The sequence below is a fragment of the Tetrao urogallus genome (assembly GCF_951394365.1).
Source record: "Tetrao urogallus genome assembly, chromosome: Z".
NCBI classification, from domain to species: domain Eukaryota; kingdom Metazoa; phylum Chordata; class Aves; order Galliformes; family Phasianidae; genus Tetrao; species Tetrao urogallus.
This window is the reverse complement of record NC_136816.1, coordinates 48,620,950-48,909,307: the sequence shown is the minus strand read 5'-3', so window position 1 is coordinate 48,909,307 and position 288,358 is coordinate 48,620,950. Positions and strand designations below refer to the sequence as shown.

At 39.6% G+C, this 288,358-nt stretch overlaps 2 protein-coding genes across 5 annotated transcripts in view; both read left to right on the top strand.

Moving 5' to 3' along the window:
• Positions 1–66,031: 66,031 nt before the first annotated feature.
• Positions 66,032–160,803, top strand: SMARCA2 (SWI/SNF related BAF chromatin remodeling complex subunit ATPase 2; the record flags this gene model as incomplete). Of its 3 annotated transcripts, none has more annotated exons than XM_079548347.1 (33): positions 66,032–66,256; positions 71,593–71,716; positions 80,925–81,233; positions 82,066–82,134; positions 83,044–83,293; positions 88,233–88,359; positions 89,558–89,731; positions 89,970–90,143; positions 93,130–93,300; positions 96,749–96,802; positions 98,626–98,756; positions 98,944–99,004; positions 101,768–101,868; positions 102,199–102,346; positions 105,663–105,826; positions 107,590–107,656; positions 108,219–108,329; positions 109,415–109,657; positions 109,963–110,076; positions 112,104–112,211; positions 114,214–114,300; positions 115,143–115,189; positions 118,390–118,556; positions 121,154–121,317; positions 123,281–123,508; positions 125,912–125,989; positions 129,316–129,534; positions 142,428–142,645; positions 153,178–153,283; positions 154,247–154,348; positions 158,220–158,352; positions 159,784–159,926; positions 160,538–160,803. In XM_079548347.1, the coding sequence occupies 33 exons, from the start codon at positions 66,032–66,034 to the stop codon at positions 160,571–160,573; spliced, it is 4,653 nt and encodes a 1,550-aa protein (XP_079404473.1). In that variant the 3' UTR covers positions 160,574–160,803. The 3 variants fall into 3 exon arrangements, with proteins under 3 accessions (XP_079404473.1, XP_079404472.1, XP_079404471.1); XM_079548346.1 differs by having other exon boundaries at positions 80,925–81,254; positions 82,033–82,134; XM_079548345.1 differs by having other exon boundaries at positions 80,925–81,254; positions 82,033–82,134; positions 82,975–83,293.
• Positions 160,804–279,247: 118,444 nt separating this feature from the next.
• The window catches only part of VLDLR (very low density lipoprotein receptor), a gene marked incomplete at both ends in the record, with an annotated part of 14,333 nt that continues 5,222 nt past the window's right edge, over positions 279,248–288,358 (top strand). For both annotated transcript variants that reach the window (XM_079548191.1, XM_079548190.1), the window contains 8 exons: positions 279,248–279,383; positions 283,465–283,584; positions 284,594–284,716; positions 285,579–285,701; positions 287,052–287,423; positions 287,525–287,647; positions 287,728–287,850; positions 288,282–288,358. The exon at positions 288,282–288,358 is cut by the window's right edge and continues 43 nt beyond it. In XM_079548191.1, coding sequence (XP_079404317.1) covers positions 279,248–279,383; positions 283,465–283,584; positions 284,594–284,716; positions 285,579–285,701; positions 287,052–287,423; positions 287,525–287,647; positions 287,728–287,850; positions 288,282–288,358 — 1,197 coding nt within the window. The remainder of the gene's footprint in view (positions 279,384–283,464; positions 283,585–284,593; positions 284,717–285,578; positions 285,702–287,051; positions 287,424–287,524; positions 287,648–287,727; positions 287,851–288,281) is intronic.

Genomic DNA, 288,358 nt, shown 5'->3' with positions numbered 1-288,358 from the left:
GTGTGGGACAATGTCAAAGTACTTGCACAAGTACTTTGAGTCTCAGGGAGATTACATCAATTGCCCTTTCTTTGTCCATCAATGTTGCCACTCCCTCACAGAAGGCCATCAGATTTGCCAGGCATGACCTGCTCTTGGTGAAGATGTGCTGGCTGTCTCAGACTATCTCAGCATTTCACTTGTGCCTTAACATCTCTTCCAGAAGTATCTGCTCCATGATCTTTCCAGGCACAGGGTCTTGTTCTGTGGATGCGCTTTACAGAGCCTGAGCACAGCTCTGGGCCAGTCAGCATGGAGACCCTGGGCTGCTTCCTTCTCCAAGAGAGTACATCCATACTTGCCCTGCACTGGTCTACATAGACCTTAATCTTTTGTGGTAAGTTGGCTGCTTGGTAAGGACAAGGGAGTGTTTCTAGGAACTAACAATGCTCTCAAGTTACCTTATTTTACTCTGTCTTCAACGCATGTTTTCAAAGTTCTCTTTTAACCAAACAGTTTCACTATACCTAAGGTAACCTCTGTTCTTGCATCCCATACAGTGCAAGTCTGGGGAGACAAGTCACATAGCATGCTGAATACAGCTCCTTATGGGTTATTGCAGACCTCAGTCTGCTGCAGTTTTCAAAACACAGAAACTTGTACAGCTCTGTTGTGATTCTGGTCTGCTTCTGCAGTAGATGCATAACTCAATTGTATTCCTAGAGCACTGGAAGACTCTAGTTTTTTACCATGAAGATATCTTAAGGATTTTTAAGTATCTGAAAAGGATGTCCTAGACAGTCATTCCACAGATAGCTCTTGAATCAGGCCTGCAGAAATAGTTTGCTGAGTCCTACAGCATAGTACTGAAATTACAATAGGTAGAGACAAAAGAGATAGGAGCAAGTGGTACCTTGTCTTTATTAGGGTATTTTCAAGTAGCCAGGATGCTGGCTTTTTAAAAGCTGACATTTCTTTGTTTCTTAGAATTGACCTTCCTTGCAAGGAAAATGGAGAGGTCCTTGTTCTTGCCTCGGGCAGCACAGCCATCCTACTGGAGGTGATGCCCCAGAAGTTCCTGTACAGTGTCATGGAGGAGCCTGCAAAATGCTGTTATTGCAGTGCTGTGATTGACAAGGTACTCTGAGCTCAGCAAGAGGAATTGCCCCTGACTTCTCACTGTTCTTCAGGCCTTGTGCTTTGCTCAATGGATTATGTTGGAATTTTGTACTGTTTCTTGACACCATGCGCTAAACACCTTAATTAGGAGCAGCCAGACCATCTGTTTTTGAAGGGCTTCTATTCCTACTGTTGCAGTGGCAGCAGAGTCATCAAAGTGATGTTCTTGCTGCCATCTCTTTGACATGTAGTGCTCTGCAGCATCATTATCATGTGGTATATATTTTATGGCAGGAGATACTGACAAAGCATAAACTCTAAGGAAAAGCAGCGGAAGGACAATATCCTGCTAAAAATTAGGTGTGTTTGTATAAGACAAGAAAAAAAGCCATTAAAAGTATAAGCACAGCTGGTGCTTCACCACTCTTGGGGTGTGTCTGCCTTCCTTTTTTGCTCTTCTTAGAGACTAACCCTACCCTTGGCATCAAGTTTAAAAATATGCCTGCTCAAGCAACTGCCTATTTTTTTTTTCAACCATCTATGCAGGAAAATCTAGCAGGCAAACAAACACGTACCAGTTGTTTTTTCCTCCTCCAGTTTTCACTGGGGCAAGTAAAAATCTCTGTACATAACCTTGCGCTGCAGTGGAATTTGGCTTTTTTTTATGAAGGAGGAAAATGGATAGATGCTTCTGCCACAGGCTGATTCCTGAGATACAGAAAAGAATCAGATTCTTAAGGATATTAACCTCTGATCTGATCTGATTGTAGCTTTTGAATTCTGGGCTTTTTTTTTTTTTAATTGTCTGCAGGTGTTTTATTATTGCTCATAAGCGGTAAGGAGATGTCAAAAAACTGTCTTTGTAGGGAAACAAAAATGCTGATAGGCCACATCTTCCTTAGCTCTCTACGGCAAAGCAGAACTAGTGAAACAAGATTAGTTTTTAACCCTGTTTTTCTGCTGCTTATAAAAAAAAAAAAAAGAACAGAGCAAGATTACTGTTTCTGCAGGTAGAAAAACACATTATGTGATTGCTTTCTTTTCTACTTTTTCATGTGCTTCAGAGCTGAACAAATTGTAATAAGAAAGTTATCCAATGAAAGCAGTCTTCTTTGCAGTTTGCAAATGGCATATGCACAGGCTTACATTCTTACATACTGCTTCTTCTGTAAGACTTAGTAAATACCCTTTGTGGACATTTATATGTTCTTGACTTGCTTGCAAAGAGTATACTTCATCTTCAGGCTGATAATCCCTTACTAGTGGGTCAGCAGCAAAAGGTGCATTCAAACACAGAATCACAGAATCACAGAATCACCCGGGTTGGAAGGGACCTCAAGGATCATGTAGTTCCAACCCCCCTGCCTAGCAGGGCCACCAAACATACACATTTAGATCAGGTTGCCCAGGACCCCGTCCAACCTGGCCTTGAACACGTCCAAGGATGGGGCATCCACGACCTCCCTGGGCAGCCCGTTCCAGGGCCTAACCACTTCCTTGTAAAGAACTTCCCCATACCATCCAACCTAAATCTTCCCTCCTTCAACTTGGATCCATTTCCCCTAGTCCTGCTATTGTCAGCCCTTTTGAAGAGTTTACTCCCCTCCTGGGTGTAGGTTCCCTTCAGGTATTGATAGGCTGCAATGAGGTCACCCCGCAGCCTTCTCTTCTCCAGGCTGAACAAGCCCAACTTCCTCAGCCTGTCCTCATAGGGGAGGTGCTCCAGCCCCCTGATCATCTTAGTCGCCCTCCTCTGGACCCTTTCCAAAATCTCTATGTCTTTCTTGTACTGAGGGCTCCACACCTGGACACAGTACTCCAGATGGGGCCTCACAAGAGCCGAGTAGAGAGGGACAATCACTTCCCTGTCCCTGCTGACCACCCCTCTCCTGATGGAGCCCAGGATCCCATTTGCCTTTCAAGCTGCCAGAGCGCACTGCTGGCTCATGTTAAGTCTCTCGTCCATCAGGACCCCCAGGTCCTTCTCTGCCGAGCTGCTCTCAAGGACCACTCCTCCCAGCCTGTACGGGTGCCTGGGGTTCTTCTGGCCCAAATGCAAAACCTTGCACTTTGCCATGTTGAACCTCATTAGGTTCACCCGAGCCCAGCTTTCCAGCCTGTCGAGGTCCCTCTGAATGGCATCCCTTCCTTCCACCGTATCAACCGCACCACTCAGCTTGGTGTCGTCAGCAAACTTGCTGAGGGTGCACTCAATTCCCTCATCGATGTCATTAATAAAGATGTTAAAGAGCACCGGTCCCAAGACAGACCCTTGGGGGACACCACTTGTTACCGGCCTCCACCTGGACATAGAGCCATTGACCACCACCCTCTGCCTGCGGCCTTGGGTTTCTTACTTAGAAATTAAGAAGGGAGACTAAACCATATAAAGCACTGTTTAAATATTTAGGCACTCATGAATACAGCTACAAAGAAAGTCAAAAGGCCACTTCCATAAAAATAGAAGACACATATAAAGGAATATGTGGCAAAATCCCTGGGCCAAGATTTAAGAAAATGCTCATGAATAAATACGCCTTCTATTCTTTTTTATCTTACATTACTGCACAGGACACTGTCTTTCCTCTGATCTGTTGCCCATCTCTGCTGGACCTCCCTGGATTATTATAAAGTATCCTCTGCAGGATGGTGTTCTTGGATGAAGTACAGAAAAAGGCCTCTTTGCATAATGAAAACAATGTGAGGGAGTCATTCATTAGATTGGCATGTTGTTTTTTTTGCTGCTTGAATGGCAGATTTACTGGTGTTCTCTGTGTAGGTATTTATTGCTGAGATGGGGGAGGCAACTGAATCATGAACATCTCAGTGACTTTGAATAAAAGCTAAAGAAGTTCTGAGGTCATTCTAGCAGCTTGTGTTTGTGCAGTGCAACAGCAGGTGTTCAACAGAAGATAAACACTTGCTTCAGCCAGCTACACCAAAAATAAGCTCAATCCACATATTAGTTATTAGTTGTTTCTACAAATGACAGAAAGGAAAGCAGTGCTCTTCTCAGTAAGCTACTCTATATGCATTTTGCTCTTCCCAGGAAGATCTCTCTGGTTCCAGTGTTGAAAAAAAATGTGGCAGTGGCCAAAGTGCAACTGAGACATCCCAACAGCCAACCCACTAGCCAGCCAAAAATAGTATTTTTACATTTATATATATTTTATATGTTTTCATAATTCTCAGTCTGAGAAGCATAGAAATCTCTACATAAGTTGCTTATCTGCCACAAATAGTTGAGTAGGAGTTGAAATTAGGACAGGAGTGAGAAGGACACCCAACAAAGAAGCTGCTCTTCAGGCTTGGAGGTGCTTTCCCAGAGCACTCTTTTCATACAACATGAGATACTCTTGACTGTGCAAAAAGTAAAGCATAGACCAAAATTTGATGTAGAAAGTCAATTTCTGTACAATCCACTATTTTTGTTTGAAGGTTCTTCTGTATCTTAGCAGAAGTCAAGAATAATCTGCAATTGCACTATCCAAGGGTTGCAACATATTATTTCCATTCATCTTACAATCCAGCAGCATGAAACCTTGCCAGCTAGTGAAGTAACTGATGATACCTGATCTGTGAGACTGACATCTTCTCTTGGTACCTGAGACCTCTTGTATATACTGGCACCTCAGCCAACAGATGAGAGTTTGCAACAGATAAGAGTTTCCAACAGCCTTGCTTTTAGCCAAAACTGGACCAGATGACTTCCAAATGTCCTTTTCAGTGTGAATTGTGAAATATTCATCCAAATGAATATAGTAGTATGAATATAGTAGAATGAATAGTAGTAACTTATGGGAAATAGCAAAGATCTTGAGATGTTCAAGATTATGGTCACAGTACTGTTCTTCCACTGTGTGTCACTGTATCAACCTAAAGAAATAAATTTACTCTGAAATCAGTAGTCTGTGTAACTCAAGTGCCCTGTGTCCACTCTGGGAAAGAAATACTTTAATTCAACCCTCTTTCCAAGTAATGCCCTATGCTGTGGAAAAATAAATAAAACTAAAAAGTCTCCTACCAACTTCCCTCCTTCCCCCCCAGCTCCCACCCCCCCAAAAAAGAAGAAAAAAAGGAAAAAAACTAAAAAAAAAAGTCTTGCTGATCTGCAATGTCTTCTCTCTCTTTCTGAAACCAGAAGGTTCTGGACTTGTCACGAGTAGCAATAATTGCTTGTTCTGTATGATGCGTAATCTGCATTTGCTTTAATGACTTTGAAGAAGCCTGCTTAGCAGCTGTTGTCTGACAATCAGAGGAAAAGAGACAGACATATTTTTCCCTTTGCTCCCCTCTCAGCTTTCAGCCCACTCAAATCCCCAGCTATTTTAAACAAAAAAAAGGGTTATCCTGACTTGTTTTAGGAGCCCTGGGGATCTTGAGTGTGCCTGCTGGAGAGAAAATTTGTTTTCCACGCAGAATGTATCACACACCCTTCCCAGCATAAGTGGGCTTCATTTTTTTCTAAGGGAGCAATATACTAATTAGCCCAGTTTTGTTGTTTGCCAGGCCTTAGTCTACAAATGTTGATAGGTAACTCAGTCTCTGTAAAAGCTGATTTGTTACATGAAAATCTGGACACTGGACACTAAAGTGCACATCAAGGTTCTCAGAGATTATCTACAGCTCTGTGACTGCACTCCCAAAGAGCATCTTTCATCCCTACTTCCAATCTGAGACTAACCCTGGTCCTGATTCTTGAGCTGCTGCAAAGACTTGAGCACATTTCTACAAACAGTGCCTGTCTTGACTTTAAAACTTGATGTGCTCAAACTGAGCACAACTCTCAAAAGCTATGGTGGTGCAGAAACCACAGCTAGAAGAACAAACACACTGTTAACACTTCACATGCCCAATAGGACTGCCCCCAGGAGAGGAGTGGTGCTCACACTACCAGGTATGCTGTGTGTCCTAAGCTATGCCTGGCCCCACCAACTCATCCAACTGGATGATATCTGAGGTTAGTCATTCCCCTTTCTGCTTTTATATAGTGTGACTTGTTTTGTTCATATTCCACATGGTGCCCATCTTTCCCATAAAAGGAGTTCTCACTTTTATGGAAAGAATTTGGTTTCCCATCAGCAATCCCTCATGAGCCCCTTTAGAGGGACACTCCTGAGAATCTGTAATACTGCCAGGACATTGGATTTGGAAATAACTGCGGTGATATTCAGCCATCCTCAGATTCTATAAAAGCCTGGCAACAGGCAAGTGTCAACCCAGGCTCTTATTCTGATATTTCTTGGCCCTCAGCATGCCAAAGAGCACCCTTACCTGTTTTTCCTTTTTTCCAACTACAGGCTGCACAAACCTGAAAATCTTTAATGCAATCCCATGAGGATTCATCTGTATGGAAACCCACTGTGCAAGTGCATGTGAAAACACACTCCCATTTATCACTTTGTGATGTTGCTCTCTTTAACAACAAATAAATAAATATATAAATAAATAAGTAGATGAATAAATAAATGAAAGTGGACCACCAGGGGAGCTGTTCAGACTTGACTGAAAGGATTCATATGGTTTGCGTCAGACTTTGAAAGGCAGATAATTACATGCTGGTGAAGTCCCTGCAACTATCCTGTATTTTGAAGGCTATGGCCTTCATCCAGAGTACGGGAGACCACATTCAACTCTTCTGTTTGCTGGAACAGACTTAAAAGAAGCTGTGGTGAACACAGGTGTGTGGCCTAGCTATACAATGCTCTTTGAGAATGGACTTTTCCACTAAGGAACAGCAGATGTGGGAAAGGTAAGAAATTAATGGAATTCTGCCCGAATATCAATTAAAACTGAACGAGGAGGTTGCAGGTAGCTGATTACAAAAGAAGAGCAAAGCCACCTCTGATATTTATATCCATGCCTATTAAAAATGTGCAATCAAAATTGCTATTAAGTTGGTCTATTTGGCAGCACAGCTCTACATCAGCTACTGCCTTTTTGCAGATCAAGTAGGACATGGGCACAGCCCACACCTTGTCTTGAGCACCCAGGAGCAACAGAAGGCAGAATGTGGAGGTTCTGGAACAAGACCATCTGCCATACACTACAGCTTGGCACAGTGGATCCTGCAGGCTGGGCCTCCGAGGTGGTGCTTTAAATGCCCTCTAGTGGCGGTGGCTCAGCCTGAGAGCCACATCTCATTGCACAGCCCGAGCAGAGGATGCACTTTGCACAGTCAAAGTGTCACCTCAAAGCTTGTGCATGGAAAACATCTGATGTGTGCTGAAAGCCCCCAGCTCCCCACTGCTGTTGGGGCCGTATGCAAGGCAGTATCTGATAGCAAGCTTTGTGATTCACTGAGCTAGAGGAAGGTTGGGAAGGGAACTGGCATGCCCATGGTGGTTGATGTTGGGTGATCTCTCCTGGCATTTGCTCAGGACACAGCGTTTTTCTTAAAGAACAGTTCCTGGAGGTGAGGAGGGGGAAAGTTTTCTTTTCCAAACCTCTGATCAAATGGGGATTCAACACTTCCCAAAACAGGAAGAGAGATGAGGATCCATGCTGTCCACTGAGGCAATGTGGTTAGAGGCTGAAGAACAAAGGATCCTAACATAAACATCTGCAGGATTTGCCACTGACTCATAAGGGTTTTTGGACAGACTGTTCATTGCTGAAGATCCTCAAGGGTCACTGGGTGTCCTGTCCAGCACACCGAAGGATTGCAGGGACCACTGGGAGCTGTAAGTTTACTGAAGGTAGTGGGGAGGGAACAACAACTGACACTCCCACTTTCCAGTTATCATGAAGCATGCTGTCAGTTTCTAAGATCTCAGAAGTGGCATTGCAGCCTTCACTTTCAGGCTGGATCATACCTTGTGGCAACTGAAAGTTTGAAGGGAGCAGAGCTTGTTGGTTTCACTTCTGCTGCTTAAGATGTTGAGAAGTCCAATTGCTGTGATGACAGTCAAAACATTTGAAAGGGACACTGGCTCACATTTTTGCTTGACTTTTTTAGGACCCCTGTCCTCTGATTATTACAGAGCTACTATTTTTATCTCATGAACCAGCACTCTGTTCCTGCTACTTGGCTGACTCCTGCTTAGCCAGTGCTCAGAGCAGTGCTTCATTGTGTCTGCGGCTGCAGAGGTGTTTTGTGATACTGGGTTTGGTGTCATTAAGTTCTCACACCTGCTGCAGACTCCATCTATAATTTTAGAAAAATCGTTTCAAACTGCACTGCTTGCATGTGAAGAGGCAGAGCTAAAGGAATTCTGTTTCCCACCTTGGCCCTTTTCAGCTGCAATGAGAGTTTGAGTAGGGGAGGGACCACCTCTTGGGACATTTGTACAGAACCTAGCACAATGAGGGCCAGGAGATCTAGTATTCCCCTGTCTCACAAAGCAGAAAAGAAGAAAACAAGGCACTGCATCCCCATGTAAAGACTGCCCTGATCTGAGCTGTGTGTGGATGTGTAAATTACAACAGATGATGCACTTAGCAATTATGTTCTTTGCATACATAAGCAGGAACAACAGCTCCCAAACTGCCAATATCTCTCTTGATTCTCACAGAACGGCTGCATGTCACACGGTCACACAGCAAGGGGGCTGGAGGAAATGAGAGAAAGAAATGACAGAGGAGGAAGCTTCAGATGGGAAGAGACTTCCCTCTCCAACAGGGAAATGAACAACAGCCTCTTTTTTTAAAGAGGTTAAAATTCACCTGCATTTCTAAGCCTTTATTTATTGTTTTATTTTTTCCCAGGGGGTGTGATTTGAGAAAGAGACATTTTGAACTACCTCTGAAATCAGAAGTGCATCTCCAGCCAGCAGAACATCAGTGTGCGCAGCCCCAGGCTCCCTGTGCTGCAAGCAGCCTTGCTGATAAACTCTGCTTTCTGCCCTTCTCTCAACTAAAAATTAGAAAATAAGCAAACAATAAAGACACGCCAAGAAAAAGAGAACTGCATTTTCTTTTCCTGTGGTGGACCACTCCTATCCCGAGAACTTCTGCTCTTCCCCCTTTTGTTGAATTGCACTGCTCTGCAATGACCATGCAAGACTCCACTTCTCCACACTGGCTTTGCATCCAGCTTGTCCTGCAAGCACCTGGAAAGTCAGAGAGAGACTATGAGTACTGTGCGTGGCTTAGGACTCACAGGGTAGCTCCTCCTAGCAAGCAGTTGCTCCAGCCCTTGGAAGGCTCCACACTCACATGCAAATGGAGGAAGTCTGCAGCTTTTACAAATGTGGTGGCACACAGACAAACTTCTACACTACTAGACACACAGCCTTCCTTGAATTGGTGCGTCCGATGTCTTTTCAGCTCCCCTGCATGCTTCAGAAAAAATAAAATCTTGGCTTTGTCTGCATGTGAAAAAAGGTAGAGATTTCCAAACTCAATCTTCCCAGACATTTGAAAGATGACATAATTTGACATGAGTCAGCATGATTGGCAGGTCAAAGCATACTGCTGGCTCTCACAGCTCACGAGAGCCTGGCAAATTGGCAGAGCTCTGACACTCATCATGCCACAGCCTATGTGTTATGTCTCTTTATATCCTCTATCTACACTCAGAAAAATTATCTCACAGTTCCCATTATCTGGGCCACATCAGGGCTCAGAAAGGGAGCAGGAAGATAGGAATGGGAGTGACACCAACCTCCTACAAGTAGTCACTGAAGTAATGACACCAGGTACAGAGACACTTAGGGCAAGCTTCTGAAATGACACAGCCTGTTGGGTGGTGCTGAGCTCTGTTTGAAAACTAGGCCAGAAGTATTGCAGTGGAAACAGCTGGTTACTGAGAGATTTTAAAAATCTGGCTCTTGTTTAGCTGCCTCCATGGGAACTGAGCTACATTGAAAACCTGGTCCCAACCAGGCATGCTGAGCACTTCAAAATTAGTCCTTCTGCTCTTTGGAAATTTCAGCCGATGTTGCATTCTGCCAGTAGTTGAGATTTCCTTGTTTTCAATAGGAAACGTTCTGAAGTATTTTTCATTTTTGTTCTGCGTTTTTTGCTGCTGCTTTCTTTTTCAGCTAACACAAACATTGGTGTCTGTCAATTTCAGAGTCTGTTCCAGGCTCTGTGTGCCAGCGTGGTTACTGCCTGCTAATTTCCTTGCTTGCAAGCATGGGTAGAAGTTACTATCTGTCACCTTTGAGTTTGCCATTTGTTGCCTTTGAATCCTAGCCTGAATGAGTGTGGGCGTCTTTCAGCCTTCATCCAGAACAAGGCTAAAATTCAAACCTTATATACAGTGAGAACTCTCTCCACCAAAATTCTTAGCCAAGTCTGGGAACCTATTGTACTCACTGTTGTGCAAATAAAGCCTGTCCCTTCTCTGCAGTGTAAGAAGACAATATGGACATAGACTAACAGAAGGAGCAGGAAGCTTGAAGTGCTAAAGCAACTTGGCCAAGAGAGCATAGAGAGTGGATGGGTAGGATGAGAACAGTACCCGGATCAAACTGATCTCCATGTTCTATTATGAACCACAGTTGGTGTAGTGAAGTGTGTTCTCTGCACACCCCTAGCTTTAAGTGACCAGTGAAGAGCTATTAGAAAATTAGGATAAAAGCAAGGAGTATTTCAAATACAGGCAGAACAGCATATGATTTAAGACTTTTCTGAGGCTGCACCCTGCTATGTAGCTTTGATGGCTGTCAGTTAACAAGCTAGCTCTTTTAACAGCACACTGTGATGCTCTTGTGGGGATGGAAGTGGCAGCAGGACAGGTTATTTCCGTGACCTGTATCAGCTGCACACTGCTGGGAAATGGTGATCGTTGCTATGTAGTGCATTAGAGCATTTAGATGCCCTTGCCTCCAGCACAGAGATGTGAAGGTACCAGCAGTGCTGAATAGCTGATGATGTGACTTTGGGCACAGTGTAAAACCGTGGGAACAAGCTGTTGAGTGCTTCCAGCAGCCTGAATTGAAAGATCCAAGTTAATTTAGTCTTTGCATAAACTAGTCTTTCTCTGGGTGAGGAGTTCATACTGCTCCCATGCAGCTGAGGAGGAATGGTAAACAGAGACCTAGTACCAGCTAGAAAGCATACAGCTTCTATTTTCATATAAAAAGCATCAGGCTGATCTGAACATCTTGACTAGAGGATAAAACTCCCCACTTCTCACTTCATGTTGGCTTCCTGCATTTGAAAATGTCTCCTATTGGGCAGTGAAGTCAAAGCTAAAGTTCTGACAAAAGCAGAAGTGTTACCTCTCCTGGTAAACTGGCAGAGCTGTGAAGCTCGCTGTGCCACAGTAGTGATACCACTCCTGCTCTCCCCAAGTTGGTGAACATCCTGCTGAACCTCCTGGGGCTGTTCTGAAAAAAGCATGCAGTTTCTCTTCACCTCACATCTCAACAGACTTCATTCCTGTGGCAACGCTGTCTTCCCATTTGCATGCTAAGTATACACTGCCTCACACGGAAAGCTATTTAGATTGACTATTATGTTATAGCCAATCTCAGCAGGGCAAGGGGTGGGAAATCCCATCTTCTTGTTTACCTTCAGCTCTCTGAATCCCAAATAGGTTTCTGAAAATAAAAATTCACGACAGAAAGAAGAGAGGGAGAATGAGCATTGCTTACTGCTGCAGAAAGAAGCCTTTTGCTGGATAAAGTTCATTACAAGTCACACACTCCTCTTTCCAAGTTGAAGACCACATTGCTTTGTGATCTCGTGCGTATGACCACAGACATGGTAGGAGAGGCTGCTTCTCTTTTGCCTCTCTTTTACCTCTTCTCCACAAGGGCCTGTTCTTTCTCCTCTCTCTGGGTGGTGGCAAGGTCAGGCTGCCCCCTCCATGCAGCAGATGATGTCAGCCTCCCTAATATTAATGTTTTCCTATGTCTTCTTTGAGTGAGCAAATCCTGATAAAAGCCTGGTGCAGAAGCTGGGCTCCAATACCAGGCTTTCCTAAACAGCCTCTTTCTGGTTAAAGTTTTGCTACAGGCGGCTTAGTTCCACTTTGAAGATTTTCCCTTCTGTTTCTCTGGTATCCGCAGGGCAGGGGGAAGAATGTGCTCTCCAACATGCATTCTGTGCCATCACTATTTCTAGCTGTGAATAGTCTGCTGCTTTACAGCAACTGGGACAGTGTGCTTAGTTAATGAATAGTCTGTTATGGCAGATGAGGCAGATATCCCTCCACTGAGAGAACAATAATCTTGTGATCATTCAGTTTGTTTTGCCTTGAGCAGTTAGAAGTTACTAGAGTTACATGTAGCTTAAGCAAACACAGATCCATAAAGTTCAAACCAGGCTTCTGTTTTTGAGCAACTTTCTGTTTCACTGGTGAAGATGAAAATAGAGAGATTTGCTGCATATACTGTGGAGAAACGTGGCAGTGTGACACAAAGCCCAGCATCCAAGCTACGGCAGTAAATATTCTTCCTTCAGGCACAAACATCAGCCACATGGTTTGTCTTCATGCCTTCCTGTATTTCAGTGTTAGTAATTAGGTACTTACATGCACAATGGAGAGAATGTGTTATCCATTTTATTAGCAATGATGCTAGAAAGAGCCTTGGAGGACTAAGAGATAGCAAATTCCCCCCCAGAAATGATAGGAAGCCATGAGACAAAGGATGGAAAGAATAAAACTTCCATCTTAAGAAGACTTACCACTCCTATCCCTGTTGTGGCTGACGAGATTTTGTTTGTCCCTCTCATTTTCTTTTCTATCTGCAGTTTAAAACCTCATGCATGTGAAAAAAAAGACCATTTGAAAACCCTCAGAGGCACAATTACTTCCACTGATCCACCTCCAGTGCTGCCTCCACAGTACACATTCCCACCAGTGCATGGCATTCAGCCCCACCAGCTCTTCAAGGACCTCTCTTGGGTCAAAAACGGAGGCAAAGCCTGCACATGTTGTTGAACACAAGCAATAATCACTAGTGTGAAGTACAGAACCATCCTGCAGAAGCCAAAAACCTCTTCCCCAGCCCCATGACAGCAAAACTACAATCACGCACAAACACAACACAAACTGCTGCTGCTTCATCCGAGGTAATCCCACAACAGTGCTACAAAGCCAGGTTCACACCATACCCCACAGGACGGCTCATGGATGACGCAAGTTAAAAGCATCATTTTAAAAAGAGTTATCAAGAGAGTTCCTCATTAGCTGCAAAAGTATTCTCATGAGAACTGGGGCAATTAGGAATTAATCTTTGTTTGAAATGGGAAAATGTTTCCTACCAAAGCTTAAAAACCTGAATGTAAATGAGGCAGCAGGTGGAGAGATTTATTTTTATGACCTCTCTGCTTGTGTTTGCTCTTCTCCGGAAACACCAGCGAAGAAAATTGTGAATCCATGAATCATCTAAGTCACTGCTACTATAGAAATTTAAATCCCCCTTCACAGTGGTTCAAACAAATTAGGGAGAAAAGCACATAATTTAAGCTCTTCACCCCAATTGTACAAGGGCATTAGAAAAAACACTGCCAAATCATTGGAATCTGGAGACACACAAAAGCAGTTGCGACAGTAGATCAGATAAATTAATAATCTCTCTCTGTCACAAACAGAGATGCAGTACAACAGCAAGAAAGTTCCTTGATAAGTAAGATGGCAACAAGTATGTTCTGGTTAAGAATCAACAGGTAAAATTAGGGTATATGAAGTTGAATAGGCATACACTGCAAATTTATCTCTCTGCTCTCTGTTACTGACCAGAGAAATGTTCTTATATTTAATCCAGTTTTGGTGCACATGACCAGAACTCTGCAGCTGTCAGTGATGTTATGTACAGCTAACTCCACACATCTATTGTAAAACTGTGCTCATTACAAGAAGCAAAACAGAGTACCTGAATCTTAAGTGAAGTATTAATAATGAAAATGGATTATGTGCTTCCTGTTTGTTGAGCAATTATTTCAGGGCTGGGATTGATTTTGGCTTTTGCCACGCTGACTGAATTTCAGATCAGGAATTTGCATGCAGTGCATCTGACATGAAGAAACCGTCAGAAGCTTTGCGAGCTTTAAGGGAAAACACAAATATCATCATTTGTTTTAGCTATGTGGAAGTTAAACATTGTTATCTACGTTAGTTTTTTAGAGAACAAAAAGATCAGGAAATCTTAGACTAATATCATTTACTTAAGTCTGCATCATCATAAAATAATTTACACTGGGATGTGATATATTTACAGGCCTGGAGTTCCATTCAGGCTGTTGGCAGGGCTTATTCTGTGTAATGACCACATGTTTAGGTGATGCAGTAGTGTTTGATTTTACTCAGCTCCTACAATCTTCAACTGTACGCTGCTTGAACTTCTTACACAGGCTTTTAGACCCCACTGAGCTGCTTTACGTACAGAAATGTACAAAACACTCTTCACTTGTCTAACTCTGGGCCTCTATCTACCCCAGACATGGACACTATGGATTTCACAAACTCTGTGCACATCCCAGTGCAAGCAGCCTGATTTTTTCATCCCTTCCTTTGAGGAGTCCTGTTCTCCAAGAAGAAATATTTAGATTGGGCTTAACCAGGATAAACAAGGAGAACATCTTGACTAAGGAGGCTTTATAGCATGAAGACTGGAAAGTTATCCATTCCAATGATACCAGCCTGATTTACAGAGTAAGGCATAATGAATGACAAAAACTGTTATGAAAATAGTTGATTGTAAGGATCCACTGTTGCTTTACTAGAGACAAATATCTATCTAAATTTGTTGGTGGCATTTATTGGGTGGAAAGTGTTTTGGATTTTTCCTAACCTTAACCCTAAGTGTGGCATAGATCAGTCATTGACACTAGATGAACAGTGTCACAGATGACACTAAGATGAATAGTGTCATTGATGTAATGAAGGAATGCCATCCAGATGGATCTCGAGACCTTGTGAGGTGGCTCCATGTGAACACCATGAAGTTCAACAAAGCCATGTGCAAGGTCCTGCACATGAGTCAAGGCAAACCCAAGCATGAATACAGGCTTGGCAATGAATGGGTGAACAGAGAGGAGCCCTGTGGAGAAGCACCTAGGAGTTCTGGTGGAAAAAAAGGTGGACATAAGCCGGCATTATGCACTGGCAGCTCAGAAGGCCAGCAGTATCCTGGGCTACATCAAAAGGGTGGTGGCCAGCTGGGAGAGGGAAATGATTTTTCCTCTCTCTTATGCCCTTGTGAGGCCTCATCTGGATAACTGCATTCAGGTCTTGGGTCCACAGCACAAGAAAGATGTGGAGCTACTGGAGCAGATCCAGAGGAGAAAGGGCCACAGAGATGATCAGAGGGCCTGCCTACCTTTCCTGCAAAGAAAACCTGAGGGAACTGGGCTTGTTTAGCCTGGAGAAGGCTCTGGGGACACCTTACGGTAGCTTTCCATTTCCTAAAGGGGACCTACAGGAAAGGTGCAGAGAGATCATTGGGAGTGTGGTAACAGGAGAAGGGATAACAGCTTTAAATTAAAGGTAGATTTAGATTTAATATTCAGAGGAAGATTTTGAGGCATGCCTCTTAGAGGTACTGGAACAGGTTGCCTGGGGAAGCTGTGGAGGTACTCATGCAAGACCGGATGGGGTGCTCAGCAGCCTGATCTAGTGGGAACTGTCCCTGTCTATGGCAGGAGAGTTAAAACTGGATGATCTTTAAGGTCAAAACCAAACCATTCTATGATTCTATTATCCAGGATCAGGCTTTCCTTCTTTCCATGGTCCATAGACAGAATTAGAAGGTAGCAACATGCTCCTCAGAAAGGTCCATCTGCACAGGAAAGAGCAAAGATCTGAGAAGTAGAAGGAAGCAGAGCCTGTCCAGCGCTTGCTGCCAAGTACCTGCTGCCCTGAGGAGGATTCTGCTGTACCCATGGCTGTGGGGAGTTAAGCACTTAGCTTTCCAGCACACAAAAGAAGGGAATTGTGTTATTTCACATGTGATATAATGGCTGTCTGGTCGGACACTTACCACTAATAAATAATAAGCCCTGGGTCAGGTGTTTCTTGGCAGCTAATGGCCACCTGGGCTAGCAGCTGTCAGCTCCTGCAGTAATTCATTAAGTGATGGGAAATGGACTTTGTGTCAGTCATTATGGTGCCAGCAGAAAAGTTTTGTTTCGGATTTAATCAGCTTTACTACACTAATGCCATTTTGAAATGAAAATAAGAATACCTTAGCATGTGGATAAATACTGCAGACACATAACAAAACTCCCACTCTTGTGAGAAAAAAGACAATTTACGTAAAAGATGTGTGTTTGTGCTGAAAGCATTAGTTTGAAAAATAGTATTATCTTTATGCTTATTATTCTTATAACTTACACTTTCTGGGGAGCCAGGAGAGGAGAATAACACATATAAGACTTCAATGCTTATCACCTGATTCCACTTTCACAAAACCACAGGTAAACTGCCAGGGTACAGGAAGCTCTAAAAACACAGAAGTCCTTTCCTCAGCCAGAGCATAATGCTGACAGAAATACCTGCTCAAAATTTTAACAAAAATCATAAACATCATGCAAGTTTTCACACTTGCCTTCCATTTTTAGCAGTAACTTCCCCCAAAAGTCTGAAACTAAGCAAACATAAAAAGGAATCTATTTCCAAATTTTACTTGGTGCCAAAGCTTTCTTTCAGCAAGCTATATGCAACAATTGATTTGTATGCAACGAATGATTTGTAATAAAGAAAGCCATGAAGACATATCATCCCTTGTCCTCTTTCTTTCCCAAAGCCCTCTCTTGTGCCTTGGTGACAAAAATACTTCTCTTAAGTGGAGCTGTAGGCTAAATGCAGACACCACATGGTGCAGCATGTCAGCTTAGGCTAGACAGGAGGTCAGATGAGGATCACAACATTCTCTCCAGCAGTTGACTATTGATGTTAAAGTCAGAAGTTACCCATCCCTCAAAAATGATGCAACTCAGACTGTATACCAGAGAAGAGTGCAATTCATACCACTTCTTAGAGACGTTGGACACAGTCAACAGGAAAGTGAATTGGGAGCCTTCAGGTCTGGTGTGTCTGGCTGCTGACTGAGCTGAGTACTTGAGGAGTCCATCCTAATGAGTTTCCTGACTGCAGCTTCCAGGGAGGCACAATCAGACAAGGCCAGGCACCCACATGGATAAGCAACACAGCACACAACTGGGCAGATTTCCTGTGCAGATGAAATAAGAGATAATTTTTCTCATTTGTTCCTTTCTGCTCTCCTGCAACTAAAAAAAACCAGAACAATAAAACAGCACAGAGAGTTTTGCAAGTGGAAATAGTGCTGCTCATTTATATCACTGAGTAGCAACAACTAAAGTGCACAGAAAGCAATGGGACTTCTATCCTCAGTACCAGAAAGTCTAGAATGCTAACAGTGTGCACCACCTGCATAGTGTAATATTTAGCGTTGACATGTGTATACAAAGGAAAGGAGGAGATCAAGCAAGTGTAAGAGTCATGAAGGACAGAGGATGAGCGTCAGATTTTCACTATTACTTGACTTCAGGCTTTTTTTTTCTCAGTTCCCCTACTTCTTTTATCATTTGAATCAATGTAAAAGCCTTCACCTTCATTGCCAAAGATGAAATTAAGGCAAAACTCTCACTCCCTGAAAGTTCTGCAGCAGCAAAGGAAAGATTTTTGCTTTCACATAGGACAGGATGGAAAAAAAAGAGGAATGGTCATGGGAGAAAGAAAAGAAGCAGAATAATGAGTTAACTAGGCCAGCAAATGAAAGCAAGCAGGTAGTTTCAAAAGAATTATATTACGCAGGGTGAATAAAAAGGTTGAACCTGATTGAAGCCAGTAGAATGACAGCTTGGAAAGAATTAGAGAAAAAAATACAGAGAGCTGGAAGGTGGTAAAATATGGCTTTCATCTCCTACTGCAAAACATGTATTAAAGTTTCAGTAAAATCACAGTGGGTGGAAGCATTGTGTCACACCACATCTTTAAATGAATTAGGGAGTTCTTGCAGCATAATATCTTACTTTTGTGAAACAAATATGTGCAAACTCACCTTCATAGCAGAAATTCCTGTCAGATTTCCCCATTTCTGTAGAATTGGTTCAAAGTCTGCCTTGTCTTCGCTAACAATGATGTCTTGTGCTCCTGCTTTCTAAGATGAAAATGAAAAGGTGAAGAGTATGTGAATCACAACGTCTCTCAAAGTTTGCTGACAGTTTGAAAAAACATTGAAAAGGTGTAAACTTCCTGATTCTGAAATCTTCAGTTAAAATTCTGCACCTTACTAAAATTACAATAGAAAATTAAGTACAATATTAAATTACTACTAAATATATTGAACGTGTAATTATTGAGGCATTTCTATGTCTTCCACAGTATTTTGCAAACTGCAGAAGACCTTCTGTGAGGGCTGTTAGAAGAGCACATTGAGCCTTGTCTGTTTTGCAGCGAGAGGCTGGTAATTTGTGTTGCTGTGCAATGTAGCACTTCTGTGTATTTAGACTCGCTGAGAATCGTGTCCTTGAAAAACTACAGTCACATCTATCTGCACTCTCATGCTCCTTTAAGATGGTGCACCAGATACTTCTGCAGGGTGCTCTTAAAATTCCCACTCAGAATTCCCATTGTTTTTATTCTCTTCAGACAAAGGGAATTAAACACTGTGCCACAGTTCATTGTTTTTAGTGGCAAGAACATCCTTCTCCTCTTGTATGACTGATAGCATCGATCTCACAAAGAAAAGTAACAAGAGTCATTTTGAACAGCAGGTAATGACAGCATTGGTCTTTATTCTCACTTGTGCCAAAGCCCCTCTACACCGACTTGGGAGGCTGCTGGAGTCCTAAAAGCAGCACTTTACCAGGTGTTGAGCAACCTTAATGAACATGACAATCAAACCCATTACATGAGAGAGAGGATGATAAAGTGCCTGGTTTCCAATAAACTACACGCAGGTGCCTCGCTCACTGGGAGATACAGACAGTAAAACATCAAAGTTCACGGGAAAGGAAATTATTCCATTAGCTGTAGGAGTCAGAGAAAAACAGTACCAAGTACAGCAGCATTGTGTCCAAAGAGGGGGAGCCTCTCTCCCACAGCGCAGCTGGTTTTGCTGGCGGGTGGGAGTATGGGAGGGAGAACAGAAGAAAATGTCTGAGGTATTTCCAATGCCTGAATGCTTGTTATCTGAGAGAACTATAGACTTTGCAACCCGGTGCACCTGGCAGACACGCAGCTAAACTTGGAGAGAAGGGAGAGGAAAAGAAAAAAGCAGAGAAAATTTTATACTCCAGGACACCTTATAAGGAAAAAAAATCAAATGCGAAAGGGAGAAAGATTTAAAAAAAAAAAACAAAACCAACAAATCAAAAGCAAGCAAGCAAACAAATCACAAAACAAATAACCCTCTAAATGCAGAACACGTGTTTCTAATAGGAGTCTGGGCAGCTAATACACAGGTCTGAGCCTAAGAGAAAAACAAAAACAAGACACATGTGGACATATTTTTTTTCCAATTTGTCTTCCTTTGTTGCATGTCCTGTTACTTCTAGAACAAGTAACTCTCTAACTGAGAGAAAGCCTCATCCTTTTGCTATTAGCACTTTATTATCTTCTAGTCCTATTATCAGAGGTTTGTCACTTTTGACTACTGATATTTTGTCTATAAGCAGATTGCCTATAGCAGCTGCATCCAGAGTGCATCAACTAGGTAAAGAAGGATTTGGGGGATGGAGCTGGGGAGAAAGGGCTCGAAACAACACTCAAAACCCATCCAGGGGTCAGTGAGAAATTTCCCATGATATATGTATGAGGCATCATGCATTCACAGGGAGATTACCAAAGAACAAACGTATAAGAGGTGCTGCTTTGAAGTCTGTGCTGCGTGCACTGTGCAAAGGGACGCTTGGTCTTGCATAGGCCTCCAGGTTTGCTGATCCCAGGTACTGGATAATCTCCGAGTATGACTTTTGAAAATCTGCGTAGAGCTTTTCTCCTCAGTGCATTTCCTAACCATGGGAGGCCTGAGGCTGTGTTTTTGACAGTGTGAGTGATATTCCCCACGTTTGTAAAAGACAAGCCTTTAATGGACCATCTGTCTGCTGCCTTCTTATGGTCTACTCCATTGCAGGCAAAACTGTGTCTCCTGTTATGTTTTTAGCTCCATTTCATCTGATTCATTAACGCACTACATGTGTGATGTCAAATTCTTGATGCAATAGGATTGGATATAAATGGCTGCAAACTGTAGGGGAATGATACATGCTTCTGCAACGGCAGGAGCTATTGTTTTGCATCACACCGACTGAACCCCAAATTGATGTGGCAGATGGAGGAAGGGAAAACAGGTTACATGCCTGCAGTGTGAGTGTACTGACAGGCTTTGCCCTGCCAACTAGCACAGAGACTTGCCATGCCTCTGACAGAATGGTTTCTAACAGGACATGGAATTGCAGTTTAGACTGTAATTTTGAAGTGGTTTTCATGTTAGATGAGTCTGTTGAAGTACGATTTTAGTGGCAAGTAGCCTATGGATCAGAAAAGTTGTTTGGGGTTTTTGTTTGTTTTGTTTTGTAAGATATTTATTATTTGTATACAGAGAGCAAACAGTAAACCTCAATCTGAATCTCCCAATTAAGAAACTTTTGAAGAATTCTGTTACTTCTTATTATCATGTTATTTGCCACTTTGTGACTTTGAAACAAAGAAAACTCAAAGAAAAGAAGAAAAGTTCTTTTTTTTTGGTCTCCAAATTAGTATTGCTTTTTTCTACTCCATAATTTCATGCGCTGTTCCAGTCTTTCATACCACCACATGCGAAACTGTCTTAATTTCACTTCTTTCATACTTGAAGTCAGATCTAAGAACTCAGAAAGCTGGGTTTTGAGTTCCTCTGAATGCACACCCATTAAAAACTATCCTGAGAGCACTAAATCATTTACTCTAACCAGTCAACAGCAGATGCTGTTTTCTGACCTACTGTGAATATTGAGCTGGATTTGAAGAAAGAGCATTTAAGTGAAGAGCTGCATATCTCACCACCAAAGCCACGGTGTTGTGCAATCTATGCATGGCACAGATCCACAGATCTGTATCTATGTTTCACTGCAGACTGTGCCTGAAAATACTTTCTTTAGTATTTTAATGAGAAATTATATTTCTTAAGCAGACTTTTTTATTTCAAAAGTAGGGACGAGATTCAGTAACTGATAGCTGCAGCTGTGTGAAGTTCATTCAGAGTTTAAACAATACTGGCCTAGTTTATGTTGATTTATACCTGTTGGCGTATAGCTGACCATGTACAACCAATAGATTTTAGATGTGAATCTCTGACTAGCCAGAGCTGGCCAAGCTGTTTTAACATTATCTTGCTGAATGCATCTTCTAAAACAAACTAGTAATAATGAAATCAAATCCTAGATAAGTGTATCTTTGTCTAATATAGTCTGGAAGAAATAAATGCTTCCCACCCTGCCCCTTACCTTGACTTTCTGCTTCCCAATAATCAGTTTCTTTCCAGGTCTGTTCCTCACAAAGGGCTGCACTGATGCAGTGGATGCAGCTGCCAGGCCTGGCAAAGATTCTGAGTCCCTGGGTGCCTGTTCTTTTGGTTTCTTGGAGAATATCATCATCCCTCAGCACTATAATTTCCGCAGAAAATAAATTAAGGGAAGAGGGCCAAACAGGAAACAGTCTGCCCAGCTCTGCACAGTGAAGGATCAGAGCTTCAGAACTCTTTGACACGTGTACCTATTATCTGCCATCCACTGTAGATGCAGTCAGAAAGACCAAATGTGTGCTGATACCAGATCCATCCCCTCTTATCACATCTGTCTGTTGTGGCCCAGAACAAGACAAGAACTTGCAAGCTCTGTGATTAACATGATGAGGCTACTTGTCTGAGTTAGTAAGATTTTTCCTGCTTCTGGCAACGTAATGCATAAGGGGACTTTGCGCATGTCCCCAAGACATGCACATCAACATGTTCACCCAGAAGCTAAGAGATGGAGCTAGAACACAAGCTCCATGTCCAGAGTCCATCATATCCTGCTGAGTTGCACTTGCTCTGGTGCCTTTGGGTTTTGCACTTGGGCCGGAGGAATCCCAGGCATCAATGCAGACTGGAAGGAGCAGTCCTTGAGAGAAGCCCTGTGGAGAAGGACCTGGGTTTCCTGGTGGATGAAAAGCTTAACATGAGCCAGCAGTGTGCTCTTGCAGCTCAGAAGGCAAATGGTATCCTGGGATCCATCATAAGAGGGGTGATCAGCACAGAGAAGGAGGTGATTGTCCCCCTCTACTCTGCTCTTGTGAGGCCCCATCTGCAGTACTGTGTCCAGGTCTGGAGCCCCCAGTACAAGAAAGACAGAGAGCTGTTGGAGAGGATCCAGAGGAGAGACACAAAGATGATCAGAGGGCTGGAGCACTTTCTCTACAAAGGCAGGCTGAGGGAGCTGGGCTTGTTCAGGAAAAGAAGAAGAAAAGAAGGAGAAAAGAAGGCTGCGGGGTGACCTCACTGCAACCTTTCAGTACCTAAAGGGAGCCTACAAACAGGAGGGGAGCCAACTTTTTGAAAAGGTAGATAACAGCAGGGCAAGGGGAAATGATTTTAAGTTGAAGGAGGGAAGATTTAGGTTGGATGTCAGGGGGAAGTTCTTTACAGAGAGAGTGGTGAGGTGCTGGAACAGGCTGCCCAGAGAGGTTGTGGATGCCCCATCCCTGGAGGTGTCCAAGGCCAGATTGGATGGGGCTCTAGGCAGCCTGGTCTAGTATTAAATGGGGAGGTTGGTGGCTCTGCCTGTGACAAGGGGATTGGAGCTTCACGATCCTTGAGGTCCCTTCCAACCCTCGCCATTCTGTGATTCTGTGGATGCTGCAGATCCCCTTTGGCTTACACCTGAATCTGCAGACCATTCAAATGTTATGGCCTTTCTGTGAGATGATTAAACTAGTGTTATGAAGACACCTGGGCTTGTCTGGGGTTAAATCAGTCCCTAATGCTGAAACAGGGTTTTGCCCATTTTTGCCCATTACCATTGCCTTCGTCACCACTCCATGTTCACAACAGCCTCCCCACAGAAGCGTGACCCAAGAACTCAGTTCCTGATGATTGGTCCACAATTGCACTTTCCTTCTGCCCCAGCATTTCTAGGTCTCCATTGTTATTCCACACAACCAGACAGCAAAGATGACAAAGTGTCACCACAGGACCAGAGTTCAGTCTTTTCATCCACAGTAGCATTTTACTGTGAACTCTCAAAGACTCTGGTATTTCTTTCTCATTACTGCTGCCTTCCCTGGTCCTGTACACATCTGCCCTTTTATCAGTGTCACTGTCTGCCTTTAGTGACATGGTACTAGTCACAATCCCACCCGAACTGCACCAGCTAACGTTTCTGTTCCTTAGGTACTTTTTGCCCTTGTCAGGGATTTTAAACTCAAGTGTATCTTCATCAGTTTTCTCACATTTGAGGAAGTCTTGTGACACCAGCTGGGGGGATAGGTGGACACCTATGTGGCAGCAATTCATGCTAACTTTGATCGCTTGGAAACGCTGTTTCTCTTTGCACAGTGTGCACTTCTGGCTTCTTTGTGTGTTTTGAAGGTCTTCCCCAAATTAAAAATATAAACCCTCTAGGATTAAGCCATTGTGCCTCGGTATACCACTATAGAAAATGAGGCTGCATTTTTTATTGCCACACACCCTCTCAGGAACAACAATAGAGCCAAATGAAGCTTTTCCACTCCTCTGGTTTCTGTTGTGTAATATCTGCCAAGTTTTTGACCACAGCTCTTCAGTTTGCGTCTGCAGCATCCAGGATCCTGAGGTGGCTTGCATCCAGCTACAAGCTGAGCCTGCGGTAATGTAGCTGCCATGGGCAGCACACACAGTATGCATTTTGTTCACTGAAGCCAAGGACACATTAACTTCAGGCTTGATCTCCAGCTCTGAAAAAGTCCTGGAGGAAAAAGGGAATCCATTTTGGGATTAGTTAGTTTCTGTAGACTACATAACAGCTCTTTTTTGTTTCTATTGCCTTTCCCACACAGTGCTGACTTCATGTAGGGCCATTTATAAAAATGCTGAAATACTTCAAGATGGGAAATGGGAGACCCAGCAGAGATGATTTAAAAGGCATGTTAATGAATCAAATGTATTAAACTGTAAGCGAGTTAAATTTTTTAAACTGATTTTTAATTGCTTCCAACTCAGTGAAATATACTGCAAACAGAGAAATGCGAAAGAGCAAGATAGGAACAACTGACTTTCTGTGTTGTGGTTGCACTGTTTTTAGGCTGCATCCACATCAGTCTTTTAGCCTGGATCAAAAATGTGCATTTGCAACAAAGTCATCCTCACTTTGGTTTGCATCACCGGGTGGCCTCAGAGAGTATAAATCAGATTTATCTTTAATGAAACCACATAATTGGAAGATGTATCTCAGGGCTGTACCTAGAGCACTGCTGTCCCAAATGGATATTCAGACTCGGAGATCAGACTGGAAGTAAAGGGAGTAAAATAAAAACAAACCAAACAAACAGCAAACAAGTCAACACCTGAAACACGCATAGTATGCATGTAAATCCTTGGCACCAGCTGTTGCATGTTATAGCATCTCTTTCAGCAGAGTGGTCCACACTACTTGGTTATGCAAACATAGCTGATCACAACCTCTTATGTTAAGCTGGAAAGTTAATGTAAACTGAGCAGTGCAGGAGATGCCTGTAGCATCTCCTATCAGTGTGGGAATATACAGCTGGGTCACAACTGACATTCAGGATTACTGCTACTATGTATTACAGTAGCACCTGAAGACTCTTTACAAGGGTCAGGTCACTACTATTGGCACTGCTGGGACTTAATAAAGAAATCCCTATCCCAAACAATGTGAACGGAAAAAAAAAAAAAAAAAAATGCTGAGCTACAGTCTATTTGTGAAGGGAGCAAGACAACAGAGAGGTGACTGCTGTGGTTATATACTTCCTCAGGCTAGGCGCAAATTGGTGCACAAGTGAAAAATTGCTTCAGTCTCATCCTTGCCCAGATTCAAGCTAACCACTAAGCTACAAATAATCTGGCACAATTAGTTAGCTTGTCTCAACTGAGGCCATCCTTGCGAATGCAGAAAGGTGGCAGGTCAGGAGTGAGGTGAGACAGCTAAACTGGGCAGGGAGAGCTACTGCAACCTCTCTCTGCCACATGCTGGTTCTGAAAGCCTCTGCTGAGAGATCTACGCTTTCCTGAACGTTAAACCCACCCCTGACGGCAACTGAAATTCTTTCATTTGTGTGAATATATTTCAAAATGTCCTATGATTACAGCTTTGTAATATTTTGGAAGCAGATGGCAGGCACAGCTGACAGTGACAGTAGTTATAAGTGCAAATAGGAGGTGGCAGAGAGGAGGGGGAAGATACAGAATTGGCTTAGTAAAACAGTGTAAGAAGAGGAGCTCTTATTTTGAAGATGCAGCCAAATGATGAAAGCAGGTAGGGAAGGATTCAATTACCACTGGGAGAAAAACATCCAGCTCAGCTTCCTGAGCCTAGGAAGCATATGCTTTAGCATCTTACTAAATAGGCAGGAGAGAGACAGAGAGAGAATAAAAAAAAAGAGATTAAGACATTCAACTCCACTTGACCCTTAGGAGTGCCACTGTGCTCTCCTAGGAAATAAAGAGCCATAGGCATTTCAGAAATGAACACTCAGCCCTTGAATAAACACTTAGAATAAATCCCAGCTCCCCAGGACACCTCTGTATTTCTGGGTCAGGTGATAAAAGTTTGCTAGTCAGAGATAAAACTCGTATTTTTCTAAATCGTGTCAGGAAACAAAGTAGCTGGCACTTAATGGCTGATCCTAGTAATGCTCTGGATGCCATTACGTCTTTATTGAGATCCTTCAGGTGATGCTTACTTCATTAAGATGCAAGAGGGAATATGAAACCATTCAGTACTAAATAAAGTTCTTATGGTGTTCAGCATACTTCCATTCTCACTTCAGGCAGCAAGGAAGATTATTTTCTTCCATCTATCAAATCCTGCTATCATCTACAGAGTTAAGCAATAGAGAGGATATCTCAAGGAATACACTCTTGAGCATCTTGCCCCCTCCCCCACAGTTTTTTTTTTTTTTTTTAAACATAGCATACATCAAAGTAAAAACTGACATGCAGTACCCTGAAGCTTCCTGCAGCATGCTTTTAGGTTTTGGAAATTTCATTTTCTACCTTATGATGATTACACGAGAGAGGATGAAATGCTTGCTTTGAGATCCATTTTAGACAGATGTAATAAATGTCGTGGCTTTCCACTGCAATGGAACAAATACTTTTGCAGATAGATGGAGGGACTATGTGGTTGTATTTGGGTCATTGTGACCATATGCACAATATCTGAAAGAGTGAAAGGGGAAGAAAAAGAAGAAAAAGAGGGATTGGTAACTTAGCAAGTGAAGTATTTGTTTTTGCTCTAATTGCACTCCATCCTATGGTGGAAAATGAGTTTCTCAGTGTCAGTCCACATTGAACTTGAGCTGCCCACACACACACACACACACACACACACACACACACATCAAATCCCAATCCTGCAGTAAATAATTAATCACAGTTTACAGCCTCTCCTCAGCTAAGTCCCAAGAGTGAGACAGCATGAAGTCTGAATTATGTCTGCCCTGTAACAGAAAGTTTTTTCTTTCAGGGCATAAGACAAGATTGAGATCATTTTAATCATGCCATACTGTCCAGGATTACTTGTTTGTGGAAGCTGATAAATTCACCTTCCTTCCAGCTACTAAGTAGAAACAATATTTGTGTTGCTCTGATGCTTGTTTCATGACATTTATATAACACTGCATTCATACCTAGAAAGGAGAGGGCCACCTGGGCAAAATATCTGACTTAGGCATGTTTCCATGCTGATCCCCGTGCAAAAGACTGTGCTCAGGTTTACCTATCAATATGGGAATTTCATGGTATTATCTGAGAAATTTTTGAGTGGCACTTGTGTTGTGCAGGCTGTCTGGTCTGCAACCATATTTGTTTCTCTCCAGCAGAGATTGAGAAAATGCAAATCCTTGTTGGAGGCTAGAAGCTCAGACTTCTGTCTCAGTCACCTGGAGATTAATGAATCCAGATGGTTGGAGAGAACATGTAAGTGCCAGCAGAAGAATATTTTCAGAACAGATGCTGGAAGGATAGTGGATTGCTCTGTGTTCCACTATGCTGGTGCAGCTCCATGGTGTTTTTCTGAATCAAAACATATTTGAAAGCAGATATCTCGTTGCACAGCTGAATATAGCCTAGAAGGCCATTTAATGTGTAAGCATGGGATTTTTGGGGCCTCCTTTTTTAAGCTATTCTGATGGAGGAGGGTGAAGAGGAAGTTGAATATGAGTCTACAGTGTGTCCTGGCAGTCAAAATGGCCAGCTGTACCCTGGTCCTCTGTGGAACCAAGAGTTGGAGCTGTTTTGGAGCTGACAATTCTTGAGGGTCCCTTCCTACTCGTGACATTCTATGACTCTCTGATTCTAAATCTGACATAGCATTAATAAATATGTTTACCTGGTTTACCTGTTTTTTTACCTTTAAAATCTTAAATGTTATAAAATGGGTAAATCTTCAGTATTAAAATCCCACTGTATACCTCCAAGTTCAAAAGGTAAACTTTCAGGCTGATTAATATGAGTGTTCACAAACATATCATCTATACACTTGACACCATGCAAGGACTCTAACTGGAATTCACAGAACAGCCTCTTTTTGCCAGAGCAGAATGGCAGTATCATTAGCTTTTCTTCATACTCTTTATTGTGTAAGGCAATGGTGGGATAACTAAGAAATAATGCCTAATAATTTCACGTATCATTAGAAGAATTTGTCTTGAATGGCTTGCCAGAAAAGTAAAGTGGAAACTCCAGTCTGATATTTCACCTTCATCAGGAATAAATGAATAAACAATAAATGAAAGACAGCTTTTGAAAGAGCAGAAGATGGGGCACCTTAAATACCAAAATAAATGTCACGTTATTCACTGTACAAATATTTTACTGTTTTTCAAAAATGAATCCAGAGCCTTTGTTTGATGTTATAGAGCACTAGGTCTCTAAGATATCAGCTGATGTATTGCCTTCTCATTTAGATGAATCCTCCAAAGTATCCTTCCTACCTCCCAGTCACTTTGTATTTTCCTATGTGTGTGAGTTCATGCACACGAGCACATACATGAGTGCTTTGGATACCCAATTTTGAAAGAAGAGCCATCTAACATTTCGTGTTTACTGGTGTCTTCATGTGTTAGATAGCTTTTGTGATACTACAAGATGAGAGTTAATCTAAAAGTAGTTCTTATTCATAATATATTTCATGTGAGGTTTTTCTGGTATCCTTCCTGTGTGATAGAGAAGAATCAAACAGTCAGAATTTAATCATGAGGTTTTCCATAAGGGTAGGAAAATTTAAAAGAGCTTTGCTTAGCTGGGTAGAATCAAACTTAGTCATTTTAGCTGATTCCTGCTATACATACCAGACCATAGACTTGAATTAAATTATCTCAATGGCATAAGCATTTCTGAAAAAGAAATAGTCAGGAGTATTATTTTATTTTATTATTAGTATTAATATTATATATTAACATGCTCTCCATGTCGATACGTGATCTTTATATTCTGTTTTGTTTGTTTGTTTGTTTTTCTTTTTTTTCTTTTTTTTTTTTTTTTGGCTTCAGAAGGCCAAAATTACAGAAAAAACATACTGGACTGAAATGATGAAAATACAAATCAATGATAGTGATCTGGTATATTTACATAGAGAACCTAGCTTATTTTAAAATAGAGGGAGAATCCATCGTTTATGTTGTTTTGCAGCATCACTTCTTGTTTTGTCACAAGCTCTTGCTCTCACCACAGTGAACAACATGAATCTTGTGAAAAAAAGAGATGCTCTCAGCTTCCTTCTTTGAAAGTAAGCTATAGCTCTGGAGAACCAAAGGAGGAGTAATTTGTTTTAGATGTCTGTCCATAGAGTAGATGTCTGTCCATGGAGAACAATATAGTGTCAGGGCCTTGAAAACATTTGGCTGAAGCCATGAATAAATCGGTCCTGAAGAAAAATCAGGAATGTGATCTTTTCATACTTTCCTTTATAGAAATTTTCATGTCTTTTTCTTTTGAATTCAGAATGAAATACATCTTGGGCTGCAGGTTATTCCCTCTGCTACATTCCTTCCTGTGTGGGCTCCCAGGGATATACCACTTTGCACAATTCCAAAACATTCTCATCTTTAACATTTAGGCAAAGTGGTCTGAGTGACTTCATCCATAAGTCTTCCCATCAATCACCAATGCTTTTGTTGCTAAAGTGTCCTTTATGAAATAAGTCCTTATCTTTTACCATGAATATGCATGTTATTTCCAACAACAAAAGGAATACAAACTCTTATGTCAAACTCTATTGCCATCTGACTTCCATTTAGCTGCAATGTTTCTTACTCTTGACAGTTTTGCACAGGTAGATGACGTAGATGAGGGCACTCAGAATTATCATTGCTATACAAAGCATGTTGAGCAGCAATGGTCATTACCCGTCTGGTAATATTCCTCCATTTTGTCATTCCAGTTGGTGTTTCACAGAAAGCTCTGCTTCTCAACAATATTTATGGATATTCTCAGCTGTTTGAAGTTATTGTGTAGTTCTGATTAATACTTCTTCCTCTCTGACACAGAAGGAACTGTGCATTCTAATACTGTCTTTATTATTTTCCATCAGATTCCATACTTCTGCATGAAAAACATGTAAATCATATTGTAGCATTGGAAGTCCACAGAATCTGGGAGCGTGTGGTAATCATTTCACATTTTATTTTCCTGTGTACTCTGAATATCCCCAATATTGTTGGTTTATTTATGGACATACTGTTCACATGGAATACCTTGTCCTTAAAAAGTAGTCTGGCTCAGACCTCAAACTCCATTTTTATGGTTTAGACTGCATTTGAATTGGTTATTTTAGTTTCCATCTTCAAATATAAGCTTATATTCCTTTGTCCCAGTAGTAAGTTTTGCAACAAGCAGTGAGCAACTGCAATGAGCACTGCAATGAATATTGCTAATTGTATTGATTCCCTCATCTAGTGAAATCATTATACTTATCATTATATATATATATACTACACTTATACTATACACTCTTTTCATATATATTTTTATTTTAAGCCTTCATAGAAGATCTTAGCAATGAAAATCACATTGCATAATTAATTTCAGCTGAACCATACATGAGTAATTCATATGAGTCAGCTTGTCTTGTAAAAAGATGCAGTAGTTATCACCTGAGTGTTTGTTTTCTTTTATAATGAAACTTGGGTCAGTTAATGGACAGAGATTCTTTGTCTCTCTTTAATGGGAAGTTACAGCCAGCTTCTAATTTGGCCTACTCCACTTGTACCACAGCATTCAATCAATACAATCAGAACTTTTGGTTTAGGCCCGCAAATATAATTGCAATTATATCTATGCATTTCAGTGATGAAACAGTGTCACTTTTTCACAGCTTTTAATTTCCAGCTGTGAGTTCTTCTTAGGCTGAAGAAAATAACTCAGATCAATTTTAGTAGCTCTTAGAGCTTCCAATACTGCTTTCAGTACTACATTAAGACAAAATGTACTTAAAAGTAGTAACTCAGCTACCGTAAAAGAAGTTACTACATAGTTATTATGATTTATCTGAGAAGGCGGAAGTGTTTCTTGCTCATTTCCAGCACACATGCAGACTTTCAAAGCAGCTGACAAGAAGTGTATGAGTGTGCTTTGCCAGAGCCATTGCTTTGGTGTTCTGTGCATGGAAACTCTTCCCCATGTCAGTCTTCCAGTACTGATTTAAACAAACAAACAAAAATTGTTCTCATAGTTCTGTAGCAACTGTTGATGGAGGAGAGAATGATGGGAACAATTAGAGCACACAGAAGATTGTTCTGCCAGGTTGTGCTCCAAGAGCAGACAGAGCCAATGACAAAGCATTTTGAGTGACTCTGCAGAGCCCGTTTACTGCGATAGCCAAGATAGTTCCTTATGTAGGGTAGATCAAATCAGATCATATCAATGAATTGACACAATGACACAGAAAAAATGTGATATAATGATGCCAGAACTAATCTAGGTGGTAAAAAAACGAAGCTGGAATGGAAATAGAATAAAATGATGAGGGATAAAAAATAATTAATCCCCTGTTTATCATAAATATTTGTGTTTAATTAGTTCTTTATTGGTAATGGCAGTGGTCCTTAGACTGCTATCTTCACACAATTTGAACTTTAATTTGTTGCCTCTACTGTAGTCCTTATTTTGGGAATAACCAACCAAACAACAAACAATGCACTACGTACTACTGTAACTACTAATAATAATATTCAGCATGCATTTATGCTTTCCTTTATCATTGTGGATATGATAAACTTACTTTCTGTATGAAATGTTGTAATACTCCAAGCAGCAGTACAAAACACTCTCAAACGTGTGCTGATAGGAAAATCTAGCATTGCAGAGTTCATATATCAGAATATGTCACCTTGTGGGTGGTGAAAACACTGAAGTAATTGTGGCAAAGGCACTTGTCACACTGTCAGAGCCACATCTGATCCTACATACCACGTTTTGAAATGCAGGAGGTAGAAAGTAATGACAAGTCACCCTGTGTAATAACAGAAATGAGATCATCAGAAAAGATGAATATTGTTGCCAGGAAAAAAAAAAAAAAGAAAGTGTCTTGTTATTTGTGTCTTCAAATTCTGTCTTGATATTTTACACTGCATGATGCTATGATGACTAAGGAGGAAGAAGCAGTGATTAAATTAAAAATCACAAGGCAACAGCCAGGTAATGTCCAGACCCAGGGCATGGGAGTACATTGTGCAGACAGAGACGGTGGGGGAGGATACGCCATGAGACTGCCCCTATGCTCCGCCTATCCTGGAAAAAGAAGCACAAGGCTGGACAGCAAACGTGGGCAGGCTGTATCCCGGCATCTACTCTCTTCCCAGGAGCACTGCTGGTCACCAGCCTGTGACTCCAAGACAGTCCACAGTGTTGCCTGAAAGATGGAAGTTTTGTGCAGCCTTACGTGCACTGGTCTGCAGTATGAACATGTTCAGTCTTTCCAAGTCCATGTGAAGGAAACAGCTCACCCAGGCTTAGAGCATTATGCAAGCTCACTCTTTTTTGTCAAGTACTGCAGAGATTAGTCTAAGTTATATCCTCAGAAGTAACTTGTAAGTAAAACTCAATTATTGAACATGTCTGGGCAAAAAGTACAATGAAATCTATGATTAATTCATAGCATGGATTTGTCTTAACTCAAAGCAGATGATGATACACCCTTTCCAGGGCCAGCTTCAGTGCCTCAAGCCATTTCTTCTTCAGTTACACCTCAAGCAATGATGACAACAGGTGTATTTCATCTTGTTCTTCCAGTAATTCTAATCTCTCAAGCAGGAGGAAGCATTTTCTTCAAGTGGTGCAATGTTCAGAAGTAGATAACGTTGCTTGGAAGCCCTGAAGGAGTCTGACAGAAATCAACTCCCCATCCTCGTGACTCAAATTCCTCCAGTGAACTTCCTTACATCATCATCAAGCCTGTCAATAGGTTAACTCTGCCCATTTGTATGGTGATTCTCCATAACTATTTCATGTCTGATGCTTAACAAAAATCAATGAATCAGTCAATCAGCCTCCTGAAAGACAAGCGATCTTCTATCATGTCATCTGTAATCACAGCAGGAGCAAGATGCTATTTTTAACATGACATCCTTAAAGCCATAGCCTTCTCAATTTTGATTGCATCATCAGCTTTCCTCACAGCTATTAGAGACAGCAACCTCAAATCAAATAAGCATGTTTTAATTTTCAGAGTGCTGGCAGATTTAAGAACATGCTTACTGTTAAATGCATGCTTATATATTTTTAGGGTGCCAGATCCTTCACTTTTGTAAGGATGTATGTCTTCATTCGGGAAAAAAAAAAAAAAAAGATTTTCTTTAAACAGAGATTTGAAGCTGCTCTTCTGAGTTTTTATACCAGCACTGATTTATAACTCAAGCCCTTTTATCAAGACTGACTGATAAAATATGTCTCATCTAAGGAGAATGGGAAGCAGAAAAAATGATCACTAAGATGTGCTTGTATAGACTTGCAGACTTTTGAAACAGGGAAATCTATTCAAGCGTGAAATGGGGCAGTGATACAGGCTCCCCAGAGCAGTGGTCATGGCACCAAGCTGATGGAGTTAAAGAAGTCTGTACAACACTCTTTGACAGAGGGTTTGGATTTTTGGTGGTGCAGTGTGGAGCCAGAGGTTGGACTCAGTGATGCTTGTGAGTCCCTTCCAATTTGGATATTCTGTGATTCTATGAGTCTATAAAATGAGACTAAAGTTGAAAATTCTGTTAGCATCTCCATTTTTTATGACCTAGAAAAGATTCAACAATCTTTGAAAGATTGTTTCAACAATCAATTCAAACAAACAAACAAGTTCCTCAGCAAACTCAATGGATGCAGAAAGGCACAAAAGGCAATGAATCTTCCAGGTAAGGAAGCATGCCTTCTTGTGCACCAACAAGTGAGGTAGATCTGGAATGAGAGAAAGCCCCAACATTGTGTGCAACCACTGCTCAGCAGCAGCCTAGTGTGTTATCAGCATTATTTAAGTTACATATCCAAACCACAGCACCATCTGGAAGAAAATTAACTTCATCCAATCAGACTCTGTATGGACTGCTGTCCTCAGTATCTGTGCTTCCCATATTTAATCCTTAACAAGGATGAGGCTTTGCCCAGCAGTCAGATTGTGCAGAGTACACTCACTTTAAGGAATGCATGTCAGTGCAGCTTCTTACTGAAGGATTGGATCCTTGGGGTGTCAACCTCACATACATAACATTTACTTAAATTTTTTTGTGAGCATAGCAGTTCCCTCCAAAAATGATTTTTCCCTAGCTAAACAAAGCCGACTATTTTGAGTATCTGATAATAGCAATGATGACTATTATAGTTATTAACTTTCTCTTAAAAAGAAAAGCAGCCCTTCCATGAGACATTAAAATCACACAAGGGATGTAATTATTTTTTTTTAAGGTGGGAAAGCATGTAGGCGATATAAAATGAGCAAGCAAAGCACTATGAGCAGTTTAAAGGTGTCTTGTCAGTCCACAACATCAACTACTGAATGGACAAGGAAGACAAGGTAAGGAAGACAAGAGGTTCAGTGGTGTTGCCTCCTTTCATAGTGATCTCCAGACTGGGGGTAATCTCTATGCCTGTTCCACATTCCTTGCTTGTATAGACTTTACAGCACAAAAAGCACACAGAACATATTTCAGTTCTATTATTTCATAGGTTTTAAATACACACCATAAGTGCTCCCCTGATAATGTATACTTACATGAACTATGTTCATGTAATGCTTTAATGATGCTGTGGGTTAATCCCCATTGGCAACTAAGCAACACAGACTCGAACTTCTCTCCAACCCCTAGCAGGACAGGAAAGAAGAAAAGGAAGACTAGAAGTGCAAAATCTCATGAGTTGAGATGATATCTAATAAATGAAGAAGTAATAGAAAAAAGAAAGCAAAAGCAGTCATGCAGAGGCAATTGTTTGTCACCTCCCATGGGTAGACCAATGTCCTACCAATTCCCGAGGAAATGATGGGAACCTAACTAACCTTACCTAAGCTCTGTTCCCTCCATTTTATTGCTGAGCATGATGCTCCATCATGCAGAATAGCTCTTTGGTTAGTCTGAGTCATCTCTCTGGTTGTATCCCCTCTCTGGTTAAATGCATCCACAGTCTCGTGAGAGTAAAGTGAGAAACAGACAGGGCTTTTATACTGTGTAAATACAAAGAAGGCTGTCATAAATACAAAAAAAGCAAAGCTAAAATATTGGTTTGTTATCACCATTGTTTTGGTCACAAATTTAAACCACAACACTACAACAGCTAGTATGAAGATTAACTCCATTCTAGCTAGCATACAAATGCTTCTAATCAGTAGCTGCCAACTAACATTCTAATTCTGGTTTATCTGGCAAATGTACGAGTCCTTTAGGTGTGCCCTTTGACATTCCCATGCTTTTTGCTATTACCATCAGTTGCATTTTCAAAATAAAGATAAATGCCTCTTTTCTCTCTCCGTGTAGTAAGACAAATTGCTTTTGCAATAAACACAGGTAAGTTGCTTGAAATTCATTTTTCTAATATGTCCTCGTCATACTTTCCTGAACAGGATCTTCAGTTTCTAATGGAAAAAAAAAGATAAATAAATAAAAAGATTTTACTGTGTGCAGCTATTCCAACTTCCACAATCTTAATAAAAAAAAGTAAATTAGATGGATTTCCTTTAGTTCACTTATCATATATTTGACAGGTTTAACTTGTCCAGTTAAGTTCTACCCACTAGCTTCTCTCTAAGCAATTTGTACTCAATAAGAATTATTTCACTGAGACTAAAATAAATTCAGTGGAGGTGACAATGGGAAGAAACCTTTTGAAGTCACTAGATTTGTGGTTGGCCACCCCAGGCTTAGTGTAACCCTTCATCTTTATTAGAACCTGCAAAGCATCAGTAACTCTGGGCAACTGGAGGGCTCACGGGCTTGGGTGATTCTCTGTCTGCTTATAAAGTGGCAGTTGCCAATGTATCTGAACACCACTGGAAAGGCAGCTTGTTGCTGCAGGCCTGCAAACAGCATCCAGCAGCATGCATGCACTGGCCTGGAAATAAAAGAAGTTAATTCGAAATTGTTTTTTCTGGAAGCTGTGATTTTGAGCTTTCTGGAACTGCCAAAAAAACAAGAAGCCCAGTTTCTTCTTTGCTGGGCAAGTGCTGTTGCAAATAGTAAAAAGAAAAACAAAAAAGATTGTCCACCGGCCATACTTAAGAATGAAAATATTGACAGCCAATCTCTTTTGGGACAATTCAGTAGCAGCATTATGCTCTCAGAAGCAGAAGCACAGCCACAGCATTATGTCCATCCAGAGTTGTAGGCATAACATCACTTATCAAAGAACCTCTGAGTAGGCTCAGGACCAGAGCAGCAGTGTGCTCGGACCTGCCAACAGCTGCAGCTGGGTATGAACAGATACCAAGACACATGTCCTTGAGGCAAAGTAGGACAACTCAGGCAATATCCTGGGTTGCAGGCACATTGGCAGTGCATCAGGAAGAGCATTGCCAACAGGCCAAGGAGCAAAATGCTTCCTCTTTGCTTATCACCGGTGAGGCACGTCTGGATACTGAGCCTGGGTCTAAGATGCCCAGAATACTGACAGTCTTAAGCCAGCTGGGAAGCATCATAGTTATTCATATTGAAGAGCTATCTGCATGTCACTCTGGGAAACAACAGTAGCCTTATTTTATCGGAGACCTCAGTATCCTGGAGCAAGTTCAGCACAAGACACAAAGACAAGGAAGGTACTGGAGATCTCACATAGAAGAAAAGCTGGCCTGTCTAGCATGGAAAAGAGATGGCCCAGGGTGATATTATAAAAGTGCATACGTTACCTATAGGAGAGGATAAAGAATATGGAGTCAGACTCTTAATAATATCCAGTGAAGGTGGTAGAGGCAGTGGGCATATGCTGAAACACAAGCCATGTAAGTTAACCATGTGATTTTTTTTCTTTTTTTTCTTTTCTATTCAGAGGCTGTTCAAACACTGCAACAGGTTGCCCGGAGGTGGTGTGTTGCCTCCATCCTCAGAAACATTCAAACCTAGTCAGACTCAGCCCTGAGCAACCTGATGTAGCTGACCCTGTCAGAAGAACCCATCAACCTCAGTTCTACAATTCTCGTGGATTACATGATTACAATTAATTTCTTAGTGCCTAAATGCTTCCATGTGAAGAGACAGCTATTCTGATCTTACTGTCAACATGCAAAACAAAGGCAACATCAAGTTTTTTTTTTTTACAGAAATTGAAGGGAAAGGAGAAAAAACTAGTTAACATCATATTTATCTGAATCTGAACAAAACTTCACCACAGTACAAAATTATGTTGTGGCTGAACATTTGAAAAAGTGAACAATATATTTCTTCAGCATATAGAAAAGGTATAGTATACAGAGTTAAAATTCATCAAAATCAGAGATGTTGTAAATTGGATGTACTCTTTAGCAGGAAAGTTCACAGAGTAAAAGGAATTGAGCAGTACATTAAGTAAACGTTCACTTCTCAACACTGCAAGAACAACATCTTGTGAATCTGAGGGCTTTGGAAAATTTGCCCCAGGAGTGATGAAGAGCTTCTAGACAGAAGAAATGGCTGAGTCTCAGCTAAATTTAACTAACATGATTTAATTAACCCAATCCAAAGAGCATATTTTCCCTATTGAAATAGATGTTATCACATTTTCTTTAATTTTCAATGGTACAGGCCAATCTGTAGAGAAAGCGTAACAAGTCCATCACCTGAATCACTTCTCTCAAAATCCTTAGCCATTTCGTGCAACATCTCTGAGATAAGCATCTACAGGGATTGTTTTTCTCTGCTAAGGAGGCTCTTCAGCATGACGCATGCCCAATTTATGGCACTTGAAGACTTGCCAGTATTTTACCCTACGGTCTGTTTTTACATCCATCTTCCTCCAAGCGCCGCCCAGTCTGTCATAAACATTGGAAATAAGATGAAAGTCTGCTTGTTTTCATCTACGCAGTTTGCTACCTCAATCTAAATCGCTCTGCAGGAGGAAAACCTTAAACAATCACTGAAAATGGGAACATCTCAGTTTGGTCAGCTTTGAAGCTTCTCAAGAAATTGTGTTTCTAAGCTTTTGTGTTTTTCAGGTGAAATGAGTCATTTGAAAAATTTCTCTATCTATGAATGTATCACTTGTGAAAGTATTTTAAATAATGTAAGTGGGGCTATAAAAGCCTTGGTTAGCCAGGCAGCTAAAAGTAGCTTAACAGTTATTACCACTGAGGAGCGGTGGCAAAGTTATCCCACTTATAAAAATAGCTTTTGCCTCGTAATATTGCTTCTTTAGAAAGGAGAAACTTGTTCTAACTGTATTGTTTTGAATTGCTTAGGGAAGAATCCATCAGCCATAAGGTGACTTGCTGTTGAACTTGGTCAAAAAACTCTTAATAACTCCAGCAGATGCTTCTCAGTTTTAGGAAATGGAACTGCCCTTCTTCCACTCTTCTCTCTTTTGGAATCAGGGACCAGTATGACTGAAATCCAAGACCATCCACAACAACTGTTAAAGCAAAATCCAGAGTTAGTCAGTCAGTGTTTATACAACTTATGTGCACAAAGACAGTATCAGAGAAGCTTGATCCAAGTCCGTTTACTCTGATGAGCACTGCTAATATAGCCAACAAAATTGCTTGGGAGAAAGATTTTAAGATTAAACTGTGCATTTCCATGAGTAATAGTCCACACTTTTAAAAATGTTGACCTTGGATATCAATGTTAAGAACCTGCCTTTCCTTACTTATCCAGGTTTTCTGTATTGTTGGACACATGGCCATTCTTTTAAATACTTTCTCACAAGAGAGAGTAGACTCTACTAGATTCTCAGTACAGTTATTACAGTGATTTCTCTTTAAGTTACAGATGCTTTTAATGACTTGACATACACAGTTCAGCCATATTGGGAATGTAATTTATAAATACTACTACTATCTCAGTGTTGTACTTAAGCAACTGTTGACACTGCTGCACTCAGACACTTACTATCAGCATCGTTGTGGTATTGTGAGCCTGAAATCTAAAACTAAATCTCTGTTGTATGATTTTTTTTTTCTAAGGAGAATGAAAAATGATGGCAGAAGGACCTCTTTATTTCCTGTAGCACACAGCTTAGTAGATATTCTTAAAGCGATATGTAATGACCAAAGAAATACGGGTGTCAATATATGTATGGAAAAAAGTCATACCCATAAAGGATGCAGTGTCTGGAGGTTTCAAGAAGAACAAAATGAAAAACTGATTCCTGCTTCAGTATGTATCCTGCTGTTATTTAATTAAAAATAACACGGGTCTGGGCTCAGTAGCACATCATTCACCAACTGTAGTATTTTGGATGCCAAAAGTGCTCATTTTCAAATATATCCTGTCAAAGGTAAGAACTGCTAGGTCTTTTGGATTCTCTTTCATACACATTTTCATATCTATGATCGCCAGCTATTTCTTGCTTGCCAAACTTGCAAGGCCATAAATCTGTCAGAAAAGGTGCTAACTCATAGAGGATTACTTTTGGTGTTAATGGGAGTAAAAAGTCTCAGCAACATAAAATGCCTTTGTTGTCTTCTTTATTTCAGAGATTTCTGTTGAGCATTTGTACTTGGTGCTTAATGCCACCAATACATGATATTTCTTGTAAATCAGTGTCCTCTGATACAGTTATATCACGTGATATTTCCAATCATACAGTTAAAAAATAATTACATAAAAAAAAGTACACAGCTATAAATACTTCCTCTACCTGTGCAATAGCAGGTATATCAGAAGGAGCTAAATGGCATAGTGGCACAAAAATTATTGTTTTAGGTATATTCAGTTCTTTCTTTCATCTACAGTGGTTAGGAATATGTTCAGGGAGAAAAAAGAATAGCCATGGTCAGGGAAAAACAGGATAGATATGTATTAAATTCTGTTACGTATGTTGCATTTGGAGATGTATATAATGGAAGTTGAAAAATCTTTTTTCTTTCTGGACAGATCTTCAAGCTTTGTGAAGCTCACAGTAAAACATATATATGTATATATATTTACAACTTTTGAAGAAAATGGAATCACAGTTTCTGCACAAAATGTGAACCTCTTATGGTGAAACCGCTTACATTCATTTAAATTAACAACTATTTGCAAGTCATTGTGACAGAACAGCAATGCCCTTATTTTATTGATTTATGACTTGACACCTCTTTAAGGACACCCAGAGTATAATGGACAACAAAAACTCTAAAGCAGTCTGAAGGGATAACTTTCGCCTGTAATCTAACTCATAAGGTGAAGAACTCAGAAATTTACAATTTCTCATAGCTTAGCTATGGATATTTAATACATAAATCTAGTTGATTTAATAAATAAATCCTGGAGGGTTCAAAAAGTTATGTGAGCACTGCTATATATCTGTATCATTTTTGAGTTTTTGGAGCCAGCTTGCATTTCAAGCATACCTACCCTGTTTTTTTGATTTCAAATCAAAGTGAAGATTAAAACAGACAGGATTCAGTATTTCCTTTAAACTCCAACTATTTTCACTACTTGCATCATATTACCTGTGAATGTTTGAATTATGGGAAATTACAAGAATAGCTGAATATCTGGAATAAACACGCCAGAAATAACTGATCAAATAATTTTATTATGGAACAAAGATCAAATTACTTATAGAACTGATTATTGTACAGTGTTTGTAAAGTGAAACATCAAGATTGGCATCAGCTCCAACGTCGTTACGTAAGCTCAGTTCCTAAGATTATGTAGATCTGTACCTTACAAGAAGATTGTGCTTTGGTTTAAGCTGTATAGAGACTACATTTTTCACCAACCTGGTTTATAAAAAAATGAGAAACAACAGGCTCTCCCATATTTCTGCCAAGAAATAGTGGGAATTTTCCCAAGAATTTTTCCATTCAGTATCTGAGCGTGTTTACTAAACTAGAACAAAGGTGTTACTTGGAGAGATTGTGTCTTTCCTGTCAAGATCTCTCACTGTGTTATGATTTGTGGACGGACCAGAAGCACATCTATGAACTACAAAGATAACCTGAAGTATCAGGGTTGTTTTTTTTTTTTTTTTTTTTTTTTTTTTTGGTAGAGAAAACACAAGATAATGTTGTACAATCACGTGAATGAAAGAAAAATATTGTACACATCCCGATTACTCTCTTGGAAGATATACTAATTTGAATGACACCAATTACCATTCTTTCTAATAGGTCAAATAAAATTTTAGCCTCATAGAAAAATGTATATGATGAATTTGTGGTATATATTCTTTAAATTCACTATGTATCATTTCATTTTTTTCAAAGGAATTAAGGCAAAAAACCCACAAACTATACTGCAGATTCTAATGCAATGGTGAGAAAAACAACACAGCAAATCTTACTATTAGATCAGACCTCAAGGATCCACATGGAAGGAAAAGGAGACAGTGCTGACTTTTCCTGAGATCAGTGGGACTTCTCAGACACAGCTTTTCTGAAAACCAGATACTTGCTCTCCAAATTGTGGACAAAGAATTCCAAAGCCTTGTTTTAGAATCTACTTCAGACAATGGTGTCTTCTTTAGGGAGCACTGTTTTCCCTTCTGATGTGTATTTTTAATACTGAATCATACCAGCATCTACAGCCTCCCTGGGAAACCTGTTCCAATGCGTCACCACTATCTGAGTGAAAATTTTTTTCCTAATATCTAAATTCAGTCTCCCCTGTCTTAGTTAAAACTGCTCCCCCTTGTTCTGTCACTGTCCACTCTCATGTAAACAGTTGTTTCCCCTCCTGTTCATACGCTCCCTTCAAGTTGAGGAAGGCCACAGTGAGGTCTCTCTGCAGCCTTCTCCAATCTAAACAAGCCCAGTTCCCCCAACCTTTCTTCACACGAGAGGTGCTCCAGCCCTCTGATCATCTTAGTGGCCCTCCTCTGGACCACTCCAAGAGCTCCATGTCCTTCTTGTGCTGGGGGCCCCAGGCCTGGACGCAGTACTGCAGATGCGGAAAGAAGCCGGTCGGTCATGAGCATATCACTGCAGATCAGCCACAAAAAAAAATGGTGCTGGGGCAAAGTTTTATGAAATGAAAGATTTTGAAAATGAGTAATTATGAGTGAACAATTCATAAAAAATGATATTTTTAGCTTGAAAAATACATTCGGAAGTTTCTTATTTTAGTAGAGAAAAGGCTACTTTCATTGAAATAACTAAGAAATTCTTGCACAAAACATAACATTTGCTTTATTTTATTTTGATTTGTCGAAAGAATTCCAATACATACACTTTCTCAGAAGAGAATATTTTAGGAAGGCTACATTTTTGCCTTTTTGTGGTTTTTTTTCTTTTTTTTTTTTTTTTTTCTTTTTTTTCCATACGGGGAATACATTTTAAGACATTGCAATTGAACGTGTTAAAATACAAAAAAAAAAAAAAAAGGCTGTTGGCATTGTTTTGTCTTTAGCATGCAAGCAATTTAAACAACCTCAGAAATGCTTAGGAAATGGCACAAGATAAGTCTTCAGTAGACAGCAGTCTGTTACTGGATGATTTCACCCTAAGCATAAAGATATTTAAATATTTTTTTTTTTCACATTACCTCTGAGCACATTGCTTTTCTGATAGATCTGCGGTTGAGTCTGCCATCAGTAAAAATCACTGCTGGAGCTGCTACGAGAGACATGCCAGACTCTTTGGAAAATTTTATTTATTTTGTTCTCTTGGCTTTGTAAGAGGCATTACAAGTATTAAAGCAGAGTAGTCATTAAGATTACAGTTGAGGAATGATTAATTATTTCCCCTCTGTCACCTCCACATATCTTCCCTCTGACCCGTTTCTCTCTTCTTTCCCTAGCGCTCTGTGGACCAGATTCTGATTGGTGACATCAGTGATGCTGAGATCAGAAATTGGCTCATCACTTCTATTTTTCCCTTGCCTTCCCTCTAATTTGCCTTTTTCTGTGCTTCTCTTCACACACTCTTCACTGCAGCTCCCAGCACTTTGCAGGTATCCTTGACTACAGCTCTTATTCCCCAATCTCTGGCCAGCTGGAGCAGCTCCCTGGAATGATATAATCTAGATTGAAGGCAGGTGGCCAATCAGCAAATGAGCAACTTGTTGGCACACAACATAAGTGACTCAGCCACTATTTGGTCCCATCTTACTGTCTTAAATTTGGCCAAAAAATAGGTGTGGAGAGTGGACCTTGAAGAAGATGACTAGTGAAATGCATGAATCAAAAATAAAATCTGGCTTTTAAGAAACAAAATAAAGTCATAGTTCTTCCCAATCAATAACCTACCTGCAAGGCAAAACTAGCACAGACAGATGTTGTAGTGGATTTATATTGTGTTTTTAAGGTGGGACAAAAAGAGTTGCATTACGAAGTTCTATGATTAAATGGATGGCAGAATTTCCATGGGATGGGAAATCTTAACAAATCTTTAAAGCTGTTCATTGTACAATACTGTAGATGTAACATGAGGTTTGTATATGTATCCAATCCTGAGTAAGATCTAGGCACAAACAAATCAATATGCATGTCATTTGAACACATTTACAAAGCTCTACTTGTATTAGAAATCAAAGGACAATCTCCTGCAAACATTTCCACCTACATGAAGTTGCTGAACAAGTTGTTACAAGGATAAGTCACTGCTTATTTTCATTGCATTTTTTGGGAAAGCTTGATTTTCAGAAGAAATTTTTAGTACATGGAAACTGAATTGAAAACCAAAAGTTTTTAAACATGCCTGTCATCATTCATGTTGAAAACATTGTCATAGAAGGCCTTGGAAATACCACTTCCAATTAACTTTCATCAGTTGTTTCATGCAGTTCAGGGAAAAGGAGATTTACCATGTCAACAGATTCAACACTTCCACTAGATAGACCACATAGGAGAAATACGCCATGAGCGTACTGCATTAGGGTAATTGTAGGCCTTTGTGTTTTCAAAGTGGAGATCATCTGTCTTGCAAGAATTTGGGTGCTTGGCCAAATTACACTAGTGAAAAAAAGGTTCACAATTGTGGCATGCTGAGACAGAAGTCCTAACATCATTTGTCAACATAGCTCTGCATACTTGAAAAGAAGGGCAGCGTTAGGGATCTCAGCAGAAGTGTCTGTACAGTTTACAAACCCAGTTTAGCATCCAGAGCCAATCAATGCTGTTTTCTTTAACACAGCACACAAAAGAAATGAACAAGAAAAATGTGGTGGTTGTGCGCAGTATAGTTCCAGTACCCTTTGGCAGGAATTCATTTGCTGTTATCTAAACTGGAAAGGAAATAATTTCCTAAGACAGACCTATATCAAATGTGTGTGCTTTCAGAAACAGACAAAGTTCTACCTGTGATGCCTCAACTCCCATTTGTACAATTATTTTTGTTTGCTTATTTTTTAAATCAGTACTTTATTTTCCTAAGGGTCTCTGTCAAAGTCTGGTCAGACAGCATGACATAAAAACCAGTATGCTTGAACCTGACTGATCTGTGTGATGCTCTAGTTCCTTGCAAGGCTCATGATAAATATCAGTCCTTTTCACAGCAGATTTTCTACTCACCAGTGCCTGTTAATAGTCAGAAAGGTTCTTGAGTAAAATGATCCCACAGTGTAAAAGAAACAATCCACCTACACGTTGAATAACACTGCCTGGAAAACGACACTTTCTTAATGACTGAAATTTGAGATCTCTTGTTCTTGTTTCCTCAGTTCAGCTTTAACCTCTCCAGTATCACAGAACTGGTAAAGTACTTGTTTCTTAAATTAATTATCACTGCCTTGACTGTAATAGAAAATAGTGTAGAAGTGTAAGTAATCCAAGATAGTGTATTAAGAGGGTGAGTTGTTTATAATCTCTTTGCAATTGCCTTTATCCCTGAGATCATCCTTTATCCAGCTGTAGTCACAACAGCTTCTACATGAAGTTACTTATGCGGAATCTACCAAAAACACCTACCTGATGAAACACTGCATAGAAATGAGTTTTGAAGTACTACAACAGCTATCAGCAAAAGCTGCAGTAGCCATGAGGACGAAAAAGAACTGATTCAGTCAACTAGACTTCCCACTAGCTGCCAGGAGCCCCTATTTCACATTCCTTGGCCTGAATTTTCTCCCATGGATAAGTATTAACTCTGGGTTTTTTGTTTCTTGTTTTTTCATTTCCAGCATGGTATCTCTCATTCTTACCTGCTCTTGTACTGTCTCCAATCTTCACTCTCCTTTGTTCTTCCCTTTAATATACAGATCTCCATTCTTCTCCCAGACAGACTTTCATAACTAACTAGGAACAGAGAAGTCACTGTCAGGTCTCGGGTTCATCTTTATATTCGAGAACAGCTACAAAACAAAAACAAACAAACAAAGAACAACAAACGAAACAGAAAATGGGTATTTAGAAGTAGCAACATTCTCTGCTGAGATCCTTAGTTCTTCAGAAAAGCCAAATTTTTGCAGATTTGGTACGTTAACAGGACAGGGAGAAAAGGATAGGTATGAATACATTAACAATGCTGATAGTGAAGCCGCATCTCAGAGAAGCCCTGCCAGATTTTTCAGGGTAATGTAGTCCCATGCTCTGTGAGTGCTACTCTGTGGGTGCTGACTTCACAGCTGTGCAACCCACTTCTCCACTGTATTTGGGTTATTCCTCAATAGTCCATGATATTTCAACAACTTTGCCCATGAACTGAAACACGGCTGTGCTCCTATTGATATTACTCATTCACATGGTCCAATCTCTTCTATCCAGAAATCTTTAAATGATTATATGTACAGGTTTATGGGGCTCCTGTATAGGCCAAATTTGCCACAGCTAGAAGTTTGTCCAACCATCTAATTTGTTTTTAAGTGGGTAATTTCTATTTTATGTTTTGGATGGTTTCAGAATCAAATACAACAGTACTTTTAGGTTTAATGGCTTGGATCTATCCTGCATAAGGATTTCTGCAACATCTATGTCCTCAGGAGTTATTTGTGAAAGTCCTTCCTGTAGTGGATTCAGAGGCAGCAATGGTTGTGCATTTTCTTTCTTTTAGAATTGCTTCCAATATAATTCCTTCCAAGTGTCAAAGACCCAGCTTGTTTGAAGTCTTGCAGGTAAAAAGGATGCACTTTTGGCTCAGGAAAAGCAAGCAGCAGCTAGAACAGCAGAATTCCTGCTTTGCCTGTGCTGAGAAGACAGCAGTCAACTTCCTCGGTGTCTTCTGCAACCTGAACAGTCAGTTGACTTTACCTTCTACTTGCATAACCGTGGCAGCTGAGGAAAAGGTTGAGGGATGTAAGGTGGTGGCAGAAACAATCATTAGCAACAAGGCACTGAGTCCATTTCTACTATTGGCTATCTCCCACATAAACAGAAGAGGCAGCAAGCTCAGTCCTTTCTAAGCAGCGTGCTTTGTATAGGAAAGTAGCTGGAAGCAGCAGTGTAGCTGAATGCAGGAAGAAGATGGAGAGGATAGAGATACCTGTAATCACAGATTACATCCATTTTTTCCCCTTGCAGGAACGTTTATCACCAACAATCAAACAGAAGGAGGGAGTTATGATTACAAATCCTAATTTATTAATTAACAATAATGCACCACTTCTGTGATTTTTGTTTATTAATCTTTTTAAGAACAAACAAAATGTTTACTGTCATGCAGGATAATGATTGCTTTGCAAGAGATTTCTAGAAATTTCCAGTCTTTTATGTCTGTTTCAGGCTTTATGTAACTACATCTCAATTACACTGTCACTAGTCTTCTTTATTTTCTTGTTACTCCCCTTAAGAGTAGGCTGTATTAGCATATTTTCTTGTAAATGGTGCTGCTTTAGTTTTCTTGTTCCAGGGGCTCTTTTAAACAACAGCTAATACTAGTTTCCACTTGTCTTTTAAGTGTGATCTTTTTTTGTTACAGAGGGGACAGTTATTTGCCCACTCTTGCTCAGACCACTTCTACCTACCCACTCATAAACTTGTCTTCTTTCCTTGCTAATGGTTCACAGAGGATCCAGTCTAAACAGAGTTTCAGAAACTCAAAGCAAAATGTGGTGTTTTATGTTTTTTTAAATCCTTCTTATTCAGTTAACCATGAAGCTTAGTACAGTTATGTACCTGTGCTGCATGGCAGTCTACATACCACAAATTGCAGCATGTAGCATTAACTACTGCTAGCATACATGAACTGAAACTTCAGCATGCATACAGCATCCATACTTTTCATAAAATATGAGTTGCATCTGTGTGCAATAATGTGTGATAATTTGTTCACAGTGCCAAGCTCTGTGAAAAGGCTGATGGCAACAGAGGCAAAAGGTGCACAGCCACAGTCCTTAATGTTATCATGAGCGTTTATCAGAGTAAATAGTGGCAATACTGTGGGACAGGAACACATCCCTGATATTCCCACAAAAATCCATTTATTTTGCTAAATAGGATGTAAAACAAAAGGCCAGTAAGTAATACAGATAACTATTTTATATTAACTGGAATTAGCAAGTCCCCTAGATTTAGTTCTGTTTGACAGACACTTCTCCAGTACAACTCCACTGTTCCTTGATGGTCTATTTTCATTGATACTTTCATGTTGTAGCTTGAATAACCAAAACATGAGGTTTTATACTTAACTAATTTTTCCTAAGTACTAGCATGTCAAGATTTTGTGGCCTCCTTCTTTGTAATATCTTGCAGTAATAGTTTTCAAGTATTTTCATGTCCTTTGAAAGTCTTTATGGCATCAATAACTGCCTCAGATAACAAAGAATAACTGAATCTTTCCCTAATTTTGGGAATGGCCTCCCATTTACAGATCTATGTCATTGCTCTTAAGAGATCATTCTGTGTATATTTTAGAGCAAAAAAGTCCTCATTAAACCCATTTGACAGAGAAGCTCTAGGTAATTTTAGGAAGTGGTAGAATTACCAGAAATTCATAAGAGCTGAGTAACTGCAACAGTTTTATACAGAGTATGGAAAGTGAAAGAAAGAAAATCCTTTCTGTTTCTTGATAGTTTTTAACAGAGTATTTGAAAACTATAGGTAACTGGCTTGTCACCAGAACTTAATCCCTGACTATCTTTATCAGGAATGAGCTATTTTCAGGCTACTCAATATGAGTATCCAGTTCTGTTCCTTCGTTCACAAGTGAAAGAACAAACACACAAATAAATAAATAAAGCTTAAAAAGATTTTTTTTTCCTCATTAAAATATAGTTTGGACGACTCTCTTTTTCAGGAACAAAGCATAAAGCTTTCTTTGAGACGGTTAGAAGTTTTCAGACTAGTAGAAGACTTGAAGTCTTCTTATAAACGAAACAGGACAATAAGTTCATGTTTTGAATGTGATAACGCTCTCCCGCATTCTATCTGGGGGTTAAAGAGTGCTTGGAAAGAGATGTATGGTTCTGACTCATAGGTATTGCAGTACACTGTTGCAGCAGTTAAAGACATTACAAACACAGGCTGTTCCATCTTCTGCCAGCCACAACAATGGAGTGTCCCAGCCACGACAATGTACAGTTTCTTCATCAGATTTTATTTCCAGTTCAACAAAAGAGCAGGGTGACTTTGTGAAATGGGCAGTGACAGTATCTTCTTTCTTTTTTCAGTTTCTCTTCTTCAGGCAACACTCTTTAGTGTTCTCTTAAAGCAATACTTTTTACTATTTACCACTGAAACACACATTCACTCATTTTTTAAAACATCAATATACACATTCAGTTCCATGCTATACCTCCTCAGCTGGGAACTTATTTAAGCCCATCAGCAGATGGCCAGATGCCTAACCAGCCCTAACAACAAGCTCCTCTTCCACATCGTTGCAAGACCAATGCAAAAGCCTGTTCCACATCCCTACAAATCGACAGAGCTCCATGGTAGAATTCACCACTTTACAGCTTTGGCTCAAAAGCAGTGCCATATCTGCACTTTAGCTATAATGATTGCCACTAGAGTAGTGGAGTCCAACCTCCACCAGTAGCTTACGAACACTTAAAGAATGAGGTAGACAAGCCTCAAGAACATGCTGTTTTCTCCTGACTCCACCACACCAAAGGTTAGTGATATGGCTGATGGGAGTGGGAAAGAAAGATTGCCAACAAGTTAGTGTAGTACTAAAACATCCTGTGTGAATCAAATAGAATTTGGGTCTGAGATGTGCTACACAACAGCTATCATAAGAGTGGTATTTGTACAATCAGAAGATCACAGTAGTTTCTCACAGAAACTACTCTACTACTCAGAAACTAACTTCTCACAGAAGGTATCTAGCAAAGCTGTAAGTACAGTCTTCACTGCTGAGTCCCATCTATGGACATTTGGCCACAACAACCCCAGGCAGCGTTACAGGCTTGGGGATGAGTGGTTGGATGATTGTGAAGAGGAAAGGGACCTGGGGGTGTTGGTTGATGCTCGGCTGAACATGAGCCGACAGTGTGCCCAGGTGGCCAAGAGGGCCAACGGCATTCATTAGAAATAGTGTGGCCAGCAGGAGTAGGGAGGTGATCATCCCCCTCTACTCAGCTCTGGTGAGGCCGCACCTCGAGTACTGTGTTCAGTTTTGGGCCTCTCACTACAAGAAAGACATTGAGGCCCTGGAGTGTGTCCAGAGAAGGGCAACGAAACTGGTGACGGGTCTGGAGCACAAGTCTTATGAGGAGCAGCTGAGGGAGCTGGGATTGTTCAGTCTGGAGAAGAGGAGGCTCAGGGGAGACCTCATTGCACTCTACAACTTCCTGAAGGGAGGTTGTGGTGCAAAAGGGTCTGGCCTCTTCTCCCAGGCAAATAGTAGGACCCGAGGAAATGGCAAGAAGTTATACCAGAGGAGGCTTAGGTTGGATATTAGGAGAAACTTTTTCTCTCAAAGGGTGGTCAGGCACTGGAATGGCCTGCCCAGGGAGGTGGTGGAGTCGCCGTCCCTGGTAGTGTTCAAGAGGTGCCTGGATGAGGAGCTACGAGAGATGGTCTAGTAGCTTGTGGCACTGATAGGAATGGGAGGGTGGTTGGACTGGATGATCTTGCAGGTCGTTTCCAACCTTGTGATTCTGTGATTCTGTGACAGCCTTTTCAATATTCATATGTCATTTCAAGAATTAATAAATGCAGTGTTTTCCAAAGTATGAAGACAACATGTAGGCTACAGCTGTTTTGAGAACAAACTGCATAGCTTAATGTCCTTAGCTATCTCAGTTGTATAACATAATGTTTGTTGCACAAGACAAACTGGACAGTAAAAATACCTTACCTTGAAGCTTCTAAGCACATCATAATGACTTATGCAACTAAGTGACTCAAGGAGATTAAAATGTCTCGCAATAAAATAGCGCTCCTCAAGTTTGAGTCTAGCAAGCTTACAGGCCAGTGAAGAGGATTGCTAAGGGTGAACAGGCTCTAATTCATGAAGAAAGCAAGAAAATGCAGCAACGAACACAAACCCCACAAAACATGGTAAGTTAGGAGAATTTACCTGCAATAGATTAGGAACAAGTATACAGTTGATCAACTTTTTAAGGACTCTATAAACAGCACACAGATCTTTTTATTATAGAGATATGTTTGATTTGTTGAAAATATATGGATTTAAAGCTTTAACTGATTTACTAATCACTTATATGAATTATTATGGATGGATGTCCCTTTCTATATTCAGCAATTTCATAAAATCATATAATATTGTGAGCTAGAAGGGACTCACGAGGATCAACTACAATCTGCCTCCACTCAGGATCACCCAAAATTCAAACCATATGTCTGATGGCATTGTCAAAACACTTCCTGAGCCCTGGCAACTCGGGTCTGTGATCACTATTCTGGGGAGCCTGCGCCAGCGCTTGACCGCCTTCTTAGTGAATAACATTTTTCTAATCACAAAATGATGTAGGGATTGGAAGGAATCTCTGGAAATCACCTAGACTAAATACTGATAAAGCAGATTTCCTAGAGAAGGTTGCACAGGAAAGATCTCTAATAATTTCCAGAGAAGGAGATTCCACAACCTGACCCTTCCCTGATAGAGCTCCATGCCATTCCCTCAGGTCCTGTCACTGTCAACACAGAGCTGGATTTCCTATGATGAGCTGCAGCTGCCATGAGGCCTTCCCTCAGTCTGCTCAGCTTGGGGCTGAGAACACCCAGAGACCTCAGTTGCTCCTCATCTTGCCCTCCAGATATTTCTCAATGTCCATAGCCTTCCTTCTCTAATAGCTTTATATCTGTATGTGTTCATCTACGGATGCTCTGTATATAGTCCCATGGTGAATGACTTATTTTGACTTTAACATCAACTCAGCGAAGATAAACAGCCAACTATTCTTACAGCCTACCCAGAGTGTGAACATTAAATTAGGAAAGTCTGGACGTTGACAATGCCAGTATATTTTAGCTGAAATCAAGCCCTATACCTTAAATCACGTACCCTCATTACCAAGCAACCATATTTCATTTCCATGCATCTGATATCACAGAATGGTTTTTGTAGAGCCTTCAAGATGAACTAGTTTCAAAACTTGTGCTATGGGCAGGGACACTTCCCACTAGATCAGGCTGTCCAGAGGCCCATACAACGTAGGCCTGAGCCTCCAAAGATGGGATGTCCACAGCTTCTCTGGGCAATCTGATCCAGTACCTCAGAACCCTTATTGTGAAGAATTTCTTGCTGACATCAAATCTAAATCTACCCTGTTTTAGATTAAAGCTTTTATCTCTTGTTCTATCACTACATGCCCTTGTAAAGTTCCTCTCCATCTTTGTTTTGGGTGAACATTTGTTACTGGAAGACTGATGCTCGCTGAGTGTTTCTAGAGACCAACAAATGGATGTTAGCACAGTGAGGCAGTGGGTGGTGCGTTTCAGTAGCAGTGGCAACAGTGACAGTGGCTCTCCTCTCCTGGTGCAGATTTTTGTAAGCACAGCATGCAGGCTCTTGTTCATTGTCAGTGAAAAAACATAGCTAATGGTGGCAAACTACGTTGAAAAATAGTGTTTTGTAGCTGAGAATTTGCACTATCAGATGGTGTTATTGTGCTCTTTGTATCTGTCTTAGTTTCCGTGGCAATAAATAAGTGGTATTACTTTCGGAGCAATCAATATATGTAACAGTGTCTTATCCAGAATTTTTGTGAAAGTCACCCCTTCAAAAGGCTATTGCCTAAACTCGTTTATTTCTTACCTATATTCATACCGTGAAGTAGAACAGAACCTGTAATAAATGAAATGTCCTCTACATTTTCTTTTTACCTTAATTAAATTGAATCACCCAAATATTCATAATCACACATTGTTTATTTTTTCCAGTACAATACATTCACAGCCTTTGCTGCTTACATGATAAATATTCTACCGCGTTAATTTTCCTTATGTGCTCCCCCACTGCACTGCGATTTGCACAGTTCTACAAGTGGGAACACTACAGTAAGCACTTTACCTTGTACTCAGACAAGCACCAGCTTGTCAATTCAATAAAATCAAGTACAAAGTAAAACACTTGCATGAACACAAAACTTGTGTTCAAACCCAGACTACCTGGGTAGGAAGCAAAACACTAACTTCTAGAAGAAGCAAGGAAATGCACAGGATCAACTCCATTTGCCTCTGCTTTTCTGTAGAGTAAAAAAGAAAATGAAGCAATGGAATTGGGTAGACCACAAAACAAACACAAATGTAGTACCACTCACACACAGACAAACCAATTGTTTTGGAATGCACTCATAAACACTCCTTAGACAAACTAAATAATTACTCCCCTCTATTTGTTCTCCACTGTTTAGCTTTGAGAAGATCTCAGCTGAATATTATCTTCTGGACATCTCATACAAATAAACACACCTTGAGAGTTTAAAGCAAATGAAGATACTTTGAAAGACACTCTCTCTTCTAAACCTATGAGGAAAGTTGAGGAAAATTTATATCTTCAGGAGAAAAAAAGAAAAAAAGAAAGACGAAGGGAAAAATGGTCAGACATACCAAACACATTCATGAAAGTTAATTTAGAATTGAAATTATAAATTAAATAACTATTACCTCTTCCACAGGAGCAAGAAAAATTCTAGTCATATCTAATTAATTGCTTTGTTGTCAATTATATCAGGCTATGATGTGCCATTTTAATGGAATCTGTCACACTCACCCATATTACGTACCACAGATCAATACATGGGTAGGTAGAATATCCTTCCTTCTAAGAGTCACGTGCTTCAGCAATAAAAAGTACTGTCTCCAATACACAATGGATAAGACATAAGAAGACTTCTGCAGAGAATACAAGTAAAAGAGACAGGGGGTTTCTTATATCAATAATTTACTTAATCATCACAGGGTTTGCGTTGACTCCTTAGCAGAAAGGAGAAAAGGGGGTGGGGAGGGAGTGGAAGGTAAAGGAAAAAAAATAAAAGGCTGCTGCTTCTCTTTGGTGTAAGCCAGACACATGGACTATCTTGATGTGTAACATCAGACATTCCCACCTTATTGCAGAAAACCCATGGAGGCCAGTCTGAGGTCCCCAGATGATGATGATCTAAATGACTTCACCATATGGCAAGAAATATCTCATCTTTACCCCATTTTCACCTTTCAAAACTTCCATTAAAGTTCAAGCATGTAAATAGGCCTTTCCTCTAGGCATTTTGAGGTAAATACTCTCTACCAAAACAGCAATCAACATTATCAGAAACTATCAGACATCCATTTTCTTAAAGCAAGTCTTCACTTTGCTCACTTAAGGCTTCCCTGGGTATATTTTAAAAAATAATAATCCATTGTTGTTAATTGCATAGAAACCTGAGCATGTAGCCACCTCCATGGAATGTCATAGCTTTAACTCATTTTCACTGTCCACCTAACCTTAGCAACTGGACTTTGCTGAGGACTGAGGCACTAAAACAAACAAACAAACAAGCCCCTGATTTCTGCCATTTCTGCTGCAACGGCTGTAACTTCTGGCAGAGAACTATCAACACAAATTGTTGCAGCAAGGCCTTCTTCTGAGGTAGTGGTAGGCAAGCTACAACTGTAACTGCAGCTCCTTGATGGCTATCATTTGCCCTCACATTTTTAAGTTTTGCTAAGACAAATTAATCAGTGGGAAACTAATTAATATTTTCATTTTGCTATTCATGAAGCTTCTCCCACTCAAGTCTCATGCACAAAACTGTTATTGATCCTATCAATTTCATTAAGTGTTTTTAGATTAGTTGAAAATCCTTTCTTTGATCCTGACAAAAAAAATAAATCCAACCTCTCAGTCGGGTTACCAATCAGATTAATTCATACTTTACCAAAGAGCAAATGGAAAAAGTTTGACATTAACAATATACCCACTCATCTGAAGCTTAGCTGTTCCAAACATAGGCAAGAAAATTGGCTGCAGTGCCCTCCTAAAATAAAGGTAATTGTTTATTAAACATAGGTACACTTATCTCAAAGCCTAATTTTGCATTTCTTCTTTATTTTCTGTATCCTTTCTTGCAAACAAACAAAAAACAAGAACAAAAAAACAACCAATCAAAAAAAACAAAAACAAAAACAACCCCACAAAAACTGGCTTGAGCTGGTTTGTAATCGTTTGAATACTGCCAAGTTAAAGAGCTGGCACACTGTGCTACATAGCACAGAAGCTTCCACTCCATTGCTTGGTGTTTGCTTTCCATTTTGGACACATGGAAAAAGCGCAGGGCCTGCAGATTAACTCTGGGAATTGATAAAAACAAACATCCAAAGAATCTGCCTACCAGATACCTGTTTATAGTTATGGTAAGATGAAAATGAAAGGAAAGAGGAAGAATCCTTTCATTTGTGTTAGAATCAATTCCCAAGAACGCGAGCTATGATTCCAAGACGCTGGATTGCAACTTAGAAAGCGAGTTTAAACTTAAGTCTCACATCACTCGTGGATCACAGTTTTAAGTAGCGATTGTGGATACTTGTATACACAGATTTGAAAGCGTTTCCATTTCTTTCATTTTCTCGATGTCGCTCACAAAAACAGTGATGAACTGAGAACAGCACCTTCCCTAGTTGTTTTATTGGACACTCAGCGCTTCCCGGCGCTTCCCCCCCCACCAATTGTCTGACAGTTATCTAACGGCATTCTGGCAGTGAATTCGAGCAACAATCAAGACGAAGCTAAGGATCGAGCGGCGACACCTTGGAAGACACATAACAACAGACTTTAGCACTGCATCGGTAAGTTATAAGCGGGTAGTTACCGCTCACATTCCACCACCAATAAAGGTCCAAAGCAGCCGCAGAACAACACCCGCCGGTGCTCCGGGTCCTTACACCCGGTCAGCGCTCCAGCAGTGCAGCATCACGTTAAGTGCAGGCGAGTGAGGGGAGCGGCAGGCTTTCCTTCACCTTAAACTGACCTCTTGCAAAGCGTGCGGCCCGCAGGACAGGCACACCACCTGCAGAGCGGCAGGCTCCTTCCTCGTGACGGGGTTAGGACCGCGCGCACCGCCGCACTCTGCCTGCCGGCGTGCTCGTGTCTGAGCAGCCCGTGACGGCCTGTTCAGAGCGCGGCCCCGCGGCGCCGTTACATAAACAGCGGTACTTTCCGCCAACAGCACCGGCGACGCGCCGCTTCCCGTGGGTACGCGGCCGGGATCGGATAAAGCCCCTCCGGCTCGGGAAGCGGGCGGCGTGCTGAGCGCAGCGCAACGGCGCCATTTACCCGCCCGCACTGCGCCGTCACCGATCTGCCGCCGCTCCTCGCGGCCTCCCGTTGGCACGGGGCTCAGGCGGGGCGCGGCACCGCGGCGGGACGGGGGGCGGCCGCCCCGAACGTTCTCGGCCGCCTCCTCGCCGCGCCACGGCCGCGGCCCCGAAGTTTCGGTAACGCCTTTCAGCGAGTCTTTTTTGTGCGTGCGTCCCTTTCCGCAGGCAGGTGTCCCGCGGCGCACGCCGCCAGGTGCGGGACGCCCCGCCGCCCGCCGCCCTCCGCTCGGCTCCTCCCCGTTCCGCCCCGCGGTGGCGGGCCGGCCCAGGCAGGCCGTGGGGCAGCATCGCGGTTCCAGCACCTTCTCCACCTATCCCCGCGCCGCCCGCCGGCGCCTCCTCACAGAGGTGGCCCCAGGCCCGCGCTCCGCTCCGCGCGGGCGGGCCGGGAGGCGGCGCGGCGGAGTCTGGCGGCGGCGCGGCTGTCGCGGACGGAGCAGGGCGCATTCCGCACCCTCTGCTCCACGGCCTCCCGGATGAGCGACGGGCGGCAGTGGCCAATAGGGGCGCCCCTTCAGCGCGGGGGGGCGGGCAGTCCCCGCCGGCGGACCAATGGTAACGGCGCTTTCTGAGCCGCGGCGGCGTCGGCGTCGGCGCGGGGAGGTGGCGGAGGGGGGGCCGTGGGCGGGGCCGGAGTTTGGGAAGCGGAGGGAATGGCTGTCACCGGTGAAGTCATGCTCGGCGCCTAGCCTCTCTCCGGCCCCGCTCCGCTGCTCGCCCAGAAGCAGCGGCGCGACACCCGGCGCGGTGCTCCGCCCGAGCGGAAGGTAAACGCGCCTCGCTCCCCGGGGCCCCGCGCCGTCAGCTCCACACAGCCGCCCCGCGCGCTCTTGGAGCGCAGCCCTGGCCGCCCCCCGCCCGGTACACCCCGGTGTACGCACCGCGAGCGCGGCGCGGGGAGAAGAAAGTTTGGATGCGGTGTCGGGGGAATAATCCCCACACGTATCGTCGGGGGAAGGGGACCGCGAACGCCTGCGAGCCGCGCGGTTCGGCCGCGGTTTTTCGCTCCGTCCTCAGCGGGGACGGAGTCGGAGCGGGGAGCTGCGCCCCGAGCCGCCTGCCCCTGCTGCGTGGCCCGGGTAAGTTGGGGCGTCCTGCGGCGGAGCGGGGTGCTGTGCTGTCCCCGCGACGCTGCTGGCACCTGGAGGCCGCGGGCTGGGCGCCTGTCACGGCGCGGTAGGGAGGCAGGGAGGCGGGGAGGGCCGCGGCCCCGCGCGGGGCTTCCGCTGCCTTCGGTCCGATCCCCGCGGGCACCGCGCCTGCCCGGCCCCCGCCCAGCACAGCGGCACACAGACAGACACAGACGCACAGGCACAGGCACGCGGACACAGACACACACACACACACACAGACGCAGACACACACACAGAGACACAGACACACACACACACAACGTGCGCTCGCGGTTTGGCGATCGCCTTTCCAAGCGAAAAGCGTTTTATTTCCGGTGTGCGCGGAAATTTTTCTTTTTTGTTATTGGGTCGCACCAGGCTTTGCCCCAGCCGCGGCTACGGGACGCGGCGCCGCTCAGCGCCCTGCCGCGCCGACAGAGCTCGGCACCTGGAAAAGTTCTCTCCTTGCCGGGGCGGGCGGAAGATCAGGAAGCGGCCCCTCCGCTCGCGGACACGTTCGGTGCCCGTGACGCGGAGGCGGGGGCGCGGTGCGGCGGGACGCCGGGCTCTGCCCTGAGGCGCGCCCCGGGGCGAGCCCGCCCGCCGCGGTCGCCGCCGAGACCCGCCGCGGTACGGATCCGTACGACCCGGCCGGGCGGAGGAAAGGAGCGGGGCCGCGTCTGCCCGCTCTGCGGAGCCTTTGGACCGAGGCGAAAACTTTCCAGAAAGGCCGGAGGGGCGCGCGGGGCCCGGCGGGGTGCAGCCCGCCGCCTCGCCGAGGCCTACGTTCCTCGGCCGGGCCGGAAGCCGCGCGGCGCTGCCGAGGCGCTGCCCTGCCCCGCGCGGGCGGCGCGTAACGGTCCCGCGGACGCCGTCTGGGAGCTCCGCGCGCGGGGTCGGAGCCGACGGCGGGCTTCGGGTCCTGCCTGCTCCCTGCCCCCCAAAATTTGTTACGTTTGCACACAGGTGGGAAAGTTACGGTCCTTCAGGCTGCAGCCAAAGTTACCGTTAAATGATTTTTTTTTTTTTTTCCTTTCTCCATTCGCGCATCGTTATTAAGTAAATAGCGTCGTTCCGTGTCGGTTGGTGTGGCCGCGCTGTTCGCTTCGGCGTCGGCTGTTCGTGACACGCAGCCTGGCCGAACTTCGGTGAACACCTCTCTTTTTGTCTTTCCGTGAATACTAAGGGTAAGTAAATGGCCAAAGAAAGGAAACGGAAAAACGCGGTTGGTTTTTATTTTTTTATTCATTTAGTTGATTTTTATTTTTACCGCTGGAAGTAGTGTGCGCGCTTTCTGCAAAAAGTGACGTAGGACCTGTGACACCGCATTGTGCCATTTGCAATCTCTTTTGTTTTGTTTCCAGTTTGTTCGCGTCATTTAATGTTACCCACAGCCTCTGCGGCCCAGGCAAACACACGTTTTGGAGCCGAGTTCCCTCGGTAGTGCACCAGTCCGAGGTGGGGCTGTCGCTGCCGTGTGAGCCGGGCATTGTTATGCAAAGCGAGGCACGCTTTCTCTTCGGGAGCCTAATTGCCCCCTTACTGTCTTTGACTTTGTTTCTTTTGTCCCTCTGTGATTCTGAGAGAAAAATGATGTAGTAGAGTGGTAACAGTGAAGGTAGGGTTGTGTCAGCGATAGAAGGAAAGATCGAGTAATGAGTATTGTAAAATACATCCAGAGTTGGGTGGATCACGCAGAACGCGTGGACAGAGGTGAGGTTAAAACTTCATTAAACCCAGCGTTTTTCTCATGAGTTATGTCTCAGCTTCAGGATTGGTGTTTCTGTGGTGTTTCACAGAACATACGCGCTAGAGGACTGTGTTCAAAGCAGTCTCAGATCTTTTCTTTTGTTCATTTCTGAAGTGGTCTGTGAGCATTTCTTGTGAAGTTTGAAAAACGCTTTGACCAACGCCTGAGGCTTGAAGTTGACAAGAGGAAAAAGTGCTCCAGTTAACACTCATATGAAATATATTCTTGACAAAGGTATATATGAAATTAACATTTCTAGATATGTTTTCTCGGTTTTTGTTGATCTTTGAAGTTAAGGTCACGGTGTGCATGGGAGCAACTTTAAACATGTCTGCACGTCTTCCATCAGTGTTCGTGGCCCGGACTGTCAGTGTTGCTGTGAACTAGCTATCCTTAACCAAAAAAGATTTTGTTCTGTAGATGAATTAGAAGATCGCTTTGCAGATCGCTGGTTAAAACACTTTTTTTTTTTTTTTTTTTTTTAAATATGTGTTCTCTTTGTACAAAGTGTTTCTTGGACATGCACCTCTTTTATATCAGTTTTATTTTTCAGTTGTTCAGTTGATCTTCTAGTGGAATGAGAAGAACAGTGTTATGACAAAGATCACTTGTGAAAATGGCAGCAGAGGACAGCTTATGTCTTATTTGCAAGCTGTAAAAATAAGGAAGGATGATTTGGAGAAAGAAGCAAGGCTTTATTTAAACACAGCTCTGGTAGTTTGCTGGTATAACAGGCTAAGAAGTCTAAGACTGAAAATTGTTTTTTATTTTTTCTAACACATTTAAAGTCTACTCTTCCTGTGGGTAAATATTTCGCTCTGTGTGTCTCCCCACACATTAGTGTGGGGTTGCAGCACCTGGGCGAATCATTTAGAGCCAGGATCTCTGGGTCAAATGTTAAGAACGCTTCTTGTTATGAAAATGTTGCCTTTGCCTCATCTTTGTTGATACTTAATTTTAAATAACTCGTAGTAAGAAACAGCATTCTTCCTTCTTTTCTTCCCCATCTAAGTAGAGACGTGTAATGAATTCTTTTCCTTCTGCCTTACCTCTAATGTGGCTTTTGTTTTTCAGAGTCTGACACAAAGGTGATGTTCACTAATTGTCATTAGTACTTGTAGGAAAGGTCACTGTATGGAAACTTAATCCGTAATCAATCATTGCTGTCATGAGTCAGTTTGCTGCACTCTGGATGTGCAATAGAACCTACTTGTGTAGCAGACATGGGCTTGATCTTGGGCATTGACAGATTTGTTTGTGGTGACCATGGCTATGGGGTTAAAAGGCAGTTCTCTGAACTTCCAACTGTAACGCCTGCCCTCCTTTTCTCTTGAAGGCTGTTGCCTTCTGTAGCAAATCCAATGAAAAGGTCACGTCTGTGCTTTGGCCTCTTCATTGAAGTCTGGTGACGTAGCTTAACCTAACTTCTATGAACTCTGACTTAGGTTGACTTCTGTAGGGCTGGCTAGTATATTCAGCCCCAGCTGATAGGTGATCCTTTCTTGGTGCTGTTTTAGTGTTTTGGGAGAATTTAGTCTGTGAGTTTAAGTAGTTTGAGAAGTTTCTTCATGGAAAATCGAAACAGCTACACAGTAGAAATAGGAATTTCTTCAACAGGATGCAGACGGCCTCTGATAGACAGCTAGATAATCAGCTAAGGCAGTGCCCAGGGGTTTTTATCTCTCACTGAAGTATCTGGATAAGCAATTACATTGCAGTATTTCTGATTCTCTGGCTTATAGTCCAAGCTACAAGTTCCCTTCCAGAAGATTTTGAAGTTACAGTGAAGTTATGTGTCTGAGTATGCAAAGGCAGAATTCCTCGGCTGTTACTGTGTTTGGCTTCTCCTGTGTGAACAGAATAATTCTGGTTTATTTTAGCTGAAGATGTGACTCTTCTGCTTTACTTATTTTACGCTGAATCATGTACATCTACTGTTTACTGATTGATTCATTGATGAAACAACAGTAGTTAAGTCCTCATAAATGTCACTGCATAGTGTCCAGTGGTGTTATAAAACACGTAATGGGCTGATTTGCTTCTAAAGACTATGAGTTATTTATTTTAATTGTAACAAGCTACTGTCTTTATGAATCATTGCTTAAACTTCAAACGTCTTCATTTGATTACAGTTAGTTGGTGAGGCAAATACTGCGAACCATTAGCAGTATAATTTCTGATGTTGCTTGATAGTATTTTAAAGATAACTACAAGTTGTTATGTAGCGTATTTCAGTTTTGCAGTGTATGTTTTTTAAGCCAGCTTTGAAATCTGTCTTTGTTTTTGCAGATGTCTGAGTACATGTCGATATAATAGCTTTTCTGTGGAGTTATGGGGAGAGTGCTTTGCAGCATCTGTGTGGCTATTGCTTGGATCCACGTTCCACTTTTTTTGGATGTAATTGGCACAGTTTCCTTGCTTATCACTACCTGTCCAACACAGGGGATCTGGTTGAAAATACAACTATTGAAATTCAGTTTAGATCGAGTCAATCACAGACAGGCAGAAGTCGAATTGTATGGTAACGGAAACAACTAGAAGAATTATAAATACTTACTGCTCCATCTGTTCCTAGATGCAGTGTAACTGTTTTGTGCCAAAGCAGTCTATAACCTCTGGATCTTTCTGGTTGTCCAGCTGGTCTTGAATTCCTAAGTAGTGCTGATGGTTTTCTGCCCGCTGTGGTTTAGTTTCAAATCCATGCCTTTGTTCACTTCGGGTTTGTATCAGGTTTATAGCAAAGTGTGTATAATGTGCTTAAATGCTCTGTGTTCTGAAAGACTGAGCTAATGTGCGATGAAAGAGTTGTATTTATAAAACCTTCTAGGTGTGAAAATGTACATGCTTAGCTAACATTCCCTCTTGGCATACTCAAATTCTTTATAATGCAGATACTGTCCTAGATCGTTTGTTCTAGAAGGAGTGGAGCAAAGGGAGTGAGTGTTTCTCTTCAGTTCTTAGTGTTGTAGCTCTTGTTGTATTTCCGTTTTTCTAATGCTACCTTGATAGTGATGGATTTTTGCTTGTCTGTCTGAACTCTGGGTAGTCCAGAAAAGGTGTGAGAAAATCCCTGGGACCAGTAAGAACAGTAGGATTCACAAACAGTGAAATTAAAACCCCTCTTGTTCTGTTGACAGGGGCTAAAGAAATCAGGGGATTTTGTTTTTGGTTTATAGTCTGCCTAGACTTCAATGTCGGGGAAAGGGAGGAATGAGACATTACACCTTGCTGTGAAAATGTGAGAAAAAAGGATCTGTCCTTTCACAAGGGCTGCTCTGAAGGTAGTGCCTCCTATTTTGTTACGTTGGCCCAGGACATCAGGAACTGACATTGGCAGGATGGCAGTGAAGGTGAACTTTCCCAGTGAAGTGAACCTTCCCAGCAATATTCCATTACATTTTTTTGCTGTGTGACAGATGGAAGTAGAGGGGCATTCTGGCAAATTTAGTGTCTAATATGAAAGTGTGGATGAAGTGTGTCACTGAATTCCTCCATGCAGAAAAAAATGGCAACCACTGACATTCATTGACACTCGCAGAATGTTTGTGGAACCATACTGTGTGCGCGAGCACAGTGAGGCATTGGGTGGTTTGTTTCAGCTTTTTCAGAAAGAATTCTGTATGCAAATTTATCTGGACCTACTGAACCAGGATGAAGCTGAAGGTGGCAGTTTCCTGGATCGCATCATTACCGGTGGCAAAACATGGTATCACCACTATGAGCTGGAGTCAAAACAGCAGGCAGGGTAGAGGTGTGTGAATACCTCATAAAAAAAAAAAAGTAAAAGTTGTAGCTCTCAGTGGGTAAAGTGAGGTGCGCTGTCTTTTGGGATAGGAAAGGTATGGTCTGTCTGGATTTCGTGGAACCTGGACAAACCATCAGCTCTGACTGCTGCATCATAACGCTACCTAAGCTGAAGACTTGAACCTGCAGAGTGAGACTAGTGAAGAGGACACCTTTCTCTTGCAATATGGTAATACCAGTCTGCGTACAGGTTTGAAGACTGTGGAGCAGTGGTGACAGCGACAGTGGGTCATCTCTGCTGGTACAAATATTTGCAGGTGTGGCATGCAGGCTCTTGTTTGTCACTGGCGAAAATGCATAGCTAATGGTGGTGGTGACTGTCAATTTTGTAGCTGAGCATTTGCTCTACCAGGTAGTGTTATTGTACTATTTGTTGTGATTTCCATGCAAATAAATAGGAGGTATTACTTTCAGAGCAGCCTGTGTATTTAGAATGTTCTCTAAAGATATTTGGTGAAGTAGAATGCAAATGAATTTAAGAAGTGATGTAAATTTACAGCTCTAGAATGGCTGTGTCTTATTGAAAGTCATGTGAATGACACTGCTTGCATTGGAAATCTGAGGAAATTTAAAGATTGGACACTTGAGAAACTATTAGTGTGTAATACACAAGGGAGTCTAAGCTAACAGCCATATCATTTGGGACAATGAGATTTTTGTTTTGTTTTTCTTGTAACTGACAGGAGCTACTCATTAAAAAAGCAGTCAAAACAAATGAGTTAACTCTGGCTTTTCCAGAATGTTGATTTAATTTTGTTTATTTCAGTAAAGGCACCAGAATTAGCCAAAGTTGTAACAAGGTTTTATGGATAGAACTTGGCCATAGTTGGATCTATTTCCCCCCCCCCCCCCCCCCCCCCCTCTCTCTGTTTTTTTTTTTCTTGACAAGACTTTAATGAGACTTTTGTAAGGGCCTAGAAAAATTAAATAGTCTACTTCTAATTTTAATGAGAATGATGTTCCTGATTTGTGAATTTTAATACAGTATCAATTTTAGTAAATATAAACTATTTTTGAAATATTTTAGTTCATAGATGTCTTTTTTAGCAGTTCTACTGAGTAGAATTGGGCAGGCTATGTATAATGTGTTCCTGTTTATGGTAGTTGTTGTTTGAAAAAAAAAGTTGTTTTTGTACACCATACATTACTTGCATTCATGTTACAGTTTACATTATTTTATGTTCCCATTATACAGATTTTATAAATAGTAATTTTTTTCTTCCACATAAGTATTTTCTTTAATTTATAAAGATCTCTTTAGATATATTCAAAATGATACAAAACTGAATGACTTTATCAGCTTTCAAAGGGATTGGAGAAGGGTCTTAATCTGGAGTAAGGAGTATAGGATTACTCTCTCATAGTCATCGTTTTCCACAGGTTGGGCACTTGCTATCTCTTTCAAAAGTATTCCACGTTTTTCAGATTTGCTTGCTGGAAATACTTAGTATATATGTAAATGGCCTTTTAATTAGCCAGTGCTGAGATCAGGACCAGTTAATTTTCAGGCAAACGACAAGTTAAGTTTGCAATAAAGGTAAACAGAAGGAGATATTTTGATATTTATTTTAATACATAGGTGTAAATGAAGTATTTTATGGAATAGATTATTTTGGGATTCTGTGAACTGACAGTAGGCTTGTAATTCATTGAGTTGTAGTTCCGTACCCGTTTGCCTGGACAGTGGAGTTGATGCTAGGTTCTGCTTTGTTGAATGTACTGAATTTGGCTAGTACTGTACAGAGAGACTCAGCTTTGTCAGGACCACTATTATGTTTCGCAATGCAACCTGGCTTGTATAAAAGCTCTTTGTTTTGTGGAAATATCTGTTTTCCAGCCAAATTCCAGGCAGTTCCAGGCATCTTACAAGAAGCAATGGCATGGTGTTTGCAGCTGTGAACATTTGGTGATGCAGTTCCTTCTGTGGCAATGTTGTGGGAACGCGAGGAACTGATTGGTGACTTTAGTATTTTGTTGTTACCTTTTGTTTTGGAGAGAGAAGCTTCAGAGGTATCGCCTTGTTGTACCTTGCAAGTATAGAAAGTCCTGAGGTAGCTTGCTTCGGGCAAGGCTGGTTTATTTTAAATGAGCTAAGCAGCCATTTTTCCAATTTGTTGCCTTGAATCAGAGCAGAGTTGTAGCTAATAAAAATGCAACAGGAGGGAATTTGTAAATAAAAGCTAGCAAGCCGTTTTGATCCTGACACAAGGTGCAGATAACTAGGGGTAAATAATTGAGAATAGTCTTGATGTGATAGTGTTTTATCTTCTCCACTGGACCCAGTAAGTAAAGATTCTTGCTCATAAAAGAAAAAAAAAAAAGGCGAGTTCTGTAAACTTTGAATCCCCTAATTGCCGTAATTAAACATGAATCTGCTTTTCTTTCTGATGCGTCATGCAGATGGGCCTCCTTTCTGCTTTGGTAGGAATCTCAGCAGGGTACTTTGCTTGTCTTCAGTGTCTGTTTCTTAGCTTGACTTCTGTGAACCAGGGTGTTTGCAGTGTTACAGTGTGGATTTATGTAAGCAGTGCCATAACAGGGTTACACCACTTACTCCAGTTAGAAAGTAATTACTGCTAACCATGGCATGTATGTAAATCCTGATGTGGGTGTAGAGCAATCTTTTGTAACTACTCGTATAGGAAGAGAATATGGGTCAGGGAACCCCATGATGTACTATGGAAATACTGCAAATTAAAATGCTGGTTCTAAAGACTCATTTTTCACCATACTGTATTTATTGTTCTGAGACAAGTAATTCTGAACTGGTAATGTTGTAAAAACTGTGTCCGGATTGAATTGAGAGAGCAAGCTAAGCCTGTGTTCAGCTATTGTTGAAGGGGGTGATCCTGCTTGCTTCTTTGTGCTGATGTTGGGATCCCTCTCTCCTTTTAGAAAGTCAGTTTGGTAACCTAAAAAATTGTAATTTGTTTTCTTATGCGGTGCTATTTTTCTGCTGTCTTAGTTACTCAGTTAATGAGATCACCCTGTGATCAAACAGAAGGAAATGAGGCTTCTGGGAGAGGGGAATACCAAGAAATACGACTGGTCTTGTTGGCATCAACTCTCAGTTTTGTAAAAATATGCCTGTTATGTCACTGCATTACAATACTCTGGCAGTAGTAGACTGAAAGTTCTCAATAGTAACCATTGATAGAAGTTCTCAGAAAGATGAAGGATGCTTCAAGCCCGTACTCTGCATCAGTTTGTTTTCTTAAGAGCATAGAAATAGAAAATAGTAGTAGTTGTTTTTCCAGCTTGTAAAAGCCTGCTATTTGTTCTCTGAGCACTTACCGTTTTATAAGCCACTTGAGCTGCATTCTCCTGGCTTGTGACATCAACAGAATCCCTCAAGTGAGTTCTAACTGTATTCAGCCCAAAGTAATTGTATTTTCTACTGTGTGTTTCATTTGATACTGAGATTACCATACAGAGACATCCAGGAAAATCTTCAGTGTCGAACTAAAAAAAATAGTCAGAAGATAGCATTAATAATACTTCTACCACTTGTTTTTCTATGTCCCCATGAATTTTATGAGAACTGCCGTCATGTGTGTTCAGTGTGGGTTTTTGAACACACATATATCACAGAGTTGCACAGTCTACTCTGTATTCTGTAGTAGTAGTGTACATGACTGCCTGTTGCGTGCTTTGATGACTGCAAGTCGGTTGTACGACAGTTTTCACCAGTAGTTATTTCACATAGCCTAGTTGCTGTGTTGCTCTCATACTAATATATAAGCATCCAGAAATTGACTGAACTATTGGAGCTTCCTCCTTCTGGTGGGCTTTTTGAAGGGTGGTCAGACAAATGTTCCGTATTAAGAAGCACTTAAGCATTTTCTGCTGGTGACAGCTTGCATGCGCGTGTGATGATTGCCAGTAGATTTTCTTTACTACATTTTCTTGAACGCCCTGATGTCATACAGAAAATGTCTTTGTTTTGTTTTTCTGTTATTAGAGCTATTCTGCTCACTGAAAAGGAGACAGAAAAATAGATGTCCACGCCCACAGACCCTGGCGCCATGCCTCATCCTGGTCCTTCCCCTGGACCAGGACCTTCACCTGGACCGATTCTAGGACCTAGCCCAGGACCAGGGCCATCTCCTGGCTCAGTTCACAGCATGATGGGGCCAAGTCCAGGTCCACCCAGTGTCCCGCATCAAATGCCAGCAATGGGACCCACTGATTATCCACAGGAAGGCATGCACCAAATGCATAAGGTAATAATTTATTACAAGTGAACCTTTTATTCTTAAAAGTTCTCTCCAGTGAGTAAGAACCCAACTTCTACTGCATTTAGGCTTGCATAACTGCTACTAGAACTCATGTATCACCTGCAAAACTGCAACAGCACTGTTAGTTCTGTCTTTGTTGCTAAAGATGATACACACTTGAGATTACGTACAGCTGCTTTGCTCTTAATACGCTACTTTGAATTACAGACTTAATAGTTTGGAAATTCTTATTTTTGAAATTCTTTTTGAACTGTGCACTTTCCATACACTAGACTAATAAAGAAATGTTGGAATTGTAAGTATTAAAGTCTTAGAGTAGATGATTCTAACCACCTTTTACTTTTAGTCCTTATCTGTTTTGGAGCGTCATGCTGCCGTAAAATTTTTCTGAGTTCTTCTTTAGTTTTGCACAATTTAATTTGATTTAATTATGATTTGATTTAATTTTGATATTCATTTTAATACTTTTAATGGCTTGTGCCTACAAATTTGTTTAATCTTCTGTGATGGATGAAAAACTTTAGTGTTTTGAAATACTTTTACAGAGACTCCTTCTTATTAATGAATTTTAAACTTCATATTGTAAAATGTGTGAATAATTGTACATTAGCTGTTGTCACACACTTAACGTTACACATGTACTTGGGCTATTCTTTATGTCTTCTGCTTTGAGAAGATTTTTGAAGGAGCAGAATTTTCTGTTTGGGAACAATCTCTTAACTCAAACTCTTAACATGTCATTTTCATGCAGCTGTGAACCACATATTTGGAACTAATGATCACTTAAACTTCACTGATATTCTGATTTCAGAAGAATGAAGTAGCAGCTTTCAGAACCAAGATTCACAAGGCATTTTGCTAACTTGTTGATGCTATGTGTTACTTATATAAGCTGTTGTGACTTGACCCTGGCTGACTGATGATGCCCACCTAAGACATTCTCTAACTTCCTCAGCAAGGCAGGGCAGGAAGGTGCAGGAGATACAGTGAGTAAGTTAGCAGATTGAGAAAAGCACAGGGAAATCACTCAGCAATGGCTGTTGCAGGCAAAACAGACTAGATTTAGGGAAGATTAGTGGAATTGATATCTGCAGGGCTGTTTTTCTCACGTTTTCCTATTCCTCTTTCTCACTACTACTGTGCAGCATTTTAGCCTTTCTCAGAACCATTATCACAGAAGTGCAACTGGCTCATAGCTCAGCTTTGACTAGCAGTGGGTCCCTTTTGGAACCAGCTGGAAACAGGCTTTCATACTGTGGGGCAGCTGCTGTGCTGTGCTTAGAGGCCATCCCTACAGCTCGCTGCAACTGAACCTTGACATGTAAACTTACATATTATGTAAGCACATCGGTAAAGAAATTTAAATCAAAGTAATAATATAGTCTTAAAGTAATGTAAACATGTCTTCATTTTCCTCATGAATTGACAACTTTGTGTGTAATTTTCACATATGGATTAATTTTAGTCACTAAAGCAGTTAAGATGTCTATTCAGTAGAGACATAACACTGCCATGTTACAGTGCATGAAGAACTGTATCATTAAAATTTCTAATAACGCAATGACAGCTGAAGTGAAGAAGGCCATGATCCAACTCCCTGTTTGTCCTAAACTGTTGCAGTTGTAATCTTTGAAAAATCAATACCTTAAAAACTATAAGTCTTGCATGTGGATCTTGAAGTAAGTTAGCAATTAGCTAGGCCAGATTTACTATTTTCAGTTGATATTTCCTTGTTTGTGAGGTGGTTGACTACCTAAGGTGCCATTACTCTGTTGAGTGCTCCAAACATCTTAGATGGATAAGGTTTACATCCTTCAATTTTCTCAGTTCTTTCTTTATTAAGAGATTCTGTGCCTGAAGAAGGTAAGTCTAACACCAGGAATTTCGTAGTTCAGCAGTTCAATATCCCATATATTGTCTTCAGCTGCTATATCATGTTTCATCTTGTATGTTCATAGAATTATAGAATAGCCTGGGTTGAAGGGGACCTAAAAGTTCAAGATGTTCTTCAGATGTCTAATGTTATATCAGCATTAGAAATAATCATTAAACTTCTTTCAGAGATAGTATGTGCATGTGAGAGACAGAGACACAGAAGCTCAGACTAAGCTACAAAATAAATCTGTTGAACTGATGCAGGTAGAAAGTTGTTGGGTTTTTTTTTTTTCAGTGTAGATCAATTTTCTAGACTGTTCTTATGTACAACTCCAGAAACAGTGCATTGAAACAACCAAGAGAGAAGTTCTGGGAAGGGTCTGTTAAGAAAGTTTTTGAAAGTGTGCCTCTAGACTGTTCTGCAATTGCTGCTTGAGTGACATTCCATGTAGTTAAAAGAAATCTGGTCAGCCACTTGTAATTTTCAGTTTGACTAGGTAGTTTTTTTTTTTCTATTTGGCTTTACTTTAAGTTGTTTATTTAAAGCTGGTCCATGGCCTTTGTGTCATGATGGAACATGGTGTTTTGGGTTGGGTTGTGTTTTTTTTTTAATCTTTTTTTTTTAAGTGGACAAGCAAAAGTGTAGTGAAAGTGAGAGAGTAAGCAGAAACTGTTCATTTATGCAATTACTTGTATATTGCACAAATGCAGTGGGATTGTGGTTTTCACTTTCAAAATCCACCAAGAAGGTGGCAAAGTACCTTAAATCTTTGTTAGATGTTTGGCTGGCTTGCAGACCATCATGCATGAAAATGAAAATACGCAAAAGTAGGTAAATAAGTGATAAAGTAAAAGTTACGATTCCTACAGTTTGATTACTTAAAAGTAGTTGCTATTGAAAGATGCAGACTCTATATTCACTCTATAATAACCCCAGAAAACTTCCACAGGAAAATTTACAGTCAATTTACATAATAACGTAGCTTTCATAGAAACAGCAAGTTAATTATCTTTCCTGTTACTTGCTCAAGAAATGTTCAGACTACCAATGAAATTGCCAGGAAGGTCATTACAATTCAATTTTCATTGATGTGCATTTTGGGTGCAAGAGAACAGATTCAAGGAGAGGTACTTACAGATCTTTTGGGGCCTTGTGAAATGGGTAAAGTGTAACAGCCTTGGATTTTATCATGAGCTGAAAATAATGGGAAGGTGGGAAAAATCAGAGGAAAGTATAGTTACATGATTGCCTTGATTTTACTCTTCCAGTGAATTTACTGTTCTGGGCTTGCGAAGCAAGGTTTTGGTAATGGTGCTGCTGTTACATTGGTTCAAGTCCTCAGCTAACGTTGTAACTATGTAGCATTTCAAAGAGGTTTTGAGAAATAACGATTTTTCTAGTTGAGTAGTCTTTATCTGTTTGTTTTTATGTATTTTCTCATGGACTGTAGTGGTACTTCTAGATTAAACATATCCTTGAAAACAGAAGTCTCATTGCATAACTTAGCATCATTGAAACTAATTTTGTCTTGGAAGAAATTTATGCCACCTTCGTCTTTCTTTTAGCTTTTTTAGTAAAAACAGATCCATCAGTTCTGCCTTTTTAAATCTGCTTCTAATGAATTTCTCTTTTAGACTTTCACAGCATAATTTCTGCAAACATAGTGAAGCAAACCCAATTTTTATTAAACTTATCCTCCCTTCTGTTTGACTTGAAACATTTGAGTTTGTTCCAGATTTTGTTTTGCTTTCAATTTTTTGAGAAAAAAAAAAGATCTTTACAAAACCCTGTTTTTTTGGTCAGCTCTTCTTCCCACAGAACCATTCCTCCAGCTGGCATTTCTGTTTATGGTCATGTGCCTATCCTTCCATTCCTGTTTGTTTTGCCTTAAATTCTTTCTGAAAGGAGAAGTGTGGGCATGTGTTTGCTTTCTTCCTTTCATTAGCTTTTCATTAGTGCCCGAATTGTTTGTCCACCTTCTCCTGTGCTTGTATTTCTGATGCCCTGGATATATATGTTCTGTACTGTCTCAGGCTCTTTGAAGTTTCTAGCATCAAGAGAGCCTGCACTGTTGCTGTCCATTCATGCAGTGATGCCCATCCCTGCTGTCACACCACAGGTGTGTACAGCCATAGTCTTCTGTTAAAGAAATCAGATCTGGTTTCCTACTCAGTATGTTTCTCCTCTTGGAGGTCCTAAAGATTGAGTTATAGATATGTACTGTGGCAAAATAGGAATGGTTCTGGTTGTACAAGTATTTCTGTTAGTGTAATATTCAGCTTGGTAAGGTGTGAGCTAAGCATTCTCATCAGGGTTGAATGCCTTTATAAACAGGGGAGAAGAGACAAGAAGAGCATTTTGCACTTCAGAAAAGGGTGTTAGCTTTATTTGATCAGCATAATTAAACAATTTTTCACACGTCTGTCTGTCTTTACGTTTCTGTTCCATATCCCAAACTCATGTACTCAAAAATAGTGTATCAGGTTTTTTTTCTGATACAAGTTTATTTCACAAGTGTTTTTGTTCTGGCATGATTAAACATCCTATTGAAACACAATTCCAAATTGCCTTGCAAATGAAGTTATCTGAAGTTATCAGTGAGTAAGAAGAATCTCATTTCATTTTAGGGACCTTGTGTAATTTTTGTTCTCAGGTAAACCTTTTTAGTTTTCTTTTTCTTCTCATACCACTTTTTGCCTTATTCTCATACTTGGAATTTGACAGTTTCTATTAAGGAACAATTTCCAGTGCACTGCATGCCTCCAGCATGTTTTTCTGACCCCAAGCTGTATTCTCTGCACCGTCTTTGGAAGACATTTGGCCCTGTTCTGCATACCAAATACCATGGTAACTGTAGTTCTTGAGTGAATAAAGTATCAGGAACTGTATAGAGCTCAAGTATTTGTGTAGAACCTTGTCTCTCATTCCTTGATTGCCTTAACCTCTTCTTTGCAGGCAAAACTAGGGAACCTCTAGCAATTATATCTTTGTGTTTGAAGAGAAAAAGCGTTTGGGGCATTCCAGTAGAGCAGAGATAGAAAGGGCAAAGTTTGGGCTAAAAATAGCTCAAGCCAAGCCACAGGCTGTACTTTAACAAGTTGGTGTGTGTTACACCACTTTGTAATATGAGACCAGTGCCGTTCATGTGCTTGTATGTGGGCAGTTTGCCTCCCTGGCGTTTCCAAACAGATCCTAAGGAGGGGGGAAGAAAAAAGTCAAAAAAAGATATGGACAGGGAACAAACGAGCAGTCCAGTGGTGCTTTGTGCTTTCCAAAATGTTTGACTCCAGGGGTAAATGTGTCAGCTGAATTTATTTGAATGACAGTTAAGAAAAGTTTGTACTTCTCTGTTTTGTATTTACTTAGGTTTTGAGTTAAATTCCTTTGGATTTTTGTAGTGAACTTGTGTATTGTTTCTGTTTAAATACTTATTTTGTTTTCACAGACCATTGATGGCTTACATGAGAAAGGAATGGTTGAAGACGTTCATTGTGGCTCCATGAAGACTATGCGACCTCCTCACCCTGGGATGGGCCCACCTCAGAGTCCAATGGACCAGCATAGCCAAGGTTCATACATACTATGCATGCTATATGAATTTGAGGCTGCATTGTGCTGCAGAGAGTCAGTAGTTCCATGGAATAGTTTTCTAATTATTTTCATTCATCTTTGCTTGGAAAAATTTAGCTCAAATCAGGCAGCAAGGTGAATAACATCCTGTCTGGAGTTCTTATTGGTCATGTATTGGAAAAAAGAAGAAAGGCGTTTCCTTAAGGTTCAACTCCATGGCTAGGGCAAATAATTGGAGTAAGTCTTTTACAGATGTTAGCTTTTGTCTGTTAAACAGATGCGGCTAAATTGAAGTGCAATAGAATATTATCTGTTTTATTCTGTTGATGAAGGAATGGTAAGAGAAGAATCCAAGCAAACCTGAAGAAGTCTCCTTTAGTATATGTGTTGTTTGGTCAGGGCCTGATCAAACTATTTGCCCATTATTTTTTTATGTCAGAAAATAGGAACACCTTTTACTATATTGCTACTTATCTTTATGTCATTTAGCATAAAAGGGCTTGCATTTTGTAAGCAGCTCAGTATGCTGGAGATTTATCTGGTAACATCTGGCAGTATTAATTAGTTCAGCAGATAGACTTGGTATATTGTAGAGTTAATGTATTACTGTAACGCCTGAAGAATCCCACCTGAAGTTGAGATTCTGATTTGATACACATTTGATATATTAAGGTATGTTATTGTTTGCTGTGTTTACACATTTATTACAGAGTAAGAAAAATGCTGGAAGGATAAAATAGATATAGGCTAACAAAATGATTTTACCTGGATTACTTTGTGGCTTTGCAGTTTACTGTGACCCTAGTGGCTAATGCATCATTGGAGTCTCCATCTTGGACCTTCAACACCATGAAGTATTGTTTTCCAATTTCATTGTTTAGTATCAGTTAACTGAAAAATAACTTCTACCAGGACAAATTATCCATTGATTAAAACATTTGCACTGACTTCAGTCGCATAAAAGCAGAATCACTTGAGAGCAAAATATTGAATGACTTTGTATTCACATTCATTGTTTTGCTTGTAATGAAACTGTTGCTTGAAATGATCAGAACATTTGAAAGTGAGCAATGGGTCCAGTTCAAACATAGTTGGTTCAAATATACAGCAACAAAAATTGCGAATACTGCAAATATAGAAAACTAAGTTATCTTCTGTGCCAGCTGAGATCAGACTTCTCAACTGTGGTGTTCTGCAACAGATCATCGTATTAGTAGTATCTGTGGCAGCTTAAAAATTTCAGATTCTTGCTCTCTCCTTGTTGTATGTCAGCAATGGTTGCAAGGTGAATCAAGAACACTGGAGTTCTCACCTGAGTAGGCTTTTTCAAGAAATAGTTTTTTAAAAAAACCAAACCTCCAAAACATTAATATTTAAAGTACTCCATGTTAGTGAGGAGCTTTTCAGCTTTCTTTGCCTGTTTGCCATCTGTTTTTCTTCTAATATGATTGTTTTTTCATGAATGAGATTGGTAGCAGTAGAAGCTCTTACGGGTGATGGGAAGATCTTGTGTGCTGACCTAGTATGTGTATTTCCATGATAGAAAATCACACTTCTTGATAGCCCTCCAACATGTAGTATCCTACTTTCAGTCTGATATACCAGGCAATTAGAGTTGTATTTCCACAACCTCTGAGAAGGTAGGATATGTAGTAAAAGAGACTTTAAAAAAAGAGAGAAGTAAAAAGTAAAAGTAACCCTTCTCCCCATGAGTGCCCACGCTAGAGGGAGCAATGTGAGTTTTCTACAAATACATGGAGAGATGAGTAGTGAATCTTCTAATTTGGACAAAATCTGCAGTTATGCTTGGTATGTTATTAGAAACCAATATTTATGGTATAACATACACTTGGAGATTTTGGTGTAGTAGCTTGAGTTTCCATATGTAGTTTTAACAAGATGCAAATCAAGTAGAAATTATACGTTATTGGTTCTAGGTCTCTCTCTTTTTTTTTTTCTTTTCCATGGTTTATTGCTTGTAGGCTTGAAATCAAAGTAGGTGAATACATGTAATGATTACTGTTATTTTCGAAAGTTCAGTGGAAAGTAGCTGAAGATGCTCAGAACACTAGGGAATGGGTGACTCTGGACTTCTGCAATTAGTTTAAACATGTAAGCAGAATGGTTACATGTCATTGTTAGCTTAGCATTGATTCTAGGTAAAATAAAGAGTATTGTTTGTCTTTCAATTTTGTATGGCTGCCTATGATGCAGGCCATTGGAAACAGTTTTATTGAAAAATCAGTACTGTCAAACAAATATACTGTCATTTTTCTGGGGACTGTAAACTAGGTTGATTTATTAAATTATAAACAGATGCAGAATAGTATTTTTACAGTGAGTAGCACAATCAGACTTAGCCCATGTAATGGTAAAGCTAGTAGTAGTATGACAGGCACAGCTTGGATGGTCTAATATACTTACAAAAGGTGCCTGGATTGCTACTCTCTTGCAGCAGTTTAAGAGATGAATAGCACTGTATAAAATCAATATAAGTTCTATTAAATATATTAAACTTGTTAAATGTTAGGTTATAAAACTCTGTTACTAGAAGTTGGTCATCCTATTGGGAATATTTCTAGTTCATTTTGTGGGTCTGTGTTTGGTTCAGTGCTATCAAAATATATAGGCTCTGAAAGTGATGCCTTCTATTTATTTGCTACAGCAAATACAAGAACATAATAACACTGTTTGATAGAGCAAACTCTCAGCTACAAAATACTGTTTTTCAGTATAGTCAGCACCATTAGCTGTGCATTTTTGCCAGCAGTGAACAAGCGCACACATGCTGTGCTCATCAAAATCTGTACCAGCAGAGGTGACTCACTGTTTCGCAGCTGCTCTGACAGTTCCATTGTTAGAAAAATGTTGCCTGTGCAGTCCATATTTCATCGGCTCAAACAGATGGAAGTCAGAAGGCACCAAGTCTGGACTGTGATGTGGGTGTGGTAGGACAGCCCAGTAAAAACTGGCAGTATGTTCCATGATATTTAAACTGGTATAGGGCCTGCATTACTGTGTTGCAAGAGAAAGGATGTCTTCTCTGGCCTGACTCTGGAAGTTGGGGCTTTCAGCTTAGTCAGTGCTGTGATGCAGCGTTCAGAGCTGGTGGTTTGTCCAGGTTCCGTGAAGTCTGGAAGCACCATCCCTTTCCTGTCCCAAAGGCAGTGAACATCACTTTACCCACTGAGGACTGCATCCTGAACTTTTTCTTTGGTGGGGAATTCACACATTTCCACTCCATGGGCTGCTGTTTTGATTCTAGCTCATGGTGGTGACACCACATCTCATCACTGGTAGTAATGTGATCCAGGAAACTGTCACCTTCAGATTCATATTGGTTCTGCAGATCCTGACAAACTTACAAACAGTGTTAATTCTTTTTCTGTCTGAGCATTTGTTGGCCTAGTGCAAACTTTGTGATATTCCAATGTTGCCATCGTTATTTACCGTGCATTGAAACCAATATTCACCTCTGTACACAGTCCTGTTTGTAATCTCCAGATTTAAATGGATGGCTTGATCCAGATGCTTTTCATTCTGTGATGTGACATTTGTGCGTGGCCATTTGAAATGTGGCTTGTCTTCCACATCCCTTTTGCCACAGCTTAAACATATGACCCACTGCCTCACTCACACTCACTGTTTCTCCATAAGTGTTCAGCAAGTGTCTATGAATGTCAGCGGGTACCTTTTGTTTTTTTTTTCCTGCATGGAGGAATTCAGTGACATACTTTTGCTTTATCTGTACTTCCATGTCAGATGCTATTATGTCATACTGCCCTTCTGCTGCCACCTGTTGCATGGCAACAACATGTAATGGAATATTGGTGAGAAGACTATCTCTTCTGCTGGTACCATCAACATCCACCTCTGGCATTGTGAGCCAACATAATAAAATAGGAGGCATAACTTTTGGAGCACTTCTATTTGTCAGTGATCTGGAAATAAGTACAAAATCAGTGCTGATAGCTGTCTTTTGTGTATGAGGTGTAGAATTATGTCATAGGAAGCAACGATGCTGAAAAATGTTCTGGTTGCTCTGGCAGAATTTGATGTGTGTTCCTGTATACAGTGCTTGAAACTATGAAATGGAATGTAGTGCATGCACCCAGGAGCAAGAATAAATTGGATGAAATGTTCTATCACATTACATTATAATACCTGCAGTTAACAACAATGTTGAGAAATATTTAAAGTAGTATCAAATGTTTGGAGCATCTGTCATATGAAGAGAAGCTAAGTGATACCTCATACAGTCAGCAAAAGGAGCAAAAAGAGAGAGCCACATTCTTTGCTGTGATGCCCAGTGGCAGAACAGGAGGCAAAACGCACAAATGGAAATCTACAAAGTTCCACCGGAATGTAAGAAAACAATTTTTAACTGTAGGGGTGGCTGAATAGTGACACTGTTATCCATGGAGATTGTCTAATACCTATTCATGGAGATAATCTCCAAACCCTTCTGGACATGTTACTGGGCAGCTTGATGCATCTGACCCTGCTTGAGCAGGTGATTGGGCTAGGTAATCTTGGAAAGTCTTTTCCAGCCTTAAGGATTCCATATAATGGTGTCTTGAGTAGAAAATACATAAAAGAGTGATTCTGAAACTTGGAAAACTTGCATTTTTGCTTAGAGAATGGTGAGCTGCATTTTTTTTAAATTTTTGATCAATTTCCTCATTTCCACATTTCCACATTTACATGTGGAATGTAATGGATGACTCAAAAAAATACAGGCAAATTCACGTTTTATGAATTCAGACTATATTAAAAATCTGCCTCTTGTTTGAAGAAGATTATTAACTTTTGGGACAAGGATTACCCAAATATTTGTGGTAGGTTTTATGTCACTTGAAATGTAAGTCCGTGGTACATGTCTTCCTGATAAATTCTGTAACCCAAAGGGCGGGAATTGTTGTAGACGGTGAAGGCTTTAATTCTGTCTTATTCATGTAAAGTAGACTGCAATAACCATAGGTCAGATATCTGTGAACCTGTGAAGAGAGTCCAAGATTCTGAGGAGAGCTGTGAAGCTAGAGAAGGAAACAGTGGTTTTACTTCTTGGTGAATAGGAAAGTGGATTGTGAATTTGTGATAAATGCATGGACAGTCCTTCTGTATGTGGTGTATGGTTAGAAGTGATCACAAAATCAGATTTAATCTAAACTAAAGTGTTCCAATTAAAACCTTTTTTTTAAAAAAAGAACTTTCAAAAGCATGCATGCACTTTAAAAAACAAAAAAACAAAAAACCAAAAAAACGACCAACAACACAAAATGCATAAATAAATACATAAAATGTTCAAATCTGCATTTCACTGGAAAATGTACACCCACAATTTCACTGTACACCCACAATTTTGAGGATCTAGAAAATGTGCATGTAAATATGGATTATAATTAGAAATAAATTGAACTGCACATATGGTTGTACATATATATGATCTGTGTAATCTGAACATGTGCTGCAAATGAACAATCTTGAAATGAGGATCGTGAACTTAGAGCAAGTCAGGACAGAATTTTCAAGGTAATGATTATTACAGTCTATGAAGAAACAAAAAGTGGATCCTTTTTGAGGTGATGAGGTTTACCTTGATGAGTAAGTCAAAAACATTTCTAAATTAAATGTGTCGTTTTGCTCATAAACACCTATTTTCTGTTTCCGTGAGAGTCACTAGTCTGAGATTTTTGAATTTATTTATTTACTTTTTAAACTAATTATAATTACTAAAACATGCACCCTTATTATTTAGATTCTGGATTTTTTACTTTCTTGATGTTCAATGGTAAGCTGGTCATGCAGAAATAATCTCTTGCAGGTTGGGACAGTTTGTTACATTTTTGTTGCAGTCATACTACAACACCATTGCTTACCAATGTTGGACACCAATTTGTAGGCGACCTGTATATCTCCTCAACAGTTACTGCTGGTATCTGTCTCCTCAACAGTTACTGCTTTCCACTGCCAAATTTTAGAAAGGGTAGCATTCCTGACTATTTCCAGCGTCCAGTTTTCTTTTCTTGAAGTCAAGCACAATGATGTCCTTGTTTTAGTCTTAAAACCCTTATTTTAATGCTAATAGATTAAATAGGAAGGGAAGTCCATTGCTCTGACTTCATAGTTGGCTGTTTAAATAATAATCTTACCGCATTTAACTGAATTTGGGCTGTTAATGTTTTCAGCTTATGTGAATGAACACTGCTGGAAGTGTCTATATTGATACTGGAAGTATTTACTTTATTTGTTCTAAAATTTACTTTAAATTGTTAAAATGGTAAACAGACTTACCCAGAAAATTAAATGTATGTTTAGATTTATTTTGTAAGAGGAATGAGAAGAATCTGCAAAAAGAAGCCTGGTGTTTGTGTGATGGAGGCTATATAAAGTGGACCAAAACTGGAGATACAGTGACTCTCAATAAAGCCAAGTGCAGGATGCTGCACTTAGGCTGGGGCAATCCCAGGTGTTTATACAAACTGGGGAAAGATCTCCCTGAGAGCAGCCCTGTGGAGAAGGACTTGGGGGTCCTGGTGGACAGGAAGCCGGACATGAACCAGCATTGTGCGCCTGCAGCCTGGAAGGCCAACTGTATCTGGGCTGCATTAGAAAGGGGTGGCCAGCAGGGAGAGGGAGGTGATTGTCCCCTGGCTCCTGTGAGGCCACATCTGGAGTACTGCGTCCAGGCCTGGGGCCTCGGGCACCAGAAAGACACAGAGCTGTTGGAATGGGCTCAGAGGAGGGCCACTAAGATGATCAGAAGGCTGGGAGTACCTCTTCTGTGAGGAAAGGTTGAGGGAACTGGGCTTGTCTAGCTTGGTGCAGAAAAGGCTCTGGGGAGACCTTATTGTGGCTTTCCAGTGCATGAGGGGAGCGTATAAACAGGAAGGGGAATGACTGTTTACAACAGTGGATAGAGATAGGAGAAGGAGGAATGGTTTCAAACTGAGACAGGGGAGGTTTAGATTAGATATTAGGAGGAAGTTTTTCACTCAGAGGGTGGTGACACACTGGAACAAATTGCCCAGTGAGGTTGTGGATGCCTCATCCCTGGAGGCATTCAAGACCAGGCTGGATGTGGCTCAGGGCAGCCTGGTCTAGCAACCTGGTTGGCGACCCTGCACGTAGCAGGGGGGTTGAAACTAGATAATCACTGGTTATTTTTAACCCAGGCCATTCTAGGCTTCTATGATAATTTCCTGTGTTTTCCTGGTATCGAGAGTAAAAGTAAAATGCAGTTAGTCTAACATGGGAGTGGCACACAGACCAATTTTGAATAGCTCAGGTGGTTTAAATTGCTATTAGTAGGTGCAAGCATAAGAACTGCAGGCATTCAAGGTTCTGGGACCTAACCTATGTATACTTTTAATCACTGATTGGTATTTGTTGAAGTTTGTATTAAGATAGTTTACAGAATTCATCAAGATTTTATAATTTCACAAATCATGTTCATTGTCCCTACTGTTTTTAAATTAACTGCATTTTGCTTTCCAATAAGTTTTAAAGATGAAAGAAGATGTGTTGGGTCATCTTACCATCTGCCTGCCAGCGTATGACCTCAAAACAGTTTATTTCTCCAGCCCTGGTTTTAAATGATTTTTGCACCCAACTTCCTATTTTTGAATTTGGTGAGTTTTGAAAGGAAGATCTGTGTCAGTGAGTAGGTGTTCTTTGTCTTTTTCTTGGTTGAGAGAACTGACCACTCTATCAGCAGGAAAGCCTTATTCATTTCTCATCATAAAAAAAATTAAAAATGGTAGCCTTGGTCTGGCATAATCACTGTATGTTCTAAAATATTATACATTCTTGTTATTTATTGAGCTTATACTTGATTCTTGTATTTAAAAAAATAAAATTAATGGATGGCTGAAATGACCATTAAGGTAAATACCATACTGAACTAAATTTCTATGATTTTTTCTGTATCTTAAATAAAATTCTCTTACCTTCTTTTGTAAGCGTGTAAACTTCTTATTCTGTTTGGCAGAAAGATTTTACATGTATGATCCTTTGATACTTTAATCATTTGTCCTAATTTTTAGTGAAAGTCAAGATTTCTTTTAAATATTTCATCATTTGAAGCGATAAAAAATGAGGTTCAAGTGCCATTTGATTCAGGATTTTGCTTGTTCTCTTGGAGCTTCATTTGAGTCCTGCCATTTCAGCAGCTTTTTCTTAAGGGATGTTTTATGTTGGCAGTTGAGGTTCCAGTTCCATGATAGGCATCCATAGAAAGAGACATTCAATGTTCTTTGTCTTATACAAAGGTTTAGTCTTTGTCAATTAAGAAGCAGTCATATATAAACTAAATACTTCCTATTTTTGTGTTTGGAGAGTTTTGCAAGGAAAGTCTGTGTCAGTGAATAGGTGTTCTTTGATGCATATGCATTAAAAAAAAAAAACAACACAAACCTTAAAACATCAAGCTGCAAAATATACAGTGAACTAGAATCATAGAATCCTTAGAGTTGGAAGGAATACCAAAAGGTCATCTAGTCTAATTTGCTTGCAACAGACAGGGATGTCCACAGCTAAATCAAGTTGCTCAGAGCCCTCAACTGGCCACCCATCACCTCTCTGTGCAACCTGTTCCAATGCCTTGCCACCCTCACTATAGAATATTTTTTCCTTATATCCAGCCTATATCTACTCTCTTTAAGTTTGAAGTAATTTCCCCTTGTTATGTTGCAACAGACCATGCTGAAGAGTCTGTCCCCTTCTTTCCCGTAACCCCTTTTTAGATACTGAAAAGCTGCTCTCAGGTTCATTGGAGCCTTTTCTTGTCCAGGCTGGACTGCCCCAGCCGTCTCAGCCTGTCCTCATAGGAGAGGTCTGGATCCCTTGGATCATTTCTGTGGCCCTTATCTGGATGCACTCCAACAGGATTATGTCTCTTCTAAGTCTAGTCTAGAACTAGTCTGCCATTCTGATGCCTCTTTGTGTATTTCACAAGTTAAAGTTTGTCATGCTCCAAGTATGAGGAAAATTGTTCTTTTTAGGAACATTCGAATCACAGAACCGTAACGGCTCAAGCAACAGCTCATGTAGCTAATTTCAGGTGGCACCTTGTTCTTGCAGAAAATATTACAACCATCCTGACTTGAGAAAGCTGTTTTTATACCTTGTGTACTGCCAAAGAAATGTGATGGAATACAGGTGTGACTAGCTGGGGTGCTAAACTTGTGATCATCTCATTTGTTTTAGGTTATATGTCTCCACACCCGTCTCCACTAGGAGCACCAGAGCATGTATCCAGTCCAATGTCCGGAGGAGGTCCAACTCCACCCCAGATGACTCCCAGCCAGCCAGGACCTATTATACCTGGGGACCCGCAAGTTATGAGTCAACCCAACAGAGGTCCCTCCCCTTTCAGCCCTGTACAGCTGCACCAACTTCGGGCTCAGATTCTAGCATACAAAATGTTAGCTAGAGGTCAGCCTTTGCCAGAAAATCTCCAGCTTGCTGTTCAGGGAAAGCGAACCCTTCCTGGCATTCAACAACAGCAGCCTCCCAGTGCCTTCAACAGACAGTCTGGTAAATGCAGCTAGGCTTTGTGTCATTGCACGAGTAATTCTTGAAGTTCTACCTGTGGAATGTTACAGAAGCATGGTGTTCATGATTATAATTTGGGTCAGCATTCTGAACTTCTATTATTGAGGAAGTGCATAGAACCTACCTATTATTAATAGAATATTGTACACAGACATAGAAGTGTCCACCTCAATTATACCTGACGTTTTTGAGTGTTAATCATAGTTTATTGATCACAATTTTACTCTTCTTAGAGTAATTTCCAGTTTCCTGTTATTATGCGGTAAAAACAGATAGAAAATTTGGAGCAGGTGAAACTAAAACGAACTGTTGAGTACGTAAAAGGAAAGTAAAATTCTCTTTATTAGTCTTTCTCTTCCAATGATAATAAATCTTACAGGGCAGTAAGCAAAGCACACTTTGGTCTTGAGAAAACTTTGTTAACACCCTATACCTCTTACATCTTCTGAACACTTCCATTATTGAGTGAGTGTTAGAAATTGAGTGCTAAGCTGTTTTTTTTTTGTTAATAATGATTTTAAGTAGTTCATTTTGGTGTGTATCACTTTGCTAACAAGTAGAGATTTTTTTGTTTTTTGTTTTTTAGGATACATGATTTTACCAAGCTTTGTTATATATTTTCTTTCACAGTAAAATTTTCATAAAACCTTATATAATGCACAGAAATACTACTTGCCTGAAAAGGCTAGCATGCTAGAGAGCAGAATAGTTATTGAATGCTTGTTTCTTAATATGATTCTTTCCTCTGTCAAATTGTTAGGTATTGGGATGCATGCAATGAGTGGTGCTGCAGCTGGACCAGGGCCTGCTGCAGGAATACCTGGACATACAGCTTCCATTACTCCTAAAACATGGAATGAAGGTACAGGGGAGCATAAATCTCGTATTATTTTATACACAGAGTTAAGGTGAAACAGAGTAGGTAGAGACCAAGAAAAAGATAGAGGGAAAAAAAAAAGGGAAAGTTAAAAGTAATACAGGCAAAATAGCATGATCTTTATTGTACCTAGGACTTAAATATCAAGGAGAATCAACCATTTATTCATCTATGAATGACCTGGCCAGATGAAGTTATTGCGGTTAGATGGCCTGAACATCAAGCACCTTTTTAAAATCAAAGTGAAATACAGAAGCTGCCTGAGGGACACCCATAAAATATATACTTAAGTGGTATTCTCAGCATGCTTAATTGCAGGAGGCTTGTCTTTCAACTGTATTCTTTGTTGCTGTAAACTCAAGTTTTCAAATTTCAAACTCATACATAGCAGAATGAGGCTTTTTATTTTTTTTAATTCCTTTGAAAGAACAGTGTGGTCTTTGAGATCTAAAGAACATTGTAACATTTTTTTTCACATTTTAGTGTGAGAATAATTTTTGGAATAAAAATATTTAGATTTGGATTTACAGGCTCATTTATGGTTTGAAAGTAGAAGGAGGACTGTATTGAAATTCATTAGAAATTACTAAAAATATATTTTGAATTTATTTTTTAAGAGAAATTTAAAGGTGGATATAGTATTACAGACCAGAATAATTTGTTCCTCACTCAGCAGGAATCTTATACATTGCTGTTGCTCGTGGGTAAATCTGAGGACAGAGAACTGTGACAGTAGATCTTTTTTAAAATACAGAATGAAGTGTATATAAGTGTGTGTTTGTCTGGTGATTTTGAATGTTTTTCTGAACTCACGTTCTTCTGCAGAAATTGTCATTAATTTCTTCCTGTGTTCCATATTTCATGTTAGGAATAAGTATTTTTTTTATGATTCAGGCCAAACTCCAGATATGAGTGTCTCCAGTGCACCGCAGAAACTTCCTGCACCATCTCTGAGTGGGAGGCCTTCTCCTGCCCCTACTGCTGCCCAGCCTGCTGCTGCTATGCCTGGGCCTTCTGTACCACAACCACCACCTGGACAGCCTTCCCCCATTGTTCAGCTGCAGCAAAAGCAGAATCGCATCAGCCCTATTCAAAAGCCACAAGGATTAGACCCTGTTGAAATTCTTCAAGAACGGGAATATAGGTAAAAGTGAATAATATGATTCAAGTATACATGCAGGTTATTTTTCACTTTCTGGACAGGGAGTCCTTGCAATCCAAGGTAGTAGTGACAATCAAGTAAATACAGTATCCAGAGAGGAAGTATGTCGAAGAAATGTAGAAACATCACACTAGAAGATAATCTAATTCCATCTCAGTTTAGAAAGTAGGAAAGTGTGTTAGTATCACTGCAAACCAACTAAGTTTAAAGCAGGCTCAGGAACTCTGCTTGGCTACTGTATTAATGGACGCTTCAAAAGACAAAAGTTAGGAAATCTAAATCCTCGTAATCTACAGAGAAACAAATTTAGTGTGGGAAGTTTTCAAAATTACAAATGAGTTATAAAGGGAATAATGGAAGTCAAAAGGCTAATAAAAGTTAGTGGCTAGAGAAAATTTTATTAGTGTGATCATGAACTTGGCTGAACTCCAAAGAGTAAGGAGATCAAAAGCAAGGTTAAAGAAGAGGTTACCAGGAAACCATGGTCTTAAAAGTTGCCTCCCGTGTGCCTCAATTCGTTGATGATTTATATTCATATAAATTATAGAGGATAACATTTCTTTCAGAATTAGATAAAGACTTCTCTAGCTTTTTGCCTGTCATCAAGACCCTTAAGACATCAATAGTTAGCCTGGAGAATCCGCAGGGCAAGAAGGGTCTAGACCTGCACCTGAACTGTTTCTAATCATTATCCATTGGTGATAAGAGACCACACAGCATGTTTTCTTGGTTTGAACTGATAGAACATTTTCCAATTACTGTAATAATGAGTTTCTAACAGAAAGGTAGCCAAAAAGAATGATGATCGTGCTGAAGACAGGCTTAATGGCTTTCACTTTCTGAAGGTAAAGCACCATGAAGTTGTTTAGTATGTGGTACTATGCTCAGAATACAGGCTTTGATCACAGAAAAGCTTTCAATTTCTACATAAAATAATACTTAAGTAATTTTATGTCATATCATTGTTGTAGTTCTTTTTTTTTTAACCTTAGGCCATTGCTATTTCAATGTTTTATTGCTGTTTTCTAAAATGTTTTCCAGTAAGTAAAACACAGAATTATGCAGTTCCACAGTTCCTCTAAGAGAATGACTGTAGCACTAACCTGATCCAAGAATCATGTAATCAATACAGTGCAACCATTTTTGCATAAGTTATCTCAAATTTTTTAGTCTTTCTAGCCCTGTTCTGTTGCACTGTTTATGCCAAACTATTATGACTTAGTATGCATGAGCAGAAGAAATAGGAATTGGCAGAAAATAAGTGTTATATTCAATATTTAGAACTGACTGTAGATACAGCATATTTATCAGGTTCTAAATATCTGAATCTTTGTGATGGTGGAAGTGAAGTGGAAGTTTGATAGGAATTCTGTAAAAGTACAGTTTCATTTTTACTCTTTACAGTAATTTTTAGATAGTGACCCAAGCTTTTTTAATCTTGAGTGTTCCTAGAAGTTAGTTTTCTTTGCATACCGGAGTACTTGTAACTTCTGGAATTTTTTTCATTCATAGGGAAGTTCAATGCAGAAACATGAACTATTCACACTTTACAGTACAAAGCTTGTATCCTGATAACCTTTGAAGTTAGTGACGGTTTTATGAAACTTTTGCCTCTTAAGTTCTCTCAGTAGTTAACTTTTCTGATAAAGCTTTATGCTCTTCAGTACCTAGAAAATGAAATGAGTTTTTAATGAACAAACAGAATTACAACATAGACGTTTTAGTGATCTGTATTTCGAAAGACAGACCAAAAAGGTATTCTGATTTGTTGCGGAAGGCTGAGCTTTGAATCTGACCAGAACTGGAATTCTTTACAACTATTGTATTTACTCTGTGACCTGGATCGTACGGGAACACAGTTTCACATTAATTTACTGCTAATTCGTCAGGGTCATGATAAAAGTTAATTACTATGGTGTTTGACCATTGTTTTCAGGGCACATACTTCTTACTTGGTTAACAGCTGACTTTTGGAGGAGGATATAAACTACTGTATACACATTTCCATGTTTTTATGGATCATTTATATGGTTCATGTATTAGAGTGTGTCTTACTTGCACACAATATAATATTGTAAATGTGAAATACACCGAAATACACTGAAGAAATTACATCTGATAGTTTATTTCAGTGACAGAGATTTTTTTTTTTCCCTTCCTCACTACTGGGAAATCATGTAGTTTGACAATTCATCAAGTAAGCACTTGAAAATAAGATACAGAGATCCTATCCATTAACCACATGTTAAATTGACTAACACGGATAGAGAAGTGGTTATGGATCAGTAACATATTGATGGGTTGAAAAGGCTTTAAGACTGGTGTAACATCAGCATACTACTTCTTCTCTCTGAAGGTCCTTGATCTTAATTATTAAAAAAAGGGTTCTGGCATAAATTAACAAAGGGAAGGAAAATGGGAGTTAATATTGTTAAATTCACGTGACTGGGCCAGAAAGCTGTTTGTGGTATGTGTTAAATTGGTATTACTTGATAACTGTTGTTAATCTCTGTATGACTAATGGTGGATGAAGAGGAACCCAGATATTTAAAATTCTGATTAATGCAGGAAGTTTAAAGTATTGGGATGTGCAGAACTGTTAAGCTTGTGGTCTTTGAAATCCTGTTGAAGTGATAAGTTCATGTTGTGCTCTTATAAAATTCTTTGCCCTCTCTTTAAAATAAGTACTGCTTTTCCATTTTAGTGAGTATATTTTTTAATATTACTAACCAGTGTATTCTAGAGTTACTCTGTTATGTGGAAAGGCTTTTTTCCACATTCTCAGTGCTAATTAAAAGAAAAAAAACCAGTGTCCTGTAGACTGTCACTAGCTTCTTTTTGTTACCTGCAAAGTCCCTGTTTCGTATGTCATCTGCAAGAGAGGCTGGAATGCACAAACATAACCTCTGTAGTTGACCTTGGTTAATGAGGAAGATGTGTACATCGTTTAATTGCAAAGGGATCTCCTTGTAGATGTGTAAACTGCTTTCTGCATCAGTGAAGATAGATAGCTGAGTGGCAAAGAATAATTAAATGTATCATTTAAGTAAGATGAGATTACACTAGTAAAAGTCATGTGGAAAACTTCTTTCCTTGGGTTACATTGACTTTATAGTCATTAGTATTTTTCAAGACAGACAGGAACAGTCCGAGAAAATGCAGTCATTCTCTTTAAAGACTTGAATGTGGCTGTAATTGTGAAATGGTTCAAGTAGTTAGGACATTTGCTTGAGGTGAGGTGGCTACCATGAAATTCTTTCTAAAATCCTCCCGACTTATTCAGGAAAATGCTATTCTTGTTAGTACCCAAGATGATATGGTTAATGCTTCTGAGAGAATGTGAAATAAAATCGACAAGTAAATGCCTTTTTTTTATTTAATATGTAACCCATCTGGCTCCCGTTTTTCATTACTCTTCCTTATATGTGGTCTAGATTTTCATTAACATGTACTGTTTTTTTTGACCAGGACTTTATTTCAAGAACAGACCAGGTTTTGTGTGAGTTAGTGAGTGTGTTAGTGAGTAAATGTGAGTAGTGGCTAAAAATGCTGTTTTTTGGTTTTTCTTTTTCCCTGTTTTTTCTCTGTGGCTGGATTGTAAAAGGACAGTAATTACACATGGAAGAGAGTAAGTGTAGTTATGTGTAGCTTAGTGTAAACCTCTCTTTTTCATGTAATTTGGAGAAATTTGAAGATGAGCTTGGAATTAGTAAGCAGCCTTGTGAATGAGAAAGAAAATGGCTAGCTGTGTGAAGTCTTTTATACAAGGTGGATTGCTTAGAGTGATAACAGGACACAACAGCTCACTGTAAGCTTGCATTATATTTTGTCACATCTCGAGAGAGTTGTACATTTGGATTTTTTAGGATCGATTTACATGATAGAAATACAAACTCCAGCCAGCTTTTGCTTTTGCTTTACTTTATACTCTGCAAACTTCTGGAGGTACTTTAAACTATTTTATTTCCAGTGGTAGCCTAACAAAACAATTCTTAAAGAATTAGTAAGTGAACATTCCACTTCATATTTGTTTGCAAAAACGGTTAATCCATTTAGTTACCTAAACTTAAACAATGATAGGAAGCGGCCTGATTAATTTTTGTGCTTGTCCTTGTTTATTGAGCAAGAAGGAACACCCAATGCCAACAAAAAAGAATGAAAATAATAAACTGAAAATGTGTTCAGTACTCAGTTGTTTTACTTCATCCACAGCTAAGAAGAGTATTTTGGAAAGATTGTGTCTTCTTTACTGACTAAATTTCATTGAAGTCAGTGAAACCAGAATTGGGCTGTAATTGTCCTGTAAGAGAACATTTCAGAAACATTGCAGCTGTTTGAGAAGTTATGATCCATAATTGCATGCACATGCAACTTTTGGTTGACTTAGAATTTTTGGGTCTGCTATTTTAGTGCCTGGCAAAATTCGTAGTTCACAAGGATACTTGTAGGTAAAACTCACAAGAACCATGTAACTATTGGCTTCCTGATCTCGCTTGTCAGTGTGAAAAATATAGTAAAACAAGGTCATTCTGACTTCTGGTCCATTGTTCTCTCTTTTGAATTTGCAAATGAGTGCAAAAGAAAATTGTAAGGGGAGAGTACACGAAACTGTACCCATCAAAGAAACCTGAAAACAATTGTATCTGATACAGGTAAGAAGCATTCTCTAGGTTGCTTTCCGCACCTACCCTCTTAGTCAAAATTTAAAGAAGGGCCTAGGATTAAATCCAGTGTGTGGTAATTCAAAGCAGTTAAGTTTATCAAATGTCACTTCCATTTTTGCAAAATCCTCATGGTTCAGAAGCAAGTACTAGAAGCCAAATAACTATCTGAGATAAATTGCTTATTTTTACTGTATTGGTTTGTATGTATTACGATACAGATTTCTCTGGGCGACTTATGCAATTTTCTGTTTACTTAGGCTTCAAGCACGAATTGCTCACAGAATCCAGGAACTGGAAAACTTGCCAGGCTCTCTGCCCCCTGATCTGCGAACCAAAGCGACGGTGGAGTTGAAGGCACTTAGGTTACTGAATTTCCAGCGCCAGGTAATGCCTTTTTCTTAATGAAAATTGTGTGAGATTATAACCAGACATGTTCATGTAATACAGGATGAACTGGCAAGAGAATCTGTAATAGTACTAAGCCTGAAAATGGGATTTTGTGTGAGAACAAACTTAAATTATGAGCATGTAGTAGAAATGTTTAACTTAGACTTTGTTTTCTTATTATAAATGTGCAAGTATCCTTTCTCTCTCCTGCTTTTTCTTACATTTTAAAATGTAACCAAAGAAATGTACCTTTCATAAAGAGGCATATGGTGGCACAAAGAGGAAATGGTGAGAAGAAGTTGCAAACACATTTCCAACACAAATCCCAGCAGATTACTATTTCTGGACATTCTTTGTGCTTGTCATGAGTTCCTTCGTTTTGGGAAGAATTGTATGGTGATGGTGGTGTGTGGTTTTTCACTGTGATATGTTCTGAGAGTTCTACTGCCGCACGTAAGCTTTGGTCTTACTGATTTAATTTTCATACTTAAGAGAGAAGTTTGATCTTAAGTGCATGCATAAGCAAATGAATTTCAGAAAGGGATAAACTGTGGTAGGTTCTCATGGACTTCATGTCATTATTTTGTTGTCATTATTATTGTCATTATTTTTTTTTTTCAACTAGTTTTCAGAAGTAGGCGTGTAATTTGACAAGTTTGGAAAAAATACTTCCTGGCAGAAGTCTTTGACAGTAGTTGTCCTCTGATGTCTGAGTCTTTCTTGCTGCTGTCCTGGCACTCCTTCGTAATGAAGTTTTGTCAGAGGACATATTAAAAGCAGCAGGCTCTCTTTGCTGCAGTGCTGTGACTGTGGCTGTACTGTTCCAAGCCTTCGGTATTTCTCTCTTTCTTCTGTCCCCGTTGTAGTCATCAATACTCTGAAAAACATGTTATATGTGTTTTACATTTGTGTTTTATGAACCTTGTCTAGCTTTTATCTTGAAACAGAACAATGATTTGTGGTATCTTGTTAAGAAGAAATGATGTATGATGAACTCTTTTGTCATCCTTTGGGGGGTTATGAGTTTTATAGAGACAAACATATCTATTGCAGCTGACTAATGCTGGATGTCTTTAGAACTATAATATAAAAGAAGGAGGAGGCTGGGAGGTCCCCTGTTCTTTTTTCATGTATTAAACCTTTTTTTTTTTTTTTTTTTTTTTTTTAATGTGTTTTCTTTTTCTCTCACTGGTAGTTGAGACAAGAGGTAGTAGCCTGCATGCGTCGTGATACAACGCTGGAGACAGCACTGAACTCCAAAGCCTACAAACGAAGCAAGCGCCAGACTTTGAGGGAGGCCCGTATGACAGAAAAGCTTGAGAAACAGCAGAAGATAGAACAGGAGAGGAAGCGTAGACAGAAGCATCAGGTATTTTAACTTACAAGCTGTTTCCCTGGTCACAGAAATTTACCTTTCTTTATTCTGTTGGTCTTACCTGTTACTTACTTTATTCACCTTTGGAGTTTTTAAGAAACAAAAAACAGAACAAAACACCTCAAAATCATGTACTAAATAATTGGAAAATGGTGAGGTTAGACCTCCTATGTTCTTGATTTCAAATCCTGTACTTTGTCCAGGTCCTACACTTACTTGTTTCTCCTTCTAGGAATACCTGAATAGCATATTGCAACATGCTAAAGACTTCAAGGAGTACCATCGGTCAGTGGCTGGCAAAATTCAGAAACTTTCTAAAGCTGTGGCAACTTGGCATGCCAACACTGAACGTGAACAGAAGAAAGAAACTGAGAGAATTGAGAAAGAAAGAATGAGGAGACTAATGGTAAGGATTGGAAGGACGGGTATGATTATTTTAGTGAAAATCACTTGTTTTTAATATGTATCCTTTTCATATCTCATAGACAGTCTCAGATACTCAGATCTTTTCTTTGCAGACTAAAACCTCTGTGACTTAATAAGTATAAATCTGAAACTGATATACTTTGATTATGTGTTTTTAAGTATGGTAATCAGTGTGACACTGTTCATTTCAGTTTTTAGCAGATCTTTTTTTTTTGTCTTCTGTCTACCAGCTTGAAAACTTAGCACAGCCACTGCATCGCTTAATCTCATTAACGTAATGAACTAGCATTTTGCAGAATTGCATGGTTATTGGTCCTCTATATAAATATTGAAGTTGATTTCTAGTTTTATAGTTTTGGAGATTCCACATGATTAGTTTGTTTGTGGTATTGCCCACCAACTTTTATATAAAACTGATTTCACATGCAAAAATACATAACCCATAATAGTAAATAATGCATGTAGCTCGAGAATGAGTGACAGTAAGCTCTACCCGTTAGTGCTCCAGGACCCCTTTGTGTTCTTTTATGATTTTTTCTTCTCTTACCTACACATACTATCAGTATCCTTTTTTAAGATACCATAGAATGATTTTGTGTGCAGTTGTATTGCCAGAATGCTGTGGAACTGTTGAGTGGGCTGTCAACATTTCTGGGGTTAAAATAATTCTGGATTGTAAAGTGTAGACATATTAATGTTCGTGTGTGCAAGCATATTAGAAACTAGGACTGGAAAGATTTCTTCGAGACATTTGTTAGCTCTGTTCTAACATTATTAGCACTTCACCAGCAGAACTGAATAGGAATTGACATGTTTTTGAAATGATGCTAGTGAAAAAAAACAGTAGGTATCTAAAGTGGGTGCAGATGGAAACATAATTTCATGTATTTCTTATCCGAAATCTATTTCCGCCATGAGTTAAGGACTGTACAGTTTACTTTTAAAAATCACAAGACAATATGTAGAAACTATTAAATAGAAAAATATTAAAAACTTAAAAATGAAAACATGTGCAAAATGCAAAGAAGGACTCTCTTAAGAGAAGAAGAATTGTTTAGACAGTAGGGTATTTCTAAAGTTTATATACTAACTTGCACTGTAGAGCATTTTTATAATTAGAGATAGTTGTCAGAAGTCTGTGTACTCAGCTATTAAAATATTGATTTGTAAAGGAAAAAAAGAACTAATTGAAAAATAGCATTGTAATGCTTTAAAAAATCCTCAGTGTATCATTGAGGCTAGGCTTCAATCAGTCTAATGTACAATACGGTAAAGAAAAAAGATCTCCACTACGAGAAAAATGAAGTAGAATCACATGTCTGCAAATGACACAGGATGCCAGTGCTTCCAAACACCAGTTATTTCTCATAAAGCTACTTTGCCAAAGACTGTGGTTGAGCATTTAACTTAGTTATAGGACTTCATAGGTACTTTCAGTTTAGGGATTTGCCCTCGCAAGTATTTGCCTGACTGCTCAGTTAAGTTCTCCTGTAGCAAACTGTGTTCTGTTAATTGGGTTGCTTTGCCTGTTCAGTTTCAGTCCCATTGTGGTATGTTGCAGTACTCTAAAAAGAACTAAATGGAAGTTCAGCTGCTGATTCCTATACTCTTTCTCTAGGCATGAGGTAAACGCAATTCCTGTCTTTGAAAAGACAGTTGTAGGAGACTTGCCAAGTTGCTTCAGGACAGTTGCTAGTGAGGTTCCATGGGGCTACATTTGAGGTCCTGCTATCTTCAATGCTTTTTTTTTTTTTTTTCCCAATCCTGATCGGGATTCAGGACTTGAATACTAAGTGCATTTGCAGATGATACTCAATTAGGGGAACCTGTAGACTCCTCCAAGGGTAGTGAGGCCTTGTGGAGAGAGCTTGACAAATGGGAGGGCTGGGCAGTCATCAACTGCATAAAGTAAAGCAAGTGCTGGATTCTGCATATGGAACAGGACAATTCTGAATGTATGTCCAGAATGGGTGATGAGAGGCTGGAGAACAGATCACAGAAAAAAGTCCAGTAATTCTGGTTGACAGCAAGTTGAATGAGTTGAATGTGAGTCAACAGTGTGTATTTTTTTTAAATTATTTTAATTTCTTTTCACTTTTAGAACTGTTGTAGATTTTTCAATAATTACTGTGTGATAATTGGATATGTCTAGAGTCATATAATTCCTAGATTCCAGAGTGACTCAGGCTGGCCAGGAACTTAGGATGTTTCTAGTCCAGCCTCCTTCCCAAAATAGATTTAGCATCAAGGTCAAACTGGGTTGCCCAAGTCTTTTTTCAGTCATGTCTTGTAAACTTCTAATATTTAGAAATGGTACAACTTCTCTGGGCCTCTGTTGTGCAGCGTTTCTGGAGAAAAAAGTGCCTTCTAAAATCCAGCATCAGCCACCACTGTTTCAAATTCAATCACTATCTTCCATGCTGAGGTTGGGAAATTTCAAGCATTGTCTGCATGTCGTCTGAAAAGCAGAAGCAGGTGGGGATTATCACGTGCTGTGATTTTTGGCAAGATTCCTGCTAATATAGTCCAGAATTCTGTAGACCTCTGCTGTTGCACCACATTGCCAAATCAATGTTTGTATAAATGGACGTGTATATCCTTTATTGTGCAGCTGTTTGCCTGTCCGTGTTGTTTGAACTTCATCAGGTTCCTCTTGTCCCATTGTTTTGCCTGTTCAGGTCCTTCTGAAAGGCAGCGCAACCCTTGAAGTTATTGACTAATGTCCTTAGTTCTGTGTCACATGCAAACTTAACTAGGGTCCCCTTCATCTTTTAGTCTGGGTCATTGGTAGAAGTTTGAAACATGTGCCTTAGGTAGACAATTGTCCTCCAGGTATGGTATGACTCTCTGGGCCTACTTTCTGGTGGACTCTCTGTCCACGTACGCAAATCATGATATAACCAAAATAGCACATGATTTTTAAGATAGGTATTATCAATTGGATAATGTGTGTTTCATATTCCTAGGCTGAAGATGAAGAAGGCTACCGTAAGCTGATTGACCAAAAGAAAGATAGACGCCTGGCCTACCTATTGCAGCAGACAGATGAGTATGTTGCTAACTTGACTAATCTGGTATGGGAACATAAACAGGCACAAGCAGCCAAAGAGAAGAAGAAGAGGAGGAGAAGAAAGAAGGCAAGTAATTACACTTGGCCTTTTTCTGCAATGTTGTCTTCAAATCCAATTTTAGTTGTTTACTTCCTAAACTTGGCTCAGTCCATCTTATAGGTACACTGAAAATAACTAGGGAGAACTTCGTGCCAGTAGCATGTTCATTGTGCATTCTTACAATTTAATTGAAGCTTTTAAAAATTATCTTTGTATGGCTGGTTGTGAAAACTGAACAGTGTTATTTCTGAAAAAATAATTTTGTGTGTGAAAGGATAATTCAGTAATGATTTGTCATTTTGTGACCTCTGAGTATCTTCTATTTCTTGCAGGATTGTTTAGAGGATTTTTATAATCCATTTCCATGCCTGACTTGCTACTAATTACTGATAAAAGTATAAACATTGTATCTGCATTGTTCACATGCAGCATGCTTAGCCTGATGATAAATAGCACTGACTGAAAAATGATAGTTCTGGAGATTAATTACCTCAAATATACTCTGTGGTTTCTTCTGTCACCCTCCAGAATGTCTGTACTTTTTTTTGAGCATAAATTTTTAACGTATACAAAGTCCCCTACGTCTGTAGTCAAGATACAACTTAAATGGAGTTGTTGACCTGTACAGTGAGAACAGACTTGATTTAGTATATTCACAGTAAAAATTCATTGTAGAAACAGAATCATAGACTCATTTCAGTTAAAAGGCACCTTTCAAGGTCATCTAGTCCAACTTCCTTGCAATGAACATGGATATCTGCAGCTAGATCAGGTTGCTTGGAGGTCCTGTCTAGCCTGACTTTGAGTGTCTCCAGAAATGGGGCATCCACCACCTCTCTGGGCAACCAGTGCCAATCCCTCACCACCCTTATTATAAGAAACATCTTTCTTATATCCAGTCTAAATCTCCCCTCCTTTAGTTTGAAACACTTTCCCCTAGTCCTGTCACAGCAAATCCTGCTACAGAGTCTGTCCTTTTCTTTATTACAGCTCCCCTTGGAGCCTTCTTTTCTCTAGGCTGACCAACCCCAGCTCTCTCAGTCTGTCCTCATAGAAGAGGAGTTTCATCTCTTGGCTCATTTTTTGGTGCTCTAATAGGTTTACATCTCTCCTGTACTGAGGAGACAGTCTAGTGTGTACATTTACTACTATAACAAAATGTTTGAATTCCTTTGATAATGTGTTGAGCTGTTTGTCTCCGTGATTCTCAGTTTAGCTATGTATGAGGAACAAAGTATCTTACAGCAGTGTCAATAAAGACATGATTTTCTTTCACTGAAGTAAAATGTCAGTGTGTTACAGTGCTTATTAATGTCCAGGCCTTTCTTGACCTAAAACCTAATGAAAGATTAGCAATAAAATATCTGAGCTCTTAATAGTTGTTTTTAATTATCCTCTTTCCATCAAACTTTTGCTCATCTGTTAGGAATACAGGAGAGTGCATGCAGATATTACTCTTTTACTGACTTAGAATTCTGTGAATTTGTTATTGCATGGCTACAGCATGCATTGAAGTTGGTGTCTGCTGTGTCTTTTTCCTAGTCTTTTGTTGTTTTTCCTAGTTTTTTCATATGTGCCCATAAGTGCTTCATAATCTAAATAAAGTGAAAATTAATCTATGAGCACCCATGGTTATTTGTTTCATACAGAGAAATGAATGAAAAGAGTTCTAAGAATTTTCTCCTACAAATCACAGTGAGGTAATAGGTCATGAAAAAATACACGTTGCTTTTGCCAGGTGTAAATTTATGCAGTCAAAGTGAACCTCGTATTCTTTAGTTGTGTGCTTGAGTTGTAAGCACTGATTATAACTAATTTGCAACAACCTCTACATGTTAGAGACAGTCTCAAATGCAAAATAATGGATGTCTGTCCACCTCCTTGTTCATCCAAGGAAAAGTAATATTCTCAAGTAAATGAAGTCTTTGCAGTTGAGGCCAGATATGTGTTGTTGCAACATCCTACCACTCGGTATGAACTGGTTTAGATCTGGCACAGTTCCTTTCTCTGTCAGCAGATGATCGTGCTGCTCTGAAATGCTAAAGCAAGCAGCCTTTGAGCTCATATTGATGTTGACCTTAACTGGGCAACAGCTACTTTTGTATTGAGCAGGACCAATGATATTTGTATCGTCCAGGAAAATGTATATAAGCCTCTCCTTTTGGTTATTTTTTTCTGTTAAAAAATGTTATATATCCTTGAGGTCCCTTCCAACTCGGGCCGTACTATGATTCTGTGATTATATTTTATAAATATTTTAAAGGCTTTAGACAAAAAGTAGGCTTAGCTGAATTAGTCTTTTTTTTTTTTGTAATACAAGAGAAAGAGTAGTTAACAAAGTTTAGTAGGTATGTGTGTTGAAGTATGAAGGTTATGTAAAATGAGAATCAAGTTTTTCAAAATGTAAAATTGGCCCATTTCTATTACTGCACTTTCACCTGGAGTTCGTGCCTTGGAGATGGATTCTAAGGGCAAAGAATTCGTTTTGATTGGAAACAGATATTGAGGATCATCTCAGTGTTCAGAAGTGCAGCTTGTCTATGCTTTAAAAGAAAAAAGACAAAGCAAAGCAAAATAAAACAACCAGAATTATGTAAATTTATAGCACCTGTTAACAGTACTTGAAAGTTGTTTAAAATACAATTTGAAAGATCTGTTCTTGTTCTCAATGTGATCTATTTGCACTGGTAACCCAAGTAAAACTGTGCTGTAGTGTATCAAAGTCTGCACTGTTATGAGACAGAAGCTGCATCTGTCCTTAGCTGTTTTCAAAACTATTTAGGGAAGTGCCACTTCAGAAGCCATCTGTCTTCCATTTTTTTCATGTCATCTCCACATTTTTAAATAGGGTAAATGAGGACAGACTTTGGTGAAGAAACACCTTATTTCTCAGAGGAGTGTCTTGAAAGATAAACATCCAACTCACTCCAGCTATTACCATCAAACTTCTTTTTATTTGTAAATTGAGCAACTGTGGTCTGAACTTAAGATATAGCACAAAGAATTTCCAAAGGGTTCTGGTAGTTAGTGTCAGACCAAAAATTAATTGTTTACATACCCAAATTAAAAGTACATGCAGAAATACATCATCTGTGATGCTTAGTGACACCTCTGAAACTGAGTTTAAATCAGTTTAGAATAAATCAAGAGTAAATCACGTGGAAACTGCTGTTGACACTCTCTGTAAGCACTGAGCTGTGATCATGATGAGAAATTCAGAAGGCTAGCCATTTTTCAGATTCATTGCAAGGACTGGAGGTGTTGTATATACCATGTGGTAAGTGGGCTGTGTGTGCAAATCTGTCTGTATCCATCTTTTCTAAACTACATGGGTTCCAGACACTGCAGACATGGATTGAGACCTATTTGTGGTGCACAATAATATAAATGTAATATCAATTATTCAATATGTAATATCAAGTATTCAGTATGTTCTTGTGACTGATCGTGATGCTCTTTACTTCGTTTTTTGTAGAAGGCTGAAGAAAATGCAGAAGGCATGGCATCTGGTCTTGGTCCTGATGGAGAGGTATTGTTTTACAATTTTACAACTTCTCCAATGATTGTCTTGTGGTATGTGCCACTGAGATAGCTTCACCAAAAGTCACGCCCTCAAATGCTTGAAGACCTGTTGTTTCTGAGCAGAAAAAAATGCTATCCAGATTAACATTCATGTTGAAGTTCTGTCTAATAAAAAAGATGGAAAAAGTTTGAAACAAAAATGTGTCGAATGTATCACTGAGTATATTGATTAATTCCTCTTAGTTTTTTTATGTGCTTAAAAGTAAACAGTTTTCTTGCAACCCATGAGTAGATGTAATTTACTTTTTAAAATGTGGTTGTAATCACCTACATTCTAGCTTCTCAGTAAATTAAAAATTACATTATTGCCACTGTCAATTACCTCTGCTAGAATCATGGAATGACTTGGGATGGAAACGATCTTAGAAGTCATCTAGTCGCACCCTCCTCCCCACTGTGGGCAGGCTTCCAGATATAGGATGGATGATAGTGGAATGATGACTTAATGTATCAGAATGTTCCTGCTTGCTCAGGCAGATGAAAATGATTAATTTTTTCTGAGTCTTTCTTTGATTAATATTTTTTTATAATAACAACATAATGAAGCAGAACATATTCTGTTTCATTAACATCCTGTTAATGCTGGTCTTCTGTTCCATTTTCACATAAATACTTCATAATTTTAGGTATTATTTTAGTTCTCATCTTTTTTTATACTTTAAATAGACTTCTCCTGGTATAGTTAAAGATTTATCATAAACTCCATTAATACAGTTTCACACTGCTCAAAGAAAATACACATGATAGCACTTTAACTTTGGAATTTGTGAAGAGTATAAGTTTTAAACTCAGCGAATTTGTTTTTAACTGTTTTATTTATTTTTTCCTACTCGTGCATATTAGGAAAGAATTCTTCAGTGTAGGCAGTAGTAGAAGGCAAAAAGTTTTTAAAGTAGAAATTCTGTGATTAAGTAGGAGGAAGTAACAGAAAAGTGTAATCTTGCTCTTCTAGTTTTTAACAGAAGTGGAGTTAGTAAGAGGACTTCTTATTGCAAGTACTTCATGAACATAACTGAAGTAGTCGGAACAGTAAATCTTTAGAATAGATCTGTATGGGAAAAGAAGGTGATGATGGTGCCTTCTAGAAGGATGCATTATGGAGCAATAGCAGGTGGCAGAGACAGAAAATGGGATAACCCCTTCCAGTGACCAGTGGTGGCTCAAGAGGAGTGCAGTCTCTATCCAGAGATGCTGTTCTATTGGCTGCTAACCCTTAAAACGAGTGTGAGGAGGGGTGATCAATTCCTTCTGGTCACTGAGGTGCTTTGTTTGCACTTGAGCTCCTGGGGTTAGCCATGTCTGGTGGCTCAGCCATTGGTTCATACTGTGAACTGGCAATTCTGCTGCAGGCTTTCTTTACTTAAAAAGTTTGAAATTGTTATGTCCTCAACTCTCTGTATAAGAGAAGAGGCCACAAGGTATATTTCTTGTTGTAGATGTCCGTTGGTATTAACAACTGGAATTAAATGACCATAAGCATACAAACCTTATCTCTTCTTTCATAAAGGTCAGCACTTTCTTCTGCTCACTGTTGCTCTTTTTAATCCAATTGAAATCCTGTGATATATTTGTGTATGTCACATAAAGATATGTTACGTACAGAAATACTGTCATTCAGAGTTGGCTTCATAGCCACGTGGGAAGCTGTGTCTACAAATAAGACTTTGCTCCTTGTTCAGATCTATAATTCTGAAGTTGCTGTTTTTCATTTTGCATGGCAAGGATGAAATTTAGTTGCCTTACGGTGTGAAATTTTGCTTGAATTTTTAGCCCATAGACGAGAGCAGCCAGATGAGTGACCTTCCAGTCAAAGTGACTCACACTGAAACAGGCAAAGTTCTTCTTGGTCCAGAGGCACCAAAAGCAAGTCAGCTAGATGCTTGGCTGGAAATGAACCCTGGGTAAGTACTTAGCATATGTGTGGGCTTTTCTTTTGATTTGCTTTAATTGATTTATCTTAATTATTCTTTTTTCTTTTTTACTTATTCCTTCTCCTTTCAATTTACTATGTGCAAGCTGAATATGACATTTGTTAACCTTATCCCTCCTCTTATTATCTGTAATTCATATGCTGTCTTCTCTGTGTAGCTATGAAGTTGCTCCCAGGTCAGACAGTGAAGATGAAAGTGGTTCTGAATATGAGGAGGAGGTATGTGTCTTTAAAGAAATAATAATAACAGTAATAATGTGACAAGTGTTCCAGTAAAAACCAAACTCTTATCCCGTATGATATTCTCGTCTTTTTAGTAAGGTCAGAAGAAAACCAGTACCAGATGTCCAGTTGTTTTAAGAGTGAAAACGTAGGGAATTGTGTTGGAGGCTTAGATTCAGACTGTTGAAATCGAGTTTATTTGATTCGGTACTTCATTGGTGACTTAAATACAGCTGTTCCAAAGGTTAAAAAAGGGAAGAATCTTAAGATTAATACATGTGAATATCCTGACCCTGAAGCACCTGTCAGGGTCTGAAAGTGGGGATTTGTGGTTATCTGATCTGCAGGTGCATAGTTATCAATATAATGGCCTCATAGGATTCCTTACTGCAGGGACACTGAGCCTTTTTTTATTAAACATTTTTGTTTTTTAAAGATTTCCTGTCAATACATACCACTGCTAGCAAGAATACTGTGATTAGTGAGGTTAATAACTGTGTGTTTGGATAAAAAGCTACTGTATGTATCAGATAGAAAGGATATAGTAACAATGAATAGTAGAAGTAATTAGAGTTAGTAACTAAGATGCAATTTGAGGTAGGAAGATCACTAATGCAGTAGCAGATAGGGTTTGAAGAGAACTGCAGATTCAGTAAAGTTTTTGGCAGTACTCTGACAACAATAATATTCATGGATTCCAAATTTACCAGTGCAGCAAACAGACTTGTGATCGGTTATACCTACCAGTGGATACTTGAGAGCTTATGTATGTGCATACGTATTTGTAAAATTACTGATATCAATTGCATCAAATAGATTTCAAAAATGGGGGTGGAGGGGAATCTAGAACTTATCTCAGGAGAGGCTCACAGCTCCCAGGAGTGGGCCCATAAGGGAAATCCAAATAAGGGACATAGCCTTGATTCAGAGTTGATCTGTGTCATGGCATGTGCAGTGTCACAGAGTTTAATTTTCAGTGTTGGTGAGTCACAGAGTTCATTCTGTTTACCAGTGAAGCTTCAGCCTATTTCTGAAGAGAAATTAAAAACCAATTAAAAGGAGTATATGCAACATGGTAAGATTCTCAGAGAGAGAAGCTCTGCCTTGTGTGGAAGTTATGCCGTTTTTATATTGAGACATAAGAGGGCATAGGACTCCACTGCTTAGGTGCTTTAATTTCTGTTTTCCTACTGAGAAATACAAGGATGATGTTTCTTGTTTTCCTTTATTTTCTTTAAACAAAAATTTATTTCTCGCTTTGATTCTCATTTTCTCAGGCAATAAGTTGTTCTGTTTCTAGTTTCTTTTTTATCAGTGATATTTTCAGGGTGCCTCTGGTATTTGGTATTCAGCCACACGTAAAGAATGCCCTCAGTTCCCAGGCAGAGCTCCTATGTTTGAAGGCCAAGTTCTCAGGCTTGGTTTCTTCAGGTTGCTGACAGCTGTGTCACTGGTGCCTATTGGCAACAGCAGCAGGGGGTAGTAGTCTGTAAGTTGTACAAAGTCTGGCAGCCTCTCTGTCACTCTTTGTTGCAGACCCCTCACAAGCAGCAGACCTCTTTAGGTAGCAGGCCAGGATGACAAATGGGTGCCTCTGTACCCCTCTCTCAGAAGAGAATCACCCACCGCTATCACCCATCACTTTTCCTTAGTTGCAGTAGTTGTTATCCACTGGGAATCATGTCTATCTGTCTACCTCAGTTTAGACGAGTTAGGTCAGTCAGCTGTCACAGGAGGTCCTCCACCTGGGCACATCTTAACACAGTCAAGTTTGCCACTCACCTGTGGTCCAGGAGAAAGGTCCAGACACTACCCACAGACCACAGTCTGCACAGATGCATCTTCCTTTAAAAGCTCTGGCTGAGTGGATGTTTTCAGACTGAGTTTTCAGGCTGGCAGACATATTTGCTCCTGTTTGTGTTGAGAATCATTTTATGTCAGAATTTTTCTCATTACAGTCAGGTTACCTTGCTAACTGCTCCCTCAGGATTGTAGCATTAGATACTGCGGATGATCAATGCCAGAGGTTCCACAGTGTTTTTCAGACAAATACTTTCTAAAGGAGAGAAAAGCTTAGGAGTGGAGAAATACTAATTACTGTAGAAGACTGCATGTATTAAGATGGGAAGTCAGGGACCGGTATCTGTCAGATTTGGGCCACAATTGAGATGTGCCTATGTTTCTAGTACAGGCTCTTCAGCATCTGTTGTTCTGAGTTGGGGAAATGACTCACAAAAGTCAGTATTCTTTCCTCTTTCTCATTTCTGAAAATTTAAGTTGCTGTTGATCCATTACTGCTGAAGGCAGAGGGAAATTAAATGATTTTTAAAAGGAAAAAAATGTGATTTTTTAAAAATAAGAAATTAAAACCTGTGAAAGACCACACTTAGCAATTTTTTAAACTGCATTAAATTTTCACAAATCGGGAATACAGTACAAAAGCATGCATAGTTGTGGAATTTTCTCCCTGTACTGAGTAGACATAGTAAGACTTCTTAAAATAAGATGATTGAAGGGGAAGATACTTCTTATTTCAGAGATTTGTGACCTTATGTAGAAGAATGTGTGTCAAACATTATATTTCTGTTTTGCTGTAGTGCAGTTCTATAGAAACATAAGTGTAGGATGGACTTCTGGATTCAAGTTCCTGTCATAAAACATTGACTAGTGAAACCTACCAGTTTGTGAATGCCCACTGAAAGTATCATTTAGAAAGTAGTTACATTTTCTAACAGCTGTTTCTTCTTCTGTATTATGTAGGATGATGAGGAGGAATCAAGCAGGTTGGAGGCAGATGAGAAGATACTCCTGGATCCTAACAGTGAAGAAGTTTCTGAGAAAGATGCTAAGCAAATCATTGAGTGAGTGTTCTGCATGTGCTACTTTTGTTTTTACTTTTGTTAGGAATTGTGATTTCTTATAGTGGTGTCCCCCAAGAATGGCTTGCTGTAGTTCACAGTGAGTTATAGCTGCTTCTTTGACAAGAAAATCTGCAAAAGGCAGCATGTAATAGTTGGCTATCTATTATGTACTGCTAGAAGACTAGCTCCATCCAGAGTACTTGCCAGAGTTTGTGATTAGCACTTCTTTACAAATAAATGTGACCTACGGTCAAAACATACTGTTTACTTTTTTCATTGTTGATTTGTTTGTTTCTGGAAATTTACTTTAATCATTTCTCTGCTTTGCAGGACTGCCAAACAAGATGTGGATGATGAATACAGTATGCAATATAGTGCTAGAGGGTCTCAGTCCTACTACACAGTTGCACATGCTATCACAGAAAGGGTGGAAAAGCAGTCTTCTCTTCTAATTAATGGCACACTAAAACATTATCAGGTGAGAAATAATTGAAACATTATAATATTTAAAATTCGGATAGTGTCAGATATTTCAATGTGGTATTTCAAGTGACAAACACAAGGTTTTTTTAAGTATTACAAGAATTCAGTTAGTTTAGAAATAAGGATTCACGTGAACAAAGATATCAGTTATCTATCACAGATAGTGATTAATGCTTAGTGCTTGAATTATAATACAACTTTATCTGTGTACCTGTAACATTTTTCACTACAATTCAATGTTGTTTTGTTTTTACTATCCTTCTTGGACCAGCGACTGAAACCATCTTGGTTTCAGTTTTGCTTAAAATTTTCATTTGTGGTGTTTGATAATAATCTTTTCTTCCAATATTTAAAAGTTGAGAATTTAATATTTCAATTAAAATCCTGATGTTTCAGTATACTGATGCACTACAGTTTGGAGAGAAAGAAAACATTTACTATGGTGGATAACATCTCATACTCTTTATAGACATTTAATGGATTTAGTAACTTAAGAGTTTTTGTGTTCTGGCCTAAGCAGAATACACTGAAAATGTTATTAACAGGTGTTTTTGGCACTTTGAATGTTGTGTTGTTTTCCAGGGAGCTCTATGGACTTTGCATCCTTTATGCCATCTGACCACTCCATTATCTGCATGTCCAAATTAAAAAAAAAAAAAAAGCTATTCTCTGAGTTACCATAAAGATGTATGTCTTTGCACTTCTAGAGAACTGGGAGGAAGACTATTTCCTAAGTGCTCAGTGTGTCAGAATTAGTCCCTGTTCTGTATGGTTCTCAGTACTACCATATATTACAGTAGCTTGTTTAAGTTACTTAAAATTCAAGTGTTAAGCTAATTTTGTCTTTTGAAAGCATTTCATTGTTTGTTTTTTTTTTTAATTGAACTCCTCTACATGGTGGGAGAACAAGAGAATGAACAAAAGGTGAAACGAGCATTCAGACTGGTTGTATGGTCCAACTTTTTCCCTGCAAGGACAATGGAGCAAAGCCTCAGAGCAGTTTTATTATCTCCTTCCTAGAAGGTTTTCAGTACCTAAGCAGATCAAGCCCTGAGCAACTTGTCTTAGCCTGTTATGATCATGGTTTTGGGCTAAAGATTTCCTGAAACCTATTCCAAAATGAATTACTGCATGATCCTATGTTGGTCCAAAGCAAAACTCCGTCTGAATTTGAATTATTTTCTCAAGTTTTTGCAAAAGTGTTTCACATTGAGTACTCAACAAAAAGAGAAAGTTGTTATTTATTAACTGATTTTTGAAAGTGCTGAGTTAACACTTCTAGCACCATTGAGGAACTATTACTAAGACAAGATAGAATCTGATTCACTCTTAGGATAAAAATGTGACTTTCTTGGCTCTGAGGTCCTCTTTATTTTTACAGCCTCATTGCATATGTTGTCCAGGCTGTACACCAAATGAAGCAGGGATTCATCACAGGCTTGTTTACTGTGTAATCCTTATTCATTGTCTGGGAAGGTTAATTTGATGCAATAAATAAAGTCAGTGTATGACAGTATAAATTTGATGGCCATATTAGCTTAACATGCTCATGGACAGGAGCGTGACAATTCTTCCTGTATTTTAATTATTTTTTGAAGCATAGAGATATTGTTAAGTTATGTTGATCTGTGTTTTGCAGTGCAATTTCCCTGTGTATCACAGAGTAAAATAATTCAATCTGTGGAGTTTGACAAATAGTGGCAGAAATTACCAGTAAGAACAGATCCTTCAGCTATTTAAGTGATATCTAGCAATTGAACTGGGGATTTTGTTCTTCATTATATCTTTTCTATTTGATGATTACTACTACAAGAAATAAGAGACATATTTGGCAGAAGAGCTTATGGCAAGAGCATTAAGGCTTGTCCGTGGTTCTAGCAGAAATTTTTTGAAGGAGACTTCGGTGTTTTGCAGCTGTCCCCTTGAACCTCTATACTTTCCTGTCCTCTGTATTTTATATCCTTTTTTCCTTCTTAGCTTTTTTTCTGCTTTTCCGTATTTCTTACTGTCAAATTTGGTTAGATTCTTTTCTTGACATAAGAGTACTCATGTATGTCAGGAGGGGAAGTTGAATGATACAGGAAGGACTGGGTTCCTGTCCTCAATTCTGAAGCTACTTGTAAGTGAAACATACAGTTGCAGAATAAATTCTGATCTGTTCTTGATGTCTTGAGTTCAATAAAATTAGTTTCCAGAGAACTTAGTACCCAGATGTAAATCAGTAAGCACATACATAAACCTAGTAAATCAGCAACATTATTTTGAATATTTTCTTGCAGAGACAGTGGAAGGTTACTTCAGACATACATTGTTTTCTCTCTCAACTTTCTTGGACTTCATAATTTAGTTTTCTCTCCATGTCTGAAACGCACTGAAAGTCTGGATCTTAGAAACAGAAACTTAGATTGCAATTGTATAAGTAATCATATACATACATACATGGAAGACCACGTGACAAGTCAATAATGTGAATCCTCAAACTGTGGTTATAGCGTGAATCCTAAAACTGTGGTTATAGCTGTGCTTTCTAGTAATGCTCTCTGAAATGTAAAGGTCTCCTGTTATATAGATATCTCTTAGCTACAGTACTCTGGAATCTTTCCAGCTGTGGGATTTTTGTATACAAGGTATATAAACGGGTGTTCTTTGACAAGGAAATACTGACAGCCAGATACTGGTGTCTGCTACAAGAGGCTCAGAACATCAGTGATGCAGTTGGGAAGTGTGAGGGCTTACCAAACACAAGAGATTTACAAGTGTTGCACAGAATCAGCAGGTTTGATTTTAGAAGATTTTTGATGAGGCACACAAATTGTATTCAAAATGCGCAAGAAGCTTCTGATTTCATTAGTGCTAAAACTGAGGGAGAAATTCATGTAATGTCAGGTGTTCGTCAGCCTTATAAAAGAGTGCCTGCATTTCTTTCTGCAAAAAATAAAAAAATAAAAAATATTTCTCCATGTATGAAATCTGACTACATTTTGGTCTTTTCCAGTCAACAGGAGACCATTTTGATATAGCTACTACCAGGAACAATCCTGAAGGATTTTTTTGTTTTGTTTTGTTTGTTTGTGTCTGCTTATTTTTGTTTAGGTAGGGAGGGGAGTGAGTAGTGGGTGATTACGGCTAGAGGAGAAAGAGAGAAAAGAAGTTAAGATAGACAGAGATTCTCGTGCTCCTAGAGTTATTGAAGGAAACCCAGCATTTAACTAGGCAGGTCATGAGAATCTTCAGATTTTTACTGTTAATTACTGTACTGTTAATTACTTGTGCATGTTTTAGATAACAGAAAATATTATTCTTCATTTCAGCTTCAAGGACTGGAATGGATGGTTTCACTCTATAATAACAATCTGAATGGGATTTTAGCTGATGAAATGGGTCTGGGAAAGACAATACAGACTATTGCACTTATCACTTACTTGATGGAGCACAAAAGGCTCAATGGCCCCTATCTCATCATTGTTCCTCTTTCGTAAGTAGAGAATGTCATTCACCTACTATAATTCTAAACATTACAGGTTGATTTTTTAGGAATACATGCTTGTTTTTCATGTTGTACCAAGATGTGGGGGCACACTGAGACACACTGCACATCTGTGCTATCATTTTGATTTCTTCCCAAGTAATTGTCTTGATCCAGAATGTTAACCACATGGCTCATCAAAGAACATGTTTCCACTGGTTTCATGTCTTGTTCTTTTTACAAAACATATAGTGAATTTACCATTGTTTACTCCTTAACCACAAGAGGAGAATGGCGTTTTCTTTCAGATTACATGCCTGCAGATCCCCCTACTGCTTTAACAGTGATACTCAAAATCTGTTTTTTAGTTCTTTAAACAAGTGTTGCCCCCATCAAATAGTAAGTAATGATACTTTATTAAGATAGTCTTTTAATTACTGTAAGTAATTAAGTAGTCTTTTAATTACTGTATGGCTAGCCCTTGCTGTAGCTTTGATGTGTGAATTCACAACTTGGTCAGTTGTGCACTATTATGACTAATAATCTGTCTTATTGCCCACTGTTCCTTTTCCAAGATTCTACTTTTTATAGTAGTTTTATAGATTTTTTTTTGCAATGAATTTTGCTTTCACCAAAGACAAGGTGTGAGTTCCAGGGATTTGAAATGCTGAGTTTTAAAGAAAAGCCATTAGGTATTGTAAAATGAATGTAGTATCTTGAGGATTTGTTTTCTTATATTTGTGTGTACATAATAAATGTCTTGATTTATATACCAAAGTTCCTTGTCCTTACTGTTAGATAATTCATGTACTGATTGTGTAGAGCATGCAAGTACTGTAGGATTGGGATATATTTTATTCATGGCCATCTTTTATGATTTCTTTTTAAGCATCCTGTTTTCTCACTGTGCTGCATTAGTGGTTAAGTAGCATAAATATCACAGCTATACCTTATTCTATGAGGACATGTGACATGCTCTAGTGTGAGCAGAAATGACAAGAAGAAACGCTATAAAGTAAAATGAAGTCAAAAATAAGGGATGTTATTAATATGTATTTTCTTACAGGCACAGTAAAATTGTAAAATTTCATTTGAGTACTCACTATTGCTTTTTTCCTGTTTTTGTTTCTGAAAGAGAAGAGCTGAAATTCTTATAGGCTTTACAGAAGGCTTCTTTCTCTATCTTTTTCCATATTCTAACATTAATAGCCATTGCTTCTGCCATTGCAGGTCTAGTTATTGAAAAGAAAAAAAAAGATCTACTTTTGCTGCACTTAAAAAGGTGTTTGTTGTGACCTTGTGGTGGAAATAAAGTGCAGATGTCAGGACCTGCATAGTTGCACTCAATGACATTAACGTCATTACAGTGGAAAATAGATGAATTCTACTGTCAACATCATAAGGCTGTATTTTACAAGTTACAAACTCTGTGGATCCTAAGTAGTGTAAAATAATTCACAAATGTATTTTCTATTCTGGTTTACCTCTCCTGCCCATAATATACTCCGGAATATCAATATTACTGTAAAATACAATCTGGATTAATTTTGAAGAGGCTTCTGAATGTGAGCTGAAAGATATTTTCCCCATTTTTTTCCTGTTTCCATTTCTCTCAAATGCAAGATTTTTGTTACAGTATATGATTTTTATTTTCTTTAATTTACTTAATTTAATTATGGGGATTGATTATATGGAATGTGTTGAAAATTATGCATCCACTGGGAATTACAATCTGAATTACAAGTAATGAACTATTTCTTCATCTATGGTAGGACATTATCCAACTGGACATACGAATTTGACAAGTGGGCTCCTTCTGTGGTGAAGATATCTTACAAGGTTTGATTCACTTTTTATGTGATTATAAATGTGAAGGGTTGAGAATAAAGACTGTTTTTCCTTTGCTTCTGCATGCATTTCCAAATTTGTCACATATATTTCATGTACAAGCAGTGAGAATTAATCATCCTGAGAAGATGACTGTAATGAGCTATAATTGCTTTCAGATAGTGAAATGCAGAAGAAAATTGTTAATTACCATATTTTGCAAAGCTTCTAATGAGAACAATACAAATGAGCAATACTTCCCATTTTATACATAGCTGACTACTTTGCCTTTTGACTACCGTAGTAGTGATGAGGAAGGCAATAGTAATAAGACTAGACTAGCATGTTTTAATTCCCTGGTATTTAAAAAAAGAAAAAGAAAAAAAGAAGATTGTGTATTCTAGCAACAAGTTAGGGGAAGGACATTGAGTAAGTTTGGAATATATAAATAAATTCTTTTCAATGCTATAGGATTCATGTGCTTGCTCTGTGTCTACTTATTCCTAAAAAGATGGACCTGATTACTTCCTTGGAAGAATGAATAACAAAATACTCATTTCCCTCTCTCTTTTAGGGTACACCTGCAATGCGCCGCTCACTTGTTCCTCAGCTTCGAAGTGGAAAATTTAATGTTCTTTTGACTACATATGAGTACATAATAAAGGACAAACATATTCTTGCTAAGGTAATAATGACTATTGTCTCTTAATGGCAAGATGTACAAATACTTTCATATGGTACACAAAACAGAAACATAGAATCATAGAATGACTTGGGTTGAAAGGGACCTTAAAGATCACCTAGTTCCAACCCCCTGCTGTGGGCAGAGTTGCCACCACTAGATCAAGCTGCATGAAGCCACATCCAGCCTGTTTTTGGACACCTCTGGGGATGGGGCATCCGCGGCTTCTCTAGACAGCCTTGTTCCAATGTTTCACCAGCCTGTGAGAAAAAAAATTTCCTCATAGCATCTAAATCCCTGCTTTTCTAGTTTAAAACCATTCCCTTTGGCTCTGTCACTGTCAGACCATGTAAAAAATTGATCCCTCTCCTGCTTATAAGCTCCCTTCGTGTACTGGAAGGCTGCAACGTGGTATCCCCAGAGTCTTCTCTTCATGATGAGCAACCCCAGCTCTCTCAGCATTTCTTCATAGGAGAGGTGCTCCAGCCCTCTGAACATCTTTATAACTCTGGACCCCCACTAACAGCTCCGCAACGTCCTTGTACTGGAAGCTGCAGCCTTGGATGCAGTACTCTAGATGGAATTTTGCCGGATAATAACTGACAATATGAGCAACTTCATTTCAGCATCCACTGTGACTTTCAGCTTCTGCATTAAAAACTAGAAAGCTAATTTGGAGTGTAGTAACAGAAGTGATCTTAACTATCCTGCTTCATTCACAAATAAAAACATGACACTAGTTGAATCAAAGCGAGGTTGAGGGTTTGCTGTTCCTTGAAAGCTCAGTTATTTGGATTGAAAATTCTTTTGTCTTTTGTCAAGGTTGTTGTTGCAAACACATTTATTTGGAAATCGTAGTCTCTTTCTTCCCATCTAAATCATATTCTGACCTTAAGTAGTCAGACATCCTAAATTCTTTTTGCTGTTTGTAAGGCCACCCGTGCTTCGATAATGCTCGATATATTTTTTATTTCCTTTATTGATGTTTCACATTTGAAATATTTTTGATTTACACCTGTTGGGAAGAATTTCTGTCTGGCTTAGCTTTGCCGACTTTCCTTTTTTTTAATTTTTTTTTCTTTTTCCAGATTCGATGGAAATACATGATAGTAGATGAAGGTCATCGAATGAAGAATCATCACTGCAAACTGACTCAGGTCTTGAACACTCACTATGTGGCCCCTAGACGGATACTACTGACTGGGACACCATTGCAGAATAAATTGCCTGAGCTGTGGGCTCTTCTCAATTTTCTTCTTCCAACCATTTTCAAGAGCTGTAGCACCTTTGAACAGTGGTTCAATGCTCCATTTGCCATGACAGGAGAAAGGGTACTGTATCAGGATTTTATTTTTATTTTTTTTTGAACATCAGAAACAAAATACTTTGCATGAGCTCCATTTTGTTTTCAGAAGCACAGTAGCGCTTAAATTCTCTCTGGTATTTAAGGACTTAATGTAATTAAAAGCTACCTTTTCTAATGCCAGAAAATTTCAATTTTTTTTTTTTTTTTTTTTTTTTTAAACTCTGAATCAGTTTGATTGTAACATACAATTAATGCACATACTTAGCTTTCATGTGAGATAAGACATGACATAGTAAGTAGTCTTGTAGTGACTTCTGTAAACTTCTGTAGGTGGACTTAAATGAAGAAGAAACTATTCTGATCATCCGTCGTCTTCACAAAGTACTCCGACCCTTCTTGCTGAGAAGACTGAAGAAGGAAGTGGAGTCTCAACTGCCAGAAAAGGTTTGCAGTGAAAGAATTTGTGGAAGGGGTCTAATACATTTTTTTAAAGTATTATAAGGTTTTTTTCAGATTCATTTTACAGAAGAGTGGTTCTTTAACAACTGTGGGTAGCTTTTTTTTTTTTTCATAACTCCTTGCAAAGAAGGCTGAGGAATCCTGAAGACCTGAAGTTTCTGTATTCTCAGTCTTCATCCTCAGTCTTGCAGCTTTAATTCTATTTGTAGTCATCCATGATAAGTGTAAGGCCATCAGCTTAGTTCTCTTGGAATTTGAAGTGGTAAGTGGGCATTAGATTCTATCCTATCCCATCTTCCCCTCACTGGGTAGAACCTTTTAACCATTGCACAGAAAATCATTAGTGTTACTGACATTATAAAATGGACAGAATTTTATTGTAAATTTGTAACTCCTATTGCAGGAGTTCTGAGTTATGTGGAGTGTCAAAAGTTTATTTTGTTTTGTTTAAACGTAGAATGTAGATTTGTAATCAGAATGCAAAATTATGTTCTGATTTGAAATATTATTGTCTTCAGGCATCTCATTTTGTCCTATTCCATCTTCCTCTGCTGTCCTGTATCACCTTTCACTTTTATTCTTCTCAGAATAACGGCAGTAGATATGTTGATATGGTTTTTTTCTGTTCTTTTTTTTTTTTTTTTTTTTTTAAAGTAAATTTGAAAGCACAGTAAGGAAAAATTTGCTTCTAAGGTCTTCTGGGTTGAAGCAGTACCAAAAATGATTTTTTTGTATGTGTGGCACTTCATGAGTTAAAGAACAGTGACTGAATGAACAAATAGCTCTGTATATGCATACTTAAATGGAGGGTTCAAGTCTTTCTCATTTTTGTGGCTTGTGAATGCTGTTACTGCTGTGGCTTTCTGTTCCTTCAACAGTCAGATTATTAGCACCCTCCTATGCAACATCTTTTTGAGAATGAAGCATACTTAACTTTAAAAATATTAGTGATTTTTTTTTAAAATTCTAATTTAGACTTCTAATTTAATCCTAATTTAGTGGACTCTAAGTCCAGTTAGAGTCAGTGTTTTTGATAAATCTGGAGAAGGGAGGCTTTAGAAGTTTTTGTTTCCATACCATGTTCAGAAAAAAAAGTAGTTACTTCAGCTAAGAGCACTGAACTTGTTGACCCAATCAGTTCTGTTTGATCTTATTACATCTTGGTAAAGAAGACATTAAAGAGATAGTTACTTCACTTTTTATGATTTCATCCTCCTGTCCTTTTTATATGGAAATAACTTTATAATTTTTATTGGTTATATATTACTTACTAGACAGCTTATTTTTCTAGTCCTTTTGTAAGATTTCTAGTTAATCCGGCTTTATTATGGGACTGCTATTTATTCATTTATTTATGTTTACACATAATTAAAAACATAATGCCTGTAATTCGGAAGTTGGGTGATAGAAAAAATATGTTAGAATGGAATATGAATTGATTTAAAGGCAATGAGCAGTCAAAACTTGCTTTCATAAATGCAGTTGTACAAAGGAGAATAAGAACTTAAACTGACTGCATTCTAGTTTAGATATGCATAATGCTAGATAGGCATGTAAGGGATACTTATGCTTGTTTACTAAAAGTACAAAAATGATTTTTGTTGTGCTTTGCAGACATCATAAAATCCACAGGCTGTTAAATGTACATGCTTGGTTGTTGGTTTTGTTTTTATTTTATTTAAACTCCATGTTAAACAGTAAGTTAAACATTACTTAAACATATTTTTTAATTATTAAAAGATGAAAACAAAGTGTTTGGAAGTTTTGCAATTACGCTCTCAGAATCCAGCTGTTTAATGGTAGTTCTGACTCACAGATAATGCTTTGATGTACCTATTGCTATGCTTGCATTTTGTTTGCTGCTTGCTGAAATCAAAGGTGCTGTTAGGTTATGGATAAAAGAGTAAGTTCTTTGGTTAGTATTTTAGGATGACAAGAACCTGCAGCTAGATTCTGCTAAAATTAGTATATCAATGTGTTTGTTTGTTTGTTTGTTTGTTTTTAAACTCTAGGTGGAATATGTGATCAAATGTGATATGTCTGCTCTCCAGAAGATCCTATACCGACACATGCAAGCCAAGGGAATCCTTCTTACAGATGGTTCTGAGAAAGACAAGAAGGTACAAGACACAGACTAGAACACACAGGAAACAATGCATTAAAATTACTTCTTGAACATATGACTTCTGTTTCATAAAGTTAGTATGTAGACTGCTCCTGCAGGTATCTCTCATGGAAAATGAAATCTCTATCGGAGATTGTTTTAAATGTCTGTAGCTTTTCTTCACTATTCACAAGGGAAAAAAAAAAAAAGAAACAGTAAGTGTACATACATTTCTCAAATAGACAATATTTAAAATTAAAAAAAAAAACAACAAACAGTATTTCTCTTGGTTGAGTTTAAGAAGTTATCTGAGTAATTGTGCTTGCAGAAGCCCTGGCTGTGAGAGGCTATTCTTGTCATCTTCCAGAGCTCTTAGCTTAAATCTGGTTTTGGATAGCATTCATACTTAATTAATCTATTAATGAAAAGGTTCTTAAGAGAACAGTAGGATTCAGATTCGTAGAATTGGATGTTAGAATGCATATTAATAAATGTTGATTATGACACTGTGGGTCTTCAGCTAATACAGGAAAAGGAGATTTCCATTCATCAGCTTAATTATATATACAGTATATGTTATGACATTATGATTAAAGTGAAATACGTTGAATGCACCGTGAGAGTTCTTGCTATAGAGCACTTGAACACTGCAGAACAGCTTGCATACAAGTTTTGTTTGTGCCTATTTGGCTCTACTCTGTGCATTTTACTCATATAATGCAAACACATACTGTCTTTTCACCATCCTTGTGCAGGTACACTACCTCAGAATGTTTTGTTGATTCTTCCATAGTTGCTTCTCCAGTGCTTTAGGTGCTTCTCCTTTTTCTTTAATTACTTCGGACTGGCTCTGTTGTGTTAAGACTTCCTCTACTTCCAGTCTTCAAGGGTATCATTTTTCACTGTCTTCCAACCCTCTCTCCATTCACTTTCTTGTCTATGACTGCTTTATCAGGCACTTTTATTCAATGCTACTCATTGCCAGCAGAGGGAGGCGAAGGTTGTTGAGCACTTGTAAGTTCATTCAACAAAAAACTGCTGTTAGTTAAAAATCATGTTTTTTTGTCAAGTCTAGCCAGAGACCAGCTCACACTAGAGAGAATACATTAAGCAACAGAGCTTCAGGAAATAGTGTGAATATGAATACCTTTTCAAGAAAATTTGAGATGATTTTGAAAAGAATAAAAAACAAGTTTTAGGTGTATGGAGTACCCACTGCAGATGTAAAATTCCTGTTCTTTTTTAAATGATTTTAGTTTTAGATGTTATGAAGTTATGTTCTTAGTGCACTTTCCAGTAAAGATTAGAATATTACAAGTATGTAATATGACTGGATAGCATAGTTTTTACAGTATTATCTGGTTTTATTTTACCTTTATTAGTCCACTACGTATAATTGTGTTGTAAATGTACAGCTTAGTCTAGCACCTAGTGATTCTTGAGTGTTTTTTCTCAGCTGAACTGAACATTGTCTGAATTCAGTCCTGCTTCTAAGAAGGGTTCACTACAGAGTAGGTTTTGAAAGTACAGTTTGTGAAATACTAGAACACCTCATGCACTGTGTTTAGTTAGTCTTTTTGCTGTCTGTTGTCTTGTGTTTTGCTTGGCCCGGAAAGGAGGAGCAGATAATATAGAATTGAAAAGCGTCCAGCTAGTACTGTTTCCTGCTAGGAGGGCTCATATCCAAAGTAGTTCATACTGTAAATGGTAAGCAGGACAAAAGTTGTACTGTTTCTGAAAGACAGAATGCCTTTTGCAAATTACGTTCAGGTCTTTGTTTTACATTATAGAGCATCTTTGTGATAGGTGAATTTATGCAGCAAGATAATTGCATTACAGATTATGATCTTCTTTGCTTCCTATGTTTTTTTTTCTTTCTATTGTTTTTTTGTTTATTTTTTGTTTTAATAACAATTTGGTGTTTGGATTAACTTCACTTAAAAAATGTCTTTTAGAAGCTTCTTTAATTAGGTAGGAAATGAAATTCAGCATTTGATTTGCATTGTTTATTCCTGTAGGGAAAAGGTGGTGCAAAAACTCTTATGAACACCATCATGCAACTGAGAAAAATATGCAATCATCCATATATGTTTCAGCACATTGAGGTAAGGTTGCTAGGTTTGATTTTGAGTTGTTTTTATTCGGTATAGCTAACAGCAGTAGAAAACTGCTGTTGAAGCTTGAGTCTCTGATAAGGAACAACTGCACGCATAATTTGTGTTGGAAAAGAAACATTTGGAAAGCACAGTAATTCCAGTCTTTTATATTTATTGGCAATCCAAAGTCTAGTTTTAAAGCATTTAGTCTTGTTGAGATACCATCTCTAAAAAATGAAGTTTTTTGTTTTTTGTTTTTTTTTAAATTCAAGACATTCCAGACTAACTTAACCCCTACCCAGAACTAATTTGTGACATAGGGTATGTTAGTCCAGAGTGCCAAGCAGTAGAGAGTCTTTATAACTAACAGACTGCTTATCTTTCACCGTATCCAAAATCGTCCTATTCTATCCACCTTGTTTGTCAACAAAAATATGCTGTTGATCTCTCAGAAGGACCCAAAGTACGTAAATAAGCTAGTACATCTAGGAAGTATCATAAATATCTGAAATTGAACTACATTTGTGCATAGACAAATACCTACTCTGATGCACGGTTGTGGTTACACTGTTCATTCTTTTGATTGTTAACTAATCGAGTAATTTTCAATTGGTTCTTCTGGTAGTTAGTGTAATTTAATTAGGCTCTACTGTATTTGCAATCTGAGTTTCAAATAATAGCAGTACAGAAAAATATTAAGCAGAGCACTAGTGCAACAAGGTGGATACCAACAGTATCAGCGTAATAGAACTGTAACTCTTGACATTCATGTATTTAATGTAGTTGAAATAAAGGTGCATAATTTTGGTTTCCTATTTGTAATAATCTCTTTATTGCTTGTAACTCTACAGGAATCCTTTGCTGAACATTTAGGCTACTCAAATGGTGTCATCAACGGGTAACTCATTTTTTTCTTCCTTTTGGTATAAACTGTTTTAGGACTACTGCATCATATCCATTTTCTAGAAGATAGAAGCTAACAAACATAAGCAGTTTCTAAATTAAATCAGGGTAATATTATTAAGAAGACTCCTAATAACCATAAAGCAAGCTATCTCCATAGTCACCCTCTCATCCAAGACACTACTCTTACTTGAAGTATTATTTCGTCCCTGAATTAGCAGTTGACCATCTTCAATGTTCTTTATTGGTAATGAGAATTCTCTCTCTGACTAATGCTCTGTCTGTGCTCCATCACTAATTCCTGAATGAGAAAGTTGTTTCTCTGACTAATATCTAGGAGTATTGTATCATGAAGAGAAGAATTCACCTTAAGCAGGTAATGGTTATGGGAGTCTGAAGATGGATTCTGAGACTTTCTTAATGTCAGACCAGAGATTTGCTCACAGGATCCCTCTGTTCACTGAAATTTCAATTCTCATGGTTGGAATACATGTGATAAAAGTATTTCTCTTTCTGTGGGAAGAGTATTTCCTGTTGCTTCAAGGGCCTTTTAATTTTTTTTCTTTCCTTTTTTTTTTTTTTTGTGAAGCTAAAGGTTCCTTTATTTTTTAAAATATTACCTTATGTAGCAAAGGCGATCCATCTAAAAGTTCTTACATGCTTGATTGGATGTCTCAATAGCTGATTCTGTATACATCTATGTTTGCTTTTTCTCATCTCTCCTCAAAGCTAAGGATAACTCTCCCATTATTATACTAATCCAGGCCAACAAAATAGAACATGAAAGATGAATGTCCAGTTGTTACTGCATGCCACACAATAAAACTGAAACCCTTGCGAAGTATTTTTGCCACTTTAGAACTGCTGTGTTTCATATATATCAACTGATTACAGCTAACCGCATGACTGAGAACTCACTTGTGCAACATTCTCTTGTGATAGATTTCACACAGGCCAACTTTTACCATTTGTTTATTCTGAAACAAGACAAAGTTTATTCATCAGACAACGTTAATTCATATAATTCCCAACATATTGTACTGAACAGGAAATTTGAAATCCACAGTCTCAGTCTTTGAGAGATGGATGGATGGAACAGATGTTTCGTTTCCTTCTTACTGGAAGACATACTCACTGTGCTAGTCTTTTCCAGAATACACTCTGTCTGACACGTGTAAAAAATTTTAGCGCAGAAGCAATTCTACAAAGAAAAAGGAAAGAACACTATAACTGCTGGAAACCACGTGTCCTTCTCACACAGACTGAAAATTGCTGTGTTAAGATAGCACTGGCTAAGCAGATAAAGTGTTTTAGAGGATTGTTCCTGTCATTATTTTATACAGGTCCACAGTGTTCTGTAATCTACCTTGCACATACTAGTTCTGAGTACCACTAGTCCCTGCACATGGAAATGCAGTACATTTTAAAATTCAAAAAATATTCCACAGTATTTCAGATTGATTTGCCATTTTCTCATTCTAGATAAGTTCAGACTTCCTAAACTGAATCCTTAGTTCATGTATCATTCCAAATTGTTCATTACATTTGCCTCCAGCATTCCGTCTCTCCAAGCTCAAGTGTTCTTAGCTCTTGACTTTCACAAAAGTATGAAATTTCCTTTTCTTAATTAGATTCCCAGTAGAAATTATTTGATATCAGGATACCTTGTATATAAGAGAATTCTCCTCACTATTACTAGCTCTCACTGTGATACGGTGTAATGGTCAACCATTTGTTATACTGAAGAGTCCTTATAGTTAGATGACTTACTGATCAGAGGCAAATGGTAGCCCTGTGATGTATGCATATGGCTTAGTGTTTTCTTAGCAGCGCGGACTTGTGCTTGTGAAGAAACTTTGGGAGAATTCCTATCATGGTGTATTTTTTGTCTCTTTTATAGGAGGGCAGAGGAGATGCAGGACACATATTTAAGGCAAAATAACATATTTAAGACACATATTTAAGGCAAAAGTGCTAGACCTCTTATGTGAGGCTTTTATGACTCTCCACTCATTACTGGAGAACAGGCAGAGAAGGTGGTAAAATGGTGTCTTTCCATGCCTGTTCTAGAAACTGCATAGAAACCAGACACCTGAAAGTTACTGCAGTGATTCTCCAAAGACGTCATAAGGAATTTTCTTTCTTGTTCCTTTCAAGTTGTTTAACTTCTCTACCATCTTTATTCTAAATTAAAGTAGCACTTCTTACACTAGTTATTTGAAATGAAATAGAACTTTTTTTCTTGGCACTTCTTCATCCAACTGTCCATAAACGTATGCTTTTAGAAGAAAGGTGTGTATCTTGTACCTGACACTTGCTGCTTTTTTAAAACAACTTGTTTTTTTTTAGTCAGACCTCTTGGCTCCTAAACAGTTTAGTCTTTTGCTAAGTGTTTATGTATGTATGCATATGAGAAGATTATGTACCTTTTTTTTTAATTATATAGTTGATAATGATAAATCATATTTGTAGGATATAATGAAGGTTAGAAAAAAGTGGAATTTATTTCTGTGATACACATCTTTGTTACGTTGATTCAATCATCCTTTTTGCTTTAATTCATTTTCTTAGTTATGGATTGAATTTCAGCACTAGCAGTCTGTTTTGTAGTTCATAGCATAGGAGAAAGAGAAGCAGTTAAGCAAAGCAACTAAACGTTGTGCAAGACTGCTTAAGGGTACATGTTGAAAGTTTTTATTCTTATAAAGCTTCTCCTGTTATCTCTGTATAGTATCTCTGTCCAGTTTGGAATTCATCTTTTGCCTGAGCATAGTAGGAAGGGAGTTTTTTCTTGTAGTTGAATGGAAAGATTTCTGACATATACCTGTCTAGAGCATCTTGTAGCTGCAAAAACAAACACCTGTTGAAAGCAAAATTAACAGGTGAATGCCTTAACAAATAAATGGCCGATTACTTAGGTGAGAAATAATGTTTGTTTTGATGCATAGTGAGACAGAATTCAATTTCATAAAGGCAGTTGTGGTTGTAAGTCCACACTGAAGAAAAATCTGTTCCAAGCAGGAATTCACATGGGTGTTTATTTTGTATTAAATCAACATAAAGCAAATCAAAAAGATGTATGAGTCTTGTTTATCTTAACTGAATCTTTCTGTTATGCTACGATGTGACCATGACTAAAAACTTTTCTATTTGTAGGCTTATTCTAGTATTTACTGTGCTTCTTCTCTTAAACAGAGCTGAACTTTATCGGGCCTCGGGGAAGTTTGAGCTGCTTGATCGCATCCTACCAAAGTTACGAGCTACAAACCATCGTGTGCTTCTTTTCTGTCAAATGACTTCACTCATGACCATTATGGAAGACTACTTTGCCTTTCGAAATTTCCTCTACTTGCGTCTTGATGGTAAGCTGAATGAAAGCAGAATGAATAAGTTAGGGACGGGCATCCTTCGTTAATCCAGATCATGGAATACCTAAGTTCTCTTCATAGTAAGCCACTGCTGTGATTTGACTCTACACAAGTGTGAACAGGTTCAACAGTTCCATGAAGGAAAAGCCTGCAAGGATATTTGTTATGAAAGTATAGCTACAGATCTATAAGGTGCACTACACTGGAACGTTCCCTGTCCTTACATATCAGGCACTGAGCAGGGTGTACTTACGGTGATTTTAGTAGAGTCGATCTGAGATATATCTGTCTTCCTGACTCTTTGACTTTATCTTTCATCCATTTAACATCTAAACCATTTGGCTGAGGGATTGTTTTGATGAACATTCATGTTCCTGGAATGCGGAGGATGTAGAGATCTACAATCCACTTGTTAGTACCTAAGTTGTCTGAAAATATTCTTTTGATTATAGATGTGAATGGTGGTATTTTGACTAGATTCCAGTGGAATTAATTGATTGGTGACTAAAGATTCATCACCATTCTCCACAGGTTACATGAATTTCAGTGAAAAATAAAATGGTACCTATAGATTTCTTCTGATTTTTACAGGAAGATTGCTAGCCTCAATTATTTAATATGTAAATAGGTAGCTTTTTTACATTTAAATGAAAAAAAAAAAAAAAAGGAAACATAATTGAGAAGTATTGAAAGAAAATAAATAAAAATTCAAAATCCTATGTGGAAATCCCATGTTTCCATTGTGGTTTTCTTCTGTGATGAGTGTCTCTATCTCCGACCTTCTTAAATATTATTTCTTTTTAATCAATTTATCTCTCACGTAGTGCTGTTGTAGAGGACCAGCAGCACTTACCAAAATGCCTTTTCAAGAAAAGCAGTGGTATAAGAAAAATATGAAGAACAGCATGAATAAATGAGCATTTAAGGTCTTTTGACTATTCTTGGGTACTGCAATGTTAATTAACATTGAGAAGTATACCAGTCCTTTTCAAGTGTTAATGAATATAAAAACTTCAAACACTGTCCTTCTCAAATATAAATCAAGGTAATGAAACTGGGCATAAGATTATTGTCTTGTGTCACAGGATGTCTTGTGCTTTTTTCATGCTAGAATGTCAATGGCAATACACAGTATGATAAATACAATATTTTGTTGAGATTTTGCAGGTAATTTATAAATCAGTAAGATGAACTCTTCTTTCAACTTCTCCTATTCTCTGATTGCCTTCCACGATGGAACATAATATATACATATAAATTCTATCTGCTGTATGTCTTTGCACATATCGTATTTTCTACCCAAGTCATGTACTGGCAGCATTTTGACTGTGAGACTGTAGTGGATGTCTGGGATAGAGTTAACTTTCCTCATAGCAGCCCATGTAGTGCTGTGTTTTGCATTTGTAGCTAGAAGTGTTAATAACACACCAGTATTTTGGCTCTTGCTGAGCAGTGCTTCACAGTGTTGAGGCTTTCTCTCCGAGCTGCATCCCCCTCCCATTGAGGGGGTTGAAGGTGAGCAGTAAGCATAGAGCAAGAGCTGGGGAGCAGATGCAAGATCCAAAATGTATATTGCATGTCACTGTGCATAGTTATAAAAGCTGAAGGAAAGGAAGAGGATGCAGGAAATTTGTGGTTATGATGTTTGTCTTTCCAAGCAACTGCTATGTGTACTGAATTCTACTTTCCAGGAAGTGGCTGAACAGCTGCCTGCTAATGGGAAGGAGTGAATGAATTCCTCTTTTTGCTTCACTTCTGTGCATAGCTTTTGCTTTTAGTAAACTGCCTTCGTTTCAGTGCAGAACCTTTTCCATCTTATTTTCTTCTTGTCATGTTAAGGAAAAGGAACTGAGAGAGCATCTAGGAGGAGTTTAGGAAGCCAGCCAAGGTTGCCCACTTAAGTAATAGTGGGATATCTTCTGTGTTATATAAATATATAAATATGTATGAAAGTAGATTTTCTTTGGCCTTCAAATACAGACAGAAGTGTGAAAAATATCAGGATATCAGTGGACCAGAGATTGTCCACGTAGAGTTTCGATTAAGTATGTAATAGTTAATGCGATTGCCAGGTTGTGCAATACTTGTTTTTTATCTCTTTTTTAACCACAATTGAATTCCTTGCCATCTCTCCTTCCCTTGCACATACACAACTACACTTAAGATATGACATATTAAGAATTTTCAGTTCTTCTTATTGCTGTGACTCCTAAGATAAATTCTGACGTTTTGATTAATCAATTTACTAGTGACTTCTAAAAATACTTAGATACATTCAACTCTGTTTGTGTGTAATAACTTCAGTTGAAATTTATGTGAGTTATAAGAAGTATAGCAATGCTAGCTGGCATTTTAAAGTCTACATTTGAAATGTCAAAAATAAACGCTTAAGTATTTTGCAGTCCTTCTCTCAAATGTGGTAAAAACAGGTGACAGAAATATCCATGGGCAATATTTTATTTATTATGGAAAATACAGCAGAGATCACAAGGAACAAGTGAGCTAAAATTTCACTGCCTCCTGTACATTTAGGCATTACACTGTATTTAGAGTATTTTGGTTCACATCATTGTTATGTTTTTACTTTTCAGGCACAACAAAATCAGAAGATAGAGCTGCTCTCTTGAAGAAGTTCAACGAACCTGGGTCACAGTACTTCATCTTCTTGCTGAGTACAAGGGCTGGAGGGCTAGGCTTGAATCTCCAGGCTGCTGATACTGTTATAATCTTTGATAGTGACTGGAATCCTCATCAGGTGATTATTATTTGCTTATCTGCAAGCAAATCGCAAAGAATTCATGATGGTTTTTTTGGGTTGCTTCTTTAGTTCGAGGTTATATTCTGAGTTAAATAGCATTGATACAGCATTCTCGTTTGGGAGCAGTTAGTAAGACAAACTACTGCAGTCAAGAAATGTGTCAGTTTGAATCAGTGAAGTAATTCTGAGTTTGTGTAATTATTTTGTCTGTCTCGAGGGATTCTCAGCTAGGGGTCTTCTAGTCTTGTACCAGTACTATAGCTATACTCATTCTTTATTGTTCAGAGCTCTAACAAGTATTCCTCATTTTGATTCTGCAGTAGTTTGTAGTGTTTTAGAAAAGGCTGTGCAGATCAGTGCTTTGTCTCGAGAAGTTAATGGCCATATTAGTCTTGTCCTGAGACACTGGTGGTGGTTTATTTCTTCATCTCAGTTTAAAATTAAAAAAAAAATAAGAGGAAGCTGGTCTTTGTCACTTAGTGCATTTTATAATTGTAACAACAGAAGTTAGGTATCTGTGGGAAGTACCTGATTATAGTGATTATGCATGTCTTTTCAGCTTTTCAGCTAAAGTTGTAAGCTAATCACCTAAATGTTATTAAGTGCAAAAATAAAGGTTAAGACATGGAAGAATTTTACATAGAACTTTAAAAGCAGCAGTTGCATAAATGCTCTGGTAATCAGTTTAAAACAGAGCTTGTGAAATCTGGAGCAATTTAAAGGGTTAAAAACCACCTCAGAAGGCACTTAATTCTTTATATTCTTGGTTATCTCTGTCACCTTCACAGACATTTTTAATGCAAGTATATTTTAACAGTTGGGTAGCAGTAAATCTCACATTAGAGAATGTTTCCTAGAGAATCTAGTGGACAGATTATTAAATCACAAAATGTGTGCAGTTTTCATTTTGTTTTTCGTTGAGAATCACTTGTTACTTCTAATAAGCAACATGCTAAAGGAGATGCTTTTGTTTGTTTTAGTACTTAAACAGCATATTTCAAAAAGGAAAAACTTCTATTTCCTCATTTTACTGTCCTGTTCTTCTGAAAACTATTATATAAACAAATTAATATTAAAGGTTTATTTCGGCTGTTCTGCAAACTTCAAATTTGCTTTTAAATTCCATGTGGCTTGGAAAGGAAATTGTACAAAGCAGGAGCTAACAATAGTATCACAAGTAGGGTGCTGGTCTGAAATGGTAAACTCGTTGCCTGGTTTATTATTATTTCAAGAAATTTATTTTGTGACGTAGCAGAAAATTATGACAGCATTTTGCTGAAATAGGGTGTACATTAATTTCTTTTTTCCCCCGAAGAAGATCAGTAAGATTTTGAATTAATAAAAATAATTATCTCCCAGTAATCTACAGCATGCTTTTTTTACATCTATCAATTTTAAGTGCAATTGTTTTACCAAAAAGTAGTTATTTGCAGTGTTCTGAAAGTAATTTAAGATCATGTTTAAATTGTTTTAACAGAACTATTCAAAGGTAAAAGCCTATTCTACAGATCAAATAATTTATAGTTCACACATTTTTTAATTAGTGACTACCTTTAGTGTAGATAAGATCATGTATTAATTTTATGCTACTAATCTTTTTTTTTTTTTTCCTGGAATCAAGGGATGTTTCACTTTAGGGTTCATTCTGGCTTGGAATGTCATGAACCTTTGTGCAGAAAAGAAAAAATGTATACATAAGCCCTTTTCAGTCACTGCGCAAGCTTATAGCATTTACGGTACACACTGCACAAGTTTTTTTCTTTGTTTTCTCCCTATCTGGATCGGATGAAATTTTAAGAAAGAAAACAACTGAGAGTGAGCCATGTGAATTATAGTGGACTGTAGTTTGGGTAGTTCCCTTTGATGACAAAAAGAATTCAGCATTATTACACACTGTGAGCAGAAAGCAATTTGAGTTGCACACTTACATAAATCCCTCCATGTCTTCTTTACTTAACAGGACTTGCAGGCACAAGATAGAGCTCACCGAATTGGTCAGCAGAATGAAGTTCGAGTTTTGCGACTGTGCACTGTGAACAGTGTGGAAGAGAAGATTCTTGCTGCTGCAAAGTATAAGTTGAATGTAGATCAAAAAGTTATTCAGGCTGGAATGTTTGATCAGAAGTCTTCAAGTCATGAAAGGAGAGCTTTTCTGCAGGCTATACTGGAGCATGAGGAAGAAAATGAGGTAATGTTGTTAGAAATAATTGAGAAGAGCATGTTTGAGGGAGAACTTAATTTTTCCCTAAGTTCAAAGACTGACTACTTCAAAATTAGAACTGTAATAATTATCTTACCATCCAGTCAAAGAAATCTCTTTTTTTTGGTCATAGTAATAGGTTGTTATCTGGTGATGATAAAATCTTTTGCATATTAAATCCATTTTGCTCTTTCAGTTTTGCCAAAAACTTTCTGAACAAGGGCTGTTTTTGTTTTTGTTTTCCAGGATATAAAGCAGTCTTTAAAACCAGTTCATGTTTTAAAATAGTGTGATTTTCAGATATACTGAGAAAACTAGGACTTCTTACATTTAATCATTTGAAACCCTGCTTTTTCTTTTGGGTTCTTGGTAAGACTTCAGGTGTTGTTTGGGCAAGGCAGCCAAAATGACTTTTTTCTTGGTTCTGTACCAAGAGACTTGTAATTACCAGTTTCTATTCAGAAAAAAAAAAAAATAGTTGTTAGAAGACAGCTGTCACACTTTTGTTTACAGTAGTGGACAGTGAGGTTGAAGTATCACTGGCAGTTTGTCCCACTCTTTGAAACTGTGGTTGTGGAACGGTGAGACCCTTCTTCTCTCTGGTGCTGCAGATTATTCTTTTACTGTGAACAATCATCATTTGGATAAGCACTGCATTTAGAAAATACTATGTTAATGTATTACTTATACTGAAAGCACACACTAGAAGTCCCATTTTGCAGTGTTTTTTTCCTACCTCAGAAAATTATAGAATGATAAAAAGGCTTGGGTTGAAGAGACCATGAAGATGTCTAGCTCCATCTCCCTTCCCATGGGCAGGGTTGACAGCTGCTAGATCTGGCATTACATCAGGAAGGATGTCCAGGGCCTGGCCATGAATAGCTCTTGGGATGGCACACACACAGCTTCTCTGGGCAGCCAGTGCTGGTGCTTCACTACCCACTGAATGAAAAAAATATCCCCCTGACATCTGATATAAATCTCCCTTTTAGTTTAAAACTGTTTCTCTTTGTCCTATGACTGTGTAAATAGTCTGCTTCCCTCCTGTTTATAACCTTCTTTTAAGTGATAGGAGGCTGCAGTGAGGTCTCCCTCGACATTTCTCTTTTCCATGCTGAACAAGCCCAGATCTCTCAGCCTTTCTCCATAAGTGAGGTGCTTCAGCCCTTTGTCAATTTTCATGGCTCTCCTCTGGACCTGCTCTAGCAGCTCTATGTCTTTCTTATGTCACAGGCTCCAGATTTTAATGCAGTACTCCTGATGGGGCCTGACAAGGGCCAATTAGAGGTGATCACCTCCTCCTCCATGGTGGCCACCTCCTCTTTTGATGCAGCCCAGGATGCAGTTGTTCTTCCAGGCTGGAAGCACACACTGCTGGCTCACTTCAAATTTCTGGACCACCAAAACCTGCACGTCCTTCTCTAGGAGTTCTCTTCCCAATTTGTATACATACCAGGGTTTACCATGACCCAAGTGCAGCATCTTGCATTTGGCATTGCCGAAGGTGTGTTCATGTGGGCCCACTTCCCATTCTTGGCCAGGTCCCCATGGATGACATCCCTTTCTTCTGTTATGTCAGCTGCATCACTCAGCTTGATGTTGTCTGCAAACTTGCTGAGGATACACTGAATCCCTCTGTCTATGTCATTGATAAAGATGTTGAAGAGCACTGGTTCCAGAACAGGGGGATCTCTTGTCACTGGCCTCCACCTGGACATGGAGTCACTGACCACAATATTTTGGCTGCAACCCTCCAGCTAATTATTTATCCCCCAAATAGTCCACCCTTCAAACCCATATCTGTCCTGTTTAGAGATAAAGATGATGTGTGGGACTGTTTCAGAGGCCTTTCAGAGGTTTGTGTCTGTTTCTAAAAAGACGGAGAAAGAGGAATGCTCTCGATATAGTTACATGATGTTGTTTTTTTTTTGCTGGTGATACTTTAAATTCTTTTTTTTAGGTAGGGCCATATTCAGTCTCCTTTCTGTGAGAAAAGACTTTATACTACTGAAAATTAAAATTATACTACTGAATTATATTTCTGAGGGAGTACTGTAGAACATCAGAACAGAAATGCATGTATTTTAGCTGAAGCCCTAGCTGTGCTTCTGACCCAGGAAAACCACAAACCAAAATTTCCTGGTTGCCTGTTTGCTCATTTCCTCATTCTCAATTTATGGAGGTGGTAATAAGTCCCAATTGTCTCTAATTTTGTCTACTTTGTGTTACTTCTGAATTGCTGATCATGTTAGAAGTTTTAGTTTTGGTTTGCATTTTTCACACATGTACTGACAGAAGGAGGCTCAGTACATTGCTGGCCTGATGCAGACTGTTACTTTATGTTGAACATGAAAGCTTCTTTCTGGTACCTTTATCAATCTTTGTGACCAGGAGGAAGATGAAGTTCCTGATGATGAGACTCTGAATCAGATGATCGCCCGACGTGAGGAGGAATTTGATCTCTTTATGGTGAGAATGATATGATCATATGCTGTATATCATTTCTAGTGTTTTTAGCAAAGGCTTTAACCTTATATGTCATTTAAATGTTGTAAAACTTTGTTGTAGGAATGGCTTTATTTACTTGCATTGCTTATCTGAGGAAAGGAGAGCAGACTTCCTAAACTCAGAGTTCCTCACAAGACAGAAAGACTTCAGAGATCCTTGCAGTCAGTAGCGGAGCAGTGCCAATCTGGAAGACACGACCTGAGAAATTTAGGCAGTCTAAAACTGATAGTCAGTGTTTGTCTTACAAGTTGTACAGCATGCTTTTATTTTTAGAACTTTTTCCACTTTTGTGCTGTGATACTGACAAAGGCAAACACGGGAACTGAACAAGATAGTAAACTAGTAGACTTACAGTGCAGTTCTCCTTGGAAATTAGCTGGTTTGCTAATTTTTCTTGATTTCTTCAAGAGCCCTGTTAACTTCATTGCTGCTGCTAGAACTGTTGAAGAATTACCAGAGTAGTTACAGTGATCCAAATGTGAACAATGGAATAATTACTAGTATGTTAGGGTAGGCATAGCTTCCAATTTTTTGCATTTGTGCAGTGGTGAGGATTGCTGATGGGCTTTTAAGAGACACTGAAACAACAGAAAGAAGATACTTAAAAATTTAACCACTGAGGGGTAAGCATCATCTCTTCTCATTCTACCTATGTTGCTTCATTCTGCAGGACTGAGCAACAAAGACACTTGTGGGATCAAATGAAATTGTATCAGAAAGTGCTATCTGGAGAAATGACATTTCTAGGATCACACGTTATTAATTTCTTGCTGTCTGCCCAGATATTAATTAGTAGAACTTACTTACACAAGTGTACAAGGGCTGTTCTTATCCAACTAACAATTCTTCAAATGCACAAATGAACAAAGGCCAAATCCCCCACATGGTGGTGCCTTTACTCATTGAAGAATCACCTGTCTTGTCCTTTTGTGCTAAGTTTGGTGCAGTGTTATTTTAGAAGAGCTGAAATCTCCAAAGGGTGGAAAGGGAGTGCTTACAGACATTTGTATTTTTAAGCTTTCTCTCAAAGACTAAGGAGATTTGAATGACAGAAACCAAAACTTGAAAGGAGTAATTTCGGCCCAGTTATTGGCTTTTTACTTGTCGATTGTGTTCTCCATCACAGCCTGTTTTGCATATGTATTCTAGACTTTTTGCTGCAACTGTAGCTGTCCTCACTGAGTGTACTAAATGCATAGTGATCAATATAAGCACTAATATTTCAGAAATCAGGTCAAAAAAGAAGTAACCTGAGTTCAATGAATGTAGATTTGCAGCTGGAAACAGTAACTTAGAACTCCTCCATCAGATCCAGAAGGAAAGAGTTAATCCATGAATGGGAGTAATGGCTTTTGCAGGGAAATTCTGTAAGTCTATCTCTTCTAGTTAAGTTTGAAAGTAAACAGCAATCCAATAAAACAGTTGACCTGCCTAGAGTGGAGATGGTTTTAACACTGTATGCTGTGTGTTTTTCAAGTTAATTTTTGCATGAGTTTGTAAGGGACAATAAAGAGCTGGTGGTAGAAATTTGAAGATGCAGAGGTAAAGAGCTTTGACAACCAGGGATTTGAAAATATTTAAGGTGGAAACATTGAGGTTAAATGTTAATCTCTAAGAGAGATTTTCATTTATTATTAAGCTGTTCAGTTCTAAGACGAAATTCTGAAAACCAAGTTTGGTAGTCAGGTTTATTCTTTTTATTAATCTCTTAGGTAGTCATATAGAGAGCGTGAAGTTAAGTTTATATTTTTCTTACCTCAGTGATGCCCAGGTAGCCTTTTCCCTTCTGTGCAGATGTGATAGGAATTCAGTAAAGTGTAATATCCAAGAAAAAATTGTGTTTTGGTTTGTTCATTTAATTAGGCTTAAAGGTGCAAAAACATCTATTTTGTTTGTATAAATCAAATATTTATTTTTTTAGTCTGAAATGAGAAGTTCCAAAACAATAGATGAGAGAGAAAACTGACAGGTTTCTCAAGAATCTATTATTTTGTCACTTTTTGGTTTAGAAGTATTCTTTGACATTAATCCTGTAGTATTCAGAGGATATTTAGCTATGTATGCAGAGAGGATGCATACAAGCAGACTACGTTCCCATGGTTTTTGGTGGCTCCACATATGTAGGTAAAAATTCCACATAGCCCCAGCGTGTCCTACTTTTGTATTCAGTGCAAGTGATGACACTTCTGATTTTTCATCTTATAATAAAAAATGTATACAAAATTCAGAGTGTTTCAATGTAACCTCTGCAACCATTGTCATCTCTTCATAGTGTGGTTTAACAAGGGTTATTTTTTCTGGCAAAATGACATTATGACACCAGTTGACTATATAAATCAGTGTTTTTAAACTGAGTGCATTTTATGACTGAGTGGGTTTTATTTTAAGGTGTATTTGAAAAGGCTGTACATATTGTCTTATTTGAGCTAGTTAAATAGCCTAAATGAGATTCATGGGAGCTTAGGGCTTAGATCAGCATATAGTCAATGCAGAGAAATGAATGCTTTCCTGGGAGAACTATAAACCACCTAATTCACACAAGAATGTATCCTGAGTATCCGTATCTATTTTATGAGGTAATTGGTCACCACAGTTGAAATTAATTTGTGTGAGTAATTGAAGTCCAGGTTTTTACACCATATTACCCTTTTAATATTCTTAACATTTTACTTAATCTTGCCTGATTTTTATTGTATGTGTTTTCATTTTTTCTTAATGTAGGAGAAGTAAAAATTTTTGTTGAAGCTGGTTGAGTTTCTGTCATTGAGTCATCTTTTCTTTGAATTCTTAATTATATCTCTTGATTCCTTTTTTCTAATGTCTGCTTTTAAATTTACTTTCTCTGATATTCAGAATCACAAAACTAGTATGTTTTCAATTATTCTTTTTTGTTATATAACATATTTTTGAGGATGTTGTAAAGGAATTAATAATATTTGCAAATCACATTTATGAATATATAGAAACTGTAAAACTGTGTGTGGGAAAAAAAAAAAATAGAGCTTTTTAATGGATAGCTTCCTTCTTTCTTAATCTACGTTGTCTTACCTGGGTCATGTGGAGTTACTTCAGTGTAAACTAGCTATGGAGTAGTGAACTTCACAGAAAATCAACTGTAAAATGTAACTACTTTCTACAGTTGCATTTTACAAGTCTTGGGCTAGAGGAAGGGAAGTACTTGTGAAGAACTTGGTTTAAAATTTTAAGTGTTTTTAGCTGGCGGGAATTCCAGTGTTTGTTTTAGTTGCCTTTACAACTGTTTTATCCTTTCCCATCTACCATTTCAGCGTATGGACATGGACCGTCGTAGAGAAGATGCCAGAAACCCCAAGCGCAAGCCCCGCCTGATGGAGGAGGATGAATTGCCATCCTGGATTATTAAGGACGATGCTGAAGTTGAAAGGCTCACATGTGAAGAAGAGGAGGAAAAGATATTTGGAAGAGGATCCCGTCAGCGCAGAGATGTGGACTACAGTGATGCTCTCACAGAGAAGCAGTGGCTGCGGGTAGGGTAACTCTTTGTTTGTTTTAAAGATGACACTTATTTGTGTGTTGTTCATTTACTTATTCTTTTTTTTTTCATTGAAAACTACAAAGTTGTGCAATGGAAATGGGTAAGATCTACTTTTAGCTGGTAGTAAGCATTTGCAGCTGCACCTCTACCTATCTGTTTATTAAGTAGCTTAATTTAGTCTTTCTAGTAACTTGGAAACTTCCACACAATTCCTCTTTCCCCATGCTCTTCCTTTTGCAAGTCTTGGCTCTGTTGAGGCAAAAAAAAAATCTTGCTAAGTGATGTTACTAGAATTCAAAACGTTAAAGAAGGGTTTCTTTGGTTTTGTTGCATTTGGGGAATCTTGCCATTTTCTGCAAAATACATGTAAAAAGAATTCTAATCCATACATCTTTTTAGAATGGTAGGAATAGGGATGTTAAGAAGGTTAAGAAAGTGTTTTCAAAACCAGCAAATTTGGTAACATTATGATTTCTAATACATACCAATAAAATACTGTGCACAAAATTAGTCTACATTGTTTAAGAGAATGTTTTTTTTAGAATGATCACAGATTTGATGCCAATGTGAATATAGTTTGTGTGGGTAGAAATCTTACGTACTTGAGTTATGAAGGTGATCGTGAGAGTGCACTGTGAGAGATGCTGCTGAGAGTTGATTTTTTTTCTCTTCCTGTAGCTGCTATTACAGCTTTGTATCTATCCTCTTCATTGGCCTTTGCAGAAGGAAACTTTGCATTTCTGAATAAGTCAGTTTGAGAATATCAGTATCCAGTACTCAGCTGCCTCTTTGCCTTGATTTATGTTGGAGGTTTACTTCATCTCTTTTCTGAGGAGTTCTGCTAGATTCTGATCCCTCTGCTGATACACCGTATGCTGAATATTCTAGTTAAGGTCCCACCTTCATAAATATACACATCATAGCAGATCCCTAAAGGAAAGATAATAACTCAAGGCCTGTGTGCATGCATGTATACTGTCAAACTATGTCAGCTCTGTCCTTGTCAAGAGGTCAGGTACGTGAGTTTGGAAGCAAGAGGCAAGATAAGAAGACACAGAAGCAGTAAGCGTGGACATAAACAGTGTCAAGTGAGACAGTGCTGCTGTCCTAAAGTACCTGAAATTCAGTAACAACCTTCCAGAGAAACTGTAAAATACAAACAGGCTTCATCACTAGCTGTCGCTGCAGCTTGCTTTTCTTTAACTGTTGGCATGACAACTACGTTCCCTAAAAAGGAAGGAGGAGTTTGCTCCTGGTCTTAGGAGGCATGTGTATTGTGGAAGTGTATTGTGCTGTGGGAGATTGTATCATTGCACCGTTTCTATCAGGCCTGCAAAATATTGGATCTGTGGGAAGATTTCCTAGAGTCTCATGAGTGCTTCTATAAGGTCGGCCTTGCTCAGAAGAATCAGCTTCAAGAATCAGAAGATTTTATTGAGAGACCATGAAATAGTGCGTTTATCCTGCTGATCTAGGGGCATTTTCCTGTTTAACGTATTCTTTGCCGTCTGGAATACTTACTCTGTACTTATCTTCATTCTAATAGCATTGACTAAGGCAGAGGCTTCAAGACAGCTGTTGCATGACCGTTACAGGTTATCTAGTTCTCATGTTTTTTTGTCAGTTATCTCTGACTCTCTCTTACTCTGAGGCTAAATATCAGCATTCTTCTTGTTCAGGGTAACTTCTGGCTAGATGGCATGTGTAAAGTTCTGTTCTTTTATTGTGCATTTGATTTGAAATAGCTTTGTTTGTTGGCCAGACAAGCATGTTTGAGTCCAAAATGAGTGTTGTCTTGTTTACTTCCTTCTGATAAGCAAAATCCAAAAGGGCCAACTGTATCCTGGGGTTCATTGTGCACAGCATAGTTATATAGTCAGAAAAAATGATTGTCCAACTGTACTCTGTGTTGGTGCAGCCTCTCCTTAGTATTATGTGCTGTTTTAGGCTCTACTATATAAAGTGCGTATAAAAATGTTAAAATGAGTCCCAAGGAGAGCAAAAACAGTTAAAGGACTTGAGGACAAGATGTATAGGGGATGGCTGAGAGTAGCTTAGTTAGGGAGTAGAGGGCTGGGAAATGAACTCACTGTGGTCTATAACTTTCTCATGAGGAAAAGCAGAGAGGGAGGTGTCGATCACTTCTCTCTGGTTACTTCTTCCATTGCCAAATCTTAGCAAAATGCATTGGAAGCAAACACAGTCCTTGAAAGAGGTAGGGCTACAGTTTCCACATGAAGAACTCATCTGTAGAGGCTGTAAACTCTGTCATTATACCAGGTATTTTCCTGACTTAATTAGTAGGTCTCAGATGAAAAGGTAGGCAATGCTCTTTAAATGAGGGGAGGTTGACCCCAGAAAACCTATTTAAAACAAACTAAAAATTCACCATGCAATTTCCATTCTGAAAGACTGAATTTTAGAATTTTTTTATGAAGAAAAATATCGAAGGTCTCCATTTTAATACTAAGCCTATCAGTTTAACAGTTATCCACACCTCCAGTCTGCCATGGCAATTAACATTACAATAATGATATCCTAACTTTTTCCAGAGGAAAATAATATCTTATGTATAAATATCCATGAAAACCACTCTACTATTCAAAGAAGAAAAATAAATGAACATTTTATGATGCAAAGAAACAAGAAGTCTACATTAGTATATAAAGACAGGGTGAACAGCAACAGGAAATATTTGTCTCAGGGCTGTGAACAGAAGCCACCATGGTGAACCATTTATTAGTGATCATAAAAATGTATTTCTGATTAAGTTTTGTGTTCACTGTTCCCCTGTAGATTGAACTGTCTTGTCTGACGGGGAGAGAGTAAATCCTTGGAATATTGTTTAATTCCTTTATTTGGGAATCTTCCGGTTTTTACTATTGAGTGACCTTTTAACTTGCAGCCTGCTCTCCTCAGAGATTTGTCTTCAGGCAATGAAAAGAACATAGTCGTTACTAGGGATACTACTGAATTGTCTTAAACTTTGTTCTTAAGTTCTTAACGAATTAATGAGGTGTTTTAACAAATTGTTGAAAAGGAAAGAAAAAAAAATCTCAGGGAAGAATAAAATGATACATTTCACCAGTAAAAGATTTATTTTAGACTACAGAAGAAGGGATCTGGAAGTGAAATACATAGTACAGCCAAGGTATAAACACCTGTTTTATTCATTTTTCTTAAAATCCATGATGACAAGGAAAACAGAACATCTCATATTGTAGGACACAAAAGATTATACTCTTTATTTATTTCAGTGTTTGTTATTTTAATAGAATTTTGGAAAAATGAGAAAAGCAATCTCCCCCACCTGTTCTTGTCACCCACTTAAAAAAGTTTCTAATGCAGCTAACTATCTTTGCCCCCTCTCCTATGAAACATAAAATACTTGGTCGAGTTAGAAAACAAAATAAAACAACCTCCCCCCCCAAAAAAAAACCATAGTAGTGATGGTCGCATGGTACCATGTACTGTCATTATTCTGCTAAAGATAAGTTGTCCAGATTCAGAATTCCAAGTAAGTTAGAGAGAAGATAACCAGTGCAATTTGAAAATAGTAAGAAAACTCTTCTCTTTCCAGTATTTCTCAGTAAAATGAACAGTCCTGAAATGCTCTAGCATTTTGTCTGTGCAATGCACATAAGCATCTCTGTCATAAGTACAAGATAACTTGGAAAAAGTGATGCATCTCAGTCTTGTTAAATTTTTCTTGAAGATGAATTACCTGGGAATCCAGAAGGCAGGAAGCATGTATTTTTCTTTAACTGTTTTTCTCTGCTGGTGAAAATTGTACGTAATAGATCACACACAAGTGGAAAGACTGGAGCAAGTAGCAAGGAAGACTTGTTTGCAGTCAGAACCCTATTTCTATCTTTCACCTTTTAGTAATTAGTGTGAAATAAGATATTTGCTATGCAAATTGCTGTCAGAAGGGTTCTTGCATTTCTTGCTCATCCGTTTTGTTTCAGAAACATTCCCTTTCATTATCAGGCTTGTTGAGTGATTCTTAAAATTCTTAAATTTGGGTTTAGATGTTGTTATTTTTGGCAAGGGAAACTTCAAGGAATCAGTACTGGCTCAATTAAAGAAGAATAAGTGTGACAACTTCATAGTGTTATTTATAAATCTTATGTAAGAATAAATGTGCAAAGTAGAATTGAGTTGCCTAAAATGGCATTTCATCAATTGAATATTATCTTTATGTATGCAATCTGGAAACTGATCATTTTTTTCCGGACAATTTAAGAAAATAATTGTGTTTAGAAAAAATGACATTTTTTTCCTGGCTAGATAGTTTTATAGTAATATCTCAGAGATGTGGAAGTAAATAAGACACATCTGAAGACAGTATTACCCTTAAAGAAACACACACTGCATCGTGATCTGTATTGTGTCACAGCATGTGGCAATAATGCAGCAGAAGAGCTTGAGACTTCAGTGGTAAGGAAGGAAGAGCAGAAGATCTTTAAAAAGAGAGAGGAATCCCTCTAGTTATGTTCCTTTCTTCGTAATGGAATATTAACAGGAAGGGGAATGCCTGTTTACGAGGGTTGATAGTGATAGCACAAGGGAGGGAATGGTTTTGAACTGAGACGGGAGGTTGAGGTTAGATATTAAAAGGAAGATTTTCACACAGAGGGTGGTGATGCACTGGAACAGGTTGCCCAAGGAGGTTGTGGACCCAAGGAGGTTGTGGATGCTCCCTCCCTGGAGGCATTCAGGGTGAGCCTGAATGTGGCTCTGGGCAGCCTGGTCTGGTAGTTGGCGATCCTGCACCTAGCATGGGGGTTGAAACTAGATGATCATTCTGGTCCTTTTCAACCGAGGTCATTCTGTGATTCTGTGATTGATCATACTCAATTCCTGGTTTGTTTTTCTTTTCTATTTGAAATTACAACTATATCTGTTAGCACTTCAATTAAATCAGTCTTGAAGATTCAATCACATTAAATTTATTTACAACTGTTAGTCTGTAAATAATATTTTTTTGTCATAGATTTGCCTATAGTATTTTCATAGCTGGTATTCTTGCAGTGTATTTCTTAAACTTGCATCTTGTTCCGTTTGTACAGTTTTCTTCTGATTTCTTTATCAATACACTATAAGGTTCTAAACAATCCAAAATACACAGATAACCACATAGTTCAGAACAGCTATTATTAACAACCCTTTCAGAATTATATTTATGTTGTAACAGTGTTCACTTGTGAGGGCAACTGCGAAAGAAATGACTCTCGTTTTATTATGTTGGCCAACAGTGAGAGACAGATGTTGGTGGCAAGGCAGTAGAAATTGAACCTTCTCACCAGTGTTCTGTTATGTGTTGTTACTGAGTGACAGATGGCAGCAGAGGGCCACTCTGTCAGAATAGAAGTGCATTTTAAGTAAAGGTGCGTCGTTGAATTCCTCCATCTGGAAAAGGTTGGACCCATTGACATTCATCAACACTTGCTGAACGTTTATGGAGACCAGCCAGTGGATATAAGCACAGTGAGACAGCGGTGGTGTATTTCAGCAGTGGTAACAGTGGGTCACCTCCACTGGTGCAGATTGTTATGTGCATGGCATACAGCCTCTTGTTCACTGCTGATGAAAATGCATAGCTAATGATGGTGACTGTGTTGAAAAATAGAGTTTTGTAGCTAAGAATTTGCTCTATCAAATTCAGTTATTGTGTTCTTTGTATTTGTTGTGTTTTCCTTGAAAATAGGAAGCATTACTTTTGAAGTTACCTATGTGCAGTGTTTTCTAAGTCTGTTATGTACTGGCTTCCAATCCTCTAGTTTTGAATTAGAGAGTTTCCACACAGTGCTAAAGTGAACTAGAGTTGTTTGGTAGGTGATTTAGATTTTCAGAAAGACAGGTAGAAGATCTAAAAAAGAAACAAAAAAATGATAAAAAACCAAACCAAAATATCTTTCAGTGATAGACTAAGAGGTTGGTAACAATGATTTCTGGCTGATATAACTTTTTTAAGTAATTCCTTTGTTTTTTTCTTTCCTTGGATGAGTTTTGCTTGAACAACAGGCTGTTTCTTCAAATTAAATCAACTTAATAAGACATAAAGTATACATGTTTTTAAATGGGAGAAATAAGTCTCACTTATTTTTGGAAGCCTGCAGAAGTCCACAAGAGTTTGTGGTTGAGTAGATGTAGACCACAGAATAAAGATGATGCTGTTTTGCCATTTAGTGTCTTAATGCAGTAAAGCATTTATTCTCAGTGCTCTGTTTGCCTAAAGAAGTCATATTCACAGTTATTATAATAAAACTAATTCAACCATTCCTTTTTATCACTCACTTCGTTCCCAACAATGGAACTTACATTTGTGTCAATGTAGTTTGCTATAACAGGGAGGAACTTTATCAGTGCTGTCTCTCTGTGATACTTTATTTACTAATTGTCATATTACAGATAATGATTATACAGTAAGATACAAGTGTTTATACCAGACCAAAAACAAAGTACATAGGATAAAAGCATTATTTGTACAAAATTTTAGATAGCTATTTTTTCTAAATCTTGGATGAGGCAATTTTTTTAAAGGTATGTACTTGAATTATAATGTCAGGCTTCTTTTTCACAGCAATCTTTAAGATCAAATGCAAGGAATTTTTTCTACAATTTGCGTTAATATTACCCCTAATTTCCAATTGAAAGCATACAGTTGGAGTTTCTGTGCTAATAATAAGCAGCGTTTACAATTTTTAAATGCAAAACTGAAAACAGCTTTCTCTCACTTCTCAGAAAGAAGCAGTTTTCAGTAATGTGAACATGCAGACTCTGACATATAAATATTGGCTGAAAAGTTAGAGTTCCTTATTTTGTGGAAGTCCAGCATAGCTGAGAAGACTTTCTATTACAAGTTTGTGTTTTTGTAATAATAGCATTTTGTTTGCATTTTTTAAGAAAAAAAGTGTTTGTCCATTTCTCACTTGTGATGGATTGAAAACATCTGAAATCTTCCCTGTCTGTATTAGAATCAGTCATCAGTGAAAATAAAGAAACACTAGAAGCATTTACTAATTCTTTGCCTTGGGCAGATTTGAATTTATGTGGTGCTTTAGTTTAGACATAGCAAAGTCAGAATGGAAATTTGCTGTACAGTGTTATCTGAAATTTAGTTAACTTTCCCAACCCTGTTTTTAACTCCAGATCTTTAGTCATTGAACATTTGATTGTAATGTATATCCATGGCCTTTTATCCAATCGGAAATGTGGTATAATTTTTATTCTTCATAATCGTTATCATTAATATACTGATTTCTATGATGTAATGTAGTGAGAGCAATCTAGTTACAGAGAAAGAGGAGCCAGCAAATAATTCTGATATGTGGAAGCTATAGAATAGCCAGGTATCAGGAATGTCAGCAATTGAGAAACTAAGCAGAACTGGATTTTGAAGTGATCTTCATGGAAGACAGATTTCAGGTTTGAAAGTTGAAGTCTTCATCAGCTGTCAGACACAGACTGAGAAAAAATATAAAATTAAGACAGGATTTCAAATGGAGCATAGAAGGAAATAAGTGAGGTTTGTATTGGAATATCACTGCAGGATTTAGATTATTCTGAAGAGAAAAAATGGTAGGTAGCAGTAGAGAAGTGACACTTCAGTGTTTCTGACACCTTAGCCTTTTGTGGGTTTTTTTCATTTCTTTCTTCTCTTCAAAATTGTTAAAAAAAAGGAAATTCATTTTGTAAAGCAGTAGCCTCTTGTTAATAACTGCTTTACTGATAGGTTTTTTGTTGTTAAGCCCTTAACAGCCCTTTAGTTCAGTTTTTCATGGTCAGTTGTCAGAACAGTGCAGTCCTGATTTCAGCTGGGACACGGTATTCACAGTGTCTGATATGATGCTATGTTTTGGCTTTAGGAGAAAAGTGCTGTTGATAACACACCTATGTTTCAGCTGTTGCTGATCAGTGCTGCACAGAGCCAAGGACATTTCAGTTTTTCAGCTCTTCATACTGCCCTGCCAGCGAAAGGCTGGTGGGCCACAAGGAGCAGGAAGGGACAGAACCAGGGCAGCTGACCTAAATGGGCCAAAGCTATGTTCCATACTATTTGGCATCATGTAAAAAAAACCATAAAACCGAGAAGAGTGAACTGATTGGGTGGCAACTGCTGCTCTGGGACTGGCTGGGCATGGATGCATGCAAGGTGAGCAGGTGCATTGTGTGTCTCTTTTTTTATAGATACACATTTAGACTGTTATCATCATAGTCAGTTCTCTTTCTCTCTCCCTTTTTTTTTTTTTTTTTCCCTGTCTTAGTAAATAGTTTCTATTTTAACCTGTGCCTGTGAGTACTACTTCCTTTTTTTTTCTGATTCCTTACCCCATCCCACCTTGAGCTGAGGTGGTGTGAGCAAATGGCTGTTTGTTGCTGAACTGCTGTTGGGTTAAACCACAAGCACATGCTATTTACTGTCCCTGGAAAAGCTCAGACTTCTGAAAAGTTTGCATAGCTGAGCTAGTATTTGTGCTTAGAAAATTTAAAAGCTAGCATACTTTTCCTGTTCATTTATGTTTTCGGGATTTTCAACACGTTTTTATCATCAAGTAAATTTATCATGTCTCCCAACTACATTTTTATTTCCTTTTGTGTATTTAGTGTCTTTGACTGTAAGTAATAGCAATGCTTTTTCAGTATGCTTTAGCTTAGTCATACTGTAGTTATATCAAAGGAAAAATAACTGTCTTCAAAGTTGTGTAGTATGAACATTAGAGACAGGACTTACATACCAAATCTGATACTATTCTCTGTACCTCCACTGATTAACTCTATGAAGTTGTTTGATTCCTGTAAAATGAGTTCAGAACTGATCTAAGACCTATATGATGCTTGTGGAAGGTAGTCACAAAACACCACACTGCTGTAGCTCTTCATGTTTGCTTGGATCTGTAAGTATAAGTTGAAAATGTGTTCAATACTGGTGTTCAATAATGTGTCATGTTTTCAAGAATCTCACTGCATAGCTACAGCTGCTTCTTTAATGCACTATTCTTTTAATGGGGGTACAAATTTGTTTTCATTTTGATCTTTTCTGTGGGACTCTTGTAGCATAGTCTCCAGATTTACTAATGCTTCCACCTCCAAATAGCTAAGATAGTTTCATTTACAAAGAAGAAAATGTAATTGCAAGCAGCAATATGAACGTTGACTAAGAATCAGTTACTTCTGTTTGGCTTCTAAAAAATCAACTTTTTGTGTTTGTGTGGGTTTCTATTTCAGATGAAGGAGATTTGACTTTGTAATTTATGGCCTATATACTCTTTCTTACAATTTTGAAGCCCCAGTTGAGAAAGGAAATAGTTTTGTTTATGTGGACTGGAATACAACAATAAGATTCAGGAAAGTTTTGTCAGTAGTAGACTTAAAATGAGTCATGACACTTCCAGTGGCTGCTTCTCTGCCTTTGAAGAGGTGTCAATCCTTCACAAAATTGGACTCTATTAAATTGTCACAGCATCATGGCTTTCTTTCAAAATGAAGGCTTCAGGCTATTGTACTCTTTTGTCTTGTTTCCTTAAGAGAAGGAAGTTGTTGAAGTTTTGTTTGTGTACTGTCTTTCTTGACTCTCTCACTGCTCACCGGTGGCACTTCTGTCCTAGAACGGTAGTCTAGGACTACCTGTAGATATATAGATATATAGATATATATCCTATAGATAGGAGTTCAATCAGATGGATTAGTTTAATAGAAATTTTGTTGTATATGCACATGAGTAAGCACATACACAGATCGTTAACACCTTTGCTCTTACTAGATTTTTGTGGGTTTTAAGCCATATCTAGGGCAGCATAACTAATAAGTTTTAAGTTTTGTTTTAAATACTACAATTTATGTCCAAAATGTAGATTTACTGCTTAGTTGTCACATTAATAGCATTTTTGAGCTGCTTGTGTTTCAAAATTCGTTTGCAAGCGCTGTCAAAAGAAATTGTAAATTAAGCCTTAAGTTCAGAAAAACTATCCAAGTTTACCTATGTGCGTGTAAGTTTTGAAAGCTGATTATAGTAATCAATTGGTGTAAGTAGAAAATTTTAGTGTTTTTTTGCAGGCCTGTGGTAAGCTATGCATTAGTTTACTACTTGCTTGTCACTAATTTTAAAAATAGAAGCATAAGAGTTATTTTCCTTGGGTTTTATTTTTATTTTGAAGTTTTATTTCATTGCCAAATGTGTAGCATTTAAAAAAAATTGTATCTTTATTTTTTCCTTCTGTCATGATTTTTTTTTTTTTTTTTTGTTAAACTTACTGTATACTGTAAGCAAGAGCTATATGTATAATTATAAAATAACATGGCTGTATACTCTGAGGCGATGGTAACATTTTTGGGGAGCAGAACGTTTAACGAGACAAAAACACAGATTATTGTAATTGAGCAGATGCCAATTTTCTGGAAGACAACCAAATTATACCGAAGTTAACAAAATGATAACTTGTTTGTTTTTACCTTCTTGTCAATTATAATAGCATTTTATCAGTTTCAGCAACCAAAACCTGATCTGCTCGCTGCAGAGCAGTAGGAATACATTTTCTGTGATAAATATCTCTTTAAAATGCATGCAACCGAATGTAGATTTAGATTCATATGTGAAATTGTTTAATTTTGCCATTGCAGTCGAAATACTAGCAAGAATAAATAACTGCTCAACTAAAAATCTAATTTGGATGGCTAGAATAATGAAGGGAAAAATACAATAAGTAGTTGTCAATATCAAAGCAGGCTGAAGGAGGAAGGCTTCAGGCCTTGTGGTAGGTAGAATGAAACAGCAGATTTGAGTATCCACAATCCTTTCAGTATTAAATTTCAGTAAAATAAAATTACTTGTATATGAAAACATAGCCTTTCCCCAGCTCTCTTTTTTTTCCTGATCAGCTGATGAAGAGACTAGCAGCTCGCTGCTTTGCTGGCTTGTTAATTTTATCCCCACTAACTGTGATTTCCGATAGCTGGCCTGCTGATAGTGGTAAGGTAAATATCCTTTTTCATTGCTGTCTTGAAGATTCAGTAGAAGTACGTCACAGGCATGTGTAGGTGTTTAACACATCAAAAGTCGGTGCTCTCTGTAATTCTGTGTACCACTGTGTGCTTAAGGAGAGCAGTGACATTAACTGGTGACAGCCTTGCATGCTGTATTTATTATTAGCATTTCTAGCTTCCAAGATATGCAGAGAAATTTCTCTATCTTCGTTAGCTGCAGTGGTTTGTAGTGGGTGTCCTGCTTTAGCCAAATGAATATTAATGAATTTGTGTGCAGATTTTTTTTCATTCTTTTTTCTTCCTAACTCATCAGATCTCAAGCCTCCTTCATAATGGTTATCTGAGTGCTGTGGAAGCATGATGTAAATTGTTTTTTCATTATTAAGGCCTAGTTTCAGGCTGTCCCTCAGGATTCTGTGTGTTCGTGTTTGTTCTGTGGATTTGCACACTGGAGAATGCATAGGAAACAGATTTTGAAATCCCACTGGTGTTTTTAACATGCCAGGTTGTTCTGTGTTGCGCACCAGGTTTTGTTCACAAAACGTTTTTCAAGAGACATTGTACACAATTGAAAGAAATTATGTCTGGGCTGTAATGACTCTTTTCATGTAGATTGTTATGCTCACATGATCATAAATATTAGCCATGTTTGGTGCTGTGGAAAAATGAAGGTAATTGCCTTATGATTAGAGCTCTTTCAGCTTCGAGAAAGGATTGATTAGCATTCGCATGTACTCCAGGCAATATTGAGAGGCAAAAGGGACAAATATCAACAACAGTTACGTTCTGAGAAAGCGTTAATCAGAAAGACTAGTTTTAAGTTTCTTTGGGGTTTTTTTTTTCCTTTTAATTCCAGCTCCTTTATGACCCAGGTGTTTTTTCTTTCTTTTCTTTTTTATTATTTTATTTTATTTTATTTTTTTGAGTGGGAAGGGGGGGAGCCTTTCTCAAAGGAAGAAAAGTTCAGCTTTTTGGTTTATCACATGGATCTGTTAAGTCATTGTGTAAACGGATTCCTTTTTTCCCTAGGTTTTTTGTTTTGTTTTGGTTTTGGTTTTGGTTTGTTTTGTTTTTGGTAGCAATTTTTTTTCTTAATCTCCCTGTATGGTGCTGCTGGGTCTGATTAAAAGCAAACATCCAGGTAATGGAAACCGCTGTTCGTTGTTTGTGACTGTGTGGCGGTGCTTCTTTTTTTCCTTTTTTTTTTTTTTTTTTCCGCATCCCATGTTATGAGTGCTTTTTACTGCAGAGCACTGTATTGTCAGTTCTTCTGGCTCTTTTCTTAAGGTACCGTTGTAGAAGAAAATTATGTACTTAATAGCTGGCTTTAATGTTTAGATGATTTGTAAGTTACTTAAACTATTCGGAAGAGAATCTGATTCTTATTGTTAATGTGTAAGTTAGCTGTGCATTGTTTGTGTGAACAAAGAACTGTGTGTGATCTGGTTTTGGGAGCAGAGTGTAGTGTAGATTGTCCTATTTGAAATCAAGCAACATAAAATTCTGTTTTGTGTACAGCTAAATAATCAAGAACTGCCAGTTGTAACAAACAACTGTTTTCTGTATACTTACTGACACAGTACCACAGGCCCTCATTTTCTGTGAAACTGTGACATGGTGTGAAATTTAAGGTTCAGATAAATATTTATTCATTTAGAGGACTGGAGGATTTTTAGATCAAATTAGTGTGCAGTGTATCAGCACACTTTGCCAGCAACTCAGTTTTTTGTTGAACTCTTTTTATGCAGGAAAACTTTTCGGATAAGTGAACTGAGTATTTAGAGTTGCATTATCTGCATCCTTTGGGGCTGCACTTATGTTTTTAAATATAGTTTGTTATTTCTTTTTGCAATACATACTTTGTTTTAAAATTGTACTTTTTGAATCCATGACTTTCAGGCGATTGAAGACGGCAATTTGGAAGAAATGGAAGAGGAAGTTCGGCTTAAAAAGCGGAAGAGACGAAGAAATGTGGATAAGGACTCTGGCAAGGAGGATGGAGAGAAAGCAAAGAAAAGAAGAGGCAGACCTCCTGCAGAGAAATTATCACCTAACCCACCCAAACTGACAAAGCAAATGAATGCCATCATTGATACAGTGATAAACTACAAAGACAGGTGAGCACTTTCTCTCTCTTTTCCCCCTACCCTCCTGTCCTGCTTCAGTTTTATTTTCAGTCTTCGGAATGAATTGCTTACACAGCCTTTCTGAAAAGTAGTTCCTCTTAGGGCTTAATCCTGGAAGTCTTCCTTAATCATAGAATCATATAGCATCATAGAATCATAGAATGGCTGGTGTTGAAAGAGACCTCAAAGGTCAGCTAGTTTCAACACTCTGCCATGTGCAGGGTGGCCAACCAATAGACCAGGCTGCCCAGAGCCACATCCAGCCTTGCCTTGAATGCCTCCAGGGATGTGGCGTCCACAACATCCTTGGGCAACCTGTTCCAGTGTAAAATGAATGTAGAGAGTTTAATGTAGAGAGTTTAAATTTTGAAGACCCATCTGATAGAACTTGTTGAAATAAAAATATGTATTAAAAAAAAAAAAAAAAAAAAAAAGCATTGAGTTCTACTCAGAAATGAAGTCGTCCTGTTTAGGAGGTGTACTTCAGAACATGCAGCTTGAGAAGGATTTTCCTTTAATGAATGGTGCATCCTGTATTAATATCTCTTCAAATATGTATTTGAATTAATTAACCATTAATATGAATTTGTTACGGCAAGTTCTCCCCATGACTTGTTAGATTACACAAAACATGTAGGGTCAGTATTTTGAGCTCTTGATCTACCAAAGGAAAAAATGTGGAAATACTGGGAATAATGTGCTGTATGCATTTGAGGTAAAAGCCTGGTCATCAAACCATTTCAGCGTCATAAAATAATTAATCACTTAACCTTAGGAAGAAATGTGGTTCTAAACCAAAATATGACTTGAAGATTTTTTATTTGGCAGATTTTCAAATTGAAAATCATCTTTGCTTCAGGAGGAGAAAATTAAGAAGTTGTTAGTTAATAGCACCTTTGAATCAGATTTGTTTCAGGAAGTTGTGGTTTTGAACTCTGCTTCTATTTCCCAAATCTTAGTACAGACTTTTTATTTATGTATCCTTTCTTAACCATACGTTGAATTAGATGTGTCATATAAAGACTGATCTTAGCTAAATTAATATAAAATGCATTCAGAGACAACTGTGAAGTGTTTGCATTAGATGACCCACACAAAGTAACGGTACAATTTTTGCATGTAAGGAAACTTTCAGAGTTTTTGATGGGAAGTTGCACTTCTTCATTTTTGCAGCTTCTATTCTAGATACGGCTGCAGAAAGTTAACTTAGATAGTATCTGGTGAAGGATACAGAGCCTGATTTCTTTGGCACATTAACTGTTGAATTGAATCGTTCTGTGATCTGGGGACTTTCCAGAGTACTTGTTAAAGTTTGTTGTATCAGAAGAGGATTCACAGCAGTGAACAGGATGAGCACGATGCTGACGACAAACTTAATGTGTTCATCCTTAGTATACTCATCTCGTGAAAGACTCAAAATGAGCAGGCAATGTGCACTTGCAGGCCAGAAGGCCAGCAGTGCCCTGGGTTGAATCAAGGGAAGCATGACTGGCTTCTCATAAGTCCCCATCTGGAGTACTGTGTCCAGTTCTGGGGCAGTCAGCACAAGGACATGGAGCTGTTGGGGGCAGGGGGGCGGGGGGTCCAGAGGATCTGAGGGCTGGAGAACCTCTCTTATGAGGATAGGCTGAGGAAGTTGGGGCTACCAGCCTGGAGAAAAGAACGCTCTGGGGGGACCTTGTAGCAGCCTTCCAGTACCTGAAGGGGCCTAAGGGAAGCTGGGGAGGGATTTTTCATAAGGGCATGCAGCAAAAGATGAGGGATGTGGGGAAATGTCTTTAAACTGGAAGAGGCTGATGAGACACCGAAACAGGTTGCCCAGGTGAGGTTGTGAATGCCCCCTCCCTGGAAGCAGTCAAGGCCAGGCTGGATGGGGCATTGAGCAACCTGGTCCAGGGGGAGGTGACCCTGCCTATAGCAGTGGGACTGGAACTAGATGATCTTAAAGGTCCCTTCCAACCCAGACCATTCTGTGTGTCTATGATTTTGCTGTGACTTTCTAACAGAGAAGCTTAAAAAGTGTTTAAATTTCAGGACTAGTGATCAGGGAATAATAACAAAGGATTTCTCATGGTTTGGCTCCCCATCCTGGAGCTTTTTCCTAGCTAACCTGCTTCTGATGGGAGCTTCTACCTCTCAATTCAAAAATAGCAAGCATGTTACTTCCACGGGCCTCCTGTATAGCGTTAAACTGTTACTGGGGATGATTACTGATAGTAACTGATAGTTGCTGGGTAAATAAAAAACTGTGCTCGTTTCTTCTTCCCCAGGAAGTTTGTATCTGATTTCTGCCATACAAGTAACTGTGCTGCTTGTAGAGAAAAGGCATGCCAGTCACTGTCCTAGGAGCTTGTCTTTCAATTCTGCAAGACAGAATCGTTTGCAACTTTAAAATGTATATGGAGCTGTAGTCTGACAGAATTTAAAAAAGCTTCTCTACATGTTTCTCTACATTTGAGAAGAGCTCATACATATATAGGGTTTTAGTTGACTGATTTTGTGTGTGTGTGTGTGTGTGTGTGCGCGCGCGCAGGTTCTGGTTAATGTTAAGGTGAAGAAGGAATCTCCAAATAGTTTCTTAATTGTTATCCTGTCCTTGAGTTCTGTTATAGCCATTTGGTGAGAAGTATACTGTTTTCCTTGCTTACTCTAGAAGTTTGAAACAAAATAGAATGGGTTGTCAATGTCTAAGAGAGCTAAAAGCTATAATACTGACAATAATAATAGAATCATTGAATGGTTTGGATTGGAAGGGACTTTTAAGATCATCTGGTTCCAGTCCCCCTGCTGTAGGCAGGGACACCTCCCACTAGACCACGATCCTAAAGCCCCATCCATTTTGAGGGATCTAAGCTTTACTAACCAGCACCACGAGCTGCAGTTATTAAAATAAGGTCAAAGAGAGACTGGGCAAATTAGCAGCATTTAAAACAAGTATTTGGTGTAGAGGAATGCAGCATATGATTCTTTTGAAAACAAAATTCAGAAGCAGATATCTAACTAGTTGTAAAATCCTTTTAAAGAACTCTATGCAAGCCATGAAAGTTAGCATTGAGGTCACATCCTCGTGGAGGTATATCCCATTTAATAAAGCAAATGGTAAAGACGGACAAAATGAATTCTTATGCACTGTTAAAATCTTTGGCTCTGTTTGGATACTTTGTAGTGAGAACTGTTGAGCACTTTGTCAAATTCATGCTGCTACATCTTTCAGGCAGCTGTGCTTTGGATCATACTGTTGGATGATGTTCTTTAGGCGCTTTGTGTTGATAAGCATTTATCTTAGTACTGCTGAAACAAATAGTCATAACTGAATTTGCGAAACTGTGAAGTAAGTGCTGTGGAGAAGTAAAAATGTGTGTTGAAATCAGTGTTACATTCTTAAATTTTACGTATGCTCTGTTCGTATTCAGTATTCGTATACGTACTCAGCTTCGAGTATCGAAGGATAAAATATGTTACCAGCTGTAGCAGAGCAGAACTACGGATGCAGAGCAATTTTCTCTTCTCTATTATAAGTGAAACCTATATAGTTAGTCTAAATTTCATCTGTAATGGTTTAGACTGGAGAATAAATCTTCAGCGGAGGAAAAACAACATGGAGAGATGGTCAGAATCACTTAACGTCTGGGAAGAATGTTCTAAGTAAGGCTATGACAGAGAAGAAAGATTTTTAAGATTGATCTTAAAAATGTTATCTTTTCTTACTCTAGATTTTCCAACTTTTTGCAGCATCTACTCAGATGGAATACAGCTGTGGAGAGTAATTTTGGATTAAGTAATCTGGTTTCTTCATTGTAAATTAAATGGACAGATGGAGGAAAGAGTAGGGTTTGATAAATTAAGGAAAACAGCTCAGTAAACTGAGGTTTTAATGTGAATGAGATCTGAATTTGCTAAGGTGGAAGTATTGTGAAATGTTAATATTAAAATGAAGGATAGTCTTCTGGGAAAAGAAGCTTTAGCTAGATGAAAGAGAAGAATAAAGGCTGTTTCTAGAAAAAAAAATGGTGAAGAAATCTGAAACTGTTTCAGAATTGTCTTTTTGAGAAAAAGAAGTGAGAATTCCCAGAAGTAAGTTAAAGCTTGCAGGAAATATTGAACATTCTGGAAAATATTTCTTGATTTATATTAATAAAAAAGGAATAAGGAAAGATGTAGTGTGCAGTGAGGATGACACAGTAAATAAATCATAGAATCATAGACTGGCTTAGGCTGGAAGGTACCTCATGCCCATCCACTTCCAGTCCTGTGCCGTGGCATCATTGCCAACCCACTAGATCAAGCTGCCCAGGGCCCCATCCAACTTGGCTTTGGGTACCTCCAGGGATGGGACATCCAAACAGTGTCTCTGGTCCAATGCCTTACCACTGTCCAAGTAAAGAATTTCCCTCTAATATCTAAATCCTCCTCTTTTAGTTTCAAGTCATTTCCTCTTGACCTGTCACTATCAGCCTGCTGCTTATAAACTCGGCTCAAGTACTGGAGGGCTGCAGTATGGTCTCCCCAGAGCCTTCTCCAAGCTAAACACTCCCAGGTTCCTCATCCTTTCTTCATAGGACAGATGCTCTGTGGCCTGCAGAGCTAAATGAATGCTTATTTAGCTCTCATTAAGGATAGTGATATTGGTTGTGAAGACAAAGGGATAGTTTAAGGGGATAGAGAGAATGTAGATAGGAAAATTACAAGGCAATGAAATATTGAAAGAACTCTAGCATTTAGCGCAGAGAACAGTATTGCCAGTAAGGAAATACAGATATCATTACATGTGATAGAGTTAATGTTTCTTAAGGAATGCCTTCATTGAATAAGGAAGATTAGTTTATACTTTAACTACTGTAAATAGCTACTGTAGTGATAACTAGGATGAGAGAGTCTTGCAAGAGGAAACAGGGTTTTTTATTTATCCTCATGCAGCACAGTCTGAGAGGAGATGATGATTGCTTTCAGTAAATTCACCAGAGAAACAAAGAAAGCATGAACACTGGGAGAATGTGGAAATAAGTAGAATACAAAATGGTGATCACAAGGCTACGTGAATGTAAACAGTCAAGAATGTATTCAAATTAGTAACTAAAAAGAGTTTTGCAGCATCCTTCTGTAGGGAATAGAGAAGCAAAAATAGCTATCTAGATTTAGGATTTATTCCTTGATTAAAAAAATTCATATGATTGCTTATTAGTAGGGTCTTAGATTCAAGGACCTGAAAGCACATTGATTCTGATCCTCCAGTGTAAAATGGGCACATTTCCTTTACAGGCTCTGCGTGTAATAAATTTCAGTGTATTTTAATTTGATATTTTGTTGAAATTACTTCTTGACTTCCAATAGTATTTGGATGCCTTTACACCTTCGGTACGTCATTTTAATCTTTCTGTATAAATCACCTGTTTAAAAGAGAGTGCATCAACCCAGATTACTGTCACTCATTTTTAGTTTTGATGATTTTGATTTGTCTTCTCTTCCCTCTAAATTAGGAATGCCGACAGGATTGCATAATATAGAGAATAACGTGTAACATTCACGCTGTATTTTTGGAAAGCAGAGTTAATGTGGTAGTCCAGTTGAAATTCTTTAGCCTTTTGAAGGGAAGAACAGTTTTACTGGAGAGAGAGGTTTATTTGTTTTCTGACTAAGGAATTTGCATACCACATGCTTGAGCTTTGCATCATGCACATGAATGCCTACCTCCAAAAAACATGTTTTTTCTTCCTTTGGAGGGTTTTTGTTTTTGTTTTTGTTTTTTTTGTTTTTTGTTTTAATTATTGTAGAGGAAGACAAGCTGTGAAGATTGCTTACTTTCTTGATTGTTGCAGTTAAGCGGGAAAAAAAGAATGGTACTTCATACCTTATAATCCTTCAGCATCCATACAAATCTGTAGTCCACTGCTGCCTTGCATGAGAGTTTACAGTTTAGGTTCCTGTTGGTGTTACCTGCTGCTTTGCATTACCTTTGTTTAGATAGAAACTTTATATTTAAGAGACCCGTGACCTTTTCAGGTCAATTACAGGCAGTGATTTACATTTGTGATCCAACTCTTCACTGCTCATCAGCCTTACCTAGAGTAAGGACTTAAATGCTGTGCCTAGTAGCTTCTACCTTGTTGTGAGTGGCTGTTGACCACATTTAATAAAACTGATAAGAAAACTGGAGGCTGGAATTGTTGTGTCCTACCCGTGTTTCCTGCTTCATTCTGTGAGTCCTTGTATTATTATCACTGCCTGTTTAAAAATAAAATGTTTAAATTGGTGGCTATAGTATTCTGATTTTGATAGAGCACAGCTCTGGGAGAGAGTGTTTTTCTCTTTACATTAAGTGAATTTTTCTTTCAAACTTTCTCCAGCAGTTTTCTCAGGTTGGCAGTTTTTAACTATTGTAACATGTGAGTAATGTAACTAGCCATTGCTGATCTAACTGTTAATTAATTATGCCAACTGGTACTCAATCAAATATTCAAAAATGCAAAGGAAATAATTCTTACTTATAGTCAAGCCAAAGCTATGGAATATATATCCATATCTCAGGAATATTAGTTACTATTTGTACTCATTTCAATTTCAGTGATAGGGACAGGTCCACCATTTATTACTGTGGTCAGTTTCAAAAAAGATGAATCACTAAATACTTCCAACAAAAATGAATAACCTCCCTGCCTATGTGGATTACTCTTTGAAGTTGAACACAGTAAGGTGATTCTTCATTTATTTTCTTTAAATTCTTTAGAGACACAATTGGTTTTTTTTTTTTTTTTTTTTGAATGTTTGTTTGTTTAGCAAACATCATTTTGAGTTTCACTCACGCAGGAGCTGTGATTTGTTTACTGTGTTTCTGGTTGTCAGCATTCGTTTCAACCACTCTACATTGGATTTCAGTGTTAACAAAGAAGTGTGAGATTTGCTAGAAATATGAGGGCATCATAGATCTTCATCTTTGCAATTGTCTCTCTCTTTTGAATCCTAAACAGAAAGTGGTTTGCTAGATGGGTTGCAACTTGCTTCTGGCCCCATACTGCCAGGGAAAAGGGAAACAAAACCAGATATGCATGAATTAAGCCTAATTGTTCGTGCATTCAATTCTACTAACAATAATACCAAATGAGTGGAAGTATGTACTTACACTCACATTGTAAACAATTCCAAGGTAAAATTGGAAACATTGAGCACAAATACTTCCTAAGCAAAAATCTTTTAAAAAATTAGTAATATCTCTTAATGAGTTTTAGCTTGCTTACCATTTAGTATTTGCATGTGACCACATAGGACTGATGCAGTGAGCTGTCAGCCTTGGCTGTTTCACTGTCAGCTCTCATAATTTATTCTGATCCTTCTTCCCTCCAGCATGTATCCTGCTAGTTGCCAGGCAACTGTAAGTGATTTTTTTACTGCGCATGGAGTAGTTCTGCAAGTTGTTATTTTTTTCTAATTGTAAAAGTGAGGATGGGGATTGAAATCTGAACATTGCTTTAATAATGATTAATTATTAATAATTTGCTCCATTTGTACGACTAACACAGACCGTGACTGTCAGAAAGTGTCAGATGATTTTTCAATATAGGCAAAGAGCAGAAGATAACAGTCCTTGTGAGAGGAGATTTTATAAAAATGGTACGACAGAATAAGCTGTTATTGATCTGCGTAGACAAGATCAGGCATTCCTTTTCTGTCTGTTGCATATTTCATGCCCTTAGTGCTTTGTTGTTCCTTTTTTTTTTTTTTTTTTCATGACCTTAAGTGATTCTCAGTAATTAATTACATCAAGCAAAAGCTGGAAGGTTTTCTGTGGCATTCTTAGTTTAATAGACTGTGTGAGGAAGCTGCAGTTGGCTAGATTTATACCTTGAAAATAGAATATTGCTGTGTAACAGTTTACTACTGTTATATTTTTCAAACAATACAATATAAGGGTGTGTGCAAGTATGAAGAAAGGGGGGGGAAGAATTTTGGAGCTATTGAATAAAAGGCTGTGTAATTATAGGAAACTTTTTAAATAGTGCAAATATACATAATCTATTTCAGAATCTGATAAAAATTAGGATATTATTAGTAGCTGTTCATACTTAAATAATATTGTTAGACTCTGAAATGTATGAATGAAATGAAGCAACATCTGCTTCAGTGGTTTTCTATTTCTTCTCAAATAGATGTCTTTGTTAGAAGGAAGCTGCTGAAGTTTAAAATACAGCAGCGATAACTTAGTATTTGCATGCCAAATCCAAATCAGCACTGTATAAAGTTTTGAAAGCAACTATGTATTTTATAAATTGTGTAGTGTGTTCTTAAAAAACTGCTCTTAGTAGTCTGAGATGAAGACAGATTCTGTTATCTGATGTGACATTGTCACTCACAAACATCATTAACAGGATCAGTAACTTCAAATGTAGTATAAATGACTACCACTTCAGCAGGACAAGTATTAAATTAATGAATTTGACTCTTTATTGTAATTCACTGCTGAAGGAGATATGAAGATACAATGGCCTGAGAGCATCACAATTATTTTCTGTCAGGAGAGAGATGGTAAAATCTGGGATGACAATTTTGTTGTCATTTTTTCATTTTGTGTATTTCTGTAACAGAGGGAGTCCCAAATGAACTAGATTTATTTGGGAATGTTGGATTACTGGATTACGTGATCTCCAGAGGTCCATTCTAGTCCCTATAGTTCTGTGATCTGTTGGCTGAGGTTGCTAGTAAACTGTCTGGAGTATTGTGTGACGTGCAAATGGTCCGTCAGGTTGTCTATACCAGTATTTGTGTAGTGTATATATGTTTAACTCTTACCTTGCTGATGTAGTGGCACAGTACACCTTCTTATCTCACTGTGCAGCTGCAGCACCAAGTATGGTTTTCTTCGTGCCATAATCTTTCAGAAACAGCCAGGGGGCAGGAGTCTGGCAGTTACTGTAAGCAGACCAGGTAACAGGTTCTGCGGCTGCAAATCAGAAAAAATGATGATGAGGTAGGGGCATATACAGTGTTAACATTAGATAGAACAGTATTCCAGATGCAAGTTGTCCCTAGGGATATCATTTGGATGACATTGATTAGCAAGCTATGATTAGAACTTTAATATCATTGTCTCTCTAATGCAGAGTATATAATGAGCAAAAGCATTCTGAGAACAGTAGATCTTGGATTAGGTGAGCAACAGCTGCTTAGGAAATGTTAAAGTTCTGTTCATTCTTATTCATTGATCTCTCAGGTTCCCAAAGCAAGTTTGTGCCTCTAAAAATTCTAGTAATAGATGAGACATTAGATGTGATAATGATGTGATAAGCAGGCATTCATAAATTTCACAAAGGGCAAAGCTGTTCTGCACTTCTCACCATCCTTATCTTCTGTAGCAGAATTGCCTCAATTAACCTTTGATCCAGTATCAATTTAACATGACTGTTAATATCCCATGCTGTTATGGATGATGGCTGCGAGATTGAAGCTGAGATGGAGACTGAGACTAGGCAGCAGCCTTCTCCTTGCTCAATTCCTATGAATGTTTTGCATGTTAAGTTACCATCCAATTCCTCCTCTCACAGGGCTGTGAGAGAGGGAAGTATGTGAACAGAGCCAGGAAATGGCATGTGAATGCTCTGCAGTTCTTCTCAGCAGAGATTTTTTTCCACTATTTTGATGTGAGATTCAAAAAGAAAAAAAACAAACAAACACAACCTTACACTTGTAAGTGCCATCAATACCTTTAATCTCCAAATATCTTGCAGTCATCTATTGTATATATATACATATATAAGTAGCTGAAGAGCTACATGTGGGAAAATTTAAATAAATAAATAAACAAACCAGAGGGTTAACAATGGTAAGTCTGCAAACTTCAGTAGTTCCAGACACCTTCAAATAATATGACATGGTCCTAGAGAAACAGATGATTGTAAATAACCTATCACATTATTTCAGATAATTGAAGAAGTACAAATCACAGTAAAGATTTTCAGTACCGTCAGAATGATCTTTCCAGGATCCTAACACTCATTAATGGAAGTTAATAATGTATCTAGTTGTTCTGATGGCAATCAGTGTCTGGTATAACCAAAGTCAACATGAACAAATGGTGCAGTGTGACCAGGAGATATGAAAGCAACTATAAAATGACTGAGGAACATAGAGTGGCAGGAGGGGTGCATGCTAGGAATTATGAAAAAAAGGTTAGAAAAGGGTAAGACTGCACTTGTCAAAGCACTACAGTATTTATTCCTATTCAAGTCCTGATCCTGCTTTCATGAAGTTCCGTGACGCTTCTGATCCTCTAATGGTGGTGATATTTTAGGACAGAGCAGAAAGATTTGTATTAAATTGTAAATCAATTATCTGTATCAATTTATTAAAATAATAATAAGATTAACATAATTAAGAGATCACTTTCTAGTTCTTTGAAAGAAGAGGGGTTGGGGTTGTATTTTTGCTGTTGTTGTTTGTTAATCTGTTTTTTAATGATTTGATTGTATGACCCGTATGTGTGAGAAAGTTGTAATAGTTCTTGGCTTTGTGTTTGGGTTTGTTTTTTTCAACAGCTCTGGACGGCAGCTAAGTGAAGTCTTCATTCAGCTCCCATCGAGAAAAGAGCTACCAGAATATTATGAATTGATTAGGAAACCAGTGGATTTCAAAAAAATTAAGGTAAGAACATTTTTGGAAGTGGAGATTCCTATATTTCTTTTTGTTAGACACTGGTGAGTATGAAGTCAGTATATAAATGACCGCAATATGCATATTGAATCTACCTCTGTGTTTTGGATGTTAAACGTTATCACATCTCTTGTTATGAATTTTATTTCTTTTGTATCACAGTATATTACCTTAATTTCAAAGTTAAATCAAAATGCAGCAGTTACATGAATGACACTTTCAGAGATGATGTAGAACCATAGAATCAAAAATTGGCCTGGGTTTATAAGGACCGTAATGATCATCAAGCTTCAAACCCCTTGCTGTGTGCAGGGTCGCCAACCACCAGACCAGGCTTCCCAGAGCCACATCCAGCCTGGCCTTGAATGCCTCTAGGGATGGGGCATCCACAACCTCCTTGGGCAACCTGTTCTAGTGGACATCTCAATCTGGTTTTTGTAAAGAACCAATAAAGAGCCATATAAAGAAATCTTTATCTTGAAAACTCTTGTAGAAGAATATAGTAATCCCTAAACTAACATCCAAGCAGTTTGTCAGGTGGGTTTTAGGCAACTTGTTGCACACTGGATGATGCAACTGTAATGCTGTTCATATTGTAGCATATTGTATGTCCATGCAGAAGAGAAGAAACTGAAATTCCTTTTACCAGAAGAACTCAAATTTGTAGCTTTTGGCCCTTCCACTCTACACAGCAATTGCATGTTTTTTATACCTATTGCCCAATTGTGACTTTTTTTAGTATTACGTTCATGATACGTTTTATTGTTCCTTTCTTTCTTTTAAATAGGCACCTGTTTTGATACTTAAGTAGAATTTTTAAAAATAATGTTTTTTCAAAGATTAATTCTATATCTACTTTTTTGTTTGTTTGTTTGTTTGTTTGTTTGTTTTTGTTTTTTTTTTCCTGCATCACTGCCTCTCTGTACTTCTCGTTTTCCTCAACAAATGCAACAGGAAAGGATTCGCAACCATAAATATCGGAGTCTTGGGGATTTGGAGAAGGATGTCATGTTGCTGTGTCATAATGCTCAGACATTCAATCTGGAGGGATCACAGGTCTGACCAAACTAATATTACGCATACAGATTTTCCCTTCCTGATACTTTTAGTTCTTAACTGATTATTATACTGCGCCTATAAATGCTGTATTTTAATTCTTATTTTAAGTGGAGGAAAATGACAGATGGTTAGAATTATCCAAAGTTCTCTGGTCACAGCTGAAGTGGGAGCATGCAGAGAATTTGGTTTTGAGTCAAGTTCTGAGATCAGCTTGTTTTGATCTGTCCTGTAGTTCCCAGCTATTGTAGGAGCATTTGAATCTCTGCTGGATCCCTGTTTATGTAGTTATACATTGGTTTGTGCTGCCAGATTGGACGGCAGAAGGAGCAGGTATAATTGTACAGCTAATTCCAGTTGTAGAGGAAGTACTTAGCAGTGAACTCTCCAGCTCTGCTACTGCAAGATAGAAATTCAAGATCCAGATGTGAAGTTTGTGTATGAGATTTTATATTCTCTTTACCGTCAGACTGATCTTTCTTTGAAAGATCTATACCCGTTTTGAAACTTAGTAATAATTAATTCCAGTTGAGTCTCAGAGGTTTACAAAGCAAAATCTCTAACCTCAAATGTTATAAAGGTACGATTGTGCTCAGTCTTGTAAAATAGGAACGGAGGACGCTGATGCAAAATGAGAGACTACAAAATGGGAAAATTGTCACATGACGTAGTGAAATGTAGCATAAGATACATATTTTTGCAGAGGAGTCTAAATTGTGTGCTACAAATACAGTATTAAATTGAAGAAAGGACCTGAAAACCAGTTCAATAATCTGAAAGAGAAAAAAAAATTCCTTTCAGGAAGCCTAGGTAAATTTAGCTGGAGGTTTCATGTGGCCAGTATTAATGCATCATCTGAATAACTATATGCTATTGATAACCCTTTGCTAAACAGGTGAATGTATGTGAAAAATTGAGATGTAACATTGAAACATGCAATTAGATACAGGATTGATGAATACAACTGGTCATTTTGTATTTATTTTTCTTAATAGAGACAGAAAATGCTTTCTGTGTCATATAAACGTGTGATATTTTCACTATGTTAAATTATACAGAAACAGCCTGTAAACATATCTGCTAAAATTATTTTAATAGAAATAGTGATGACTCAAACTGTGGAAGAGAGCCTTTACTAAGTGTCCAAAAGTAAAATACCAGTTTGCTACTTAGTCAAGTAGCAGTAAACTAGCTGTGAATTAAAAAAACAAAGATAAACCTACCCAAGAAGTACCACTAAAATTGTTGGAGGGGGAGGATGACAGTAGTTAAAAAGGGAAAAGTAAAAACCAGTAGCTACGTGAAAAAAATAATTATGCTGATGAGAATGGCATGAGTTGCTAATCTGGAACTGGTCTCTTGTTATGTGGAGTGATAGATTTGGCAGGAACACTCTTGAATGGGTATAAGCATTCAAGATGTTGTTACTCTGTTTGGAAATAGTTCAACCAGCTTCAGAGTTTTTCTCCATGCTAGCATACAAATATTAATTACCAGAATTAATTACTTTTTTGTTGTATAAATCCTAAACAATCTGTGTCTAAGTTTTGGTTGTTGCTGTTGTTGATTTGTTTTGTTTGCTTAAGTTTCTATACTATATTCCTGTAACTTACTTTTTATTTCTAGTGAATTGTGGGACATTTTTCCAGTGGTCCTCCAGTTTTTAAGGTCCTTATATTTGTTGTGATAGTTTAGTTCTACCTTTGCTGTGACGTAACAGTTTACTCGAGTAAACTGGATTATTGTGTGCACACCCAAAACAAAAAGGCTACTTCAAACAGAGCTGTTCAGGTACACAGCAACATCAAGTGAAATTCTGCATGTTTGTTTTGCTAGTGTTAATGCATATTTCTTTTCCTTGAAGCCAAAGAGTTCCATTTGAGCCAAAATCTTAGGAGAGGTTTTCAGAGACAGACAGACTTGTTTTTTGAGGCTTTTGTGCTCAGTGAAACCTCAGCAGTTTCAAAAGTTTTTAACATTGTAAGGGTCAAATGAAAAACAGACATGTAAGAAGTTAAAACAATGCATGTCTTTTGAAACAGAAAAAAATTTGTCTTAAAAATTTGCGGTATTTTAAATTTCTTTGTCACTGTTTTTCTCATTTTGAAGGAAGTTCTTCTGTTATTGCTGTTCCATTTATGATTCTTATTGGAATCAGTTTTATTGTCAAAGTAAGAAAACTTTCTATTTTCTGAATGAAGCTCTAAATCTTTCCTGAGTCATAATAGCCAGTGAGCATCTACAAAGACTTCCGTATTTAGAAAGATAATATTTTTTTAAAACCCCTTTATTTTTTCTATGACATTCTGTTAAAAAGTCTGGATCACAGTGAGATCTTAAAATATGTAATGGCTGGAGTTCAAAATACCATCTTGTGCTCTTCTTTAATTCTTGTTGTCTTAGAAATGTGTTTTCTCTAAGAAAAAATTGCAAGGCTATTGAAAGGCAACCCTAAGAACAATATGCTGGGCCTATGGGAAAGAAAAGGAAATACGTTCAAGAGAAATTCAGAGTCTTCTAGGGGCCGGAAACTTTAAAAATTTTAGGTGTAAGAGAGTGTCGGTAATGATTACTCTTGGAGGAAAAAAAAACACTCTGGGATCTAAAATCCCAGTAGTGGCACAAGACAAAAGGAAAAGAAGAGCCATTACAAAACAGTCATCATCATTATGTATCTCGGGTGTCAGGTAACACTTGGCCCATATTTACAAGCCATCTTAACATCTCCTAACAAAAGTCACTGGAGTATTTATGGAATAGGAAACAGGGTACTAACTGCACTGAAAGTCACTTTTTATGAAAGGTACTTGGAAATAAACTGAAAAAAAAGATTGTGTATTTCATATGAAGTATTCTGAACCAAGTTTTTCCAATTCTTTCTGAACCTGCAAAGTATGAGAGTGGTTTTATCAGTTTTAATGTGCAGCTTGTATAATGACAGCCAAAAATCTTCCCATTTTTCTCACTAATAGACAGTGTTCCTTTATACAAGAAAATATTTTGTTTAGCTGAAGGAGAAAGTGAGGATGAGGAAATCAAATACAGTTTGTGACCCTTTACTGTTGCATATATAACTATTCTTAATTATCCAGTGCTTTGTCTTCTTGAAAAGCAAAATAGACAAGCTCCTATGTTAAGATGATTCTGAAGTCCTAGTTATTTAGGGAGACTATATCTCTGTTATGTTAATCTGAGAAATGCATTAAAAGCCAGGTGTGGCCTTCTTGTATATAGATGCTTGATGTTGAAGTGAAAATCTGGTATGACAGAAGTGCTCAGCAAGTTAGCCTGTGTTTAAGGAAAGATGTTAAGTTTGGGACAGGCACTGATTTTCCAGCCTTTTGAGATCTGCAAAAAAGGATGGGATGCTAGGGATAAATAAATTTCTTTGCAGCTGGTTTGGGCTTCTGGAGAAGCTAATGATAACTAACATAAAAGCTAGTCATTTGTTGCTGTAAATACTATACTTTAATCCAGTTTTATAATTGAGGTGCTTACTGCTGAAGGTTGTCATGTTGGGAGGTTTTCAACACTTAAAATGTAATGAAAATGTGAAAAAGCCCTTGTGTTAATAGAAACAATAAAGGAAAGCATTTAATTGGACAAACAATTGGACATTTAAAACAAGATATTTTAAGACACTCTTTTTGTGACAAATTTATTTATCTTTATTGACAACTTTTTTTTATTCAGAAAATAAAAAGTCAATGTTGATATTTCTTGTAAAATTCATGCAACATCAACTGTTACTTGTAATTTTAAAAGACCATATAGTCCATAGGTTTCCAGCAGAAATAAAGGTGTGCAGTATGATTTCCTTTCGTGCTGCTTGATTTTACAGCTCTGACTTAGGTTTGTATTCACATTGTAGATCTATGAGGATTCCATTGTTCTTCAGTCCGTGTTCAAAAGTGCACGACAGAAGATTGCCAAAGAAGAAGAAAGTGAGGAAGAAAGCAATGATGATGAAGATGATGATGATGAAGAGGAGTCAGAGTCAGAATGTGAGTCCCATCTAAACAATGAAAATTAGTAGGGGTAATTAGTTGTTCTGATTTCTGCTGTTAGATTGAGTTTTCTGTGGAGGAAGATAACTTCTTACCAAGTTTACTGCATTCCACTTAAGTCTTTTTTTTTATTTTTCTTCTGGCTGTGTATTTCTAAGAGTTTAGTACTTTCAAACAACAGAAGAGTTATGTGGGAATGGGTTTGACTGGCTATGACTGTTGATAAACCCATTTTGTCCTATTCACACTGTTTGCAAGTAAAAGTACTAGAAAGGCCAAGTACAGTTTTGATCCATGAGTGATCAGACTTTCAGGCATGATGCAACATGAAATTCATCACCTAGTTAAAATGATAGTGCAAGTATTCTTCAGTGGGACAAGGACAAATTGGAACTCAGATTGCTTCAGAAGCAGGAGGTGACACCCATTCTTCTAAGAGCCAAGTAATGGGATAGGACAGAGATGGACAGAAAGTTCAGCAGGTATTCAGGGCGCGATGCAGGAAAATCTGGAGCATGTATTCCAAGAAGGAGAGTGACTTCGAAACCCCTGTTGAAACATTCTGCCAGTATGTTCTCCCTTGGTTGAAATTATTTGTCTTTTCCATTTCGAAATCTAATCTGGTGCCTATATGCTGTTCCACCAATTAACTAATGTATTACAAGCGTCCTAGCATACTGATGGCCAAAATGGAGCAAGGATTGACCATACAAAAGACCTTTCTCCATACAGCCTTTCAGTTCTCCTTGTTGATTTGTGTTTGTTTGGTGGAGGCATAATCACCATACTTGATGTTCCTGCAGATTCAGAAATGTAATATAGTGGAAATGGAGGCATCTGTTCATTCCACTTTGTGCCACACAGTATCTGTACTCTTCAGCTGCCCCTTCTGTATGGTTAAAGAAACATTAGAAGTTTGCCCTGAACTGTTCTTAGAAAAACAAGTAGCTCTGTAGAACATACTGTTTCAGAAGTTCATTTGGAAATCAAGCACTTCATATGTTCTTCTGAAAGGTGTTTGTTCCAGGTTTGCCAGTTACCTCCATTTAGCATTCCTGTAGTTTTAAAATGACACAATTTTCTGCTTGTACAAAGAATAAACTTGTCTATATAGAGGTAGGAAAGTGTTTTTAGGTTTGCATCTTCTTATAGAACCAGGTACTACCTGTTGAACATGAAAAAGAAGAGGTATAATGGTTAAGTTATACTCCATAGCTTAATACAATATTGCTGCAACAATCAAGAAGTAGAAAAGTAAAAGCAAGTATTCTGGTTAATGGTTCCATGGTCCAGACAAAGAACAGGGAGAGTATCTTTTGCTGCCACCAGGTGAAAATTTCTAAAAACAGAGACAGCATTTAGAAGTTGATAGGTGACCTTCAGTAGTTTGTTTTATTCACACTCATGTGCACGTTACATTTTCTGCAGCAAAATCTGTGAAAGTCAAAATCAAGCTGACTAAAAAGGATGAAAAAAGTCGGGAGAAAGGAAAGGGCAAGAAGAGGCAAAGCCGAGCAAAAGCCAAACCTGTTGTGAGTGATGATGATAGTGATGAGGATCAAGATGAAAATGTAAGTTTTGTTCACTGAGACTGTGGAAGTGGTTACAGTGATTGCGTCTCTACCCTGTCCTGCTTGCTGTCAGAATTCTCACTTATTCATGCTTAAGCACATATTTAATCTGTATTCATCATCTTAAGAGGATTTGGCAAGGGTATTAACTGTGTCTGGGTGTGTTTAGGAGATCTGGTCCCAGTGCTGAAAGACAAGAAGTCTGGAGCTTATTTCTTGGAGCTGTTCCTACCTTCTTAGAACCTTTAAATCTTGTGGATTGTTCGCTTTCATCCCCAAATGAAAAATTCTTAGCTTGATTTTTTTTTTGGTACTAGAGTTGCTTCTATAAATACAACAAATGAAAAACGAACTCTTCCCAGTTGTTATTAAACATCTGGATAGATAGAAGTACTTGATCTTTCCTTACTTGGTGTCTTTTCCTCTCTAAGGAAGTCTGCAGCAGCTGTCTTGAAAGAGAAATATTAGATAACTATATTTCTTAAGTCTACTTTGATGTGTCAATTTAATTGTCATCTTTCGTCCCTTTTCTTTCTTTTTTTCTTCTTTAACAAATTCCACAGAATAGCTGGCAAAGAATTTCTGACTTGTCTTGTGTCTCTTACCTCTAGGACCAGTCGGAAGCAAGCGGAAGTGATGATGAGTGATCCATAGGGTTTATTTTCTTGGCAGAACTGACCCCTTCCCCTTCTCTTCTCCCTTCTCCTATTTTATGCCCAGTGAATTCATTTTGTCAAATAGACATTGGGTTGTTTCTGTATTCTCTTCTCTATGAATTAGCTTTAGGATAGTGCCAGACAAACATATGATATCATGGTGTAAAAAAAAAAAAAAAAAAAAAAAAAAAAAAAAAAAAAATGTTGTGACCAAATGGGCCTCAAAGATTTAAAAAACAAAACAAAAAAAAAAACAAAAAAACAACAAAAAAAAACCAAAAAAACAACAAAAAAAAGCTTTTGATGGAAAATGTGGGTTAGTAGTATATTTCTATGGGCTGGGTTTAGCTTGTTAATGGTTTGGTTTTGCCTGGTTTTATCATTTGATAAGAAGTTTTTAAGTGGCATCAGAAAGACAAAAAAAAGTCTTTTGTAGCATTGATAACCAGGAGAAGCCGTTAAAAGTCACTGGTTATTTTATTGTTCATCAGGCAGTTTTTGAGGTTTTTATTTCTTCTGTATTGTGTTTCTTTTTTTTTTTTTTTTTTTTTTTTTTTACACTGTGGTACATATATGCAACTTTGTTTAATAGCTTATATTTGTACAGTAGTTAGCTTTCATCCATTTCGTCCCATTTATGTTTTTCCACTTATGCTTGACGATCTTCAGAAAAATGCTTTTTGAATTGTATCAAATTTATGTCTACTGTAAACTTTGCTTAACTTTTTTCTCCTTGATTAAAAAAGTTGGGTTGAAAAATGCTATTGAATATTGCAATCTATATAGTGTAATGGATGGCTTCTTTCATCAGACTGATCTTCTATGTTACCAATGTGGATTATCACCTTTTCCCTAAAGTGTACTTAATCTTTGCTTTCTTTGCACAATGTCTTTGGTTGCAAGTCATAAGCCTGAGGCAAATAAAATTCCAGTAATTTTGAAGACCACGGTGTTGGTGCTTTCTTAATAAAGAGATAATCTTGCTCAATAGATACAGTCGTGTGCTAATGAGTTCCACAAAAGCCTTCCTGTAGTAGGGATGAGAGTGCAGGAGGGTTGCCTGTAGAGAGGTCCAATGTGGCCTCTCCTGAACATGTTAAATTGAAAACTCATTCTGATACTATGGAATTGTCCACAGAGACAAAGCATTTGATGCATACCAAAATAAAAATAAAGCTAAAGTAGTAAAATATTAATTTGAATTGTAATTCATTACCTAATTACAATTCAAGCAATTAAGCAATAAATTAAATGTTTTCTTTTTATTTCAGAAAGTGTATGCCCACAGGCGTCAGTGGGTGTGAAAACAATCAGTTACAGAGGCAGACATTTATGCAGTCAGCCCATCTATAAATCAGTTTATTTAAGTATTCCCCTGGGGTATAAAGGTTGTGATGTACTAAGATGTGGTAGTGAAAGTGCTTGAGCTACATAGTATCTACAGTTAATTATCTACTCTGTGTGGGAATCAAAACTTCTTGAATTTGACATACATTCAATAAAAAATATGCAAGCCTACAATTTCATGTGCAAACAGAAACTTTCCTTGTTGCCTGAACAGTTTTTCAGCGAGTGTCTACATTACATATCTTTATGCTGCTCTGCTATGTATTGACTACTTCCAGTGTTTTCCTCTAGCTTAGTTGAACAGTGATTTTTGTCTGGTACTCGTTTGTGTCTATTAGCCCCACAGTGAGAGAATTTGTTACCTTCAGAGAGCCTTAGCAATTTCAAGATTCTTTTGCTTGGTCATAAATCCACCTTGAGCAATAACAATAGAAATGAAAGCTTTCTCTCATGCTTATTTTTCTTTCACTGCAGAGATAGGTACTGTAATTTACATTATGTGTACTTGCAAACAAGATTTGAAGTTTTGTGGACCATTTACTTAGGCATACACTTTCATGACCTGTGAACCTAGAGTTTTCTATGCAGTGTCTTAATATAAGGCAACTGTTAACAGAGCTTGGTCACACTGAAAAAGGAATCTTTTCCAAAATAGCTTTTTGCCAAAGACACTCTGCATATGCCCTATCTCAGTGGGAGATACTGTCTTTCACAGAGAAATACGTTGATCTCAGAGAGACATGTTGATTCCATCCGTGTGTAGAAGTAGCTGGAGCAGCTTGAAGAAAAGGTCCTGGGATTCTTGAAGGATGCCAAGTTGAACATTTCTAGTCAGCAGTGTGCCCTTGTGGCAAAGAAGTTTAACAGTGTCCTTGGATGCAATAGAAATGTTGCCAACAGGTCAAGGGAGGCTTATCTTCCTTTTGCTCTGCTCTGGTGAGACCACAGATGACAGACATAGGTCCAGTTCTGTTCTCCTTAGTTCTGGAGAAACCTGGGCATGTTGGAGCCAATCCAGAAAAACACAAATAAGATGGCTAAGGGACTGGAGTATCTGATGTGGAAAGGAGGAGGCTGAGAGAGCTGAGAAGGAAAGGCTCAGAAGTAGAAGGAAAAGGTTCAGGATGGCCTTATCAGTGTGAATCAGTACCTGAAGGAAGACTGCAATGAGGATGGATCCGAGCTCTTTTCAGTGGGGCTCAGTGTGAGGACAAGAGGCAGTGGGTGCAAACCAGAACGCAAGCGTTTCTGTCTGAACATCAAAAAACACTTTTTACTGTGCAAGTGACAGAGCACTGGCATAGACTGCAAAGAGGGGTTGTGGAAATCTTCAAAAGCCACCTGGTTGTGAACAAATGACTGTGTGTGGCTGTGGTTAAGGGATTGGGCAGGGTGTCATCCAGAGATGCTTCCAGGTTCAAACTTTCTGTGATTCTGAGATGGTGTGATATGCAGAGACCATTCCATATTCAGTGATAGCTTACCAAAATAATACATATATATGTATTACTTTTTCACTGTAAAATGAACTAATTTTACCAACCCACTATACTTAACAACGAACAGCTGGCTGTAGACTTTGGTTGCTGATGACTTAAACTGTATTTTAACAAGCAACTGAGATACAACAGGTGTAGTATCACATTACCCATCTGCAAAGAGCCTGATGAGTTTGTAGTGACCCAGATTGATATATTTTTAAGAATTATTTTCAGGTGGATGTTCAGCTGGAGAATAAAACTGAAGCAAGCAAGCACAACATTTTGTTAAAAAAGAAGTAACTTTATTTAATTCCGTTATTATACCACCTACTGTTGATCTTGTTATTTTGCTTATGAATTATGTTGCTAAACAGATTAATTTTTAATCATTATCTTGTTTTGTTTCTGTGCAGATTTACTGTACTTTTCAAGATGAGCTTTTTGCTAGTAGTTACAGCACGTTACTGTGTGGAGAAAGGTGCTCGGGCTAAGTTGTTTTCATACACAGCACTCTAAATTCTTTCAAAAAAATAGGGGAGGAATTACTTTTTTTTAAGTATGTATATGTTAAAGTTACATACACATATTCTCTTTTACAGAATTCCTTTTCAGATAAAAAATGAAGACAATGTCTTGGAATACTTAGGGGTGTAAAAGGACAGTGCTCACATCCAAATTAAGGGGAAATAACTCATTTGCTACCTTAATTTCAACAACCATCCTAAAGCTGTCTAGTAAAATTGGTTACAGTGTAGCTTGTGCTCTGGGGGACATAGGCAACATAAAGTAAGTAGAGGGAGATTTGCTTGTTGCTTCTGGTTCTCCTGGGAAGTAGGCAGCAGCATTAAGTGGGACAGCTGAATAACGTTTAACAGCTTTATTTCAAATGCTATTAATATTCATTCTTTCTTCTCCTCTCACACCTTCTGAGACAATAAAAATTCAAAATTACTTCAGTATAAATGGCTTCTTGCTTAAATGTGGCTAGTCCTCATTATTAAGTATTGCGGTGCCGTATTTTTTAAGACCTCTGTGTATTTTTGTTTTCCTTGTCATGTTAATTGCTTTCAGAAAAAAAGAAGAAAAAAAAAAAAAGGAAAAAAAAAGAAAGAAACCAAGCTGTTCTTTCTTTGTTGCTTCTCTGGCTCTGGAGGTGTACTCTGCAGTCATGCAGCTCTCAAATAAAGCTGGTAGTTCACTGGTTGTTGAAGCAGTGAGATGAGGAAAGGGCAAATAAATGGCAAATACACACAGTGCACACAGCTTGTGTGCACTAAAAGTTAAAGCAAAGCTGCTGTAATAATAAGCCTCAAGGTAGCCTGCAATTAGTAAGCTACTGGTACATGCTTAATACTGTTGACAACACAAAAAAGTACATTAATAGCTTTATTAGTAGTTCACAGTCCATTTTCACTTCCTCATTTGGAGACTAAGATTTACTGAACACATGATCTAGTCTACAGTGCAGTTCACAACAGGTTAAAACGAAGTTGTTACAAAGGGATTTTTGGAATGGTCTCTCTCTGCTCATTCTCTTAAAATCTCTTAAAATCAATGCAAAAAAAAACAAAAACCAAAAAACAACAACAGAACAGATCAATGTTCTGTTATATAGGGGCTTGCATGTGACCTGTAAGCTGAGACATGAATGCAAAGTAAGTTTCCATAGGTTCAGGAAAGGGGTGAGCAGAAGTAGCACACATGTGTTTCAACAATAGCGATAAAGGGAAGATTGGTTAAGAGCAGCCAAAGAGATAAACCATGCGTAATTTTGACTCATTTGCAGTATATTTTATTTTAAAAGGAGTCCTTCTATAATTTTGATGCAGTGAGCAAGATACAGAAAGCAGTTAAGACAGAAAATTATCAGATAATATGAGACACTTTACAATATCTACCTACTTCTGCTTTATTGAAGGTGGATATTCCCTTCGGAAGGGACAGAGCGTCATACTTTGAGACTGTATAGACCTGCATTTTAAATGCTTAAACACTTAAGTTTGTGCTTGGGGCAACTTTGTTAGTTAAAATAAAGACCAAAAATGCCTTGAATGAATATCCAGATGCAGTTTGCTCATTCTTTGTGACAAAAGTTAAAAAGGTTGTATTCAACCATTATTTAAACACAACATGGAAGTTAATTGGAAGTTGCTGTACCATTTGTATTTTTCCTTAACACTCTCTTCAGATGAGGCAAAAAGATCTTGCATATTGACCTCTTTCATGCATTTGTCACTCCTTCTCTTCAGACATTTATAGGTCTTGCTTACATCTTGTGTACCTGTTAGGGCTGGGAATGTGGCAATATTTATCATACTTTTCACTCTACTGTCACATGAAGAAATAGGTGTGCTGAAGAACATGCTGAAATCTCTGCCTCAATCTGACTTCTCACTTCTGGGAGGTTAAATATTTTTATTCCCCTGCCTCTACTAAATGGACATTGTGTTTCAAGCCCTGTGGTATTATTACTTACCCATTTTCATGTCCACAAAAGACATAGTGAAGACAAAATTAATCTCTAATTGGAGAATAACAGCTTGTGTTTTTTCTCCATATATGCCAAGTTGCAGTTGAAGTCTGAATGACAACAAATATTGCATCATGAAGTTCCTATGATTTCTAAGTGACCAGAAGACATGTTGGGAATGATAACTGAGTTTTTCCAGATAAGGCAGCTGTTTTCTGAGATTTTGCTTGATGTTCAGTGTCTTGTTGTCATTTGCAGTTCATTGCTGTGGTGACATTAACTCATATTGCTTCATTATGTACACCATACTCTGACTGAGCCAGCAGTCTTGCACATTACTACCTGTGAATACAATGGTTGCACAGCCTGTTCTTACACGAGGAGATGCAGGTAAAAATAAATGTAGACTGAAAAGACTGTCATACTGAGATAGAAGTAAACGATAAATAAAAGAGAACTATCTGCATTCCAGACCTTATTTTCTTCCTCTGTTTCCATAGTTTCTGGGGGAGGTGAGTTTATATCCACTTGTGCTGTTTCTTATCCCATTTTATTATAGTATATTTAGTATATGCATTCTCCTGGGTTTAAGCTTCATTGCTCTTCTGTTGCCTTTCATTTGAATCAATCTTATAAGCACATAGATGCCTTACAGACTAAAACCAATTGCTGCTTAATTGTGAGGCATTACTTCCCATCTCTTTTGTCCTTTTAGCATGAAATGAGAAATGGAAGAAGAAGGAGAAGGTAGAAGGTCATTCTCAGACCATTCATTTTGAGGTTCTCACTGAGATGAGGACACTATGTTGGTATCGGTGCTGTTGCCTGCAAGTACAACAGTAGGGACACATCAGTGTTCCTTCAGTCCCTGAAGTTTCTCTAAGCAGTTCTTAAGGTCAAAGAATGAAGTAGTGAAGCTGAGCATGGCTGATATGCTATAACTTGTTGCTGTCAATGCACTTAAGCACTTGGAATTAGTAGTTAATATAGGTATTCAAATTTCACAATTCATTAACTGGAGCTGGACTTGGCAAGGGGCTCAATGAAGGATAAGAGTCTTCTGTAGGTACATTGACCAGAAAAGGAGGTCTAGGAGAGCACATCCTCCTTAGCGAACAACACAGGCAGGCTGTTAGAAACAGACAAGGAGAAGGCTGAGGTATTCAATAATTTTTTGCCTCAGTCTTCGCTAGTGACTGCTCTACATACAGTCCTCAAGTGGATGGCTTGAAAGGCAGGAACCTCTCCTACCATAAATGAAGATCATCTTTGTTACTGCTTGAGGAACCTGAAAATCCATAAGTCTGTGGGTCCCAATGAGATGCATCCCAGAGTCTTTAGGGAATTGGCTGATGTAATCACCAAGCCACTATTCATGGTACTTGAAAAGACATGGCAGCCAGGTGAAGTCCCTGGTGTGTGGAAAAAAGGCAGTGTTGTGCCCATTTTTAAGAAGAGTAGAAAGGATGACCTCAGGAACCACTGACCTTAGCTTCCCCTCAGAGCCAGGAAGATCATAGAACTGATCCTCCTGGAAGTTATGCTAAGGCACAGGAAAGAGAGGACACTGATACCTGAGAACCAGCATGGCTTCTCCAAGAACAGGTCCTGCCTGACAAACCTTATTGCTTTTTATATTGGTGTGACTGTGTCAGTGGACAACGGAGGTGGCACTGATGTAATCTATCCAGAATTCAGTAAGGCCTTTCACACGGTTTCCCATAATGTCTTTCTCCAAATTGGAAATATATGAATTTGATGGGTGAATTGCTTGATAGATGAGGAACTGGTTGCAATATTGTACCCAGAGAGGGGTGGTCAGTGGCTCAGAGTTCAGATGGAGATGGGTGAAAAGTGGTGTCCCTCAGGGGTCAGTACTGGAACTGGTGCTCTTTAACATCTTCATCAATGACATTGACAGTAGGATTGAATAAACCCTCATTGAGTTTGTGGACAACACCAAGCTTTGTGGTGTGGTTGGCATGTCCAGGGGATGGGATGCCATCCAGAGAGACCTACACATACTCGAGAAGTGGGCCCAGGAGAACCTTCTGAGTTCCAGCAAAGCCAAGTGCAAAGTCTTGCACGTGGGTCCTGGTAACCCCCCACTGTTAGTATAAGCTGAGGGATGTAAGGATGGATCACAGCCTTGTTCAAAAGGGTTTGGGGGTACTGGTGGATGGCAGGGTTGGAAAGGATATCGCTGTCTTTTTCTTCTTTCTCATTCCCAGAACGTAATTACCAGGTTCAATTAGCCCAATTGAGACCCAGTCATCAAGCAGTAAGTTAAATGGAGAAGCTCTAGTTTATTCTTCATTGCTTAATGCAAGTGACACGTTTTTTCTCAGCAGGTGACATGCAGTAATTCTGTCATTGCAAGTACATCTGGGGATGGATTTCAAACTGTGCCAGATCCAAATGCAAATTAGCACAATGTACATGACTGTTCTGGTCTCTGGAGTCATAGTAAGTGGTTCAGATCAGCCCTTCCAAGTGAACGTGTTTGTCTGGATGGTGCACAGATGGACATTCATAAAGGAGTACACTTTTGGTTGGCCCAGCTGTGTGAGTGAGCAGTTTTCCCCTCTCTGGGAGCTCAGGGGAGAACAACCCTGCCCAATCTCACCTCAGCCTGTGACATCCCTGCTACACTCATCAGCAGTCTGGCCATGTTCATCACAGTTCCTCTAACCAGGAAGCACTGCTTGGTTCCTTAAGACTCCTTGTTTTTAACAGCTTAACATCTGTCTGATGAGAGACGTATGGCCTTAGGGAACAATCCTGTTGCCTATCTTGACTTTCTCACCAATTTCTGAGTGTTCTCAGCATTCACCCTGGAGTCACCCATGCTGTAATTTAACCTGAGTGGATCAACCAGAGTAACATTAGTTAGGTAAATTAAATTACAGACACTAATCCAACAAAATACCGGCCACCTGCATGAGGCCTATTGAAGCTCATTCGCTATTTGCAGTCACTGAGAAAAAGTGGTCTCTTGTTATTTTAAAACTAAACAAGTTTGCACAAGTAAATGTTTTCTTACTTAACCCAGAATTGTTTCTGTCCAGGCACAGGATGAAAAAATGTAGTGCCGGATTGAGAAAGCTTCACGGAATGCTATCAGTTTAAACTCCAGAATTCACTGACCTGCTATGCAGAATTGACATAATTTGCAGAGTGACATTTCTTCTCAAAAGAGGGATTCACTGTATGAAAGAACTCTACACTCTGCTCTTCTGAAGGGGAGCAGCTTCCCATGAGAAGTTGCCAGAAGGCTGTCTTCAATGCATTATGAGCTCCTAATCATGTCATCCTTTTCAGCTGCTATCCCCTTTCTCAGTCTTACCATATACTTGAATAATAAGAACTAGGACCTGAAATGATCGTGCTGTTTGAGTATGGACCACCTTTATTTAGTTGCTCAGAGTTAGACCGTGTGCAGGAAATATGATCTACAGTGAGCATAGGACTTTACAGTACATCGTGTGACGTCGCTGATTGGATCAGAACGTTTAGATCTGGAAAACACTGGAAAGAGAAACATGAAATTTGTGTATCTATTTTTTCACTTTAGCAATACAGAAAACTATGGATTATACTTCTATGAAGTCTAGAAGTACTTGCAGATGTAAACATATTCAGAAGGGTCACATATGTGTTCCCCTTTTGCATGTTCAGTGGAGAGGGCTGTTGACCTCTAGTTTTGCCAAAAAATAATCTGCCACACATAAATCTATCAGTGGTCTTCTGATGACCTTTACACTTAGTGCAAGCTTTGGCCATGTGAAGAAGAGTTACCCATCAGCTGCATACTAAACTGTCCATTTTTACTGAAGATTGTTCTTTGCCTTTAAGATTTTTGATAGCAAGGATAATTTGACTTTCCTAATGCTGAACGAAGGCTAGAATTAATAATACTAAACAGAATACCTGATCCATTTATGTTAGTACTTGAGCATTATTGTAGGAAATGCACAGCTAAATTTAAGCCATTTGCTTCTGTATGATCAGGTTATAATAAAAGGCTGAAAGGAAAAAGCCGTGGTCATAGGTTAAAGTAATATCTTGTTTTTCATGCCCTTTAATCATGGATCATTTCAGTGCAACTCAGTCACTACCAGGTTTGTGATGAGAATACCTGACCAATAAAAATTTGAGTTATGCTGCCATCAAGCAGATGAAAAACAGTAACAGATTTTGTCTGAACAGACTTAAGCTACACTTCTATTCCCCCCAACATGAACTGTAGTTCATGGAGCCGCCAAGTTTTGGGGCAAACTACTGATCCTTGGAGCTATGACGTAGCCTGTTCTTATTTTTGGTCAATTTTTGGTATTTTCTTCCAATTCGTATCTACACAGCTGCTTTTGCTTCTATGTCAATGGCAATGTGGTGTTATCAGAGTCTGGGTTTCAACATCATAACGGGACGTATTTTGGGAGTAACAGCACTGACAGGATCTGATAGGTCTGTTAACAGTACGGTGAGTGGAAAGCAGAAAGTTTTTAATGCTTCAGAACGATGAAAGGTGAGTCACACTAAGATTTCTTCTCAATTTCATCTTATATAAAGCCCACTATAATAGACTGCCATTATAAAGAATACATAGTACAATGTGTAACAAAAATATTGGTTTTCATCTACTCATTCTGCATTTGTATCTATCTCTGACTTGCAAGTTTCTCTTAAACCTATCTGTAGGTGAGGCTTCATGGACAAACTCCCCAGCAAAGCTGTTCCTCTGTCTGGCAGGAGCCGAAACCTTTGAAAACAAGCAGTGAATTACAGCTACTTTGAAAAGCAGCTTGTACTAAGTCTACCATAAAGTGCTTTTCTTCGCTCACTGTCACTTGTGGACACATACAGTAGCTTTGAAAGGCGACTGTCTTTTCTGATGGTTTGGGTGCAGGACAGACGTGGTGTACCAAGACAGGCTTGCACTGTGTCTGGCTGGTGCTGATTTTGCAGCAGAGTTCCATGGGATCCTAAATATGCTGCCCAAAGTGTGTCCCAAGGTCTGAAAATGAGTTTGTCAAAGGCAGAAGGGAAATGGAAAGAAATTTGTTTGTTTGTTTTTACTGAGGGGGAGGTGGGAAAGAGACCGTTTAAAAAATACTAGAAAAGGCAATCTCTTTAAATTCCTACAAAATTACATTAAAAATGAATGTTGCCCCAATTGGAAATGGTACTATACTTAAAAATCCATGAACTCCAATACAGAACCTTGGATACTAGATTTATACCCTTTTCTTTTCTCTGCTGACATGTTTCACTGTGTGACATGGGATTTAATTGCCTTTCTCAGGCTCCTGTGAACTTTCACAGATCTCAAAATCTTGACTGCTCCTCCTTATTGATCCACTTTTCTCCCAGAGCATCATAAGGCAGTTATAGAACAGACCTGGTTCAATATGTTGGACTTTCCTAGAAGATGAGGAATCTCTTCCTGCTCCAGCTCCAGAATCAAGATGATCTGTCACTGAGGGTCTAACAATAGACTGTTGTGTTCTTCACTGAAAAAGAAACAATAACTTTTTAAATTTTATGGCAGAACTTCCAGAAACATGAAGACAATAATCACGCAAACCAAGAGATCTTGCCTTTCAGATTTGAAACACTTCTTTAAACCCCTATGGCAGAGGGTTGGAACTAGATCTTTAAGGTTCCTTCTGACCCAAACCTTTCTGTAAATCCATGAATATTTTAAAAAGCAGCTGAAAAATGTGTTTGTTCTGATTTTAGTATCAATCCACCCACTTAGGGGATGGCAGTAGGTGTAATCTTTCTGGATTTTGGTAAGGCATTTGATGTCATCCTTCACAATTCCTTCTGCACAGATTGTCCAATTGTGAGATGAGCAGGTTCACACTATGCTGAGTGGTGAACTGGCTGAACAGTAGAAGTCGAAGAATCATGCTGAATGGGGCTACATCTGGCTGGTGGCCAGTCACTACTGGTGCTCCCTACAGCTCAATTCTAGGGCCAGTACCATTCAGCATTTTTATTGGTGATCTGGATGCTGACAATGAATCCATCCTTAGCAAGTTTGCTACAAATTAAGTTGCAAGGTTCTGTTGATGAGAAGCCTTGAAGAGGGACTGGAACACTCAACAATCAGCAATGGCAGTAAGTCCAACAAAGGAAAATGCTGGGACAGAGCAATGCCAGACAAAGTCACAGACTGAGAGAAGTGGCTGGAAAGCAGCTCAGCAGGAAGGGATCTGGGGGTGCAGGTCAACAGTAAGCTTAATGTGAGCCAGCAGTGCCCTGGCAGCCAAATGGCAAACCAGGTTGTGGGATGCATGAAACATAGAACAACCAGTCAAAGGGGATGCTCTCATTGGGTCTGGCATTGGTGTGGCCTCATCTTGGTTATCATGTGCAGTTCTGGAGTCCACAGCATGAAAAGGTCCTTGAAAACATCCAGAAGGGCAAGGCAGCTTGCAACAGGGCAGGAAGGCACATCCTGTAAGGAGGCTGAGGACACTTGTGTTGCCCAGCCTGGGGAAGAGGAGGCTGAGAGGACCTCAGTGCTCCCTGCAACTCCCTGAGGAGGAGAAGCAGCAGTGGTGCCAGACTCTCCTCCTGGGAGCAGACGGCAGAATGGGAATGCCAGGGGAGAGTCAGGCTGGGCACTGGGAAACATCTCTCTGCCATGAGGGTGGTCTGCCACCAGAACAAGCTTCCTAGTGAGATGCCTGACATCCTTTGCCTGTTAGCACTCAAGAGGCATTTGGGCAATGATCTCGATAATATGCTGTAACTTTGAGTTAGCACTGAGGTGGCCAGCCAGACTAGATGGTCTTTGTAGATCCTTTCCATTTCCCTTGCCTTTCCCCTTCTGCTTCCCCTTCCTCTTTCCAGGGGCCATGCAGTGGAATGGAGAAATCAGATCAACAGCACCCATCTTATGTTTGAGGTTGTCTTCCCTGCCTTCGCCTTCAAGGCTTTTTCACTGCCAGAAGGCTTTGCTTGTATAAAACCTTGCATAGTCTGTCCTATGCAACTCTCTCTGCCACAGCACCGTAGTGGTCCGCTTATCATAATCAGAATTCTAAAGTAATGGAAAACACCTGAGTCTAACGAATTACACTTATTATTGAAGTTGGAAGAGATAATGTGAGTTTCTGAAGATCTCTTTCCTCTGAACTCATACACTGAACATTATACGTTAATAATCATACGTAAATGTGAAGCACTGAAATGAGACACTGTCATACATTTTCTGCACAAGTCCACACTGTCTGATCACACTTTGAGGAAGCACAATATCCTTAACAGCCAAATGAGTGCAACTTCTCTGAAGCACAGTCTTCTGTGGTTAGCACATGTGTGGAAAACCAGACTGATTGCTGTAGTCTTACAGCAGTTCTTCATCTCTGTAGGCAAATGGAATGCGTGGATCCAATTTGCTGTTCAATTATTATCTTTATGTGCGAAGTATCCATCCGTCCAAGAAGTATGCAAAAAACAGCCATGGAATCACATTTCACTCTTAAACAAGATAGTAAAGTTCTGCAGCTTTGCAATGAAGCACAATTTTAGCTCTCGATTCATAGAATATAGAATGTAAACTTTATTTTCAAAGACATTTCACTATGTCAACCCAAAGAAATAAAGTGTCATTTTTTCCGTATTTCCAAGTCAACACAAGCTGAAACTGCTTTTCTCTACAGAACTGCAGATGGTTGCTGTTTGAGAACTAGAACAGCAAAGCTGACCATCATAACCTGCAGATCTTTTGAAAATCTTTAACTGTACAGAAATCTGATATCTTAAAGGAGAAAGTGAAAAGGGGACCTTTTTCATCTTGCTACTCTGAAGAATGTAAAATCCCACAGGCTGCAGGTGGATGAGGGGCACCACCAGCCCTGGATCCTCACTTGGTGCACTGTGTTGGATTCTGTGCTTTGCTCTCTCTTCCTGAGGAAAGCTTCATTTCGCGTGTGTCTTAATCAGTTGGCATAATAATGTTAGCTAACATTTGGATCTTGGAAGAGTCTGCTCAAGCTGAAAGAATTTCCTTCCTGTCTAATTGACCTTGAGACTAGAAAGAAGATTTGCTGTTTTCCTTTTCTTTCCTGGCTGCAGCAAGTCACTGAAATGAAGTACTGTTGTTTTTTGTTGTTGTTGTTGTGGCAGTGTTTCTGTGCCTTAGTTCCAACTGAAGCTTTTCTGGGAGGCCCGATTTTTTTTCATGTATAATGTCAACTTTCTTGAATATTTGCTTCTACTGTTGTGCATATAAACTAATTGAGAAATGAAGCCCGTATCTGAAAGGAGCCGTAGTAGCCTTGAATTTACCATGTGTTTCTACCCAAAGTGTGGTTAGCAAGTTTGGTTTTCTTTTTTTTGAGACAGCTCATTTGTTCAATCAGGTGCTACAAGCAGCTGTCTTCATCTCTTTTTTCCCCCATTTCTTTTAGCCCGCCATCTCTCCTCTGACTTCTCCTCCAAGTTCCCCACGAAGTGGCTTTAGGAATTGAATCATTTAGTTTGGCATCTTTGGTCACTATCACAGTCTGGAGCCAAGCAGGCTTAGTGCTAAGTCTCTCCAGCATACACTAAGCATCACTACTAGACTGTGACACATGGAAAGGCACTGTTGTGTACCGCCCCCCTGTTGGTCCTACAGCAGGGAATTAGACCTTTAGTGCTGCAAACTCTGAGACAGCCTTGCTTCTGCCGTACCTCTGTGTTCAGGAATTTTCATTTGTAGCACAGATCTCAAAATTTTCTTTCTTTGCTTCTAGGGAAATTGGCAGTGCCTGAACGAGTGCTTTTTAGCAGTTAAAGAATGAAACAGCAGGAGTGTCCAGCCCACATTTCCTTCCTGGCACTTCACCCTTCTTTTCCTTACCTATTTAATACCATTTAATAAAGAATTTAATTCCCACTGGAATTGTATGTGATGGTTCAGTAACCTCCCACATCCTGCTGGGTTTCTGGCTTCATCCACTCTACATCCAGTAATGCTTTTTGTGGTAAAACAGCAGCTTTCTTCCCTGATGAATGTATGCAAGCTACCTGTTCAAGAAATACAATTTCTACATTATATACCACTTATGGTCACGTGAAATAAGTGAAAATAATATATAGCCTTTGGTGAGTGTCAAACTGAACGGGTTACGTGTTGGTAGGCATCCTTTGACTACTGGTGTACACTAATGGTTAGCATTTCCACTGTTTCTGACATTGTCTTCTGGAATTTTGTGCCTTCACTTGTTGCCCTGAGATACACTGACAAAATTCTCTCTTTTTTTTTTAAGCTGTTCCAAGATTTCTCTTTAGCTTTGCTGATCACTTGCTAAAACAGTTCTTCTTTCTTTGTTTGTTTTTTTTTAACCTTTTTTTTCTCTTTATTTTTAGCCCTTTATTTATTTATTTATTTATTTTGTGGCTGACAGACAACTTAGATTGTAATGAGGGCAGTTAACAGAAGGAGACAACAAATGCAGCAAATTGCTTGGAGGACCAAAAGCTTTTTTTTTTTTTTTTTTTTTTTTTTAGTGCATATTTGCTTAGCAGTGCTGATGATGTGCCATGGGCCAGTGTCACCAACAACTGCTGGAGCAAATCAACTGCATCTCAGAGGCATCAGGCTAGGACAGGTCCTGTGGGAGAATGTTATTCTGTAGTTCAGCACCTACACAGCAAATTCAAATTCAGGGCTCTGGCGGACAACAGGGGCTAGGAGATTTGTACCTTGAAACCTTCGAGCCAGTTTGAAACCTGAGGCAGTATTGAGAGACAAGGTGGGGATGGTGAAATAATCTGTGCTGTGGAGACAATGCCATAAGCCTGCATCTATGAAGCAAAAACCCAACAATTATCTGCAAAAGGAACTAGTCTTTGCCTACAGTTGCTTATGGTCACACTCAGAGAGCTGTCATCAGTGGCTCAGCGTCCAAGTGGATACTGGTATTCCTCAGGGATTGGTGCTGGGACCAGAGTTATTTAACATCTTTGGTGATGACATGGACAGTGGGATCAAGCACACCCCCAGTGAGTTTGCAGATTACACCAAGCTGAGTGGTGCAGTTGACTCGCTAGAGGGAAGGGAGGACATCCAGAGGAACCTGGTCAAGGCTTGAGAGGTGGGCCGATGCCAACCTTGTGACGTTCAACAAGGCCAAGTGCAGGCTCCTACATCAGAGTGGGGGCAATCCCAAGAACATTTATAGGTTGGATGGAGAATGGGTTGAGAGCACCCTTGAGGACAAAGATTTGGGGGTGTTGGTTGATAAAATGTTCAACATGAGCCGGCAGTGTGAGATTGCAGCCCAAAAGGCCAACCGTATCCTGGTTTGCTGGGACTTTTTATAAGGGCATGTAGTGATGGGACAAAGGGAAATGGTTTTAAATTGGAAGAAGGTAGATTTAGGATGGATATTAGGAAGAAATTCTTCACCATGAGGGTGGAGAGACACTGGAACAAGTTGCCCGGTGAGGTATGCCCTGGGAGCATTCAAGGCCAGGCTGGATGTGGCTTTGAGCAACTTGGTCTACAGGGTGGTGTGCTTGCCTGTAACAGGGAGGTTAGAACTAGGTGATCTTAAAGGTCCCTCCCAACACAAATGATTCTTTGATTCTATGACTCTATGAAAAGTTTGCTGTTCAAGAAATTTCCAACGCACAATTCCAATGGCGTCCTGATCAAGGAACCAAAGAGCACAAGTGCTCAGAGGGACCTGAAATATACTTCTACCAACTTGTCAGGGAACAGTCTTGGATGCAGTGACCATGGGATAATCCTGAGAGGAGGGAATAAGTCAAAAAGCAAGGCCACAGCACTGGACTTCAGAAAGGATTTAGACCTATTCAGAGATTTGCTCAGAAGAATGTCATGGAATACAGCCATGGAGAGAAGAGGGACACCAGAGAGGTTTTTAATATTCAAGGATAACCTTCTTCAATCTTAAGAATGGTCTATCTCAGAAGGCAGAAATCAAGTAAAAAGTGCAGGAGGCCTGCAGGAATGAATAAGGAGTTCCCAGCTAAGCTCAGATGCAGAAAAGATGCATTTGAGAGATTTAAGCAGGAACAGGAGATCCATAAGGAACACAGAAATGCTCTCTAATCATGGAGGGATTGGATTAGGAAAGCTGGAGCCCGTATGGAGTGGAATTTGGCAAGAGGTACCACAAAATCATAGAATTACAGGGGCTGGAAAGGACCTGTAGAGATCATCGAGTCCATTCTCTCTGCCAAAACAGGCTCACTACAGCAGGCTGCATAGGCAGGTGTCCAGGTATGTCTTGCATATCTCTATAGGAGACTCCACAACCTCCCTGGGCACCCTGTTCCAGAGCTCTGTCACACTCACTTTGAAGAATTTCTTATGCACATTTGTGTGTAATTTCCAGTGCTTCACTTTGTGGCCATTTGCCCTTGTCTTATTGCCACACACCACTGAAAAGCATCTGGGCTCATCTCTTTGTCTCCTGCACCTTAGGTATTTATAGACATTGAACAGATCCCCAGTGAGTATTCTTTTCTCAAGGCTGAACAGACCCAGGTCACTCAGTTTTTCCTCACTGGGGAGTTGCTCCAGGCACTTTATCATCTTCCTGGTCCTCTGTTGGACTCTTTCCAGGAGATCCCTGTCTTTTTTGTACTGGGGATCTCAGAATGGAACATGATACTTCAGGTGAGGCCTCATCAGGGCAGAGTAGAGGGGGAGGATCATCTCCCTTGACCTGCTGGCCATGCTCTTTTTAATGCACCCCATTTGCCTTCTTGGCCACCACTGCTCACTCATGGCCAACCTGCAGTCCACCCCGGACCCCCAGATCTCTTCTGCAGAACTCCTCTCCAGCAGGTCATCCTCCACCCTGTGCTGGTGCATCCAGTTATTCCTCTCCAGGTGCAAAACTCTACAATTGCTTTTGTTAAGCCTCATCTGGTTCCTCTCCGCCCAGCTCTCCTGCCTTTCCAGGTTTGCTGAATGGCAGCACAGCCTTCTGGTATGTCAGGCGTTCCTATAAAAGTTTTTGCAGGGGCATCAACAGAAGTAGAGCAATGAAAATGCAGGACCAAGACCAGACAGGCCTTGTGATAAAGGAGGCCTTGTGGAAAAGGACATAGGGATGTCTTTGCCCTCAATATGTTCTTCATCTCTGTGCTTACTGACAAGACTTGTACTGAGTAATCTCAAGCCCCAGTACCAATGGGAAAGTCCAGAGCAGTATAAATTTATTCTCAGTAGATAATTATTTCTTTAGTAAACATCTAAATAAACTCAACCAACAGGTGTCCATGGGCTTTGATGAGAGTGAACCCAAGTGCACTGAGGAAACTGTCACTCACAATTGGCTCTAAAATATCATCAGAGAGGAGGTGCTGACTGAAAAGAGATCCTGAGGACTGTAAGAAGGCAAAAGTCACTCCTTCCCCCAAAAAGGGAAAGAAAGATGTAGGGGACTGCAAACTGGTCAACCTCACTCAGTCCCCAGGATGGTGATGGAGCAAATGATCCTGGAATCCATTTCCAGATATTACGCAGGACAGGAAGATGACTGGGAGTACTCAGCATGAATTAGAAATGAGGTCATCATGGCTGATCAGCCTGATGGTCTTCTACAGTGAAATGACTGGCTGTGTGTATGTACAATAGGAAAGACAGGCTGGGAAATAACTACTCAGAGCAATGACCAGATAAAAACTAGGTTTCTACTGTATGTAATAGATTCAAGTGTTTACTTAGCATAAATTTGGATGCCTGTCTTTTGGGTAATTTTTATACTAGTTCTGACAGCAGTGATCATCAGTGACAGATGAAAGTACAGCACTGCTGCCCTCCTTGCATTTCTTTCTTATTCTGGTGCTGAGTTTCCATTAGCATTTCTGGAGGAGTAAATATGTTGATTGGAAAAGGTGTCTTTATTTTAAATAATTGACACTGGGGTGTTACCTAGACATCAAGAGGAAAATAAGAAGATAAAGGAGATGCTGCTTTGTCAGTGTCAGCATCTTCAAACACTCACCACTATAAGCAAATTACTTTATTTTTAGAAAGAACCTTAATGGAACTGACATCTATGCGATGAGTGGACTGGTTTTAGGGATGGGAGTGATTTCTTCTCTAAGATCTGAGAAAATGTTCATCACTCATGACAGCTTCCTTTTTCTCTTTGGTCACTGTCCCTTCTTAACAAAGAAATACTAAAACATAAAGAAAAATACTTGTCACAAAATAACTGTGTGAGTAGAACCTGTCCTGCTTCTGCCTCTGTTTTTGACAGAGGTTAGTTCAGGTGTTTAGAACAACATGTGAGAAAAACAGTCATTCAGTTCAAAGAGGAAACCTTTCTTTATTCTCCTGGTGATGGCAAAACGGTTTTTGGGATAGTAATTATTTTTCTCCTGTCTTCTGTTTCAGGATTCTATGCGGTCAATTTAAATTATCCTAAATTATCTGTTTTACTTTTAATTTTTGATGGTGAGTTCTACATGGACTTTTTACCTGTAAAATAAAATCATTTACTGATGTTGATTTGAAATTGTTCTTTTTTTTTCATTTTCTTCCTCTGTTCTGCTATTGCAAATGCCAAATAAACATGGAGATTTCCTTAGGCTTAACATTAATATTTTATCTCTATGTGGATTCCTTTTTTTCATCACTGATGAAATTGTGCCTTGGGAAAATGACTGTGCTGACTTCTCTGGGTCAAACAAGCTCATATCCTCTTCCTTCCATTCTTCTGCTATTGAGTTTCTGCTTGGAAGGAAATTTTGCTAACCGTCCCATTGTTCCGTTACACTTCTTGTTCCCCTGTTACTTCTATATCTGTCATGAGCTCCATTGAGCAAAATAAAATGCGTTTTTACAGACCATATCAGCAGTGTGTTTAATAGTATTATCTCTTTTGAATAGAAGTGGCTATGGAAAAAAAAACAAACAAGTGAAAACAGACACTAGACTGTTAGACATATTAGGAGGAATCTAAAACCACTCATATTTTCAGATTATAGCCTCTGATTTACTGGGAGTTTCTGAAGTTTAAACTTTATATATGTATATATATATATCCAGGTTATTCTGTGATTCCAGTGGAGCAGAGAGGCACTTCTGTGATTTTTTTAGTTAGTGAGAAACAAAGCCAGGTAAGCCAGATTTTCTGTAAAATCTCAGTAGATATGCGACATTATTTCAGACGTCCAGGTAACCTGAGGTGTTTCTGGCTTTCCAGAGAGCTATGCCAAAGGCACAAATGCTTGGTTGTGCCCTGAGTGCTGCAGGCGTCCCATTTTGCAGAAAGTCCCACCACAACTCCTCCAACTCAGACCACCAGAAAATATTCTCTAGGGTTATTTTTCTTTGCAAGATGTTGCCTTCGTGGAATGGTTGAAACGGGATCCTAGTTCATACCAAACTCCTTGAATAAAATCATGGAACTCCCTATAGAACTGGGAATACTGGAGTCATCTTTCTCTCACTTATGTTTTCAGGATGAAGGACACATGCTACTGCAAAATGATGTTAACACGAAATATTTTGTCTTTGCATGTGGTCTCAGTTCAGTTAATACAATATGTTAATTCAGATTCTGGTCAATCTATTTATCTTCTAACAAATTGAAGCACCCTAAGCAGGAGAGGGAAAATAACATACTCTGTTTTCTTCTGTTGGTCCTGTGGTGACACCATAGCCATTGTCTGCTTAACTATCAAGATGTGTTCAAGCAATGGCGATGTGCTTGACCTTACCTGAACAGCAGTAAGCCATTTCTGCTCTGACTAGCATAACTTGTTTAAATCAGACATAGATAAAACTTACCGGATGATCTAGGAAAACCCTCCTGGATATTTCTGTGTGAATCTTTTTCTCCTCTTACCTGCTGCTGTGGTAGAGAAGACTTTTGGAAGACAGAGGACTGTGGCTATGAACGAAGACAATTTTGGTAAACTTCTGAGGGCCTGATATTGTTGCACAGTACAGAAGATAAACTTTTTCTATGACCCATGCTATTTTAATGAGGAATGCAATGTTCTCCTGAAATAAGCTGAGGAAAGCTATTGGGAAGGACCTCCTTTACGTCCTCTGCTTGATAGGCCCCTTTCTGTCTGACATGAGCGGTGCTCTGCTTGCTCTGACAATGGTATCCTAATGAGGAGAGGATTATAAAGTAATGTGTCGTAGCTGAGACATTGATAGAGTCTTGAATGACTGTCTCAGAAAGTGTAAGAAAGGGACAGAAAAGCAGTAACAGCACAAATAGTCAGGCAGTGCACTTTAGTCATGCAGTGTCCTGGTAAGAATCAGGTTAACTTAAGTTGTAACACTGTCAAATGAGTAGTGTTGTAAAGACTTGAATAGAACTAAATGCAAGTAATTACCAAATAAGTATTTTTCTTTACCATTTGGTCTCCTAGACTACTTTATTTGTGATTTATCTGATGTGCTGCTTTAAGTCACAGTCAAGACATATATATATTTATGTTTGAACTTCTGTTTTACTGATCATCAAATATCACAAAGCAGTATTTAAAATGGGTGTGGTTTTCTTAGCTTTTGTTTTTTTTTTTTTTAATTTAGAGATAATGTGTGACATAGCTGTTTTGCTTACCTGAATTTAACAGATCTAAAGCTCAGCAGGTGTTACTAGGTCTATTTTAATGAATTTTGGCTTGAGGCACACCGTAGAGTTTTGCCAACTGCTCTGTGTTGAATCTAATACATGTGTAAAGAGCAAGAAATAAAGAAAACAGCTTTCCTTAACAACTGATTCTGGTAGTTAACCTTTGTGCTGGTTACATTCAATTTATCTTCTTAAACCAGGCAATGAAGTGAACAGGAGACCATGCCTTTGAGTACAGCTCTGCTCAACCCAGCTGACCAATCATAGTGATGTGAAAGCCTCACAAATACCATGCTGCCTCATCTCAAGTCAGAGCAAGCCATATATAAGGCTTTAATACACACTAATCCAGTTTGTTTGACATAGCTGTGCAGTAGTCCTTAGCTGTTGCCCTGCTAATCTGACTGTAATGTACTCTGTTTCTGAAACATAACCTTGTTGATTAAATCACCTTTTCAGGGGGTTTTAGTCCATATATCCAATGTAAATATCTAGGGATTTTGCCTTTACAAAAATGGCCTGCTTAATAGCTGATACAACCTCAGTGGTTGAAAACTTAGGTCTTTCTGTTCTAATGCTTAGAAGGAAGGAGGATAAGAAAAGGGGACAGCTATAACGTTCCTCAGAAAAATGATAACATCTGCAAATTTGTGGAAACAAGGTTGAACAAAAGACAGCATTATTACAGTCCCCACGTCTTGTACTTTGAAGATAAACATTATACTTTTTCTTCTACCCTAAGACTAACAAGGAGCCATTGTGCTGTGATAACAACCCGTTATGTTAGCATTCTCCCTGATTATGTCCACAGAATCTCAGAACAACATGCTGAACCCAGAAAAGGGCTGAACATTGTTTTGGCTTTTTTTCATGCTGTTTAGCATCAGAGTTTGTTTTAAAATTAAGGCAGGCAGGCCAGTCCTGCTCTCCCTAGGCTTAATCAGAATTTAAACACTGATTAAAAAAGGAAGCAGTGCTGGATTTTTGTGCAACGCATCTAAGACATAGAATGCTGATGAATGTAAGAAAGTCTTCATCTGTCCTACCAGTAGGTGCAGTGCATGCATGTGTAGAAGGCAGGGTATAGTATGTTTGTCACTACGGAGAGTAAGTGATACAGATCCACTTTCTGATTTCATTTCATGCATACACATTATAACACTAAAAAAATTAATGGGCCACATCCTCTGCTTATGTAATGGGCATAAAACATATGATTTGCAGAGTGCCCTACTCCTCAGGTGAAGATAGCCCACACTGTGGGGTGTGATGTATTGTACAAGAAACAAGACGTATGCTTTCTCAATAGGATTGATTTTGTTGGAGACAGAAGGTCTCGTCATGGAATCACAGAATGGGTGAGGTTGGAAAGGACCCCTGGAGGTCATTTGAACCCACCCCTGCTCAGACGAGCTGCTTGCCCAGGACCATGTCCAGATGGCTTTGCACTCGCCTTTCAGATGTTTACAAATACAGATAAGAAGCTTCCCTTATGAGTGGTTGCTTCACTGAAATGTTACTGTGCAGATGATGTGTGATGCCTTTGTTGTTTTGTGTTTCCTGGCAAGCCCGTCTTAGTACTTACTGTACTGACAAAATAATTAAATTAGAGGAACATTAAATAGCCTCTGGGCTATAACTTCAAACATCTTCTGTGCAGATGTTTCAACATTGCAATCTGAGTAAAAAGTCCAATTTACAGTATTCTTGCACAGGTAAATTCTGAACTGCTACTGTCTTTTGTGAAGTTTTGTCCACCGTGTTGTAAGCCAAAAATCAGCAGAAAAGACCCCATTTCTTGCTTTTTTTATGGCAGTTATGTTTAAGATGTCAAGTGCTTTCCTGCAACTAACAATGTTCATATTAAAGCCAAACCTTTATTATTGTGATAGCTGTTGCTATGACAAAGATGCACTGCTCAAGGTTCCTCTCCTGCCTTCCATCTAAGGAATGACGTATTCGCCTGAAGACGACACCGTTTTCAGAGGTCCTTTTAGGAGCAGAGGCAGCAGTCTTTCATAGCCACTGTCCTTTCCAGATTATCCAGAAATCTACAGATGACATGCAGATTCCTAACACTGACCCCATAGCTTCATCTGACACCTGGATCAGACACATCGTGCCAGAGTTCTGCCAGCACAGAGAATCACGGCCAAGTGGTGTGAAGTATTCCTAGGATTTTTTTCCCAGCCTCATTCTCTGCTGTCAGTTCCATTAGGCTGGATTGTCTGTAAATGCTGAAGTGCAGCAGGCTTGGCAGCCCCCCTCCCCTTGGCAAACAACCTCTCCAGTTGCTATTTAAGCTCTCAGAGGCCCCTTTACAGGCATGAGTGTTCAGTTAATTAATTTGAGAGATTTAAATACACAATTGGACTGCCTGGAAGGAAAAGTCCACAGAAGCCAGGGGTACAGATGGCAATAGAGCCCTGGTAATGCTGTTCAGCACGTCATCCTGTGGGGCACCCAGTGTGCTGGTTCAGCCCCTGCCTGATATGGGTGGACAGAAAATGCTGCCAAAGCCTGGAAGCACAAGCTGCTGATACAAGGCAAGCCTGCAACTGGCAGGGAGAGCTCCAGGGCTTGTACCGGAGAACACCTAGCGTAGTAGGAACAAATGGAGGAAGTATTTCCCTGAAGCAATAATGGGGCAGGAGACTTACAGGAATGTACTTGCTATGCTTTAGGTAAGAGTGAAAGCCCATTCTGCTTTCAGCTGCTTGTTTTCATCACTGGACAGTCCATTTGCCATCTTTTTGGTGCTGGCAATTGCAGAATGTTCTCTGAAATTTCTCTTCAGTCCTTGCCCAGAAATAAGGTATATTTCTGTCACCTGCCATCCACATGGGTTAGTTGGATGGTTGCTTGTCTTATTTTTTTTTTTTAGCTTGCTAGCTAGCTTGCTTACTTGCTTGCTTGTTTGTTTTCTGAGGTGGTGGTGCTTTGTTGTATGTTTGGACATACATCCCCCACGTAACCCTCTCACTGATACTATTACTACCCGCTACCCAGAGCTGGTGTTTAGTAAAATTACTTTAGCACAGCAAAGTGTTTTGACACCTCAGTCAAAAGTGATCAGGAGGCCTTACTATGTTATAAATCCTTGGAGCTTACAGTAAGCATTGTATGTAATAAAGCATATTGCTTTATTCTTAAATTACGTGATAGGAAGAGACTGAATTTAAAATGTTGATGAGGTAAGTGGCTAATATTATTTTGATATCTGCTGTTTCCTGAGATACTTTCTATGCAACTTTATTGACCTACTTCCATTTGCAGCTTAAGACCCTGTATTTGTCTCTGAGTTTTTCATTGGTATTTTTGTGATAGGCAAGAAATTACACCAAACTATAGAGAATTTAGAAAATGCTGAAGACTAGCAACTGAAGGCAAAATCTAATTAATTTGGGTGTGTTCATAATTCTGTTACAATAAACACACTAAATTTTCTTCAGAATAATTTACATCAAAGGCGAGAAGAATTCCTGAAGGTAGGTACAAAAATCCCTTAATGCCAATGTGGAAAAAAGCTCTTTTTTACTAATTGAACATCACCTGCATTCCGCTTGTACTGTACTCTCATACTGCTGCAGATCAGCTCATCTTTCTTTCTTTCTCTTTAAATCAAATGAAAAATAAATGCTGTGGCCTCTAATGCATGCTGAAGGAGGAAACAGCATTGCTTCAGTGGATCTTTGTGGATGGAGGATGTACTCAGCTGGGCCCAGTGCTCTGCCCACAGAAATTCTCTGCTCTCTCACTCATGAGCCCCATAGGCTGCACTCTGTACTGTGTTCAGTTTGGAGCCCCTCACTATAAAAAAGACATCAAGGCCCTGGAGAATCTCCATAGAAGGGCAGTGAAGCTGGTGAGGGGTCTGGAGCACAAGTCTTATGAGGAGCAGCTGAGGGAACTGATTATTCAGTCTGGAGGAGGCTCCGGGGAGAAGGTATCACTCTGTACAGCTGCTTGACAGGAGGACATAGCGAAGTGGAGGTTGGCTCTTCCCTTGTCACTGGTGATAGGACTACAGGGAACGGCCTCAGGTTGTGCCAGGAAAGGTTCAGGCTGGATATTAGGAAAGATTCCTTCTCTGAGAGAGTGGTCAGGTGCTGTAACAGGCTGCCCAGGAAGAGTTACTGTCTCTGGAGGTGGTGTTCAAGAAACGTGTAGATGTGTACTAAGGGACATGGGTTAGTGGGAAAATACTGGTGGTAGGTGGACTATTGGACAGGATGATTCCATTTTCTGTGGAAGGTGGTATTTCTACAGATATAATGAAAATGCTTTAAATTCAGTTCTTCCCTGCCCACAGAAATCCTTCAGCATGATGAGCATTATAACACGTTATGCACCATAGGCTTAATGTGTTCCTCTATACAGGTGGTTCAGTCCATGTTTAAACATGATGGTACATTTTATCTCCCTGGCATACCTGTGCTGGCCGCTGCAGCCAGAGACCTGAGGTGCCAGCTGCCTGCAGGTGGATGTGGCTGTACTGGTGCACAAATTTGGTGCTCAAATTCAGATTGCTTTTTCTAATTCTAATTGCTAATTCCTCTCCCAGGCTGGCACTGTGCTGGCCGTGGTTTCCCAATGGAAGTTGCAGCATGGCAGAACCTGATCTAACTGTTTCTGCATCGAGCTATGACTGACCTAATTATTCCAGGCATTTCTGCATCTCAAAGCTCTGCTGGTCACAAGTGGTTTGTAATATAATGTGCAGACAAAACTGGCTCTCCATGCCCACATAGCTCTTGCAAGCAGCTCTTATCGCAGCATTTGTGCTCTCTCAGCTTCTTCTTTAGAATACACTCCGGTTTGAGGCTGCCCTCCTCCCTCATATTCTGTAGTTTGCTGCTTTTTTTCCACATGACTCCCTTCAAAAAGCTCAGAAACACAAAGCAATGTCCCCTCCCCTTTAGTTTCACAGCCTTTTCATTGTCTGCTGCTACAGCTGTTAATCATGTTGAGAAAGTCCCTCCCAAGCTATGGGATTTGAGCAAATGGCTTCTTCATTAAATAATGCATTTTTGCACATCCCATAGCTGTTTGCATAAAGGGGCTGTATGTGGGATGGCAGACAGCAGGCACATCACCAATAGAGCAGCTCTTTTATTAGGGGTGTGTGAGGCTGAGGTGCATCAATTCTGTGCTTCAGGAAACTGCTGCAGAAATACTGGGGAAAAAAACATTGAGGAATTGGCTGGAGCAGGGAGACGCTTCAGATAAAATAAAGCTCCATCATCTCTGGAAGAACCTCAAAAGCAAAAATCATCTGCAAGTGCAAGGTGGTGCTGAGCATGGGTGCCTCACTCCTGCAAGAGTGTGCTAAGTGGTGAGAAAGATGAGAGGCCTTGCTTCCCACTGCTACATTCATCCTATGGTGTTGCTTCCTCTGCTTTTCTTACACAGGCAGCAAAATAAAACATTTTGTTTTAGGTAGAATGCTTTTTGGTAAGGAGCTGGGACCTGTTTTTGGGTCCACCAGTGTTGTACCTCAACAACTCACCAATGTTTCTTCCTCAATTACCATAATATCCTTTTCTGTGATTAAACATTTTGAAGTGAAACTGACCTAAAGTAATCTGAGGACCTTGACATGAAGAATAAGGTGATAAGATTGATAAAGGTCATGGAGAAATGAAAGCAAATCCGAGGAAATCCTGGGTTCATTCTCTCCCTTTCTTTCCTTGTGTCCCAGAGGCAGAGATCTGCAAACAGATTTTCAGAGTGGTGCAAAGGATTGATTTTAGTGGCAGGTGCATGGCTGATCCCATGCAGTGCCCTCAGATCTCAGCACGCTTCTTCTGATCCAGCTGTGGGGGGATGCAGTGCTGAGCTGGGAGCTGATGTGTTCTGATGTGTTCAGAAGAGTGTTTTCTTCTCCTGGTGGCCCAGGAATGCTGGGACCTAAGAGACGCCGGGCTCCTGAAGGTTTGCTTGCAGCGTCATTGCAGCCCTCTACCAAGTGAGCACCTGTCCTCTTAGTTGCTGCTCCTACCTCAGCTCAAGAGCAAGCTGGCCCCAGACCCTCACTTCTCTGCTCCTTAGAGGGGTAAACCGTGGCTATGATCACCTTTGAGGTTGCTCATGGGCCAGCAGGGAGTGCTGCTGTCAGGCGGAGAGCTGAGTCTCCTCTGCACAGCGTGCTCTGCAATAGTGATTTGATGCTGCAGGGGAAAGCCGCTGTTAGCAGCAGAGAAGCAGGAGGGCAGTCTTGCAATGTAACGGGAATTTATGCTGTCTGCTCCCAGTGTACGACATTCAGTTGTCACTAACAGTGCTGTGAATGATAATTACACCTGCTGTGGAAAGGTTTACCTCTGATGAAAGAAAGCAACGAATGGTAGTTCCTGTAAGGATATGACAGCACAATCCTGCACTTGCAGTGGTGTGCAGGGCTAGAAGGAGGCAAGGTCCTGAGGAGCATGGCAGTGATGCACTGGGATGCATGGGGCTCGGGGGCACAGCAGGTAAAAGGCCAGCTCTGCCCTTGTCTCCAGTGCCCAGCGTTTGTGCCTCTGGAGGTGTGTGATCTCTGCTGAAAGCTGAGCAGTGCTGCAGGAGGAGGCTGCTCAAAGCAGGAGCAGCTGGATCCCCCGCAGTACCCGTCCCCTCAGGAACCAGCCTTAAATGTGCAGTTTTCAGCATCTGCAATTTTTTTCCTTTTCTTTTCTTTTTTTTTTTTTTGCCACAAATAAAAGGAAACAGCTACAAAGTCGTGATGGGTAAAGCACAGCTGACTGCCTCAGCACTCTGTTTCTCTGTGTAGTGAAGCACCAGAAGTGACCCTGCAGCAGCACAGTGGCTTTCCCTGCCTATTTTGCACATTTTTTCACCACCAAGGGGCCACAAATGACACATGCTGTGGTGCAAGGACAAGCTTGAGTGCTACCACACAGCTTTATTTTCTTTACGCCCTCCTTTTGCTGCAGTTTCTTTTGAGCTGCATGGGTATATGAGAGACATTTCTCTTCCCTCACCTGCCCCGGTGATGGGAATTTTTACATGGACAGAGCACAAGATACAGGATGAACTACAGCCAGAATTGCACAAGGTGATTATCTGAGGAAAAGATAACTTGCAGATGGCCTTTTCCCTCTTAAAATATGCTTAAGAACTGGGAAGAGGCAGTACGAGCAATTCCCAAGCTGCACAACAAAAGCCTCAGTACAATCTTCAAATGTTTGTTCCCCACAGCTGTCAGATGCTAATAGGAAGGCAAATGGGCAGCCACCGAAGATATCTGTATTTATTTCAGACTTTATTATGCTAACCTAGAAATAGGGATGGACAGTCTCGCAGCAGCTGCTCCTTGGCTGGTTGTTCAGCAGCTAACCATGTAGAACTGAATTATCTAGGATATGAGGATTCAACACGATCAAGCTGGTCTTTCGTTCCAATATATTTTTTTTCCTCTTTATGGAGAGATTCTACTTCAGAGTTCAGAGGAGGCATGTAATCACTCACTGCAAGACAAGAAATTATTTTACAAGAACAAATGCTGGTTGCCATGGTTTCTGAGAGGCAGACTCTCCAAGGTCATTCCCTGAATATCCTTCACAACTAGTGCCAGCGGCGGGGATGCTACTTCCCCTCATGGAGTCACCCTCCTTGCCTATAAGCACAATCCTCCCATCCCCGCAGGTATCCAGCTTGCTGTTTAAGCCTCAATAACGTTGATAAGAATAGGATGTGAAAAGTCTGCAGTTAGTCTGAAAACAAACAAAGTCAATCCCCAGGTTACAAGCCTGTGGCCTGCCTAGGGAGGCTCTTTTCTGGCCCCTCTTCCCGCCTGTGGGGGAACCCAACCCCCCCACAGCAGAGTTGGGATGCAGCTATGTTTTCACCTGAGGGAAGTGACAGTCAGACAGACTGGCAAGTGGATAAGCAAACAGAAAATAGCACCAAAGATAGGAAAATTTATTCACGCTTGTGTCAGGGAAAAATTGTCCAAAGCCTCATTTTACAGGTTTCTCCTCTGGAGCTCAAGCATGAGAGAGAGATATTTCTTTCCTTCACTAAGGTATATGGCCCTACGCAAAGGTGTATATTGTTACTTCTCCAGAAATCCTCAGTAGTGACATATGTGCTACTGACCATCAAATACACAATGACAAACTTATGTTCAAAACCCATCTCTGTGTCCTTTCACATCCCACCAAAACACCAGCAAGCTTTACATCCTCAGATTTCAGTCAGGCACTACAGAGATCAGAGAGAAGCGTCCCTCACCTTTGAACTGACTGGGTAAATTAATTAACAGATCATACAAATCAGTCCTCTATTTAAAATTATGAATTTTCTACCTAGCATGAATTCACAGAGAAATGTGCATGACTCCTGCCTTTCACTCACCTTTCACTCATTCATACACACGTACAGAACCATGTTCACATAGCAAAGTGTAGTTTACCAAACTTGCCTCATGTGTGTGGTACCTCCATGGCACAGCACCTTTGCCATGAAATTGCTTGAATGCATGCAGTTCTGTTTCTGCATGTGAGTGCTGCTGCCTCAGTATAAACAGCTGTCAGTCATTAAAGCTTAACTCTACCAGGTGCCTAAGCCTGGCTCTGGGTCTTTTATTTAGATAGAAATTCTGCAGAATGTAAATAATTGAAAATGTTCATCCTCTGATATTAGTATGGGAGCAGGTGCATCCCATAGCTGTGACCCTGGTCCAGTAATCTGGACAACAACACTCTGAGTAGGTCCGCCTCTGGCTCATTATCTGTCCTTGGAGGAATTGTGTTGACTTCTCTGAGCTCTGATTTTCCCAGCTCTGAAATAACAGTATGTTCCCACAATGAAGCTTATGTGGTTTGAAAGAGCTAACAATTATTTCTCAGTGATCCCTTTGTCAGAGGGACTGCTCCTGTGGGAGTTTAGATGCTGACCTATCTTAATTTCTTCAAAAAAATGCCTCCTGATCTGTCTTATCTTCATTCTCAAGCTCAGGTTGAATTTGCTGAGTGAATGAGACGGATGAGTTTTAACCTGTCATATTCCCCCAGATGATTTTTGATGGGGAATATTGCTTTGTATAGATATCTGCACTTTAACTGAATAACTGTATTTACAGCGTTCACATCATTTACAATCATAAGAAAAAGAGAAAAGCACAATCTTAGCCTGTCCATTTGATAAACTGACACATTACTCTGATCTGTGTGTAAGGAAATAGCTATATCAGCACAAAATTTCCCTTCCAAACTCTAAAATAAACAAGTTTGATTTCCTTAATGAGTCTACAGGGAGTCTGTATTAGGGATTGTAATCCCTCTGCTATACCAGCAGAGTGGATGGTTTCCCATGTTCTCACAGTGCCCAAGATGAAATTCCTACCTTTTTTTTTTTTGTCTACAGTTAAGATTTGTCTCAGTTTTCCGCTCAGTAAATCATACCTCTTCACTTATAAGGCTCCTATGGCCCAGCAAGAGGTGTGCTCAGAAGAGCAGGGTGGATTATGTCTGTATATAATAGCAAAAATACATGCATGCATATGCACAAATAACTAAATTTTGCACAGATACATGTGTGTATACACATACTTCCAAGATTTTCAGTCTTATCTCTCCCAGCCTTCATTTAATCACTGTTTTCTTCTACAGTCTACAGCTGTTCGGTCTTTACTGTTACTCCAAGCAAACATCAGTACGTCAGTTATGGGATTAGAACAAACATCCCCCACAGTTTCACAACAAAAATAGCAGAGTACATATCCCACAGGTTACAGACAAGAAACAGGATTCTTTATGTCCATTCCCATGCAAACTACAGAGAAAAATGCACTTTTTTCCTTTCCACTAGTTTGCACATAGTCTTTCCACTAGCTAGTCCACATAGTCTTTTTCTAAATGAAGAACAGAATCAGATATCTCCAGATAAGAACATCCTGAGCTTAACTTCAGGAGGATTTTATTGTGCTGTCACTTGCACCTTTCAGGTTATGGGGTTTTGATAGTGATGATGTTAAGATGACTCATGTCCTCTCTGGCCCCTTTTTCCTGCTCTAGTGATGGCTTTGAATATTAAATTTTGTACACAGGGTTCACGTGGGGATGTGGGAAGGTGGTTTTTTGAACTTACCTATGTAGTACTCAAAGGAAAATTGAAGAGCTTGAGATACCAGTGGGGTCCACTCATACTATTACATGCATCATTCTCCTCTTGCTGGGGACGGCTGGCAAGATGTCTTGAAACTGCCTTGTGCTAATAAACATTTTCTGATGTGATAAATAGGGATGTGTCCCTGCTTCCTACATCAAAAAGAAGCATTGTGGACCAAATCAGATTACATGTAAAAACAAGGTAATAGGAAATAGAAAAGTTTATCTGTTTTACGGCATCATATAACAGAGGATAAGTTCCCCAGTTTCTAGTCAATAAATGTTAATTCACATGGGTATATCATATTAATAAAATCATAAATCTCCACAACAATTAGATGAATTTTTAATCTTTTTTTTCTGAGCTGCAGTTTTCTTCAGCCAAATTTCAGCTGTCTGTCATGCCTCATGCAAAGCTCAACCTGCTTCTGTGATCCAGGCTCTGAGCACTGCTGTAAAGGCATGGAAACCTGTTGTCTTGACTTGACAAGATGACATCATGTCAGACCTCCAAAACTTACCTGCTCATTTTGCCCCATAAGGTGACATTCTAACCTATCATCAAGATTCACTCTTTCACTGGTATTTTAGACAGATGCTGTTGCTTTTTCTGGCAGATGGGCTTTTAAAAATTTTCCTTCCTAATCTGTTGGCATGATTCTGGGGCCAGAAGTCTCAGGAAGACAGCAGTCACAAGGGAAGAAGCAAATCCACATCTCTGCTGTGCTATTCCAGCTGCCTATGCAGATGTGGGGGGATACGGACCTCTGAAGGAGAACTTGGCTGTGCCTACAGGTATTGAATTAATTACTGTGAAGTGAAAAAGCAGCTGTAAAAGGCTAGAGGGCCCAGATGCTGCTGGGGAGTGTTGGCAGGATCAACAGGATGTATCTATGTGGGGATTAGGAGCTTCTGGCATCTGAGAGAGGACAGGGCAGAGACAGTGTCTAAAACATGTTGGCTGGAGGTATCTGAGGCCTTCTACTGTTTTTGCAGCTGTGCAGAGCACATTAGAAATCTCCAGATTCTCCCAGGCAGGAGAGTGACACTCTGATTTGGAAGGCTGATGCCCTGTCCTCCACTATTGCAGAAAGAAAGGGGCAGGAGTCAGGGTGAGCCCTTTTTTGGAGAGGTTGGGATGATGCTGAGGTTTGATTCCAAGTTTGTTCAGGGTTTTAGTGGTCAACAGCAGAGGAGGTGAAGGTAGAAACTGATGCTACTCATCTCTGTTGCCTATTGAATGTAGGCGCTATGTGAGTGGCAGTGCTTTTCCTGAGGCTGCCTGGGCTGTTTATCTGAGCCAGGCAGCTGTGGGTGGCAGAAGCTAGGTGAAAAGGTCTGCTGGCAGATTCCCTTCTTCTCAGACATGCCCTTTGTGCTAAGCATGCAAAGAAAGGCTCCTAAGAAAGTGCTGCCCTCTGGGTGCCTCCTGGGAAGCCCACACCAGTGCCTCGCTTCCCTGTCCTGTGGGCTGCTGCTTAGTGGTACAAAGCAGAGCTCAAGGTCCAGACAATCTCCTCTTGTTTGCCCTTCCATAGGCAGCTGGTCTCCTCTTGGCTTTCAGAGCACTTAAGCTGGCATTTATTCTCCATAACAAAACAAGAAATGTGTCCTCCATCCAGCCTTGGCCTCCATCCAGCTTTTTGTCCGGTGGCACTGAAAGAATCCATGGCGGGTACAGCTGGAGGTCAGGCAGTGATGATGGGGAAAAAGGACATATTTAAAACACAAATAATACTGCTTGCATCTCTCTCAGAGCCGCTGACTTTCATGTCTGAATTTCTGAAAGGCCATAGCTGTCTTACTGTTTCCATCTCTACAGCAATTCCATTCTTTCTTTTGCTCTTTCTTTAGCATTTCACTGATGTACAAGCTAGAAGAAATTTGTCCTTTTGTGCTCTCTTGGGGATTTTATTTGGTTAATACTTCATCAGAATTAGAGACAGCATGCTTGGTTTTATAACGTCTTTTACTGTTTCTCTATTTGACATGGTTTATTCCAGAACAGAAGCCACAACCTGAAATGCCAGAGCTGTGAGGCATAGAGACCAGAAGTAAATTGAGATAATATCATCCTGAGAAAGCTGAGACAAAATTAAAGTCTGGTCCTGTTGCTACTCCTTCCTTTTCCACTCAAATAACAAGTTTTCTTACTGTAACTTTTTTACTTTTCAGCTGTCTTTACTCTTTCCAGGTAAAAATATACCGTAACTGTAGGGAATGATGTTCTGGAGTCAATACTGGAGATGCGCCCCTTTCCGCCACTCTGTCAAAATTTTTGTTTTAGACAGAAATCAGTGAGTGAGTTTCTATCTTACCTCTGCCTTTTGGTGTGTACATGTCCTCTGCTTTCTGTCTGCAGCCATAGCTGGCTGGATAACCCCTTTGGCAGCTTAGCAACATGGTTATTTGCAGTTCTCCAAGGGTTTTCTGAACTGGCCAAATGACTGTTAGATGTTCAGATGAAAATTTGAAATGATAGGAGGCTTTGTTAGGAAGATATAGAATTCTTCAAGTTGCTTCATCTTGGCTTGAAACAAAAGGAGAAGTGAGTCAAATAACTAATGTTCATCTGTAGGTCTGTGTGAAGCTAGAAGATATGGAAATTATTGTCACTCTGTGCAAACAGCTCTGTCATCTCTGTTGGAGCAAGTTCACTGAGATCAGGAATTATCTCACAAGGTTTCTCCATTCTATAACAAATTTTCACTTAACCATACTGTATGTGTTCATGTGTGTATTTCCACGCCAAAATATACATAATCTTAAAGTCAAGAAATTGGAAACTCAGGAAATGAAAGCCTTTGTTCTTGGATTTTTCTTAAAGCATCAAAGACACAGTTCCTTCTACTTTAATTTGCCAGAACTTCTTGTGAGAACTTGACTCATCTACAGAACAGCACTTCCTATAAATCTTCTTTGTCTCACTGAGGTCTAGAAGATGAACCCAGTTTACAGGACAGTGATGTACCATGAATACTTTTTGGCAACTGATCCAGAAATGGATCAGTTAGTTGGGCTAACATTTGCTCTTTGGTTAAATGCAAACAACAATACTCCTGTGTTTTCTTAATGGATTGCATGAACAAGGTTAGCACTTGCATCCATATTGCCTTCCCAAGGTGGCCTTTAATTAATATGGATGCCTTTTGCCATTAAATTCCCAAAGGCACTTCTCCAGGAAAAGGGTATGTTCCTACATTCAGGCTCCTTTCCAATCTCTGTAATGAGATTTGTTATCTACATCATCATCATCAGGAGATGAGATTCAATGCGAGCACCTTAAGATTAAGACGTTAGAAATCCAAAATGTCAGAGGAGTTGGCGAGAAGCCAATCTGGCATACACTAGTGAATTTGCTTATGAATAAAACTGTTTAACTTAAAACCCCACACGCTGAGAAGAAAATAAACAGCAAGTCTGCTGGTCTGCTGTGCAGTGAATCCACTCTACTGTATTATTGCACAGAGAGAACTGAATGTGTGTTTATCATTTTCCCTCTAAGTATTAGGTCTCTTAATTTTTTTATTTATTTATTTATTTTTCCAATGGCCGAATCCCTTTCAGAAACCTGCACTTGGTTCTGCTTTATTACTATTCATGAAGTACAAATGTTGCAGCAGAAAGGCGTAAAACTAGCAACATGCCTGGAGGGAGAGACGTGGTGCCACTGCATGGGATGAACTGCCTGTTCACAAAGAGAACCTGTAAAAAGGGAGTTTTGTCCCTGCCGGAGACAAGGGAGAGTGGGACAGGCTTCCTTGTGAGCTAATTGCTTCGCCTCTGGATGAACAGCTGCACCAGGATGGGATTTTGGCAGTGCATGGGTGTTGCAGCAGCATCAGATGAAATGCCTTTGGGGTGGGCTGGGGCTGTGTTTTGCCAAAGTGTGTTGTTGCAAAGTGTTATGTAAACAGACACCAGTTTCTGAAAAGTATCTTACCTACAAACAGAGCTTTGAAATGGTATGTGGTTAGAGGCCTCCATGGGGAGAAGGAAGGACCCTACTGCCTCCCACTTCTACATAGAGCTTGGCTTCTCAAGCCAAACTTCATTTGCTTCAATCCTGTGAGGAATTTTGGTCCTGTGAACTGAAGAGTCTAAAATTTGGGATTTGTTTGGAAAAAGCAACCTGTCCAAGTAACTATGTTGTGATGAGCCTCCTGTGCTGCTCCTGGGGCTCTAACAATCTGTAGGAAAGCGAGAGGCTTTGTGATGCACTTTAATAGCTGCTTCAAGCAAGATGAAGTGTGTATGTGCTTTTCTGACATACATTTCTAATGTACACCTTTCTGATGTATTTTCTGTATAGCAAAACTGAAGCTCTGGGTTAGACTGTGTAAATGTCCATGCAGACTTCAGCACCAAGTACATCACTGACACAAGGATGATTCTGGCACACTCAGTGGTTTCAGTGTGCTGCCAGTTTGGTGTACAGTTTGGCTTCTGCCTGGTTATACAAAGGGAAGCCTGACCATCCCTGGTTGTTTTTGTGGGTTGGCTTCATGTTAGTGAGCATGTGCAGTTTTTTGTGCGTGTCTTACTTGGCCTAAGTCTGATAACTTGAAAACAAGTCTTTGCGTTGTAAGTAGAGTAGGATAGGGAAACATGGCCTGACAGTTTGATGCAGCTGTGTTGTACAGGAATGTGATTTGCCTTTGTGCAGATGAATGAGATATCTAAGGATTCTCCAGCTCTTGGCACAGACTGCTAATGATGGATAAACTTAGCATTTCTTTATCTCCTGGCAGAAGAAATGAGTGATAACTGTTCAGTCTTCAGAAGATGGACAAATCCAGTGTGAAGGTGAGGCCACAGCTTGCCAAGGAGGCTAATTCACAGATCAGAACTGATTCACCCTGAGAAAAGAGGAAATCCACTTAACTCCATGCAATCAGCCTGCTCCAAGAATGGTTCCCATTGCAGTTGGCTCAGTCTTGTGCGTTGGGCAGAAGATGTGAAGACTATTTCACCCTGATTTTCTAGTTCAGCTGTGACTTCAGCTAACAAAAACACACCATCAGTAAACTTGTGTTTTGCTAAATATTTGAAGGCAATGGTCAGCTCAGAGAAACAGCTTTGAAAAAATCTATCTGGCAAAGTCTACACATTTTTCCTGAAGTGAATGCCTTCCTGAAAATACACTAGACATATTTTCAGCGTGCACACAGCTTGCACTTCCAGGATGTTATGCAGAGGAGGGTAAAGACAGCTCAGTTTTCGTTGGATGTGTTCTGCCTATCCTGCACTATGCTATCCGGTCGTGAGTGGTGTTCCCCAGGGGTCGGTGCTGGGGCCTGTCCTCTTCAATATCTTTATTGATGACCTCGATGAGGGCATTGAGTGCACCCTCAGTAAATTTGCAGATGACACCAAATTGGCTGGAAGTGTGGATCTGCCTGGGGGTAGCGAGGCCCTACAGAGGGATCTGGACAGGCTGGAGAGCTGGGCTGAAGCCAATGGGATGAGGTTCAACAAAGCCAAATGCCAGGTCCTGCACTTCGGCTACAACAACCCCAGGCGACGCTACAGGCTTGGGGCGGTGTGGCTGGAGGACTGCGTAGAGGAAATGGACCTGGGGGTATTGATTGATGCTCGGCTGAACATGAGCCAACAGTGTGCCCAGGTGGCCAAGAAGGCCAATGGCATCCTGGCTTGCATCAAAAACAGCATTGCAAGCAGGAGCAGAGAGGTGATTGTTCCCCTATACTCAGCACTGGTGAGGCCGCACCTCGAGTACTGTGTCCAGTTTTGGGCCCCTCACTGCAAGAAAGATATTGAGGCCCTGGAACGTGTTCAGAGGAGGGCAACAAAGCTGGTGAGGGGTCTGGAACACAGGCCATCTGAGGAGAGGCTGAAGGAGCTGGGAATGTTCAGCCTGGAGAAGAGGAGGCTCAGGGGAGACCTCATTGCTCTCTATAACTTCCTGAAGGGAGGTTGTAGTGAGCTGGGGGTCGGCCTCTTCTCTCGTGTCATTAGTGATAGGACCAGGGGGAATGGTTTCAAGCTACGGCAGGGGAGATTCAGGCTGGACATGAGGAAGTATTACTTTTCAGAAAGGGTGGTCAGGCACTGGAATGGACTGCCAAGGGAGGTGGTGGAGTCACCGAGCCTGGGGGTGTTCAAGGAAAGGCTGGATGTTGTGTTGAGGGACATGGTTTAGTGGGAGCTATTGGGAATAGGTGAATGGTTGGACTGGATGATCTTTTAGGTCTTTTCCAACCTTGGTGATTCTATGATTCTATGCTTCCAACAGAGGAGAGGAATATTACATTGCCTCCTAAAACCTCAAGCCTTGTGGAAGAATGGCTGTAGAAAAATCAAGAAGATTTCAGTTATTCTTGGAACTTCTTTTCCTCACTTTGATCAGTTTTATAAACTTTATGTATTTGAGCATGGTGTGTAAGGTTAAAGTACGTGGCGCATGTGCTAGTATCTAGGGTTCAAAGGAAAAAAAAGCGTTGCTACACACTAACAGACAAAAAAAAGCCTCTCCAGATCATTTATGCCAGCAGTCGTTCAAATATTGCTTCTTCTATTTGCAGATTTGTGTTTTATTCATTTTTCTCATGAGGAAGGGGCTTGCATTGAATCTCATCTCCTGATGATGATGTAGATAATAAAAACATCTTGTATCTTAACAAAGAGCCTGAATTCCCAGGAAGCTATTTAGATCTTGGATGACTGCGATGTTTTGTTGAAAATGTCACACTAACACACTAATGTGCACTAATAACAAAAAGATTTCATAAAGATTGAAAAAGCACTAACAAAGGGCCAGTCATGTGAGAAGGAAAGAAAAGGAGTAATTCGTTTTTCTCAATGTACTTGACAGATGCTTGGAAATTAAACACGAAATTCTTGCTAGAAGCCAAAATCTTCCATTGTTTTGCTGATCTCCCTCTCCAATTGCTTTCTGTTCCTTATTATAAATGAAATGTTGAAGACATTGGTACACTTAATAGCTTTCGTGTTCTTTATGCTGAAATCTTACAAGAGTTTTAAATCCATTTTATCACCTGCTTAGAGTCAGATCACTGCATTCATGTTCCATGTGGGATAGAAGGGGATAGAAAAACATGCAGTTGCCAGTATTTCTCTAAGATCACAGGGGCAATGGTCCTCTTCTACCTCAGCCCACTGACGCCTTCATATGAGCGTCATTACAGAAGTGAAAAAATTTGGAACCAGGGGAATGGAAGGGTTGGGTCTCTACTTCACTGCAGTAGTTTATCCCAGGATAAAAATGAATTTAACAACCGTAACTTGGGATAACTGATTGGCTTAGAGCTGCATCCTTCTTCCTGCTATATCTCTTAGGGTTGCAACTACTTCTCTTTTGAAGTCTATGCTCGTGAAAAGTCAATGTGTGAAGTTCGCCAAACAGTCTCCCTCCACCAGGAGAAGTGTGGATTGTATGGAAATTGAGGTGTTTTTTTTTTTTGTGGTTTTTTTTTGTTTGTTAGTTTGGTTGTTTTTTTTTTTTTTTTTGGTAACTTCTGAAACAGTGGAAAGTACAAATGAAACAGATTCAGCATGAGAATTTTGTCAAATGAATGGAAATAATGACTGAATCAGCAATGCTACCAAAGGGCAACTCAGTTAACTTTCATTAAAGAAATCTAGCTGTCAAATTCATTAAGAAACTGAGAACTATTTCAATTCACCTGAAAAAATGAAACACACACACAGACTGATTTAGGGCTTCAGCCAGTTTAGACTACATTCAGAGGAAAACAAGAACAAAATATAGCTTCCTACAAGCACAAAAATAGCAAGAAATCTGTTTACATTATGTGTCTTATAAATACTGCTCCTTGATGATACAAGTTAACAGAGGTCTGCATTTTCATGGGATCATAGAATGGGCTGGGTTGAAAAGGACCACAATGATCACCTGGTTTCAACCCCCTGCTATGTGCAGGGTCACCAACCACCAGATCAGGCTGCCCAGAGCCACATCCAGCCTGGCCTTGAATGCCTCCAGGGGTGGGGCATCCACAGCCTCCTTGGGCAACCTGTTCCAGTGCATCACCTCTTGTTAAAAACAAACAAACAAACAAACAAAACTCCTTTTCACTGGGATGTCAACAAGAAATTGAAGTGCAGGCCCCATAACCTCTGATGAGCTCTGTCTCTCATACTTTTTTCTTCCTTTTGTTTCTCTCTCTGAAATAAAGAATTTTCTGGCCAAAGCCTTCATACTTGAAACTTTAGTGCAAAATCTCTGGGACAGGTGTGAGCTTCTGAGACAGGACCCACTGGAGCTCATAGCTGTGCTGCCTTGTGACTGGGCAGCATCATAGGAGGCAGCACTCTGCCTATGATCTTCCAAAGTGCAACACTTACAACTGCTCTTTGCTCTGCATTCCCTTCTTAGAGGAACCAGTCTTACTGACATCAGACCTTTGCCTATTTCCTTGCTCTTGTTTTGTCTTCTTTCCGATTGTGAAAAGTTACACATTAGACAAAGAATTTAATTAGGCACCTACTTGAGCTGCAGCCTGACGCACTGTGTTCCTCAGGAGATTTTCTGTGCACCTGTGTGAGATTAGGGAAAGAGGACCTGATGGTCCTGTATCCAAGTCCCATGGCTGCTCATTGTAGTCCTTCTTTTGCATTACTTCCTTGATTACCTATTTGAACTAAAGAGCTTTGACTAAAGCATGTTAATTATTGAGCAAGGAAAACTTCTGTCAGTTTCTTTTAATGGTTGTTGACTAAAACTTTGCAGAATTCTCTGGGACATTGCATGCAAATCAATGGATGAAGCAATTTGAATTCCTTAACCAGTCTCTTATGATTTCTCTTCTTCTCCTCTGTAGAATTAATTCTTCGTTATAACTCAAGTATTTACTTATTGTTGGGTTATAAATCCCAAGTGGATCCTGTAATAATTGGTATTTTTTGTTTGCTGGGTTTGTGTTTTTTTTTTGTTTGTTTGTTTGTTTGTTCTGCCTCACACATCTCTGGCTGGAAATACAATGAAACAGCTCAGCTTTTGTGGCAAAGAAAATTCTGCCTCCTGTGCAGAAAATCTGCTAAAATTAATCTAGAAGGAATTATACTTCTTCCAAGGCTAATAGTCTGCTGATTTTTTCATCTACTTGCCTCAGGAGAGGGCTAGATTGTTTATTTTAATGATGAACATTAACATGAAAGATTATTCTGCTTTCTCACAGGAAGGACTGACGGGACATAGCCAAGACTGTCACTGCTGCTTGTGGTTACCAAAAATACTGATAAAATAAATTAGTACTCTTATCTATGACTGCAGTCATTAAGTGTTTGATGAAGGAACATACTGTATATCTGACTTCACTTGATGTCCACACCACAGTATTTTTTAGAAGGGTTAGAGGCTATGGAAGACGTGTACTGCAGTTAATGAAGTTGTAGCAGAGCAGCTAAACTTGACCTCTAGAGCTGGAAACTATAACAATTAAGGAATGACTCTACCTTTAGCAGAGAGTGACATTCAAAAGAAATCTCATGTACGCTAAAAAGTCAAATATTTAGGACTCAGGCACAAAGAAGACCCACGTATCGTGTTTTCTCTTTGTCAGAAATCATTCAGTTGATACCAAACAATGTCTACGCCAGTGAAATAAGCATGAGCATTTCACTTAAACACGTGACTGCAATTTGCTCTTGCTCACTGAATTTGCAGGAATCTTAGCTGAAAAGTCAGTTTGCTGCAGTGGCTGCTGTAAGATCTGGACCTGTCAAGGTCTGTGTGTGCAGCCAAAGTGCCTTTGGAGGGGAAGATACGATGAAAAAGGTCCTTCTACCCTGTAAGAGGACTGACTCTTCTGGTTCCTGTTGTTTTGCTTCTCTGAACGTGATGGCAATGGAATTTAACAGTTTAGAAAGGCACTGTTCTGCACCTCCTTGGACACAGCATAGAAATACATTTTTGGCTGTCATTGGCTCAAGGTAGCTGCTTAAAATTTACCCAGTTTGAAATACTTAATTCCCACAGTTCCCACTGAATTCATCAGTTGTAAGTTGCCCATATATATATGTATAAAGCAATTTTCTGTACCTGGATTACTTGTGGCAGATTCTATGGTATACCCGAATGGTAAGTGGTTAGAATGGTTTACCACTCAGAGTATTTATAAGAAGGCCTTCTGAGGAGATCTATCTTTCAGTACTGTGACTAAGATCCTGGCTACGTTTGGAAGTTATACATTCTCTCTGGAGACCTAAAGACTTCTCATAAGTGGGAATCAAGCTCCTGAAATATATGTATGACTAGCAATGCTGAAGACCATCAAAATGCCCTTTTCAAGAGTAGAATTTCTGTTTTTTCTACATATGAATTTCATCAGAACATGCTTTTCCATGCTAGTCTATTGTGTTACTGTCAGGGTTTTCTCACTGAGGAGAAAATCAAACTACATGCATTTCATTGTAAAGAAGAATACAACTTTACCTAAAATTTCAAGGCTGGGCATTCATGTGGAACAAAACTGAAATAATTTAAGGTGTAGTTATGGATAAAGATTAAATTCAGTTGGGTTTAAGTAGCTTTGAAATGTTAAATAACTCTGCAAGTTAGTATTATATTTCAAAGTAGTGAGGAGGGCCAAGAAAAACATCCAGGGCCTCTGATTTCTACATAAAAAGCAAAAAGTGTGTTGCTGGGGTAGATAATCCTCTTATTACATTGCCAAAATTACTTCAGGGATTCTTTTGTGGAAAAATTTGACCTGGATATATCCATACGAAAAATCTTCCACTGCTGTCTAACACTAATCCAATTGCAGATACATATGCACTACAGATGGGGAAAGTTTATTTCAATAGTCTGTATTTTTCTTCCTGTTCTTATAGTGACAACTGTAAACAGCGTTCCACAAATCAGCACCACAAAGAGGAGAACTATGTATGTACTGTTCAGGAAGGACAGGCTGCAGCTCAGCACAGCTAGGGGAGTATGCTCTGATCAGTACAGAGCTGTTGATTGAATACATTTCAGGCACAAGTGGGAAGGAAAAGGGTAGAGTATAGCCTTGCATAAATTTGTTACTGAACAGCAATTCATTCTGCAAGCTATTGATAGCATAGTCTGAATGCAGTAACTTTCTAATCACCTCAAGAAACAAATTCAATTGAAATATGAGCATCTAATAGAAAAGGGAAATAACCCAGGACATCTTCACTACTGAATCAAAGTCATCTTTAAGACAACCTCCAGCGTATAGGATATGCTATCACAGGGGTTCTGCCAACATTCCTGGGAAACATTTCTATTCTTACTTACAAAAGTTCCAGGTATCTGTCCAATAAGCAAGTATGCAGTCCCGTAATGTCAGGCTACAGTAAGTAGAACATTGGAGGCCATATACTATCTTTATCAGATTATCTCTCAAAATTTCTGCTGTGAATAAACAAGGATTTCTCCTTAAGGACTTTCCAGATAAAGAATAATTTGGAAGTAACACATATGCCTTGCTCCCCACGCTTTCTTCATGTATGTTAGTTAATCTAAAGAAAAACGTGCACTTTTTTGCTTCTCTTAATGATGATTTTTCTTTTAAAATTGAGTTGATGAACTTAGTTTATGCTAACTAGTTGATGTACCTCACTGTCCACTGAATCCCAGTGTTATAATGTGTAATTCAAGGCACTCTAGTATGACCTTTTCTGCATGGTTTTTTTCATTAACACTATCCTGAAAGACACTCTGTTCTATTTCTTCATATTGTGGAGCTATCATAGATTACTTTTTTTTTCCTCTGTGGTCTGAGCAAATAACTTTCAAGTAGTAACAGAACTTAACTTGAAGAGCATACTTTTATCTACAAAGCTGTTTAGTGTTTTAGCTTATTTTCTGTCTCCCCACTTGTTCTGCTCTTCAGTAAAGAACTGAGCAGTAAGCACCTTCTAATGAACAGATAATTATATATAATCATTGGCTTACATTAATCCTTATTTTTCATCTTCTGTTTGATGAAATTTCTCTTAAGCAGTTTGCTTCTATGATTTAGGATGCATCTTTGATAAACCAGGAAGACTGATGTGGAATAGGACACAACTGTCCAGTAGGAACAAAAATATACTAGGCAGCAAACTGGTGGGGCCCATCACCAAGGCTTTAAACTACTTTTAAGGGCAAGGAGACTTGCTACTGAAGAACAGTGGAGAGCTTGGGAAACAGGGAACATAGTTGTGTTAGGAAGAAGTGGGGAAAAAGACTTGTCCCAGAGGTTTGTGGAAGGTCTTTTCCAAGAAGCTAATGCATCTGAATGCCTCTATACCAATGCATCCATAAAAGGAAATAAGTGAGAAAAACTGGAAACTGCAGTACAATTGGAAAACTACAATCTCGTTGCTATCACAGAAACAGGGGAGATGACTCACATGACTGAAATACCATGACTGAAGGCTGTGAGCTATTTAGAAGGGACAGGAGAATTAGTGGGGTGGGGAAGTTGTGCTCTATATTAAGAAGTGTATAGACTGCAAAGAGCTGCTTCTGAGAAACTGTCACAAACAGGTTGAGAGCTTGTGGGTTAAAACTAGGGACCAGACAAATAAACAGCATCTGGTGGTCAGGGTCTGCTACAGGTTACCTGTTGACATGGACTTCTTGCTTCAACTACAAGAGCAACACACTCTCAGGCTCTCATCCTGACTGGGGATTTCAACCACCAAGATATCCTCTGAAAGAACAACATAGCAAGCTACAAGCAGTCCAGGAGACACCAGGAGTCCATTGAAAACAACTTTCTGATTCTGGCTTTGGACAGACCTATCAACGGTGAAGCGTTGCTGGACCTGGTGCTCACCAGTGTGAAAGAGATTGCAAAAGAGATTAAGATCAGAGACAGCCTGGATGCAGTGACCATGTCCCGGTCAAGTCTTTGATCTTGAGGAATGTGGGCTGGCAAAGAGTGGAGTCAGGATCCTAAACTTAAGGAGATCAAACTTCAGGCTGTTTAAGGAATTGTTGGATGAGATCTCCTGGGAAACTGTATTTACAAACAAATGAACAGAACAGAAAAGTCAGCACTCTGAGAACACCTTTCTGAGGGTGCAAGAGCTCTCCATTCCCCAGAATAAGGAAATAGGCAGATGAGGCAGCAAATGGCTACTGGTCAGGCTGAGGGAAAAAAAGAAAAAGTATAGCCCCTTGTTCCTCAGGGGTCTGTCTTTGTATCAATGACATAGTAAGATTGAGTGTACCCTGATTAAGTCTGCTGATGGCATTAAGCTGAGTGGCTAGTTGAAACAATAAAAGGGAGGGACACCATCCAGAGGGACCTGGACATGCTCAAAAAGTGGCTGTATGAGAATCTAATGAAGTCCAGTAAGGCCAAGTACAATGAGCTGTACTTGGGTCAAAGCAATACCAGATACGAGTACACATTGGAAGAGCTCATTGAGAGCAGCCCTGCCAAGAAGGACTTGTTAGTTCTAATGGCCAAAAAACTGAACACAAGCCAACAGTGTGCACTTGCATCCAAGAAGATCAACAGTATCCTGGCCTGCATCAAAAGAGAGGTGGCCATCAGGGAGAGGGACATGATTGTCTGTCCCTATGAAGCTTCATCTGGAGTACTGCATCCAGGTCTGAGGCCCCTAGTACAGAAAAGATGTGGGGCTGTTGGAGTGGGTCCATAGGAGGATGCAAAGTAGATCAAAGGGCTGGAGCACCTCTCCAGGTTGAAGGTTGAAGGACTTGGGCTTGTTTAGCCTGGAGAAGAGAAGGCTCCAGTGGCTTTCCAGTACCTGAAGGGAACTTAGAACCAGGAAGGAGACTGACTTTTTACATAGTCTGATAATGATAGAACAAGGGGGAATGGCTTTTGCCTAAAAGAGGGGAGATTGAGGTTAGGTGTTAGAAACAGATTTTTTACTCAAAGTGGTGAGGGTGAGGTAATGGAACAGGTTGCCCAGAGAGGATCTCGGGGGGCCTGGTTGGATGGGTCCTTGGCAAACAAATACGGAGGTTAGCAACCCTGTTCATAGCATGGGGTTTGAAACTAGATGGTCTTTATGGTCCCTTCCAATCTAAGCTATTCTATGACCCATGTCTGCAAAATAATGCCTGTACATTTTCTTTTTCCTGATTTTTCCTATATTCATTGTAAACTGGTACCACATTCATGTTTACCTGTTAGTTTTTTGCCTGTTCTTAAGCAATTCTGCCCGCTTTTTAAATGAGATGCTGCTGTGCTGGGACTTTTTACTACTTGACTTTTATAGAGAAACAGGATGCCTCTCCAGGCACACAGCTGAGTGCCTGTGTTAGGACTTCTTGTTTTTAAAAACCTTAAGCTATTAGGCTATAAATGTGATTTTGAACACATTTATTCTTGTTCTCAGAGAGGCAAATTCTATGTAACAAATTGCCTGATACCAGTTTTTACCGATTCAAAGATATTCTCATCTGTTTGCTCAGCCATCACCACCAGTTACAGATATTCAGGAGTGCTTGCTGTATTTCCTGACCTTTAATCTCTTTTCTTGCAGAAACAAATACAATCTGAGACCATATTAAATGTCAGTAGGTAGGGGTTCTTGTAGAGGGGCATGTAAGTTATCTAGCTCCCGGAGACAGATAGAAAATGTATTTTGTTGAAAACGCTATCGTGCATCATGACATTGAATCTTGTTGCTATGGAGGAGGTACCACCTGGGTGACCTGGGGGACAGAACTCCTGTTAGTGTATGGGACGGAATTTAGAGTAGTGACTTTAGTTGCCAGGGAGTTTTCAGTTGTGTTCATCGCTACAGAAATCAGAATGTCAGGGGAGAAATGTAAGCCTGAATCAACCTGAAAGTACTTCAACATGTTAAAAACATGTATTAATTTTCAAATCAACTTCTCCTCTGCTCTGAATCAAAGATAAATCTACTGTTCTCTGTAACCAAGTCATGAGGGACTCTGGTGGCACTGTCATGGATAACTTGGTTCTGTAGACAAAGATAATATAGATTTGATCTTTTACACAGCCAGCTCCTTGACAGCTCCAAGGAATACCAGTGATTCTTGCCTGTTAAACTGCAGCTAGTTTTAATTCCCAGAAGACCAGAAAATAAATAATTTTACACTTTAGTAAAAAGTTTTACACTTTAGTGCACCTTTAGTGCACCTTTCCTATCTCTACTGCAAACTGAAGAGCTGACCGAAAGCACAATAAGCAAGGAGAGAATAGATCCATTTCAGAACATGGTGAGTGAAACTCTTTGAGATTCTTCCTGTACAACCAACTTCCAAAACATTTCTTACAGCTGTCAGATACAGCTTGGATATTATGGCAGGCAGCCAGTTAACACAGATAAACAAGTCACCCCTTGCAGTCCCAGGTTTTTCCAGGAATAGTGTCATTTTGTTTTATTTCCATAGGACCCTTGGATGGTAAGGAATTAGCATAGATATCACACTTATCTTCTATCTGTTCATTTTCATTGCTTTTCTCTTACTTTCTCCTACATGGAAACACTACAATGTCTATCTAAATAAACAAGTAACCATATCCTTTCTAGATTTTTAACTGATTAATCAAACAATTTATTAGTAGAACTGTTGCTGAAAAACTTTGCATTGTCACCACACAAACCTAACAGGTGTATCAGTGTATATGCCTTGCTATAGTTTTGAATCTGCCAGCCTCAGCTGGGTATGTGAAAATGGAAATTAAAACTGATTTTTCTGTAATAAGAAGCTCACTTGCAGAACAGTTTAGACTTTGAGCTCTTTTAGCATGCATGTTTAGTAGATTCTATACTACTGGTTGGATATTAGGAAAAATTTCTTTTCTGTAAGAGTGATCTGCTGCTGGAATGGGCTGTCTAGAGGGGTGGTGGAGTCATAATCCTTGGAGATGTTCAAGTAATGTTCAGATGTTGTACTGAGGGATATGGCTTAAAGGAGAAATACTGCTGGTATGTGGACAGTTGAGCTGGATGATCTTGGATGTCTTTTCTAACCTTGGTCATTCTATTATTTTATGATTTATACAGTTCCAGTCCCAATTAGCAATGGGACATATACTCTCTCCAAAAGGAATAGTTCCAGGATTGCTTATGCTTTATGGTTGGTGATGACAGTATATCCAGGGAATAAGTCGATTGAGAAATTTGATTAAAAAAGTGGAAAACAAAGTACATCTTGAAGACTTACTGAACAGCAAAAGCTGAATTGTGTTTTGCACTTAAGGGGGTATCAGTCAAGAGAATTGAAAGATTTTATCAAGATGGCATTGTCTAAAACTGTTTCCCAAGCAGTTGTTCCTCCTATTATGGAGCTTAGTGTATTTAATGGCATCAAGACCACCCTTTAGGCGTACAGCAGCAGCATTGTTAGAGTTGATATGTTGAAAGCTGCAGGATGTGGCACTCCTGTCTTGCCTTGTCTGCACTTCCATTCATTTTTCCTCTTCCTCACTCCAGGCTACAAAAAGATTACTTCCTTCCAGGAAGTCAAGATAGCAGAGCTAATGATGCTCTATTCTGTATGATTATTCTGTACTCCCTGAAATAAAGGGAAAGCCCAGTCTTATAATCCAGACAACCTTGGTTGTTAATACAGGTGTTTTCAGAATTCCCCAAACCTGGTTTGTTCTCAAAACTGTTACATTATCTGAAGAGCTGCCTACTACATTTAAAAATAAATAAATTAATTAAAAGAGAGAGAAAGAGAATGAAACAAAAAAACAGCAAGACTCTTCAGCTATTAATGTAACTTAAAGATGAAGGAGTGGGGCAAGAATGATTTCCTCTGTATAATAATCTTTCAAAATTGCACTGTGAAAACCATAGCAGAGTTACTATTACAAAAAGCAAATAAAATTAATAAAAATAATGAACCAAATGTAGTAAAATTAGTACAGTAAAAATAAAAATTTTAGGTCAATGCTTGTTGGGTACAATTTCACAAATGTATTCAGTAAACAGCTTTCAGAAATGCAAAGCTGGAATCTTTTCTGTTCCTTATGTTCTTCTCTAATTCACAGTCCAGCTGAACATATATTGTCTTCTAAAGTAAATAACTTGCTGACAAACCCAACTGCCATTCTGCAGTTTGATGGAGTGGAAGAACTGGCATCTGTGCCTATCTTGTGTAAGGAATAAGTCACTCTAGTTCTCAGCTGTGCCTCCAAGCTAATAGAATACTGTTTAGAACAGCAAGCAAAAACAAAATATATATATATATTTTTTAAGTTGACACCAGCCAGTTAGAATTAAGTAGAATTCTGTCTCTTTTTTTTTCCCCCCATCAATAGATGTGAAGTTCATGACATTTTCAACTTAAGAGTAAATAACTATGATTCTATGATGCTATTACAGATACTTCCCTGTAAGCTTTACCCTGAAAAGGAAGGCAACAGCAACATTTTAAGAAATCTGGTCTCTACCAGGACAGTGCACATGACCAGGTGTCCTGAACTCAGAATTTTCTTCGTTTCCTGCTGCCAATGATTTCCAAGGACTCATTTGAGGATTAATGATAATCCTTCTGAGCACCTGCTGCTAATTACAATGGATAAAGTTAAAAACACAATCCTTGCAGAGCTTGAGCCATGTAGTATTACTTGGCCTGTCAGCATGCAAGCTCGTATTTCTGACCTGTTAAGGCTAGCATACATCTCACACTCCTTGTGAGTGCAAAGTGATGCTGCATTCTGCTATGCTTTCTGCTGTTTCAGAAGTGTTACATGTATGAAAACAGCATTTCATACCAGCATCACTTTCTGATTTACCTTCCATTCCTCTCAAGTATAATATTTCACCTTTTATTTTCTAGCCCTGAGATTTAAAAGGCCTGCCTGATCTCTCTCTCTTTGCAACCTGTGGCCTAATATACAAAACTGGTGAAGGCACACATAATCTTTACTCATTTTGACTATAATCCTGCTGTGTGGCTTTGGCAAGCTTTTTGTCACCTGAACTGCCTTTGTAAAATGGGGACAGTGATGCTAGAAAGCTTTTGAAAGGGCTTTCAGAAGTAATGTATATAGAAGTCAGTAAGAGCTGAACAAGCTGTGATTTGGTGCCAAAGATGCAGTTTTCATTGCCTGAGGAGATCAAAAAGTCTCTGACGCATGAATCAATTCCAGTACAGATAAGAACTAATGTCATTGTATAAAGCATTGGCAACATCTCGCCAGCACACTGTGTTTCTCATTTCCCATTCTTAGAAAAGATCTAACTAAACTGAAAAGACATAGGAGAGGTGTAACAAAAATTATTTGGAAGGTCTGTCATAAAAACGACGGAACACAAATGGCTTTAGTTTGGCTATATAACAAGACCTTATTTTGATAAAGGTTATTACTCCTCTTGAGAAATACTCAGAAAAGAAGGAGGATATGTGAACAAAAATGAAGAGAAGTCAATTAACTGGTGTTTGCCTGGGGACAAATGAAAAATGCCTTCAGAAGTATCGTCATTGTAAAAGTCTTTTTTCTTTTGGAGAGGTGAAGCTCTGACTCACAGTATAACTAGATGACAAGTGATGTATGATATGGCTACCAGTGATTTCAGAAACAGGTCCCAGCGATTAAGGAAAGTGGATGGTGGTATTGTATTTTCTGTCCTCTTGCCCCTGCAACTCGCTGCTTGTCACCCCTCACATCCAAACTAGCCTCTTACCTTCATCCAGTGTCAGCAATGGCATTGATGTGAACAAAAGTAAAATGGGGGCATCCAGGTCTATGCTGTATTAAAGGCCACTGTATCATCATGTTTTTTAACATCCTGCCCTACGAACAACTTGTCGTGGGAAGCACAGAATGACGTGAATGAGGACTTCAAGCACTATAATGATTTGGGGTAAATAGTGAAAGCTTTTTACTGTAATTAAAGCCAGTGGAAACATAATTTTAAAATGTCTCATCCATAAGGAAAAACATTTATGTGTACATTTGTCAGGGCCAAATTATTTGCACTAATCCTTTTAAAAGTCTTGTGCGATGACTAGGATTTTACTTTCACAGTTGATAAAATAAAAAAGCAGATGGGATAAATGTAGCTGACACAGATGTGGCTGCTATTTCTTCATAATCTGCCTGCCTTTGAGCAAAGTGTAACATAGATGGTGAGATGCTGGATCCTGTCCAATAATGAAAAACTGTCCTCAAAGCTACAGTGTGCTTTCAAGCTGCAAACATATCCTGGGCTATGAAAATCCTTCTTCCTTAATCTTGCTTAACTCTGTCATTGCTAGGATTACAGTATTCAAGGTCTGTGGCTTGTATGGAAAGGATTTTGCATTCCCCTCTGCCTCAACTCCAAGTGGCTGGAGAGTAGTTTTGTGAGAAGCCTCTTCAGGTATCTGTGTGCTTATGGGAAACCTTCAAACTTGCAATTTCATCTCCTTCCCAAAGGATGAAAAGGTGATAAGAAAACCAGAGACTGCAGAGCAAAGGGGTAGAGCAATAGAAACATGTTCATTGTATTTGTATGAATTTAACAATAAAATGGGAAGAATAATTAAAGAAGAGAGGAAGTGGGCATTTTCCTTTCCAATTGCATATAAAAATCAGAAAATTAAGAAAAAATATTAAATACTTTCAAATTTGAAATGACTCAAATTCCTACATTAATTTTTTTACAGGTGAGCCCTGCAGAACTATCTATAGAGTAGACAGTCAGATATCAAACCTGAATGAAAACTAACAAAAGTAAATTGATCTTTCCCATACTTATAAACAAGCAGATTAGGATCACAGCATCCTTTTCTGGCTGTGTCCAGTTGTAGGTGCTTCAAAGGAAAGTGCTGAAGCCCTGTTAATTGATAATTACAGAGTAAGCTGCCTGGTGGGGAAGTTTCCTCCTTAATCCCTTTTTTTAATAGTTGGGTTATATTCTACTGGACAGGTACCTATGTACAAAGAGGTTAAGGCATCTCTGCTTCCCTAGACTATGCCAGAAATTGTAGAAATTTCCTTTCTAACCTTGTAGAAAACTTGCTATGTTGGCGCATAGGAGAAATAGTTATGTTGTACACCATACATAGTAGCAAACATCTATCTCACCTCATAGCACTAAGAAATGCAAAAATAATAGAGGAATACAAAGATCACAATGTAAAGATCAACAAGTAGCTAATAGCAAGAATGCCTATGGCACACATGTAGGAGGCAGAATACTTTACTGTGTATTACCAATGGCTGAAAAACTTGTCTTGATATAAAAATGTTGCTCTCAAACTTGCAAACTGAGTCAATGCTGTTTTGATTAGTTGTCTATAGTTGGTAATACATGTCTCTGTTTTAATCTTTATGGAAGGAAAATATTTTGAATTTCAATACCTAAATCCTAAATGAAATCCTACTGCAGACATCAATCACAGTTCCTATCTGTGTTTCTGTACAAAGAGAAGTTATCCTGGATTTTTTACCACTGCTGTAGATAGCCTCAGAAAGCAAGAATAAAGTCTAAAGAAAGAAAATAAATGCCAATACTGACATTATCTGAATATTTAAAATTTGGTTTATGTGATTAGAGCAGACATGCAGTCCTGGAATGGGTCTTCCATTACAATGTCTCCCAGAGGATATGCGATAAGAAATATCAAGATGGCAATTTAATATTATTTTATGAACTACACAATGAAGACATTTGAATGATTGTAAAATAAAATTGGCCCTTAAGTTTGCAGCTATACAGCATGAGGCACCAAAAGAATGATCTCTGTGTCAGTACCATTGGCACCCGTGTTGCTGTGCACTGAAGACAAATAGAGAAATGCCCAACTTCTTCTCTTGCTGTTTTTACTACCTCTTCCTATCAATTTGCACAGGTATTTCAAAGCCACACTAACACCTTCTTAGTTGCAAATAGCTGTATCAGGGTTTGAACAGTACATGAAGTGCAGACAGCAATGGCCAAAGGAAAAACTCCTCTCTCCCATCTGGTCTGGCACACCCCGGACAGCACTCTGTGGTCATCTATATCTGGCACTTCCCTGGGTGGGGTCTCATGATTCTCAGTGAGTGAGATACACATTACAGCTGCATCAGAGCACTGGCAATGTCCTTTCATGGATGACCTCTCACAGTCTGTAAGCCACATTGTGTGAAAAGGTGAAACGATGGAATCGTTCTACTTCAATGAATACAAAAAGGAGCTCTTATATGGCAGGCTGTACCCCGGTCATGGTGCTGTGGCTATAGCTGTGAGAACAGTGAGAACAGAGTTCTCACTGGAGCTTTGCTTATTGCTTTTTAATTTTTTTTCCTGCAAAATTTCAGTATTTTCTTAGTCAACAGCAGCAGTACCTCCAGTCCCACGAAGGAGCTCTCCCTTCTACCTTAGCCATCAGCACTCTCATCCTAAATTCACTGACTTTTTGCTGGTTGTCAGCTGTATCTTCGGAGTTGTGCATATAGGCAAATTACATGCTGGCTGTAAAAAGGAAAATGATGTTTGCTGCCTCAACTTTGTATTTGGGTGTCCCCTCTTCATATTCCTATCTTTGTATGCTCCAGTTGAACCATGTGGTGCCTTGCCCTGAGCCTTCCACTTCTCACGGTCAGCACAATCAGGTGTTGTGGTATCAGTCTGTAGCAACGGGTGGCAGGGTCTAGACTGCCAGTCTATATCAGCACTAGTGATTAGACTTCATATCTGTGGGATTTAAAGTTGTTTCTGGACAAGTGTGCCTGTGTATCACCAATGCTTATTTGCTTCATCGTGGTTCAACAGCAGAAAAAAACAAAAACAAAAAACAAACAAACAAACAAACAAAACCCTGATTGTAGATTTCCTTTAGGTTACTGCTGTCTTTTAGAGCCTAACTCCAAAATTGCTTTTTTACTCTGGAAGTACTCTGGAAGTCTACTCAGAAACTAGTATAGGATAAAAGATTTTAGGAGCCAAAATCACTAAAGCTCTACCCATGCTCCTCTCATCAAGCTGGTACTTCTGAGTGAGGATGAAAGCCAGAGGCGCTACTGCCTCTACACCCACACCCAAGTGAGGCCACAGAGATAACCAAAGCACAACAGAGCCTTGTGGGATGGCTGGATTACAAGGTTAGACCTTTGTGAAAGGAAACTCTTCTGAATAGCGATTGTCACATAATGCTGCCCGGTATCTATCAAAAACTAAATTGTTGTGACTACAGAGAGTTTAACAGCTTGCTGTTGCTCTGTACTAACTCCTACATCTTCAGGAAAGAAAAGAAGGAAGGACGATTCTGTTGGGTTTTTCTTCTTAAGGAGTTACAGCAGGCGGTTACCATGTCAAAAATACAGTTGTTGAAAGATGAAGGTGTTTGGCTGCTCTGTGTCTTTCAGATCCTGCCCTGTGCAGCACATCAGAGTTTGTGATCATGCACAGCAATAAGTACTGGGGACTTATAAGCAGCTCTGGGGGGGATATATGGGCTGTGCTACATTCAGTGTGTGGTCAGCATCAGACTGTTGACTCTGGAAACTCAGAGGCCCATAGCAAGCCTCATCACTGCTTTGAGAAAATTGTTCCAATGCAAGCAGCCAGAACCACCGGCCTGAACATTTTTTTAAAAGTATTTTTTGGTCTCTGGGAATGATAATACAAGAGATAAGTAGAGCCAGGAATCAAATCAATTCCAGGGTTTGTATAGCATGCCAGAGGAGTGATGGAAGCAAGAAGTTTCTCTCCCTCATTGACAGTATCCTCCAGAGCTGTGCTACTCACTCTGAAACATTACTTGCTGGATTACCTGGTGCGTCCTGCCCTCCTTGCTCAGAAACAAGGGAGATAGTTGTTTTTGCATAACAGCAAAGAACTGCATGTATTCAAATAATGGGTTCCTTTCTGCTTCCCCTGGCCCAGGGAAGAGGAGAGCAGCAGATGTGCTAGATTTCATCTGGCTTTGCTCAGCACTGCTCACTGTGCTCCCAAGCAGATGAAGTGAGAAATACACGGAAGATTCCTATTTTCTTCTTGGACATAGCTTTTAATTAGTATGTGTTAACATGGCTGCGCCATTAAAGCAACACAGGATAGAGCTATAAGGCTGAAATGAAATATTGCTTCCCCTAGAAACTTGAGAAATATTTAATTTTCCTAATGAAACCATACATTTTTTGAAGCTTTTCTGCCATATAAGACCTGTTTCAATTCCCCCAGTATTGTGGCGCACATCCTTCTGTTCATTTAAGAGCTGTCTCTTGTAAGTTCATGAAAGCAGGGTGTTCTTTTAATACAGTTCGGATGTGCGGTTTGGATGTGCTCTGACTGCTGCAGCCTCCTGTATAGCAAATGCACCTCTGCAGACCCAGTGGTTAGCTTAGCTGGGAGCACAGTTAAACCCTCACCAAGCCACCTGTCCACCCAAGCTAGGAAGGTATGTGGTAGAGTATTGAAGAATTTGCTGCCTCATTAGCTCTGCTGAAGAGCAGTGGTGGTCTGCCCTGCTCCACAGAGATGCTTTCTGGGACTACTGGTAATCGAGGTGTTCTCACACTGGGAATGCAGGCAGGCACTTGGCGGAGGAGGGGTTCCTGCAGCTTTGAGCCTGGGGCACGTGGGAAGGGTGAGGGCACTGGGGTTCAGCACTGGTGACATTTGCTGCCAGCAACGATAGAGAAAGATGTTATGGAAAGTCACAGGGCTGACCTTTCCCTATGCTCTCTCTGTCCACTTTATGAAACACTTGACTACAGCATTAAGACATGAGCCTTATTGCAAGAGGCATTATTTGCTGTAGGCATCTCCTGGGAATGTGCTGAGCTCTGCTGGCACATGAACTCTTTCTCGGACTTGGGCATCTCAGAGCAAGATGCAACTGTTCTTTACTGAACAATCAGCCCATACAACACTGAAAAAACTTCGTACAGGGAAGAACAAATTGAGCATCATGAATAGCATATGTAAAAAGTTTTAAATTGGTCACTAAACAGAAGAATGCCTTAAAGTTTGTGGGTTACACAGACATGAGATTTTTTTTTTTTATTCCATGTATAAAGATCAGAATGTTCATTTCTAAGCTTTCAAATGTCCTTTTAAATAAATTTACAGCAGGAATTAAAGCAGATGGAAAGCTACAAAGATGCAAGTCAAAATATATCTTGTAAGAATTTGATCAGGACCACCAGTGTACTTTTTCACTTCTGGTGGTAGTAGTGCTTATGGGCAGTTTATTCAGCAAGACTGAAAAAAGTTGATGTGAACATATTATGCATAATGCATTATTCTATGAAGATACAATGAGTGTAGGTCACTCAGATAGCAATGCCTGCTATGTATTTGGATGGAAATTGCAACAAAGAGCACAATAACAAGTTTGGTAAGAGCAAATTCTCAGCTACAAAACACTAGTTTTCAACAGTCATCACTATTAGTTATTCACCAGCAGAGAACAAGAGACAGCATGCCACACTTACAACAAAGTACTCTAGTGAAGTTGCCTCACTGCCACTCTCATGGCTGCTGAAATGCAATGCTGTCCACCATGCTGTTCTTACATCCACTGTTGATCTCCATAAACATTCAGCATCAGTGAATGTAAATTGGTGCCATTTTTTCCATGTGGAAGAACTCAGTGGCACACCTTTAGTTTATTCACGCTTCCACATCAGGTGCCATTTTGTCAGAGACACATAGACTCACAGAACGGCTCATGTTGGAAGGAACCTTCAAGATTATCTAGTTCCAACCCTGCTGACATGGGCAGGCTTGCTCCTTACCAGATCTGGCTGACAGTGGCCCTACCCAACCTGGCATTCAAGACCTCCAGGGATAGGGCACCCACGGTCTCTCTGGGCAGCCTGTGCCATGTCTCACTTCCCTCTGAGAGAAAAATTTCCTTCCTTATATCTAGCCTAAATTACCCCTCTTTTAGTTGAAAAACTTTGCACCTTGTCCTATTACTATCTGACTATATAAAATCTGGCCTCTGTTCTGATTGTAAACTCCTCATAGAGGATTGCTTGACTCCAGAATAAGTGATTTCTCTCTTTGCCTCTTACAGAAGAATGGAAAACATTCATTATACAATTTCGGAATTGTTATCCACAGTTTTACTCACGGTATCCTGCTTTACCCTATGCTCTGATTGGAAAGGTAGCATTAAAGGATGTGCCTAAATAAGCAACAGGAGCACATCTAGCCAGCAGTATCGTGGAGGAGCCACGCTAGCATGTATTCCAGGAGCAGCATCCTGCTGGGGATGGAGAGCTACTAGAACTAGCTAACACACAGTGCTGTGCTAAGGCAACAGTTCTGCCTCCAGTATTGTCATGAACTAAATTCACAGATAACCTGGAATCTGCATGGATCCAGGCTGACACTTCCTATGCACCCTTGGAAGGGCTGATGAATTTTTGTCAAATTTATTTGATTTAACATTTTTAAAACCATACTGCCTTGTCTCAAAGATTGTTGAAATCTTTTAGAATTCAATGAACTGAATATTTAAGCATACCTAATGCTTATATACAATTTGCCATTGTGTAGATGAGTCAGGTTGGACATGCGGACAGTTAATACTTTCACCTGTCCCCTGCTTCCTGACTTGTTTGTTATTCTAGGTGTTAGAATCATGCAGAATCACATCCTTCACAGTGGCTGATGTGAAGATGAAATTGTGTGTGGTGCAATAAGACCACTTTAATTTCTTACCTCTCTAGATAGTGTTCCAGAACTGATTTACCAGAATAGCTTCTTTCCAATCAAGAACAATTGCAAATCACAAATATCAACAACCATAAGTTCATACAGAGGCTGTTAACAATCCTCTGAGATGGCAGCTTTTCCATTGGATTCTAGGAATGTCTTAACCCCGGGAACACTAAGTGTCTCTTCACTATTGGTTATAACAGTTACACTACGAACTGTGACACTACAGCATAAATGAAACCCATTCCAGCAACATGCTTGATATCTTGATTTTGATCTGCTCCAATTTCTGAAACAACCAACCAAGTTCATGGTAGGTGTAAAAGCCCTTAAATTCTCTGTATCTTGTAGATTTCAAAAGAAATGCATTTTCCCATTTTGTGCCAATAGTGGGAGATACACAGGGCTTTCACTCCAACAGACAAAGCTATTTCAGCCTTATTTTTGCTGATTACAGTGACTGTTAAATCTAAAGTGGTTACACTGCATGCTGTGTAAACACACAGCAGAGTTAGCAGCAAGAAACAAGCTTGTGCATGATTACATAAAATGCAACTGCACTTTTGACTATAACATGTATGAACTTCAACACTAATAGACTGTAGAGAGCAACCAATTTAACATTTGCTGTTTCAGCAATCCCTTCCAGCTAGAGAACTTGTTCACAAGAACGATTTATCAAAAAGGTAAACAAAGAGAAGAGAAATGTTGTTGACAACCAATGTACTGCAGAACATTTCAAGGCTGTGTTTGCCCTGTGCTGAGCAGGACCATCAAATTAATTTGAAGAGTAAACATTCCGGAAAGTGTTGCCAATCAAGCATAATACTTGATATAGCTAAAGGGAAAAAAAACAGTTTTGGTGTTCTTCAGTTCTTCTGGGAAATGCATACTTACATTTCATAGTCTGCCTAAGAATATTCTGATGTCAAAACACCGGCTTTAGGGCCTGATTCAAAAGCTGTTGAAAATGAGTGGGAATTTTTACTTTGACCTCAGTGGATTTTTGACCACAGCTTGGATTGTTTCAGTGCAAAGCAACTGAAAAACTCAAAGCTGTATGATTTTTCCAGAGATGTTATTTTGATGTGATAAAGTATGGTGGTAAGGATCCTAAGACGTTTCTTGTCCTAGACTATTCACATTTTCCTGATCTGCTGTAGAGCCTGGCACATCATCTAAGGAAGTTGCTTGATTACACCTTTATGGGAAATCTTAAATCTTTCAATTGCCTTCCAGTCACCAACCAGCTCAGGCATATCTCAGAACTACATCATTAAGAATATTCCCTAACACTGCTGACAAATTCATAATGCAAACAAATTTTTGGAAAGAGATCTAAATGTGGAGTTTGCTATTATGTTTTGATTACTCCTCAGTTGTCATTAAAGATCTGCTATCTAGCCAAGATAGTGAATCATGACAACACAGAAACTCATAGACCTAATAAAGACTCATCTATAGAGAGTGTGTACCTCTCTCTTTTCAAAGCACTGCATGAAACTGCAATTACATTATTCTCTGTAATTTTTATCCTATTTTTTACTTTTCTTGATTGCTGTGTTGTACAATGATAATTAGTACATAAAACAACTTTTCAAAATACCTTTGAGGAAAGTCATATAGCCATAAATCTTTGAAAGATGCTAGACCTTTGAGTAGAAAGTAATTACTCTTATCTTTATATCTTTAAATTAACATGGATTCAATATTTCCACAGTACAATTTTTCCCTTTATCTTACTTCTACAGATTTGCTTCCTAAGGTGGGAAAATCCATTCACTTTGCATTTTAGTAGAGTAACAAAACTTCCACATTCTACACACATCACATCAGATGCTTTGAGGAAGTTGTCGTTATTCCAGTATCAAAGTAAATCCAGCAATTGCAAGGAAACAGGCTGTTACAGAAGAAGATATAGATTGTGAATACTAACCCATATTGTTTCATTGGATTTCTGTATCCTATCACCTAGTGAACATCCTTTATGCCACAGCTTTGTAAAGCAGGAAGAAGTATCACTGCTATACTTTGTCTTAAAATCTTAGCAGCCTACTAATGGCCTATAAATGCATAAACGACAGTGCTGGTTGGTCTGCAGATTTTTGGAATGTTTACCCAAAGCAATAGAAGAAGAAGAGAGGAGATAAAAGGGACATCTCCATGTGGAATAAAGTGAAGATAAATGAAATCTTTACTGAGTACCAATTGAAAGAGGTTTATGACTGGAAGCAAGGAAATGTTCTCATGTAATTTCGTGACCTGTTCTCCAAAATGCTGACTGGTGTATTCTTTTTACTTAGGTAGATATCATACCAGATGCATCTTATCACCACTCATTGCTGATTCCTCCTCCTCTAGGAAGACATGGAGAGTTCTGAACCTATAATTCACCAAATGAAAACTGGTATCAGTGAAAATGTGCATTCTTCTGAAGTTCAATAAATTATACTCCTCATATATCCAGTTTTCAGTCCTATGTCTCCAGTCCTCTAGAATCTGGAAGACTCATTCAAACCACAGACAAACTATCTTCAAGGTTGGTTTGAATAGTTCCACTATTCAAAGTGTGGTGGGTTTTGTTTAATAGTACCTGATAAAAATACAAGAAAGTATTTTTTCCTGTTATTTGGTAAATCCTTAGACACATACACTCACTAAGATTCAAATGAAGTGAATTATTTTTTAAAAGATCAATAGTTCAGCTGCTTGGTGGAGCTATTTTTCAAGCAAGAAACAGAGAAAATGAACTCATCAAACTTTCAGGGACAGGAAAAAATTTAAAGGTAACATACATTTTGACAGCATCCTTTTAAATAATTTTTGCTGTTTTCCTTGAACTACTTCATCAGTTATTTATAAGCCACATCACAAAACTCATAAACCATATGAAGGAGCAATTTACAAGCAATGAATTCTGTATAAATATCTGAAAAAGTATGTTTTCTATAATATCAAGGCAAAAATAAAACTATGCTTGTATTCTTTTCAGATTTCCCACTCCTCCCTCTCATTCCCTGCTGCCCTCCTTGAAATGAGGGAAGAAATACTCAGAGCAAATTTTCTAGGTGAGTGTGATTTACCACAAGCCTGATTCTTCAAAGTGTAGATTGTCCTCTGATTGACAGGTTGAGTCTCTGTGTAATCACAGAAAATCACATAACCTTACCATGTAAACCAGCAAATATTTCCTATGCATTCAAAGACATTCAAGAATGTCTTTGAATGAAGTTTTTCCCTGTATAACTCTTATCATTAAGGGAGAACTCCAGTGACTCCAAAATGCTATATTGGATGGAGACAGTGCAGTCCCACAGCCAGCACATATTTCTGTCTTTGGGATCAGGTGGAAATCCATCTGCACTAGAAATGATATGAGAGGGTGACTACAATTCCTCCACAAAATTAGTCAGTGAGTGTGTTTTGAGCTGGAGAATGCTTCATGGGCTTTACCTGCTTACATACTAGTGCTCTTGTATTTACAGACAGCAGAGATGCAACAGGTTGTTCTGAAAATGATGTCTCCTATTTTACAATGTTGGCCCACTATGTCAGAGGCAGATGGCAGTGATATGGGAGTAGAGGCCGAAGCTTCCCACCAGTGTTCTGCTATATGTTGTTGCCTTGTAACAGATGGCAGTAGAGGGGCACTCTGACATGGAAGTGAGGATGAAGCAAAGGTGTGACACTGAGTTCCTCCATGTGGAAGAAATGGCACCCGCTGACATTCATCAGTGCTTGCTGAATGTTTCTGGAGGTTACAGTGGAGGTGAGCACAGTCAGGAAACATGTGTTGCATTTCATCAGTGGTAACAGCAGTGTAGAAAAAAAAGCCACTTTCTGGATGGTCTTATCTCTGGAAAAATCATGCATGTCTGTAACACTATGAAATGAAGGGCTGCTTAATCATCTCATCTGTACAAACTGCATAGTGACTGGTGACTGTTTCAAAATATTTTCTGATTGAGAGTTTGCTCTATCATACAGTGTCACTGAGCTCATTGCATGTGCTGTAGCTTCCATGGAAATTAACAGAAGACATTACTTTTGGAGCATCCAGCATATGATTGAGTTTCAATCTATATTGCCATCTAGTTGGGGAAAAAAAAGTACTAATAACAGCTGCATTTTTCTTATAATAGGGAATGAATATTAGAAATTATTTTTTGTAGTATTTCAAACTTAAAAATGAAGGCTTTGGAGAAATATGTTATTGAAGTTGTGCAGCAGAGTAATTTACACTCAGGTGTATCACAGAATCACAGAATCACAGAATGGCTTGGGTTCAAAGGGACCTCAAGGATCATGAATCTCCAACTCCCTGCCACATACGGCTTACCTTTTCTTCTGTTGCTGAATTATGAAGGAAAAATGGAAAAGAATAGGAAAAGAAGAAAAAAATGAGAGAGGGAGGGAAAGGAAAAGAAAAAGGAAATGAGAAGTGGAAGAGAAGGTGCAAAGGAAGGGGAAGGGGAAGGGAAAGGAAGGAAGGAAGGAAAAAGAACTGGCTATCTGGCTTTTGGCGAGTCTAGCAGTTAGCAAAGCTCTCAGTCTTCTTTCTGCCAGTTGGACCGGCATTCATGCCAGAGGACTGGTGCAGAGAGCTGCTGCAAGCCTGTAAATCTGATGGTCAAATACAAAGCTGAGAACATGAGTTAGAGGATGAAATCTACTGCTTGACTGGCTGAGGAAAACATTTGAAGCAGAGCAGTGCCTTGCAACAGAGAAGCGTCTGGGCAGGCTGTAAGACACATGGAGACTACTGTTCCCTGCCGCACACCTAACAGAGTAACAAAAACTGTACAGAATGAGATATCTGCTTTAGAATGACAACATATTCAGTATTGTGTTCTCTGCTCAGCTGCTAAGATCAAGTTTTCAGGATAATGTTTTATGCACAAATTCACCATCAAATCCACCCTTCCCTCATATTTTACACACAATTTTTTTTTTTTTTTAGCACAAAAATCCTACATGGGTTATAAAGCAAAGCTGTATTACTACATACATCTATACGGAGAAAATGGCACCCACTGACATTCACTGGCACTTGCTGAACTTTACTGGGGACCAAAGAGTGGATGTAAGCACAGTGAGGCAGTGGTGGTGTGTTTCAGCAGTGATGACAGCAACTGTGGGTCACTTCAACTTCCACTTGATGACTTTGACATGCAGGCTTTTGTTCAGTGCTGGTGAAAATGCAAAGCTAATGGTGGTGATCCTGTTGAAAACTGGTGTTTTGTAGCTGAGAATTTGCTCTGTCAAGCAATATTTATGTACTCTCTGTTTCTGTTGTAGTTTCCAAGGAAATTAAATAGGAGCTATTACTTTCAGAGCAACCTACATATATGTGATTCCATACTTCTCTCAGTGTGGCCCAGGCATACCGAAAAGTTGGACACCCGTGCTTTATATGCTAAGGAATTGCTATCACTTCCATAATTATCCACAACATAATTCAACTTCAAATAAATAGCAACATCAAAAAACAAGAACAAACAAACAAATTTTTTTTCCTGTTTCCAGACATTTTCATGTATTGATCTGGGTTGTTCTAAATTTTCAATTAAATATCTTGGCAGGATATGGTAATACTCTCTCAAAACCCTTTCGTTTCTTCTTAAATACAATGTCTATGGAAGAACAGCTCTAATGCAGTGATTCTTGTTGTGGATCACTATTCTTGGACTACTTGAATTAATGTAGCTTTAACACTGTGGCTTACTTGCCATTAGGCAAAATATTGGGATGGAAGTTGAGTGGCAGCTTTATACTGTACGGACACCTTGGGGCTGAAAACTGAGCACTAGAGAGACATTTCCAGTTCAGAGATCTGACAGACCAGTTGTTGACAGCTTAAAGTGTTTGGGGGAATATCTCTTCTCTAGGATTAGAAGTTGTCTGACCTCATTTTACTCTGTCACTCTAACGAATGGGGGGAAGGGAGGATGATCCTACATAAATTTGTGCCTGCTTTGGTATCACTCACTCCTGATGTAACATCCTGTAACATAAGGCCAGAACAGTAGCACCTGCAAGATGCATTCATGTCCTCACAAACAAGTGCAGGACTTTCTGCCTTATCGTTTTTGCATTCCTCTCACTTTTCTTTTTGCCTTGTGTTCGTTCAGGAGTTGTTCTTCAAAGTACATGGAGGTACATTCAGTAAGGACACAAGCTTCAGCGAGTTCATTCCACTTCCCATGGCGTGGTGCGTTACAACTGCAGCTCTCTTTCCCTCTTGCACAGAAAATCTCAGTAACAAATCAGCTTAGTTAGTTTTAAGTGTGATGGTACTTGCATTTCAGTGCATCTTTGGGTGCTGGAAATAAACTTAACTGAGAAAGATACGATAGAAAAATTTAAAAAACCTTCAGATTTTTCAAGAAGACTTTTAACAAGGAAGAGGGAGGTTCTTCTACATTGTTCAGTCTCATGTACAAGGTTGTGTTGTAAGGGAACAAAGCTCTTGGGAATGCTGTAGCAAACTCAACTATGATTACCGCAATCCAGTAGGGAGTCAGACAGACACTTTCTATTAGAAACTGTTAGGTAGCTTATAGAAAAAGCAATAGCATATCTTTCCCTCCTCCTCTCCTCCTCCCTCAAAATCCTCCAGAAAATCTAAGTTCCAAAGGGCTCCAAGCAAGTAAGAACATGTGAAACCATTATTTTAGATGGTCAGTGTTCTAGAAAATATTTTGTTCTGTAGAAGCAATATACCTTCCAATTTAAATACAGCCTATTGCTGTAAAATTGAACATTGGTATTCCCAGAAGGTCTCACTAAGCAAGCTGCTAGCTGGCTGCTGCTGCTCTATGTTAACAGAAAGTTTTGCTACTTCATCATCTCAGTTAGACTGGTAATTCTTTAATCAGGGAAAATCTAAAAGAATTGCTCCAGATGTCAATGTATACGGTGAAATTCTCCTGTACTTGGAGGAGAAGCTCAAGTACCTCAATTGACTATAAGGTGAGTGTCTTATTGTAGGACACTACTCTGAGACAATTAATCACCAAATTCCATCATTCATTCACGGATTTCCTTTAAGAGAAGGCAGGGGAACAACCATTCATACACTGTACGTTCATGGAAGGGTGAGTTAGGATCCACCAATGAGCACAACCATGACCTCTTCCAGCACACTAAATTTCAGTGAATAAGAAAGAAGGACCTTCTGAAGTCACTGTGTTACATGGAACTGGTTTCTGTTCCATTTTAATCTGATGGCGAGACTTCCACTCCAGGCTTTGTGAACAAGTTTAGATACTACCTGGGAGATTTCCCTGACAGGTGTGAACCTATATGCTGAGCAGTTCCCATTCCCCATGCACACCATTTCATAAAATGAGACTTGGAATCAATTCAGTGGCCTATGCAGTTTCCAAATATAGAGCCACTTTAAAATACGGTTTGTACATCTGCCAGAAGTTCAGTTCACTGATTCAAACATCATCCTTTCTTTTAAAGTACTAGCAGTGTCAGGTACTCGTATGGTTGCAATCAATGGAAAGAAAAAAAAAAAACACAAAAGGACTATGCCAAATGCATGCTTCAAATTTACTGTTCATCAGACTATGTTATCTAAAGGGAAAATTTCAGTGCCAAAGTGACCTTATGCAAATTTCTAAGCTCTGTTGCAGGCAGTACTTTTACATACCTTGGAAGTAGGAAAGTTGGCACATGGTTTTTCTGTAGGTTCTCTTTTGTAATACATGATATTGGTCTGCCTTTAATCTTTGTTTCTTGGTCCCAGCAAAATGTACGTAGGCAGACATCAACACTGACAGGCCTACCTAATGAGCAGCAGCAAAATGCATGGCATGTTAGAGGGATTCTACCCCAGCAGTACTATTTGTCTCATTCTTCACAGGTTTGCTGCTCTTTACACAAGTAACTGGCTCACAGTTCAGCGATGTAAGTGCTATAGATGTGCTGGAGTTTCTACAGAGACCATGTGCGTTGATGTTGTATTCTGTCCTGTGTCTGTGTAATACAGGGATTCAATCTGCAAACCTTATTGCCAGGTGTGGGTTTCATTACCCACACAGATGTTCTCTGGCAGTTTGAGATTTCAGCTCTTGGCTAGTTTCTAGTACAAACTCATTCCGTCTCCATAACAAACCTTTTATTCTTCGTATATAATCTAGAAAAAGAATTGTTTGAACTACTCAGCTTTTAACACCTCTTTTAGAAAGAGCATGCTCAGCTATTTAGACTGTTAGTAAATGTTGCTTGATTGCCAGGAAACCACTTATTGCATTAAAATGTTCTATAAAGTCTACAGGCTGTTTTTAGTGTCTAATCTGCAATTTTTATTACTCAATGTCTGTGTTAGCATACCCTCCAGGCACTGAACTTGTCCATTGTCAAAAAGCTTAACTGGATCTTGGATGAGTGATTCTCCAGGAAAAAAAAGAAAACAACCAACACAAGACTTTAAAACACAGCAATCTAGGAAGACATTCTACTCTGAAAGGCTATTATATTGCTAAATTCAGTAAATCTGTTCCTGCTGAGCCTCTTGGCATAAGAAAATATGAGAGTTCATTTAATGAACTTGATAGCACACTGATAGTTAAACACATGCTTAGAAAAAAAGCCAGTACCTACATGAGCAGGAACTGAGTACGGCCTCTAGAAGGAAAACCAACATGCTCCGAACAGGTAAAGATTTAACATTTGAAGAATAAATCCTTCAGGGTTTTGCCTATGCAGCAGTAACATTCTTCCCAAGAAATATAGTGCCTCGTGCACATGAAGCAGAACCATTCTGCTGACAGGAATTTCTTCTGCCTCATCATCAATCTCTTATTTCAAGTTAGCTCAACTGTAAGCTCAGTGAATCTGAGGCAATCTTCTGCAGAGACCAAAGCACTCAAGAGAGAACACCTTAAGCAGGTCAGAGTCTGAACAGCAAAAAGGCCTGCTGTGTCTCCTGCTCTGTTCCCAGCTGTCATGACACAGCTTTATATGTAATAATTACTTGCTCTAGCTTGCCAGGTCATTGGTGCATGCTGCAGCAAAATGAAGCCTAAAATTATAAGAAATGTAGTTTTATTTATGTTGGTTGCTTATGGTTGGTTGTCTGAAAGTATTGGTCTTCCAACACAGAGATGCGCACTTTCTGAGGAATAAAACAAGTCCTGGTAAACAAGTGTTGTTGAAAAAGAACTGCACTGTTTAGGCATGAACAGGATTATTATGAGCATTTCTGAACAGTTACAATTCAAACTTTTGAAATTAAATCCTAGTATTTCCTGCTTTCTTCACTGTCTCTGGCCTTCTTACCTCATTTCCTTTCAATAGATCTCTTTGAAGCAATTACTGATCTGGACATGAGTCTTGCTTTCTATTGGATTTGCAGAGCACAACCTTCTGGGTTTAATATATTAAGAAATTTATTTCTGCAAGCAAGGAGCAAGCAAAGAGCTGAGGACTGATTCAATTCTGTGCTCAGTTTCTTAGCAGTGCTCAAGGCCTTTATCCCATATTTTCTTTACAATATAACTTTATCAGAATGTTCCCAAAGTTTTAGGAATGCAGTCACAGTTTTAGCCCACAGAAGTCAGCTTTGCTTCAGGCAGTAGTTCATTTAAAATGTCACAAGGACAGCCGAGGTATAAAACACAGATTCTAAGAACTAAACAAGTGTACTGGTGCGTGAATATTAAAAGAGACTTCATGATTGAATCTTACTTTATAAAAGACAGCAGCATGTCCTTGAAATGTTATCAGAGTGCCAGACAAGGGTTCAATGGCCACGCTTCTCTTCAAGAGCAGAAACATTGCAGTTTTCAGATTTGATGTGCAGTGCTAGGTTTGTTTTTGAAAGAAGATGACAGTGGGGCTAGAAGCTGCATGCAGGAGTCAGCTCACACCCCAGTATAACAGTGCTGGCTCCAGCAAGAAGACTAACTGAGGGGTGGAAACAATGACAAGTTGGTCCATGTTCCCTGTATGCAAGGCAGAGGCACAAAATGCTGTCAGAACTCATCACCAGACACCGCCAAAGCTGATGGCACCCTCAAGGGGTCCTAGCCCAGCACCTAGCCAGAAGGCTCTTTCTTACCATGAAAAAGAACCCTTCTTTTCTAGTAGAGAAAGTGTGATCTAAAAGCCTTCACAGAACTGTGATCCATGCACTTGCTCTGTGCTTCAAAGGAAATTTGGTCAAAACCCCCAGAAGACAATCTGCCCACTTGACATGTTTCATCAAATTTTGAAATACCTATTTTGTTATGTGCTCAACATTGTTCAATATTTTGTTCAATGTTCAACAGAATTACTTCTGTTCTTGTCAGTGACTACATGCACAACTTCTGTTTGGACAGCAGTGAGACATTGTTCATCTGCCTCATGTTCTTGTAGTGAAGGTCATTCTGCACTCAGAGCACAGTAAGAGGAAGGGCTAGCAGTACATTCTTCCTCCTCCTTCCATCTCTGTAGGAAAGTTTATCACAGCTGGAGACATAAATCAGTCATCAAAAATTCCTTTTTTTTTTTTTTTTTTTGGTTTGGCAGACAAAGGAAAAGCAATTTTCCTGTTTTAGTGATATAAAGAATGGCTGCCTAAAACTATCAGAGCTAGCATGTTTCAATCCCTGCATCAGAATGGCATATTTAAAAAATCCCTGGGGAAACGAAAGCCACATCCTACATCTTACCACATCCCACACTTTGTTAGTTCAAGGCTTTGCAATATGCTGCTGTTCAGCCTGGCGCCCTGAGTGTCATCTCTACTCTATAGCTAAAGGAGACAGTATATGAAACTGTGACGCCAGTAATCATGTGTACATTTAAGGTTGTATGAACTAACAGGCACCACAGCTGACTTTAGTCCTAGGAGAACTGGATCCTAATGCAATTATTCTAGTGGCAGTTGAATGCTGGGTTTGAGGAAGGAGATAAGCCATTGAATTGTTGGGCAGCTTCATCCCTTGCAATACATCTTAGCATATATGAAGGGTGGAAATGTATACAACACAGGATTAAATTAATTGCTACAAACTCTGATATTTGCATTCCCACTAACATGTGCTGTGCTGGCAGATAACTTGTACACCTGCTATGATTCTCAATGTGTTCGACAAACCTTATTGTTCTGGACTATCCTAGTCGCCCATAACAACACATATAAAATATGTGATCAACGGATGTGTGCAGCCAATAACATTTGAACAGTGGTTAAAGCAAGTACCTTTCCAAGATCAATGCATTACAAATGTTGTGGCTTACTTCCTCTCCCAGTCTCAGGAAAGATCTCTCAGAACTGCCTGGTAACATTTAAGAACACTGTGTAGGCATTACATAAAATTAAATACTCTTTTCTCTTCCTGCTGAGTAGCTGAATATGGATATACCACATACCACTGAGGCCAGGACATTTCTCCTTATTACAGAACACAAGTGACTTTGTTGACTATCATTCCATAACAGTTCAGAAGTTAATGCAAATGTCTGGGCTATCACCTCCATTCAGCTTTCCCTCCCCATTTCCCTTCTCCTTCAGTGACTGTCAGTATTCTTTTCAGGTTAAGTGCTGTTGTATAGATGACCAAATTGCCAGGGAGAATGCAGAACCTTATAAGGTCTCCATCACTACAGCAGGGTTTGGGAAAACTTTAAGCTTACCAGCTCTCACTACACCTTTGCTGGGTCCAATCCACAAGAACAAAGTTCTTACTATTTCAATGGAGTTTTGCTTATACTTGTTTTTGCTGTTAGACAAATGACCATGAACTGTCCTTTGACTCTTGCTGTAGGAGGGTAGCCAGAGGACAGTTCAGTAGGAGCTTGGTCTAGCCTAGAGCAAGGGGATTCAGAGTTCAGAGCACAAGATTCTATTTTAAAAGCAAGTGAAGTGCTGCAGGACAAAAAAGGAATTTGTATGTGGCACAGTATCCTGTTCTTATCTTAGAAACAAAACAAAAACAAATAAAAAACTGCTTTGCAGCAAAGCATGCAAGCTTCTCTCAAGCTGTGAACATGTATAATGCAACAGACAGCTCTGAAAACCCTTGGCTAAACTGTTTTAGCATGACAAGCAATAATGAGAGGACAGGAGAAGACCCATAACAAACAATTTCAGAGCATTTTTTCTGGATTCTCAGCAAAGGGAGTATCCGAAAAACTGTGTCTGTTGTTTCTACAAATAAAGCCCATGTGATCTACAATTCAGCACTCATTGGGGGCACCAGAATATCTCCTGTAGAAAAAAAATTCCTTACTTAATACAACCTATAAAATACCGTGTACAAAATGACATCTCAGAAATTACCCATGAGCATAGCATTGTCTTGATGGTTATGAAGACAGGCAAGAGACTGCGTCTGTTTTTCTTTAGACGGCAGTCTTGCCAGGCCAATACCATATAAGCACCACAGTTTGCCCCTTTGCAGAAATGCTCACTAAGGGCTGCAGGACAAGGATACTATTCTTCCTGTGCACATTAAGGGCTGGAGGGGAAGGCACATTTCCTGCTAATACTGCTAGCTTTTATCTCTACATAAAGTCTAATAACTGGCTAGATGATGCACAAACTCTTTGTACACTGACTAACATCTTAATTGAATATGAATTGGCAACAAGTGTCTTCAGAAATAAGCAGCATTACTGGGAGACGAATGACCTAACAGATGAGAGTAACCTGGACAAATAAATCTTCTAGTTTTAGTCAGAGGGCCAGACTATGCTTTATTCTTACCTGATCACTGAGTCACTGTGGACTGTGGGACAGCCTGCATTCAGCTGTTGAGCTAGGCTGACTATAAAATATGGAATTTGTAGCATTCAAGAAACATTCAAAGGTTGTATTAAGGGATGTAATTTAGTGGGAAAGTATTGGTAGTAGGTAGAGATTTGGAATGTATAATCTTGGAGATCTTTTCCAACCTTGGTTTTGGATTCTATGATTCTCTGATTCTGTAGACCAGATAATCACGCAGGGCATTCTTCTGTAGATGGCATGTGCTATGGCAGTTTCCCTCCTACTTCCAAAAAGAAAACATAGAGAAATGTGAGAGGAAGCAAAACCACATGCAGACTTTCAAAGCTGGAGCTGATGCTGCATCCTTTCGTATTCTCGACATCCTATCAGAATGTGGGAAAAGTGTGGATACCTGCTTTTGCACGCACTGTCTGCTCTACTGCATCAGTGACATGGGTCAGTGAACCTACAGGTCAGGTCAGCACATTCATACGTCATTGCTCTTTGCTCATGCAAGGGCCATTGTCAGTGCTGAAAAAACAAGGCTGATGAGATGCACTACAAAAGCAAAGTAAGTGTGTGGAGAGTGGGAGGTAAAGATGGGAACAAAAGACACATATAGGAATCCTTTCATGGATGAGATGAATTTTCTTGGAATAACTGTTGTTCTGCTTCTCTTTACCTACAGCAGCAGACACCCAAGAACTGGACTAATAGCCATCATACTTTACACAGTATTTCTTGGCAAACGTCATTATAGCAAAGATTGCTCCTGGCCCTGCAACTGCAGAAAAACATTATTCTTTGCCCTGCAAAAAGTGAAGCTATTGCTTTGTACAAGACAAGGTAGCACTTCTGTCCCCTAAAAGACCATACCTGGACCTAGAGAGCTGATTAGTTCTTACAACTTAATTATTTCCCCACACAAAATGAAAATAAACTATCCTGAGTGTGCAGCTGCCATGAAACTAGGGAGCAAAATACACTGATGAAAACCTATTCTATCTTCTAAGTACAATCCAGTCCTTTTGGTAACAAAAATTTTCAAACTAATAGTCAATTTCTTCATAATACTCAAACATGTCAGACTAGAAAAAGTGTGGGTTTTTTTTTAGTATAGATCAACCACAGGTTTCTCTCCAAGAGTTCCAGGGAAGAAGAAATTCCAAAGACTTCATATCCGGAAACATAAAGCTCTTCACAGTTTTTAGAAAGCAAATGGCCAAGACCCACGTTAATCCAGCTGGTCCATGGCCAGGAAGATTGCTGTCCTTTGCTGACCTTTGGCAAAGGCAAACTCTATAGTATTTATGTGCAGATTTGTACACTGAACAGGCAAAATCAAGACCTTGCATGTTAGAAATGGTGTTGCATGGTTGCATGAGCCTAATAGCAAGTGTCAGCACTAGACCACATAGGTTGGTAAGGGATTTTTATTTTAAAATAGTACTGAAGCAAATGCAATTTTACTCTTACATCCCTTACTTCTCAATTAGCATGACAACTGTGTTATAGTGGCCTGCCAGCAGGCAGGCATCAAACTGTCTGCATCAAGATGTCAGCCCAGGACTCTTTGCAATGTCAGGGAGGATGGTTGGACTTCCTCTCCAGCCTGCTCCATCTCTGTGGATCATCATAATTTTCTCATTATAATTTTCTCATTATTCTTATTTATTCAGGTGTCTTTTGGCTTCTATTCCATTGTCTGCTTCTATCATTATCTTTGAATGTCTTGAGTCTTTCTTATTCAAGCCTAGGAGTAGGATCTTCATTATTTTAGAGTTTCTTTCACTCTCACAATACATACCATAAGAAGCTGGATGTGCAGGTGCTGGAGTCTGAGTGTCATGATAATCTAGGTGCCATCAACCAACACAAGCTACTCTTATATCCTTTCTCCTCTTCTTTGATCTTTCTGGTGCTCTAACAGCCACACTCCCATTCATGCCACTATGCTATTGTTCATTTCTATTATAATTCTCTGCACAGATTTGTCTTGGTAGTGCTACCAACCTTAAAGGGTTTTATGAGCGTCTGGGTAGGAAGGAAAGGCCTTTTACTTTCTTAAGGATTCTGAGAGCTTAGTTTTAGCACTCCACTCTTCAAAATCTTTAATCTTAACTGTAATCTGTGCCTTACTTCCTAGCTGTGTAAATAAAGATGGTGATCAGTTTATTTTCTGTCTCAATTCACTATAAATGCCCAGGGAAACCAGCTGTTTGGTTGTGTGACATGGCACTGGCACAAACTACAACTGATTTTTAGCAAGTGTGTCACAGTGCTAAAGACGTGCTGAACTTTCGCAAGGAGGCAAGAACCTCCCTGGTGTGAGGATAGGCAAACCTTGTAGACTCAGTGGTTTTATTTCAACGCACTGCCACAAATGTTTAGATTAGTAAATACTGGCAAATTATGATTATAATTTCTGTGCAATCATAGCTTGCCATCCTCCCCACTATTTTTTATTTAAGTACAGAAGCAACAATAAGCAGCTTATGGTGTTACTCACATTTTTTTTGTTTGTTTGTTTGTTTTTGTGTCATTCCTCACTATACATTCAAGATAGGATGTTTGAAATGTTCTCTTTTATTCAGCACTTTTAACTGATTGTAGTATCTGAGTGTTTGAAACAAGTAAAAAGACAGGTCATCTATGCTATTCCAAGTGCACATTTATTCCTGACCTTAAAAAGCAGCCTTTAAAGCATCAAGGCAGTATTTATTTTCTCCACATTTGAGACTAGAAGTCTGCCAAGGGTGGTTCTCTGAAGTAGTCATTTTACTCTCAAGCCAATTGAGTGATAAGGAGCAGTCTGAAAGTACCTGGCTACTGAAAAGTCATCATCAAGAATGACTTTTCATCACTGTCAACAGTGGCTAGAGGCAAACCACAGGATATCTAGGTTATGCCAGGTCCAATCCTACCAGTCATCAGCTCCCATTACACACAAGTTACAGCCACTAGTATTCTGCTCACCAGAGATGGATGTCTATCCAAACCTTGCTGTTTTTTGTAGAGGTTCAAGTATGGAGGGGAGACAAGGAACAGAGAAAGGAGCAGCAAACAAAAGTAGCAATGTAGTGAAAAACCTGTTTGGGTTTTTGTTTGTTTGTTTACCAGATACACAAGGCATTAAGATTCCCAATATTTTTTTTCTGCATTTCTTAATTTTTACTGCACTCAAACATTTTTTTCCATTTGAAGAATTTTAGTGCCATTTTCCATTCCCTCTGCAATGCTCAGCTGTGATTTTACACTTGAAGTCCAGAGAAATGAAGTGGTCTCATTTTGACTATGCGCTGAGTTGGATGCAGACAAAGTAGGTATGAATCATTCTAATGTACTTATGCAAAGGCTTGCAAAATGCCACTTGTGGCATCTCCCTGGTTTCATTTATTCACACGGTTATCCCAGGATAAGTGTCTGCTGTGCAGAGTCAGAGTGCTTGGGGAATGTCTCAATACACAAAATCACTGCATTTTCCTTTTCTTATCCTTTCAAAGTATTGACACAGAAAAATTCAGAAGTGTCAGAATCACAGTACTTAAGATGTAAACAATAATTGGGCACTTGAAACAGGAATATTTGCTGTGGTACTGTTGAATACCTCTACTTAAACCTGGATTATGTTTACAGCTCCATGTAAGGTACTTAGTTCAGTGCAGCAACAGAACAACATTGCCTTTCTGCAGCCAAAAATAAATGCTGAGAATCTGTTGAATAAACTTGGTTTGTTCCACTCAGAATTGTTTTGGAAAGCTCAGACTTTGATTAGCATTCACTTGTAAGAGTCTCTGTGTAGTTGTTCTACAGGCAGCTCATCCTTACTAAATCTTGCAGGGGTAATTTTCTGGAAGTCCAGCTTGTACCTGCATGAGTAAACACATACATAAATGAAGGATAAGAAAAGTGATCGATATTCATCCTCTCTTCGATATCTGGAAGAGTATCCAATATCTGACTACAACAATTAAATAATGGAAGACATAAAAGGAAGCTCTCTGAGTTCCCCTGCACATGCACAGCATATAGAATTATAAGCATGGTGTTGGTATAACTCTGTCATGGGGATACTGTGTACTTTATTTAGAGTTAAACCAGCTGTTTCTTTACAGACTTTGAAAAGTGCACAAGTTCCTCTTAACATGGAAATAATTTTGCAAATTTATCATTCAGAAGTAGCTTCACAGACAAGGCTGACTTTGCGTGTAGCTTCACATAAGGAAGTATATATCCTCCTTCTTCTCTAATTGCAATCATAGGAGTGTTGCTCTAAAAGTAAAGCCTCCTATATTATGTTGACTCACGAAGTCAGAGGAAGATGTTGCTGGTTTGACAGTAGAGGCTGAATGCTCCCAATCAACATTTGGTTACATGTTGTTGCTGTTTGGCAGATGGCAGCAGAGGGGCACTCTGACAAAATGCCATCTGAACACGGAAGTGTGGATAGAGCAAAGTTGTGTCACTGAATCCCTCCATATGGAAAAAAAATTGCTCCCACTGACACACACTGACACTTGCTGAAGGTTTCTGGAAACCAAACAGTGGATGCGGGCATAGTGAGGTGGTGGGTGGTGCATTTCAGCAATTGCGACAGTGACAGTGGGTCACCTCCACTGAGGCAGATTTTTATGAGCTCTACATGCAGGATCTTCTGTTGCTGGTGAGAATGCTAGCAGTAGTGGTGACTATGTTGAATAACAGTGTTTTGACTCTGAGAATTTGCTTTATCCAATAGTATTATTGTGCTCTTTGTTTCTGTTGTTTCCATGGAAATAAATAGGAAGCATTATTTTCATGGTGATCTACATGTCTTTGGTGCATTGATAATATTGACAGAGAAGAACATGCAGAGACCACTCTTCATGAACAAACATACTTACCTATTTGCAGTAGCTACCATATAGCCATCACCATATAAGCTTTTTTCACCTTGCCTATACTTTATCAAATCACAACAACTTGGGGAAAATTGATCTGATCCAGTTAAGATTTATCATTTCAATTTAGAAGAATTATCCATTGCCTCTATTCTTTTTATTTAAGATGCTTAAAAGCAGTATGTAAGATAGCTGCAGTAAGAAAAGCAACAATGTCTTATCAGGTATTTTGTAACCAATTTTCAGCAAATTTTAAAGGTCCAGAATCATAGAATGGTTTTGGTTGAAGGGGACCTTTAAGATCACTTAGATCTAACCCCCTGTTACAGGCAGGGATACCTCCCTCAAAGCCCCCTCCATCCTGGTCTTGAATGCTTCCAGGGTTGGGTGGCATCCACAACCTCACTGGACAACATTTTCTAGTGTCTCATCACTCTCACAGTAAAGAATTTCTTCCTAATATCTGGTTTAAATTTACTCTCTTCCAGTTTAAAGGCATTTTCCCTCATCCTGTTGCTGCATGCTCTTATAAAAAGTCCCTCCCCAGCTTTCCTGTAGGCCCCCTTCAGGTACTGCAAGGCCACTATAAAGTGCCCTCAGAGCCTTTTCTTCTCCAAGCTGAAAAGCCCCAGCTCTCTCAGCCTGTCCTCACAGGTGACATGCTCCAGCTTTCTGATCATCTTTGTAGCCCTCCTCTGGACCTGCTCCAACAGCTCCATGTCCTCCTTGTGTTGTGTGCTCCAGAACTGGATGATGCACTCCAGGTGAGTTCTCCTGAGAGTAGAGTAGAGTAGAGGGGAAGAATCACCTCCCTTGATCTGCTGGTCACACTTCTCTTGATGTAACCCAGCATACAGTTGGCCTTCTGGGCTGCAAGAGCTCATGTTGAGTCTTTCATAATCAGACACTCCCAAATTCTTCTTCTCACAGCTACTCTCAAGCCATTCTCTGCCCAGACTGTATTGTGCTTAATCAGTCAGAGCGGTTGGAGAATCCTGCGTAGGAGCAGGGTATTACATTCTGATGCATTTATCTTTTGCTAGCCTCTTCAATACAGAAATATGTGTTGCCAATTTTGTGTACTTGAGAATTTCTTTCTGTCACAGTGACCCAGAACTGCCATTTGGCATGGAGCAGATTCTTCCATCCATTTGCCACACAATGACAAGACTACTGAAAAGAAAGACAAATAAGAACTGCTTTTTCAGTGATACTTTTCACCACTGCCTGCCATGCCAGTGTTTCTGGACACCTATAAACAGAGAGAAGCAGATTCAGTCAGTTCATAGCTCTCATCTCTACAGAACCTGAGAAGATGGGTGTTCTGTAGGAGTTCCCAGTGCTGTATTTTATGGTTCATGTTCCACTTGTGTAATATCAACCCTTTCTCTAAATGAACCAGTACATATTTGACATAATTGGTCTTCCTCAATAAAAATGCTAATAGGGAGGACAGTATGCTTTTTCTGGCTCCAGTTCAACCTTCTAAATTGTGCCAGAAATGCATCCACATCCTAGAACATTTTTACTGATTGGGATACAAAGAAATTGAGTGGCAACACTTAAAGATATCCTTCCCTCATAGGATTCTCACAGGTAATCTGGTTTTAATAGCAAAAGATCTAGAAACATCATTTCAGATGACAAAAATCACATCCTATGTTGTTCAGTGCTAGGCTATATTCACACCCTACCTAAGCACTGGAGTTTATTAGCTTGACTGCATGTTGACGAAGCACTGTACTTACACTTGTCTTCAGGTGTACACAACAGTAACATAACTCAGCGCAGACACAACACACAAGCATTATTTCTATTCCTTCTTTATCTCAAGTGTTCATCCCTAGGCCATTTTCAGTCTTGTATTTATATCTATCGCTAATGCCACTTTACTGTTAAGATGGACAGGTTTTTTAAAGAAAGAAGATTACAGAAAAGGGATAATTCTTAATATATTTTGTAATTATGAGTCTGCTTACCCAGTTTGCTATTTCATGAGAATGAAATCTGATGAAATCTTGGGAATTATCCTCTAGAACGCCTTAGACCACCTTATAACAGAGACACTATGGGGCACCAGATATAAAAGTCTAATGTGATCTTATTATCCAATAGTTTTGGCACTGATTTGTATAATCCACTTTATGGATCCACTTTATATTTTAGAGTAAGAGTAAAAAGAAACTGAATCTCCTCATTTTACCTGGTCTTCCTGATGATGATTCAATAAGCATACTCTTTCTATTAACTTACAGGAATATAAGTGACATTCATTGCCTTGATACTTAAACTGCACAATTGCAAAATTTGGTAGACACATCAATTTCTTAAGAAGTGAAGCATACTTGTCTTTCTACAGAAATAATCTCATTACTAAGAGAAATTCTGATCAAAGAGTAAACTCTGTACAAGCAGTCACTGGAAACTCCACCTTTCTGGAAACCCTGATCACCCATGATTGCACTGGAACTCAGCTTGAGCACAGATTCTGCCTAAAGGCTAAAATATACTGTATGCAAAAATTCACACACCACTTGTATCTTCAAAGCAGGACACAAGAAGTGCTCTGGCCTTGTGCAGTGTCCTTCTGCAGAGCAGGCGTTATCAGCACTGAATGGAGCAGAGAATTGATAGTCTAAGTGTTACATTTGATAATTCACCTTCTCTTTTCCCTTTTCCCATGAAAGTCAGGGTGTTTTCCTTTAAAATCTGTCTCTTTGTGGCAAACTGTTCTGACAACACTGAAAGTTGCTTTCCCACAGTAGGGTTTATATTATATTGAACAATTACGTGTAAAAATTGCATTTCTTTATCACAGGAATGGGATGTAGTGGGAAACTAATAATCACACCTTACCAAAACCAAAACACATGTATTTTCACTTAGCTCCTCAGTAATTGATTTTGTCTTATGTTCCTAGACCAGAAGAACTCCTGATGTATTCAGTGATGCAAATACTCCAGTGCATACATTCATTATTTTATCTTTCACCATACCAGAATACATTTGCTTTTGCAGACACAACCTCCCTAAATGTTGGAACTCACTTTCCTCCATTCTTCCCTAGCTTCTCCAGATTAACTCTTCCTCCACTCAGTTTTCTGAATATACATTCAGCTTCCCATCTCTCTTCTTCATACCTGTTACTGCCCCTACACAAAATCTGCAATGCCTCAGTCTTACTGCTAATCTCTTGTCCCATCAACATAACAACTAGTTCATCTCCCTTCATCTTCCTTGTATTCCATCATGGGGTCTCCAGCCCCAGAACTCCATCCACTGCTTACATCTGTCTCTCTCACATCCATTACCTCTCTGGGCAACCTGTTTCAGTGCCTCACCACCTCACTCTAAAAGGGTGACTCTGACCTCAAGAGATTTGAAAGGTGGGCCCAGGTGAGCCCAATGGGGTTCAATACAGCAAAGTGCAAGGTTTTGCACTTGGGCTGCAGGAATTCCAGGCATTTATACAGACTGGAAGGAGCAGTCCTTGAGAGCACTTGATTTGCACTTGGTGAAGCCATGCTGGTTCTCCCATATAACCTCCTTGCCTTCACAAGAATCACAATCACAAGAATCACAAGAATCACAAGGTTGGAAACGACCTGTAAGATCATCCAGTCCAACCGTCTCCTCATCACCATTGCCACCACTAGCACTAACCCATATCACGCAGCACGTCATCCAGACACCTCTTGAACACTGCCAGGGACGGTGACTCCACCACCTCCCTGGGCAGCCATTCCAGTGCCTGACCACTCTCTGAGAGAAGAAGTTCTTCCTTATGTCCAACCTAAACCTCCTCTGATATAACTTGCGGCCATTGCCCCGTGTCCTGCTCGTTGCCTGGGAGAAGAGGCCAAATCCCTCTTCACCACAACCTCCCTTCAGGAAGTTGTAGAGTGCAATGAGGTCTCCCCTGAGCCTCCTCTTCTCCAGACTGAACAATCCCAGCTCCCTCAGCCGCTCCTCATAAGGTTTGTGCTCCAGACCCCTCACCAGTTTTGTTGCCCTTCTCTGGACACGCTCCAGGACCTCAAAATCTTTCCTGTAGTGAGGGGCCCAAAAATGAACACAATACTTGAGGTGCGGCCTCACCAGAGCTGAGTAGAGGGGGATGATCACCTCCCTGCTTCTGCTGGCCACACTATTTCTGATGCAGGCCAGGATGCCGTTGGCCCTCTTGGCCACCTGGGCACACTGTCGGCTCATGTTCAGCCAAGCATCAACCAACACCCCCAGGTCCTTCTCTTCTTCACACTCATCCAGCCACTCATCCCCAAGCCTGTAACGCTGCATGGGGTTGTTATGGCCAAAATGGAGGACCCGACACTTGGCCTTGTTGAACCTCATCCCATTCACCTAAGCCCAGCGGTTCAGCCTGTCTAAATCCCTCTGAAGGGCCTCCCTACCCTCAGGCAGATCAACACCACCTCCCCGCTTGGTATCATCTGCAAACTTGCTGAGGGTACACTCAATCCCCTCATCCAGATCATCAATAAAGATATTAAACAAGGTCAGCCCCAGTACCGACCCCTGGGGGGCACCACTTGAAACAGGTCGCCAGCTGGACTTCACTCCATTCACCACGACCCGCTGGGCACGGCCTTGTAGCCAGTTCCTTACCCAAAGAAGTGTGTATCTGTTCAGACCACGGGCAGCCAGTTTCCCCAGCCTTCCATGTGCCTTAGCATAGCTTCCAGGAGGATTTGCTCCATGATCTTTCCCAGCATAGAGGTAGTTCTCGGGTCCATCTTTACTACCATTCTTACAAATAGCTGTGATGTTGCATTTTACCTGTAACCAGGAATTTCACCTGACTGCCATGACTTCTCAAATATTATTGAGAATGGCTTGGCAACTACATCAGCCAATTTCCTCAGGACTCAGGAACGATCCTTTCTCACTCAACCTCATTCAGCCTCAATCAAACTCACTCAACCTTTCTTCATAGGAGAGGTGTTTCAACCTTTTGATCATTTTTGTGGCCCTCTGGATCCACTCCAGCAACTCTACATCTTCCTTGTGCTGGAGAACCCAAACCTGTTCGCAATACTAAAGATGGGTCCTCACAAAGGCAGAATAAAAGGAAGCAGTCACCTATCTCTCCCTGTTGGCCTCCTTTTTGGTGCCATCTAGGATCTTGTTGTCCTTCCAGGTTGCAAGAGCCCAAGTTTGGTTTGTGTACAGCTTTTCATCCATCAAGACCCCCAAGTCCTTCTCTGCAGAAGAGGGATCTCATTAAACTCTCAATAAGTTCTCCCAGACTACACTCATATCTGGGATAGCCAGCAACTTGCACTTGGCTTTACTGAAGGTAGGTTCACATGGCCCATTTCTCAAGCTTGTCCAGGTTCCTTTGGATGGCATCCCTTTCTTCTGTCACTCCAAATGAACCTTTTATCATAGTCATCAGCAAACTTGTTGAGGATGCACTTGAACCCACTGTCTATATCATTGATAAAGATGTTCAGGAATACTGGTTCCAAGATGGACCTCTGGGTGACTTCACACATCACTGGCCTCCAACTGGACAAAGAGATGTTGATCACAGCCCTCTGGATGTGACCATCTGATCAATTCTTTATCCATTGAATAGTCCACTCTTTAAACTCATATCTCTCCAATTTAGAGATAAGGATGTGGTCTTGGAGCATGGCAAAGATCTTGCGCAATAAATTCCACTAAAGCCATAGTTTCAAACTTCTTTTGTTTAGTATTCCACTACTTCTGAGGCTGACAAGTCATTCTCAAAATCATCGTCCTACTCAGACACCAACCCATAAATGCACCAGTGTAACAAACTACTATAAAAAATATATATATTTGACCATCTGAAGAATGTATTGGCTCTCAGTCACCTGTTACAATTTTTTCTTCAGTACAAAAAACCTTTTACTTTCACAGGTATTCCCAGAGTATAGCTTTAACATTTAAGAAATGCTGGTGTCTCGTACATAAAATCAACAAATAGTCTGTTCCCTCCTTTAATGTGGTCTTCAAAGGCTTATCAGTTTCTGCAGAGTCAGCCTGCAATGTCAGGTTTGAAAGGGTTAGTCTATTAACCACTCATTGCCATTAACGAACACCCTCCTGTTTGCCTACATTCTAGGATGGAATTTCATGAGCCATAACAGATCTCATTTTTATTTTGATCTTTAAACATTTAGAAATTATAAAGCACTCTACGTGGAAAAGGATTTGGAAATGAGTGCTGCCAAATGGATTGGAAATTGACAGATGAAATACAAACTCAAGATAATATTACCTGAATTAGTGAATTTGTCTTCTGAGAACTTACAGAGACAGATGTCGTAAGAAGCATATCAGATCCAGAATGTGGCATAACATTTGCAACATTGGCTGGAAAAGAAATGATAGGATGTATGCAGCTAATACTGATATTCATCACATCTATCACTTCAGTGTGGGTAGGTGAAATGGAGAAAGACTGAAGAGAATAAACTAAAGCAAAAAGTATAATATCTTGTTTGAAAACAAACTAACAAAAACAAGTAAGCTAATAATCACTTGTTAGTTGTGCAGTAGCCCAGAATCTTTCACAGTAATTCCCTGAGGATGACCACAATGCCTTAAGCATGGATTTATCAGCAGAGAAAAAGGCAGACTGACATTATGTGACTTGAAGATACACTAACTCTCACCACAGTGTTCCCTTAGGGCATAGAGCACAACTCCTGATAACTGCTCACATCCGCATCTTCCAGTTGCCAGGAGAGCGCGCTATCACGTTTAGTCTGGTACAGTTGAGGGATAAGATAATCCCAACATTTCCATTGGTAACTGTGCCAGTCGACACACCATGAAAAAACGGAAGACTTTGGGAAAAGAAGATCCTAAGTGACATTTGTCATTCATTTGCTGTGCAGGCCATCGATAGAGCTGGACAGGATTTCAAACAATCCTGCATGCCATGTCATGATTGCTGTCTGTGCAGCTCCAAGATGAATGCACATCACCACTCATTACTGTTCAATTCTGGTCGTGCACTGAACAGGATGTGCAGATACCTTGCTCCTGGTCCCAGATGGAAGGATGTAGGATCAGTGCAGAGGTAGTGAGAAGCCCAGTAGAGGAGTTTGGATCTGGTTGACTCAGTGACTCAGGTGCTCAAAGGGGGAGTGAAATTTAGAGAGCAACAAAGCATCTTTAAAACCTGCTGACCTTCACTTTGTGGATGAGATAGCCTGGGGAAAAAGCTGGAAGAGAAGGACAAAGAAGGAAACAATTCTGCACAGTCCTGGCTAATTTAGCTGAACATAGTATCCATTTTTAATCCACAAGATAGCTAGCTATTCTTGATCTCTTATCTGGATAGGATTCCTTCACCTCAGGAGATATGCTCCTTTGGAACTAATAGAAAAAAAAAGTAGTCTTTTTTTCTTTTAGAAAGGTCCACTTACACTCCTGTAAGTCTTCAAGTACCTCAAGAGCCCTCCAGACCAATCCAACAGGAGGAACTAAAAGAACATTCAAGGTTTAGAATAATCCTTTTCCACAAGAATGGGTAGAAACATCAGATGTGGATGCAGCTTACAGCACATTATTAATACAAACCATATGGCAGCATTTGTTTCTGTGAGGTAAGTCTGATCTGTGAACACACAAAAAAAAAGACAAGGAATTCAGCTGGTCAGACTGGTCAAGGAATGCCTGCTGAGCCCAATCAAAAGCCAATATTTTTACATAGAGAACCATGAAATACTGACATTTTAAAAAAATGAACAAAATACGATCAGTGGTAAATGCTTGAAGAAAATATATTCTGTTACAAATCTCAAAGAACAATTGAAATGCAAACAGTAGCAGTTCTGCAACAACATAGACCAATTAGAGATATTAAATCATGTAAACAAACTTCATTTCAAATGAACAGGCATAAAAGGAGATCCTGAGGCATTGCCTCCGGGTTTACTGTAGAAGTTTTCAGTATGTGCATATTTAAATGCCTCCCCAAAAAAACTGTACACCTTGCACCCTGACCCTACAACCAGTAGGATGTTTATATTCAGCTGCCTCACGCATTCCATGTGTAGACTCACAGAACTGGGGCACACACATGTAAAAGGGAAAGATACCTCTGGTACTGTGTCTCAAGTCACCAAAATATAGAGCAGTCATCAGGGCAAAAAGTGTGCAAATCCAGGGCTAGGACTGTGCACTGACATCACTTCATTCATTCATGGAGGGCTGGACTGGGGAGAATGGGAAATGTGTGACATGGCACAAAACAGCAGCTAGGCTGAATGTTAAAAAGAATCAGATGAAAATGTTGTGCAATTTTTCCATTAAAAATGTGTATTTTAATGCCAAGAAGTTCCTGTGCCAGCTCAGGACTGATCTACTTCCAGAGTGCTGCAGAATGTTTTGATGTGAGGACAGGGGCTGAGGGCAACACGCACCTGGCTCAGTCACCCATACTGAGCAGGGAAGATGGGATTTTTTTTTCGACTGTTCAGTGAGCACCACTACAAAAAATAACAACAAAAAACTTCCATCAGACCTCACTGTGGCATTTGATGTATGTTTGCCTCACAGTGACTCTGTTATATATTAGCCTAGGGTATAAATTGAGATCATTAACCCTGGGTGAGGACTCCCCATTTACCACTGTATAGTTTTGATCACGGTAATTTATCCTTCCCGCAAGCTGGAGAAATCAGCTACAAACTAATAATATGTTACACCAGAATGGGAGCTTATAAAGCAATACAACAAGTTTGGATTTAATGCCTTGTCTTCATAGCCTCAGTCTGAGTGTAGTTTTCCTGCAAAGAAATTACTTAAGGTGTGAACTGGTCAAAACGGTGGCCTGCTTAACCAGGTGCCATAGCTGATGTCTGTGTACGTGGAGAGAAGAAAGCGACAGGAAAAGAAGTGGATCACAAAGTCTGGAAGCAGGATCTTCCTCTACCCTCACAGAAAAGCCCTGCACTGTCTTGAGCTCTGCTATCTGTTGGCAGAGGACTTTGTTTGCCCCTGCACAGGTACTGCTGGTGCTATATGATAGTGCAATCTGCCCATCCCACCGGGTCAGGGTGAACTGCAGCTCTGCTATCTGCAAGGCCTGGGGAGATCTGTGGTCTGCCTCAGCCAGAAACAGCTTTGGGAATTCACAGAGAATTAGAGAGGGCGAAAATTGCCTAAATATTCTTCTAGGATTTGGTCTGTGTTTTCATTTCCCTTACATAAAGGGGGTAATCTGAATCAATCTGTTCTATGCTGAGCAATTTTTTTTGGCTTCACACAGCTCATATCCTTGGTCATTCAACTATCCTTCAGTAGTCATTTACTTAATGGAGCTGATATTCCTATTTTCCTTCCTCCTTCTCCATGCGAGATTGCTGGGAGAAACTATCAGTTCGATACACCACCCTACTCACACAGATCTTCTGCAAGCAACATTTACATAATCACCAAGTGACCTATTCATCCCTGAGGGATCTCATGTTTTCTTTAATCAAGTCTGCAGTTCCTCTGTTATGTCTTCTTTGTTAAGCAGACCAGACTTATCTCAAAATGTCAAGAGCCACCATGACCAATTAATTATTCTATTTTATCAGTCTTATAAGAATGACTTCAAAATCATTGAAGAGTCTACTTTGAAACCATACTGTCAACCATGAAATAAAAAAATTAGCACACAAAAGAGTAGAAATAAGAAAACTTACTCAATACATAAAGTCCACTCAGGCCAAGAAATGGTGTCTCGTAGCCTATCATCAGCTTCACATACCTTATAAAGTTTTGCTCCCAAATAATCCTGCTTTGTTAATTGTGGTTTGCCAAGTCCTACCTTGCTGGGCATAAATACACACTTATATTTAACACTCAGAACAGAGAAGCACCATTGTGAACAACTGGCAGAGCTTCTTTCTCTCTGAAAGGAGCTACCATTTTTTCTATCTTGGCAAATCTTTCCCATTCCCATATGATTTATTTTTTTTTCTCTCACCCCTTTCAGGTTCAAGAATTTTGATCATCAGTCCAAAAGTCCCTTTATGATCTCTGTGTGTTGAGAGCTATCAGATTCTGAATGGGATAAAAATAACTAATGCATTTGTTGTACATTTCTCTTTTTCAAAGCACTGTAACTGGCTAACACACTGGCTACATGCAAAACCTGTATCCATTCAGCTGTACTTAAGGAAGGAACTTCTTGAGATGTAATAATGAAAACGCCCTTCTATATCTGTCTTGAGGAATGAGTAAATGCAAAGACTGACATAGAGTAGAATTCCAGCTATGTTTAATAATGTGTCTCAAACATTTCAGACCAGAAAGTGTTTCACAAAATACTAATAAGGTGAATAACACAAATATCTCCTTAAGTGGTTTCCACTGGAGTCTACTGAGCCCAGGTTGTGAGTGACACATATTCTGTTGAAATTATCCTGAGCCATTCAAGAAGATTAAAATAAATGCCACAGCCTTTAACAAAAGTTAGAGTATTTGCATTTAGTGTGCCATTTCTTACTTCTCAAATTATTTTGTACTGATCATCTCAGTTAATTGGGAGGAGCAAAGCTATATCAGGTACTCTGAAGGAACATAACATCTTAGAAAATAAAGCAAGTGAAACTCAAAGAAGATTGTCAAAACTAAAAGATTGTTATATGTATTCATTTGTCTTTCCAGCTCCTTCATAGTGAAATTATTTTCCTTTTTATACACAATAATTATTTTGAAGTATGCGTTTTCTTCCATACAGAAAGATTCTATATAGTCTTTGTAGAACTTAAGTGGAAAGATATTAACTAAAATACACCTTTTGCATCTGAACATAACTGCAAAGGGAAAGCACATCCTCTAATTTCCTCCTCTTCTTCTTCTGTCATTTTTAAGGTGAGAAATGTGCACTGCTGTTCATTCATATTTGCAAAATACAGAAGTCTATTCTTAGATCCCCAGGAGATTTTCACACTGGAAAATCACACTGCACAACAAGGACATTTCTACTGCCTTACAGATACCTGCAGTAGGAGTCATCTGTATGCTAAACAAAACACTGTCCCTTTTCCAGGCATTCTGGCTCTGTATTAATCACTATTATGTTTAAATTATCAGAGTTGTGTGGTATGTGTACTTCACTGTTCACAGCCAGAAGAAGCTGAACAAATGCCACTCTCCCTGCAAGAATAGACAATGTTTCTTCAAAACACGTTGATTGGATTGTTAAATTGTTAAATCCCAAATATTGATTTGGGAAAGAATTGAAAGCATTTAATTTAAAAGTCATTCTCCCTGCTATACTGATTTGCTGCATGAAGTGATGAAAATATTTTGTTTAAACAATTAACAACCTTTTTTTTTTTTTTTTTTTTTTTTTTTTTTTACAGAATTAACTTAATTTCCATGATTAAGCCTATGTGTACTATCCCCTGTTCTGTCCAGTTGCTCAGACTCGCTGATAAAGCCTGTTATTGCTTAGAAATGAGTTAAGCCACCTCTGGCCCTATGCCTCTGAACAGTACAGGAAAAGGGAGAGCAGCATATGATGGAGCTGCTGTTTCCATTCCCAGATCTTTGATGTGGAGAGAAAATGGTGCCTCACATAGCAGAAGGGCTGTCCAGTAAACAAATATATGCTGAAAAAAACAAAATACTATGACAGGGCCTGTTAGCAACAAATGCCATACACATGGTGAGAGTCGCAGAATGTCAGTGGTCTGTATGTACACAGGACTCCCCTTGGACCTCCAGGCTGACCAATGAGAGCAGCTATGGGGAACCTGAAAGGTAATTGGTAAACGATGAGTGGAAAACTACCATGTATCTTGCAGTACTGGACTTCCTGAAGCTGTGCTAGGAATAGATATGTGCATCTCCTGGAACAGATGTGACAGGAAAAAGCCAGGCCTCAGGTGCATTAATAGCCTTAGTTCTCCTTTGCCACAGGGATCATTATTTTGCTGCTGGCTGTGACTACCTTCTCTGTTCCATACAGATGACCAACAGCTGGCCTGGGAACATAACTCAGATTTTGAGCAACGTAACTGTCATGTAGACAGATACTGCCCTTGTATGCAAAGACCTAAATACCAGTCTCAGAGGGAGCACAGCCAGGATTGCTTCAGGCCTTTCAATAATAGAGCTCAACAGGATCTTTTGCTGCTGCCAGCAAATACTGAAGTGTGTTCATCACCAGTAATCTCCCATAAGACTTCAGTACGCCTCCAAGGCTGATCTTAAGAGGAGACAGTATGGCTGAGGTACTGCTGATTAGTATGTAGAAGTCCTTTGAAGAACTATTCAAATGACAGGCCTTATCCTCCATACAGCATCTTTCAAAGTACATCAAGTTAAACCCTCAGGCTGCTTATATTAAGTCTGGAAGAAGGCCTTTTATCTTCTTCAGCCAAGCAAGAGTCAACCCTCCTCCCCAGATAAACAATGGTCACAATGACCCCACCATGAGAACTTCTGAGCTGGATTACTTTAATTCATTGTATCAACACAGGCTGTACCAAACTATCCTGTTCCTCAGGATGTAAGTAGTAAACGAAGATCTTGCTCAGTTTTATCTTCTGAACTCCAGCCACTTTCAGAACCCAGCTTACAGCTTTGCTTCTTGTATGGCTCACAGCTAGTATGTGGACCAAACAATTTATAGAGAACAAGCATGTCTCAGAAGATATTTTTCAGTCCACCATCTGCCTAGACAATTTCTCAAGGCAATGCAGCCCTATACAGGCATTGGACAAATGAAAACAAAAGACACCCAACAGGGCACTCTCGTCTGGAACAAGACACTACATAAGTATTGTTAAATGCAGAGAGTCATAGCTTTTAGGAAATTTTAAGAAACTCGTTAAGAATATTCCCTATCCTGTCAGTTCTGGAGATATATTGTATATAAATGAGGAGCATCTTATCATCAGAGATGTCATGGCCTTTTCCAGAGTTTGAGAGAGTTTGTTCACCCAGTGCTAAAGCCACCTCTGTGCATAGAAGTGGAATTATTTTGCTCAAATGAGAAGGATTTGTTGAGACTGTTCAGCCTGGAGGATGCTCAGGAGTGTCTCATCAATGCCTGTGAACACCTGAAGAGTGAGCACAAAGGGGATGAAGCCATAACATTTTCAGTGTTGTACAGAGCCTGAACAAGAGTCACTGGTCACAAACCGAAACAGAGGAGGCTCCCCCTGACCAGCAGAAAGCATTGTGTCACTGCACAAGTGGTAGAGGGAGGACCGGCACATGCTGCACAGATGGTGTTGAATCTCCTCCTTGGTGGTCTTCAAACATCACACGTGGTTCTGATCAGCCTTGTCTTGGCAGCCCTGCTTGAGTAGGTGTGGGATCGGATGAGTTTAGAGAAGAAAACCTCACTTTCTGAGGATCCAGAGCAGATTTTTACAAGCAGGAATGTAATAGTGCAATGACAGATTTTCTACCAGATCAGTCCAACAGTGCTGTGACCAGCAAGGCAAAGGGCACGCAGAATCTGGCAGGACTAGCCCATGACTGGTCGTTGCCCCAAGCTGTAGATTTACAGGTTTCATTGGAATGAGCTCCAGGATCTCCATTTGCTGCGCAAATGAGTTTATAATGAAGTCAGAAATTTGTCCACCAAAATAATCCCCTTTGGCTAATGTGTATATAGGATAGGTATCTTCTGAGAGGGCAGGCTTCCTTTATCACACATCATTTATTCACATAGAAATACACACAGCAGTTCTTGATTTGGGAGACTTCAAGCAAGTGACAAACACTACCTGTTCACTGGCTTTGAACGTCTTACTTTTCATTAGTAACCTGAGAACTCACTTTTATTTTCTCAAGATCAGGACTGTTTGTATCTCTGACTGTCCTCACGGAGTGAGCAATGTCCATCATGTCCTAGGCGGTGTACGCAAATGGGTCCCCTGCAAAGTACTCATCTCCTCTTCACCCTCTTGTTTGCAAGTGTCAGATGCTACATTATAAGGTCACAGGCTGAGAATGTCACCTTAAATGTGTAAGGTTTTTGAGTACAGAAGCAATCTCTTTCTTTACAGCTTCCAAAACCCATTTTGATTTAAAACCTCATTTCTTATCTGAGAAAAAAAAATTCAAAAGCATCACCTACTCTGTGATTTCCTCATTCTTATCAATGGTATCATGCTATAGGAGCTAATGGTAGCACTTCCAAGAATAAAGTGCCTACTAGCTTTTCAACTAAGTATTTCTTAGTGTTTTTTCCTGTTGACTTTAAAAACCTGATTTATGTGGGTAAGCCTTGGCAGTTTTCAGGTTTTCCTTGTCTTTTTCCCCTTTTAAAACATTTGAAATGTGTGGCCTGTGAATGTCCTTTGTGTATTTAAAAAGCAAGTTGAAAACACCGTGCAACAAGTCAGCAGCAGGTACTACTAAATAGAGATGCTTGTTCCACATCATGAGAATACACAGCAAGCAGCAAAACTTTCTTTGGTACTCAGATTCCTACTTGGTCTATGCAGGCAACTTCAGCAGACATCCTACACCAAGGGACACAATGCCCTGTGACCAAAAGGACTGGAGTTGCTGTGTTAATTCTGGGAAAGATAAGGATCAAAGACAATTGTGGTTGTGTGATGTTTTAAATTGCTAGAGTGTTATGAGAAAGCAATTGTACTGCAGACGTTCACACTTTGCTGGAAAAGCACTGTAGATACTAGTTACTCCACCAAATAGTTTGGAGTTTAATATCAGTGATTAATATCAACAATCTTTCAGTTCAGTTAAACTGGAAAGCAGACCTTCAGGTACAGTTCCTGCTTAGTCACAAATACCTGATCTATTAGGTGCCTACCAAATAAATTAACCAAATCAAAAGCAAGACAGATCCTTCTAGGCCTGACTGAGTTGCTGTTCCTCTACATGGATATTCAAAACTCTATGTGCTGCAATCCTATTCCCAAAGGATGTAAAGAATATTTACAGCTAACTAGTGCTATCACTTATGCATTTAGCAGTTACAGTTACTACAGGGCTACAGTTCAGAGAGAAGGAACAGCACAGTTCCTGAACAGCTTACATCTGGCCTGCTATCACACATTAGAGCCCATGCCACTGGGTGTGCCTTGCTTTTATTACTCCAGCATAGAGATTACAAAGCATTATCTATGCTGTATCTAGCACAGATAAACTTTCACAGCACTGTAGCAGCACCTCATTCAGCTGCAGGGATATATCCTTCAGGACAGTAAATAGCACCTCTATTTCTTTTACAGAAATAAAAAGCTTAATAATAGTAAAGACCATTCATATATCTCTGCTTATTCTGACTCTCTGCCTATGTTATTTTATCTCATACTACTGAAATCAGAAAGGATGTTTCCCTTGGAGGATCAATACTCTCTATACAAACTACAATTTTTCTTAGCAATGTAGCTGTAGATTGACTTCCCAGCACTGCACTACTGTTAAACAATGTCTCACCACAGCCTAGCCTTGAATCCTCCTTAGGCTGAAGAGGTCAGGAGCAGCTGGTAATCTAAGTGATCTAAACTGGTGTGGTGAAGATTCTGGCTGCTTAAAGCACAGAAAACAGCACTTCCCTTTGCGGCTTTAGAGGAAGGAAAATCAAAACTGATGACTGAAATAAAGAAGTATCTGCTACCATTATGAGCCTTGAAGCTTGTTCAGCTCCATATCCATAAGAAATGCTGTCTGCAGTCTGCAGACAGAGGATTAAACACAAAGACCCTAAAAATGGATGGAGCCAGTAGTGTTAGTTAATTATTCTGAATGGTATTTTCAGCTGCTTGTAGGATTTATACTGAAGGTATTCAGCAAGATGGTGTAGGCACTGAACCATGCTCTGGTTGATTAGAAGTGCCACTACATGAGGCAAGTGCAGATACTATGACTTGATCAGCACTAATTTGAACCATATGCTTTGGGAATACTGATAGGTCCACTTGTTCCAGAGAGGTACTTAATTACTGAATTAATTTATCCTACCAGTCAGAATTATATTACAAGCAATCTATGTAATGTAAACCTTACAAAACAGAAAACGAACTACTATGTTTTTCCTCCAATTAGCTCTAATCATTGTTAGAGACTACTTTCTCAAACTGGCCATCACAAATCAGATTATATATCTATCACTGTAAAAAAAGAAATAAACAAACAAAAAGGAACAAACATATGAAGATACAGGGTACCTTTTCAAAGTTTTTGGATTGGTTTGTTTATGTCTGATTCTCAAGTGCACCAACTTTTAACTCTGTAGCTCAGCTGTTTGTACACCTTAGAAGAAAAGTCCCATGCTCTGCTTCAGCTTCCAGATGCAGCTGTGATTTCCTGGGCACACCCAGGAGGTCAGGAGTCACAGTTTATATTCTCTCCTTGGTTTTAGTTTTTCTCCATCCAGATTGCTGTAGACTTGTCCTTAGCTTTTGGTAAAAGTGAGAGAAACTCTGATGTTGTTTCAGCTTCACTATGGAATTCAGCCCAGCATTGCTAGAAATTGCTGCACTCTGGCTAAATTTCCCCAGTTGCTACTTCTTACCCTGACTGCTGTCTAATTTTTGGGAAGCTATTAGCATTGTCTGCCAGCTCCAAACCATCCAAATTTATTCTTCTTCAAGGGTCTGCTGTCCTGCAAATGTTAGTTATTTCCACACAGCTGCAACATGAGAGAAATAACAAAAATAAGCCAGTGCTGAGATATTAACTCAATAGGGTTTGATAAAGAGTGGGATAAAGAAAGGCACCTAAGAAACAGAGATCAGCAAACGGCACGCAGCCTCTTGGCTGATCATCTGTTTTGTCAGTATCTCAGTATTGTTTCTTTCAACCGTATATTTTAAACCATTTTTTCCAGAAGTTAATAATTTATTGCTCCTGGTGCTGAAGGCTTGCAGTGCATCATCTGAGAAGATAAACATTTTATAGCTGAATCATTAAGATAAAAGCATTTTTATAATCAGTTCCTGGTCAATGCCCTACAGTCGCTGTAAATACTAGAACTGAACAACCAGTAGTAGGTTTAAATAACTTAGTACAGTGCAGTGGAGCTCAGCAGCCTACAGTTCAAAAATTTAGTGATGATTTTAATTAAACCTGAGTTGCCTATTTTGTACCATTTTTTAAAACATGCTCTGCTGCTTTTAATAGCCATTTGGACAGTAGGACCTCACAGCTCATCAGCAGATGTTAAATATTAAAGCAATGGATGCTTGCTTATTGTGGAGTCTCCTATCCCCCTGGGACGAGTCCTGAATCTGGTCTGAGAAGCTCGAAATGAACAGTCTAAAGTTCCATGATATTATTTTACAGCTTACCACACTCAGAAATGTGTAGGCTGTATCTTATATTGCCTGATACATGTCATCATTTCTAGCACTCCTAAAAATAATGTGTGTTGTTAACATAGGTACCTTACAGGGTTGCAGTTGATTACTTCTTGTCAGAGTCTCCAGTACCAGTCCAGCTAATTATCCTCTAAAACACAGAGGTAGTTTTGACTGGTTTTGCACTGCCATTCACATCTCTAATAGGTAGTCCTCCAAAAAAAAAGTGTGTTTGATCCATCAGGTTAAGATGAACGAAGTTTACCAATCATAGCATGTAACATGTCTCAAGATCCTCAAGAAACGATGTGCATAACTAGCTAATATTTTTAATGGAGTTTTGTTTACTTGCTACTAGAAACTTTACCAGGGCATATTGAGTAGTAAAAGCATATCGTGGTATTTCATCATCCCTGAAAGAGCTGCTGTTCAATCCTATTTTATGCAGTTAGATATTTACAGACATTGTAAGAATTTAAGGATTTCAGAATTAAAACAAAGAAGGAATAAATAGCCACTAAACAGAAAATGATCTTGGAGAAGAAGGGACACTTGAGAAGTGCTAGTTGGTAATAACTTGCACTTCAGTCAAGAGAGAAGGTATTGGAAATGGAGCAGCGGAGAGCAACAGCACGTCCCAGTAGCACAGGCAGCTCATGTACCTTTCTAACTGTTATACTTCTGACTGGTTTTCTTCTCTCACGCATAGTAGAGGATAAAGAACAGTGCAAATATGGGCTTGCTGTATTTTAAACACATCCTTTTCTTATCCTCGCAGCTAGTGGCAGGTTTCACAATCAGCATAAGCATGAGCAATGTGGAATGCTCACTAGTGTTGCTGAACTGAATGGTTATCCCACACATCCCACACACACACACACACACACACACAAAAAGCAAATATAAAAGCTGCATTTTCACAGTACCACCACGTAGTTGCTAATGCCAGCACAAAAGAGATGGCAGGAGTGCACAGTCTGGGAGTTAAGACTGTTGTGAATTTTTTGTGAAGACTGTTTGTGAAATTGCACACTGCTTATGGACAGGACCATTGTATTGTCACACCAGGAACACTGCATAAACAGAGAGCTGCATGACTGGTTTTTGAGAAGGCATGATTTGAGAGCCATTTGCCAGAAGCTGCTTTGTTCTAGTGTAATCTTTCTTTTTACTCACCAAAAAACACAAGAAAGTAGCATCAACTGAAAGGAAAGAAGATGGTGTACATTTCTGTAGAGTTCATTAGTGGCTATGTTTATATCTCCTGGTAGGACAGGACTCAGCAAATTCATATCACAGTTTTTGAGCACTTTTCCAAATAAGATACTCTGCTGTATTCATCTGACTGAATAAGAGGGAACTAGTGTTAGAATAATGCTTATGTCAGAAGTACAAACACTACCTTAAAAAAATATTTTATTGAGTGGATAATCTACCAAAAAGCTGATTTTGATGCTCCTTCTATGTTTGAACTTATCAAATGGATCACATTGTCAGTATAGAGACATGAAAAACACTGAGTTTATGGCTGCTTAATAGCTATGGTTCTAGCAAATGAATTTAATTAGTTTCAAAAACGGACTACACAAGTGCTGCTTAACCTATTTTCACTGAGAGGCTCCAAAAGTATCAGAAGGCTGTGACAAAGAAAAGTTGAGAATGCAGAAACTTACTCATTATGGGTTGTAGTTAACAGCAGTTTTTTGATGCGGAAAGTATAAGTAAAACTGTAGTGGCATTTATCTTAAAACTTTGTTAAGATGCATACATCCACGCATACATATACATATATATATATAATATATTTATATATATGCATTATATACATATATATAATGCATAAATACATATATACATATATATTTATACTTGCATATATAGATGCACATTTATTTATATGAATTTACAATTTACAAGCAATTTAGGATTGCTTTATCTAGCAATACAGACTCCTAATCTGTAGTGACTACTGTTATTATCTTAGGCAAAAGCAAGAAATAAGACAGGAGGACTAGACAGTTAGGTTCTCATACTCCTGAAATAAACTTGAGGGCTGAGGAAGGCTTCATGTGATGTCTGCATAACATCACTGATATACAAGATGGTGAATTTCTCTCTTTCTTGTCATCTTTATATGACAAAATTCCATGGATCACCACAGGTGAAGCAAATTAACAGCCAAATAACTTTGATCTATCTCAGCACTCCTAACGGAGGCTGAGCAGAAAAATACCCCACGGCTTCTTTCATACTCCTATTGACTGAAAATCATGGAGAAAGGTGCAGTAATTGATGAGCTAACCCCAGACATAGCCACAAACACCTCCATTTGTGGATAAGATCTTAAAAAGGAATCCTTTATTAAAGCGTAGGATGTGTACCATAGTTAAAAATTCATTGAAAACTGGTATTCTGGAATCTTAGCAAATTAAGGCTGTGTGACACTTACACCTGGATTTAGAGATAGTGATAGGCTGTGGCAGAAAGCATCTGTTGGGCTCTGCTCCTAGGCAGAGCTTTCTGTCCTTTTGCATTGTAGCCTCAGGGGAAACAACTGCTAGAAACTGCTTTTAGCACCATGTGAACTCCCAGTGTGAATAAAAATCAGGAGAAAAAATGGCCTTTTGGCACTGCATCTTAGACTTCAGTTCCCCATTTAAAAATATTAAACACAATATAAACTCAGAAACAGAGACTGGAACCTGGCTGTTTTCTTCTCAGTCTTTGTTGGAAATATATTGTTGACTAAAAAACAGGAATGGTAAGTCACAATCTGAATTGAAAAAAAAATACTTCAATAATTTTAATTTGGATGATTAGAGGGTTGGTTTTTTTTGGGGGGGGGGAGGAGGGGAAAGGAGGGAAGAGGGGAAAAGAGGGGAAGACAGTGTGCTTCAAGGTGGTTGTGCTCTTTGCACCCTACCTACTAAATCACTGAGAAAGAGAACTCCTAAAAGCTGGTAGAAACAAACAAGTTGTTTCTTCTTTTCTGCTCTATGAAGAACTTTATTTTTTTTTTTTCCTCAACAGAAATATTGCTATCTCTTAAAGCAGAACGAGTCTTATAAAAAAAAAAAACTCCTTTTTCCTTCCACCTATAAAAATTTTCATTCTTACTGTAAAATCTTCTCAGGGAGCTAATTAGAAGTAGAAATCTCTTTAACTGATGAGCATCTAAGCATTAGGGCATTTTCAATTTCTCATGGCATCCCAGATGACACTGTTACGGAAAAGCGTAAGTGAAAAGAAAGAGAGACTAATTGGAACAATTAATTGAAACAACGTATAAATAATTTCAATTATAGGAATCCTGACTGCTCTCTTGTTCCTTGTTATGTGGCATGATGCACTGGGGTGACATTACAACAGAATTCTCAGCAAATTCTGCACCACATTCTCATTTGCTGCTGATTAATACTGTAATTTATGATGTGTTTTATAATAACACACATCAGCTCTACTTCTGCTCCCAGCTTCCAGAATAAGGTGCTCCATATAAGCAGAACAGGAGAATTCGTGACTGTAGAGGTGTGTGACATTGCATGCTTGAACTATCCACTCAGCCAGCAAAAAAGTTAAGCCACTCACTTGAATGCTTTGCTTTTTAAATGTTCCTTAAGAAATGTCAAAGAACATTTCTAAGTTTCTTTCCAGATAAATATCCAGCTCTGATACTCACCAGACTCTGGGCAAAAGATCTAAAATGTGTGTTTTACAGGCAGGCTTGTCATGCTCCTATATAGAGCTTCATAAACATTGAGACACAAACCTGTCAGTTCATTATAAAGCTTATCATTCTTCCAAGAAGCAACTGCACACCACTGCTTATGCACCAACACCACCGCCTAAGTTGGGCGTGGGCTCACCTTGAAGTGATTGCATTCCCTTGATCTGCTTCTGCTTGGGAGCTTGTGCTACCCATGGTGATTAGTAAAGTTATGATCCTGCTGAACACATGATAAGGCATCTACTTCTCTGGGTAAGGCTGGAATTCATGCTGCATCTTTTGGATGGTGAACCTTTTGTACAGAGTGCACTGATGCTATATTGAAGGGCAGAATTTATCTACATTCTATCTTGAAATTTTCTATGACTCTTGCAACAAATACAGTGGGTTTATACTTCAAGACATTAGCTGTGCTACAGCTGCTTGAGGTAGAAGATGTGTGATTTTTGATACTAGCAGTCATTTCATATGTCATGGTGACTCCTAAGTATGCTCCAGGGATCTTACATAAACAACCTATTCAGCAAGTCTGTGCGGAGTTTGGGACATGACTAATTATAATTTTACATGGTTGATTGAATCGGGAATGTACCATTCAAGAAAGGCCTGGCTATAGAGTTACATTTACTCATAACATCCACCAGTATTTTATCTTGCTTTGTCATGTACCGTGCTCCTAGCAACAGGCATAAACTGTTCAGCAAGAACCTCAAATTAACATTTGCTTCTGTATTGTTTCCTATCTGCTTCTTGCGTAGTTTTTCACAATTCCCTGCTTCTGTGTTTTTGCAGGAAATACAGTATGAAATTCAGTTTTGTATGGACATAAACTAATCTGCTGGCAGCAAAGCAAGCAACCCTTCAGATTATTGGTTGTGTTAACAGCTCAAGGGCCCCTGAGTCACTCTGAAAACAGGATGTGTGGAAGAGAAAAATGTGAAGACCTAATAATTATACTGTTTTAGACGTAAATCAAATCTTTTACTTTTATTTTGCAAACCAGAGACAGTCATCTATTGAAAAAGCACCATTTCCTTATCGATGCGTTCTACAAAACGGGCATCACACTGAGATAATACTACATGTGTACTGATTATCTGCATGAACAAAAGGTACCCTAGTGACTAAGTACTTACGCTTGGAGGATGATTTAAACTTTGTAAAACTAAGCATGCCAAATACACTCATTGAGATCAGTTAGGCTGGTCCTATCTTAAATTATGTCTTATTTCAGACAACTGTGGTTGGAAGGAAATGACCTTATCTGGTTTCCAGATGTCCACCAGTTGCTCTCTCAACCCTCTTCTCAACAGGAGGGATGGAAAATGTAAGATGGAAAAGCTAACGAGTTGTCATAAAGGCAGTTTAACAAGAAAAGGAAAAGGTGTTCATGAATTCAAAGCAAAAATAGGAATTTATTTGCCAACTTTCTGTCAACAGGTAGATGTCCAGCCACTTCCTGGGAAGTAGGGTCTCAATATGCATAAAGGTTGCTTAGAAAGACAAAGACCATACCCATGAATGTCTTTGCATTCTTCTCCTTTCCTCCAAATTTTACTGCTGAGCATAACATTTCATTGTATGTAATATCCATTTGGTATATTGGAGTCAGTTGTCCTGGCAGTGTACCTCCCACAACTTGCTCACTTGCAGCCTACTGGCTCTGAGGGCAAATGAACAACTCATGATAAAATAAACTTGGTAAAATTCCACCTGTCAGATTTAATAAAATGAAAAATCACAGAGAATTAAAATATGGGATACAGGAGACAGAAATATTTCCCGTTTTAATTAAAATGAGGTCAAACAGTTGGCACAAAGCTTTTTCAAATACAAGGGAAATTTCCATTTCCTTTTTCTCATGATTACTCCTCCTCATGTTTGCCCAGCCTACTACATTTCTAGGGTTACTGAAGCCAACTGCAGTGGCTAATAGTTGACCTACAGATGAGAACTGCTATGATATCCAGAACTTCCAAACCATTAACAGATGCTGTTGCAAAGGCAACAAAATAGAATCACAAATGTAAAAAAAAAAAAAAAAAAAAAAAAAAAAGAAGAAAAGAAAATATTTTGTATCCTTTCGTTTTTGAGTGCTTTCAAGGTTAGGAAGAAGGTCTGTTTTGTTTAATCTCTTGCATTGTAGCCTAATGTGGGAGATTTCACACACTGATGAAAAGGTTCCCAGTAGCATTAATAATAACTGAAATAGGCCTCACACATATGACTATTCATATATAGTTATTAAAAAATAGCACAAAACATTTGTTGACTTACATTTAAAATTTTCTCCATCTTATTTGTTTTAGTCAGCATTTTTCTGTCATTTGGAAGAGATAATATAAAACTGAAAACTCTTGCAAGCAGCAAGAGAAGGTTAGTAAAATCTCATTTAAAGGCATAAATGGATTACTTATGGAAAGAGTTTTCTCTGTGATGTAGTCTTGTTGTGCAATTGATTAGATAGAGAAAACAGCAGCTGTCTTAAACCTAAAATATTGATTATAGCTGCTAATGATAACTGGAATCAATAACATGATCTGGCACGTCAACACATATGTTCCTGTATCTCCAAGGCAACCATACCTTTTAATGCTGCTCACAGCTTTATATTTATAGTATTTGTCCAAGGTACTAATTCAGAATAATGATTTTTCTGTGAGGCCTTGGTAACCTAAAATTTTTAGATATTAATTAATTGAATTATAGTCATTTTCCATCAAGCTATCACAGCAGTCACACCTGTATGTGATCATCAGAACTGAGTAGATTGAAAGAATTCTGTAAGGCTTATCATAATATCTTCAAACCTTACAATAAGCTTTCAAACTTCTGAGGACCCTAATCAAGTTTGAATGCACTCACTTAGTGGAAAATGTCACTGTTTCAACCTAAGTCCACTTTACTTTTTGTGTAGGCTGTATGTACTTTACAAACATATATATTTGTATGTGAAACACAACCTGTGCTTCTGGTTGCATCACAAAATGTTTACTAATTAATCCTGTTTGGAACAAATTATTATGATGAAAAAACAATAAAGAGCAAAATTGGATAGTCCAAAAAAGGGGCCTTGAGCTTTGTTTTACAGAAAAACTTCTGTCAGAGTGTGGTATATGGAGTGCCAGGCCAGCTTCTGGCTCTTCATTCACTCAACATCTTAGCCACTCTAGCTAGGTGGTAATACCATTCCTTCTACTCTCATGCAGATGTATGCACAATTCCTTTATCCTTCCATGATCCAATGCACTGACAACATAAAAGACAGTAATGCAAAAGTTGTACATTTAATTTTCATTGAATTTGACAGCACTTAAGTACATCTTTTATCACTTTCACTATGCTGGAATGACACACAGTAAACTTGTCAGTGAGTGTTGGTTACTATACAACTTCTGTGCTTGTAGTAAGACAATAAATAATACAAGCTGATAAAATCTGTCCACAGAGACAGTCCAATATCCAGAACACGAGGCTAATCAAGACTTTTTTTCTGAAATGTGTTATAAATACAAACATTACTGTATCAAGAGTCACTGCAGGAACTCAAATCTATGTGGAAAAAGAACAGTACAAAACCTGCTGGAGAATCTGGGGCATTGTGCTGGCACTATCATGCATAAAATTTCATTATTTTGGATGGTTTCTATGCAGACCTATGACCCACTTCTGTTCCCACTGAATTCCATGGCAGATTTAATAGGTGCTCTATTTTTTTTTTCATTTTAATTGGCACTCTATTTATAGAAAAATATGTAACTTAAAATTATGCGAACTCTAGTCTTGCCTCATCTTCTGCTCCTCAAGGAATATTTCTTACTGAAGGACAAAATGCTACTCCATAACAGTAATTCTGAAAGTGGCCATGTGCGGTGTCTGCGTCATAGCTGGAGTAGCAGACTATCCTACACTGGAGGATAGTCTTTTTTTTCCTAACTACTAAGATACCATAAGTACAGTTCATGACTAAGGTTTTGCCTGAATTTTACAGATTACCCCTCAAAATAAGGTAAATAATTTTATACTTCCCTATTTTTTATTTCTTAGCAAGCAGCATTTGTCAAAGTAAAAGTTATCAGAAAATGCACTGATGAGGTGTGAAAGCTGGAAAGCGAGGAGCTCCTTCCCATTAGTTAATCTTCATTCTCTTCTGCAATATCAAAAGTCAAAGGTAGATTCGTAGATACACTCCCCTCTTTTATTTTATTAAAGTGAGCTGAGAGAAAACTCCTCATGCTAACATGTCTGGAAAGCATCAAGGTCATTTCCACTCAAAAGATTTCATACCACAGTACTCCATATTCAGTTTTTTGAAAGGTTTTGTGTGGCTGTCAGAACCTCAGAACAGGACAAGTGAAATGAAGAAACAAAAATGCACATCTGCCACATAAAATTAAGTTAAAAAAAAAGTAACAGGTAATGTCAAGATAAGTTGTGGTGTTACTCAGCTCAGATTTAAGAAACTTCTATTTGTTCCAGACCAGTGCCTAAGACAGGAGGGGACTCAAAAGCAGTGAGCTGAGGAACAACACCTGAATTGTGCTGCCCCTTAGGAGATGTGTAGTTTATTTGATGCTGAGCCACACAGGCATGCAAGGATAGTGGCAGAGGCAGCTCAGTGGGGATTGAGTGGTACATAGATTGCTCCAAAAGTAATGCTTCCTACTTGTTTCCATGGAAACAGATACAACAGATAAAAAGAGCACAATAACAATATTTGACAGAGCACATTCTCAGCTACAAAGCACTAGTTTTCAATAGAATCATCACCAGTAGCTATGTGTTTTCATCAGCAATGAGCAAGTGCCTGAATGCTGCTCTTCTAAAAAAATTCACCAGTGAAGGTGACCCACCATCACTGTCATCACTCCTGACATGCACCACCCACCACCTCACTGTGATCACATCCCCTGTTTGGTCTCTATAATGCTTCAGCAAGTGTCAGTGAATATCAGTGGGTGTCATTTTTTCCACATGGAGAAATTCAGCAACACAACTTTGCTTCATTCACACTCCATGTCAGACATCATTTGTCAGAGTGCCCCTCTGCTTCCATCTGTCACACGGCAGCAACATGTGGTCGGTTACTGGTGGGAAGATTCAACCTTTACTGCCATACCACAGACATCTGCCTCTGACATCACTGGCCAGCATCATAAAATAGGAGACATTTCTTCTGGAGCAGCCCTTGTAGAATTATCCTGCAGGTGAGGTGTGACTGCTCGTTCTACACTTCGAAAGTCTGGCTTGGCAATACCCTAAGTATATGCTAACCTTCCTTTAAGTACTTAAAAGCTATCAACTTCCATTTCAGTGACCTTTAAAGCTATTTCAATGATCCAGTTCACAACTAATTTACAAGCTTGTATAATTAAAGAACTTCCATTTAAAAGAAATTCAGAATGCGCTATTTCTGAGCAGCAACATTCAGCAATTGGATGCTTATCCAGTTCTGGCACCCTGCTAATTTGTGGATGCACACAAGCAAGCTACAATAAGCAGATATGAACTCCCTTTGCCAGCACACCAATCTAACGGGCCTCCAGCCAGCTCCAAACTGAAAACTCTTGTGACCTTGTTAGGGTGACACTGTGCTCAAGCTAATATGCTGTGCTCAGTCAGAGTGATCTGGGCTGGGCTTCACAAATATGCTTTTGAACTGGAGCTGGCTTGTGTCCAGGTGGCTGAATGTACACTCAGAGGGAATTTGTGCATGACTGCAGCTAACCATGTAGACACAGTTCACTATCATCAGGCGAAAGGCTATGTCTTATCTCCAAAAGACTTCCAATTCCAAATGCATGCACTGCATTTCATGTAATTTTCCCTTCTGAGCAAGTGAAGACCTTTTGCATTACCCTAACAAACTATTACTATTATCTTCTGGTATTACTTACTCTTACCAATTCCAATTTTGTAGGATCTATTCGGAGTCTCTTATTGCAGGAACCACCCATTTTCCTATGTTTTAAGGAACATTCCTATAGTTTGGTTTTGCAGGGCATAAGTAACACTGTTATGCGTGTTCCAGTTTTGTAACTGCCATCTCTCACAGAGCTGAAGTCTAGTCATGTTTCATGTACAAACTTGATATGAATGCCTGTGCACTAAAGAAGGCTTGCTCAGTAAAGCTTATCTTCTAAGGCATTGGTAAATATATACGTTTTGACCGTATTACATAATTAACAATTGTTTTAGTTCATTTTACTACGATCATAACTGAAGATGAAAAGAAAAGCCACCCAAAAACCTAACATATTTTCTAATTTGATGACTATAGGTAGTACCCAGGTCTTTTATGCACTTCAGAAGAGCTGCTGCATTTATTTATCACAATACATAAAAGCAAGAATTTTTATGATTTGCATAGTTTTGTGTCTATAATTGGAACTTAAATTCACTCTTTCACTTGTTCTCACCCTCTCCTCTATGTAAAATTATTGACAAAGCTGAGTTCATAATGCTCTATACCTCTGAGGACATGAAAGTCATGCAAATGAAAAGCAAAATAAGTGTGGAAAACCAAACTAAAAAGCAAACCCTAGCTCTATACAGAAGAGTAATAGATTATACAAAGTGCAGAGCAGAAAAAGACTGTTGTTAGGTGTTAGAAAGTACTTAGAGCAGGAAAGGCAAATCTAAAAATCAATACCGAAAAGGGAAATTAGGTCCATTATTGAGTAATTGGGTAATAATTGAAGTGTGGTACTTCCAATGGACAAAAGGCATACCATACTACATACCTTAGGCAGATATTCTAACAATTTAGGTCTGGCCCGCAAGCATCTGCATGAAATGTTGGATTTTCCTTGTGTAGTAGAAGTGTACAACTAAGACTTCTAATATATCAACAAGAAATTCAAGGACTTTTCTGACCACATTATGAAATAATTCTGTGCCTTTACCATGTAACATCTACCTCCTGTTAAGAGTGGCTAGCATTAAGACATGATGCTAAGGCCTATTTAATTTCATACACACTTTGTCATGAGCAATTCCTTCTTTCTTTTGTTTTTCAAAACTGCCCAGATTTCTGTCATTACGTTTATTGCAACCTCCTCAGTATTCATAACAGCTTGTTTAAAATTGCATTAAGAATTTTGACACTGGACATTGTGAAAGCAAAACTTATGTAAAAGGTATCATTATTGATCTGTCTTTAAACATCTGGAATGACTGCTGGCACAAAAAATGGATTAAAGCATATCAACTGGCACAATGAAAGTAGGAGACACCTCATCTACCCAGAATCCAATAGCAAAAAAACAAAAACAAAAACAATCAATACTTCCCTCTTCCTGGAAAGGAAGAAAGAACCAGCAGCTGTCACACTGCATACACAACAGAGATCTGTCTGAAGGACCAGTATTCAGATTTTCATTACAATGAGCAAGGAGTGTCATTAAATTATCTGTCTGACTTAGGAATCTATGTTGCTCTTTTAAACAACAGTTAAACAAGCAAAGCAAACTTGATCTTTTAATCTCCTCTGGGTACCTTTATTCTAACTCACTTAAATACCTTAGAAAGTATGCCCATAGGAGACATCTTCAAGAGGAAAGGAGAGGAATCTGTGCCAACAGTGAGGAACCTGGTACATAAAAGTACTGATTTCCACCACCTCCAAGGAGAGGTAAGAACACAGTGTGGATAATCTAGCCCACATGTGCAAGTGCACCAATTCCCTAGGGATTTCAGTCATGACTGGGAAAGAGAGGAACACAGCTTCAGTTGCCCAAACTGTTTGCTCTGTCACAGAAATCCTGCCTGGGTATTTAGAATGTTGTTTAAGCTGTGCCTTCAGATCCCCAGACCTGTAAAATAGAAGCAAAATAAAGCATCCTACCTCCTATTGCATCTGTGTTGGGAAATGCATTAGAGATTGTGAGCTGTTCAGCTTGTGATATAGGCCATGTCTGATCACTGCAGTTACACTATTACCCTTAATCTAGGCCATTATGAATAAATTAAGGCTCTTCTATGTCTTCAGTGCTTCAAGAAAAAGACTGTGGAGGCATTCCTAAATTAAAAAGACATTTTTCATCTTTGTATGCTTTTAAATCTTTTTTAACCTTAAATAAGAAAAAAATTAAAATTAAATAATAAAAAAATAAAAATAAAACAAATCTTGGCTAAGCAGTATAACTAAGAAAGATTGATTCAAACTGTTTTTCTAGTAGTTGTTGCTGTTGTTGTTTTGGTATTATAAAAACACGTTCAGCTATTCAACCGTGCTGGATGTTAATATGTAGGTCTTCGTAAAACTTAAATTAGATTACAATGTTAGTAGGTCATAATGGATCTATTGTTCTTCTACCATGTACATTCCTATGCAATTCTGCTTCTGATAACAATTGAGCTCCAAGAATCCAGGCTGAAGCAGAATGCTTTATCTTTATGTCAAGTCATCTAATGAAAGCAAATACGAAGAAATCATATACTTTAGAAAACAGGTGCTCTGATAAGTACTTCCTTCTTCCATTAACACTGAAGAAACAATCTCAGGCATCTTTCTGGTGATGCAAACTCTACCAAGAATGCCCAGTGTGGCCATTCAAACTGGAGTTATGAGGCTCACCACTGGAATAGAAGAGAGACTACTCTACACAGGATCAAATTTGTCTGTGAGCTCAGTATTACCACACTGTACCTGCACACACACCATGGAATGTTCAAGTTTCCATGGCAAAAATCTTGTTTTCTCAGTGAACTTGCTGGACACATCACCTGCAAAAGGTGGGAGTGAGGAGGAACAGAGATGTCCGTATATTCTGAAGAACCAAGATAGCGCAGACGGGATTTGCTGTCCAAGCCTGGGTATGTTACCAGGTGAATTATCCACTTGAAAATAATTGTTGAGATCCTGCAGAGTAGCAAAAGTATTTGCTGGTTTATTTTGCTATTGTTCCTATTACCTGCAAGTCAAAAAGTATCATTTCATGTAAAACTGCAATGGAAGCAATTGCAGGAGACAGGCAGGAGCCTGGACAGGACCCAACACCTCCACCTAAGCAGGGCCATTGTATAGATGAGCCCCAACGCCTGAGCACACAGGGAAAAAGCGAGCCGCTGGCAGCAATCCTATCCACTGCCCTCTGGTAGCAGATTTCATCACATGCGCCATGACTTGTATGTGCACAGAGCTCAGCCAGCAGTGCACACACTGGACACCAAGATCACAAGGGAACAAGATTACAAGGGATCCTTTGACTTTCAGCATGACTTTTTGGCCAGGTCACATTTAGATCAATTCTTAAAGTGAATTTGCTCGTAATCCCAGGGCTGCTTCTGCCTCGTAGAGCAGCTATAAACTGAAGTTTCCAGCTCTCTGCTAAGTGTCCTTGAAAACTGCTCCATACATTAAGATAAGCAGGCTCTGTGGAACATTCAGCTTGTTTAACCAAGAATGAAACTACGTAATTTAAATTGGCAAAGATGGACTCAGAGCCTCTCATTCTTCTCTAAGTGTGACCAACTGAATGTAGCATGCTTAGAATACTGTTAATTTTCTCCCAGTAAAGCTTAATTCCTCTTAAATACAGGGAAGAAAACTGTGGGTAAACTAAAGAAACAATGGTATTTAGTTGCAGGAGAAAGACTGGAGTCTCCGTTGTTGCAAGGCTTTAAAAACACATTAGGCAAACATATGTGAAGAATGACATGGGAATATCACAGCCTTCCCTAAAGAAAGCAGGTGGATCAGATGACTTTGGAGAGGCCCTTCTAACCCAGTTTTTCTATAAGTCTGCCTTGAACTGCTTACCTCCAGCTGCACTTACCCAGATGCCAGTTTATAGATGCAAATGCTAGTACCAATCTTTGCTTACCCCCAAGTCTGGTAAGAGTGTCACTGGAAAAGCTAGGTGAAGATTTTATGATTTTATGTACTGTTATCACCAGTTATTAAAACTGTCATAAAATAATAACAAATACTAAGAGTTAACTGTGTCAGAGTTACAATTCCCTACTCACTTACAGCATTAGACTTCAGGTGTCTCAACAGCAGCTACGCTGTATTTTTTCAAATAATTCTTTTAGAAGCGCTTCTTTTTGCTTGGGCTGACCCACCTCCATATTATACAATACACTCATTTATGTACTTTCCCCATACAGATAGCTGAAGCTTGGAGAAAAAGTCTGTTGCTACATTCATATCCAAAGGAGCAGCAGAACCACAGCAGATAGCTACATCCACACAGCTGCCCGGCATGCATTAAGCAGGGTGCTACTAAGCAGTCAATTAGGAGTTGTTATTGTCACTGTTATTCCAGCAAAGAAAGTGAGAAATAGACACTTCCGCTGAACCACAGGCCTGGATTTAGACACATGAAATTCCTTAATGTCAAAGTGAGCAGAGAGATGTTTCTACTGACGGTCCAAATATAGTACTTAAGCCCCAGTGTTAAGAACAGACATAAAAAAAATATTTACTTCATTATATAATTCGTTTTAAAATTTAATTGGCAAAAAGCATGCCAGAAACTGCATAGAGACTACTCATATACACTTTTCTTTAAACTGGGTTCAGGTGAAACTTAGGTTAGGGGCTTGGTTAGAAAGTGTGATTCACATCAGCTCAGGAGAAATTCACCATCACAGCTTTCGGGACCTGGAGGGGGGGGTTGGTCCCAACTGTAGAAATGCTTGAGTTCGACAAGGGTGCCTGGGAAAGTGCTCAAGGCCAGGCTGGATGGGCCCTGGGCAGCCTCAGTTAGTGAAAGGTGTCCCTGCCTGTGTGTATAGGGTAGCTGGAACTGGATGATCCTTAAGGTCTGTTCCAATCCACACCATTCTGTGATTCTATGAAAATCTATGCACTTACACTAAAGCTGATTTGTTTTTTAGCCACCAACGCTTCCTCTCTGGGATGCATAGTTCCTGGAGATGAGTCCTCCAGAACCATCTCTAAGGCAATAACCACATTCAGAGTGAAAACAAATAAAACAGTGACAGGACTGAATCAAGCAGTGAGGCAGAATGTAGTCTGTAAACAACCAGGACAGATTACCATGGCAAATGCCTTCCTGCTGAACCAGTCCTGTGGGCTGTCCCTAAGGCTACTCTGCACAAGTTCTTCTACTGGGCTGCCTGTTGTAAAGCTTAAATTATAGATATATGTGGAGAGCAGCATGTCAGCAGGAACCACAGAATTCACTCCCTGCAAATTAAATAAGAAACAGCAGATTCCAGCCACCATGAATCTGCTGATGAAGGTTGGGATCTTGTTCCAATATTAACCCTTGGCTTTTCATCTCCAGATGTGGAGCAGCATGCAGCACCAGTCAGTCATGTTCCCATTTTGTTGTTAAACAGCCACATTCCCTAGCTGTTGTCCACAGAGGCCATTTCTTTGGAACCCTAGACCAAGTGAGCTACTTTTGGGTTAATGGCAAGAAATCTCACTACTGCTTACTCTCTCACAGCAGTGCAACAACCACAAAGAACTACCCTAATAACATCCACAGATAGCATAGAGACCAATGACGTGAGAATCTGGAACTCACACATACTGAAACATACATTCTTTGGCTTTTACTCATCACAGAGATGACTACTCAGCTAAAATCTCATACAAAAAAAGAGGGGTAGCTGTTCTCAGCTATTTGGAAGCTGAAATGTCATAATAAGACATGCCTTTTACTTCATGTCTTTCCTAACTGAAGAGTATTCCTCAGCAACTTGTCAACAGCACCACTGATGCTTACACATAAGCAGTAAGTTCAAACATGACAATAAGGATGATAATGAAAATCTACTCTCGAAGGGCTGAGTAAACAACAGTCAGAGCAAGAGTCAGGACATGCTGGGAAAAACAGCACACAGAAAACAAACTCAATATAAATTTCAATTTCGTTAATTTTACACAGTGAGTGTGACCCTTTTCTCACTGAATTCTCCGGCAATCACAATCCTGGCTGCAGAATGAATTCCAGCATATCTTGTTGGAAGAACGTGACTGGCAGCTGTAGAAGGATGTGGAATTTAATTAAGATGATGTAGAAAAACAGATTAGCTTTTGCAAACTCTTAAAATGACTATAGCAGCTGGAAATCTTGCCTACGTCACCTAGATTGTCAAGCTCCACTTTGCAGAAATGCCCTCAACCCCAGTAGCCCATCTGCAGTGACGCTGCACTGTTCTCTGTTTCACTGTTCAATTACAATCACTGTTAGAAACACCTTAATGAGTTGAGATTTTCCCATTTCAGCTTCAGGCCATTGCACCTTGTCTTTGCTTCTTCTGAGAATGTGAATAATTCCCTTATTTCATTTATACTATTATTGCTGCAATTATTTATAGTCAGTTATTGCAAATCTCTCAGGTCCCCCCATGATACAGCTCTTTGAGCATCCTTTTTCTACAATATATCTTACTTTAATGTTATCATCCATGACTACCTTTGTATCTACCTCATTTTTTAAACAATTTTAACATTATGGGGACTAGATTTCATTCACCATTCTAAACATAGCAATATTACAGCTACATGAACCTGGGAAATTGCGGGTATGCTTTATGCGACAGTGACAGATAGATTATGAAGGCCTTGATAACACAGTTTTCAAATGGCAATTCACACATTTTAAACATGGAATTTTAAGAGCAAAGCTCCAACTATTCAAGGCATGTCACAAATATTGTCTTTTCTTCATTCTCATGACGCAAAACATGGGGACAGACCATCATCCTTAAAATGAATTATAAAAAAGAAAAGCATGTTTTTATCTGTCAGGGTGGAAGTGATTCCTTTTTACACATATTTACACAAGATGAATTTAAAATTTAAATCATGAATAATGAATAATATTTACATTAAAAATTACCAAAATCTTCAATAATAATAAAAATTAAGAAAGACAACCACAAAGTTTATTGTAAAACCAGTGCACTCTGAATACATAAAATAAATGTGGTTTAATAAAAGAAACCATTAAGAATATCACAGTTAGGATTGGCTAAATAACACAGAGGTTTCCATCTATCTGTGGGAACAATCTTAATAGATTTTCTCAGCCTTTATTTGTGAAATCATGTCATTTATTACTACCTGCTGGCTTATTGATAGAATTGCCAGATTATTCAAAGCCTTCCTGGATTTTCATTAAAAAAAAAAAAAAACAATAACAACAAAAACACACACAAAAAACCCAAAAACAAAAACAAAACAAAAACCAACCAACCAACCAACCGAACAAACAACAAAACAAATAAAAACATAGAAACATAGACTGGTTTGAGTGGAAAGACTTTTAAGATCATCTAGTTCTAACTCCCCTGCTCTAGGCAGGGACACCTCCCTCTAGATGAGGTTGATTAAAGACCTACCTTGAGTGCTTCCAGGTCTTGAGTGCTTCCAGGAGGGGGCATTCAAAACCTCACTGGGTAACCTGTTCAGTGTCTGGTCTCACCACCCTCACAGTAAAGAATTTCTTCCTAACATCTAGTTTAAATCTACTCTCTTCCAGTTTAAAGGCATTTTCCCTCATCCTGTTGCTACATGCTCTTATAAAAAGTTCCTCCCCAGCTTTCCTGTAGGTCCCCATCAGGTACTGCAAGGCCACTATCAAGTCCCTCCGGAGCCTTTTCTTCTCCAGGCTGAAGAGCCCCAGCTCTCTCAGCCTGTCTTTACAGAAGAGGTTCTCCAGCCCTCTGATCATTTTTGTGACCCTCCTCTGGGCCTCCTCCAATAGCTCAATGTCTTTCTTGTGTTGAAGGCCCCAGAACTGGACACAGTGCTCCAGGTAGGGTCTCATGGGAGCCAAGTAGAGGGACAGAATTACCTCCCTCAATCTGCTGGTCACACTTCTCTTGATGCAATGCAGGACACAGTTGGCATTCTGGGCTGCAAGCACAAATTTCGACCTTTCATCAGCTGATAACCCCCATTCTCTTCAGGTCTGCTCTCAAGCCATTCTTTGGCCAACCTGTATTTGTGCTTGGGACTGCCCTGGTGCAGGTGCAGGAGCTTGCACAATCTACTGACATTCTACCTATAACTAAAAATCTATTAACTGCAGTTCTCCAGATTCAACCCCCAAACACTGAAGACGTACTGCTGTAGACTGTTTCTATTTCCACAGTGTTTCCACTGAATCACTTGAGCACTTCCAATGATTAGTAAATACAACCCCTAGACATGCCTTCAGACACAGCGAAGCACTTTTATCTTCATTTTACCAGACAAAAAGGGATAGAAAGAGGGAGCTGCCCAAAGAATATTTGAAAAGACTTTTAAAGAGTCAGGCCATAAATTGAACCTAGGTCTCCTGAGCTGCTTGCTCAGCATCTTCACCACTACATTTTTTAAGAAACAAACAAACAAACAAACAGATTTTGCAGTAGTGAAATCCTAGGAATCATTCATTATATGCAAATAAAATTCATCTTTCTGTATCAGAAGACACTACACTGTGTTGGTGCTGAAATGACTGACTACAGAGACTGGGACAAAACATCTCTCCAAAGAAAAACAGTAACATAATAGCATTGCAAAAACACAGCTTTAAAAGGGCATGGGCTTACATTTTAAAGTGCTCAAGTAGAGACAATGGTTATAATAGTATAGTAATCTTGCATACTAATGATGTGATAGACTACAGTGGAAAAGATGGGGAAAACAAACCTGATTCAATCAAAATAAGCCTGGAAAAAGAGGGCTCTCCTGGAGCCAGCAGATAGGGACAGCTCTGCAGCGTTACAAATGAGAAAGATGTGTCAGGACAGCATGTTATTAGCAAAGAGTTAAACTTCTACACAGAGAACAAGTACTAGTGACAGTTGTTAATCCTGACAATTTCTGGATTTGATTGATGGTAAATTTCTTGACAAGCAGCATAACCCATTCTGCTATGGTTCAGCTTTAGGTTTCCTTTCCATCAACTTTTTCAGCTCAGAAATGAAGATGAGATCTGACCTGCATGTCCATAAACTGATTCACTTAAACACAAATAAAATGATACATAGAATTAATTTTTCCATTGTAAAACATTAAATATTGAAAAACGAAGAGAACTGTGGGTTTTAAAGAGTTTGGAATTACTTCAAACGCTCATCAAATATGCTAATAAATAAAAATGAAAACATGTTATGTATGTGTTGCTTATGATACCAAAATTAAAGATTCTGTAAGTGTAACTCTATCACTACATTAATACTTGGTCACATTTTTCAACAGAAATAATGACTATACAGTCAAAGATAGTATGGCTAATGGAAGAACAGGAATCACCAAAATGAAGCAGAACAGAAACTCTGCAGGTCTTGCAGTGGAGTAGACAGCCTCTGTTCTAGGACACATGCTACAGGAGAACAAAACAAACATTGTATTTAAGGAAGAAAGAGGAACTATTACTAGAACTTCTCAGTGAAATCTAATGTTTGAGTTCAGTAGCATACAAGGTTTTAATACAAAATGGAAAATAACAAACTGAATATGTTTGGGAAATGGGACAAAACACAACGTGGATTTATCGGAATTGGATTGTGCCCAGCTCACCTGAGTCCATTTTTCCATAAGCAGCCTGATTTTTTCAGTAAAATATTTAGACTTGGTCCATACAGAACCCAGCAAACCATTTGATTACCCTACACAAGAAACTATTAGTTAAGAAGAACATCCTGGTAATTCTGTACAAGAGATGTCAGATTGGAATGTATACCTTGCAAAGAACACGGTGAGAAAATATTTGGTTGTAAAGATTACTAAGAATCTGTGATCAGCCATCAGACCGATTTATTTAATATCACCAACAACGTAGCCACAGAAATTAGAAAGTGGGTAATAAAATTAAGGACTCAAAGTTAAATAATGCACATAATAGAAAATCAGCCCCAAACTGAAAGGCAGAAAATGTCTAAAAATCTATGAATTGCCATGCAGAAGTCACTTCCCTCCTTTGATTATGCAAATTATTCAGTTAGTGGGTAAGTTTCCATGTCTTGCACTTTAAATGCGGAGGTGAGGTGAATACCAAAAACAGCGACTATGGAACTATCAAATGAATCTGGAAAAGAGGCAGAGTCAAGGTATTTCTGTCTAAGAGAGTTCTAACATCAACATTAAAGGGCTGGAATGAGAGCCTCTCTGGAACTGTATACGCCCTTCAACACCATCTATTTTTCTGTTTTGTCAGTCTTGAGAAAGTTGGACTCAAGCTGGGAGACAGGCTGATGATCTATCACCTGGCATTCCACTGGTGACAGGTACTGCCTATCACCAATAGAGTGCCTCAAAGTTCTTCTAGATTAGTTTAGAGAGAAGAAGAATGAGAGCGTGGAGATGAGGATATCAAGTAACAGAAGAATTAGAAACAAAATGATCAGAAATTAATTTTATGTAAAAATAGGAAATAATTAGGTATCCCAGGAGCAAGACATTCAGGTAAACCTTGACAAAGCTTACAGTAAATTTCACTGGGGAAAGAAGTAGGAAAAAAAATAATAATCAGGGAATCCTCTGCCACCAAACAATCCTGGGAAGGATTGCAACATGATACATAATCAGTTTATGGCTTCCTTATGACTTACACAGCATGGCACCAGACTAGACTTAACCTTCCCTCCTAGCTTTCTGCCTAATATTATAAACAGATGCTTCCCCTTTTGAAAACATTTGCAACAAGGGAATAATTAACCTTACAAGAATAAAACATATTTACATCTACCCTGTCCACGTATGACCTAAAATAGCCCAGACTCAAGAAAACAGAATTTCAATCAGCAGAACGAGAGCTAGAGTCCATTCAATTCCGATAAAAAGACTGATTTACATTATATTCTCTAAACAGACAGAGAATCAGGATTTCATGGCATTATTTCATTTTGCAGGACTAATTCCCTTGTAAGCAGAATCAAACAATTTTTCAACATGTAGAACAATAATATCTTGTATATAAATTCAAAGACACCAGTGGTGACAAACTTCAGTGTAATTTGAAATTTAAAGGAAGTGCTATTATATTGCACTTCCTCAGTTTGTAAATCTGTCCACCACTTCTTGCAAAACACCACCTGCATCAGAAAATTTGACCACTTTCCTGTGAAATACCCCACCCCCTCTCAGATGATGGTATCCAAAAAAAGACCATGAAACTCAAACACAATGGGAAGAGAAAGAGCTAGTCAATAAAAATGGCAAGAGTTTACAACACCCTTAGGGATATGAAATGAAATTTGCATTTAAAGTATGAGTAGGAAACACACAGTGTGTCAACAGATAATTTTTGCAGCAACCATGGGACATGGAAGACACAGTCCATTGTCACTTTGAATAACTGATGAGCCCACTGTGTCTCACTATCCATGTCCTTAGTTTACTCCTTTTCCACTGCCAAGCAGTGCCTATCTGACCACACAGAGAACTCCCTCAGTGGAGGTCTCCGCTGCTTGCCCTTCTGCAGAGGAACAATTCTCTTTCACATTTGCTACCGTTTGTTCAGATAAAGACCTGTTGGGAATTTTCAATGTTCAGACTGTAATCTTTTCCACATTATTCTACAAATTTGAATGACTCGAGAATGTTACAGATTATCTGTTCATGGTTTTGTGTTAAGGGAATATAACATTTAATGTATCTGCAGTTATACCCTAATCACCTCATTATCCAATAAAGAAACTTCTCTGTTTGTATTCAAGAACACAGTGGTCCATTGCAAACTCTTCAGTAACATTTTTTTTCTATTCCTCATCATACTTTCTATACTCTACAGGCACAACAAAACTGAAATATAAATCAATTCTGTTCGTTATTTTTAATATACACCACCATTTTCCATCCTTTCCAAAGAACCCAAGTATTAATATCCTGCCACGCCAAACACAATTTTGGAACACAGATATCAGATGTGTGTGTACTGCCACAAAATCACTATTACTCATGAGCACACATGAAGAAAATGCAAACAAAATTAAAATTCCTCTTTATTTTCCACCAGAAAGCTTTACAAATATTTACTTCTGGATGAATTGTAGTGAACGCTTTTATTAATAGAAGTAGGTATCACAGGAAAAACTCCCCAGAATATAGCTCAGTTCCTATTTTATAATGTTGGTCCACTATGTCAGAGGCAAACGTTGGTGATACGGCAGCAGAGGTTGAACATTCCCACCAGTGTCTCATTGCACGTTGTTGCCACGTGACAGGAGGCAGCACAGGGGCACTCTGACAAAATGGCGCCTGAGATGGAAGTGTGGATGAAGCAAAGACGGGTTGCTGAGTCTCTCAGTGCAGAAAAAAAATGGCACCTACTGACATTCATTGATGCTTGCTGAGCAGTGAAGCGGTGGGTCACTTCTGCTGGTGCAGATTGTTACAAGAGCAGTGTGCAGGCTCTTGTTCACAGCTGATGAAAACGCACAGCTCATAGCGGTGAGTGTTGAAAAACTGATTTGTAGCTGAGAATTTGCTCTACTAGTGTCATTTTGTACTCTTCATTGTAGTGTCCACAGAAATAAATAGGAAGCATAGCCTTCAGAGTGACTTATGCATATTGAAAATAAATATTGAGGTATCAGCTATCTAGCTTATTACTGGAATCTACACTGCATGTCACAGGAGGAAATTATGAAAGAATATCTTATTTCCAAAGATAAATATAAAAACTTCAAGTACTGACACAGCTGCCAAATGAGCTGGGCTGTGTTTTGAAGCCACTCATCCCCTTTTCTCACCACAATTGAGATGTTACCAGTTTCTAGTGGGAAGGAAAAAAAAAAAAAATTTTGGATCCAACAGGTGACATTTTTTGTAAAAAATGTGCAAAGCACATTAGCGCTTTAACTGCTTTGACATCCTCCAATACTGTAATACTAAATAAAATGTGTTGTTGTTCATACTACACATGCTTGAGCCCTACAGGCAGAAAAAACCCTGCATAGAGAAAATGGGTAATCCACAGCACAGGAAAAAAAAAATGTCCTCAAATAAATCAGGAAATTTCACTTCATGATGGCCAAAGATTGTATCCAGTATTGAAGAATGCATCCTACAGGGACAAGAATATCCTAACATACTCCCAAGTTTCTTGTACCCCTTTCGATAGCAAAGTACTGTAAAGAAGTTGTACTAAAATGAAGAGCAACACATCAGTTGTATGCCTCATCTTTATATCTCAGATGATGTTAATGGCATGGGTAGGGGAATATGCTTGTGAGTCTTATGTTCCTAATTGTTAGGTGTCCAAAGAACAACACAGGAACAGGGTATTGTAAGTGCAAAATTTTGTTATTATCACTATATTTTCTCAAGCTGCACAGAAAACACACAACACAGACCTGAGTAGCATTTTTAACAGTGATAAAGGCTTCCATATAATTTGCTGAGAAACCTTGTAACAATAATAAAAAAACAAAAACAAAAACAAACAAACAAAAAAAAAAAAAACCAAAAGAAAAAAAGGCCAATTTGTCCCTCAAGCACAAGTATGAAATGATGTGGGGCAGAGGGATTCATGCACACACTTATTCTATATTATTACTAAAGGATGCATTCTGTCTCTATTAGGCTGTGTACAGCTCCACTAAGGTTACTTATATAGATCCTGGCTCTGCACTTCAAAAACACAAGAACAGCTCCTTCAATTACTGTCAGTTTAGGCATACAACGATCTTATGAGCAAGTGATATCTTTGATAGCAGCATATTTCTGAAGACAGTATTTTTGCAAGCAATCCTATGGCAGGATGCTAGCTAGCCCATGATACTGTTACTTTCTCTCCCCGTGAGGCTTTCTTTTTCTTTATTACATTAAGTTACTGCTGCAGACATATTCTCACTTTGTGTCCTTCACCAAAGGAACTGGAAGCAAAAATCTCATTGATTTAAGACCTGAGGGTGAACTAGTAATCCCAGTGCTTCAGGAACTCATTTGGAAGGGAGACTATAAGGTCTTTAAGGCAAAAAGATAAAGGAACACCAAACAGAGTTCACACAGATTGTATCGACTCCAGAAGGCCCCTTCATGTCCTTTATTTTCTCTTTTGATTTTACACTCCACAATAAAAACAGCCAACTATCCCAAAGAATCCAGGCCTATTCTAAGTCCAAAGGCATTTTCAGGTGAATTGATGTCGTAAAGTCTCTAGGTCCTTATATCCATCAGAATTCCCAACAGGTAAGTTAACGTGATGCCATTTCCACTTACTAGGGTCACTTTCCAAGGCAAAGGCAATGTCTGGCTGGTTCACAAAGCTTCTTGGCAATCTTTTCCAGCTTTTTTTTCAAAGGGGCATCACCAAATATTCAAAAATGTTTGCCAGTAATAGTGCATGGAACAAAATGGAGATGTGAGGAACTGTCTAAAAGAATAAGCAACTATAAAACTGTTATTTATAAAATTCAATACCAAGTACCACTTGACTCTTTACAGTTCCCTGCACGTATGAACAGATCATTTGTAGAATACCCCACAAAGACAGCAGGTCCTGTCATCCCAAATGATGACACCTGTGACAAAAAATTTCCTATCTGGTGAAGCCCACTGAATCTGCCTGCTCAGTACTGCAGAAGCCACAGCTAGAAATAAATTTTCTGAATGCTTTTCTCTGGTCTCTCAAACAGTCTGGATATTAGCCCTGGATAATGCCTAAAAGCTTTTGGAAACATTAGCCCTGTGCTGTGCACATCATGTGTATTTATAGTGCACAATTAATAACATCATAGCAGATACATAGTAATGTGAGTAACAGCTGACAGACCAGTAGCAGCAGGTTACGTGAGCAAGGGGAGCACTCTCCGAGACTGCTCTTGGCTACAGGACCTTTAAGAACAACGTGGCAATGCCAGCTCTCTATCTCAATGCCATCCTGTGCTCCCATTTTTTCACCCACCTTGCACCTTTGGCTGCCTGATCTCTTGGTAGCTGAAGAAGTTCCATTCAAACAGATGCAGCAAGAACTGAAAGAGACTCAGAGCGACACACAGAAACAAAGCAATGCTTATGCATTTCTCAGGCAGATGATGAAAGGTCTCAGTACTAAAAAAGCCATCTCACACTCCCTGCAAGCTTCGGCACCCTTACTGAACTTCAGGCTCCCCTGGATGCTTTACCCTTCCATTATCAGTAGAGAAGGGTTGCTTTTCTCACAGGAGTGCGTATTCACAATCGAAACTGTTTTATTCTGCTTCTCTTGTATAGATCTATCTGGGCTTGGGTACTCATGCGTGGCCAAAGCCACACATTGCTCACAGAATGCACCACAGACCCTTTCCCCCCCACACTGCCTATGCAAGGCTACAGCTGTGTCAAGGCACAGAACCTCCATGCAGACATTCCTGGCTCCCAAGGCACAGAGGTCACTATATAAAGGGTGGCTATCTCCATGCCCCTCCTAAAACAGGCAGGGATCCTGTGAGGATGCTAAGGAAGGGAGTGACCTCTTCAGTCCAAGATCCTCTTCTGGAGATGACACCAAATGTTCAGACTCAAGCACATCTTAACTTACTCGAAACATTAAAAAAAAAAAAAAAAAAAAAAAAAAAAAAAAAAAAGTATTTACCATAATTTCTGCTCTAGAAGTCCAAATGGTTAGATGTAGAAAGGGATGGATAATGCAGGGGACACTCTTCTCCCTTCAAGTGAATCTGTATCTCCCATAGACAAATAAGAAAGACCATCATCCACTAGCATAAACTAAGTTATATCTGATTGCGTACTGCTGTGGAACTGGGGTCTTGCTGTGTGTTGCTTCACTGAGCTCATGAAATATTTCTGTAATGGTAACAGACCATTTGTGAAAATGAAGTTCAGACTAGAGTACAGCAGATCATGCAAAGGTGAGCACTCGACTGAAGGCAATTTGTCATGCAGAAATTCTGCAAAGAGAAGTATGTTTTCAGAGTACTGCTTAAACTAAGCCATCTTCTCGAGGACCCCAGTCAACCCGCTTGTACATAATACATTTTTCTTGCTGGAAGCAGCATATGTTTGCAAGGACATGGCTGTAGCAGCCAATGCCACATCCAAAGCAGAATGAGAAAGCAGAGCCTTTTCCACCCTGCCCCTGAGGCCAGGACGAGGGAGGGCTGTAGGAAGGTAAACAAAAGGAAGTGCTCTCTTCGCATTTATCTACACATTAGAAATACAATTTCCAGGTGTAGTCCATTTACATGAAATTAAATTTTGCCCTTTTTTAATAAGTCTCTGCAACATCAACCATTTGCCCATTTGGATGGCCTGGATGATCATTAGTTACATGCCAGTGCGAGATAATCCACTCCAAAGTCATTAATGCAGTGGTGTGATTAGGCTTCAGTGGAATCACGACACAACTGGATATGACTCAAGTAGGGCTCCATCTGCAAACAACACATAAAGAAACACGTTATGGCATTTCAGCAGCATGGAAAAGCAAACAGTGCTTCATTCCAAGAATCATTCCATAAGTGAAAGTGACCAACAACTAACTTACACTACTGTCAGTTTAATTCAAGACTTCACTTCCAAGGAATGAAAGCACGCCCTGCTCCTTAATTGTTTTTGGATGAAGAATCTCGCTGAAGCTTGCATTTCCACCAAGATATTAAGAGCATAGAACACGCTATTAACGTGAAATACAAAAAAAGTAAATATGATACAGAATCACTAGAACTCAGTTGTAAATTTTAATAGTGCCGCAGACAAAATCACATTTGCTTTTTAAGGATCCATCCTTTTTTTCATTCACCAAGATGTAAATGGATGTTCAAAAGGTTACACGTGCAGAACAAAACCACCAATTCTCCTTCTTAAAATGTAAGGGTAAGCTTGTAACACACACGACTTTGGCATACCATTTCGTGCAATTACTAACTACAATCTCTGATTTCAGAATGCAGAAGTAGCGATTTTTCTCCTCAAAAAGCAGCGCCCGCTTCGTTTAAGCCAACTTCTGCTGCGGGAGGGAGGAAACACGCAGGCGAGCACGCGGCGAAGGGACACCGAACTCAACGAACGCTCTTTTGGCAACAGCCATCCCTCGGCGCGTGTTCCGGCACGCCTCGCGGTGCTGCCCAGCGCGGAGGGCCCAGCAACACCCCCTCCCCGCGGCGGGGCGCGGGATCGGCGCGTGCGGGAACAAAGCCGGCGCAAGCTGCTGCCCGGCACAGCCGCTCCCACCGGGGCTGCCCCGACCGCCGGCCACGCGCAGGGGCTGGCAGCGGAGCCGCGCGCCTCCGCCCGCGGGAGGAAGGCCAGGAAAAGGGGGAAGCTCAGCCCGCGGCACACACCGCGCCGCCACTCACCGCGCCGATCCGAGCCGGTGTGCGGGCACGCCAGAGCGGCCGCAGGTGCCGCGGAGGAGGAAGCGGGGGCGGGCGGCGCTGGCGAGCCAACCGGGGCCCGGCGCGGCGCCGTGAGTCACCACGGCCGCGCAGGGCGGCCGGGCAGCTGGTATAAGAGCGCCGCGGGGACACCCTCCCCCCGTGCATGTCTCCGGCGCCCTCCTTTCCTCGTCGCCTTTCTGACCGCGGCGTCTGCACGCCCGCCCTCCCCGCCTCTCCTCCCTCCCTCTCTCCGTCCCCTCGGCGCGGCGATGCGGTCGAGCCGGCAGCGTGGAGGTCGGAGCGCGGTGGCCGGCGGCGGGTGTGGGGCGCGGCGGTGGGCGCTCCCGCGCTGCGGTGCGCTCTGCCTGCTGCTCGCCCTCGGCTGCCTGCTGACTGCCACCGACGGTGAGTGCGGAGCTGGGGCGCGCACCGCCGGGGTGCTCCCGCCGCTACCCGCGATCGCTTCTTTCGCTTCTTCCCTTTCACCTCTCTCGGTTGTTTTCGTGGGTTGTTTTTTTTTTTTTTTTTTTGTGTGTGCGCCTTGTCTGGTTGGGGTGTGCTTTTTCTTTTGTGCGGGGGGGATTGGGGCTCCGCGGAGCGGAAGGGAAGCGCGCGGGGCCTCCGGGCTCTGCCTGCCATCACCACTCTCCGCCGCGAGGCACCGCTTCCACGGGCGGACAGAGCACGCATGGGGCGCTGCGGGTGGGCCCGAGCCCGCGGCCGGCTCGCCCCTCCCCGCCCCGGAGCGGCTCTGCCGGGAGCGCCGCGGTGCCGCCGCTGCTGCGGGAGGTTTGGCGATGCCTGGCGGTGAGGGAGGGTCTCCGCGCTGGGCTGCAAGGAGCGCAGCTCCGGGACGGCCCACCGTGCCGGAGGGGTTGTCAAACTACTCTGCAACTTCGGCTTGGTGGCATCCAGCGGCGCTGGCGTGGCTCCTTCGGGCCAGCTGTAACCACCATGGGGGATCTCCACCTGGCGGCGAGGTTGAGCCTTACCGTGCTGAAGCCCTCGCGAAGCGGGCCGTCACAGGTAGCTCAGAAGGTGGTTGTTGCCGGTGTCGATGTGGTTACCTCTGCAGTAATGGAACTTGAACATTAATCTAGTTGCATGGTCAATTAAAATCATTTTCCCTTTGACTGGAGGGGTAGTCGGTGAACGGACTTCTCTCTTTCTCCAGGAGACGAGCTGCTCTCCTAGGGGGGTGGTGGGCAGTTGCTGTGTGTTGTACCGCATTTGAGCTGATGGCCTGGGAGCAGTGTGCTGTAATCTCCTGACCAGCGCTCTGAAGTGCACTGAAGTGTTTGGCTTTGGTTGTGTTCTCAACACATGCTTACAGAGAGTTAGGCTTTGTAGCCCCAGCAGTGTGCTGCAGTTTAGACAAGGCGTTTGCTGGGTAGGACCCTGCAAGGAGACTGCCTCCTAGTTCTCCTACCGTAACTGAGAAAGAAGTCTGTGTTCAGACCATGCCTCCATTTCCTGATCTGTGGACTGCTTCCATGCCTTCTCTACAGTAGACACAGGCCCTTTGGTTATGCAGCTGTAACACGAAGGTTGGAGCTTGCTGGCATTGAGACCACTAGTGCGTGGTAGTTAGAAATCTTATGAGGAGTCAGGCATTGCAGGCAGCTCTAGTCCTCTGAGTTTCTTCATTCAGTTTGAAGTGGTGGCCTCCCAAAGCAGCTCTGCTTGTTCCTCTGTGTGTGGGTTTCCCAATCAGGATTGCAAGCTTTTCTGGTAGTTGGTGTCATATGACAGCACACAACTGTCACATGTCTGGCTGGCCTCAGAGAAGTAAACTGACAATCTGCTTAAGGAGTGGAGACAAATGGTTAAGGCAGAGCTAAGAGAAAAAGCTTTGGATGCATTAACTTAGTTGGAAATGGTAACTGATCCTTCATCCTGCTTGTAAGTTCGTTCCACAGAAGTGGGTAAGCTGGGAAACAGTACAGTGATATTTCTGACACTTAGCCTACAAGTAACTTGTAGTTACTTGTCTTCTACCTCTTCCACCCAAGACTTATTCTAAAGAGGATGAAAAGGTTCTGATGTATGACCAGCACATGCAGAACAGCTTTTGAATTAATGGTTGTTTGATATCAAGCTGAAAATCACTAGATGGCTAGCGACAGAAGCAGCAGCTGAGCTATGAGGCTGTTTCAAAGAATGGTGGATTAGAGTGGTAGCGTCTTGCTTAAATGTCTGCCTGGCATTGCAGAACTGTGCTTAGTGCAGGATGGGACTGAAGGTGGTGATCAGCTGGAACTTGCTGAGTGTGGCCTTCAGAGCTTGAGAGCTATCTTAAAGGAGTAGCAACAGATGATAACCTTGGTGGGTGAGTGTTTGGCTAGCAATTCCTTATCTGTTCACAGGCTGACAAAAGTAGTTGCTTTGGTAGGTCAGCTGCAAGAGAAATGGCACCTCTTTGGGATGACTCCTTGCAGTGATTGTAAAGTTATAGCTTTAACTCCCAGCTCAGCTCCTGTTCCATTTAGCTTTGTGGAGTGTTTCCCTGTTGTTTTTTTGGTCAAAGTGATGTTACACTGTAAGTTACAATATACTGTGCAAGCCTTTACTAAGTTATTCTAGCTTGAAATAGCATAACTAAAGGCTGTGGGAGTTATTTTGGGATCTCCTGAGTGGCAGGCTTAGTCTAATAGTGCTCTGGCGTGCTATTTTGGGAATGGTTGGCTGTTCCCACTCTGAAAGCCTGGATAAGAACGTCTCAAAACTAGCAGGAGTCAGTCACTTTGTGTTTTAGCTAGTAATACAGAAATAACTAGAATGCTGTGTGACCAGGCGAGCAGATGTCTGCTTCTGTTAGCAGCAATTGGACAGTAGGGTGATGCCTACTGATAGCAAGCTGATAGCTGTGGCCTCTGTACACGCTCAGCTGGCTGAAGTCTCCCCTCTGGCACTACTAGGCAAGCTGCTTGTTTGACAGCTGTTGACCAAGCAGTGTTAATGTTGAAAACCTTGTGTTGGAAACTGCCTGCTGGTACAACTCCCACCCTGGAAAGGAGTGATGGAAGTAAAGAGTGTATGTGCTGATGTTCAGTTGTCCTGGCACTCCTTAAACAATTCCCACAAAACAAATTGTTACAGCTTGACTCTGTCGGTGTCTTACTCAACCAGTAAAACTGCTGAAACATCAGAGCTCAATAAGCTGCTATTTCAAATCGTTTACTTACAGCATGAATTTACATTATACAGTTGGCAAGTAAAACTGCCCTTGTTCTCTTGCTTATGCTCTGTCCAGTGCTTGCTATTTTCTAATGCTTGAGAGCTAGCAATATAATGTGAAATGGATCGGTTTCAGAAAGTTTATTGGCTTCCCTTCATTTGGAAACTGTCTTGCATATTGCATGTCATACACCAAAGATATAAAATAGCAAGTGGAGTTCTGCTAAAATTAGATGCCCTATCAAAGCTGTGGAAGGCCAAAACAGAGCAGCACCATTACAGTAGATCAAGGAGGAGCAGGAGTTTTGCATCATGCCATAGACATGTGCAGCCAAAACTTATGCATGTACTCACAGACTTGCATTACGTGGAACAGCTCTAGCATCTCTGCTAAAGAGGCATGCTGCTGCTTTCACTGACAGTTGTGGCAGGGCTTCAAGACGAAGCATATTCCCTTGAGGGACAGGGACGTACCATTTCAGGATGGAAGATATTCTGGAGAGTTCACTTCAAGCATCATGCACAAAAAGAGTACCTGACTTAAGTATATTAATAATCAGGCTTAACAGTTTGGAGACAAGAGACTTAATTCCAGAAAGAAGTGATAAATTGTCTTGCTCTCTTAGCATTATGCTAGACCTAGCTTTAATAATAGGGAAAAAATACAGATATGTCATCTCACTTCCTTTTGCATCTACCAAGGAATGCCTCTGTGGGCCCTTGCTCATGGGGACTCCTAACAGTCAGATAGTGGGAACTATCTCTGTCCATTACTGTAATTTCTGTAACTTTGGGGCTATTACTGAAGTAACTTACATGATGAAAAAGTGTTGTTCAGTTATAGAGCTGATATCTAAGCCACCTTTACAAACATCTTGGGATTGTAGTACATTAGCTTCAGAGTACTGGAATGCCAGTCCGGTTTGAAATTTATTCATGTTTAAAAGCAGCTTGATCAAAGTCTGTGGAGGTTTTTAGAATGCAGAGACAGGCTGTAGGCAGCAGGAGCCTGCTCATGAGCATCCCTTTGCCTTGCAAACTTGACCCTTAAAAATGAAAGCTCAATATTGTGAACACTGAGACTGATTTACTGCCATCTGGCAGGTAAACTGTTATACTGCTTAATCTCTGCAGTTTTACAGTGAAGGAAAACTTCTGGTTCTACTATCGTGATTCACAAAGGTGGCAACAATAAAATAATTCAGAACTTGGCATCAGCATGAAAACATCTGTTTATTGAGTATGGGATGCAACAAAGGAAATAGTGCTAAGTAGCACAGGGGCTCAGGTTCTTTTCTTTTCATTAAAGGTGCAAAAACAAAATGTGAGGAATCCCAGTTCCCCTGTAGTAATGGACGCTGTATTCCTTTACTCTGGAAATGTGATGGTGATGAAGACTGTTCAGATGGCAGTGATGAAAGTGCATGTGGTAAGTAGTCAAGCAGCAGTAATCCCTTTGTGGCTGTACTCAGTAGTTTGCAGTAGGGGTTAACAGCAGAAGGTGGGTAACTGGAGAGATGTTTATTCTGACCAGCATTTCTTACAGCTCTAATACAGAGTAGAGGAAGAATTGCATAGAAAAGCTGGGGGACTATCTGGGTGTCCTGTATCAGTATGATGCAGCTGAATTTTCCTAGTCCCTGGAAGTCTTCTGGAATTGATACAAAGGCTCATGACTGAAACTTTATTTGCTGGGGGTGGCAATTGCCTAGAATGCAACACTGTTTTTCAGTTTTTGCTTGAAAACATAGTAGAAGCTTGTTGCCGTTTGTATGCAGCTGATGGCTATTGCAAGGTTAGATGTCCTGTTATGTGTGAAAGTGGTTCTACTGCATTTCTTGTAAACACTGATTCTAGCTCTGGCTGCCAGCCTGATGGTTTTTGTTGACATGAAGGCCAGGGCAGGTGACTAGATGTACTTAGAGACAAGGCAGAACAGACTTCATATCCAGCAGTGGTGTGGCTGGACTGCTGGTCTGCTTGAGTTATGCAGTTGGGTTACATAGTACCAGGCTTCTGTAATGACACCACAAACCAAATGCCTTGATAATGAGCATGAAGTTCAAAATCTGAAAATAGCTGTTAACAGACCTTAATTTAACTCATGTGTAAATGAAATCATGGCTTTTCTACCTACCTAGCTACTCTTCTTTAACATTAGCAGTCCTTCAGTATCTGCTTTTGGGAGTATAAGTGTTTCTGTGTGCTGTATAACTCTCTGGGAAGTATCAAATAGTGGTGGTGTTAGGCTGGTGGGAGGGGGGGGGGGGGGAACAAAAAACAAAAAACAAAAAAACAAAACAAAAAAAAACCCACCAGACATCCCAGAACTAAAGGTTCTTGCACTGGTTTCCTGGGGGTGAGGTAGCTAGTCTCTAGCTACCAACAGAAAAACTGAGATCTGGTATTAAAAAAGTGCCTGTCTTTTTCCCTTTCAGTGAAGAAGACTTGTGCTGAATCTGACTTTGTGTGTAACAGTGGTCAGTGTGTGCCGAACAGATGGCAGTGTGATGGGGATCCAGACTGTGAGGATGGGTCTGACGAGAGTGCTGAACTGTGCCGTAAGTGTGCCTTGCCCGTCAGTGCAGGCAAGCCAGCAGGTTGTGCCCATTTGACTTCTTTCTTGTCACCTGGCTTGCCTTTTTTTTTAAAAAAAAAAAAAAAAAGTTTCACTTGTCTTGGAAATGCACCTCTGTAAGGACTAGCTTGGCTTTCGGCCACATCAAGATCTTGACAAGACTCACTGCTGATTAAAAGGATTCAGAACTGGGACGTCTGCACTTGTACTTGGCTAAAGATAGCAAATACAAGATTTCTGTTACAACTAGAGAAGTTAAGCACAGCATTGCAGGCCTGTGTCTTGTTCAGAGTGATCACCATCCTCCAAGACAGCTACTTAACCAGGGCTAGCCATAGGAACTAAGTGACTGACTTTGAGCTGGGGGTACAGAAGCAGAAGTACTAATCTCTGACTATGAGATTAGCAGCCTCAGTCCTAAGTACAGTCCTAATCAAGGGATACAGGTCTGTGGGACCTGTGAAGCCTCATTCCTTATCAGTAGGACCTGTGCTAAGGTGCAATCACTGTATTTCAGCCCTGAGTTTAACTTTACTTTGTATTTACTCTTGTCTACTACTGTGTATTACCTAGTCTCCTACAGTTTAACAGTTTGTGATATTCAACCACAAAAGCTACTGTGACAGAGATGCTTTTAAAAAGATGCTTCCTGTTCCTTTTTTTTATACTGAATACTACAGACTAATATAACCTCTTCCATGTTAGAGCCAATGATTTCATTGGATGCTGGCTGTGTTCAGAGCAGAAACCTTTCAGATTCAACTTTCAGGACGACTGCTAAAATCCAAGATCAATAGCTCTTAAATTTCAGAACTCTTAAATTGAACTTAAACTTTTTTCAATAGATATGAGAACATGCCGGGTAAATGAAATCAGCTGTGGTCCTCAGTCAACCCAATGTATCCCAGTGTCCTGGAAATGTGATGGTGAAAAAGACTGTGACAGTGGAGAAGATGAAGAGAATTGTGGTAAGGGATGAAATGGTGGCTGCATAACTCTATTTGAAATTGACTTGTCTGAAAAGGAGCTAGCTGGACAGTATACCTGGGAAGATAAATTTATTATATCACTATTTTCTTAAACCTATATGTATTGCAGCCCACTTGAAAAAAACAGATCTTTTCTAACAGTCCTCTACACTTTGAAATTAAGGAATGCAACAGCATAAGCTATTCAGCATATGTCTTTTTCTCTGGCTAGTTTTGGGAATAGCTGTAGGCTTAGTTACATGTCAGATAAACCATCAGAATTCGTTCCTTTTAGGGTTTCTTAACAGATAACTCTACTTGCTCCTTATATTAAGTTTGTCTCCTAAAAATGTAGCTGGGATTTGTGGCCAAGGAAGCAGCTAATTTACTACATAGCCCTGTTTTACGGTATTTTGCACGCTTATTTGAAAGTGTAGATTAGGGAAACTGGGTTTCAAGCGTTAAGGGGCAACTTCAAGCCAGTCCACAAGTGAAGCCAAAGCTGCCTCTTAGGGTGCAGTGTTTGTGGCTTGTTCTAATGTTTTTGCTGTAAATGAGTTGCCTGAGGTGTCCTGAGGTGAGACAGATTTGCTGTAAGCAGAGTTACAGGGCTTGCTTCTACCACAGCTACCTTGCCTGGATGGCTTAATGAGGTACAGATCTTTGGACTTGTACTCTGCATCTGTGGGGTAGCTGTCTTTTTCAGCAAGCAAATGATTTAATCTGACAAGTATATCTACAGACAGCATTTCTAATAAAGTTGATAGAACTATCAGCCTAGGCATACTGAGCTGCTAGCTACGTTACTATAAAACCAGTATTATCTGTACCAACAGAAGTTCTGCGACTGCTTAATGTCACAGGACCAACTTTTGCAAGATCTTCATCAGCTTATCTTCAGTGGCCCAGGTAAATGAGCCACTACTATCCTGGCACAAAACACTTCAATTTCAAACTACAGTGCATGCTGACCATCTGGCTACCAATACCTTAGACTGTATTCCAGAGTTAGCAATTCTCTTACCTTCTGTCTCTGGTTCACAGGTTCTGAGCCTGTTTTCCTAAAGGCTAGCATGCTAAAGCAGAACAAACTCACTGCTTCAAAATTTTCACTCAGTAACTCAGAACTGATGTTTCTCACTTTTCATGCTTAAGGCAAGGACAGCAGTTCATATGTCGTATGTGCCTTGTAGGTGGTCAGTAAGATTATCCCAGAGCCTTCTTTGTACAGGATATTGACCCACTGTCAGCTTACAGCTGATAGAGCAAAGAAACTGAAAAGCAAAACATGTTCATTCAAAAGTCTTCTTTATGATAACCTGCTAATATTTTTCACTCCTGTTACTGCAGGCAACGTGACTTGTAGTGCAGCAGAATTCACGTGCAGTAGTGGACAGTGTATTTCCAAGAGCTTTGTCTGCAATGGTCAAGATGACTGCAGTGATGGTAGTGATGAGTTGGAGTGTGCACCTCCAACATGTGGTGTTCATGAGTTCCAGTGCAAGAGCTCAACTTGCATCCCTATCAGCTGGGTGTGTGATGATGATGCTGACTGCTCTGACCACTCTGATGAGTCTTTGGAGCAATGTGGCCGACAGCCTGCACCTCCTGTGAAGTGCTCTACCAGTGAGGTGCAGTGTGGCTCGGGTGAATGTATCCACAAGAAGTGGCGCTGTGATGGAGATCCTGACTGCAAAGATGGAAGTGATGAAATCAACTGCCGTAAGTTAACTTGGTCCTTCTTCTATAGGAGGTGCTCCTTGGCCCCTGTCTTTCCTTTGGCAGACTTCAGGAGTCAAACTGTCTAATGGCTGTCCCCACAGCTTCTCGGACCTGCAGACCAGACCAGTTCAGGTGTGAAGATGGGAACTGCATCCATGGGAGTAGGCAGTGCAATGGTGTGAGAGACTGTCTGGATGGCACTGATGAAGCAAACTGTAACAATGGTAAGTGTGCAGCTAATCAAGACTGAAGACTTGAAGAGTTGCTAAAGCTCACAGCCTCCTCATAGTCTTCATTATCTCAGTTATTCAGTGTTCTGGACCTGGCAAATTCAAGTGCAGAAGCGGAGAATGCATAGATATTAATAAAGTATGTAACCGTCAGGGAGACTGCAAGGACTGGAGTGATGAGCCTCTCAAGGAATGTAGTAAGTGAACAAACTTCTTGTGCAGTGCTAACTACTAAATGATTTCTCAGCCGTCAAATGTTGGGCTGAAATACGTGTGTATTTACTTAGTAGCAAAAATAAACAAGAGTAACTCAGTTAATAGAACTGTTCTTTATCATAGCCAAACTGACTATTGGGATGACTTTGTGACCTGGAGATACATGAGTCCATTAAACTCTGAAGGTTACAGGATCCTCAGTCTTGTTCTGCTGATGCCTACTTATAACACAAGCAGCATGTTGATAGCTGAGCATATGTGGTCTTGAGGTGGTCTTCAAATGACTTCAAGTACCACTGTGATCTTTCTCCTTGTGAGAAAGCAGATGAGTGTCTGGTACAGCACTCCATAACTAAGATTTCAGGCCTACATATATATGCTGTTTAAGAAATGACCAATTCTTCTCTTCTAGACATAAATGAATGTTTAGTCAACAATGGTGGATGCTCTCACATCTGCAGAGATCTTGTTATTGGCTATGAATGTGAC